This window comes from Chrysemys picta, chromosome 3 (assembly GCF_011386835.1).
Source record: "Chrysemys picta bellii isolate R12L10 chromosome 3, ASM1138683v2, whole genome shotgun sequence".
In the NCBI taxonomy this organism is placed as follows: Eukaryota; Metazoa; Chordata; order Testudines; family Emydidae; genus Chrysemys; species Chrysemys picta.
Window position 1 is genome coordinate 83,230,935 of NC_088793.1, and position 288,358 is coordinate 83,519,292.

Genomic DNA, 288,358 nt, shown 5'->3' on the forward strand with positions numbered 1-288,358 from the left:
GGAGCCTGGTTTAGGAACACGATGATTTGCGAGAGACACTTCCTACAGGGGTCGGGTAACAGGCAGCCCAGCAGCGAGGAGGCGTTTCTCCGGCCGGGAAGATGCTGGGGCTGAGAAGCGTGTGTGCTCGCGTGTGCTGCACGGCCTGGCCTCCCGCGCTGTTCTGCCCACGGATTGCGATCGCCCAGCCGGGGCCCAGGCAGGAGCCGGGAGGGGGGGGACACACAGCATCTGCCTGCCTAGCCAGCCCGACCGCTCCCAGGCCATGTCCAGCCTGACCCCACTGCTGCGCCTCTCTCACCCGGCGGCGGAGGCACGGCTCGGGCTGGCGAGCTGGGGTCTCGGAGGAGCCCTCGCAGCAGCCCCAGCGCGCTGGCCCCGGCGGGGGAGGATGGGCTGGGACAGAGCGCGCCCCCTGCCCCTCCCCTGGCGGGCTGTGTGCGTGTGAGCGCAGGGCGGGCGGGGGTCCGCGTGGGGCGGGGGGATGCTGATGAGCAGGGACGCGAGAGAAGCCCCCAGCGCCTGAGCCGGAGCCGCGGCGGATTCGGTGGCCGTGGAAGCCCCGCCCGCTCCCGGAGCCGGGGGCCGTCCTACCCCCCTCGCCTTCCACCCCCTCGGCTCCAGCCGCTCCGCAGAAGGAGCGGGGCTGGCTGGCGCGCTCGCTCGCTCCCTCTCCCTCTCTCTCTCTCCCAAACACACGCACCAGGCTCTCCCTCGCTCGCCCATGCAGACAGCAGCCGGAGCGGCGGAAGATGGCTGACTCCACAGGGCATCACCCACCCTCCAGCCCGCCTGCATCCCCGACCCTCCCCGCGCCGCTCTCGCCTCCGACACTCCCTCACGCCAGCTTCCACCGCTGAGCCAGCGACCCCCGCCCAGCCCCGCCGCCCTCCCCACTTCTGCTTCCCAGCCCCCCCACGACACCAGCAGCCATTTCATCTCCACCAGCCAGACACAAAAAATGGCAGAAATGGAGAAAGAAGGGAGACCTCCCGAAAATAAAAGAAGCAGGAAGCCGGCTCACCCGGTGAAAAGGGAAATCAACGAGGAGATGAAGGTATGTGCCTGTGAGGGGGAAGGGGGGCGCCTCTGCCCCCCCTCCTCCACCGGGCAGGGCAGTGAAATAAGAAAGGATCTCTTGTCATTTTTTTGGTAGGATGCACTGAATGTGTCTCAACTCCGCCTCCTGGGCTGAAAACAGAGCCGGATTCACAGGCTGCAAAGCCAGCTCATTGACCGCCTTTGATTGCTTGATTTTTTTTTTTAAACTCTCCCTCCTTGGGATTTTAGGCTCCTTGGGTGCATTTTCTATTACAATCCTCGCAGGTTAGCCGGAAAGCTGTGAAGTTAGGGGAGGAGGGAGGGCTTTTTCAACACTGGCTTTCTCTCCTTTTTCAGTAGCCAGCTGCAACCGTGTAATTAAAATGTCAAAGTGAAATGTTATGGTCTGAGCTGCACATCATTTTTGGACTTAGAGACAGGGACTCTCTCTCTCCCCCCCCCCCCTTCTTCCTTGCTCCTATGTTCTACATGCCTCACTTCACAGTTAATCAAAGCAGCATAGGTGCTGTTGAAAGAGAGCTGTCCGAGGGGCTGTTGTTGATAGGAGTCTATTTATTGTTTGGAGTCTATTCCTATCTGATAGGAAACTGTGCCAATCCAGCTGTTTTCCAGAGGTAGCGCTGGAGGCTGTCCCTCCAGCTGTTAGAATGGGAGCGATTGCACAAAAACACATTTCAGGATTTCTTTTAGCATTAAGTCGCAGTTCTAGGTTGGACTTGTCCTATTTTGTGCCTTTATTTTCCATGTCTATTCCCTGACCTGTATTTATTTTATACCTCTGATGTATTTTCCCCATGAGTCATACACAACTAGCACGTATTGCAGGACTTCAGCTGAACTTACTTTTTTAAAATGCAAGTATAAATTAAAACAATTGTTTTAATTGTTATATAATGATAAAACTACCATTATTTAATTTAAATGGGTAATTTATACTAAAATAGAATGTCACTGGAATATTGCTGTGAAAATGTCATTATAGATGTCATTCTATATATATAGAAACATACCTGTTAACAAGACATTTTATAATATAGCATTGATTTTCACCCAGTATTAAAGGGGAATGCTGGATACAATTCCTCCCCCACTCCCTTCAAACTGCATTACTAATTTGACTAGATATTCTTTACTGGTTAAGGTAGGCATTCTCTTTTCCATATTGTCTGTGTCCTGGAAATGTGGACTAAGGTAGTATTAGTGGTATGAACAAAATAAGGGCTAACTGATAATAAAGAGTTGCCACTGATATCCAGGGCAAACCACTCTAGATTCCACCCCCAGAGAGCGTTATTGTTTCTTTGAGAGATTTGTGACACTTCCTATTTTCAGATGGGACTTTCTAAAGGCTGTGGATAGTAACAGTAATTGCTCCTCATGATCACATAGTTTTGGGAGCTGCACAAATCTATCACATTTTAAAACACCACTTAATGCGATATATATGGAGTGCCGTTTTTAAGTTTCATAGGTTCTAGAATTACAAATTAGTTAATTTTAATCACAACATGTGAAATGTTATCCTGGCTGGATATAAAGGCTGACTGTGCTGGATCCTTTGGGTTTGTTTTGTTTACTTTGGCTGCAGGCACACTCAGTGGTTTGGGAGATAGTTGTTCTTCTACAGTATAACAGATGTTTGTCTGAAATGGTGAGGAAGAAACAAAAACAACATTGTGTGAAGGAGAAAAATTACACAATTTTAAACTATTGCTTTGGTATTAAGGATTGGAATTAACTTTGATGTAGAGTTTCGCTTTCGTAATCATTGTTTTCTGTTTAACGTTACAAACCTCAGGATTTTAACTGTATTAATAACTAAATCACAAGTTTTATGCTGATATGATTGGAATTTAGAACAGATTCTTTTTTTTCTGAGCTGGGGTAAGGTAAATGTTGGCAGTAGCTTTCACAAAGCACAGATCACCTACTAGTGCAAATTATGCTATTGAGCTAGGAGACCACATTTTTAGTAAGAGCAGTTGGTTCTTATAATCGTCTAACTATAATCAAAGAAAAAACTTAAGAAGTTTGCATATTTGTGCTGTTTAGAATGTTAAGAACTGTGGGAGGGTTCATTGTCTTTCCTGATATATTTTTGCATTTAATAAAAATCTGTTCTAGGTTCTTTTTTCGTAAACCTGAAGAGTACAGTAACATATATTGGTTACACTGTATAAAATGTGTGCAACAAAATGTCATAGAGAGCACAATGTGCCCTTTTGTAGGTTCATATCTATAATGTTCAAACAGCCTGACTGTTTCCCTTCATCTGAACTGCTTTCATCTGGACCAGTGTAAAATAAGCTCTGGTAAGTAATCACGGCAGAGCAGAAAGAAAGGAATGTATACAGCAATAGACAGCCTAAGCTGTAAAAACTGTAACCTGAGTACCAGCAGCAGATCAGATATCAAGGCTTCAAGGTAGGGGAAATGAAAGAGATGAAGGGGAGGAAAAGACGAGAGAGGGAATGGAAAAGTCAGCTTGGAAAGTGAAGGAGTAGTAGGAGGGCCCCCTCAGGGAAATTTGGCTCAGGGATTAGGGAATTTTATCATGGTGTACAGTGACCTACTCAGGTTTCAGCCCACGTTGGATCAAATTGCTTCCCTTTGCTAGCAGAAAGAAAAAGGACTGGTGTATATGTGATTTTTTTCTTCGGGTAATAAAAAGGCCATTGGTACAAGTGTCTATTTTAAGTTCAGCAAATGCAAGGCACTGTGAATGAGCAATAAAATTACCTCATCACAAAGACTTCCTTCATGATTTGCTGTTTGATATAGTCACATATTTACTCAAGAGTGATCACTAAACCCAAACTGCTCCGTTTTCATAGGTTGCATCAGTAATGTTACTTCCAGCTCAGTTTTAATTTGATTGGAAACTCGTGTTGCTTGCTGTTTCATTATGCCAGTTATTAAGTTACATTTTTGTTATCCCTAGCCCAATGTACATGACGGTTGTAACAAATTTAAATTTGATACAACATTGTGTGCAAAAAATACATGACTCTGCATAGTTTCCCTATATTACGTTTCAATTAAAAAATATTCAGATAGAAGTGTTTTGTTTCCCTGTGACCTTCACAGTTTCTCTCTTTTCCCTGATTTATTTTTCTGTCCTTCTTTCTTATATTCTCTTTTTCCCCCTCAGATTATACTTCCTACTTATCTTCAGAGATGGGTGTTCATATGCCAACAAATTGTTATTCTGAAACTAAGTCAGTGTCATTTATCACTTTGGTACTTTTCAGTGATTATTATGAATAATACAACATGTATTCTATTCAGGAATATAATGTAATCAAGGCAATCTGACACTTTAAAAAACTAGTTTAATTGTTACAGCCTAATCAATACATTAGTCTCTAAAGCCTTGGTACAGCTCTATACCTCATTCTTTCCTCCCCTCCCCATATATTCCCTCTACCCAGACTTACTTTCATGTGCTATACTACTGGGGGTAGCAGGAAAACTTAAGAATGTGAAAAAGGTGATTTGAAATATATTTTATTAAATTTGCAAGAATAAATTAATGTGATTGCATCAAGCATATTGTGCTGGAAGCTCTGATAAACAAACAAGACAATTTATCTACATGTTTAGATTTTTTGTCAATTGCAAAGTTAGCGATTAATTTGTGTTATAATTTCAGAGAGCTGCCTCCATGTGCCCTAGGGGTTTACCATCTATAAATATTCTCAATAAGTAATTTGTACCTAAAACTGGGCTTCCTTCCTGATGCCTAGAGCTTAAGACATCTGTTATAGTTTAACAGTAAACTCATCAAAAGATTCTTCAATTTAATGTTCTAATATTCCCCGTATTTAAAAGGACCACTGTCAAAATGTAACAGACACTGCAGCGCTGACTGCATTTGAAAAGGTTCTAGGGGAAACTCCTCCCTTCTCTCCTGAAAAGCAAAAAATGTGTTTGTAAAAGTAAAATCAGATAGCCTTTATCAATTGTACTATTCCAGGGCACTGTTACTATACCGTTTTTATGGAAATAGATTTATGAGATATCTACAGAGTGAATTGTATTACCTGCATGAGAGACCTGCACCTATCCTCTTTAATGGAGTAACAGGTCTGTGTATTAACTGTTTATACAAATGAGGTTGATAAATTCCACCTTACAACGCTAATAAAAGGGTGGCTGAGTGAGAAAAAAGGAAATTAAAGAAAGGTCAGGAAAATTTACTTATTGACAGTATAATATTCAAAATGGTGGCAATGCAAATGAGCAGAGAAAATGTGGACTGGAAGAAAAGTGATCAAGTTCATGTGGTGAATATACACACATTTTAATTTCCTTTATATACTTGAGGTGAATCCTCAGTGCTGTATATCTGGTGGGTCATTCATGCAAGGAAATGGAATGGAGCCACTCTGCTTCCTCCAAAATCTGAAATAAACATTCAACAGTAAAACCTAGAAGAAAATTAGTCTGACAGACTCATTCTCTTTTGTGTTTCCTGCCTCTGTCTTTGCCAGGCCTCACTCTATGAAGCCAGGACAGTCACTGTGAATAAGGTTCATAGAGAAGGAGAGAAAATAGAGAGAAAATTGAAGGAAAAACACCATTTCGTTTTAAAATATAGCCATTAGTAAAAATTTGGGAAAACTGTACTCTGTGAAGTAAGGTCAAACCTTAGGTATGTGATTACAATGAAATGAATCCTGTAAAGGGAATCAATGTTAATGGAGATAAGATTTCTGTTGCCTCATATTGTTAGTCTCATAAAAGAAATCACAGACATTCAGATCCATAAAATCTTCTTCCCACTTCCTATGAATGAGAAGTAAATTCACTTCAAATTACAATCTAACATAATGATACAGTTTTTCGAAGAGGAAGATAGGAGGGTATTTCTGTGTGGTACAAGAATAAAGAAATGATCCCGTTAGAACATGCAGTCAAATCACTGCAGAATTGCAATTTGTGGCTTTGGACTCACAGGGGGCAAAAAAGAAGATATATATATTAGGAGTTGAAGACTTTAGGGTATTGTTATTACATAACCAAGGGCTTCTGGAATACTACAGCATTTTAAGGCCAATTTCTTTGGCAAAGATGAGTCTGTTGCAAATCTTAGTAAATTCCATGGCAGTTAAGCAGATGTGATAGCACACAGCTGCACACCTACATTGTCAGCTAACATAATCCAGGAGATTTCACTTTAGCCATTCTGTGGGATTTAATTGATTCTTTCAATGCACTAGGAAATACAGCTCAAGAGATTATCAACTACTTGGGATAATAGATATATGGAGTAGGCCATGACAAAAAAATGAGCATTGTCTAGTGGTCCGAGTATGGAGGGACACAGAGTCAGGAGTTCTGAGTTCTTACTCTCAGCTGTGTCACTGATTTATTGCATTACCACGGGTATTAATCAGCCACTTTGTACCTCAATTTACCCATATGTGAAATTAATATTATCATGATTCCCTATCTCAGCGGGGTTTTGTGAAGTGTAAGGCCCCAGTCTTGCAATCAAATCTGCTAGCACAGTGATCTGCACCAGTGCAGAACTCCAGTGGGGTTCAATAGGTCTCCACATAGTCTTTGGGGTCCATGCTAATATTGCATAATAGGGACCCAATTGATTAATGAATGACATCCTGGTGTGGAGGACCTGCATGAGGTCCTCTAGACCACTCCAGCCTCCCAGTGGGGCCAGACAGTTGGGCATGCTGGCAGAGCAGCCAAGCAAAGGGCCTCTGCTCCCCATCCCCCTACACCAGAAGGTAGGTCTCTGTCCTGCTTTGACATAGATCACTGTGGAGATTATCAATTGAATGGGTTAGGAGCGTGGCCCCTGTATCTATTATATATGGATCCAGTGGCCCTATCACCCTGCACAAATGGGATAGAAGCTCTGTTTCCACTGTTTGGCCCATAGACTGAAGTAGACACCATTGGTGCATCGCCAGAGACTCATCCTGAGTGGAGGATGGATTTTATCTCACTCCCTCTTACCCACCATACTGCATCGGGATAAAGTCTGATTACACAGCCTTTATTCTGGCACCATAATATTTAGAATATCTCTTTGAGAACCTCAGATGAATGTGCTACAGGAGTGCAAAGCATTATAATTTAAACACTACAGGTCACAGAAAACCACCACAAGATACAGCTATGCATTATGTACTCCGGCCCATATTTTTGTGATTTTCCAGTGCTCAGTGGTTTGAGCATTGGCCTGCTAAACCCAGGGTTGTGAGTTCAATCCTTGAGGGGGTCACCTAGGGATCTGGGGCAAAATTGGTACTTGGTCCTGCTAGTGAAGGCAGGGGGCTGGACTCGATGACCTTTCAAGGTCCCTTCCAGTTCTAGGAGATAGGATATCTCCATTAATTTAAATTTAATTTATAAGAACAGCCATACTGGGTCAGACCAATGGTCCATGTAGCCCAGTGTCCTGTCTTCTGACAGTAGCCAATGCCAGGTGCTTTAGAGAGAATTAACAGAACAGGCAATCTTTGAGCGATCCATCCCCTGTCATCCACTATCAGCTTCTGGCAATCAAAGGCTAGGGACACGCAGAGCATGGGGTTGCATCCCTAACTATTTTGGCTAATAGCCATTGATGGATCTATCCTCCATGAACTTATCTAGTTCTTTTTTGAACCCTGTTATAGTTTTGGCCTTCCTAACATCTCCTGGCAACGAATTCCACAGGTTGTCTGTGCTTTGTTTGAATACTTCCTTTTGTTTGTTTTAAACCTGCAGCCTAATAGTTTCATTGGGTGATCCCTGGTACTTGTGTTGTGTGAAGAAGTAAATAACACGTCCTTATTCACTTTCTCTACACTAGTCACAATTTTATACACTTCTACCATATCTCCTCTTAGTCATCTCTTTTCCAAGCTGAAAAGTCCCAGTCTTTTAAATCTCTCCTTATTAATGTCTCCCCTTAATCATTTTTGTCGACCTTCCCTGAACCTTTTTCAATTCTAACATATCTTTCATGAGATGGGGTGATTAGAACTGCACTAACACTACACATGATTAAATGGATGTTTTCAGAGAAGTATCCACAATGACTCCAGGATCTTTTTCTTGAGTGGTAACAACTAATTTAGACCCCAGCATTTTGTATGTGTACTTGGGATTATGTTTTCTAAAGTGCATTACATTGCATTGATCAACATTGAATTTCATCTGCCATTTTGTTGCCCAGTCATCCAGAAGTATTCAAAGGTTTGGCACTCACCATAACCCAGATTTTACTATATTGACTTTTCAGTCCTCTGTTGGGCAGGTATTTCTGAGGACACAACTCAGGCTTAATGTGGACAAAACTGAGCTCTTAATTCTTCACCAAAACCTTCCCTCTTACTCCTTTCTTAGTCACTGTCACTCAGACACCACCGCTTCCTCCTCCCTATCACTCAGGCCTATAAACAAGGTGCCATCTTTGACTCAGCCCTCTTTCTAGACCCACACATCCAACTGTGCCTACGTCTTGCTGCTGCAGGAAAAATAATCTTTGTGGCTCATCACTTTGACCATGTTATCCACCTTATTGCATCCCTCCACTGACTCCCCCTTCTCTATTGCATCAAGCACAAACTACCTGTCTTTATTTTTAAGGCCCATTATGGTCTATTCTCACCTTAACTATCATTTCTTTTATGCTATAGAGACATAAGACCCCCACATTTGCTTCACCATTGATTGTCCATTTGTCAGATTTTCAGAAGAGTACCATCAGGCTGTCCCACATGCTAAGCCCTGTAAAATCCACAAGGTCACTACATTATCTTCCTTTACATTTCTCCTTAATACCCACCCATATCATAATGCCTAGAGAACACTTGACAATGATTAGGCAATTGCTGTGCTGTGACTGCTGATTATTCATAACTCTCTTTTTGTTTCCTCGTGCTTTGTTTGTCACATTCACACCATCTTAAACTTTATTATTATGGTTATTACTTATCTGTATTACTGTAGCCCTTAGAACCACGGACCAGGACCCCATTGTGGTAAGTGCTCTACAAACAGAACACAAAGACATAGTTTGTAAGCTCTTTGGGGAGTCTAAGAAACAACAGATGGATACAAGCAGACAAGGGAGTACAAGGAAACAATGAGACAATATTGGTCAGCATGATCGACAGTAGTATCAGCACACCTGCAGTCTAGTCATTGTCAATTTTTTTTGCAGCCATCATGGAAAAATAGAATCTTAAGAAAAGATTTGAAGGAGGATAATGAGGTGCTTTGTGACTAATTACGGGGATCCCCTTCCAAGAGAGGCAGCATGGAAAAAAGCAAGCAGGTGCTTCCAGACTTTGACTGTAAGCTCTTTGAGGCAGGGACCGCATAGCACAATGGAGCCCTGGTCTTTAGGTGCTACAACAATACTAATATTAAAATATAATAATCAAAATAAATACGATGAATTAATTTTGAGTTGTTTTTAATCAAAGGGACTTTTAAAAATAATATTTTAAAAAGATTTTTCACTCATGTTGCCAATAACATAGGACCAAATCCTACTTCCATTGAAATTAATAGCAAAAGAACAGTTGACTTCACTAGAAATAGGATCAGGTCTTTGGCTTTATTAAAATTAATAGAATTTTAAAATCACATTTACTTTTCACCATGTCACTGTTTACTTTTTGCACTTCACTCAGCTTGGATAGTGAAACTAGGCTGGTTCAATTTGTCTAGAGTTACTTAACCTTTGTGACAATGTGGGCCATTACTATCATCTTGGCTGGATCCTAAAGGCTGCAACTAATTTGTATATAGATTTATTTTCATTTTAAAAGTAAAGAATAAATGCCTACAGCCTTTATTTACATATTCCCTGACAAGTGATTAGAAATTACAGTACTCAACGGTTGAGTTCATCAACAAAGCATCCACTGGAGCTACTGAAGTTAATTGAGGTTTAAGTTAGGATCGAGTCTGGCATCTGGATTCTATCCTGTTAGGTTGGTCTTTCAGGGCTGTGTTTCCATAGTTGCAGTGTAGGAAACCAATGGAAGGCTGCATTTGCAAGGCTGTACTTCTGGGCAGGTTCCATGGACCCAATCAGTTCAGAGGCTACATTTTGAGCAAACTTGGTTTATTTAGTTTCACTTTCAGTTTCTAGTCAATTTCATTTTCTGGTTCATGATGCCTTAGCATAATACTGCTGTTTTGGGGATTTCAACATTTCAGGTGAAGTTTAATTTAAAAAAATGTTTATTGTGATTTTATTCAATCTGCTGCTTACCCACCTTCAGGCATTGTACCAGGGTCAGTAATTTATTTCAGTTGAAATGGCTGTAGCATAGTGAGATTGATTGCTGAAAAAAATCTTTGTTTTTTCTGCTGAAATGTTAAATATTTTATGATAGCATGAGACAAACTTTTGTGAATAATATATTCTAAAAACATAAGTGACTTCCAATTCCTGAGCAAAAATCATAAACAATCCTCTTTTTTCCTTATTTTCTTTAAATTACAATAAAATAAAGGTCTGTCATAATTATGTGTATCACTGAGATTTAAATGCATTACATATTATATACTAGATTTGAAAAATGAACATTAGTCTGGAGGAGGTGGAACAAACTTGGCAGTTCATGGTACACTGCAAATAGAATTCAATTTATGCATTCATCTCTTCGTTCCAAATGATTATTGATTACATAAATAAGTAGGCAATTCTTCTCTTTCAGAACTTTGCAGAAAACACTATGAATGAGCTCCTTGGCTGGTATGGTTATGATAAGGTTGAATTGAAAGATGGAGAAGATATTGAATTCAGGAACTACTCTGCAGATGGGGAGAGCCGGCAGCACATTTCTGTTCTCAAAGGTAATGACATTTAATGTTCCTTTGTTCATGCAAAGAAGGATTAACTATCGCAACCTGCCAGAAATGGCTTGCACTGGGATTCATGTTTTGTTGCTTATTCTGTGGCTGATTTAAATATACATCTCTGACAGTGCCTTCCAGTAAGCAGAAAGCAATAGAATACAAGTGTACAACATTTAACAACATAGCAGCTAATATGGCCTTACTAATGTATCTCCAACAGTAACATTTTTTGAGCCAATTGAAACTCATGCACCCAAGATTCCAAGGAGCTGCCAACAAGTTTTTTTTTTTTTTTAAAGGAAATGTGGAAATGTTTTCTTAGCAGTCTGGGTCTAATGAACCTTCCTTCTGACAAAATTGTTGGGCTGAGGCTTTTGATAAGGTCAGATGTTGAACTAGAATGTGCAGAATGTATGAAAGAGCCATGAGTAGTATTTATAAAGGTTAACTTAATAATGTTTTTTATTTTAATATATTATTTCCTGAAAGTGCATTAGAAAGGCTTAAGGGGCGGAGCTTGTTTGGGTTCAGCATATCTGGTCCTTCATGTACTGTATATAAATTTGTTCAAAATCTAAACAATGGGATTCAGTCTTTTTGTTCAGCAGTTCAGTTGCTACCTTTTGACTCTTCAGCCACACCAGATGGATAGGGAATTGCAATCACAGTGAAAAGAAGAGCATTTCTTCAGAGTAAAAGAGTAGAAAATTGCTGGATCTTGACTTATCCAACAAGAATTTCTCAAAGCTGAGGTAAAAGAGAGAAAATTACAGAGGCTTTGCACTGTTGAACTGCAACATTCCGCTGCATATATGGCCACCAGTCTCTGGGGTTTCTTTATGGTGGCATGCAGCAGCATTGTATTCAGTGGGGCTTGATATGAATACTGGCAACAAAGAGCCCAATACTGGAGGAGAGGGTGCTAGATAAAAGGTGGAAAAAGTAGAGGTAAGATAAAAGAATTTAATTGTATAGACATTAAATGTTTGCAGCCATTAGTTGTATATGTTATTGATACAGTAATTAGTATTTGTATTCCATTTAAAATATAATATGTGTAAGCCATCTTTAAAATAACTTGTTCCTATGTCCAATGTATTTTATTTTCTTCTTACATTTTAATAAACAAACCTTACATGGGATTCTCTACAGCCACAATCTATGAGGAATCAAATTTGTGGCACAGTTTAAGAATAAGTCTTTATAGTATTTTGCTCACCATGTAAAATAGATAGGATCATATGTATAATTTTAAACACATGACACAAGTCATATGTTTTGTAGTACAAACAAAGATGCTGAATACCTGTGCCAGGTAGAAATCTTTGGCTTACAGAGTCTTTAGGGGAAAAAGTACTTTGCTTTTGTTGTGAAAAGAGGAAGAGCTATTCTAGGATCTTATTAAATCCTGTTCCTTAGTGAGTTAAAGTACAGTAGAGAAATGCCTGTAAATAAGAGTTCAAATGTGGTTTTGTATTAAAGAATTACAATTATAACAACATTTAGCAAATATTTTTCTAAAATTTCAATTTTTTTGTTATTTTCTTTATCTTCTTTTCCATTATTACTAGTTATTGGAGTGGAATAAAAGGTTCTCTTATTTAATCAGTCTACTCCTTTTGCATAATTCATCCGATGACACCACAATCCAGTGTGTGACATCACAATTCACTGCCATGAAAATAATTGATTTCAAAGACAGTGGAGTGTGATGTCACTGAATAAATTGGGCATACTCAGGCCATGTAAAAGAAAGAGAGCCTGATTTTTTAAAACAGTACAGCAAAGTTTAATGCAGTTTTTAAAATTTTGCTGGAACGTGGTAGAGGCTTTTGAAGGAGAAAATATTTTCATTTTTATTGTTTGCTCTTTTTGTTTTAGAAAAATATTATATCAGATTAGTGAAAATATGTAGGGGCACCTAAGCCACACTTCTGCCATACTGTATGATTTGTTCTTTTTCTTTTACAGAAAATTCTTTGCCAAAACCAAAATTACTTGAGGACAGTGTTATTTCACCATACAATATAAACACAAGCTATCCAGGGCTTGCCACAGGAAATGGACTTTCAGACTCACCAGCAGGGTCAAAGGATCATGGGAATGTACCCATTATTGTACCATTAATTCCACCACCTTTCATAAAGCCACCAGCAGGTAAATCACATAACAAACATTTTAAAGAATTATAACTATCGTAGATAGCTATTCTGACCTTGTTAGATTGCGGCTCATTTGTAAAAGGTTTAATTTAATTTTTTTGAAAGGCTGTCACAGTAGACTTATAAGGATCCTTAGGTAGGAAGTAGCAGAGTGACTTTATTTGCTAGTATTATTGTAAAATTCTTGTCAGTATCATGGCAGGCAAAATTCTGTACCTATTTATATTGCTTGTGAAACTCTGGAAGTTGAATTATACTGTCTCAGCAATTCATAGATTCATAGATTCTAGGACTGGAAAGGACCTCGAGAGATCATCGAGTCCAGTCCCCAGCCCTCATGGCAGGACCAAATACTGTCTAGACCATCCCTGACAGACATTTATCTAACCTACTCTTAAATATCTCCAGAGATGGAGATTCCACAACCTCCCTAGGCAATTTATTCCAGTGTTTAAACACCCTGTCAGTTAGGAACTTTTTCCTAATATCCAACCTAAACCTCCCTTGCTGCAGTTTAAGCCCATTGCTTCTTGTTCTATCCTTAGATATTCAACAATATCTGTTTTAAACAAATGATTTCATCCCAGAAGACTGTCTCAGTTCTCATTGAAATTCTGGACCATTGTCCTTTGGGGATTTTATATGATGCAAATGCTATTCCTAGAGATTGTACTGAAATGTTTTAAAAATTCCATGAAATTCTTATCTGGAGCAATTTTTCCAACATGAATTTTCTCAGAGTTAGTTTGAGAAATTATTTATTCCATACTGCATGCTGTTTACTATTATCTGCTAAAGTAACTGTTATGGCTACACTAGTGTATATAATTGCTGTTATTATTTACTGTCGAACACACTTCAATAATTGATGAATTTATATAGCAGCAGGCTCAATCCTGCTTCCATTGAAGTTACTGGGAGTGTTGTTGAACTGGGTTAACGTCACTGGGGGTAGAACTGGACCTAGAATGTACTAAATATGTATCAAAGAACATCACTATTTCTTTATTAGAGAATTCAGGAACATGGTGATGTATTTAATTATTAAGGTCCCAGTCATGCAATGGATTCCTGCACCCATACAGAGCCCCTCTGACACTGGGCAGAGCAGCTTGCAGGATCAGGGGCCAAGTGTGGAATGGCCTTCTCTACACTTCAACACATTTACAAAAGTTTAATTTAAAATACATATCTATTTTTGTGTTAATATTTTATTTGACAGGAAGCTGACAGTTGGTCTCCTGAATTATTTTATTGCCATTTCATTTTTAGTATTAAAGGGTATTTTAATATTTTGAAAAAATTTCAAACATATTATTAAATCTATTCTTGCCAAAAATTTTCCATATATTTTGTACAATTATTGCTAATTACCAGAGCTATTTGGGCCCGCTCCTTCAGCCTTTGCACAGCAAAAGATCTCAGCCATATGGGCTGAATCTTAAAATGGGGTTAATCTGCCCCTGAACATTTAATCAAGGGCTTGTATTTCCCAGGCTATCTTCTCTTTCAATTTGATTCAAGACTGAAGTCATAATGCTGAATTTTGTGGCAACACTATTATGTTATTATAACACAGGGCTATGACATGAATTGTGCATGCTGTCATAATTGATGAATTTAAATAACAGCAATCAAGCAGGAAAAGATAGACTATGCCGTCGAAAAACAAATAACCTCAACCATAGCAATGGGGACACAGGAAAATACTGGCCAAGCAGATTTATTTCTGCTCTTCCCCCATCCACTTACCAAGTGTGTTCCAGAGTCCACCAATAAAACTGACCTTCAAAGTATTTTTTAAAATTGTTCCTCCCACCATGCTTTTGGTACTTTATGATGTATAACTAAGATCTGAAGGTAGGGTTTTTTTTAAGGTATTTTCTCTATTTTTTTAAACCTTTTTTGCCTTACAAATATTATGATGCCAAGTCTGATCTGTCATGTTCCTGTTTGAGAACTTTTGGGTGTCTTGGAGAAGTGTATCATGAGCTCTTTCACTATCTGAAGGGGCTGGAGTATTGAATATGTAACAAAGTTATCTTTCTCCCAAGTGTTCACTGTGCAATAAATATGATTTTTTTTTTGAAAACCAAATGAAAACCTAAAGAGTTTTAAATAGTCTGCCCAAACTCACCTCACCTCTCAACTGTTCAACTTTTAATATGAACTTAATAAAATACTAGATGCTTTTAAAATTTTACCCCAGATACAAGTGTGAATGTACAAAACTGAAAATTCCCAAGTTGATGGCCCTTCCCTGAGAATACTCTTCCCCGAAACATTTAATTCTAGACACTATTATCAAGAATACCTCAGCTGACCTGATCTGCTGGGGAAGCATGTTAGAAAAGAAACAGACTCAGCCAGCACCCAAATCATACAGGCTTTGTAGATCAACATCAAGAACTTAAATTGCACCTGGAAGCAAACAGTAAGTGAGTGCAGTTTTGAGAGAAGTGGTGCAATATGCTTCTTGTGGCTAATGTCCCCAAACAGGTGGGTAGCTGCATTTTGTGCCAGCTGCAGCTTCTGAATGATGTTTCAAGTTAGTCCCAAGTACAGCATATTGAAACAATATGATACCAATAATAAAATTACTTCTACCTAGCCTTAGAAAAATCTTGTGTTCCACAGACCAATGTAAAAGGAAAAGAGAATTTATTTCTACACAATAACAAATGATGTCAAAATAACAAGGAACAAGGTATAGCAGCCAGCAACATTACAGAAAAAGAATAATATTTGTACTGGAACCATGATGCTAGTATTTAATGTACTAACATACTAACCTGTATTCTGCAGTCTTTAGTCACACACTGAATAGTATTTTCTCACCTTCAGCTAATAGGATTATTCACATGAGTAGGGGTTGCAGAGTCTGGCCCCAAAATGCAGGAGAGAACACATTTCCTTCCCACTGGCTCTTCACTTGTAGAGATTTCACTGTTTCAGGTACTCTAGTCATACCAGATGTTCTCTTTGGCTCTCTCCCTCTCAAAGTCCTCACAGTGGGGAGCATTAACTCTCTGTGCCTCTGTAGGACTGATGGAGTACTAAACCCCCAATGCTTCTTCTGTGGGCCACTCTGAACAGCTTGAAGATCCCAATTGTGTCTCACCCTGAATTGTTCCACTACAGGCAAACACAACCAAGTCCTATTACTATGACATTGCTTTAGTCTAGAATTTAGCTTATATGTGCCAGTGTTGCATCCTCAAGTGTTTTTTGCTGTCACTTTTATGGTCATTTACAGCATTCCTTGTACATCTAAAACTTCCTTTGACTCTCAATCTAAAGGGTAGGGCCCTTCAACAGTTCTCCAACTGCAGCTCCTCATGCTCTCAGATATGGAATTCTGGCCAAGTAAAGAACCATCACTTTAGTTGTGTGTATATGTTGGCAACATCAACATTTCCTGTTAGATTACGTGCTCAGTTTGGATTCAATCCCAAACCCATTGAATTCTGTAGGAACCTTTCCATTGATTTCAGTGAATGTTGGATTGGATCCTTATTGCCTGGCATCATAGCCCAAATGGAGGTGCGGAGATGCCCCACCCCAAAGGGAGCTTTTGGAAGCACAATTGCTCCACAAGAAAAGGGGAACGTTGCCACTGTGCCACCCCTTGTATTGGGTGCAGTATGTGCTGCCAACCAGTCCATGTGGGGCTGGCTATATGAGGGAGGGGGGCAGAGTCTTGGCCCTTTCGGGAAGGGGTGCAACAGCAGGGGAGCAGAAGGACTGCCATTGTGCCTGGGGCATGCACAGGGGTGCAGGGAATAACGTTCCTTCCCCCACCCTCTTCTCTATGCCTCTGTTTTATAGAATAAATCAGTTATTTTAAGTAGCTTTGACTCTGCTCAAACAACAGCTGGCTCCCTGCTACGCTGCACTGAGTGGGGAAGCAGTTGTCAAGGGGAGCAATGAAAGGGAAGGAGGACTGCTTCTGAGCTGACCTAGCATCCAAAGGGCAAAAATACAGGGATAAAATGATCTCCTATTCACCCCCCCACACACGATAGTTTATATTTTTTTGGGAGGGATCTTAAATCCTCCAAGCCCTTGAACGGTGCCAGCTCTGTTCCTCTGCACCACATTTCTTCACTTGGTAATTTCAAAATGATAAGGACTGCTGTTGCACTGAAAGGTTTGCAACCATCAAGGCATTTAAAAAAAAGTGTGATGTATAATGTCTGACCCTACAAAACTGTTATCACTATTATTGTGGCCCAAAGAATACCAGAGTGAAGGAGATAAGGTCTCCTGAGGCCAAACAAAAGCATTTCTAATATCTGGGTCCTGTAAAGTAAGCATGTTTAGATTTTGGAAGTGACATTAAATCGGATTATAAAACTGTATATTTGAAAAAAAATCATGAAAACTTGGAAGAAGGAAATGTTATGTTTGAATGCTAAGATGAATAACTAAGAGAGGTATTTTATAGAAATAAATGAGCTATATCCTTAATCAGAGCTGGATATTTGAATGGAAGTTTACAATTTTGTTACAAGTGCACTTAGGTAACTCAGACTCATTATTATTATAACAGAGTACCTGCAATGCATAAAAGTAGACATTAGTTCTAGCCCTAAGGACTCTCTAGAAATGTGTGCTGTAAAAATTATCAAGATTCAAATGCTATAGGAAGAATTTAGAAGTATGGGATGAATTTTAAAATGCTTTCTATCCAGGGTTTATAAACTTGGTTGTAAAAATTAACTTCAAGATTACCTATTTAAATTCCCCATGGTCCCATAACTGTATTCCCAATCCTTCCGTCCTTACTCAGGCACAGCTCAATGGCAGTTTTGCTTAAATAATGGCTGCAGGACTAGCCCTAATTTTATATACTGAGGTGGTTTCAATGTTAGTATACTCTGGCTCCCAGGTCATTATTTTCCAACTCTTATTCCCTCTTCTGATTTCATTTGACACTGATCTGAGCAATGTTTTACTATTTTTCCTATTGCAGGTTTAACTTTCTAACAATTCCACAACCATGATTCTTCTTGTGCTTACTACTTGACGTCATCTCCTCTTGTTTTCTTTGTTTGAAATTATTGTAGTCCATTAATCTGTTTTCTTTTCTGTATGAATGAAAGGAATTAACCAAAGGCTTCTCTGGGCTCCTGAGGCTGATCGAAAAAGGTTACAAAATGACTCAGTGTCTCTGAAAATTGTGTATGTGTATTTGGAAGGACTGTGTTGATGGAGTTTGTTAGGCTATTTTGTCCATGGGCCAACACTGGACATTTGTACCTGTCTGCTACCATCGCTGGTTTTCACCTCCTTTGTATTTCAGAACTAATATTCCTTTAGGGTGAACAGGCATCCTGTTCCCACTTGAATTTTTTCACCATTTCCATGTGGTACATGTGTACTGTCCAGTAGCGTTAATAGCAACAGAGGGTCCTGTGGCACTTTTAAGACTAACAGAAGTATTGGGAGCATAAGCTTTCGTGGGTAAGAACCTCACTTCTTCAGGTGCATCTGAAGAAGTGAGGTTCTTACCCACGAAAGCTTATGCTCCCAATACTTCTGTTAGTCTTAAAGGTGCCACAGGACCCTCTGTTGCTTTTTACAGATTCAGACTAACACAGCTACCCCTCTGATATGAGTAGCGTTAATGTAGCTTTTATATGTGTCTATTTGTTATTTATCCACATTCATTTTTTCAGATACAATTATCTAGCTTACAGTGATAATAGGTTGTTTTTATGTTGTTTTAAGATGCCACTAGTTGCCAGTCTTCTCGACTTCCAGCACCTTGTCAATGCTTTTTGCTCTCTTTGGTCAGCAGAGTGTTTTTTCTTTGTGCCAGAAAGAAAATCGTGACGTCCACACGTGCACTGTAATAGCATGTGATGAATAAGAAGGAAGTTCCCACACTCCTCTTGTAATCTGTGCCTATGTGCTTGCATGCTTAAATCCTGCCCACATGCCAGTATACATTTGTGTTATACATTTAGCTCTGATTGAGCTATATATGAGAATATGCCTCGTAACTCAGGCATAGAAAATAGAGGGAAGCAGTGGTTTCCCAAAACAACTTTTAAAAGAACTGGGATACTCCATTTTACCAATCTTTTTACCATTTTGCCTACTTCAAGAGATTGACTTTCAAAAGGAAACATTATAGAGTCACTGTAGTGATTCCACAGCTACAGTTTTAACAAGCTTTCCATTACAAGCCATTTTTCTGATTTCCTTCTCATAACTGTTTTATAATGCTGCTTTCAACACCTGAAATTTGTCAAGCATGTCATCTAGTCACAAGATCATTGCTTGGATATGGTGGTGATGGATGTCCTAGAAAAACCTCCAGATTTTTTTTTTTTAAATTGAGGTTAGTCAGACAAGACATTTTAAACATCTGAGTGTGAAAAATTATTTTGGAGGAGTCTGACTAGGGAGTATTTTATCTCAAAAGCTGCTTGGTTTGGAAAATCCAAATTGGTTTTATTTGATTGTCTGCAATGGAAAGCTAGAGGTTTAGGATTTGAGAACTCCAGAATGAACCATTATGCATATTCTGGCAGGTCCCAGTACAGCTAATAAAGTTTGATTTTTAACACTTCAGATGCTAGAGAATCTAAGATTTCATTCTTTAAAAAAATAAGATTTTGTCCCTTTCATTGCAAAAAATAGTCTTGAAAAAGGGTAAAAAGGTTGACTGTGTGCCCCAGTGAATTAAATAAAATTCATGGTTCTCTCCCAGCTAGGGGCTAATAGGATGCAGCAGGAGATTACTTGTGCTCATTAAAGGTAGGTAGGCTCCAAATTCCTTTAAAGGGCAAGTCTCTGGCTTGTAGGTGGAGCATCGAGGAGAGAAAGAATAGGAAAACAGAGAAAAGGAAGGTAGGCACTGCTACTGAAAGGCTTGAGTGGGACGGAGCCTGGAAGGCTAGGAAACAGGCCTGAAGAGAGGATCTCAGGAAGGACAGGGAATGCCGAAGTTCATGGCTCCCCTCCTATTCTTCCCATTGGTTTATCTGAAGGTGTAGCTCTTTCTGTGCCAGATCACAGGTACAGCTTCCCCTAACCATTTCATCCAGGTGTAAATCTTTCAGTGCTGGAGCACAGACACCACTTCTATAGCTTACTCAGTCCCTGCAGCTGTAACCTTTTAAGTTCCAGGTCCCATACATTACTTCTCCAGACATAACCCTTTCAGTGCCTGAACAGCATAGCCCTAGCCAGTTTAGAAACTCTTCTTGCAAAACAGTTAAGGTTAAAAGAATTTACAATCTTAGAAGGCTGTAAATTCCCCAGGCTGAATGGGGTTCAAGGAGTTTATGAAATGAAAACCTTTGGACCCATAGGCACGGGAGCTAGGTGTGCGGGGTGGGGTGGGGTGCTGGAGCACCCCCAGGTTTTATGCAGGGTCCCGGCTGCTGGCTCCACTCCTGGGGCTCCACTCCTGGCCCTATCCCCACCCCCAGCTGTGGCTCCAGCCTCAACCCCCTTACTCCTGGCCAGGTCCCTCCCTCCCAGAGACACAGCCCTGCTCCTGGCCCCAGCTCTGGGTGGGAGGGCGGACGGTGCAAGGGGTCTGGCTTTCAGCACCCCCACTATTAAAAGTGTTCCAGCGCCACTGTTTGGACCACCTGCACAGAGCTCATTGCAGGATCAGGGCCATTAACTGCATTTAGTTTCCTCAAACTCTTGAAACTAGAGTTAGTGTTGTAAGTGCAGATCAGATAACTTAAAATAACATTATTAGAATGTTGTAGTCATAAACAGTGGGTAAAACAAGCAGGATTTAGCATCATAATTTTAGGGAATTCATCCTGCTAATACAATAGGCCCTGCTTGTTTACCTGGATTATGGGTTAGAGCTATAAGGAAAGGATTTACTCTTATTGTTCTTGGTTACTTTCTGTTCCTTCCTCCCCCACCCCAATATTCTGACTACATATAAGAGGGATTCACCAAAACTGCTACTTAGTGGCTTTAAGAAGGACAATTTTTGATAGCTCCTTCACATTGGTTTGAAGGGAAAAACAAAACCAACCATACAAAATCCCCAACACCATTCTGCTTAATTAAGACCTAAAGAAACAGTGCAAACTTTTGATGATTAATTGAAGCATGCTGTAGCCTGATGCATATTTAGTTATTATAATATGATAATTTTATCTTGTTATACAAACTGGTCCCTTTGGGAACATGATTTAACTCTGCAAACATACTGCGCTTATTGCATTGTTCATTATGAAAAATACACAGGCTAAGAACCATAAAGAGATGTATATAAGTACTATCTGTGCAGCAGTTGCAGGGAGCACTCTTTCAACATGTAATGACATAACCCAGGGGCAGAAAAACACAAGATTGGAACTCCCAGAATAACTCTTCCAAAGAGCTGAGATCTCACTAAAATAGAGGCTGGAAATTCAGATCTTGAGCAGTAAATGAAAGAAATGTGTGGTTTTAATACCTGGTGTGTTTATAGAAAACATCAGTGTGGATGTTCTGCTGAAAACTCACTTGTTACTACTTACTTTCTCTGTGCTAAATCTTGCTTGTCTGATGCCTGAGAGTACTGTCATTACCTTTGATAAATGTTGAGTGTAAAATATATTGGGATAGCTCAGCACCTCTAAAGAGGTGATAAACACCTTGCAGGAATGGACCCCAAGGGAATAATACAGAATTGGCAAAACAATTGAAGAGTTTCCAAAATTAACTTTATCTTTGTCTTACCAACTGTAAAATATGATATGAAGGCCAGATCTGCACTACAGACATTACCATCATACCTGTGTCAGTCAGGGATGCTATGAAGTGTGATTCCTGACCAACAGAGCTGTACTCACAAAAGCCACAGGTGTAGACGCAGTCATACTGGCAAAATTGTGGTTTTGCCAGGATAGCATATTTTGCACAAGTGGTCTGAAATAAGCGAGACTGATACAAAATGCAGTTTTGGCAGCATACATTGTGTCCATACTAGGAGCACTTTGTCAGTAGAATATACTGGTATAGTTATACTGGAAAAACACTCATTGTAGACCCGGCCTAATGTAATCACATAAGAGTTTTGGAAAAGATTGAGGATAGACAAGCCAATTGAACATGTTCAGTTTGAGAGTCCCTTCTTTTCTGCGTTCTTGCTGTAAACTCTTGTCACTGAGTGCGCTAGATACTATTTATTGATACATTTTCCTAAGAGAAAGGCAAGTATCTGGTAAAGATAATTCTGAAGGATTTAGTCTTAGTATGAAACCAAGGTCTGTGAAAAAGTTATGGGAATCCTGACTTCTATGGAAGACTTAAACTACAGTTTTTGGAGCATTCCAGTTTCTTTTTAGAATAAGATCTGTTTCTTACTATACAAAATCTTAATTGATATTTTTTGTTTTATTTCCCAGTGCCATTGTTTTGTAATTACAGAAGTGGCTGGACTATTAGCTGTTTTAAAAGTTGTACTCTGCTTGTTCAACCACTAAGGTTAATACCCTGTTATGTAAGGTTCCTATTAAATATTTGCACAAGCTCAATACAGTCTTGTAACTGATGAAGAAGAGGAAAATATGTGCACAAATCAGGAACTTTAATCTGGCCCCCAGCTTTCATCCACATATCCTGCCACATAAACCATAGCACTTGGCTTTACGCTTGTCCTGATTTTATCCAGTGTACCTTTATCTTTCTGCCCTACTCACTCAAAGCTAAAGAAATACATTGTTTTAGAACAAAGGTTCTCAGACTGTGGTCTGTGGCCTACCTGTTGGTGGTCCATGGAGAGCTGATTGATCACATAGCACTGGCTCCTTTACTTACTTATTTCCACCTGGTAAATTGAATTAAGAGAAGTTAAAAATACATTATATACTTTCTTAGGGTAAGATTGTGCCTTAAGGTACAGCACTGAGCAAAGGGTGATGACTTAGCTGCCTTGTCCCAGGAAACATGTGCCTCAGAGATCCCTGAGCCACAGTTCCACCACTGCTGTTTGGGGCGTGGGAGTCTTTTACTACTGTCCTTTATGGATGAAGCATACACTCTCAGCTAGTTTTGATGGCCAGCTTGTAGTGGGATTTATTTAAGACAGAGGAGGACAGTATATATATGGAGTGGGCAGCTTCTATTCTTCCCTCTATGCCAGGAGCTGAATGCAAGGCCTTACATGGCCCCACAAGGAGGTATGGGAGAGCCTTACTCCACCTGCATGGCTGCAAAAAAACTGAGTACAACTGAGCCCCCCAGGATTACTTTTCTCGTGGAAGCAGTTGCTGTTTTGCCACAAGGGGAGGTGATTGTAAGTGGGTGGATAGGTGATCTTCCTGGTGGTGGGTGAGTGGTTCTCTCTATTAAGATGTGGCCCGCACTATGGAATAGTTTCAGAACCCCTGTTTTGGAATTTTGTGCTCATTCTTCAAGACCACATTGTTATAGAACCTATGTACTTTGGAAGTGAGTGCTCCCAGCAATTACTTTCAAAGAGGCTAAGCTCTGCTTTCAGCTGGTGAGTTTCCCCCTTTCAGCTCTTCTCAGCATTAATGAAGGTTGTTGCAAAAGGGAGCATCTGCACCTCTTCCATTTTCGAGCTTTGTAGAACATTCTAAGAATTAACACTCTTAAATTGGTAGGGGAAAATATCAAGTACATTCAGTGATTTTAATGCTGCACATTGCTGTTTTGAGGTGCAAGCGGTTTTTCTTTGTTTTTATTGCTTCCCCGGCTCTTCTCTTGCCAGGTAAATTCAACGGGGCAAAATGATGCCTTCTAAAAGGAGCAGGTTCACCAAAGTGGGAAAGGAGTTGTACTTTCTCAGAAACAATGCCCTTGTGAAGGCATACTGCCTTCAGTGGCTCTGGGGGAGCATGATGGAAAGCACTTCTTGACTCACATTTGAATAGGTGTACTTTGTACTGCTGCCAATACAGCCCTGCTGGTTCTCAGGGCAGGCCCAGGGCCATGACAACACTAGGCAGCTCCTATTGCCAGTCTGTACTCCAAAGCATCCTGCAGCCAAAATTATAACTGCCCCCAGTGTGAGCTTCTTGAACCCATGCATGGCTGGCTATAATTTGGCCCAAAGTATTTTGATTTCCATTGATGTCAAATATGTTAGAACATTTATGAGATTTTGGCAAATCCCACTCTAAAGAGTAAGTGCTAAAATGTCATAATTATAGCACATTAAACACAAATCTAAATTATGGCTTGGCCTTAAATATAGTTTTAAAGGTGTACAGTCTGATTCAAATTAAAAGGTCAAGTTTTTTACATTGTACAATTTTATTTGTAACTACAAATCACGACACAATTTGTGGAAGGAAAAACATTATTAAACTGGCAATATTTATTCTGTTAAGGTGAATAAAATGCAGCACGTAGTTCTGTGTTACGATAGCTGGGGGAAGGAGCCAAATCATTCTACTAAAAATTAGTTTGCCAATAATTTTGCAGAATGATGACATTGCTTCAAAACCAATCCTTTACAGGGAAATGGGATGACTGTATGGCAGGCTCTCTGAATCATGAACTTTCCATCACTCCTGGACAGTAAATTGCTTTAACAATTAGTCTTTTGGGGATTTCCCCTCCCACCCCCCAGAAATCAGACAATAGTTAATATCAGTGACTGAAAGGTCATGTTGTCTAATGGACTGGATATAGGAATAGAATCCTTAGTCCTAAATCATGGGTTTGCCATTGATTTATTGTATTGCTTTGTGCAAGTAACTTAACTGTTCAGTTTCCCCTTCCATAAAATGGGGATAAGAATACAGACCTCACAGTAGCGTTGCCAGGATTTGAAGATGAAAAGTGCTATGTAAGTCTTATTATTATGGGGAATTTTCTTGCACTTGACTATATGAATCCAATTTAAAGCAACAGTCTAGGTACTTCCATACTCTAGATAGACAGGAACAACTGTAGATAACAGCACAAAGAGCTAAGAATGTAATTGGGGAAAGAAGAATGTAATTGGGGAAAGAAGTTGGAGGCTCTAGAGAACAGAAATGATTAAATCAGTATAAGATGGTTGCTAGAAAATATTTACCAAATTAGAATAGAGACATGAGAAATACTGGAAAGAGAATGAGGACTGTGAGGTGAGGAAAATGGCATCAAGTACAAAGCTGCACTCACTTTCTTATGAATGATTGAAATGATCTCCCTAAAATTCAGGGAAATAACACCAAAATTAATGTAAACATTAAAAAGTTAAATCTCCACATACATGTCAGAAGAACTCAAAACAGGGTCAAATAGCACATCTTAGAGAACTCTTGGTGAGTTAAAATGTACTCAACCCTGATAAGAATCACTTTGCAGATTTTAATAACACAATTAGGCATCTCCCCTCTCACTCAAATATGTATTTTTGTGTCAATCTTACTTGGAGTAAACCTCCTCCCATTCTCTTCTAGTCATTATTTGGAATCAACACCCAAATGGGGCATTTCCTTTTCCTTCCTCACATCCCATTTAGAATCCTGTTTGTAAGGGCCCTCATTACATTACTCTGGTACGGTAGCTTCCATGTGTATTTTATCAACTAGCTGCTGAGCAGAATTCCTCTGAGGCTCTTGATAATGGATTTTAAGTAATGGGAATGTAACAGCATTAGTCACATTGGTCTTTAGTGTTGGTTACTGGTTTAATAAATACAGTTAGGCACTTTCTTAAACATGCTAAAAAGCCCCAAGGACCTCCAGAGCTTTTCAGTGATGCACTATTTTTTATTATAATCTTTTCCATCCATTTCAGAAGTTCTGTCAGCCTCCTGGCCTGGTTGGCACAGGATACCAGCTGCCTAGGGAACAAGTAGTTAATCACAAGCCTGCCTCGTTCTGCTCACAAAGAGTGAGGAAGACAAAGTTACTGCAATAGAGTTCTGAGGTTGAGTGCGTAGATGTCTGATTGGGTGTTTGCATCTGATATAAACATTATTTTTATATTTTTGTTGTAGAAGATGATGTGTCAAATGTACAAATAATGTGTGCCTGGTGCCAGAAAGTGGGAATCAAGCGCTATTCCCTGAGTATGGGAAGTGAAGTGAAATGCTTCTGCAGTGAGAAGTGCTTTGCAGCTTGCCGAAGAGCATACTTCAAGAGAAACAAGGTAAGAGAGCCAAAGAAAGATGTAACCCTACACAGGCCTAGCTCGGGTCTCATTTCGTAGCTAGCAAAAAAAAAAATTTTTTTTTTTGGTTCTTTCTGTTTTGTCTGTTCCCTTTACCTTTCCATATGTATTGTTTGTTGGACTATCACCCCTTACTAATGTGTAACCTGTTTTCTCAGTTTCCCTCAGCTTAATGCCTTAGTTCTGTGAGGGTGGATGAATTTAATTAGACGATAGTAATAATGCACTATAAAATAAGAATGATGGTTTTGCTTTGGAATCTTATTATATTTGCTCTATGTGTAAGACTAGGGGAGGGATCTTCATAGCTGTGCATAGGGAGGTAGACATACAAGTCTTATTTTTGGTAGGTGGCTATATCTTGCACAGCTGAAGTCAAGAGAAGTTTTGTCATTGATTTCAGTGGCAGCAGGATCATTGGCGATGGCATATGCAGTTAGGCCCTGATCCAAAGTGCAGTGAAGGCAATGACTTCAGTGAGCTTTGGATCAGGACCTTAGTTTCATGCTTTTAAAGTTTATCTTCAAATGTAAACAATTATGGACCTACTGCTTTAAAAAAGCTCAGACATTTTGGTGTTTTGTGTGGGGTAAGCAGTGACAAAACCATCTATCATAGCACGAGGCTGTTTCCAGTGATCTGAAAGATCATTTTATCTCAAGTTAAAATGGAATTCTAATATTGGCTTGATTTCCCAAAGTGAAATGACCACAAAAATTATTCTAATCTGTAAAGTGCAGTGACTGAAAGTGCCCTGTACTTTATTTTAGCAGCTGGTTTGTGCAGCAGAATATAGGGTGTTTCTGTTATAAAAAACAAACAACAAACCTCCCCATCCCTGCAAAACACACCAACTTCTAATTGTTACAAAAAAATAGCTATGGCAGTTTGATACTTATTAGTGTAATAGAGGAGTCCTTGGGTGAGACTCATTGATCTAGAAAGCTTTATTTATTCATAAAATTCTTCACATTTTTGTTTATTAAACCTGCATATTTTTCCCTCATGCTGCAGAACATTTGAAGTTTGTCATCTTAAAAATAATTCCCCCCCCATCTGATACTTGCAATCTATGGTAAAAAAAAAAAAAAAAAAGGATTTTAGACGCAAGAAACATTGTAGCTGCAAATTACCCTCCTTTATAAATTTGGGTCACATCATTCTGTCCCCCCCACTCCGCCCCCAGAAAAGCCTAAAGAATTAGGTTGCAAAAATCAGCAGAGTGGAATTTTAGTGGCAGTCTTTGAGAATCAAGCTCATAATGTTTACTGGAGCAGATAGGCAAGTTAAACAATCATGTGGAAGCTTCTGTGAAGTGTAGTGTTTATCTCTCTTTATTTGGAGGACGTGGGGTGGGTAGGGAGAAATGCATCTAAGATACTCCACATTTTGACATGAACATAGTAAATTTCTTTCATGTAAGATGGTTTATAGAATTGGATGTTCAGATCATGGACAGTGAAGTACCCCTGTGTGTGTGTGCGCGAATATGCACAAGTGTGCATGCTGTAAGCTCCCTGGTGTAACGAAGGATCCTGTCCTGCACTTCTTATTGAGCTGCAACTCCTCTGGCTTCCAATGGCAGGATTTACTTGAGTAAAGCAACACACAGGAACATAGGAATTGCCAGTTGTCCATCTAGTGCAGTATTGTATGTCTGACAATGGCCAGTACCAGATGTATTAGAGGAAGCAGCAATAAATCCTATAGAGGACAATTATGGAATTACTAATCCACAGTGGGGCCTACAACCCATGTGTTAGTCTTTGGCTTATGCCATGAAGCAGGGGGCTTATATCCCATCTAAAAAACCTTTTAAAAAGATTCTACTTAATGTAATTGTGGATGTTGTCATTATCCATATCAATGTGTCATCCTGTTATGACTAAGAGAATAGGATCCAATTATATTTTGTGGCCATCAGAGAGACAGATTAATCATGTATTGTGTAAATAAATATTCCCTTTACCAGTTTTAAATTTGTTTCCTGTCAGTTTTGTTGGATGTCCCCTTGTTCATGTATTATAGGAAAGGGTAAAGTGAAGTGCCCAATTTACCTTCTTTGTACCATTCATTCTTTGTATTAGACATCTTATCATATCACATCTGTTTGTCTCCTCTCTAAACTAAACAGTCCCAAATATTTTGAATCTCTCCTCAGACAGAAACCTCTGCATACAGTCTAACTCTTTTCTGTAGATCTCAAGAACAAAAGAAGTTCTTATTCTTTTAAATGCACATTTCACCACAATAAGTTGCTCTACACTTCTCTCAAACAAGTCACAACAGTAACTGGGTTTTCTTCTGTAAATATTAAGGATCAACATGTGTCCTACTTTTCCATGTGCCTTGAGGAATTAAGATATGGCAAGGCAACACAATTGACAGCATTTGGATCATTGCCTAAAAGCCTTCTTTAAGTTAAAGGACCAAATTCCACCCTCGGTTACACCTGTGAGAGCCTGTGGCTGCATGAGTGAAACTGAGACCTGAACCTGGTCCACACATTATTTTCAATCTAGAACATTCTATCACCTCTATATTCATAGTGTTCAATATGAACAATCACAGGATGCAATACTCAGGGAATGTTAATGCTGCTATTGAAGTTAGGCAGGTTCAGGAGAGTTCAACAGGGAATTGATTAAATCATAGAATATCAGGTTTGGAAGGGACCTCAGGAAGTCATCTAGTCCAACCCCCTGCTTAAAGCAGGACTAATCCCCAGGCAGATTTTTGCCCCAGAACCCTAAATGGCCTCCTCAAGGATTGAACTCACAACCCTGGGTTTAGCAGGCCAATGCTCAAACCCCTGAGCTATCCCCCTCCCCGAAATGAAATAGCCCCATTTAATCCCAGTAAGAGACTGACTCTATGTGCTGCAGAGGAAGGTGAAAAACCCCAAGGTCACTGCCAATCTAGCCTGGGGGAAAATTCCTTCCTGACCCCTCTGATGGTGATCAGTTAGATGCTGAGCATGTGAGCAAGAGCCAGCCAGCCAAGCACCTGAGAGAGAATGCTTACTGAGAGCACTGTCTCACCCTGTCCAGTGTCCTGTCTGCTGTGATGGTCGTCTCTGATGCTTCAGAAGAAGGAGACCAAAAAAACCCAGAATACTTTGCAGGGAAAAACATCCCTTCCTGACCCTTGCAGGTGACTGGCTGAACCCTGCCATTAAAAACATAAACTGGAAGGGACCCCCAGGGCTCTCAAGTTCTGCCCCCACCCTCACATCAGAAGCAACCCCATCATGCAATCCCACTCATAAATTTGTCAGCCCTCCCTTTAAACTCATTACATAGTTTGCCCCCAGAATTCTTATTGGGAGGCAGTTCCAGAACTTCACTCCTCTGATGGCTAGAAACCTTCATCTAATTTCCAGCCTGAATTTGTTCATGGTCTGTTTATATCCATTTGCTCTAGTGTCAACATTGTCCTTTAGTTTAAACAGCTCTTCACCTTCCCCAGAATTTACAAGTAACAAGGTTGCAAAAGTTTCAGGTATACCCAGTAACCTTTAAACTCTTATTACTAGTCTGGCCATGTACCTGTCTTCTCCACGAGTCTAATGTTTATTTATGTATTTGAAAAGTTACACCACTCTACAGCTTCTCATTTTTCAAACAGGAGTAAAATGGTCACATTTCACCTGCCTTATGCATGTTTTAAACAGCATATCTTTGCAACAATATAGTGTTGTATTACAATAAATATGTACAGCTGCTGTATTTCAGTGAGGTGATAGGACTTTGTGGTCATTTCATTTAAGGCTTGAATTTCCTAATGGATTGTATAAGCAGTCTTCCCCGCTCCCACCCTGGCTAAGAACTGCTGTAATAAGCACTTGCTTAAAACTGTAGGACTGTTCAAACAGTAAAGAATAAATCATCATTCATGTCTCAAAATATTATAAAATAATGATGCAAATTATACACATTTTAATACCAATTGCTGCATATAGAATTAAGATTATCTCAACATTTAAATAAAACAAAAATCCTCTCCAATACATTTGGAAAATGTAGGCTCTGATGTGCTGCTCTCTTTACAAATTCCCATTTGGGTTAAATTCTGGGAGGAAACCAGCTGAAATCACCCTATCGAATGAAATCTATAAGGAAGGCACACAAACTCTACAAAAGCACCATTAATGTGCAGCTGTATGTTGGAGGTGCATAGTTGCATGCACACTACAACACCACCTCCACCCTCACATGTACTATTCCTGCCAAGAGTTACAATAGTCTGGATAACAGGAATCATTGCTAGACTATGGAATGCACTTACATTGCTGTATGGACCCTAATGCCTTAGTCATAGGTATGTATTGATTCTCCATGAATTTTGTCACAGAGGGCTTGTAGAACAGCAGCACCTGGGTAGCAATCCTCAACCTTGTGCTGCAGCAGCAGTGCAGGTATATATGACAGATAAATATAGTGAGACCCAACCACAATATGACTCTTGTCTAAATTACTAATAATAAATGAATAAAAGCAAGTTCAGTATTTTTTCTACCTCTTTAGGCAGAGAGATTAAATGTTTAGATTGTTTCTGCATCTGAACTCTTGTTCCTGTTTTGTCTGCTATACAGAGTCAAATGTAAATAATGAACTAGTGCATAATGATAACCTGTTGTGCATAATAATACCAATTAAAAGCAATGTTGCAAGGAAGAAAGTTTTTTATACTAATGTTTCTAAAAGAACAGATTTAGATTTAAACCTGTTCCAGTGCTCCCTTCCTTATAGATTTCATTCTATAGACCAGCCAATATAAGTCCAAGAATCACAGCAGCACATAGCAGCACACTTGCCGGCAAGTTAAAGAAGTATGGGCTGGATGAATGAACTATAAGTTGGATAGAAAGCTGGCCAGATTGTTGGGCTCAACGGGTAGTGATCAATGGCTCCATGTCTAGTTGGCAGCCGGTTTCAAGCAGAGTGCCCCAACGGTCGGTCCTGGGGCCTGTTTTGTTCAATATCTTCATTAATGATCTGGAGGATGGCGTGGACTGCACCCTCAGCAAGTTTGCAGATGACACTAAACTGGGAGGAGTGGTAGATACACTGGAGGGTAGGGATAGGATACAGAGGGACCTAGACAAATTAGAGGATTGGGCCAAAAGAAACCTGATGAGATTCAACAAGGACAAGTGCAGAGTCCTGCACTTAGGATGGAAGAATCCCATGCACTGCTACAGACTAGGGACCAAATGGCTAGGCAGCAGTTCTGCAGAAAAGGACCTAGGGGTTACCGTGGATGAGAAGCTGGATATGAGTCAACAGTGTGCCCTTGTTGCCGAGAAGGCTAATGGCATTTTGGGCTGTATAAGTAGGGGCATTGCCAGCAGATCGATTCAACATTGGTGAGGCCTCATCTGGAGTACTGTGTCCAGTTTTGGGCCCCACACTACAAGAAGGATGTGGAAAAATTGGGAAGAGTCCAGCGTAGGGCAACAAAAATGATTAGGGGGCTGGAACACATGATTTATGAGGAGAGGCTGAGGGAACTGGGATTGTTTAGTCTGCAGAAGAGAAGAATGAGGTGGGATTTGATAGCTGCTTTCAACTACCTGAAAGGGGTTCCAAAGAGATGGATCTAGACTGTTCTCAGTGGTACCAGATGACAGAACAAGGAGTAATGGTCTCAAGTTGCAGTGGTGGAGGTTTAGTTTGGATATTAGGAAAAACTTTTTCACTAGTAGGGTGGTGAAGGACTGGAATGGGTTACCTAGGGAGGTGGTGGAATCTTAGAGGTTTTTAAGGTCAGGCTTGACAAAGCCCTGGCTGCGATGATTTAGTTGGGAATTGGTCCTGCTTTGAGCAGGGGGTTGGACTAGATGACCTCTTGAGGTCCCTTCCAACCCTGATATTCTATTATTCTATAGCAAACGCACTGGTCCACAAGTTTCAGGATATTACATTTAAAGAAAATATTGGATTCATGATTGGACCACTGAGTCTGAAGCCTGAGAAGATTATTTTTTAAAATTAGTTTATTGAATCAATGGGTCAGAAAACAAATGTATTTTGACCCAACGGCTCTACCTAGAATGAAGACTGAATTCATACAGGTTATGAGCTCCATACATAGATATGTTAGAGACTGATTTTCTTGATTTGACTAGGGTATTGGGGAGAGAGTGAGTGCAAAATTGTCAGGCAGTTTATTACACTTGACCTTGTTGCTGCTTTGCACTGCCTTATGATCAGGGAAAAAAAAGACGATAAATGTTTTTGTTTACAGCGTAATCAAATCTCACTTCTACAAACAAACAAACATAAATCAAAAACTAAAAGTTTGTCACACAAGGAAATGTAAATAATTATAATTTTCTCTCCTTGTGTGGAATACTGATCTACAATACTTGAAATGAACCAGTAGCACAGGTAGCCAGGTAACTTGTCTAGTGAGGCTCATATGGCATTAAAAACATGTCTCCCTTTTCCAGTCCAGAGGGCTGTAATACATTCAGGAGACAGAGAGAATCCAGCTTTACTCCTCCCGCCACTTCAAGGTGGAAAGACTGGCAAGTGGTATTTCCATTGTGGCATTGGAATGAAATGCTGAAAATGATGCATTTTGTACTATGGGAATTTTTGTCTTAGTTGTGTAATGAGAATTAGTGTCAGCAAAACAATTGGGGCCCTCAAAAGTAATACACATTTATCTAGTGCTGAGTAATATTACGTTAGATAATTCTTTTCACTTTCAGATTGTATTGGCTAATTAATGTACACCACTATATGATTAAAATACACACACATAACTCTGAGTAAACATAGATTATTGTTTGCCCCCAAATTAATACTGAAAATCGTCAGAGAAAGTTCTCTTGATTTCAGGCTTAATTATGCAGCCTAACAGTGCATAAGAAATATTTAACTATCTTGCTATTAAGTCAAAGAATAATGACAAAATTGTCTGCTCCCTTTTTTCCCCAGACATCTGCACAATTTAATTTGCGAAGTGACTATCATTCATGAAAATTTTGGAAATTGTTTCAATAGATATAAGGCAGTTAATGTCCCATGACATTAAAAAGCTCAGGTTTTACATTTTAAGGTTCCTTTTCTAACATAAGCTTTGAAACACATGGGAATATGAACAGCAAATCAATATTTTTCCTGCCGATTCACCTTGTTTTAATTAGGTATTGAGAAAGGTCACAGTAGTGCAGGTGGTCTGCCCAGTTAGCATGGAATTGCCGTTGCTTGGCTTTACAGATTTTGTAGAGAAGTGTAATTTAAGAAGCAGTTCACAGGCCTGCTTCTACTGGGGATGCTGCTTTACAGAGAGAGAGCGAGAGAGAGAGAGCAGGGTTTCCAGTTCATTATAGGAAACAAAGGATTCTTCCTAAAGCTCTGGGGAACCAAACTACTCTCCATTGCTATGTTGGGATATAATATAATACTGATGAACAAATGCAGATAGGAAACTGGGTTTGGAGAGGAAATATTTTAAAGTGTGGGGCATGCCTGCAAGCTTTTTGATGAAATCTCTGGAGAGAGGGGAGAAGAAAATTGTCATGAGCAGAATAGATTAAGAGCCTGTGGGAGTGTAGAAGGCTCTACAGGATAGGGACCAAAGGTCTGGAGCAGTGCATCCCAAAATGGAGCAGATTACTGAGGTATGAGGCAATCCCTGTCCCACCAAGAGATGCATGGGGTCATCAAGATGGATGGAGATTATTTCCCTCTAGATCTCATCTGCAGGCTTTTTTATTTATTAAATTAACATAATCAGAAGTCCGATAAAACCCTTTCCAAGGGGCTAAGATTCTACTTGTGATTAGAAGAGAGGAGTGAAATCCCAAATTAACCCTTTGGTACCATCAGTCACTATCTCCCCATGCTCATCAACATGAAAGTATAATGTGTTAGCATCTCTAATGAAGAAATGCACCAGCACCTGACTGAGGCCACCAATGGCTTATTGGAGGTAGTGGACATTTTACTGTCCATCTGCTGCCATTTAATACCATAAATCTGAATCAAGTTCCCATTGTCTGAGTTACTAGCAGGTATGCAATCCAATTAAAAGCTGTGTTTGCTTTTAATTTTAACCACCAAATCACATTATCTCAGGTCATATTGCATTCTGGCTACTTTGGTTATAGAGAGATTAATGTGTTAATTATGAGTTCAGGATATACTGTCTCTTGGACAATGGGCATTTCATTCAAATGAGTTGACTCGTTTATCTGAGGTGTCCTCACATCTCTTCCGAACAGCTAAAGTACTTGTATTGCCAGTAATAGATTTTGTTTATGTACACATGTAACAACAAACTAATTTCATTATGACATGTCTGGATAAGCTTTTATCATTGTCATACACTGGGTCTATGTGATTTTAGCAGCTGGGACAGATTTAAATATGAGGGTGCTATGACATTTTAATAATGAAGTTTAAGACATGGAAGAAGCCATTGTTTATTGGCTACATTTTCACAGTGAAAGAAACCCTGCTTCTCATTCCTGTTATTTTAATTTTACTAAGATGCTTACTTGAAGTATTTTAAACCTCTCAAGAAGAATGTGTATGGAGTAGGAATTTGTGGAGGTGACGGATGTATGTTTTGCTGCATTAAGAAGTTTGGCAAGATAGGCTTCACTGTCTCTGCCAAGAACATTTATTGTATCACCTCATGGGATTTTTTTATTTCAAATCCAGATGACTCAAAAAGCCTTACTTTATCTCTGAACTTCTTTGGCTCAGTTATGTTTCAGTTAGACAGAGACAGTTGTTCAATAACACGTTGCTTTCGTCCCCTGTTCCAGTATCTCAGCTCACATCAGTTCAGATTAGTTCGGGTTACCGTAGCATCATATGAAATAATATAACCGGTCTTCAGCTCTGTTTCCACTCTGTCAGTTCAGGCTCAATATAGAAAATATTGTTTACTATGATGAAAACTTAGGATGGATATAAAGACATTTAAATCTAAGGTGCACAAAGTATATTTGATGCATTTTTCTCTATTCTCAATGTACACATTTATCATTAGTGCTGAGAAGAGCTGGGCAAATAAAGCAGAAAATATTAAATCAGATATTCTATTTTAAAAATATCATGCCATTTGAATAAATTATTGGATTAATTTATGAGTTTACTTGTCACTCAGTTCATTAAGTTGGACAAATATTGAAACAAAGTAGTTTAATTATATTTATTGAAAAAAATTTCAACAAACTCATGTTTTGAAAACGGTTATTGGACTAGCCATAATGCTGTGTACGGGACCCACCCACTATGAATTCTGGAAAATGTTTGAGATACTGCAATTTACTGAGCACACGAGTTAAGTGAAACTCTTGTAGCCTCCTGCTCTGATAGTGCTGTGGTGGACATCAGCATAAAACCCTAAAAAGAAAAGTGGTGTAAAACCCTTGAACTCGGATGAAGGTGGAAGTAATTTCCAGTTTTAAAGTTTTCCAATAGCACATGTCAATACCTCAATACTATCCTCATTAGTTAAAACCTTAGCAATTTCTAGTAGCAATTTCTACTGGAGAGATAGAAGTCAATGGAGCTGAGGATCTGGCCCTTAATTTTAAAAGTTTTTGAAACCTTTTTTAACCTAGAAACTAAAATGTAAGGTTTCTTCTGAAATGGAGAAATATTTTTTCCTAGAGATACTGGGGTCATATTAAGATGGGAATCTAAGTGGATTTAAAGGAACAAGTGATGTAGCTTACACCTTCTGGCCCCTTATGCTGAGGGGTATAACAGGAAAACCAAGTAACAGAAAGGTGTAAGTCAAAGTAGGCCAACCCCTATTGTTACCTGGGGTTCTTTCAACCCGAAGCTCTTGGTAACTTTTACTCTGTGCGAGGTGGTGTCAGGAAATAAATCAGGGGAGACAGGGCCATCCAACCGATAGATGGCTGGCACAAACAGGACAACACAGGAGTGCTTTCACTTAAAGCTAAACTTTACTTAGTCTCCAGCACTTACACATGTCTGCAACAGATTAGTAAAACACCCCCAACCCTCGATAATTACTGAAGCTGAATGTGGCTCTTGAGTGGCACAGTGGCTGCCGGTGGGGAACACAAGATGTATCCAGAGGGAGAGTCCAGTCCTGAAGAGTCCCAGTACCTCAAACTTTCCCCCCTTATTTTATATATTAGTAACACAATGACATGTCCCTTAAACAAGACTTGTTAAGCAAGCAGTTTCAATGGTCCAGCAAGAGGTTTTGTTCTGATTATTGATTAATCAGGTGTGGGTTTTTCCCAGAGTTTGCAACCTTGAGACCCGGTTAGACACATTCCTGAGGGCACATCCTGCTCTTCTAAAATGCATATATCAGCAACTTCAACAAAGTTCTTATCAGGAAGGACGTGGGGTCAAGCTGCTCTTTCTGTGGCACCCAAAACCCCCTTCCCTTCTTCCTTGGATAAACTAATCCTGCTGACTTGGCTGCTTTTAGCAATAAGCAATAGTGGGTTCAGGCACTTTACTGGTTTGCCAAAATCTCCCCGTACACTATAAGATCAATCAGTGCTTGATCTGTAAGTGTCAAACCTGATGGAGAAACAAGGAAAGTTTTATATGGTAAAAGCTTCAAAAATGGCAACTATTTTAGCTCTGGAACGTCAGTCTGTTAGTAGTAGAAGAGTGTTTGCTGGTCAGCTAAGTTCAGCTACAGGATGTTCTCTATTACAAACTCAAGCATTTATAACTCATCCATTTGAATTTAAATTGGACTGAACATAAACATATTCTTTAAGTCGTCAGCCTGGATGCAATTTTGTATCTAAAGTAAAGGCACTCATCTTTTTAATGATTTTTAGACACAGTCATAAAAAATCTGTGTTTTTTGTGTGGTTTCAGATGTTTTCGATTTATTTTACTCCTTAACTAGAAAATGTCAGGGCAAATTCTCCCCCCATATACATCCATGCAATTCAATTTAAATAGATGAAGTTACTCAGGTGAAGGCCAGCTCTGTTGGCTGGTATATGCGACTTGAGAGAGTGACACTATAGCTTCTCCTCCATGTATTTTAGGAGTTAGAGCAGGGATTAGTCTGGACAGGGACTAGAATTCTGTCGGGCCCTTGCATGAGCAATGCAGGAGGAACCCATGTAACAACTAATTCGGATATTGATCCTGAGGTAGGATCTTGAGTGTAGGTAGTGGAGACAGTCTAGATCAGTGGTTCTCAAACTTTTTTACTGGTGACCCCTTTCACATGGCAAGTCTCTGAGTGCGACCCCCTCCCTTATAAATTAAAAACACTTTTTTATATATTTAACACCATTATAAATGCTGGAGGCAAAGCGGGGTTTGGGGTGGAGGTTGACAGCTCGCGACCCTCCATGTAATAACCTCGTGACCCCCTGAGGGGTCCTGACCCCCAGTTTGAGAACTCCTGGTCTAGATGAGCCCTTTCAGTATTAACTTAGCTTCCAGGACTTCATATCTCCGGTGTACATCTATACTAATGACATGGAAGAGAGGTCATGAAAACTAAATTTAGGCTAGAAGGATTAATTTAGATTAAAAAAAAGGAGGCCACCATTTAGATATTATTGAAAGATCACTGCAAAGTAGAGATGACCATGGGGTGAAATCTCATTAGCTACAAATCTCAGGTGATAGAATTGTAACCCTTACAGTTGGAGTGTGCTACATTCCCAGGTTAGGAAAAACACAAGAAGAAAGTCAGTATATTGAAAGAGATTAAATAAATAATAGTGAAATCTTACAATGCAATAATAATTGTTGATTTTAACTACTCAATGTTAAATGGTTGAGTGGCACATTGTGGTTTGGAGGAGCAAATGATCAATACAATAATAGTCTGCTTTTCAACCACAGAGATGAAGAAAAGGGTTAACAGTAAGAAAGTAAAAAACAAAAAAACAAAACCACCAAATCACTCTGGAGGCTATTTAAGAACACCATATTAGAGGCACAGATGGTACATATACCTCTGAGTAAAGAAAAAGTAAAAAGGAAAGAGTAAATCTGGCATGGTTAAGCGGAGAAGTACATAAGCTTAAAGGGACACCGTCAACTTAAAAATCACACCTTTCAGAAAATTTGTTACCTACGACTGTCACAAATAACACCTATGATTAGTGTAACAAGAGATTAGAGAAAAAATTGTTCTCTGCTTTTCAGTTTGCTTATTTGGGCTTCATGAAAAGCCCACTGGAGTCAATGGAAGACTTTCCACTGAGTTTAATGAGCTTCGGATCAGGTCCTTTGTATGTTTGAGAGCACTTTGTGTATAGTTTCCTTGTTTTGCCTGAAGTCAGTCAGTTTACTTGTTGTTCCTGTGGGTCTTTCACATAGCAAGAGGGAAGAGAAACATTTGCTTTTTTAAATAGGGAAAAGTGACTTAAGAGGGCCCTGGGGCATTTGTACTGGAAATACCACATTTTTGCACATTTAAGGCAAAACAGACATCCTTCAAAAAAGTGGAAATTCTACATAAGCAACATAAGTAGATTAAAACACAAATATACCAGATAAAGTATACATTAGAAATAAAGAGGACAAAGAAATGATCTAAAGGACAAATGTACAAGGTTATCTAGAAAATTAAGGACATATCTAATCACATTAGAAGTAAGAAAGGTGTGTGTGTGTGTGTGTGACTAGCTCCTCTCAATCACCAAGTGGTGAGTAAGGCAGTCAGAAATTGTGAAGGAGCAGAAAAATCAAATTAATTTTCTGCATCACCCTTTACTGTAAAAGATTATGAGAAAATTCCTATTCCAAGGGCACTTTTCACAGGAAATCAGAATGTGGCCTTAACAGAAATTGAAGTCTCTAAGGAGGAAGTTATGGAGCAACTTCAGAAACTCAAGTGCAGTAAATCACCAGGACCAGATGGTATTCATCCAAGTGTTCCTAAGGAAATAAAAGTGTGAAATAGCAGAGAAATTGACAAGGATATGCAATATATTATTAAAACAGGCAACTGTTTCTGAAAATTTGAAAGTTGTTTGTGTGGTGCCTATCTCTAAAAAAAGAAGAGAAAGGAATTATAGATTGGTGAGCTTCATCTTGGTTGTAGAAAATCCAGTTGAGAGTCTAATTAATTTTTATTTTATATAATAACAGAATAGTATAGCTTTTGGCTAATTATAACCAGATAGGCTCTAACCAGGATTGCTTCTGTAAGGAGAAATATGGGCTTTAACTAGTTAGAGTTCTTTAAAATGTAATAACATAGTAGACAAGAGTGAATCAGAGGACATAGCTTATTTGGATTTTAGCATTTGTTGAAGTCCTTCATAAAGTTGAGCATACTGATAAACAGCATGCTGTATACCAGTTGATTGATGTCCTCCACACAAGAGGTGGCTGCATTTCTGCACTACTGTGTGTATGAAGACAAAAATTTCACACTAGGGTGACTAAAGTTAGGTATCTAAATACAGATTCAGACATTTAAATAAAAGTTGCTTGATTTCCAGAGGTCCTGAGTCTAGAGCTGTTTGAAAAATAGTTTACCCCTTTCTACACAGAAAATTTTGATGAAAATGGGGGGAGGGGGGGAAATAATTTGTTTGTCTAATTTTCCATAGAAAATTTAGATTTTTTTGGTAAAAATTCAAGTGCCAAAAATAAAAATCAGTCAAAAAACCAAAATATTTTGGTTTTTGGTTGAAATATTTCAGTTTTTTAGTCTTTGGTATTTTGACCAAAAATTGAAAATTTCCATAGACAGCAGACACTTTTTGCAAAAATTCATTTAATAAAAAACCCCTCAGTTTTTCTATTGTAAAACAGTTTTGACAAAAAATGTGATCAGCCCAAGCTGTCTTTACAACTCCACTGACGCATGTAATAAAATATCAGCTAGCTCTTCTATAGCATTTTTCATCAGTGGAGCTCACAGCACTTTACAAAGGAGATCAGTATCATTACCTCTGTTTTATATATGGGGAAACTGAGGCACAAAGAGGCTAATGTGACTTGCCTAAGGTTACACAGCAGCCCAGTGACAGAGCCAGGAATAGAATCCAGGTCTCCTGAGTCCCAGGCCGGTGCTCTATCTGCATACATGTAAACTTAGATCTCTAATTTAGGGACCCTCATGTGAGACTTCTAGATCTACTCTGTAAAGTATTTTGATATTTTTGGGGAATGAACAGTAACATGTAAATGAGAAAGGTTATCATCACCATCATCGTGACAATTAAGGAAAATAACCATGAAGTGAGAGCAAAGTCTTGCCATATTTTCAAAATTAGTAAAAGCAACAGGAAACAAAGAGTTGTAGTCAATGCTGCTTCTCAAAGAAGAGAGAAGATCATAATGGGGTACCCCAGGGAGTACTGAACCTATTCTAATCAATGTTATTGAATATATTTATTAATAATTTGGTGTAGGAAGTGACCAGCTAATTGATAATCAGTGAACCATAGGAAAGCCCTGGCAATACCTCTCCCCCACATCTCCCATGCCAACTGTAGTTGAGGGAGCAGAATGGCCCAGGAACACTATTCTAGATTTACACCATTAGAGCGTCCCATGGACTGTGGTGAGCCTCCTGTAGCCAGTTGCACCAGCTTCAGGGCCAGTATCCTATATTGGAGCAGCATAAAACAGCTGCACTGCACCTTGGATCTGGGCCCATTATAAATCCCACCTGCATCCCATATAAAATAATGGACAAGTCTTAAGCGGGGGGAAGAAGGTTAAACCACACATAAAGGGGATAACAGCTCCACGAGCAAAGCAGCACGTAGGTTTTGCTAGACTACGATGATTTCTGTTTATATATAGAATTATGAAGTTAGCTGATTAAGGGAAATTAGGATGTGTAATATATTGGGAATTTAGTAAAGCGTTTAATATGGCATCCCATGAAACCTGGCCCCGGGATTAATTCAAATCAGGTTGGATATGAATGCTGTCAAGCAGACTGAAAACAGGCTCACGGACTGTAAGCAAAGGGTAAGGATGAACAGCATCACATCATGTTATGGATAGGGATGTGCCCTTAGAACCTGTTAAGTCTGGTTTTATTTAATATTTCATTAATGGTCTCCAAGAGGGAGAAGACAGCATGTTCATAAAATGTGCAGATGATACTAAACTGGGAGGAGCTGCAAACACAAATGAGGATACAGAATTATTCCCTCAAGAAAGTATAAATGTTGGCAGAAAGCAACTAAATTAACTTCAGCTTGGAAAAGTGCAAGCTAATACTATGTAGGGAAAGCTACAGTGAAACTGATATTCAGTGAAAGGGAGAAAACTGGACAGTGATGCTGAACTTGGGGATGATAGTAGCTAATAAATTAGACATTGAGGCAGCCAGAGAGGAAGTGGCTGTAATTAAACGGGAGATAACTAGGGTGTGGTGAAGCATTAAACTATAGGAAGGTGAGGAAGGGATGGTGGTTATTTTAATAGGGATTGTAGAGAAAGAAATAGCAAGACTTGGTGGCAGCCTGAATCTGCAAAGTGAAAGACAGGGAGGAGTCAAAAACGATCTCAGGGTTGGTAGGCTGGTTAATGACAAAGATGGTGGTGGCCGCATCAGTGGAGGAGGAGGAGAGGGTTTAAGAGAAAAGATGAGAAGCTCGTCTTTTGCCATTTTGAGCTATTGGGATTAGATCTATTAGCACGTGATATAGTGTCATGAGGGAAGCCCCACCACTTGGGATGTTTAAAACTGGAATGGACAAAACATGAGTAAAATGTAGATTAGGGAACAAATCTGCATTGGCAGGGAAATTGGCTATATGGTCTTTTCTATCTCAGACTTCAATGCTGCTGTGAAAATTAAAGGGGTAGTATATGGCAAACAAAAAGGAAATAGTACTTCACCAGACTGTAAGGTAAACCTGTGGAATTCACGGCCACACGTCGTCGTGAAAGGCCTGATCCACAAGACACTGAATTAAATGGGAGTATTTGCATTGACTTGAATGAGAGTTGGATTAGGCACTAAATTAGGTAGTCAGATTGATTTTAAAAGAGGTGGACTATATTGATGACCATTAACGTAATTTATAGCTAAGCTAGCTAAGACAATAACAGGAACCAAATCCCATACATCAGAGCTATTGCCTGCCAGGATCATCCCCAGATGCATTTTACAATTGAATAGATTATGGGGTATTTTTCCACCTTCCTCTGAAACATCAGTTATTGGCCACTGTCAGAGGCAATTTGCCAGATAAGATGGACAAATGGTCTGATCAGTATGGTGAATCCTACGTTCCTAATCAGAACGGTTGTACTGATGGCATAGCAAGCATGAAGGACTTTGTGCACATAATCCAAATGTCAACAGAAGTGTCCTATTCAGTGGGTCAAAATCACAGCTGGCGTAAGCAGACATAACTCTTCAAGTCAATGGAGTTGTGCCTGCCTATGCCACCTGTGATTTTGGCCCAGTATATGAATTGTAATTGCTCCATTTACTTTACATTGGATCTGGAGGACCAGTAGACCTGATACAACATCAGTGGAAAGTTTGTTTTTATTTTATTTTTCTTGCTTAAATGACACTATTTCATATAACTTCTAATCATAGATAAATGGCTCACAAGAACTCGGTGCACTGAGTTGAGTAAATGTTGTTATAAGAGGAGGCACCATCTTCAACTCACTTTATCTTATTGTGCCTAGATATTTCAGCATAAACATAACGTCTAAGGCCCCTGGAATGTGCAGGCACTTCCATTATGCCGAACATTTTATAATAAAGAATATGGTACAGTTTATAAGTTATAGCATCAGGAATTTCAGCTATTTGTTTAATATTAAAATATTCAGTGCACATAAATAAACTTCACAAAATGTTATTGCACCAGTGTTTTTAGACTGTGCATAATATGGTTTCTAAATCAACTAATTCTGATTGTATTTGCTTTAGGTATATTTCTTTGAAACATTTACAGTTAATTTTACTGAACTAAATTTAAATTGCAGATCAAAATATACACTCGCGTATCAATAACTAGCTATAGTGTCAAATCAAAGGGTGATATCCCGGCCCTGCTGAATTCCATGGCAAAACTCACATTGGCTTCAATGGGACCAGGATTTCACCGAAAGACTCATGTCATCAGTGAAGTCTAATAGGCAAGGGGAGGAGGTAGGGTATTTTTTGTGTACTGTGTGATCTACATCTAACACAGCTTCAACAGCAAAAGGAAAATAAGACATTTTATTTAAACTTCATTTAAGTTTAAAAAAAAAGCCAGATTCTGCTACTTTTACCAACATCGAGTAGCCTCTTACTTGCAAGTTGCCCCAGGACCTAAATAAATAAGTCACAAAGGGGAGCCATGTGACACATCTTTCCTCCTCTATCATTCCAGCAACTCTCTTCTGTTTTACTTAATGCAACACTTTCATCTTTCACAAAGTAGCTAACAAACTTCCACCTCTTGTATGCCATGCTTTATTACAATCTCTAATTGATTATTTGCAATGCCAAAGTTAGGGTGCAGTATGACAAATATTAATTTGGTAAAATTCTGTGTTTGTAGTAAGTCATTATTTTACCTTATGTACATTTGCCTAGATTTTCTTGCAAGATACCATGAAGGTTTTCAGCAGATTCCTGTCTATGTCCTTAACATGGCTTAACTCACCGCCCCATTAAACAGTCATTTCTTATGTGCAATTGAGATTATGCAAATTTAGGTTGCTATTATGAATCATCTTTCCATTCTTATTGTTACATTAATCATAGGAGTAGATGTGAGTTTAAGTTTGGACTCAGTAGGCTGACAACATCTTATTCATGGTGATACAAAATTCAACACAAGAAGCAAGGAAAGACTTGTACAAGTTATTTTCATGTTTGCCAGCTTTATACAATGTTCTGTATCATTCTGCAGAACTAGTGTGATCTGTGTGGATGAAGTATTATTCATGACAATATTACAACAGACATAGGAGCAGTTAAAAATAGATGTGAAGATGCTTTCTCCATCAGGGTTCACACATGGGTTTACCTGAGAATATAGACACCAATAATAAGACATTCTAGTTTCTGGGGTCTCATATTGTGCACATAAAAGTACTCTCCATTTTAAATACACAGTCCTATATACAGCTATACCTCTGTTTTTAGTGATATATTCTCTCTGCGCATATGTATTTGCATATTATCTATGTTTATATAGTCTGCTTACACACAGAAGAGAAAGAAAGACCCCAGATATTCTGCATTATAAGCATATTATTTTAAAAAGCTGATATAAAAACTTATTTACAAAGAAGTAAGAGGACAGTACAGCTGTAAACATTCTGCTCTTAGATAATCAGGGCCTCAGCAGGAGCACCTTCCAAGCACAGCTGTGCAATTCCCTTTGCTCTCTAGACGGCACTGCACCCTACGTGCAGTTTCCAAGCTACATTTAACACAATTGCCCATCAGCACTTAGGAAGCAGTTACCACAGAAACCCAGCAGAGACCAATTAGTCACATGATTAAATTAATTAAAATAACCCAGGGTATCTGCCATCTTGTTTCTTTCTGCTACAGATAGCGCATGACCTAGACAGAGCTGTAATTGGTTAGCATTATTGTTGTGCCTTCTAATCCTGGAATTGTACAGTATGAAGACAAGAGGTGCTCTTGATTTTCCCTTTCTGTAGATCTGTGTTATTTCACAAAAACTCTCCACTCCCCCCCACACCGCTAGTAAGCCATGTAGTATCAAATTCACAAAACATCAGATTTAACAACAGTGGGATTTGTTATGTTTGGGATAAGAGGATTTGAAAACATTTTCAGTTGCATAGTTAAGACTTTTGGAGGTCTTTAATGACAGCTTTAATAATACTTGCCAGAGAGAGCTCTGTAATATGTATTAGCACTTGACCTGAGAATTCTGAAATTCTGTGAAAAGGCAATATGTTGTGTCTTTATTTCCCAAATAATAGTTATTGCAATTGGGCATGTTTAAGTGGTACAAGCTGCCTGCAGTGTAATACTGTCTCTCAGTAAAGAGTGGCAGTTCAGTCATCTCAGTCATTTTTAAAAAGGTAGAAATGCACAAGCTGATCCTAACTTCGTAAATCAGTTCTTTATCCTTGATTCTTGGATGTCCTTTTAATGGTATTGGCAAAATATCCATGTAGTCAAAGGTTTTTCTATTACACCAATGTCATACTTCTCCTCTATGCACACAAATCAGCTTTACCTGAAATCTCATAAAACACAGAACAGTGCTATTTCAATCACATCAAAGATTTGCTGGTGACTGCTCTAGTTACCTTGATCCATGGCACCAAAGGCATGCATATAATGTTGTTGCCACTTGTTCTGTTAAATACAAATTAATGCACCAGAGTCACATATTTTATATTACATACACTCACACACACACACACACACACACACCTGTTTCTGTCTATGGAGTAAAAGAGTGGTGTGCCTTTCCAATACAATTTCTATTCAGATAGATTCAACAAAATAGCATGTATAAATTACATGGCTCTAGTACATTAATTCGTGCTTAACAGAGCAAGTAGCAGCAACATTATATCTACAATGGATGGTTATGAGTTGGAAGAAATGTAAACTGAGGGTTAATGTATAAATAATCAACTGTTACAGAATTTGGAAATATTTTGGAATACGGCTAGCAGGATTAGTGTTCCCCACACTGCTAAAACACTATGCACAACCATCCTTAGGCTTAACTGATTGGCTAGCCATCAGAAAGGATGCACATATCTGGCAATGCTGATGTACCAATCTGAGACAGAATCTAGTCATGTAACGGAGTCCCTGCCCACCACACTAAAGGCTGTGACAAAGTGAGCCTCCACTAGATCCTCAAACCTGCCTTGAATTGAAGCAAAGCTCTGGCAGACATACTGTAGCTATGAGATTTTACAGAAATTGTTCCCTCCTGGCCAACATCACCTGCTTTTATAGTAGTGGGACACATTAGAATTACCAAGCATATGTGCTAACATTGACATAAAGGAGGCCATGTGTTGTGTGTTTTGATTTCACCTGTATTTTTCAAGTACTGCACCTATTACAGTGTACAATAGACACTCTCTCATATAATATTTGATCCAGTTATTTTTCTTAGCAGAAATAGAAAGGTTGAAGGACCTGAGTTTCCACCAGATTACACCCATGTAAAATGGAAGTAATCCCACAGAAAATCAATGGAGTTACATCAGCATAAAACTAGAGTAACCTTTAGGAGAATCTGGCCCAAATAATTTAAATGCAATAGCACATTAAAAAAAAAAAGTTAAAGTAAAAAGTGGCTAGAAAGTTTAGTCATACAAATGATGATGGGAAAGATTACTCTTATTTCTTATTTATTTAAAGTGCCTAAACTTAAAAGAATTGACTAGCATACTACATTCTCAAAGATGCCCCATCAGTTATGACTAAAAGTAGCAATGGTTTCAGATTAGAGAAATCTAAAGTTCTGACCACTTGCTCATGCCATGCTACCTTTCTCATAAAAAACTAACTCAGCTGAAAACAAAGTTTGGAAACTACAGTAATTGCCAGCAGTTGAGCACTGCCAAAGTGATGCAGAATTCTGAGATGACCTGCGATACCCAGTATAAAAGGGGAGGGAATGATTTCAGCTGTACATAAAGCCTCTTGTTGTATCTCTTGGAACAGTTTTCTGTCTTTTTCCTGAAGAACCGCTGGGGTCCCCAACTCCACTTTGAGTCTGACCCTGATATGCTGTGAAGGAGAAAAGGTAGCAGAGCTATGGAGTTTTATAGGGTCTGTCTACACTGCACACTAAGTCTGGGCTGTGACTCTGGTTTGAGGCCAATCCCCTCTTCAGTCCACACACCAATCAGTCTGAATTGGGTAAGCAAGCACTCAGGACCGAGGGCCTAGGACCCTGCTAAGGGGGTTGGTCAGAGCCTGAGTTCTGCTGTGACTTGGATCCAAGCCCTGTCATTTTGCAGGTTTACAATGCAATGTAGATGCTCAACTACGGGCTTGGAAACACTGGGTATATCTACACTGCAATGTAAACCCAGGTTTAGTGGGATTCGAGTCAGATGACCGAAATTAGGGAACGCTGGGCTTGAGTGTCTACATTGTATTTAAACCCTACGTTAAGGCTTTTCTAACCTGTGCTTAAACCTAGGGCTCCGTTGTCCACCCTGCAATGCACAGACCCGAGTCAAGATAATCATAAGTCCCTAGTGCCCCACCCACAATGTGGTTGCTCTAGCCCTAGGACCATGGTGCACTGTGGGAAAACCTTATCGCCCACCCTGCACGTTACCAGGAAGCAGCTCGGTTTGCAAAAGGCTTGATCGGTTTGCTCTCCATTGCAAACCCAGGAGGCTCTCCCACAGTGTGCTTGCAGATCAGTGATCAGAAGTAAATGGGTTAACACTGACCTGAGCTGCTGCTGTTTGCAAAGGGGGAGGTGGCTTCCATTTCCAGTAGAGTGAATTGCAGTTTATTGGGATAGAGAGGGCTAAGGAAGTTGTCCCATGGAATTGCAAGATACTTCCAGCTGACTCCCAGGACCCTAGTCAAGCGAGGCTGCATCTACACTGCAAAGCAATAGGGCTCGGATCCTGGGTGCTGGCTTAACTCAAGCTTGGACCCTCCAACCCTGCAAGGTTCTGGGACCCTGGCTCAGTGCAATTGCAGTGTCGATGCAAGGGAAGTTAGCCTTGAGGCTGGGCTCAAACATTGCAGTGTAGCATACCCACTGAGTCCACAAGCCTGCATATCACAGACCTGGGTTTAGTGCAGTGCAGACCTACCCATAGTGGCATTCTTTGTAATGGAATAAATTTATGCAAGAGCACCTAAATGCGACTGTGATGGACACTTTAGAAATGCATACAGGAATAATAGCAGAGTAATAAGAATGATGCTGGGATTTGAAGATCTTGGGTGAAGTCCTCACGCCCATTGAATTCCACACCTATTCATGCAAAGGTGGCTAAATTAAGTTTGTATTGCTTAAAAGAAGAAAAAAAGATGAGAAGGGGAACTTGATGTACATGCCGTTCTTAAATGAGTATAGATAATAAATATTACAACATTATGTGAGTTGGTGTCACACATTAGAATAAAGGAGAATAAGCGTAAGCAAGGCCAGATAGTAAAGGAATTTAGGTGAAATATTTTTTGCCAAATGCAGCATTGGAAGTAGCTAACATGGGGCCAAATCCTGAAGTCTTAACTCATGATCTGATTTATGGAGCTGCTGAGCACCCACAGCTTCCATTGACACTAAGGGGAGTTATATTTATTCAACACCATTAAAACATGGGCCTTTAGATTTTATTCATACCTTGAACAGGCAGACTCTGAAGTTAATACAAGGTTTGTCTGATTAAAGTTTGAGTGAAACCAAAGTAAAGACATTAGTATTGGTCCAAAGGTTGCAAAAAAAGTAGAAGTGGATAAAAAAAAATAGGGTGCTTACTAGTGATTTACTTGTGAAATTCTTGTGAGGCAGGAGAGCCACGAACAGTCTACGAGCTGAAGTAAATAGCATGATGTAATGTGTTCATCGAGTGATAGTGCCAACCACAGAGAAGTTACCGGTTGCTTAGAATCAGGGATCTGGTAGTGTATATGAAAGAGGCGAGATATTTTCCTGGCTTCCTCCTTACAAATAAGTCACTGCTCAATGGACCTATAGTAGATACGTATTGAGTCTCCATCTACTCCTAAGCATCTCATCTGGTGGCTCTCATACAATTATTTGGGGTAGAAAGAGCCTCTCGTGGGTTATCTGATCCATTTCCCAACACAGCAACAGAATTCATGTTATTTATTTCTAATCTAGCTGCTCACTGGCTTTACTAGACAAAAGGACATAATATATAGTCTGAAAATGTGAGTACAAGAGACAGTTGGGTACAGCATAAACCAAAAGCTTTCCCCAACTCATTGAAATTCAGCTAGCCACTAACATTTGATAGGAGTGTTAGCAAAAGGCTTCTGTGGCACAGGCAAAGCCGACTTTCCTAGTTTGTCCCACATGCAGCATTAGTATATAGGGACTTGATTCTGCTCACTCTCACTGAGTTTTCTACAATGACTTTAATGGACTTACTTCTGATTTATGTTGGCGCAGCTGAGATCACAGTCAGGCCTGCTGCTTTGGGCATGAGTCTGGAGTATTTGTTGTTTTGAAGGACTGTGCTGTTTGTACTCTGGATTGGAAACTCTATACGGTATGTGATAAATGTCAGGAGGGAATCTATCCAACTCAGAGGTAGAGGGCATTTTCCAGTGAGCTGTGATGGTGGAAAAAGAAGATACGGTTGATTCCAATTAAGACAGACATGGCTTTTTCTGACCTTGAGACAGCTTTGATAAAATCCGTTTCCCAAAACCATATTCTAGATCAGTGGTTCTCAAAGCCGGTCCACCGCTTGTTCAAGGAAAGCCCCTGGTGGGCCGGGCCAGTTTGTTTATCTGCCGCATCTGCAGGTTTGGCCGATTGTGGCTCCCACTGGCCGCGGTTCGCCGCTGCTGGCCAATAGGGGCTGCGGGAAGCGGCGTGGGCTGAGGGATGTGCCCGCAGCCCCCATTGGCCTGGAGCGGCGAACCGCGGCCAGTGGGAGCTGCGATCAGCCGAACCTGCGGATGTGGCAGGTAAACAAACTGGCCCAGCCCGCCAGGGGCTTTCCCTGAACAAGCGGCAGACCGGCTTTGAGAACCACTGTTCTAGATACAAGCCATATATCTGTCCAACTTGGATGACTTGGATGGATTTTTTTTAGGCTTGATTCTGCTTAATTCCTTTGCATGAAGGCTCTTGCACTCTCCACATTCCCTTCTTACTTTTTCAACAGTTTTCCATTAGGCCTTGCTCCTCACTCTACACCTACACCTACACTTCACTTCCATCTCCCTTGCTCCTCACTCTACACCTACAGCTCTCAACATTCTGCATGTTCACACTGCTCCTTCTCACATACGTTTCCTGTTGCTCCTTTTACTGACCCCAATGGCCATGGTCAAAACAAACAAGTGAAAATGCTTTCTACATATTCTGCATGACTAAAATGCAAATGGGAAACAATGTTACATTTTTAGCATAGATATAGTTTGATTTCTATATTTGGGAGGGCAAGGGGCTTAATACTATTAATAATAGGTATAGGTCTAACTTCTGCATTTACAGATTGTTAGTGGTACTTAAATTACAATCTACTTGAAATCACAAATGCAGTTTATGTTCATTATTTAATCACCCTTAATTTTTTGTTTTAACTTAATTATTTGCCATATTTACAAGCTACCACTTAAAATCAACGTTAGCATAAAAACAAATTCTTGAATAAACGGAACTGAGCATTTTCATGTAACTATGAATCATGTCTGCTTGGTTTTAGAACTAAATATGGGGATTACAGAATGATTTCTGTGGAAATTTCAGCCTTCAAATTCTGTCAATGGATCCCAGTACCCTTCTTCCTCCATCTGTAACTTTTTCTATGCCTTTCCTGGTCCATCTGTATATTCCCTCAGAGGCTCTTAAACATACCTTCTGTTCCCTTTAGCTGCTTCCTCTCCTCCCTAGCCACTCCTTCCAAGGAACATCTGGGCTGAAATCCTGGCCCTGCTGAAGTTAATAGGAGTTTTGTTGCTGGCTTCAAAGGACCAGGATTTCACCCCCGGTGTCCACCTTGAACAAATACAGGACAAGACAGACAGACATAGGTGCTGGAGATGGAGGATGGGGTGGGGCAAGACTGTGCCTCCCCCTTTGAGAACACAAACTTGGCAGGGGTACCAGGAGGAGACCCAGGGAGCCCAGGCCTGTCCTCCTGGGCCCTTGACTGGAGCTGGGTGGCCTAACAGCAGATCCCATTCCCTGCTGACATGACGGAGGGGCAGCTGGGCCAAATTTGAGTGCCATTGTGACTGCATGAACTAGGTTGCAATGACCCTCAATTAAATTTGGCCTGACTGACCCTCCGTCATGGGGGAATGGGATTACAACCTGGTGCATGGGTCACAATGTCACTCACATTTGTCTCTTTTGGTTGCTTTAATTATTGATTGATTTTCCTCATTCTGCAGATATTAATCATGTCTTATTGCTTCCCTCTCCCCGCACTCCCACTTTCGCAGTCATTCCAGCACCCATGTAGACAAACTGGGTTTTGGTGCAGTAAAGCTGCACCAGTCCATCTGAAATGTACCAAACAGTCAGAAGCAGCAATCTATTTAGTGCAAGGAACATAGTGAAGATAGTATAGTGAGATATGTCAGTTTTATCTCTGCATTTTCTGAGTAGTTTACATCACAGCATGCTCCTGTCAATTCCACGCAGATTCATAACCACAGTAAAATGTTTCTTGGTGTGTTTCTGGACAGGTAATCAGAGATAACATAGATGCCTAGCATGTATCTGAAAAGATACGTGTGGGTATTTTTTATTCTGTTGGAGACTGTGTCAGAACAAACAAACAAACAACAACAATTGTCATGATCTATCTGTAAGATCCCTTCTCTAGAGAGTTTATTACCCTTCATCTTTCATTAGCCTGGAATATTTACAGGTTGCATATTGATTACCTTGAACACTTACACATGTTTGTAGAAGCACACAGCGTGCAGGTGCTAGGAGACAGGCTGCTCAGTGCTGCTGTTCTAACACAGGATAGTCCCCTTATTAGTCTCTTAATATTTCCATGTCAATACACCAAACTGTGTGTAGCTGCAACATCAACAACTTAGACATATTTACTCAGTGGGCAAGACTAAGTGCAACAAAGGAAAAGAACGAGGAGTACTTGTGGCACCTTAGAGACTAACACATTTATTTGGGCATAAGCTTTCGTGGGCTAAAACCCACTTTATTGGTTGCATCCAATGAAGTGGGTTTTAGCCCATGAAAGCTTATGCCCAAATAAATGTGCTAGTCTCTAAGGTGCCACAAGTACTCCTCGTTCTTTTTGCTGATACAGACTGACACGGCTACCACTCTGAAACCTGAAACAAGGGAGTTTTGATTGGACAAATTACTTGTCAGGTTAAAAAGCCCTTTGTTTCTGTTTAGCTTTCTGAAACAAGACAAATAATGATATTTTCTGTTAATTTCTTTCCTTAATGAGTTTCATTAAGACCAAAGCTTTTGGAAGATTGAGCCCTGACAGCTGTCTAAGACTGTGTCATTTGCTTTGGGCTGTTTGGACTGAATAATTATTACAGTTTTGTGAGGATTATTTCTTTAAATAAGAACACCAATACTCTGTGAATAGAAATGAATGCTTTGAGTGGTGCAGCATAATTTCCTAGTGCTTCTGCTAGTGTACCATGGGCTTAAGAAATACCTGCAAAAAGCATCTCTCTTTCAAATATAAATCATTAGCTAGTCTCACTGGCTTGTTTCTTAATGATTTCACCTAAGTACACTATACCAGCGATTTCAAGATAAATCAGATATTTCAGAAAAATAGAGTTTAGTAAAATAAATCAGTTCTTCAAAAGAGAGAGTGCCTGATTCTTCACTTCTACATTAGTATAAATCGGGAGTAACTGCAATGAAGTCAGACTTATACTGTTGTAAAAGTGAACTAAATGAGAGAAGACGCAGATGTCATATTTTGCAGTTTTGCAGGTTATTTCTATAAGCTACAGCTCTGATGTTTTGGTAGCAGAATAGCAAATACTACATGTTTAAAACAATACTTTTATATTTCTTTACTATATTATATTCTTACAAACATTTATAGATGTTGTGTACTCCTCAGCTATGTTAATTAAAATGGAGGTGTTAATTTTTTCTTAGGTTCCCATTTTCTTTTGACAGTGAAATTCTTAAATGTGGGGGTTGGAAGATGAGAATTTTAAAATGGTCCACTGCTTACAAATTTGAACTGGACACTCACCACCTGTTTTCATCGGCAGTTGTACAGAATTCCATTTTAGAGTTATGGCAGACCAGATTGGTTTGACAGAGCTCAAATTCATACCAGGAGTTTCAGATTTCAAGATTTGAATGGCAGGTTTTTGTTTTGGGAGAGCGAGTATATTCTGAGAGTTAACGTACCTCTGAACTTCCTAAATACTCCCTCCCTTATCCCTAGTTTTAATCCTGTACCCTTCCTGATGCTGATCTTAGCACAGTACTTTTCCACCACGGAGGAAAGAGACAAGTTACTTCTGTTAAAAATGAACTTGTATCCAGAGAAGTGACTGTGTAAAAATGGCACTTTCTTACTTGCAGTGTTATTGTAGCTGTCTTGGTCCCAGGATATTAGAGAACGCTTATGTCTTTCACCAACTGAAGTTGATCCAATAAAAGATATTACCTCACCCACCTTTATTTTCTTATTTAAGGTATCTTCTCTCTGTGTGTCATATTTACTTACTTTACTGACCAAAGCACATTTTATTACTGTGAGTACTGCAGAGTCATCATAGCTATGGAAGAATGAGCTAGATTGTTTCCTGCCTTAGGCATCATCAACAGAATTGTTAGAAAATTTAAACTACAGAAAAGTTATTACTGGTCTGGCAACAGTGAAAAGCAGCAAGTACACAGCTTGAGTTTTAGAGCCCAGACTGAATATGCAGTGCTGGCACAAGAATTAAAACAAACAAACAACCCCCCCCCCCAAATTATAAACAGATTAAGTTTGATACCGCAACCATCAAAAGAGAATTCAAGACCCACAGTGTCAGTTTTACGGAATCTTTTCTCAGACTACAGCCACAGCTTGACAGATACCAGGGACGCTGCACTGATCAAGTGATTTAAGGCGGTGACTCTTGACCTGTGGCCTGTAGATGACTGATGGTACAGGGTGTACTTGCTGGTAGTTTGCAGAGCAGGCATTTCAGGTGAAACAATCTTTCTTCTGCTTTCCAGCTGTTAAATTGCACTAAATGAGGCTAAAAATACATTAAAGGACTTTCCTAATTGTTTTTTTTTTCATGTAACCAGTGGCTGTCATTGCCAGAGGAATGATTGATCACCATTGAGAGGGGAAGGAGTCCACAGACACACTCTCAAAGATGCGATCCACACTGTGAAAAACTTTGAGAAGCTCTGGTTTGGCAGGACATTAATGGCATGATCCTGAAGCTTCTGTAAAATTGTAGTTTTTTGCAGGAAAATGGCCAAAATGTTTTTATTTTCCTGAAAGAATATTCTGTTTCAAGTTGCTTTGACCCAAAAATCAAAATATTTTTGGTTTGTTGAACTGAAATGTTTTGTTTCAAGTAAATTCAATCTAGCCTGCATTTTTCAATGAGGCTGTATTACCTCATAGGAGTTGTAGGTTGGGTGTTTCATGCCCTCATCCTCCCCTATAGGCTGGGCTCCTTGGCCAGATTACATATACCATGATACACTACAGTCTCCCCTCTTGACTGAGGCACATGAAGCATCATGGGAATCGTGACATTTCCAAATCGAAATTTTTCAGAAATTTCATGGGGGGGAGGCGGGGAAATCAGTATTTCAAACTTTTCAACCCTATTCTGGATGAAAAAAAAGTCAGAACATCAGAATTTTCTACAGGATGGGAATTCCAGTTTTCCATTCATCTTTTACTGTTTACCCAGTTAGCTGAGTAGTGCAGTTAGGCCCTCAAAATCAGATAAATACTAGAAAGACAATAATTAAATTAATTTAAACAAATAAATTCATATTCTATGCTAACTTACACCCTGTGTGATCCTCTTCAGTTAAAAGCTTGTGAAATATCCTAGATGTTATTAGGATACAGCTGCAGTAATAGATGAACCAGATCAACAAATCAAACAGCTCTGAAGACTGTAAACACTTTGAAAAAAATAAAGGAGGGAGTGATGGCCTGGGGCAAATGCCCATTGAGACTGAGTTCCACACCTTAAGTGCAGTCACAGCTAAACCTTGGTCACCACTGACCAGGCTATGATGTGATCATGGAACCCCATATGAAATGGATAGTAGTAGAGCATACAATACCTAGCAGTACAGGGATTAATTAAAGACCTCTTATTTATTGATTTTCAAGGCCAGACTGAGCCATTATGAATATCTAGACTAGTGGTTCCCAAACTTGTTCCGCCGCTTGTGCAGGGAAAGCCCCTGCCGGGCTGGGCCGGGCCAGTTTGTTTATCTGCCGCGTCCGCAGGTTCGGCCGATCGCGGCTCCCAGTGGCCGCGGTTCGCTGCTCCAGGCCAATGGGAGCTGCTGGAAGTGGGGGCCAGTACGTCCCTCGGCCTGCACCGCTTCCAGAAGCTCCCATTGGCCTGGAGCAGCGAACCGCGGCCACTGGGAGCCGCGATCGGTCGAACCTGCGGATGCGGCAGATAAACAGCCCGGCCCGGCCCGGCAGGGGCTTTCCCTGCACAAGCAGCGGAACAAGTTTGGGAACCACTGATCTAGTCTGACCTACCTTTATGTAGTCATGTCCTTTTCCATTCAGGGTTTTAAAAAAATCAACAGGTAGAGTAAGAGTAAGTTCTTTCACTTTATAGGCAGTCAGTGGTGAGCCTGAAGGTATATATGAATAGCCCTATGCCAGTATATGTAGGACTATTTTTCAAACATTATATACTTAGAATCTTAGCTATTGTAAGCATCTCAGATACTGACATTATAAAATTTGTCAACATTTAAAATTTCTTCCTGAGAGACTTTCGATGGTTCCAATCAGTTGTCTGCTGCTTTGCTTTTGGAGTGCAGGACACGACCCTTTGTCCTTGCCATCTCATGAAGTTTCACTGCACAGACTTCATTCTAAAATATGAAAGCTGGGTTGTTTTTTAAAAAAGAACCACTGCCTCTGTGTATTGGTTTCTTTGGATTGGAGGCTCTTTTGCTCACTGCTTTGTTTGCATAGCTAACAAACCATTCTGTTCCTTTATTTTTGTGTAACAGCTTTTAAATATCTGCCCCTCTTCTCCCTGTCAGTCAGAGCCACTATAAAGGCAGCAACCCTTTTATCATCTCTAATGGATCTCCTCATAGGAATTCTAAAGGTGTTGCTTCCACCCAGACATATTGGTTGTTTTTCCACATTAATAACCAGATCCGTGCCTTCTGCTCTAGAGGGGAAACCTGGAACCTGATTATTTTGAACATGTGCTGTACTTGGTTTCCAAGCCTTCTCTCAGTCTTGCAAAAACTCTTAATTTCATGGATTGCATGTAAGATTTATCCTCCTGATGGGCTTTCTCACAGGAAGTGACTTTAGACTCAGCAGAGTCCAGCTGTTGCTTATCTTTCTCTTTTCATCCATCAAGCCTGTCAGTTGTATCAGTGAGTATTTTAATTCTGACTTCTGCAGAGGACTAGATCTCAGGCCTCCTTCTTTGTAGTGGGAGTATGAATAGAATAGATCTGTGCTGGGTAGCTGGTGGGTGTGAAGATGAGCAAGGAAGTGAAAAAGATGGCATCTGGTCTGATCAAGGCAGATCCAAGAAGTGTGGTTTAAAGAGTCTCTTTTTAGCTTTGTTCTTAGGCATTCTTATACTTGCCACAGGGATTCTGCTACAGCAGGCAGCACTTAAAACATTTTTCATCCATTTTGGGCTTGAACAGAGCTTTCAAAAAGAGAATTCAAAATATCTAGGCTTTCATGAACTGTTAGAGCATTTGATCAACCCCATCTAAATTAGGACGCTTCACCCTCTCTTGAAGAAACTCTACACCAGTTTTAAACTGTTAAGAGTTGACTCATTTCCCAAACAATTCTCTGTAAGAATGGAACAAAAACTCCACCCCCTACTTCTACATCTTCTTCTGTGTGCCAATTAAAGAGAGAAATTATATATCTTCATGAAGTCTGTAAATTTGTATTTGCTTCCATTATCATATTCCCCTTTCTTTAGATCTAGTATTGTATACATTTTACTCATTCCACTTGTCACAACTTGTGACTGATAGAGGTTTGCAATTATGGACTTCATGCTTTCATAGAAGCCAACAAGATAGAGTTAGGAGTGAACTAAGGTGATTAAAAAAGACGGGTACTGTAGCTAATGAAATTAGTTTTAATTGGAATCAGAATTAGAGAAGGGACAGCTCCCTCTAAAAGGAATTAAAAACAGAGGGAAGAAAACTGAGGGAGCAGAGAAGGAGAGCGTATAGAATGGAGTATATCTGTACCACACTGGTCACCATGGTATCTAAGAGACTTTGTGAGGATAGCCAGTTAGCTGATGCAAAAAAATTTCTGCCATCTAAGGAGTTTTGGAGAAGTTATACTGACAAAAATGGTAGAGTAGACAAGCCCTAAGTTTAAGTGAGCTTTCTCACAATAGAAACAGCTGTGTTGTGAATTGACACCTGGAGGGTAAGAGCCCACATCTCCTCCAAAAACCCTTCAACAACCGAGCCTTCCTAGAACATATGAAGCAATGAGTGAGCCGTGTATTTTAAGATCACTCCCACGCTGTGAAACCAGGACTATTTTACAAAAGTTAATAGATTTGTTAAATATCAATATAATGTGCTAAACAAACTAAAATAAATTGCTCTTGCTGGAAGTTCACAGAAATAACAGATGGAAAAAATCTACTCAGTCCAGCCAGTGCAGGATTGTTTCCCATTATATGCTCCCACTGATTTCAGCCTACAGAGCCGGGGTAGCAGGCGCCATGGGAGCTTCAGAGCTACAGTAACAGGAATGGAATAGATCCATTGCTGCTTTTTGGCTTCGTGGGAAAGATTCCATCCCCCACTTGCTCCTTGAAACCCCTCTCAGTGCACACAGCCTGGCAACTCAGGCTGGACACTTGGGAAATAATTTGCATATTTGTTTGCACATCTCTAACTGGAAGCTAAGTGCAGGGCCTGTGGATTGTTTTCTTGGCACAAAATAATCTAACATTTGTGACCCAAACCACCAAAAGCCCAAAACACAAAGTTAAGGCTGACACCCGCTCTTTAGCTCAAGCCATTGTACTTTTTAATCACAGTGCCAAGAGTTGTCAGCTTTAACTCTGGCTTTTTTTGGATTGTGTTGCAGCCTAATAAGTTATAGGCCAGCTTCTCTAGTCAATGTTTTTGCTGCACAGAAGGCTTCACATTTTGTAAGCCTTTACAGCACAGCTGTGCTCAGAGATAAAACAGAATGTGTATACAGTACAGTATGCATTCAACTGATGCACTAGATTCTTCCCACCATATGTATAGCGTGGTGTGCATTTCACTCTGATACTTCACTGCCAAACTGCCAGGAGCAAATAAACAAATGGCAAAAGAGACACACCATATGAGGTATTGCCAGGCATGTGACCTAGACCTTCAAAAGAAACCCTTGCTGCTTTCAAAGGATTACAGAGTCTGATTTTTAAAGTCTTGCATTCACTGCATAAGATTTCTTGCCATTGCAGATTGTGAGGTATCTCAGTTGGAGAGGCACCTGTATTCCCCTTTTCACAGCCAGTGGTCCCATCAGGTCTTTCACCTTCTCCCTCACATGTAATCCACTTCCACCATCTCCAAAGCCAGTGATTCAGCATCAGCATTTTAAACCAGGAGGAACAATGGAGATCTGTGTAATAATGGTTTAATTCTAGGCAGAGTGTAGTGATGAAAATACACATAATTAGGATAATGGGAATAATATTCCTAACAATTAATATGTGAAATAATGCAAGGGAGACAAATAATTGTTCCTTCTCCCTCCCCACAGGAAAAAAAAAAAAAAAAAAAAGTAAAGTTGCCTTGCACAGACAAGATCACTAGGATGTCAGTAGTAAACTGACAATGTCAATTGCATGGTTTGATGGAATTAATTTAGATTATAATTCTATTGCCAGAGCTCCCATTCTGAGGAGGAAAAGAAGACAAATTCCATAACACCCCTCCTTTCCCACCAGCCCATATTAATATCACTCCAGCAGTCCCGTGAGTGCTAGCACAGGGACATGTGGGCCAATTTCAGTGTCAGCTGGAACCTTCAGATGTCCAGGCGGCACATCTATCTCTAGCCCAGTGATTATCTTGCTAGATCAATCTTTGTCTAACCATAGAATTACTGATGGCTACCCTGAGGGAAAAGAGAGGCTTTATTCACTTTACAGCAGTTTTAGCCACAGTCTTTAAGAAGTACTCCAAAGCAACAAGAAGCAACACCCATTCCCCTCTCTGAAAAAGCCTGTACCCACAATATTAGAAGAAGATTTCTGACTATCAGAGAAGCCTTCCAATAGGAATTGTGGGGGCAAACAATGTAACCAGCTGTAAGATGGAGGTTGATAAGTCCATGGACGGAGTTATATGATAAGGGACTGGGGCTCAGTGACCCAGGAGGCCCATTCCAGTTCTGTATCTCTGGTATGCAGGATGGGAGCCAGTAATGAGAACAGGCCTCTAGCTTTTGGTAGAGTCAGCTGTGGAATAGAAAATACTGCTGGTTACATCAGCTAGAGACAACATTCAAGGGTAGCATTTTGCTTAAAGGATTTACTTAGAATTGATTCTTTGCTTGATGCTGTTCTGTTTTTGTACAGTGACAGCAACAGGAACTCAATTCCCATTAGCCTTGCAACCTGCTACTTTTATACATAACATAACCAAAGACAATGGTCACATGCTTTGTCAGCTAAATAATGGGAAACAGGTTGTACCGAGCACAGAGGATGAAAGGCTACATTTCTGTACAGGTCTCTATGGAGTCTCCTTAGACAGAGATGTCATTTCACATCTACCCTAAAGTAAGACACAAAGTTCCTGTATTTTCTGCACTAACTACAGGAACCGCAGGCTTTAAAGCTATAGCGCAATACGGCCGGATTAGGATTCAGGAACCTATGAAAGGACTTTGCACTCCAGCACATTGGGAAGCCCAACATCCTACATAACAGGTTTTTAGACGGTGAGGCAGGGTTCAGTTGGGGAATAGGATTGAGGTCAGTGGACCAGCTGCTACCTGGATCCCACAGCCATTATCCCCTGCACAGCAGGAGTTGGAGGTGCGTGAGGGCTTCACTAGTGGCCACCAAACAGTTCTCTGCTGCTGCGTGGCCTGTGGTGAAGAAGACAAGGTTGATTCCTTTCCATGGGCCTATAGAGACCCTTGCACCATAAAACTATCTTCCATTGCTCCAGATGTCCCAGACCTGACCTGCCCCACTCAATGAATAAATTAAAGCATTAGGACAGGAGGCGAGAGAGGCAATGACAAGTGTAGGCTAAGGAGAAAGAAAGTATGTTGTAAGATTAAATTTGAAGAGGGAGAAGCTGGAGAGAGCAGAAGCGGCAGAGGACAAAGCTATTACATCACTGGTAATAGTGTGTAGGAAAGGACTGAAAGGTAGCTGATGTTAGACAACTAGAGGGGGCTGGGCGGGCACTAAATACAGATGAGTGATAGGCTGGAACAAACCCCTGGAGGCCTTTAAAAACAGAGAGCGCCATTTCAAAATGGACCTTGAGATGGATGAGGAACTGAGGTGCTGGCTGAGGCAGGAGTGATGTGGACACATTTATTTGTACACAGGTGGAGACAGGCAGCAGAGTTGTGAACATGTTAGAGTCTGGTGCAGCCACAGATAAGGAATGTGCATTAGTCAGGCAGGTAGGGGACATGGAGGAGGAGGAAAGTTCAGGGAACAGATATTGGTGGCAAGTAAAAGTCAAGGAGGGAGACAGAGGAGATAGTAGATGTGTTTGAGGTTGTGCCTTTCGTCCAGTAAAAGCATTTCCATCTGTAAGCACATCTTTGAGAAATTAAAGCGGTAGAGGTTGGTTGGTTTCTTTTGCTGTGATACCAGCGCACAGCATTGAAAACATTAGCTCTTGCCCAATATATTTCAGTACTCAAAGTCAGGCAGGCAAAGTTAATTCACGTGCAATAAAAAGAAAATCCCATGACACAGTCAAAGGATAAACTTCACAGTCACCTCTCACTGTCTAAGAAGATCAGTTTGCTATCCACATTCTCATGAGTCTGGATAGCCACTCTCCTTGGTTTTTTAGGCCTTGTATACGTTGCTGGCACCTAGGGTGACCAGATGTCCCGATATTTCATTGTCTGTCCCGCGTCCTGACCGATCTTTGGTCGGGACGCATTTGTCCTGATATCCGCCGGCAGCACTGTGGGTTGTTTTTTTTTGCTCAGCCGGGGCAGGACTCGGCTTTTTTTTTTTTTTTTTTTTGCTCTGCCAGCTCTGCCCCCCATGTGTCCCGATATTTTCTTCCCCTCCAGGTAATATTGTGTTGCAGCATTGCACGTGGTGGCAGAGGATAGTAGAAAGCATTTGTTGATTCAGAATTGAATTTCTGCATAGTTAAGAACATAAGAACGGCCGTACCGGGTCAGACCAAAGGTCCATCCAGCCCAGTATCCTGTCTACCGACAGTGGCCAATGCCAGGTGCCCCAGAGGGAGTGGACCAACAGGCAATGATCAAGTGATCTCTCTCCTGCCATCCATCTCCATCCTCTGACAAACAGAGGCTAGGGACACCATTCCTTACCCATCTTGGCTAATAGCCATTAATGGACTTAACCACCATGAATTTATCCTGTTCTCTTTTAAATGCTGTTGTAGTTCTAGGAAGACACTGGACATGTTAAGTTACATCCTATTTGCCAGCATGAACGCAGCACATGGTAATAACTAGTACTTTAAGGAAGATAGGGAAAGTTGGAAGGACAAGCTGCCTTATATCTACTATACCAGGGATGGGCAAACTTTTTGGCCCCTAGGGCCACTTCTGGGTATGGAAATTGTATGATGGGCCATGAATGCTCGCAAAATTGGGGGTTAGGGTGCTGGAGGGGGTGAGGGCTCCGGCTGGGGATGCGGGCTCTGGGGTGGGGCCAGAAATGAGAAGTTCAGGGTGCGGGAGGAGGCTCCAGGCTGGGGCAGAGGGTTGGGGTGCAGGGGGGGTGAGGGCTCCAGCTGGGGGTGCAGGCTATGTGGTGGGGCTGGAGATGAGGGGTTTGAGGTGCAGGAGGGTGCTCCAGGCTGAGACCAAGTGGCTCGGAGGGTGGGAGGCCGATCATGGCTGGGGCAGGGGATTGGGACACGGAGGGGGTGGGGGTGCAGGCTCTGGGCAGTGCTTACCTCAAGCAGCTCCCAGAAGCTCCCCCCTCTGGCTCCGACGTGGAGGGGCAGCCAGACGGCTCTGGATGCTGTCCTGTCTGCAGGCGCTTGGGGCGGGGGCAGTGTGCAAAGCCCCCTGGCTGCCCCTATACTTAGGAGCTGGCGGGGGGACATGCTGCTGCTTCCAGGAGCCACGCGGAGTTGGACAAGCCCCTGACCCCGTTCCCTGGCTGGAGTGCTGGAGCGGAGCAAGCCCTGGATCCCGCTCGCCAGCGGGAGCTCGAGGGCCGGATTAAAACGTCTGGAGGGCCGGATGTGCCCCCCCAGGCTGTATTTGCCCACCCCTGTGCTATACCAACCTTCATTGCCTTTAAAGATATAACTCAGAGTGAAGGGATCAAAAACTAATTGTGATCTAAAGGTACATAATCAAAGGAAGTGTTGATAATGATGACCTGTGTCCTTCACCTCCAGTTCAGCTGTCTGGTATTGTAATTAATGTCCTTCACCTCCAATCAGATTTTACTTTTCTGCAGCTTATAACTGCCACTGTCCCATCTTTTATTACAGCTATTCATCATCTTCAGAAAGACTGGGAGATGAAATTTAGATTGTCCTGAAGCTTTCCCCCTCTATCCCTTCAACTAAGCTCCCTGCTTGTTAGGTTCCTCCCCCTCACAGAATGTTCATCCCTTCATGGAGATCTTAACATTATAATTATTATTAAATGTTATAGCCCCTAGATTTGAATGTATTAATGGACCAAGTAGCATGTCACACAAAAGTTGTGTCACAAGTTTAGTTCTTATTTAAACAGAGCTTCACATTGTTATACTTTGAAAGAAAGACTATGGAAGATACGGAAGAGAATAAATGCTTCTCCTTGTCTATCTCCCTCACACACAAACACATAGCATTAATCAGAGCTTAACATTTATTAAGTAGTAGCCTGCAGGAACAACAGAAGGGCTTTACCGCCCAGATTTGGCCTTTTCTTTTCCTCTCCAGGCCTATTTAGAGCATGTAAATGTTTGTACAATACAAAAAACGGGAATTAAAAAAGGCCACTGAGTCTTTAAGGCTCATTGTTATCTTCTCCATTGATCAAATTTGGCATCCCTTAATTTGATATTGACTGTTGTGAGGCTAATAAGATGAGCTGTCAGTGAGGGAGGAGGTGAGGGTTTATAGTAATGGTACCTTGATCACGGCTAGTCTATAAAAGCCAGTGGGGAGAAGAGTTCATTAAACCAGTTAAGGATTGCTAAAAAATAAATAAAAATTATGCTCCAAGTCAAGTTGATTAATCTTGTATGTGACATCACGATCAGAGAAACTGTTTGTTGCTAGTTCAATATTTACAGTCCTGTGAGAAGCTGTTATATTGAAACAAATTCATTAGAGACAGTGATTTGTTTCGTTCATGGGCCTCAGCTAACCATAACCAACATCTGAGGGATTTTTTTTCCTTATTGTTGTTTTTATGTCCCCGCGCCCCCTTTTCTCTGGGAGGCTAATTGGAAATGTTTGCTTTCTCTGTACATGAGCATCTTATCTGTATTCTGGAATCCTTGTACTAATGGGATCAATTGAAAGGAATACTCAAGTTCCCTGACAATGAACCACACAAAATAAATTCAAGAAAGCTTTTATCTCATAAATTAAAATAAATAAGAAACACAAAGAGAGAGAGAGATTGTTAGGAACATTTGGCTACATTGGAGTTAGCTAGTCATTACAAAGATGGAATCTGTTACGAAGTATGTAGTATATTATCATTTGTGTTCTAGCTGTACTTTAGGCCGACAGTGAATATGCTGCAATAACTGTCAGGCACAGTCCATTACCGTCTCTCAATGGGGCCTATCGTTAATCAGAGATCAGATCAGCAGAATAGCCTCTCGTTTATTAAAGTCTCATGCAGCTGTGACTTGACCAAGAAATGGTCACGGGGTAATAAGCAAAGTTTATTTCAAATTATCCCGATGTTATGTATTTGTCATAATATTTATTCTTTGAAGATTCTGCATTGGATATGAAAAAATTATATGTGTCAAGGTTTGTGTGGTTTGAAAAAATTAGCTTTTGTGTCAGCCACCTGAACACTTCTCATATATCAGTATATCGTGAACTGTCAGGACAGGATTAGCACAGCCCTAGAGAAGTCAGTAACAACAGAAACTGCCTATTTAATATCCCGTAGAGAAAGGAAAAAGATGGGATGTGCCTGGATTTTAAAGGGAAAATAAGTTTCTCTAGGTTTACTTTGTTAACAGAGGATTTTCATTTGAAAACGCAAAGGTAGTTTCATGATTAAGCAGAGGACTGGTAGGGTATAGGTATGGGTTCTAGTCCTGGCTCTGCCTTGATTTGCTTGTGAACACAAGTTATTTAACCTCTCAGTGCTTCAGTTTTCCCATCTATAAAAATGAGATGAAGGGGACAAAACTCAAGACAGGTTAAGCATCAGTGCAGTAGGTTCTCAATGCCTTTCAGGACTTGGCTGAATAGTACTTCATGCTTTACAGACATGTTGTGAGACTAAAGATGTTCATTAATGTTCATAAAGTGCTTCTAGATCATCAGATGGAAGGTTCTGTTAGAGTACAGTATTATAAATAATTTATAAAAGAAAATCCTGAGTCAAAAACCTGTGGAGTGTAATTGCTTATGTACACCATATATGAAACAGACATTAAAAAAAAAAAAGGTAATGAATCCAGAGGGTTGAGTCCTTCATTCATTGTCAAGGTCTTGACTGTCTCTTGAAAGTGTAGTGGGATGAAAGGTATGATTTCATTGCACACTAGAGTGATTTGTTATTACTACTTCTTACCTGATTCAGTTATAATGTTGCTTGCATTACAATGGGGCTTAGAGCTTGCATTTTAAATATAGGCTGATGGTATAGTCACACCAGAAAAATGTGACTCAAAAAAATCCAACGCACAATATGATACCGTTATGAGCCACAACCCTTGCAGGGGCATCTGTATTTATTGATCATACAAAATAAATTAACTGTTTATTAGATTTTCAAGCACAGAGAAAACAAATGTGCTCAAGCTGTGTCAGAAAGTGAACATTATGCTCCTTACTAGCTGAGATCACTTTGAAGGGGATTACTTCAGAAACAGTTATTATCCTGTGATTTCACAGGACAGCCCTGTCTCCTTTGTCACACAATATTATATTTTCCTGGAGCATTTTTTTCTCAGCAGAACTGCCTGTTTAACACACAGGGCCTTTATTTATTTTTCAAAATCAGACAGTATTTTGTATGTTGACATAATGGAAAGGAAAGTTCTTAATGATGTGCTTCTCCAGGTTTTAAACTAATAATAACCTCACGCCAGGCCTCTGGCTCCTTAACCTGTATCCTCACCAAAACTATTATGCGCCAGACCTCCCCAACTTAGGGGTTTTAAATCCATTTCTGAACCCAGATTCTTCTAAGTGTTGGGGTGGTCAGATTTGGTATTTGCTTTTGGCTATTATAGAAACAGGATGGCGTCATTTGAGTTCTGTATTTGCGGGAGCAGCTCCAGTCAGGCCAATGGGGCTGCACATGGGGGCCTGGGGAGGGCGGGGGGGCGGAAATTCTGCACCTGCCCAAAACTTGCAGTTTGGGGAGACAGTGCCTTCCCCCCCAAAAACTACACCCATGGTTTTTATTTGGATCCATCTCTGCTAAGAAGTGATGTTTATAAACCACTATTTATCAAATGATCCCAAAACACTAAACAAATTTTACCAAGAGATAGACTGAAGTTGTGCCATAGGGGATTTCAAGATGTTGAACTGTACCGTCTGCTTGGACTCTCAAGCTGCAAAGCTGAACTGAATCTTGAAGGCACCTCTGCATGAGCTCCTACATGATCAGAAAGCCCTCCCCAGCTGTGGAGTCCCTGGCGCTGCCCCTGGCTACCATGCATGCCAGTGAAATCAAAGTAGGCTGTGCCAAATGGACAGCAAACTATTGTGTGTAGGTTCTCTCCAGCTGCACAGGCACAATCACGGGAGGGGGGCGGGTGTGGACATGTCTCCCAAGAGTTTACTATTCCCTTGATGTCATCATCTGAGTTTCTAATATAAAAAATAAGCAGAAAGAGGGTGTGTATGGAAAATCAGCAGCACCCTTTCTGACCTCCCCCCTCTTATTGCATCATAAAGAAGTTAAAAAGGGGCACAGACCCAATTTCTATTTTCCTTTGCCGGTCACCTCTAGTAGAGGGATTGTCTCCTGGACTACTTCTCCTCCCCTTGGCGACCAAATAACATTCCTGTGGCGACTGCAGCAGTTGCTTACATGGAAAAATAACATTAGGAAAGTAATGTATTTTTAGCTGTCTTTTAATTCATTTCAGCAGCTGGAAAAAAAGGGGAGTTAGCATCATGTGACCAGTGAGCTCTCCACAGCCCACCAGCAATTGCTAAGAGGACCACTGGTGGCACACAGACCGCAGTTTGGGAACTATTTAATAGGGCCTTTATTTCTAGCCTAGGGCGGTCATAAGAAAACAAACCTGTGAACTAGTCCAGGACTGACTATTAAAAGTGTGATTTGCAACCTTTGCTTTTCACTAATCTGACTTTTAGGGGAATTTATTAAACAATTTTGTGGCCTTTTTAAAAATACACAGTGGCTGTCTGAAAGGTGCTGAGAGGTTTGGAATACTAGGAATAGTACCAGCTGAGATGGATTTATGGGCAGAGTGCAGGTGAGAAGGCCAAAAGGTTAAAAAAAAATTAAATGTGGTTTATTGCCTCATTCTGTGGTTTGGGCAAAATCCGGCAGCCTTATTGAGGCAAAACTCCCATAAGCATTGGTGGGAGTTTTCCCTAAATAGGGATTGCAGTATTTGTCCATTTATTCCATGATTGCAGAAATAACGGAATATGTTCTACAGATTGTAGTCCCCACTGTGGTCCCTGGTCTGCTTCTGGGACTGTGCCTCACTCAGGACTTGTGGCGAGGCCCCAATTTAGTTAGTTAGTGTACTAATATATTTATGAAGTGAATATCTATAAATGGACGTGGAGAACTATTTTTACCATTACTGGTTGAAGTGAGTAGAGGAACCATAGTAATAACCGATTAGCTGGGACAATAGAAATCCAGAGGACCATAACATTTCAAGGATTAGCATCTAACTGTGGATTTCCTGCAAATTTTGCTGTATTCTTCATAAGATACACTTTGTGGGGATTAAAGAGGGAGCTCCATGTCCTTCTGGTAGAAATGATAACCTTCACAATGAAAATGGCAGCCCTGTTGTCTTTTGCATCTGTAGCCACACTGACTGAAACAACAGGAATTGGACTGGAAGTTTTGACTAGTAGTCAAATATTCTATGAGTCTGGGTTACTGAGATATTTGCTGTTATTGTCCTTAACAACCAGGTATTTGAAGCATATTTAGCTAAATAGCACTGGACTTTTATGGGTTAGCTTGTGCGATTTTTGTGCATTTTTCTTATAAGCTTTATCCTACTTTAGAGAAGGCCGTTACTACAATCATAAATTATATCACCATGTAGCTAAACTGTTGTGAGTATAAGTACATGTAGATTTTGCCCAATAAGCTGTCAGAGACATTCAAAATTGGATAAAACAAAGTTTGGATAAGTAGGGGAGGCAGTGCATTACCATCAGCTTGTGTGGCAATTTTGGTTAGGTGGGCAGGGTGAAATAGGATTTGACTGTATATTCTCTCTCTCTCTCTCTCTCTCTCTCTCTCACACACACACACACACACACACACACACACACACACACACACACACACACACACACACACACTATAAAAACAAATTTCTATTTAGTTTTATAAGGTGTTTGTACTTACAGATTGCAGCAGTACATGTCTACAGACGGTCACTGACAAGCTAGAATGTGTACGCTGTCATGTACAGGCTGTTACAAAGCAATATCTTTAGATACAGTGTAACTTGTATTTAGTGGAAGCCAGATAGTACTTCAGAGCCTTACATGATACCTGCTTTGTACCGACAGATCTCTCTCTCTCGCTCTCTCTCTCTCATTTGAGTATCATAAGGTTTCTTTTTTGACAGAGTGGGTGGAAAGCTAGTGACTTAGTCAGTAGCCCTATACTGCTGCTTTGGGACACAAAGCTGACAAGCTCAAATTCCACTCTGAGAAGGGCATTTGTGTAGATATTTGTCTCCCAGCTGCACTTGAGGTTATTTGGAAGAATGGTCTGAGCATAAGGCTTGCTAGAGGCCCTTAATTAAATCCTACTTCCTCTGGGGAGGGAGAAGGAGAGGGAAGGACAACACATGCGTTCAAAAAGTGAAAAGGCAGGGTACACAACACAGTCTAACCTGGACATGTTTAGTGTTTCACATGGCAGGATGGATAAATTTTTGGTGTGTGTGGGAGAGTTCATTCTTAAAGTGCAGGGATAAAAGAGACATAGTGAACAGAAATCTAGTCAGTTAAAAAAAATGAGTTAAAAGTAATTTCAGGTACTTCACCTGCTTGAATCCCCTGTCAGTTTTTTGTGCTTTTACAATCATATTTTCCTTAAAAAAAAAAAAATCTTTCTCCTTAGCTGGTGTGTGAGAGATCTTCACAGACAAAAGGGGAAACTGATCAATAGATTAGACAAAAGTGCTGTGAAATATACAAAGTAAACAAACCTAGTTATTTTACCCTTCATCTGGTAATATAAATGATAGTTATGCCATAGTTATCTTAGATATTATTTGTAAAACATTTTCAGACAGATGACTGAATTTTAAATTGATAACATCCCTGGGAAGTGAAGTCTGCTAGTGTCCACACCACAGTTACAGTTAGGGGCCTGATTCAGAAACCATTGGAGTCAGTGGGTTTTGGATCAGGTATAGATACTTATAGATACTTTTTAAAAACTTCAATATTGTTAACCCTGTCATTCCCCTTTCACACCCCAAACACCTTCCACCTCCACAAAGAGGGACAGAAGCTTATTTGAAGACAAGCAACAAGTTATAGAATTTACAGACTCTCCCCGACTTACGCAAGGCATTCTGTTTCGGATTTTGTGTTGGGAACGCATACCCAACAATTACGCCAGAAAAAAAAAAAAAGAGCTTATGGAACTTATGGAGCTTTTTCCGTAAGTGTGGCTTTGCATAACTCGGGTCTTGCGTAACCCGGGGAGCGTCTGTACAAGGTGCAAATATCTTTCATAAATGCCAGCACTAAAAAGAAAAATTTATCAGAGCTCTGAATATGACACATTAAAATGGACAGCTCACACTACATTAAGGAAGAACAATATGTAAGTGCTGTCATAGCTTCATAGATGTGTGTTCATTGTTTTTCTCTCTCCTCCTCCCTTCCCCAATCCATACATCACAACAGGTAGTTCTCAGCTGTTCCTTTTGCAGCAGACATACGTTTTATCTAAAGAGACAGAAGACCGAGCTACCTGCTGCTTACTGTATGGCTTTCCTGTGTTCCTCTTTTTTTTTCCCCCTAGTTCACTGGGGGCCTATTTAAATAAGCTGGCATGGAGCCAGAAGCTCATCATTTTAATGCAGTGTAAAATGGAATATGCATAATTATATGCAAGCCATATGTGAAGGAGACAGCTCAGCTGTGAATTTTAGGAGGCTGAGAAAGAGTGAACAGTCAGGGATTAGATGAGATGAAAGCAGAACAGAGTGCAAGTGTCACCCAAATGAACGGTGTAATGAGTGTGTTGCTGACACTCCTCCTTTCACCTACTACTCCCTTTTGCTTTAACTCTAAACCAGAAAATGTTGTAGATTAGAAGGAAAATACTATATGCAAGCAATATTGCTAATGGGCTCTGTTAATGTCTCCATTTAAACTTCAGCTTTCTTAATTGACAGTGTAGATCAAAATAACCAGTAACTTTTAATGCATCTTCTTAATTAAATATTTTACCACATTTGATTGAAGAATCATTGTTCTTGTTAGATGATTGCTCTTTTCAGAGCTTTACTTAAAAATGAAGGGAGAATCCACTTATCTCTAATAGCATTACTTGTAAATTATGAGTATGAAAAGCTATTTGTAATGGCCTTGCTGTTAAAATGAAAATAGAGGTACGTTATCTAGGAATTGCTTAAGCATGTAAAAAAAAAAAAGTTTAAACAAGTACGTATGTAATGTAATCCTGAAAAATGCAATGAAGTAAATTGAAACCCTTAAGTGCTCACAATTTCCAGCTCAAATATTTCATTTTGGGTTTGTCTCTTGTTGTTTTAATTATTACACCACAGTGAATTTGCATGTTCAGCCTAAACTATGTAACAATCAGCATCCCAAGTTCTCATATCTAAAAGGTGTACTGCGTATTTAAACAAATTTCTTAATAATGTTGTATTTTGGGATTCCCGTTTGTTTTAATGATCTGAGCTGTTATGCTTTTAGCTATTTTTTTCTTCCATTATTTGTAAGTCCCTAAATAGGCCATTATATTTCCCTTCAGGCTAGAGATGAAGATGGACATGCTGAAAATTTTCCCCAGCAGCACTATGCTAAGGAAACTCCAAGGCTTGCCTTCAAGAATAACTGCGAACTACTTGTAAGAATAACATACTTACAACAAGTCTAGATTGTTACTTTAGCACAGTGAAAATAATTTTTTGAAAGGCTTTTGTTCATGATTACATACGTTATGAAATATTACAGCTTTTTTTTCCTGTTTAGAGTTCTAATGCTAGTTCTGATATCAATGAACAATTTTATCATCTCAAATTGTTTGCAAATCTTTTATATCTGATTATAGAACTTGAATGGCCTTGTCTTACTATCTTGTCTTGTACAGTAGTTCATAAGGAGCCATGAAGGGAATGGCTAGTAAAGCACAAGGAAAAAAACAAAACAAACAAAAAAAACCCACCGGCCTCACAAGCTGTAAAAGACATCTCCCCGCCCTCCTGCCCCAATCTTAGCTCTACATTGTTCTCAGACACTATTGTAATATTTTGTTCTGCTAGGAAACACAGCAGAGCTGACACGCAGTACTCCCTTTAGAATTCAACTGTTCCTCTATTTTTTAGTGTAATGTAGTCAGGCACTTTCCCCCTCTTCTTTTTTGAGGGGAAGGAGTGAAAGCCAGCGAAGTACTGACAAGGAGCCTGGAATGTTTACAAGGCGTAAGAGAGATGATATCAGCTGTGAAAGGATCTCTGTTCCAAGGCAGGGTTAATTTGCTGTTCATTTTAGCATTTGCAACTAGGCTAGGTTAAAAACAAGCAGGAATGCCTATTATATTTCTATTAAATGAATCTGTAGGGACCTAATATTCTCGATTAGCTTGCGAAAATGAGTGCTCCACAATGAATTTTTCTCTTTACCTAAAGTAAACAGAGAATGAATTGTCATTTATTTAAAAAGAGATTCACACATTGCCATTGAAAATGGAGCTTTTGATGAGTTTATAGAACTTTTCCCTACATTTCCTTTTCTTCCCAGCACCAGTAAGTAAATACCTCATTTGGCTAAGTGGAAATAGTTGGGGAAAATGAGAACACTCAGTTTTATTTTTAAGCAACTTACAGACTTTTTTCTAATTATAAGTATATAAAAGAGGGGGGAGGGGGAACACTGGCTGCAACTCCTCTGCCTCAGCAAATCCCCTCTACAGAAGATATAGGGCTGGAGAATGCTCTCAGTTCCAGATGTGCAACCCCCAAGTACGTTAGTCAGTTACACTCATGTAACTAAGTGCAGAAATTGGTCCTCAGGATCTCACTCTCATATCAGTGGTTTAAAAACAAAAGGCTGGGTTCTGCAGTCCAGCTGAGCTGTGCTTGGCACAGGACTGGGGAAATGGGCAATAAAGGTGGCTTTCTATCACCTTTGTTTTCGCCCCAATCTTGGGATCAGCCTGGGATCCATCCAGTATCTGGCATAAACTAAAGCAGTGAAAGCCCCCCAAAGGGTCATTCCAATAACTGTGAATAGCCAAAACACAGAGACACACTGGCCATGCCCCTATTCCCTGGGAATGCCCCCTACAACAGGGACAGGACAGGGACTGGCATAGTGGTAGCAACGTGTCACCCAAGGATACCCTTTACTAAGGAAATCTCCACTAGCTGGTTAAGATGTTTTCCAGCTGCTTTGTGCCACTTGTGTTACCCAAAAGGGCAAGACTCATCCATAATGGAATGCCACTTGAACAAAAGGTGTTACACCAGGCATGAATCTGGGCCTCAAGAACTGATCTTGCTACCACTGAAATCAATTGCAAAGTTCCTATTGATTGACTGGAGCAAGGTTAAGACCTAAGTGGCCAAAGAGTAGGAAAATTGAGCCAATTTATAATTATTCCCCTAATATTATATATTTACTAAATAAAAAGAGTTTCATTCCTTAATGACCACAGCCAATTACAAGAGCATTAGTCTCCTCAGGCCTGATACTGTGCATTCCCAGCATGTGCAAAACTCCTACTGAAGTCATCAGGAGTTCTGAGTGTACCAGGAATGCTGGATAGAGTCTGACACAATACACTAACACAGTCTGATCCATGAAATAATTCAGTTATTAATCCAAATGTAACTTTGCTTTTCTTTTAAAATAGATGAATGGAGCAACTAATGCCCACTCCAAGCATTGTTTTAATGTACAGTTACATTTCCCCCTATCAATCTATGTTTAAAATATTGTACTATTACATAACTCTTGTTCTACTCAGCAAAAGCTCTGAGTCATCCAACCTAGTATTTTGTCCTCTGTGTGTTTTTTGGACAGGTTTCAGTTCTTTTTTAAGGAAGTAATAAAAGTAATTTGTCATAGTTTTACTTTTCCGATGCTATTGGAAAAAAAGAATTGGCAGAGATGCTGCCTGGAGTCAATCTGCATTGAAAGAAAGAGGACAAAAATTATGAATATGCACTTCTGCTATCATTAAAGATATACTTGGATAGTACCTCTCTTTGAAAATACGTTGGTACTAGCCTTTGGAGATGGTGGATACTATGACTCGGATAGGATGCTAAATGTTTTATAGTCAGGCAGTCATTTTATTTATATATTTCCATTGAGTCTATGTTGTGTTAAAATGCAGTTGAAAACAAATATATTGAAAGTTAAGGGAGGGTAGTGTCTCTGTCTGAAGTGCTTGTCAATATTTCTATATTATTGTGGGCAATTTTCTGCTGGACAAGAGCAAAAAAAATAGAAAGAAAGTAGAAGGAAAAAACAAAAACAAAATGACAGGAACATTGTTTCCCAATGGAAAAAGCATAACCAGTCATTAACAGTGAGAGGCAGATGTTGGTTTCTTGCTTTTTGTAAAACAATGAAGAGTTAAGACTTTAAATGAAAGAGAAATTGAAACTTGTTTATTCTTTTGAGAATCCAGAAATCCTTGGAGTTTTCTTAGTGCAGTTTAGAGTAAGTTTTATAATAGCCTGTCAGATGGAATTGGAAGCTCAGGCTCAAAAGTGCTTTCTTAGCTTTAGGGTTCATCTGCCATTTTCCAATATGGTTTGTTGCAGCACGTACAGTCCCTACTGTTTGGGAAATGCTTCTGCTCCGAGGGTGCTGCCAGGATAGATCTAGGGGATCAAGCACTGATGGGTTCTGTATGCTAGTGCGCTCCCACAAGAACAAGAGTGCATGCTTAGAATGTTAATATCCTGGGTCACAGACACTCATTGAAAGACTTAACCCCTAAATACCTGGATAGATTTCTAAGTATAATAATAACCTATGTTATTGCAAATTGCATGGTTTCATCTTTGCTTATTTCTTCATTACTTAAGAGAGAAATATTCGGGCTAGCTAGGTACAACTCAGCGATTTAAAAAAAAAACCCAAAACAGCTAGATAGGAAGTAGAAGGAAGAATACATTATCATTTAACAAAAATTAAAGCTCTGAGTGCATATGGCAGCTCTGTGTATTAAGAAAGCCGTGACAATTAAAGATTTGGTTGGCATAAAAACCCATCGTGCAGTTATGGGATTACTTTATGGTATTGATTTCCCACTTTAAATCCAAAATATGCTATGTGCCATCACAGTTAATGCAGAACACACACACAAAAAACAGATATTAAACTCAATGAGGATATAGAATTTTCCTTGTGAACTTTTAGTCATTTTGAAAATTAAGTTTTCCCCAGGTTAACAATACCTGATAAAATCTTGGGAACTACATAATGCAAATATTTTTTAAAAGAATAAGGCCAGCATGGTGGCTTGGCTGGCAGCGCAATCCACTGCCAGGGTTCCCTGCATCAGGACTTAAATTTCTCAGCAGCTGGGAGCTTTTATATAGGCACATCTCTTTGTTTCCAGGAGAAAAGGGCAGAGTATAGTCCCCTGGAAGCTGATTGTCAAGTAGCAATGCAATTCAGCTAGTGCTGGATGTTGGGAAAGAGATGGGATTAAAGAGTGAAAAATGATGTGCTAGAATGAAAGGACTGGTGAAAAGCCTACAATTCCTCCTCTAAGCAGCCCAAATTCCTGAGTCATTGCCTAGAGAAAGTACAAGTCCTCCTAGGCCATGGGTGGGCAAACTACAGCCCAGGGACCACATTCGGCACTCCAGACATTTTAATCAGGCCCTCAAGCTCTCACCGAGAAGCAGTGTTGGAGGCTTTCCCCGCTCTGGCGCTCCAGCCATGGAGCTGGGTCAGGGTCTTGCCCCACTGTGCACGGCTCCCGGAAGCAGCGGCATGTCCCCACTCCGGCTCCTACGTGCAGGGGCAGCCAAGGGGCTCTGCATGCTGCCCCATCCCCAAGCGCCACCCCCCGCAACTCCCATTGGCCGGGAACCGCAGCCAATGGGAGCTGCAGGGGTGGCGCCTGCAGACAGGGCAATGTGCAGAGCCGCCTGACTGCACCTCCGCATAGGAGCCAGAGGAGGGACAGCTGCGGTTTCTGGGAGCCGCTTGAGGTAAGCACTGCCCAGAGCCTGGCCCCCAGGTCCCCTCTGGCGCCCCTGCTCCAGCCCTGATCCCCCGCCCATCCTCCGAACCCCTCGGTCCCAGCCCAGAGACCCTCCTGCATCCCCAAACCCTCATCCCCAGCCCCACGCCAGAGCCTGCATCCCCAGCCGGAGCCCTCCCGCAATCCAACCCCCAATTTTATGAGCATGCATGGCCCACCATACAATTTCCATACCCAGATGTGGCCCTTGGGCCAAAAAGTTTGCCCATCACTGTCCTAGGCTTATATCCAGGTTAGTCAGAGCAAGGGAGAGCCCCTACCAGGATGCCCCTCCCACAAAAATAGAAAATAAAAAACAACAGTTTGTTCTTGTTCTCTCTTGCTACCCACAATATTCAGTGCAGTTTTAGGATTAGTCAGTAAAGTATGTTACTTTCTGAGCAAGTGATAATTTTGGTGGACTAAGGAAATGAATTGCTGGACTGCTTTCCCAGATCACTTTTTAGGGAGACAAAGTAAGAACCATGTGCACCTACAGAATTATATAAAAAATACATCGCCAAGGATTGTAACTAGAATAGCACTATATTGCTGTGGTATGATAAATTCTGCCTCATGACTTTACTGCACAATTAGTTAAAAGATAGGCTTGCTGGGCAAAAGTCCTTATTTAAATACAAAATAAACCATACCCTGCCATCAGTTGTTACACAAAACTCTGCACATGCAAATCAGTGATCACACATATATCATTAATCTTTAGCAAAAGGGGAAAGGGAAACTATAAAAAAAAACCCACACACATAAAAATAGATTTAAGTATCAGACATGAAAAATTTCACTCTAGAATGAAAGACAGTTAGGGTTATGACAAACACTAACAAAAGCCAAAGCTATGGCTGATGCTCTGCCTTAATTTGTGGCATTGATATTGCAGCACTGATTTTATACAAGATCAGAAAATGTGGCATTCAGCAGTAGTTAAAGATGAAATCAAATTTAACTTTGGATGTCCTTCCATAGCTAGTTTATATCACACCCTTAATATTACACTCTTAAAACATTTTTTATGTATCAGAGTTTTTGACCAAAACAAAAAACAACATGTTTTCTAAAAATCTCTTGAGGCCTCATTAATATGAAAATTATTGACATTCACGCTTACATTTAACCTGATTGACAATTACAGGTATTTGACTCATTGTCTATCTTATAAGAGATGTTCTTGGTGGCTTTTTGTTTTGCTTTGCTTTTTTAAGTTTATCAGAACAAATTCCCATGCAAACAAACAAACAAACAAACAAACAAACAAACAAACAAAACCTGAAAACAAAAACACACAAAAAACAAAACAAAAAAACCAACCAACCAAACAAAAAACCCAATCTGCCCCAATAGTCACTTCAGCATAAACAAAAGGCAAATTTTGTTAGTGCACTTACATATCTTGTATTCTACATTATATTCAGTGCAACAATTATGGGGGGATATTTAGCTTGGAGAAGAGATATTTTTGTCTCCTGCTTCTCTATCTTTTCTTAGTTTGTGCCCATCTCTTTTTCTTTCTTCGTCTGTTTTGTTCTCTTTTTCCTTCTTTTCCCACTTCTTTTTCCAACACTTTGGTTTTCCTTCTCACTTTTACGTTCAAGCCAGCAGAGGGAGAGGTAGAGTAGCTTCCAGTTCCTGCCCAGGAAGGAATAGTTATACACAGTGCCTGCTACCAGGGAACTTGAATAGGATTGTGTGATCTTAGTTAACTATACTTCTAGCAGCTTTTGTGGTTGAAGTGCTCTATCATGCCACTAAAGCACAGCCTCACGTTGGGGTCTGCACAGATTTCCACTGTCTCAGTGGAAGCCACAGGAGTCTCTGTGCCTCAGGCAGACACAATGCCTCCCAGAGCTCCTGGGAGTGAGAAGAAGCTGGGTTGATGCACCATCCTTGAAAAGACTGCAAAGGCTTCCCCCGCTCTCTCTGCACCGTTCCCTAGTCCCACTGTCTTCCTGTCCCCTGGGGAATTGGGGAAGTACTATTCTAGCCAAGAGCAGCAAGACCGTTTGCTGACAGAGCACAGAGTCTTATTGTTCCAGGCTTCTTCTCAGGTGCACGGGTGTGGGGTGGTATATCTGTGCAGGGATCAGGCCCAATCTTGCCCAAAGCTTTTATAATTGCCAGAATGCAGTGCTTTTCTAACTCTCCAACTTCCAGTTGTTTTCCCGCAGATATCAGTAGATTTCTTTAAGTCCCCTGCTGTCCACTAATGGGTTAACACCCCTTTCGTGAGAACTACTGATTCAATTCATATCTTTCAATAACTGCAAAATAGCATAGTATATGCTGTGATTAGCTAGGGCAAAGAGACCCAAACCCAAAACCCACTGAAGTCAATGGAAAGCATGTCCCATTGACTGTAGTAGGCTTTGGATCAGGCTATGCAGAGTGGTCAGCATTGCATGTTATGGCTCTGTAACAAAAATCTCAGGGAAAAGTAATTACCACAGAGATGTGATGTTGCTGTTCTTAAAACCTCAGTAATCTTGGCCATGTGAATTTTAACCCTTTTTGTGATTAAAATAACAAAAGGGTTTAGGTCATATTATAGACTAACAGCCTGCAACATTTCATTTTCAAACGCTAAATTGTTCTTGAGTCATAGGAGCATGTTTTAAAAAAACACCGCAAAACCCACAAAAACTTGCATTCTGTTTCTTTTCAAGTCTGAAAAAATAGGCAAAATGATTTTAAATCATTTTTTTTAAAAAGGTATTGCTGCCAGGCTGAATTTGTGGGATATATTCTGTTCTCATTGCACACACTTAATGACCCTTCAAGTCTACCAGAGTTAAGCGCAAACATTTAGAAGAAGGGACTACACACTCTTTCTAGGTAAAGTTCCAACACAGAGTGAAATTGTAATGCTGACAGCCATAACCATATTAAATGGGTAGAGGTAGAAACACTGAGTGGCCAATCTGCTGGCCCCCTGACGAACCGTATACTTCCTAGATAGACATGTAGGTAGACACAAAATATGATCATTAACTCAGCAGGTTCAGTACAACAGAAAGCTAACAATGTTAATAGTATGGCCAAATAAAGAACAAGGACAGCAACATCAAGAACCCCAACCTGCCAATCACCATTAGATTTGCTGTCACCAGGAAATGATATACTATATGTTTGTCTTCACACCTCTCTCAACTAGAACAGCCGATAATTTTAGAACAAAAATGTCCACTGACACATGTGGCACTGCCCTTTATTATTATTATTATGTTATTTTCTACTATATAGTGAAGTGGAAGAATGGTCCTTTTGTTGTAGCACTAGTATGGACTTGGGAGGTTTGGAGTCTCTTCCTGGGTCTACAACAGACTTTCTGTGTGACCTTCAGCAAGTCACTAAATCCTTCAATGCCTCAGTTTCCCAATCTGTAAAATGGCAATAATAATATTTACCCTCCTTATGTCTGGTAGCTATTAAAATTTGCTTTGTTTTTTGCCTCATCCACACCAAGTTTAGAACTCTAAGCTTCTGATTCTAATGAAATCAATGAGAGCCTTTCCATTAACTTTAAATGGGCTTTGGACTGGGCTGTGGGGTGTGACAGGAGGAGAGGAACTGTACCATAAGGAGTAGAGAAAGACTGATATATATATCTTTGCTTTGCTTTTTGTGACCAAAAACCTGCTATACATGAGCTTACAAATAATTTAAACACTGTAGCAAAACCAAAAAATGGGTTTTAGAACACTATTTAATTTGTAAAAAGAACAGGAGTACTTGTGGCACCTTAGAGACTAACAAATTTATTAGAGCATAAGCTTTCGTGGACTACAGCCCACTTCTTCGGATGCATACCCGAAGAAGTGGGCTGTAGTCCACGAAAGCTTATGCTCTAATAAATTTGTTAGTCTCTAAGGTGCCACAAGTACTCCTGTTCTTTTTACGGATACAGACTAACACGGGCTGCACTCTGAAACCTATTTAATTTGTAGGACACTGTAATACTTAGAGACCAGCAGTGAAAATTATAGAAAATACAATCTATTCTGAAGATATAGCAAATTTATTTAGAGAGTCAAATATAGTAACTTTAGTGGAAATGAGATCCAAAAGCCCATGTCTTTTTATGCTGTGGGTTAGAGAATAGCTCTGATTTGCAGCATTAAAAGAGTGAGTGATTTTCCCTCTCTATTCTGATGTAAGTGCTCAGAATGTGATTATCTATGTGAGAACAATAATGAGGATAAGTGTCTTTGCCGAGAACTTTTTCCTGTAGCTGTTGATAGGGCTGCTGCTGATTAGCGATTTGACATTGCTTTAGAAGAGATTTCAGCCTCTGTAGAGCTTTTCAGAACAAGAGTATTCTCCCCATGCCCCATTTTTGCTTTTTGAGGAACTGGGCCATCTGTCGGTGAACAACGATAGCAGAGGGGATAGGGTTGGAGGGTTTTTCCAGCTCTTCCCTTTTGGAGGGTAATATTGTTTTGTGAGTTTCCGGTAACATATAATACAAAACAGACCCAAACAAGTAAGAAATAAAGAGATGCCACAGTTAGCGATAGACATTCCAGCAAGAAGCAGGCTGGTACTCTTAGCAGTCTGACATAAGCTATACATTTAGCCCAGTGAACGGTGAGCCAAGTTAAGGAACACAAAGTCAGCAGCGAAAGGAAAAAGGAGAAAGGTTGTAAAAAAACAGAACAGGAGGGACTAGAAGTATGATAAGATGGAAAGAGGTGACTGTGGGAAACTTGAGAGGATGACAACTGCCCGTGTAGGTCTAGGACACATAAAACCCACTCAGCTCTGGGCAATACAGCTCCTCTCTTTTGCAACATCCTTCCCAGTAAATACTATAAGTAGCTCCCAGATCACCCCAGAATTCTTCCAGATTAGCACTTGGTGTAGACATGGATGCTATTTTAGGAGGTGCATGCTCTCTTGCTTTTGTTTGGGAGATGATACTTTCTGAGCATAAGCTGATTTGTGGATAGAAGGAATATTACCAAGTTTTTACCATTGATCATCACTACGTTTTTAAAAATCAAGAGCAAAGTTTATTTAAAAAATTGGAAAAAATTCAAACTCTATTACAAGCCCTAATTCTATCACCTATCTCCCCAGCAGAAGCAGTAAAAATTCTTATTATAAATGAGCATCAACCATCTGTTTCTGAGTAACTTCTAAAATACTCAACTAACTTCAAGATACATACATCAAGTCCTCACCCATATGCTTCATTGTGTTTGTCTAGTCCTATCTTTTCTCTTTACCTTTTGGATCTTTTTACTAGAGTTATAACCAAAGTTGGTTGAAATAAAAAAAAAAAGCATTATAATTGAAAAATGGCTTTCTAAAAATGTAAAATTTCAACAAAAGGATGGCTTTTTTATTTTTTAAAATTAGTTTATTGAAAAGTTATCAGAAATGTTAGTAAAGTAGTTATCAAAATCTTGTGTTTATTGAAAATCCTTTTCTTGGTAAGCAAAAATTCTGACCAGCATTTCAATAATATTTTGATAAAAATAAAATAGGCAAATACATTCATATGAAAAAATGAGTGTTTTGAACCCTTCAATTTTGAAATTGGACATTGTTTCATTAAGCTAATGTTTCATTTTTAAACCAGCCCTAGTCATAACCAAGGTTAGTGAAATTCAGCCTGTTTTCAATGGTAACTACAACATGTTAAAAATGATTATATGCTTTACTGAATGTACAATAAAATGGTGAGATAATATCCATCAATATTTCCATTATGACCAGATTGTGGGTAATATTTTCAATAATATTTTCATGTTGTCTTAAGGCCTGGATTACTTTAGTAGTTACATTAAGCAGGTATATAAGGTCTTGCAGAATCAGGCCCTAGATGATTTAGTATCCTAATTCCATTTTCAAGAGAGACCTAGGCACTTAAGGCCCATGCCTTCAAAGGTATTGAAGTACCCATGGGAGTTTAAGCCCTTAGGAATCTAAATGCATTGAAAGTAATTTGGATTTAGACTCCTAAGCACTTCTAAAAACAGGAATTAAGCTCCTAAGTCACTTAGACACTTTTGAAAATTTTACCCTGGATCTCTCATGTAAAGGATATATACCAGTCAGAAAGCCCTGTAAAGATAGGTTTGAGATAACACACAGTATACAGAAGTCCTATTGAATCCTGTACGCGATTTTGTAAAAATGGAGTTAGGATATGGCCCATAATGATTATGAGGTTGACCCATGGATTTCTACACTTTTTGTTGTTGGACTAGGTAGTAATTAAGAGAAAGCAGAAAAATACGGGTATTTTTAAACACAACCAGAGGGATCTTTGGAAGCCTTCAGGAAGAACAGCTAACCTGCAACCCAGGCACTGTTGGTACTCTCTCAATGGTAGACTGAATTTCCAGGAATGAGATCCCAGTTTAGTAGATTAGTTGTACTAATAAATACCTGTATATTTTAAGGCGTACCAAAAAGTACCTGCAGGGAGTGTATATTTCACTGTTGATCCCTTTCCATATAGGAATTTCTTTCTTTTTTCTTTTCAAATTGTGATATACTGAACTATTTTTTTTCCATTAGAAAGAAAAAAAAACTCCATAAGACCTTCATTTTATTATACAAGTTAATACCAATAATTACTTAAAATTTAATGAATTTCAGTTCTGACTTAATTGCTTTTGAGTAGTTCACTTAACTTATTAAAAAGAAGCAAGGACATATTCATTTAATGATCAGCAGAAGCCTTGGCCTAGCATCTGCCTACATTCTCTTTTCAATTAATCAATTATAGCTCAATGACGTGTAATTACACATTAAGAAAGTTATTGGATATCTCAGCATGCCTGTCCCTGGGGGCTCATGAATATACTAATATAACACACCTGTAATGACCTGTTCTCAGCTCTGCAAATTGCTCCCATTTCTCTCCCTCTCCCCCCTCTCTCTCTTCGCTAAATGAAGATGAGAGCAATTACCATTAACTTTTTGAGTCACATCTAGTCAATGAGAGGAAAAAAGGTCCCTACCAGCATTCATAATAAACCTACCTTTTGATACAGAGCCTTGTAACAGCACTGTGTCTCAAACTGCTCTATTTATGATACTGAAAGGCAGTAAATATAGATCTGAATCACACAAAATGCTGGGGGAATCAGGCCAGTCTAAATTGAGCACACACTCTGCTTTGCCTCTCTTTCTCTCTCTCTCTCTTTTTCCAGATGAGAGAAACAGGCAAGCAGGAAAACCTTGTCAAATCACATCCAGGCATAATTTGCTTGGCTTGGTTCAAATCAAACCAAACTCTGGAACTGATCCTTATGCAGTGGCTCTAAGTCTTTGCATAGCAACTAAGCTGTGTCGCTGTTGTGAGTTTTTTTTTAAATGCTAGAAAGAACAAAATTTACTATGTAATGGCACAATGGTTTTGGTTGTACCAGAGGACACATTCACTAATGCTTTCTTATTAATGCATAACAAATGGCACCAAGAAGAGGCTCTTAAGCCACATAATGAGGTCTGACAGATTCTAAATTGGTGATTCAGCCAACTAAGATGTCCAAAAATGCTCTGTGAAAGTGAGTTTTTGATGGCTACATGAGTCAAACACAGTAAGATATCTGTCAACATTTTTATAAATGTTGTCTTACACTGTCTGACTTTGAGTGTATCTCTTTTAAGGAAAAAGAATCCCTCTTTTCCCATATATAAATGATCAGTTCTACAACTATCCTGAAAAGTATAGCTAGATCATAAATGGATGTACATGCACATTAACGTGGAACAGCATATATGATGCAGCATAAACAAGGCAGTCTTTCTTGGGAAATGGAGTCTCTTTCATTCATAGTAGTAATCTGAGTCCTTTCCATGCTGAATTCTCTACACCCCTTTGAGCCAACCTAGCGCACACACACACACTCTTGAGCGAAGTCTTCAACATACTGGCCATTACCACAGTTTTCTGGGTCCTTTGGACCACATAATTGTCACTCTGTTAGCTGTACCATAATGGTGACATTCCTATGGGACTCAAAGGGTCAAATGCTGCCCTCAGTTACACCATCCATTCCAGTGGACTTCAGCAAGGATGCACATGAGTAAATGAGAGCAGAATTTGGCCCAAGTGGTTTAAAAATGGGAATGGGCCATGTTTACATTTTTTCATTCACACTGGTGTAATCATGATGGGAACATGTGGTTACATCATACACACCTTGATGGTTCTGAGTCATTTAAAGTTTGTTGTTTAATCCTAAGATATAAATAAGCAAATGAATAAAACAGATACCAGCAATTCCTAGTACCTGCCTCCCTCCCATTTATAAAACAGCTTGAAACCTTTTTATTCCAAAAATTAACTTGTTCTTCACTGGCAACTCCTTTGACATGTTTTACTTGGTAAAGCTTTACAGAAGGGACCAGTATTGTCCAGTGGATAGAGAATGATACTGGGAATCGAGTCCTGGGATGAAATCCTGGCCCCATTGAAGTCAGTGGGAGTTTTGCCATTGACTTCAGTAGGGTCAGATTTCACCTGTGGTTTTATTCCCAGCTCAGCCACTCAATCACTGTATGACCTCAAGCAAGTCATTTAAGTCCTGATTATGCAACATATTTCGGCATGTTCCTAACTTTAACCATGCAATGTAAACCCACTGAAGACAATGAGACTATTCAGATGCTTACAGTCAGGGCCGGCTCCAGGCACCAGTGCAGCAAGCAGGTGCCTCGGGCGGCCTATGGAAAGGGGCGGCATGTCCGGCTCTTCAGCAGCAATTCGGCAGCGGGTCCTTCAGTCCCTCTTGGAGTGAAGGACCTGCCGCCAAATTGCCACCGAAGAAAGAAGCGGTGGTGGTAGCAAAACAGAATGAAGTGTCGGTGGTCGCAGCTTTTTTTTTTTTTTTTGCCGCTTAGGGCAGCAAAAACACTGGAGCCGGCCCTGCTTACAGTTATGCATATGCGTACGTACCCTGCAGACTTGGGTTTTAATGCTCTGTTCTTCAATTTCCCCATCTTTAAAATAGGGATAATATCTGATCCCTTTTGTAAAGTGCTTTGAGATCCTTGAGATACAGTAAGCACTAAGGATGACTCATTTAATTTTTCTTGTATTCTAAATTGTTGGTCTGAGGCTATACTGCAGCCTAAGTGTTTGGGGAGAGGTACATGTATTATGAATTATTGTGATGCATTTCAGTAGAAAACATATTCCTTGTTCCACTTCCATGAATTTAAAAATAATGTGACTGTCCAAGCAATGCCTAGTAACAAAAACAAGCAAAGCAGTTAATGTAAATCCCACACATAGACCAAGCGGTGCATGCGTGCTATAATCTCAAATCCTGCTCAATGCACAGCTTTGTTTATGTTTAGGACCTAAATTAAATTCTGTGCTTGTTTTTTAAATCTCTGCCTGACAGATCAATTAAAGTGGAAAAAATGTTGCATTCCCTACTATAATATATAACTTGAAAAACAAGTTAAATATGGGTCCTTAGCAACCTGTCAGTGGGCTTTTAAATTGTATTGTTTTTGAGTATATGATGGGGAGTGGGATTGGGAGGCATTTGATGCTGCTGAAAAAAATAATTTCTAACTGTACTCTCTGCAAGAGGTTATAAGTCTTTTGCATGCCAGATTCCTAATTGATCAATAAACACTTTATTGTACTATTACTTTTTATTATGAGGAATAAACATACTTTTTCTAGACAGCCAGGAAAATAACTGACCACTTTTGCCCAGTACCCATATAACCTCACTGTACATGCCACTGAAATTAATGTTTCTTTAGTCAAGGGGAAAAAATAATCTTCATTTTCTAAGAGATTTTTGTTTCACCATGAGGTTAACACACCTGATACATTTTCATTTTTCTAACGATCTGGGTCCAGGACTGCTAAGTAAACAAGCATTTGGTGCTTGCTCAATTACTGACCCTTGCTTGATCTTTTGGATTGAAATAACAGTTTTCTAATTTGTTAAAGACATTAAACAAAGGGCCTTTCGGTGGTGTAAAGAGGCCTTAATGCAGTGTACCAAAATGGTATAAAAGGACTTAATGTTAACGAGAATGTGCCCCTAATAGTTTTCTATGTAACACAGCAATTTATAGTTAGAACACTGCACTGATGTATCTGATTACAGCTGGTCCAGCACTAAGATATATGGAGTGAGAGATGCTACAAACTAAATTCATAAACTAACAAACAGAATAGATACAGAGAAACATTAAATTTTTCCTACATTGGTTGTTTCATTATGTGCCAATAAATCTATGGAAATATATTTTATATAAATCATGTTATACCAGATATTTCAGGGGCCATATTTATTTTCTAATTTCAATGCACCAAGTGCATGTGGAAAAATCCATATTTACTTGTAGATGGAATTGCTCAGAGTTGCATATGCAAACAGGTGACTTGCACATGCAGTTTTCTGATTTGTGTGAGTGCCATCATGAGGTCCTCTGTGCATGACAGGTGCATGCACATTTCTGGAAGAACACTTTTTTTAAAGGGATTTGAAACTGTGGCCAGTTTGATAGTGCTCATATCTTATTTCTTCCTCTCTCAGAGATTCCAGAAGCTGTGTTGGGCAAATGCTTTCCTCTCACAAGGGTTCTCTCATATCTGGTGCTATCGGGTTGTATGCTGTCACCTCTTTTGTTCAACATGCATGTGAGTCCTTATGCATGTGAGTCCTTATGCAGTTTTGACAGTCCTGAAAGCCCATCTTTTATATTTCCATTTCCGCTTGCTCACAAGGTAGGGCTAAGTGTTTCACTGCAAGGCTGGGGCATGGAAGAGATCAAGCTGTTTGAGACAATCTGGATTAGACTGAAATGACTGTGGTGGGTTAAGAGAAGCAACCGCAGGATCTGGCTAATGTTGAATTCTCCTACTTGTCTGAGGATGTTGAGCCATCATTTGTGACCAGAGGTCTCATCTGGGGGTGGGAGGGAGGAGTTATTATTTTGATTCCCAACTGCTTTTAAACTATCTAATACCGGCAGTGACCAAGTTAGCATCTTTTGGTCTGCACCTGACCAGGAGGCTGAGACAGTGGCAGATTAATGATTTTGCCGCCCCGAGGCCCTGAAATAATTGCCGCCCCGCCCGCCCCTGGCCGCACCCCAACTCCACTCTTTCCCCGCCCCCATTCCACACTCACTCACTCATGCCCGTCACCCCAATCGGGGTATGGGCCGCCAACCACTGATCTCCAGAGTCCTTTATCCTAGGCCATTTGCTCTAGCTGGTTCCAGGTATAGCCCATTTTTATGCTATCAGCCTGAAGGTTGTGTCACCAGGTGTTTCTTGGACAGCCTCTTTTCCGCTTGCCTTGGGGGTTCCACCGCAAAGCCTGTCTAGTGATGTTAGTTGGCTGCTTGCGTAGTGTGTGTCCTATCCAGCCCCACCTTCTTCTAATTTCTTCCTCTGCTGGAAGTTGACGGGTCCTCTCCAAGAGGTAGATGTTGCTGATGGTGTCTGGGCCAACGGATCTGGAGAATCCTTCTAAGGCAACTATTTATAAATGTCTGGATCTTCCTGATGGTTGTTTTAGTTGTCCTCCAGGTTTCAGCTCCGTACAATAAGACTGATTTCATGTTGGAGTTGAACAGTCTAATCTTTGTTACCAAAGACAGCTCTCTGGAGCTCCAGACGTTCTTGAGCTGTAAGAAAGCTGCTCTTGCCTTACTGATCCTTGCTTTGATGTCTGCATCCGTGCCACCCTGTTGGTCGATGATGCTGCCCAGGTAGGTGAAGGACTGCACTTCTTCCAGAGGGCTTCCATTCAGTGTGACTGGGTCATTACTGATGGAGTTAATCTTGAGGATCTTGGTCTTGTCCTTGTGGATGTTGAGGCCAACCTGTGATGACGTGGCTGCCACTACGTTGGTCTTCTCTTGCATCTGCTGTTTGCTATGCGAAAGGAGTGCAAGGTCGTCGGCAAAGTCCAGGTCATCAAGCTGGGTCCACAACGTCCACTGGATTCCGTTCCTACGCTCATAAGTGGATGTCTTCATAATCCAATCAATGACAAGGAGAAAAAGAAATGGTGACAACAAGCATCCTTGTCTGACTCCGGTTCGCACCTGGAAGCTGTTTGTAAGCTGCCCTCCATGGATCACTCTACAGTGTATGCCATCATATAAGTTCTTAATCAGGTTGATCACCTTTACTGGGATGCCATAGTGCTGAAGGAGCTTCCAGAGAGTTTCTCGATCCACGCTATCAAATGCTTTCTCGTAGTCAACAAAGTTGATGTACGATGAGGAGTTCCACTCCATAGACTGCTCGACTATGATGTGGAGCATTGCTATCTGGTCCATGCATGATCTATTTTGCTGGAAACCTGCCTGCTCATCTCGTAGCTGTGGATTGACGGCATCCTTCATTCTCTCTAAGAGGACTCGGTTGAAGACCTTCCCTGGCACCGACAGAAGTGTGATTCCTCTGTAGTTGGCACAATTGCTGAGGTCTCCTTTCATGGGGATTTTAATAAGATATCCCTCTTTCCAGTCTGCCGGAATCACTTCTTCTTCCCATATCTTCTCAAAGAGGGGGTACAGCATTTCCACTGAAGCATCCAGATCTACTTTCAGGGCCTCTGCTGGAATATCATCAGGTCCAGCCGCCTTCCTGTTCATCATAGTGATGGCTTTTCTGATCTCAACTCTGGTTGGTCTGTCACAATTGATTGGAAGGTCTTCGTTGGCTGGGTCAATGTCTGGTGGATTTAGTGGTGCTGGTCTATTCAGGAGTTCCTCAAAGTGTTCCGCCCATCTATTCATCTGTTGTTCTATTTCTGTTATAGACTTTCCCTGCTTGTCTTTGACGGGACGCTCTGGCTTGCTGAACTTTCCAGACAGTCACTTGGTAATGTCATACAGCTGTTTCATATTACCGTTGTATGCTGCCTGCTCCACTTCTGCTGCCAGTCCATCCACATAATCTCTCTTATCCTTCCTAATATTCCTCTTCACTACTCTATGGGCTTCAGCATACTCTTTTTGCGCTTTAGCCTTTGCTGCTCTAGTCCTGCTGTTATTAACTACTGCCTTCTTCTTCTTTCTATCTTCTATCTTAGTCAAGGTCTCTGCTGTGATCCACTCTTTCTGCTGGTATTTCTTAATTCCAAGCACTTCTTGGCATGCTGACCTAAGTATCTCTCTCACTTTCTGCCATCTGGTGGATGCACTGTCTTCCTCTTCCTCAGACCGATCCTGTAGTACTGAAAACTTATTCTTCAGCATCAGTCCAAAATCTTCCTTGATCTTATAATCCTTCAAAAGGCTGACGTTGTATTTCACTCTTCTATCTGACGCGTCTCTCCAGTTCTTCTTCAGCTTCAGCTTCAATCTGGCCACCACTAAGTGATGGTTGGATGCTACGTCTGCTCCTCTTCTAACTCTAACATCCTGCAAAGATCTTCTGAACTTCTTGCTAATACAGACATGAGTGATCTGGTTTTCTATCGTGCCTGCTGGCAATACCCAGGTACTCTTGTGGATCCGCTTGTGAGGAAAGATGCTACCTCCTATGACCAAGTTGTTAAGTGCACACGGATCCACAAATCACTCTCCATTCTCACTCATCTCTCCCAGAGTGTGGGTCCCCATGACTTGTTCATATCCTGTGTTGTCAGGTCCAATTTTGGCATTAAAGTATCCCATAAGGATGGTGATGTCTTTGTCTGGGAAAATCTCTAATATTTTCTGAAGTCTGTTATAAAAATAGTCTTTGTCCCCCATTCCAACCCCTTCCCCAAAGTCCCCACCCCAACTCCGCCCTCTCCCTGTCCTATTGGATCCCTTCCCCAAATCCTTCCCCCAGCCCCACCTCTTCCCCTAGCGCACCGTGTTTCCCCTCCTCCCCACTCCCTCCCTGCCCTGCAAACAGGGCCGGCTCCAGGCACCAGCTGAGCAAGCTGGTGCTTGGGGCGGCAGATTGTTTGAGGCGGCATTCTGCCCAATCCTAGGGCAGCACGGCCACTTTTTTTTTTGTTCCGTTCCGGCCGCCCTGTAGGGGGTGGCGGCGCGGAGAACCAGAGCGCCCTGCAGGGCAGTCCTCTTCCTCCCCTCCCCGCCGACCGGAGCGGAGCCCTCGCGGCAGGCGGCAGGAGACGGCGCAGCGGGAGGGGCCGCGTGGCAGCGCTCCTGCTGTAGCCCTGGCTGCCCCCTTTCCTCTCTCTCCCTCCCGCTCCCTCCGTCCCTCCCCCCCCCAGCCGGTCCCCCTGCACCCGCGCATGTTTTGGGTTTTTTTGCTTTGCCATTCTGGCCGCCCCGTTTTTTTTTTTTTTTGGCTTGGGGCGGCCAAAAAGCCAGAGCCGGCCCTGCCTGTGAAAGAGCTGTTTCGCGGTGCAAGCGCTGGGAGGGAGGGGAGAGAAACAGGACGCGGCGGTGTGCTTGCGGAGGTGAGCTGGAGTAGAGGGGGCGGGGAGGGGAGGGGAGGGAAGCTTCTCCGTGGGTGCTCAAATTTGCCACCCCTGCAAATTTGCCGCCCTAGGCCTAGGCCTTGTCGGCCTAGGCGATAATACGCTGCTGGGCTGAGACCTTTCCTCTCAGGTGCAAACCTTGGTACTGTGATTTGCACAGCCTTTGTCATCTCTCACCTGGGCTAATGCAATGCACTTCAATCCATTCTGAGGCTGAAGCTAGTGAAGACGGCAGCAGCTTGCTTACCTGAAGTGCAATGTCTCACTGTGAGCGCATGGACACAAGGCTGGATCTACACTGCAGAAATTTACAAAAATATTCCCACTGTTGCTTTTCACCCATCATTGGTAGCCCCGGTGGGAGCTGAAGTGTAGAGAAGGCCAAATTCATTCCCTTCCCACCCCCCCCTCCCGTTTTAGTTAAACCTGCTGAAAGCAAATCTAATCAACATAATGGAAAATATGGATCTGGCGGTGAAAGCTTTGTCTGTACTAGGGCTCCCACTGGTGCAGGTACAATGCTAGCACTGGTGGGAATGTTTTTATTAAGTTTCCCCAGTGTAGCTTGATTGGCTAATAATCTAGGATCTGCATTGGCTACTTAATGGCTTCTGGATGGAGTTAAGCTGATGATTGTGACCTACAAAACCTTAATGGTTTTGGAACTTGCTGGACAGACTACTGCTCACTCCATGTCATGCTGCCACAGTTGGGACCAGTGGATGCACTTGAGATGGAGCTCGCTTGGTATACAGGGCCCCATCCCTGCACTGAGATCCACATGTGCTTATGCAGAAGTCAGTGGAGTTCTCAGGGTAGGATGGGATGTAAGAGGGCAGATCCAAAACAGTCTGAACTTGCTGATGTTCGGGGAGTGCTGCACAGCTCAGACTTATGAAAAGGCATTTGGGGAGAGCCTTCCTTTGGGGACCTGAGGGGTTAGGAGTTTGGGACTGGCAGTATGTGTTCCCTGACTGGCTGCTGTTTGCTGAATGGGATTTGCTGCTTGTTATGGTTAGACACAATTTTTGCTGGCAGGTCAACTAGAGCTTGAGGTAGACATGTTTTTTTTCTGAGAACAATCAAATCTGTGTATGCCTGTACTTCTATATATAATAGAAGCAAAAAATGGAAAAGACCCAGGAGCTCCTCCCGCACCTCCCTGCCAAAACCTGAGTTCTAAAGCATGCCAGCAATACATTGTGAAACATTGCTTATTTTCTCCACATGAAGAGTAGCAGCAAGTTGTTTGACCTAGTCTGGGGGAAACTGCTCCACAGTCTCGCTTCTGCCTGCTACCTTATAGCCCACTTCGTTCTTTAATGAAAATAGGGAAGCATTTTGTAGCTGTGCCCAGTCCCACCTCGACTGTAATCACAAAGGAGAGAGAGACACACATAGACCTCTGATACAGACAGCGAAGTAATTTCAGGTTTTTGTGTTATTGTATAAGCCTTGCGTGTTTAGCATCTTCCTGAATGTGATTCACCCAGGGGGGGGAGGGGAGGGAACTGCAAAGGCTGTATAGAGGAATGGGGGGAAAAAACTTCCCGCAGATGTGGAATCTGAAAGAATCCAGAGACAATGTGTCTATTTTTAGCAAGAGTAAAAGTGCAAACAGTGATAGATGCCATGGGGCTGCTGTCACTAAAATTTGGCTATAAGCAACATATTCATATTTAAACACATCAGCTTTTCAAATTGAAACGAACAAACTCTTTCTGTTTGTTTGGTTATTTGCAGTGTGGAAGCTATCAGCTTCATTCCTCATCCCTTCAGATTGTCGGTGACACTGAAGCAGGATGATGGATTTCCCTTCTATTTAGTTTACCTATAATGCCACAAAATGTTTTAATCTTATTCTATGTGGTAGGCTGTTACTGCACAACGGAAATGGGAGAGGTATTCTGCCCAGGTAAAAATAACAGCTAGTACGCAACATTACTTCTCCAGTAGGAAACAAGTGGCACAGCTAAATACATACACACTGAAATATAACACTCAAATACTCATAAATAAAAATATATTAAATGGCAAAGTAAAGAGAGTATCAAGCAAGCTACTGAATTTAGTGTGAACCAGTACATGTAAAAAGATGAAATTCCTGCAATTTGGGCTGCTGATTACAAATCAAAATCATCCCTGGTGTAACTCCACAGACTTCATTGGAGATACACCAAGGATGAATTTGGCCAATTATTGTATCTATGTGTCTCTCATATATATGTCTTGAAAAGGTCAGCAGCAGTGCACTGGCACACAGGGTCTTTTAAAGCTGTAGACTGGAAGCTCTGCTTCTAGCATCATTAGAAAATAATTGCTTGTGAATGTCTAGGGGGTTGAATCTGAATGCTAGGGCTCTGAAAAAGAGGGCAGGAAAGTTTTAGACATTACTGAAATAGCTGCTACTAAAGTTATTCTACCACAAGTGATGAACGGGTCTGAATAAAGATGGGAGACAACCCTGAGGGACATGATTGCTGCGTATCACCTGGATTTGGTTCATTTCCTGTCCTTTGCCTGTTTTTTTCTCTTTGTTCTCTTTTTATTTTCTTGGCTGTACATAAGACAAACAGTCTTCTGAATCCAAAATTCACATAGAAACTGAAATTTATTGATCTGAAATACCAGTGATCCATAGGTGGTGAGGATGTTCCCTGTGACATCTCAATCAATCAGCATTTATAGTTTTGTGAGTTTGATATTCCATTTTTCATTATTTTTGTTCTTTGTCATTTTGGGTTCTTTTCCTCTCCACTACTTTACTCCCTACATCTCTCCTCTGGTTCTGTATTTGTCTTCCCCCAGCCCTCCCACACCCCCGATTATCTCCCCTCCTTTCTTTCAGTTTAACTCCTCCTCTCTCCCAGGTCCATGTGTAGATGCCATTACATATGCTCTGAGCCTTCCAGTCCTTTCTCTCTTTGTTTTTAAGTTTCCTTGACTCTTTTGCTCCTTCACTTGTTAGCTATTTATTAATTATTATTATTTATTATTATTAACTATATTGTTTTAGGTAGGTGTTACAAAAGCTCTGGGTAAAATGTATAACTCCTGCTGAAGATGGTCTTGATCCATCTTACGAAGCAGGCTTCCCTGCCTCCATGTACAGGTCATTCCACGCATGTAGCCAAAATGATAGGTCTTGTGTGGCCTGGGACTCTGAACCTATAACCCAACTTTCTAATGAAGAGGAAGGATGGGCTTGTGGTTGAGTCACTGGATTGGGATTAATGAGTCTGAGTTCAAGTCCAAGTCCTACTGCAGACATCCTGTGTGACCCCAGGCAAGTCACTTAATCTCCCTGTGTCTCAGTTCCCCATCTGTAAAATGGAGATAACAGTACCATCTCTACCTCAAATGAGTATTGTGATCATAAATTCCTCATGCCTTGATTTTCTCTGACCTTGCCCCTTTTGTAGTGATTTACATGGTTGCAAGTATGTATATCAAATGATACCAAACCAGAGTGGCAGTCTCTTGGCACAGGGCTTTTGCACCAATTGGCTGAGCACCTGGTTCTAACTCTTCTTGTCTCCACTTTGCTGTATAACATTAAGATGGTTGTACAAGATGCAGTGCAGCAGAGAATCAGATTTATTAAAGTGTGTGTGGTGCTCTTATACTGTTACAGGAGTGGTCAACATAAATAGTTATGAGATAAGGTGCCAGTAGATGGCACTCAAGAATATATAGCATAGTTCCCGAGTTTTGTAGGATCAATAAAACTTGTGCACTGCAAATGGCTTCTTCTAGCTGCTCATTACATGCAGCCCTTAACAGACAATGGTGATGGTGCCTTGGAAGTACTTAAATAGGTAATGAGGCAGTCCAATTACTCCAGTTAGTAATTTATCTCTATTTTTCTCTCCTTCCCCCTCCCCCTTTTGGAACAGTAACAAAGAAATAAAAGAAAGAGGTAAAATTGACCTTTAAGGCCCTTACTGTTGCTAAGTAATGCTAATAGTTCTTTGCTGTTCTGAGATACATACTTCAGAGTGCTAATGTCATTTAATTATTGTAATGCTTCAAATGAAGGTGCCCACACACAAATTTAATTTAGATTTAATTATTATATTCTAAATGTCAGTTAAGTACAAAAACATATTTACCAAGGTTTACCATCCTATTTACTGAGTTTTACCTAGTGTACTTCAAATGGAGCATTCCCTGAGTCAGGAGTATTGCACAAAACTATCAAGTTTTCTTAAACTGGTTTTCTAATGCCCAACGTAGGTATTCAAATAGACAACACTCTTCTAAACTTAATTGCCAGTAAGTCTTTGACTGCCCTATTTCTATATTTGTATACATTATACATGTATATATCTACAAATGTATAATGTATACAATAAATATCTCTTTGTAAGTGGGGGAAACCTACAAATGAAAATAAAAACTATGTCAAGAAAATTTCAGTGAGGTTAAAAGTGCTGGCAAACTGAACTATGGAGGTCTGAATGTTTGGGTAACAGTAGCTAAAGGGCACACCTCTCTTCCTATCACAGAATTGTTGTTTTGCTTAGGTTTTAGGTAGGAATCCCCTAGTTTTTTTTCCAAATTCTAGTCAGTCAGTTCTGCATTCAAGTCTGAGAAATACAGTATCAGGGGAATATCCTATTGGATCATGCAGCTTGAGAACATCTAGAATGTTCTTCTGCTTTCCCAAACTGTAAACAGTCCATCACAGAATGCCGTACACTACTTTAGCACCATGAAATAAGCTCTTTATCCCAAGGTATTTCAAGATTAATTTCTAGGACATTTGCTTAATTTGCATAAGCCATCCAGCACACAGAAGATGTCTCCACAATAAAGCAATATGCCCAAATCTGGATTTATGTGAAAACGTGAAAGGGGGGGTGAGGTGGGGGGGGGACATACTTAAGAAGCTGTCAGTGGATGTAGCCGCCATAAAGATATCCTGATAGAAAATCACAGAATCCTGTCTCTCTTTCTACTGTGTATATAGCTCCTATATAATTTACCACTTTGAATCATACAACTCTTTTTATTAAGATGGGTTTTCATCCTTAAAACAGCCTTAAAATGTGAATACTTTGCACTGTTAGCTTTGTCCAAAAAGGAAATAAAATCCTAAAACTGAATCTGAGTAGAAGGATGTACTTTTGGCTATCTCTGCAAGGAGCCTAATATATACACCATTCTGATTATTACCTTGACTCCAGAAACAGTAGGGCCTATAATCCTTGAAACAGCTGACATCTAAAGTGTTAGTTCTTCCTGTGCTTTGATTTAGTCAGTCCTTGATCTCTATGCCTGACATAGAATTCCGTATTCCACTGAAATCTGACCTCATGCTCTCTCCTTGTGCAGCAATGTTTGCCTTCTAGTGTTTGGAGATGTTTAGTTTCTATCCTCAGGACTCTGAATTAGAGCTGTACGGCTCAATGGAGCAAATGGGAAAGTTGTCATTGTTAGAGCTGAAGTTTATCCTCTGATTTGTGTGTTGTTTCTTTTAGTAATAATAATAGGAAAATTATAAGACATTTTAAGTGCTGCTCTATCCTGAAATGTGACTCTAAATTGAAATCATGATTCCTTATTGACCATTTTTCCGTGGTTTCCAACACAAACTTACTTCATCTCAGATCAAAGATGTTTTTCTTCCGCTAACTGCAAAGTCAGCCAGTGATCTGAAAGTCAAGCTGGTTTCTACCCCACCCTCCCCTAATATGTCATCACCAGGACTAAGGCTTCCACAGGCCAAATTAAGTCCTCAGTTATACCTATGCAATCCATTAGACTTCAATATACCTGCATAGATGTAACTGAGAGCTTGATTTGAAAACAATGGTGCTGTATGGGTGTAACTGAGACTACAGTTCGGCCAGCAGAATTTCTAGAAGTAGTAATGGGATGTGAGAAGGAAAGAATTCAGGTTGACTTTCATACTGAATTGATGGGGCTGCCAGCCAAAAGAGTGTGCCTGTATGTGTACGTGTATCTTTTTATATGGTAAATAGAGCTAATTTGAGCTGGAAATCACATGTACAATAAATATGTAACCTTAATGCCATTCTCACAGAATCACTTTTCAAAGCACAATAGCACTTTAAGGGGACTGTTTTAGCATTTTATAGTTTAGGAAGTTTTATGAATAAAAAATTGCAGTTGCATGTTTTGCTTTTAAACATGTGGAATTCAACAGGAGTTTAGTTGAAACTCAGTTCCAGATGAAACTGGAAGTACAGGTAAATAAATAATGTACCCATAGCAGAAGAACTACTCTAAATGGAAATACTGTAGAACCTCAGAGGTATGAACACCTGAGTTATGGGAAAAAAAACCCCAACACAGTCCAGTACTGTGTTAAATGTAAAGTACTAAAAAAATAAAGGGAAAGCAGCATTTTTCTTCTGCATCGTAAAGGTTTAAAGCTGTATTAAGTCAATGTTCAGTTGTAAACTTTTGAAAGAACAGCCATAATGTTTTGTTCTGAGTTACCAACATTTCAGAGTTACGAACAACCTCCATTCCCGAGGTGTTTATAACTGTGAGGTTCTACTGTATTTCTGTGCCATTCAGATTGGCTGGCTCACTTTCAAAATGTAATGAACTGAATCAGGAAACAACAAGCTGAGTGGAAGTAGTAACATTAGACTGAAAATAATGCGAAGAACAAGATCTGTCCCTGCGGTTTTTCATTTACTTTAATTTTTATCATTATTTGCAGTTCTAAGATTTTAAAAGCACAATTTTTCTTTTGGGATTTACAGCTTATTTTATTGTTTTGCTTAATGACTCTTGATTAATATGATAGAAAACTACTTACACATGTGTCTGTGATCTACAGCATCTACCTGAACTATAATTTGAATGATTCAATATAGTCAAGCTTCTGTTAGTGTATATGACAGAAAAATTCTAACTGCCATCAGACAGGAAAAGCTCCCTCTCTCAACTTGATTCGAGTTTGTTATGTGTATAGCTCCATGAAGTTCAATAGATGTAAATACAGATTAAATATTTAAAAAGTAATAGGAAGAAATGAGCTTCCAAACATGTAGCGTTTAATTATTTAAAACCTATAATGGAATTTCAACCCTAACTCATCCCTCAGATCTCTCGTGGTGCTTGGACAAATGCCTGAGGTTAACTAGCATGCCCTCCACACTCCCCCCCCAACCATCTCCCATCTAGATGTGAAGTACAGTCAATACCCTCAATCATGTTCCCTGGTAAACATGCTTTCCTTAAATGACTTTTCCTTTTCCACATTAGTTATTATATTGCATCCTCTAATTACTGATTTCATGAGTTATATGTTATGTAACAAGGCGTCTGTATGTGTCTCTGTGTGTACACACGCATTGCGATCCAAATCCTGCAGTCTATACTCAGGTGAAACTCCCACTGACTGTTCAGTCACACAGACGGAATGAGGGACAATAATAATATTTTGTACTATTTATATAGTGGTTTGAGGCAGCAACTGAACTTGAGGCCTGACTGTGCTGGCCTTGTACATACACATAGTAAAAGCCAGTCCCTGCTTCAAAGAGCTTGCAATCTAAATAGTTGAGAAAAGACAAAGGAATTATTATTCACATTTTACAGATGGGAAACTGAGGCAGAGAGTGAGATTGAGTAATTTGCCCAAAGTCACACAAGAATTCTGTTGTAGAGTGGGGAATTTAACCTAGATCTACTGAATCCCACATCCATGGTTTCACTACAGAATCATCCTTTCTTGTCTTTCTGTGAATTACTGAATGATCACTTGACCCTGATTTGACTTCTTCAGTCAGTAAAATATTTTGTCGCTCTTTAGTTGTATGGGACAAATATCTGATTATAAGTCTTTGTATATAATAACTATTGGTCTTTGACTCACTGACCAGATACTCCACTAGTTTAAATCAGCATAGCTCCATTAAAGTTCTACCCTGTGGTTACAAAATAAAACATCAGTCTTGCAGTCAGAACTTTGCAAGGCAGACCGTTGCATCTCTGTGGAGCTTTATTGACTTCAAGGGTGGATCCAGTTGCTTAAATGTGTTATTTTGTTCCTTACTGAAGTGAAGCTTCCACAGTAACTACTTCAGTGCTTAAGTTTTAAGAGGAAGTTATCAACGTGAACTTGTAAAGACAACAGTGTTTTGCCATGATGTATTGACATGGTAAAATCTATGGTGTTATCGTGCAGGTAATCCATACCGACAAGAAATGTGTGCCGTGTATGGTAACATAATGCACAACCAAGGGTTTTTTTGTGGCTGTGTTCTTTGCCAAACTGCATGTCTGACTGCCTTGTAGTATAATATGCCCTGCTTTCAGCCAAATTCTGCTCTTAGTTACATTAGTGTAAATCTGGAGTAAATCCGTTGACCTCAGTAGTCATTCCTGATTTACCCTGGTATAAACCAGAGTAGATCTTGGCCCTTTATGTGATATTATGTAAACAGCAGTATGTCTAGTACAACCCAGTGATTATAACTTTCTTAAAACAGTGGGATAAATAAATAACAAGTTTCTGAAAAAGAAATACTTCTCTGTATTTTAGTCTGAATTGAAAGGCCTAGAGAGATTTTGAATCATAAGTTCCCTGTCCACACCTGCATGGGAAATGGGTGGGTAAATTACCAAAGAGAAATACATATTTCTCCATTACCTGAAATTAATTGAGAACTGAGGACTTAATTACAAAGACAGCAAATGTTTGAGCTCAGAGGAAGGTTTTCTATTGGCACGGGGTGGGGCAGGGCATTAATAGACTAATCTGTCCACTCTGCAACCTGCCAGTTAGGTCACAAATAAATCTAGTCCCTGTTGACATTTGTCACCATGACACACAATACATGGCACAATGTTTATTCTGCTCAGAGGAAGCCCAGACTACTAAGAGGGGTATTGCCAAAAAGAGTAGAGGTTCATTAGCAAAGGTTTGTAAGGAAGCACAAACACTTACCTACAATATGGTTGGCTCTACTGTACTCTTAGTCCTTCACCTTCATAATCTCTCATTTCATACATTCAGTACATTTATTGAAAAGGGGAATTTTTTTAGTGATCGGTTTAGTTAGGAACCATACCAGTCATGCTAGGAAACGTCGGAAATCCTCCCTACCGCAGAGAACTTCACGGAGGTTTGGTTTCTTTTTCTTTTTTCCTTGTTTTCTTCTACTTCCCTTTCTAATTTGAGAGTATGCAGGTTGGGAGAAGATGTATACTCTGCCCTGGTATTTACCTTCTTTCCCTTCCCCATATCTATGGCCAGAGCAGCCGCTGGCCCCCCTGGGGCTCTCCCACTCCTGCCGGCGGGCCCCCCGGGTCTTCCCGGTGGCAACGGGTGCGATGGGCCCCTGGGGCATTCCCCCTCCCTGCAGTAGATTTTGCAGGCCCCCAAGGCTCTTCTCCCTCAGCGGGCCCCCGGGGTTTCCCCCCTAGCAGTCCTCCCTAAGATTCAATCAAGTATTTATGGTATATGTCATGGACAGGTCACGGGGCCTGTGATTTTTTTTTTTCTTCCTGTGACTTGTCCAGGAATTTTACTAAAAATAATCATGATTAAATTTTAGCCTTAATTATGAATTGTTCACTTGGAAAAGAGTCCAAACATGAGGATAGTCCATTTATAGACTAGGTCTGTCTCAAATGCTGATTTTATGCTAAGAGACTGGGAAGGGGCTAGAGGGACTCTATACGATTGCCATATTTGGGGTCGGGAAGTAATTTTCTACTGGGTCAGATTGGTAGAGATGCTGGGTTTTTTCACCTTCCTCTGCAGCATGGACCATGGGTCACTTGCAGGTTTAAATTAGTGTAAATGGTGAATTCTCTGTAACTTGACATCTTTAAACCATGATTTGAGGACTTCAGTAATTCAGCCAGAGGTTATGGATCTATTACAGGGATGGGTGGGTGAGGTTCTTAAAGTCTATGAGTCTATACATACAGCTCTGGTTGTGATGGTAGTCAGTCTGGATTGGGGCCTAGAGGCAAGAGAAACTGGAGAGATCCAGAATGCTTCCTCTGGGCTGGTCAAAGCCATTTTTCTGCTTTACATCCTTTCATACACATATGCAGCCTCAAAATATTGGACACAAGTGTATTATTTCCCACTTTTCACCCCATCATGCAAGGCACTGTGGCAATTCTGAGGCCTGATCCAAAACCCGTTCAAACCAATGGAAGTCTTTCCATTGATTTGAATGGGCTTTGGATTAGGTCCCTGTTGTTCAAAATTAAAGAGGGCCTTGGAGCGCAGGCTTTCTATTTATGCTTTGTAGCTGGTGCTAAGGCAACATGGAGATGGGCACCATTGTAAGAACCTAGTTCAATAGTTCTCAAAATGTATATACTCCTGATGGTCCAATTTTGGAAAGAGCTGAATTACTCTATTAGCAGGTTGAAAAATAGCAAAGCTTGGTCATGAAAAATGTCAACAACTTTCAACCAGCTTTACTAAAAATACATTAAATAACTTCCCAGTATTTATCTTCCACAAATGCATATATATTATATATTCCCCCCAGAGTTGTTATATGCTTGGAATGGGAGGGGACATGGTCTGTGCTGGTGTGAAGGTGAGGTAGACTACGAGACTCTCTTGAGTTGTGGTCCACACTATAAAAATGTTGTCTGTTTGTACCATGCCTAGCCCTGGCCTCCAGGCACTACTGCAGTACAAATATTAAGTAATACTAATAAGGTTTGAAGATCCCCGACTTAAATAGATACACCTCTACCCCGATATAACACGACCCGCTATAACACGAATTCGGATATAACGTGGTAAAGCAGTGCTCCGGGGGGGGCGGGGCTGTGTGCTCCGGCCGATCAAAGCAAGTTCAATATAATGCGGTTTCACCTGTAACGCGGTAAGATTTTTTGGCTCCAGAGGACAGCGCTATATCGGGGTAGAGGTGTAGGTGGAATTACAATTAATAGCACCCAGAGTCTGCTGTCCACAAGCCTCTCACTTGCACTGGGATAAATCAGAAGTAATTACCCTGAAGTCAATGAGAATTACACCAATATAAACCTGGTGCAAGTGATGGGAGAATTAGGCCCAGAATTCTTCATTACTGATAAATCACAAAGATATATCAAGGTCTCGACTTACATTTCCATTTACTATTCTATGGACCTACAATATTTCAAACTTAGATTACAGTGTTATTCACCACACTCAGTAAATAGTACATTTAAGTTTGACTGATTTAATGGGTGTTCATTGGTGATTTTGGCTCAGACAAAGTGGTATTAGCCTGAAGCAAAGCCTAAGGCTAAAAGCATCATGTGAGAGCAAAAAACATTAACCTGCCCCTCAAACCACCTCATTATTACATTTATATTCCTGTCAACCATCTCATGGGATATTGGAAACATACTGGAGAAGGGATTGTTATTTTTATATTCACTTGGAAATAAAAAAGAAAATATTAGAGAAAAATACATAGAAGAAAAAGATATTACAAGATATAAATTCTAGACAGATGAGCCACATGGGGTTTTTTCCATCTCAAAATGTTATACTGCTGTAGGACTAGAGTAAAGTTTTATACTGAAAGGAGGGAGAACATGTTTATTCAGGTGCCGACTAAAGGAGTAAATTAATTACAGAATAAAAATCTTTTATCAGCTTTCTAATATTATCTAAAAATTTGACAGTACAAAACTGTTAGGTTTTAGTGTTTGTCCTGTGGTGAGATCTCAGCCATTCATTAAACAATTTGGAGTTAGTAAGTTGGCTGCTTCCCCTTTTACCTTTCAATTTCCCCATTTTTAGCAATGTTCCCAGTTCTCAAAATGATCTAATACATTTTCAACACTAATTAATCTTAGGGTGAAATTCACTTCCCCTTCGTGATTACTGGGTCTTGGTGTAGAGAATTCTGCAAGGAATAGCAAATATAGAATCCATTCCCTCGACCCGGTGGTCAACTCTGGGGCTGCAATACAGACCTTCTGCAGCTGATATTCAATCCTATTATCTGGAATAGCAGCTGCTAAGTTGTCATGCCTTTTCTATAGGAGTTTGGGGCTGCTGGAGCCATATAAGTTCAGATCAATTGCCTCCCCCGTGGATGGCCCCAACAGCTGCTCCAAACCAGGGCTGATATGGAGCCCCACGTTTTCAGTGCCCAGTGAATGAAGAAGTACCCTTGCACAGCCATCCACCCATGCTGACTCCTACAGAAGAGCAGCAGAGATATATGTGGTTAGAGAGCCTTGCCTGGACATCTCTGTGAACTTCATCCTGTATAAAGAAATGAGTTTCCACTCCTTCTGGGGATTTTTCTTAGCGTGCCTTTCCACTCCTGCACCAGAGCAGTTGAAGGCATTGCACATGGTGGAGGAGTGCTTTATAGACTCCAGAAATGTTTTTCCAGCTGTTACTTTGTGACCTTCTTTCATTTTATTTCATGAGTATTCAAAGTCGACAATTTTTGTCATGTTCTCAAGGTGCTTAAAATGTTCCTCACTTTTGATATTTTGAAAGGCTGCAGTAGCAGCAGTTTGAGGCAAAAGTTCATGCTGTTTTCATGAGGAAACAATGGTCTCCTTGTGGTGCGAATGGCTTACAGATCAGAAAGGAAAATCACCAGTTTTAGGAAGCTGTTACAGTAGTTCAGAAACACAGAGAGCTACACCTATGTAATTTAACTGTTGTTTCTAGTCCCTTAGTTTTTCCCTGCAAAATTTCATGATGGTGAGTATGAATGTTTTGATAAAGGAAACTTTAATAACACACAGAATGAAAGGTCTTGACCCTGGTTTCGTTGGAGTCAATGGCAAAACTGTAGTTGACCCACATGAATTAAGTTGAACGCTGGAGGGTAAAATTTTCAGAAGTGCCTGAATGATGGAGGAGCCTCAGTCTCATTAACTTTCAGTGGGATTTAGGCTCCTAAGTCATTTAGGTGCTTTTGAAAAATCTACCCTTGATCTAGTTCCTTGTGGGCTAGTGTCTGAATCACAAAAACTGCTAATCAGAGTGAACCCCCTTTTTAGCAGCTCTGACTCTCCCTCACCCTCTAGTCTCTTTATGCCATATGTCTTCCTAGCCTCTCATCTTACAAACACATCAGATCCGACAATGGAATGATCATTTCTTTAGGGTGTTTCCAAAATAAGTTTTAAAGTGAGCGTGTAAGTGGCTGGATGGATAGGCTGGAGGTTCTGTTTCTCAGAGGGGGAAATTCTACCCAGTCCCTGCAAGGATGCCAGTACAGGAGCTCTGAACTCCTCTGTGCTGTAGAACTGCGCTCTGCATGATTTGCCTATAACCTGCCCCTCAGGGGATAGGGCAGGGCCATGGATTCACAAGTAAGAAATAAGTCCCATTGGCCAAGTCTCCTTGGGGAAAAAAGTACAACAGACATAGGGGCTACTACTGGAGAAGCTACGGAGTGGCTCCTCTGTTCATCCACAGCCCAGAGGGAGGATTCCTTCCCCTCAAATCCTGGGGAACCAACCAGCATGGAGACCAGTTACTTGGGCTGAATCCTGTGATGTGCATTTTGGTCCACAGTGCAGTTTCAAGGATTAGCATCTAAGGGGCAAAGAAGAGTGATGTAAACTGCATGCACTCTGCCAAGCTAGCCTGAGAGCAGCACTTGTACAACTGTTTAAACTCTTCCAGTCCAGGAGACAGACGTTCAAAATCATTCCAGCACTTGATCACTCTGCCTGCCAAGTTGTCCTGTTGACAGTATTTAACCGCCCCCTTCTTCCCCCAGCCTCCCCCGAGCTACCTTTACATCTTCAGCAAGTTATTATTTTATTCTTTTTAGGATATTTTCTCTTCTAGAAGTATATCAGCCTCACATGAAAGAGTAAGGTTTAATGCCATTACTAATTGCTTTCTATAATATTTTAGATAGGAAGATTTCTGGTGCTTTCTTCTTGGTGAATGCCACTACACACTACATTCATTTTCCCTGAAATCTTGCTTTTTAAATACTGTAAACTTCACCGGCGGTTTCAGATCCAAAGTTCTTACTTCAGTTTCAAAGCCTCAAACTGGAGTTGGAAAAAAACAGAGCTCAGCTGTTTATATACAAAATCAGATATGCAGCCATTGTGATGAAATAAGAACCAATCTAGATTTCCACTGGGTATTCACATAGCTTACATTCATTGCTTTTGACTGAAAACATTAAAAGAGCCCCTTCCCCCCCCCCAAATAAAGAAACACAAGGGCTTTGAATAGAGTATGTTTTAAATACCACAAATGACAAGTGCAGTCATTCAAAAATGAAATCAATTTATCATTAGCCATTAATTACCAAATAGCTCTATTCTCTCCTTATGCTTCATGTAGCATAGACTTTTGCCTAATTAGAATGAAAAATGGAGACAGAGTGGGTCTCACATTTAAATGACCCAGTATTTCCCTCTCAGAAAACTGTGGTAAAGATTTGAAGAGAAGAGAGTGACGAGAGTCACATCACCAACAGGACATGGGAGTCGTATAAAATGAAGAGAAAGAAAAAAAAACAATCCTCATATTTTTCCTCTTTAAAATGTATGTCTTTGTAGTATAGAATGTAGTATCTAGACTGTAAAATTGTCACGGGACAGTTTTAAAATACAGGTCACTGCAATGCTCTATCTTGTAAACTGTTTCATGCAAAGTTATAAATAATGTAATAACATGTTTACATTCACACCTAATGTGATTTCAAACTGTATTATAACCACATTCCTAAAGTGTGCTAGAACCTGTTTTAGAATTCTTTTATAGCAGTATTGCAGCTGAAATGGTTATTTAAAAAATATCCCTAGCCAGATTGGATAGGGAAACCCTGTTACAATCTCTCTTGCAATCACCATGTTGGAAAATGGTGATCAAGTATGGAGAACTGTGCTGAAGCACTGCTTTAGAATATGCCTGTTGCCAGAATTGTTCAACTCATAGTATTGACCGGACTTCAGGCTATATCTCACTTTAATTACAGCTGAGTCAGAGGGCTTGGTTACACTCAAGTTGAAACCAGGTTCTGTGAATTGATAGTAATTGTAATGTACACGGGGCCTTAGTTACACAATGGGAGTTCTTGGGTTACATACCAACATTGAGAAGATATGCCACACATTCAGATTCTTATAATAAAAGTAATTCATGTCACTGAATAGACAGCAGTAGGAAAATAGCTGAAATAACATTACAGCAGGCAAATACTTTTAAAAACATTAGTTATATACCTGTGCACAAATACATGTAACCACTTCATTATATTAAAGAGACATTATGGATTAGATTGTCAGTGGGCATAAATCAGCGTAGCTCCACTGAAGCTATGCCGGTTCACACCAGCTTAGTGGCCTCGGTGTGGTTCCTAGTGAAGGCATACAGACACACACACACCCTACCATAATTGCCACCTTTCTTTGTTAGCCTCAGCCAAGAAGCCAAAAGCTGGCGGGGTACAGAGTCTGAACGGCCCTCTCTCCCCTAGAGTTGCTCCCTTTAGCTGAGGTTTGAGACATATCAGCAGGGTATGGAAAGGAAGCCTTGAGCTGCCACTGGCTAGGCTGTACCTATCCTATCAATGACTAGGAGACCTAAATGTCCAGGGTTGTCAGTCTAGCACCTTTCATAATAACTAAATTCACTGAGAAAGAATAAAACATCATAAAATAAACAGAAATCTATGAATTACAGGTCAGCTGTATGGAAAAATCCTGATTTTTTTTATTATTCCCTCCATTTTATTTGCCGTTGTCTCTGGGCTGAGTATGTTCACCCCCTCTTCCGCTCCTCTGCATCACTCCAACCCAGCTCACCTGTTCAGACACCTTCACAAGCTCCAGTCCCTCAGCAATACGGGGCAAACTATACAAACAACAACTGACAAATATTTCAGTGCCCTAGTTTGTACTGCTCAATATTCATTTTTCATCAGATTCAGAAAACACTGAAAGGAAATTCTAGTGTGCTGGAGTGATCTTTCTGTCAGTCAAACTGCTGCATGTTTGTTTACGAACAGTTCAATGGCATCTTTCCAGTTTGACTCGAGGCTTTCCTTCCACAAATGCAGCTTTAAACTGGAATCCTCTAGTGAGGTGCCTAGGGTCACGGATGAAGTGCCAGCACAAAATTCAGAGTTATTATTATTTGCATTGTGATACTGTCTGATAGAGCGTGATCAGGGCACTGGGCTCCTGTTGTGCTAGCTGCTTATGTGTGTACACACACACATAATGAAGAGATTCTTACTCCTGAGGACATTCTGTGCCAAAAAAATTAAAATTCTGCACCAAAAAATTAAACATTCTGCGCACTGTATTTTAAAATTCTGCAAGTTTTATTTGTCAGCATGACAGTGGGGAGCACAGGCCACTGGCTGCATGAAGGTGGGAGCTCACCCTGCAGCCTCCCTACCTCTCACCTCGGGGACACAGACTCAGTGGTGAGGCTGCACCCGACCCAGACACAGCACAAGGCCAGGACCTGCCCCCAAAACACCGTGGGGTCCTGCTCCTCTGCACCACGCGCACCAGGTATGGGGCAGGCAGGCTCAGGTGTGGAGGGGCTAAGTGTGGGGGGATCCAGGTGTAGGGTGAGAGGATTCTATGTGGGACAGTCTGAGTGCAGTGGGTGTCTAAGTGTGGGGGGATCTGGATGCACAGCAGGGGCAACTGGACTCAGTTGGGGCTTCCAGGTAAAAGTGGTTGGGGCTCAGCGGAGGGGTCTGAGTGTGGGGGTCTCAGCAGGGGGGGTCTGAGTGCTGGGGAAGTGGGGCTTGGTGGGGTGGCAGTCTGGGTGCAGCTAATTGCGGGTCAGCGGTGGGGGGGGTCTGGATGTAGGGGCTCACGGTGGTGCAGGGGGTGGGGCATCAGGGTGGGGGTTTGAGTGCAGGGAGCTCAGTGGGGGGTGGTCTGGGTGCAGGGGTGGGGGTCCGGAAGCAGGGGATCTGAGTGCATGGGGTCTCCAGATGCAGGGGTTGAGGTTCAGTGGGGTGGGGTTCAGATATGGAGGACTAGGGGGGTTCTGGGTGTATGGGGTGAGGCTTGGCAGGGGTGTATGGGTATTGGAGGTCCAGAAGCTCAGGGGTTGGGTGGATGGGTGAGCAGCTTTCCTTTCAGTGACCCCTCCCCCCGCAGCTGAGGAGTGATGGAGGCAGGAAGGAGGGGAGGATGCTGAGCTTCCTGTAGCTGGGGGAGGTTTCTGGGGATGGGTCTGGCACAGCCCCAGCCACTCCTTGCAGGGGAAGAGGAAGTCCCATGCTCTCCTGCCTCCAGCCCAGACAGGACTAGCAGCTGATCCCAGCTCACGGTAGGAACCACTGCCTGGAGTGTCCCCTGCCCTTTGGTAATTTATCTCTCCGCCGGCTGCTTTGGGTGCCTGAAAGATGTACCTGCACAGCTAGGGAGGGGCGCTCTTGCAGTTTGTGACTGCTCTTGCAGCTTCCCTTTGCTTCCCTATCAGAAAGTCATTTTTCTGTGGGGAAGCAAAGAAATCTGCAAGGGTCATGAATTCTGCGCACGCACAGACACAGACACCCCACAGGCCTACATGCTTCTCCTTTTGAGCTGTGCATGGCACTTTCTTTGCAATTGCTCCGTAATTCCTGAGCAAGTAGGGCTGCTTGTTGTCCATCAGAGAGGCTAATTTGTCTCCTCAAGAGCCTGCTGTGAAGGCACCATACAGAGCCCAGAGGGTCACTGGCCTTCTGTACTTTCTGGCATGCTGTACCTAACTTCTGTGGCAAGATTCCCCAATTTCTCAGCACAATTGGTTCTGCAGTATACTTGCTATTCTGTGCATAGGAAAATATTTGAAAAACAAGGAGGTGTATTGAATTATATGCAACAGTCCTGATTGTGACTCATTTGAATATTTACTAGACACTTCTATATGTGAACAGTTCTCTGTGCATTTCAAGCCACCTACTACTTTCTAGTTTGCTGCAGGATCCAGTATTGGCAGAATGCAAAAATTGGGGGTCTGGTTGAAAAACGTACAACCAGACTCCCTTTTGGTTTCTGGGAAGGTGTGCGTGAGAGGGTGGTGGCCTTTCTGGCTACAGTGAAAGGGTGAGGGAGGCCTCTGCTTCCTCTCTCTGTATGTTCTGGGAGAGTTGAGGGTAGCTTTGTGTGGGGAGGTAGAGGGAAGGAGCTGGGGCCCTGATTTGGGTTAAAGGAAAGGCAACCATGTGTGGGAATGGTAGGGCAAGGTATTGGGCCAAGTGGGGTTTAATAAATCTGTAGGGTACATATAACTGGAGCAGTGTTGGCAAGTTAGGCTTCCAGGATGATTATTTAATAACTTAATGAGAGGGGGAAAACTGGCCTGTAAAATTCAGGATTTGTTCTTCCTGTCAGAAGCCCAGCTGCTTGGGTAGTTACTTCTCATAGTTCAAACAATCTTATGCAGAGTGGGGGCATGTTCAAAGGAAACAGCTAGAATCTTCCTGTGAGTGGAAGGAAAAGGCAGACAAGGGGCATAACATGGTGCCTGACCAGAATGAAATTATCAGGCACCAACACAGGATTTGTGTGGCCGGGTGGAGATGCTAGAGCAGAGGTGGGCAAACTACTGTCCGTGGGCCACATCTGGCCCGTGGGACCCTGCTGCCCAGCCCCTGAGCTCCTGGCCTGGGAGGCTAGCCCCCAGGCCCTCCCCTGCTGTTCCCCCGCAGCCTCAGCTCACTGCGCCACCGGCGCAATGCTCTGGGCGACAGCTCAGCTGCACAGCCCGGGCCTGGCCCAATGCTCTGTGCTGCACCGTGGCATGGCTGGCTCCAGCCGGGCGGCACGGCTGCCTGTCCTGGTGCTCTGGGCTGTAGCGCCGCTGGCCGCCGGTGCACCAGGCAGTGCAGTAAGGGGGTAGGGAGCAGGGGGTTTGTATAGACGGCAGGGGAGTTTGGGGTGGTGGTCAGGGGGCGGGGGTGTGGATAGAGGGTCAGGCGGTCAGAGGGCGGGGAACAGGGGGGTTGATTGGGGGCAGGGGTCCCAGGGGGCAGTCAGGAAGGAGAGGGGGGTTGGATGGGGCAGCGGGGGGCAGTCAGGGGCGGGAGTTCCGGGGGCGGTCAGGGGACAGGGAGCAGGGGTAGTTGGATGGGGCAGGGGTCCCGGAGGGGGTGCAGTCAGGAATGAGAGGAGGGGTTAGATGGGGTGGCAGGGGGGTGGATGGGGCAGGAGTCCCTGGGGGGGGCGTCAGGGGGTGAGAAGCAGGAGGGGTCAGATAGGGGGCAGGGGCCGGGCCACGCCTGGCTGTTTGGGGAGGCACAGCCTCCCCTAACCAGCCCTCCATACAATTTTGGAAACCCGATGTGTCCCTCAGGCCAAAAAGTTTGCCTGCCCTTGTGCTAGAGGCACCTTACCCAGCTGGCCTAGTCTGTAGCCAATTCTGTGGCTTCAGAATCATAGAGATCAACAGAGCCTGCTGCAGTGGGCTCTAAATGTTACTATTGTTATTTATTATTTGTAGTGCAATAGTCCCCTAGAAGCCATGGTCATGGATTGGGGGGAGGGATAGCTCAGTGGTTTGAGCATTGGCCTGCTAAATCCAGGGTTGTGAGTTCAATCCTTGAGGGGGCCACTTAAGGATCTGGGGTAAAATCAGTACTTGGTCCTGCTAGTGAAGGCAGGGGGTTAGACTCAATGACCTTTCAAGGTCCCTTCCAGTTCTAAGAGCTAGGATATCTCCCATTAATTTAATTTTGTGCTAGGCACTATACACATATAACATAAATACAATGCCCCAAAGGCTTACAATCTCAGTGAAATCCTGGCTCCACTGAAATCAACAGGAGTTTTGCTGTTGACATCAGTGGAGCCAGGATTTCATCCTAGCTGCATACAACATAGATACAGGGGGAGCACAAGGTAACCTGTAAATGTAGTTAAATGTGTAATTTTATTCCAAAATACTTTGACAGGCTACAGCCTTTTGCTATTGCAATGTTTGATAAGGACCCAATCCTGAGGGCCTTACTTAGACAATCACACACTGAAATCAGTATATGTGTTTCCCTGACCAAGGAAGGAAGTTTTGTTCCTCATTGTCTGGTTTTGGAGAAGCAGAAAAGCAGATCATCTTTGCCCTTATGGTCCCTGTCTTCTGTCTGTCTAAGCTCTACAATGGAGCTGCCATTGATGCAAAATACTGTGGAAGCATGGGATAACGCCTGGATACTCTTTTTAATTGTGGCTGTGTTGTTTGAGTGTTACTAATGTGTGATTTCTCTTAGGCTGATGCAAATATCTCCACAGAGAGGTTTTAGCAAATGTGTTTCTTAATGTAATAGTGTCTGATACTAGGTTATTGCCCAGAGGTTAGTGGTGGGCTGCACTAATGGATGAACTTCACTCCTGCATTTGACAGATGATTAAAAAGTATTAATTATTCTGGGCCCAGGGCTATAAGCATATCCGTTTAAGAGCAGCAGAATGTGTACATTGTGCTTGTGTGGGTAACCTCATGGCAAATTTTGGACTCCACTTTGGATGTTTCTATCAAAATAAAGGCTTGACTGCCAACATGAATAGCTTTCTTTCTGTTCTGAAGAAATACAAGATGGAAAGAGTTATAGGATCCCACAGCTCTGTTTTTTTTTTTTTTTTTTTTTTGGTGTTCCCATACCAAGAGAGAGTAATATTTCTGCTGATGCAGTGTCTTCCGAGTGGTCTAGTGGTGTAGAATGCCACACATTTCACAGGAAAAGGGTGAATGATATCAAGCCATTGGAGCTGATAAGTAGTACATTGGCATCCTGCCACTAAAATATAAATACATTAAATGTACTAAAGGAAATGTTCAGTCTGTTGTTTAGAATTGGACATGCCCCAGTAAGGTAAATTTAATCTTCCTGAGGGTTGCTGTGTTACAGTCGAATGGGATATGCATTTATCTCGTTTCTGATCTTTCTGTCATTCAGGTCTTATATTATGGCATTTGAGATATGAAATGTTCTAGTTGGATCTAGGGATTGATGCTGGAAGGATATTCAAAGGGAGATGAAGGCGCTCAAGAGGCAGTGAGCACCTTGTAAGATCAGACTGTTCATCACCAAAATTTTCATTATCACACATTATTCATTAGGCACTAATTTGATGGCCCCACATCCCTTTTTATTAGAAATTTGCAAATAGAAAATGCACCTGGAAATGGTTGTTTGTAGAGGTTTGTTGGGAAAGGTTACATATATAATCATTTTAGCATTTTGCTTTGCATTCCCTTATGTTAGCATGATGAACTGAATTTTATATCTGTAGAACACTGTGCAGCTACTTAGAAAATATTCTGGCCCTGCTTCTGACCCTACTGAAATCAATGGCAAAACTCCCACTGATTTCATCGCAAGCAGAGGCTAGCACTGACCTAAAGCCCATTGAAGTAAATGGGAGTCTACATTGTCTTCCCTGGGCATTGAATCGGGCCATAAGAACTTGATCCTGCAGCATTAAATCACATGAGCAATCCCACAGAGGACTGTGGGACTACTCGCCTGCATAAGGATTACAGCATTTTACACACAGCTGTTAAAAAACATTCTGTAGCAGTTTAACTCCTCACTTGACTGTACAATAAAGGGAAAAGATAATGCAATAAAAAAAGAAAATGAAAAGAGGGCACACAGATTTCAAGCAGCTTGTAAAAATTATCACAGAGGATCAATCCATAATGCAAGTTCCTTTTTGTTAAAATGACACTTGCTGTATATTTCACAGATAGGAAAATGTTATTTTATTGAACTGAAAGATATATATGTTTCACCTAGCTATCACATCTTAAGTAATCAGCATTGGCTCTTAGAAGAAATCTGTAATTACTTTGAGCATGTCATTAGTTAGATGTAAAATGAATGATATTGCTTTGTTTTATTACCCTGTGATATAGCCATTGGTATCATAAATTCATTGACCTCATCTTAAATGATCAATCCTGTAAAACAGACTTGATACATTAATTCTTAATTGACATTTTTCTCCTCCAGTAATTTCCCCCCCTTTGAAGGATTGTTTTTCTCCATTTTTAGCATGATATTCTAGGATGTAATTTTACCAAGAGGTCACACACACTCCTCCCCCTCCCCACAAAGTATTTCAGATAGGCAGGTATCAGTTACCTTAACCTAAACACTTTGGGATGTTGCATAAAATCAGTTAGATAATTATGAGACATTGGTCCATCTAGAACGTTCACAGGAACAGAAATATTGCATCTAACTTTTGTGCCTTTAATTTTTTATCTGATGATAAAATATACTGAACGGGCTGTGATCAATGTGTGAGTGAGGCAGACTGGTTTGAGCATTTCTTGTACCTCAGTGAATGATTGAAAACAGGAGAAATCAGTAGAGAATTTCTAAGCAGGATTTCTAAATATTTTAGCAGAGAAAAGAAAATATTTGTTTAGCTGCAGGTGCCATAGGAACCCTTTGGAGACAAACAAATCAATACAGCAATAAAACACTGACATATTTCAGTGAACTCTTCAACTGATAACCAATAAAATTAAATGATTAGAAAGATGCCAGGAGTTTTCTGCCGTATTTTTTCTTTTAATCTGTTTAGCTAAAGTCACTGAGCTCTTCAGTAGAAAGATAAAAAAGCTTTTTTTTACCCCTTCCTATTTTTCTCAATTATTTCTTTGCCTACAGTCTTGAAGTCTTTAGGAGTAGATTGTTGCTTTACAATGTACCCTGAATAAGGGACAGCACATAGCTACACCATCCTAGGAGCAGACCAGTGAGGGAGTTGTGACGTGGAGTCCTGTTTTCTCCTTTGCTCCATTGGGTGGAGGAGGAAGTATTCTACTGCTGATCTAGATCAGTAGCAGATTACAACCCCTCTGCATTAGTAGGGTTACCATACGTCCGGTTTTTCCCGGACATGTCCGGCTTTTTGGTAATCAAACCCCTGTCCGGGGGGAATTGCCAAAAAGCCAAACATATCCGGGAAAAATACCGCCGGCCGGGCACTTCCCCTCCCGCAGCTGCTATGCTCCTCCCCTGACTCTTTGGCTCTGTTTAAGAGCCGAGCTGCCCAAGCGCTACCGGCTTCGGGCAGCCCCCATGCCTCCGGACCCTGAGCCGCCGGCCGGGCACTTCCCCTCCCGGGCTCCGGGGGCGCAGGGTCCGGAGGCATGGGGGCTGCCCGAAGCTGGTAGCGCTCGGGCAGCTTGGCGCTTACAGAGACCAGGAGTTCAGGGAGCACAGCAGCCGCCGGAGCCCGGGAGGGGAAGTGCCCGGCCGGGGGCGCAGGGTCCGGAGGCATGGGGGCTGACCGAAGCCGGTAGCGCTTGGGCAGCCCTTTTCGCATGGCTGGGAGGGAGGAGGGGGAGTTAAAGCGGGGACTTTGGGGAAGGGGCGAAGTTGGGGAGGGGCCGGGGTGGGAGAGGGGCGGGGCCAGGGCCCCGTGGAGTGTCCTCTTTTTTTATTTTTTAAATATGGTAACCCTAGCATTAGCTCAACTCTGCTGAGAAGTGTGTTGGGAGGAGAGAGAATCAATGTTCTCCTCACCTATCTCTGCAGGAGAGGGAGTAGTGCCTCCCCGTGCTGTAGCCCATGGGGAGTGTAGCCTGCCCAGGAGATTAAGGAGGCACCTTACTCCCTTACACCTAATTCTATACATGGAATGTGAATACCATTTTGGCTAACTCTACATCAAAAATTAACTTGGGCCAAATCCTGCAGGCGTTACTGAGGAAAAGCTTGAAGTGCAGACTCAGAGCCAAATCCTCTCTCCTTCCTGAAAAACTGTGAAAGGGCCAGAGAAGCCGCAGGTTCAGCGTGTGGGGTTTCACCGGATCATCCTGTTGGGGGACAGGGTTTGGCCCCAATGCTCGGCACTACTTCCCAGTCCCCATTTGCCCATTTGACACTATGGTTCCCTGAGCTTTTATATGCTTTTCCATGGCAGCTATTCCTGTTTGGGGGTGAGGAATGCCCATCCCAGCGAAGGAATCAGTACACTGTAGGAATCCCAGCTGCTCTGAGGAAATGGGGATAATGACCTATGTTGAGTCCATCCCTCAGCTCTCTCTTAGCAGCTATCTACCCCCTTCCCAGTAATCACAGCTCCCCATTCAGTACAAGGGATTTCTGGAGCTAGGGGGAAATTGTGGTTTGTGCCCAACTTTCTTCCCGCTTCAGAAACTTACCCCATTTTGTATCCACTGTGGGAATGTGAATAGGGCAAAATACAGCCAGATCCTCAGGTGGTGTAAATGAGTGTAACACTTTTGACTTCTATAGAGCTACACTGGTTTATACCGGCTGACAATCTGGCCTATTGATTTCCAGATTTCAGAGGTGTTTTAGTAGTCAAAGGATCATTTAGTGTAATACTTTTAACATCTTTGAGTCAGGATAAAAACCTAATGAGTGAATAAAAAGAGAGAGAGAGAGAGAGTGTGCAGGAGAAAAAGAAAGAGAGAAAAATGGTGACCAAAAAGAGATAACCAAATAGCTGCATAGTTAAAAAATAGTATAACAGTATATATATATGTATATATATGTGTGTATGTGTATATATATATGAATACTCTAAAATGTCACCACTGTTTATATTGAAAGAAAGCTGAGAGTTAAATGAGATGAGTAATCAAATGCCCGACATATGTTGTTTTGAATTGTTTATATGGCCAATAGTTATTAAAATTAATTATCTTTTTAAAGCTGCCATTTCACAGTGATATTCTTTTCTTTTATATGTATATACTGTATATGTAAAGACAGTCATCTTAAAAAAGCTGTTTGGAAAAGTAAGAATACACCCAATATAGTACTGTATTCTGACATGGTCAGAGGCTCAACATACTGATTATAGAGAGCGCTAAAATATCTGTGTATGGAATATTTTGAGAACTCAAGTACATGACAAAAAATGGTGGGAGGGCTTGTGTATGTAAAATTCTGTCAAAAAGTAAGGCACTGAAAAATCTGACATCTGTTTATCTGTTTATAGCTATGGCAAGATTACTCATATTAATTCTTGTTTAAAATGCCATATGAAGGAAAAGCATTTGTGCAAACAAGAATCATATTTGAATTGTAGATCATGTCTTCACCATCTGTGAGAGCTGTTGGTGTTGCAAAATTAATGTGTTAATGAAATCACAATAATTTCTCTGAAGTAATGGATTCTGAAGCCTAGAGTGACTATTTTTTGAACTTTGGTGTCTAGTGGTTTACAATTGGGAAAGCCTTTCACAGCTTAATTAGTTCTACAGCCTTACTTAAAAAAAAAAATTGTCGATGCCTTCACCACACCAGTCATAGCGCAGAAAAGAACAAAATGGAAAAAAGAAAAAAAAAAGCCCGTAATACTAACTTTTTGCTATAGTATTTGAAAAGTTGCTAAATAAGACTTCGTCTGCCAAGAAGTTTTACACAGAGTGACTAGTGAACAAGAGTGGGCAAACAGCTCAGAAAATAATTCCAGCTTGTCGAAACATCACAAGTTGGGAATATCTGAACCTTATACAGATTTCATGACTATTTCCAAGTTTCTATTTGGAATGCATAGCAAATGATGTATGGTGCTTTTGCTTTTTGATACCATTTAAAATACGTCTCCCTTTCCAACTTATTATCTAACACAGTTAATAATGTAAAATGTTACAAGGTGCTGTAGCTTAGCAGACGTTGTTTGCAGTCATTTTTGTGGAACTTTCTGGGATCCTTTTCAAATTGTTTCTTGATTGTATTTACTGTGTAGCAACTCAACATGTCAAAGAACACGTAGGTTATGTACCATGTAGGTACATAGTCACATACGCGTGCATGCGTGCGCGCACACACACACACACACAGGCAGATCTTCAGCTGGTTTAAGTTGTCATAGAAGCTATGTCTAAGAAGTCAGTGAAGCTATGCCAGTTTACAGCAGCTGAGGATCTCCTCCACAGTATGTATATATAATATTTAATGTACTGTATAAGACAGATTTAAGAATAGGAGGGCCATAAAAGTTTGGGACATTTAGTTCAGTTATATTCTGATTTTTAAAAAAAATGTAATTTTCACACAATGTTTCTAATTTGTCCCAGTTAGAGAAATAAATCAGATATTTAGAAAGCACTGAAAAATGACTATTAAAATTACATCAAAAAGAGAAGATCACTTTTCTTACCTGTTTTGATTTTGTTACTGTGTTGTAGGTATGTGACTGGTGTAAGCACATAAGACACACAAAAGAGTATCTGGATTTTGGGGACGGGGAACGAAGGCTTCAGTTCTGCAGTGCAAAATGTCTCAATCAGTACAAAATGGACATTTTCTACAAAGAGACACAGGCCAATCTTCCAGCTGGACTGTGCAGCACATTACATCCTCCAATCGAAAATAAAGCAGAAGGCACTGGGGTACAGCTGCTGACTCCAGATTCTTGGAATATACCGCTAGCAGATGCTCGGAGAAAGGCCCCATCCCCAGTGTCTGCAGCTGGCCAAATTCAAGGCCCTGGACCATCAGCGTCTACCACTGCCTCTCCATCTGACACTGCCAACTGCTCTGTCACTAAAATCCCCACGCCAGTTCCCAAACCTATTCCCATCAATGAGAATCCAAATATTCCACCAGTTTCTGTTCAGCCACCTGCTAGCATTGTGCCTCCAATTGGTGTCCCACCTCGAAGTCCTCCCATGGTGATGACAAACCGGGGGCCAGTTCCTCTGCCCATATTCATGGAACAGCAAATTATGCAGCAGATCCGTCCACCATTTATTCGAGGGCCGCCTCATCATGCCTCGAATCCTAACAGCCCTTTGTCCAATCCAATGATTCCTGGAATTGGTCCGCCACCAGGTGGTCCCAGAAATATGGGTCCCACCTCCAGCCCCATGCACAGGCCAATGCTATCACCTCATATTCATCCCCCAACAACACCTACCATGCCTGGCAATCCCCCCGGGTTACTACCGCCTCCCCCTCCAGGAGCTCCTTTACCTAGCCTTCCCTTTCCCCCTGTCAGCATGATGCCAAATGGTCCTATGCCTATGCCACAGATGATGAACTTTGGATTGCCATCTCTTGCCCCACTGGTGCCACCCCCAACCCTCTTAGTGCCATATCCTGTCATTGTTCCTTTGCCTGTACCTATCCCTATTCCCATTCCCATCCCTCACATCAATGATTCCAAGCCCCCCAATGGCTTCTCCAGCAATGGTGAAAACTTCATTCCAAGTACCTCCAGTGATGCAGCCGGGGCAAAGCCAACAAATAATTCTACATCCCCTAGAGATTCAAAGCAAGGGCCTTCTAAATCCTCCGACTCGTCACCTAGCTGTTCGGGCCAGTCCTTAAATCAAGCTCAAGTGGTTCAGGAGCATAGTAGAAATGAAGTTGTTGATTTGACTGTCAGACCTAGTAGTCCAATGAACAGTAAATTTAGTTTTTCCAGTGTACTACAGGGTCCACAGGATGGTGTGATAGACCTAACTGTAGGGCACAGGTCTAGGCTACACAATGTTATCCACAGGGCTTTACATGCTCAAGTTAAAGTTGAACGTGAACCTAACAGTGTTGTAAATTTGGCTTTTAGTAGCTCAGATAAAAGGAACTGCAGCAACTGCAGGGACAATTGCAGCCCAATTGAAACAAAAATGTTACCTTGCAGCGACCCAGCTCACTGCGGTCCTGTCTCACTGGCCTCTGGCACTTCAGGACTAGAAACTAGTGCAGCAGTTTGTAATGTCATTGTGAATGGCACAAAGAGCACAGAGGGTTCTAAGAACTCAGAACAATCCCCAGAGCAGAAAAAGCCTCAACCGCAAGAAGAGCCAGCAGTGAGTGAGTTGGAATCTGTTAAGGAAAACAACTGTGCATCAAACTGCCACCTAGAAGGAGAGGTTGGCAAGAAGATTGGGGAAGAGCCCCTCACTGGGGGAGACAAGCAAGACCCCAACCTTAACAACCCTGCAGATGAGGACCATGCATATGCTTTGCGGATGCTGCCCAAGACAGGTTGTGTGATCCAGCCTGTGCCAAAACCAGCAGAAAAGACTGCTATAGCACCGTGTATAATCTCAACGCCAATACTCAGCACAGGGCCAGAGGATCTGGAGCCACCATTGAAAAGGAGGTGTCTCCGAATTCGAAATCAGAATAAGTAAAGGTTTGTGTAACCACTACTGCCTTCTGTGTGAATAGAATGAATATCAGTGTTTTCAGGTATCAGTCAAACTCATATGGATATGGCTTTTGTAAACAAAGATAGAGATTCCAATTTATTAACAAAAAAAGAGAAAATATTATTTATGTTTTTAATATCGTCTTTGTCTTGTATCATCTTTGTATCTGTCAATCCTCCACCCATCGGCAGTGTCTTCAGCTTTGTGCTCACAGAACATTCCGTTGTGGTGCTGGCTGTGAAGTTCTTGTGTTGTGTATGTCTGAACTAGTGGATCTCTGCCTATCACAACTTCTAGGTCTGAGCAGTCAATCTGGTTTTAAATATTTAACCCAACTGGGTACCAGCAAGCCATGTCCTCATGACCACAGTGTTTAATTATTGTCATTTCCCCTCAGCAGAGCAGACCAACTCCACTGCTTGCTGCTAGTTCAGCACATGATTACTCATTGTTTTGGTTAACCACAATCATATTACTCCAACCTGCATTCAGAGTAACACACTGACTTCAAGCTGGCACTGTTGGAGTTAAAAGCAGTGTAGGCCCTCGCTATGGTCAAGAGTTCTTTCTTGAGATTTGCTCCAGTGGGTATCTGTGCTTAGACACCATCTCCTATTAGGGATCTTGCCATCTTGTCTCAGGTTAATAGGCAGTGATGTTTATGTCCTGGTGGGCTCTAGGATGTGGAACTCTGCTCCCTTACAGCCCAGACGCCTGTCTCAGTCCATCTCTCTCACTTTTAAAAGCATTTTAGCACTTTTTTTTTCAAATTTATATTTTTTATTATGGTCCCTGACTGAGGCCAGAGGGCTTTACTGCAATATAAATAATAAATAATAATTTCATCCCCCTGGGGTGAAACAGCAATCCAGAGGCAAAAAAGTTCTGCAACCCATTCCCTTCAACCCCCCAATTCACTGAGTCCTGGTGACAAAACAGTACCTTTATAAAAGTAATACTTTAATATATGTCTATTCTTGCTTCAACCGTGTGTGCACAAATGTAATTGCATGTCCTTAGATACATGAGATTGGAGAGGTTCTTTAAGAAAAAAAGGAGTGGTGGGTGTTACAAGAACCCATTCAGAAATCAGATACTGATGATTTGCCGGATATGGCTTGGTGACATGCCAAATTTTATTACAATCTGTAGAGTATTCCATAACCTCCAGTAAATCATATTTTGTGCTGTCCATTGTAGTGCAATAGTGACTCACAGAAGTTGCCATTAACAGCTCAGTATCCATTAACAATTAACATGTTGTGGTATCTGGGATACTGCAATATTCCTCTATGCTAATAATAGAGAATAAGTGCTTAATCACAGACACTGTGATGTGATAAATGCTAACTTTTTATATGGGGACCACTGTATTTACTGTTCTTGCTCTTACACCCTTGAATACAGAATGAGCTCTCTCTTTGCTCATACAGAGTACTTATTTACTTATTTTAATGTCCAGACTCGTTCAGTGAAATTGAACCCCTATCCTATGCTCCAGGCACACAGTGACATTTAAAAATACACTTATTAAATAGACTACACCTGTAAGTTTCTTAGACCAATAATTAACATATATAATAACCCAGAAGCTGAAAACATATTTAAGATCTTCCAGTTCCTCACAGCTAGGGAAAACAAATGGACCTTGCAGTATGCCTATTATATTACCTTGTTATTAAAGCATCAAGATCTTTGCTGCAAACACTGCTGTGCTATGCTCAGAGCTCATATCATAGTAAATACTGTTCAAGCCAAACTGTATAATCATACACACAACTATGCTTTATATCAGAACAGTGCTTTGATCTATAGGGAACACAGCTGTTTGACTATCTCCCTATTAATTATTATCAGACTAACCCATGCCTGTTGCATTAATCCCATTTACCCCAATCCGCAGTGTCTACACCATGTTTATACCTGAGCTCAATTCACTTTAGTTTAACATCAGTCAGACTACTGCACCTTCCACAATAGACACTCTAAGCTCAGAAAGCTCTGGCTTCATTCAGATGTTTGTTTGTGGTGCTGACACTATTGTATGTGACATAACTTTGCATATAATATTACACACAGAAACTGGACAATCTGAGCTCAGACAGACAGCACCCAAAAGACAAAAAAAGGATGATTTATGAGTCAGTTGTTGTTTCCCCCACTTCTTAAATTCATCAAGCATCAGCATGTCTAGCATTGAAAACTATCAATTCAATTACAGAATGAGTAATCATTTTTCTGTTCATAAAGATGTGTAGATATAGTTTGGTATTTCTTTGTCTCAGGGTATGGATTGTTTTTGTCACATATTTTACTGGTAGGTTTTCAGTTCCCAGGTGTCTACAGTGCCTCTAAGAGTTGTGTGTAATAGCACAGAAAATGGTTAATGGTCTCCTGTGACTTAAAAGAAAAAAGTTGCACAAAAGAAATGCAAAGGCAGAATCTTTATGTATTTCCAAGGAAAGAGCATAGCCCGAAAATACCCTATAGAAGAAAATGATGTGAATAGTCATCTCCCTCCAAATGACGCCATGGTCTCTGTGAAATGCCAGTGGGTGGTAACCCACACAAACCTGATACTGGTTTGAGATGAACCCTTGAAATGATTTGGTTACTTTGCTTCACATAGAACCCAATAATGGGGCTAACTCTCCTTTGCCACTGCAAATAAAAAGACAGCAATCCCAGGTGGGGTGATGTCAGGTCTATGGCAGATCCCCAGTCTCATTCCCCCCCACCCCCGCCTCCAGCGTCAAGAAGCCCCTCTGTGAACATTCCACAGGGATGATGTTCTGTGGGTACAGAGTGGTTGAGCATGGAGATACAAAACATTGCTGCCCAGCCTCCAACCCCTTGCCCCATGGGCAATCACTGAATATGTTACTGTTGATACCATCACCTTTAGCTTAATTCTTCCTCCTCACTATGAATCCTGACTCCTCAGCAACAGATGACAGTGGGACTGGGGGTGGCCATGGCAATTCAGCTCCTCCAGAAGGCATGCTACCAAAGGCCTGGAGGATACTGCTTTCATGGCTATGTTTAACTTGAATAGCACTGTTGGATTTAAAAGGAGGATAGGCCCCGAAAATATTTGCAACCAACTTCTTGAGCTTTGTTCTGATAGGTGTCTGTGGGTGTGAACAGAAGGCAATTCTGAGGCATATGGTCTCTGTCCTAATGACCCTAGCCACAAGCTCTTTTGCCCAACCCCCCTACCTGTTCCATGGTGAGGGTAGAGATAAAAAACCCCTCCCTTGGCAATGGGATGAGGAAACTCCACACGTACAGACCAACACACTCAGCTTCCCGGTCCCCGTGCAGGAATAAGCTACACGGGGGAGGATTTGGTCCCTCATTTTTGATGACCTGGGCCCTGGCAATTTAATTATTATGCTGGTCCCAGAATCTCATTAACTTGTTAGAAGAAACAGTCCTGAAAGTTCTCTCTCCCTCTGGCTCCCCTAATTGGGAAATCTGAACATATGTGACATAATATGTAACTTTTCCTGAATTTAGTTTCCTATCAAATTGTATTAATTGAGGGAAATGATCCAGATCCATCCATGCTAGAGTTCTGGGCAGGCAGATAGAATCTAAGGAATAGCAACATAGATGGCTGTAAAAAGGAATCAGTGCAAGTGCGACCTTTTGGGGCCAGGAGCCAGACTCTAGATTATATAATGTACTTGATTATTGGAAATGCTAATCAGCAACATAATCCTCCATGTTAAAGTTTAGCCTCTCCATCAGGATGTAGACTGTCAAGCTGATCTAGCTTGATGCAATTCAAGCAACCAGCTAAAAAGCCTCAGTGCCAGCTCCACAGTGCGAGAAAGGCATGCAGCTCGTGAGAGGAATATCTTCCTGGGTGTAATTGTTTCAGTTTGAATGGCGTGAGCTTTCTAAAATTAGCAGTGTTAGTATTGGCCGCATGCACATAGGACATCCAGGCAGGATCATTTTAACCCTACAGTTTCAGTGTAAGTAGTTTTTAAGGTGAACAATGCTACAGACCATTTGCGCGCATAGGTGCAGGAAGCTGAGGTGGGGGATTCTTACTCCCTGCAAGCAGAATAGCTTTGTAGCTCTACAGGAAGAGCAAAGAGCAGGCCTACTAGCCCATGCACCATGTCCCCATGGGCTCACAGTCTGCTGAGTAGGACATATGCTTAGTCCTGCAGCTGGCTAGTGCATATGCTGTGGTCATAAAGACACACATGATGCAGAATGCTTCTTTTCAGGGCCGAAATCATATGTATCCCACTGTGAAATCCCCTCCTCTCCCTCTGGCCCAGCACAAGAAATCCTGCTGTGGGAGTTGGGATTCTTGAGGCAGAGAACATATCATTAACCTTTCTTCTGTCTGACAGTTTTCTATGACGCCCTCACTGTAGCATCTCTGTGTAGCTACCAGCATCCTGTTCTCCCCTCAATGCACTGACCATGATAGGATTGGGCCCTACATGTCTAAACAAAAACATATTTTATATATTTACATGGTTCATGCTAGTTATCTTTGTTGACACAGCACTAAAGGCCAGATTCACAGCTGGGGTAAACTGATGTATCTCTACTGGTTTCAATGGAGCTATGGTGATTTACATCGGTTTAGAAACTGGCTCCATATTTTTAACACAGGCGAAAGCTGTTCCAAAAATAACTCCTATACCTGACATCTTATGAACCTGACTTTTGCCAGTCGTTCTGGGGGAGACTGTTCACATTACAAACACATACATGTTTGCCTGGAATTGAAGTTCAGTCCTCAAGAAATGCCTGATACTTACAGCGATCTTACATTTGTGAATCACCATGGCAGATAGCACTCAGATATATTAAATTAAAGGAGAGTTTCCCAGAGAAATGATTCTCTAAGTGGTGACGTACTTGGTATTAGATTTCAGTTCCCACATCTTAGGGTACGATTCCACATCTATCAGGGATCGATTTATTGCGTCTAGTGTAGACACCATAAATCGATCCCCGATCGCTCTGCTGTCGACTCCTGTACGCCACCGCAGCGAGAGGCAGAAGCGGAGTCGACGGGGCAGCGTATCTTAGGTCAGTCCCCCACCAGGGTAGACCAGACCTAGACTGTCAGGCTTTGAGTGCACTAAATTCAGCCTGCATGGGAGTAAAGTAGCAGACCATGGTCCAGACCCTCAGTTGTTGTAGATCAGCATAGATCTATTGAAGTCAAAGGACTTGTGCTGATTTATACCAGCTGAGGATCTGGTCCTTTTACTCTTCCACAGAATCTACTGCCATAGACCACAATTTTCAAACATAAAACCATGCTTTTGAATGCATATTTTTAGCCACCTACGTAAAAATGACCTGATTTCCAAAGGTGCCAAGCACCTGCACCTCCTTTCATACAAATTACAGCTCCTCAGCTGGTGTAAACTGTCATTGCTCCCACTGAGCTAGAACAATTAACGCAGGCAGAGGTTCTGGGCCATGGAGATTTAAGGCTACTTGTGATCTTCAAATATTTCATGACTGGGACCACTGACTTCAATGGGGTTTCCCCAAAGACTACTTTGGCCGCTACAGATGTAATTGTCCTCTGTGACTTTTGTGAGAAGGAGCTTATTTAAAAAAAACAAAACAAACACCACATCCAAAGCATGCACTAAGCCGATATGACCCCCTATGCACCACATGTGAAATGTGGGCATCCCATGGAAAAAGAAGAAAATCCATACTCTTTTTAGGAAAGAGAAAACCAATGACTTGATCCTGCAAACCCTTGCTCATGTGAGTAGGCCTTATCCAGATGGATTGTAATGGGGTTACTCACGTAAATGATTCTGATATCAGGCCCCAAAGAAATAAACATTTTGAGACATTTAGGACCTGATTATCCTCCCATTTACATCAATTATATCAATTCCATTCCGTGGAGTTGGTGTAAAATGGTTATGAAAGGAGAATCAAACTCCTCATTTTGTCATTTACTCCTGTACTATTTGGATATAAGGTTTCTGTATCACAGGGAAAGTCTGGAAAAAATCACAGCTCATGCTCAAATGCAGAAATCAGAACAGGCAGCTGTTCTGCAATACATTTATGGATCTTTACCACAACAACTGAAGGCTCTTGCAGAAACATCATCAGAAATTACGAAGTTATTATTGCCTTCATATGCAGGGGGAGAGACTAAAACAACTATTGAAAATGTCCATGCAAAAATCCTGACCTATGGGGAGAGCTGGCCCTAAGAGCTCACATTATTGTTAGGAGTGCCTCCCAAAAATCCTGAACTTGGGTTGAAAACCAGAAGAAATAGTTGGGCAAGAGATGAACATAATTAAACAAGGAGCACTAGGATTTAGGAAAATCTATTTTAAAATGCAAATGCACATAAAAAGCAGATAGAAGATTCATGTGAAGTAGCAATAATGTCTTCCCAGATTCCTGACCTGGAAGGTGTTGAACTCACTATGACAGAGTCCCATTGACATCTAAACTGCCAGGTGACTCTCCTTGTCTATCGTTAGGCCCCATCCAGCAAAGCATTAAAGTTAAACGCATTCTTAACTGCTTTACCGGATCCAAGCCTTGCTACTCAGTTGTGCTCCTCATTGTACATCAGGTCATTTGTGTTCTTTTGATAGTGAACTATGTTATACCCATGTGAAAAGAGCTTGGGGTTGGGAGTGTATTTGCTGATCCTATGAAAGGAACAAATCAAGTGAACATGGAATCGGTACAGAGCCAGCAAATATAAAACATTTGCTTCCAAAAAAAAAGCGTATTAAATCTATGGACCCCATCCTGCGAGAGGCTGAGCACCCTCAGCTCCCACTGCCTCCTGTGAGAGTTGAGGGTCTCAGCAGTTTACGAGTAGGCCCCATCTCGGTCTCATTTGCATGGATTTGCTTCCCCAGACATAGTTTTGGTATTTGAAAAGAATGGTATTCCTGTACAACATGTGTCTCAATTTGTAATAATATCCTTCCTGCAGCTGGCTTAGTTTTCCAAGTGTTTCTAAAATGTTACTGTCTTAAATTTGAGCCAACCTACAACAACAAATTATCTAGACGCAAAGTGGCTGAACTGCATTTGTTGGAAGAACACCCCCACCCCCGCTGCATTTCATCTTCCAGTCCTTGTTTTGGACATTCAAACTGTGTAATATAATCATCCTCTATGGAAGCACATTTTTTTTAAAGTTGTGGAAATTGGGTGGTGTAGAAGGAAACAACTATCTGGTTCAGATTTCTTTGCAAAGTTCTGCAGCCCATCAACAACGTATTGATATTTTAAACCTATGTTTAAAGCAATTTTCAGCTATTTATTTGGAGCCCTTGTGGCTAACTGTAAATCTTTATATTATTATGATTTGTTGCATGCTCATGCTTCAAATATTTATACTCTTTTATGATCCACTTGAGCTGCCCTTTTTAAGTACTTTATCCAAAACCCCCTTTCCCACAGGAATTCTGTAATCTAGTGATGTCCGAATACTGATATAGAAGAAGAGATACATGATGAGGTCACTACAGACTTGAATGCTGTCCCCAACTTTCTGAGTTCAATTAAAATGCAAATTTTGCATGATACGGCAGTAGTTTACCAATTACTGCTGAACCAGCAATAAAAATATTGTCTCTATATTTGTAGAAAAGTTTAAACAATGGCAAACTGCAACAATTACTGCTAGTTTAAACTGTTACCAATAATCACAAGGGGCACTCTAAAGCCGCTGACACTGCACCTGTGAAATGTTCCAGCTATAAGTTATTTGCTCCATACATTCTTGATTGTTATCCCCTCCTCTAACATAATCTGCAAGACTTTTTGGTCACTTTTTGAGACTCTATCCTGTACCCATTAAACTCAATACGTCTAATTCTGTTCTCAGGATTTGATCCTGCATGACTGAAATGAATCAGAGCTTTACCGACACTAGTGGGAGATGGACCAGGCCCTTACATTGGTATAAATCAGGAAAAACTCCACTAAAGTCAGCATAAAACCAGAGAGAGATCAGAATCGGGCCCCCTGGTTGCAGCCTCAGGGTTTTGATTACAATGGGGCTGATTCCTCAAACACATGCCTGTGGAAGTAGGCCTTACACAGACAGGTAGTCCCATTGGCTTCAGGGTGGCAAGAGTTTGCAGGATCAAGACCTAAAAGTCTTTGTTGTGGCTGCTGCATTTTGATTTGCGTTTTTAATATTAAGAAATCCAAAACATTAGTTTTTTAAAATGTCTTTTTTAATATAACCCAAGATCATATAATTTGTGTAAATGGAGTCAGAAATGGTAACATTTGTACAGAAGCAGTAAACAAGTCAACAAACCCGGAACACTTCCGCAGGACTTTTCAAGCATTAACTAAGGAACCTTCACAACAGCCCAGCCACATAACTCAGGATTATTGCCCCATTTTACAGACAGGGAATCTGAAGCAGAGGGGCAGATTCTGATCTCATTTACATTGTTGTGACTTGACTGACTTCACACCCAGCTACCAGCTTCTGTGCCACTCCATGTATAATATTTTATGCAAATGGGCTAGAGGCAGCTAACATATTTGCAAATAATTTACATATGACCCTAAACTTCAGTTTAGGGTCAACACACCCATCCCGGAGCACGGGGCAGGGTGCTATGTGCACAAAACTTGCAGATGTAGCTAGCGTGGGTGTATGGGTGTGTGCTAGCGGGTGCCTGGGGAGGGAGCTTAGTGGGGATGTCTGGGAGGCAGCTGGGGGCACTCCCTAGCCCCTTCTCCTCACCTTCTGCCTGCTGCTGCCTCTTCCCACTGCTGCTGCCAGCTGCTCCTCCTTGCTCCTTTTCCACTTGGCTCCAGCAGGGAAAACAGCCTGAGGGGAGGCAGAGAGTCAGCGTGCTCAGCCCTGGCGCCACAGCAGCTCCTGGAGGCCAAAACCGGCAATAGCAGGCCAGTCCTGCTCAACCCATCAGGTTTCAGCAGAGCTGGGGGAATGCTCCACATTGCTGCCAAATGTGGCAGGGTTGCGATAGAAGCGTGACTCTTGGCAGCCTTGCTTTAGTGCTGTGACATCAAACAACCTCAGTGTAAACAAGAACAGAGCCTGGCCCAGACAGGTTAAGTGATTTGCTGTAAGCCCCAGAATGAGTCAGTCTTAGAGCGGAGATTAGAAGTGCAGAGTTCCTCTGCTCATACCCTGGCCTAGCTTTTATGCATACTGGCTTATGTGTTCCTCAATGTCACCAGAGTATAAACCAGAGGGCCCCCTTTTCAGTGATATCAGTGGAAGATGGTGCCATGGGGAGTGGGGAGGCCACAAATGCTGATTTTTTTAAAGTAAAACTGAAAATGTTGTGGAGCTTCATTAATCTTTTGATCATGATCTGCAGAGTGTTAAAATCTGAAAGACTTTAAAATGTCTGTGAAATTACACAAAAAATGTATTAAATGAGAACTGGCTAAGAGGAAAAGATTTTGCTTGTTTGTAGGAGACAGGGTTATTAATGTGAGAGGGTAGGAACACAAATTGTTATGTGGAGTGGATTTGCCTCAGCACAAAAAACTTATTCAAGGCCTTACACACTGTGAAACTCTGTTTTAAGGATTTAAGTGAGACATGGGAATGGGATGAATTTTACCCTAGTAGTGCACCAAGGAATGAACAACAACTGTAAGGGTGGGGGGGTGTGCGGGGGACAGGAAGGGACATCAGACATAAGCAACAATCATTTTTGAACTAGCCATAGTTCATCGGCATTGATAGAAGTAGGTAGTAATGAATGTAAATATAAATCAGAAGTTAGGAATCGTAGAAAATTGAATAAGGGAAGCAAAGGGACACAAGAAGAAATCTAACGCCAGCAGAGTTAAGGACATTAAGGAGTTTTTTAAGTATATTAGGGAAAAGAAGAATCCTAACAATAATATTGGTCCATGGGAAAATGATAGAATTATCAATAATGCAGAAAAGGCAGAAGTGTTCAATAAATATTTCTGTTCTGTATTTGGGGAAAAATAGATGATGTACTCATATCATATGATAACACTTTCCATTCTGCTAGTATCTCAGAAGGATGTTAAACAGAAGCTACTAAAATTAGACATTTTTAAATCAGGAGGTCTAGATGACTTGCATCCAGAATGTGAAAAGAAGCTGGCTGATGGGTTCACTGGACCGTTAATGTTAATTTTCAGTAAGTCTTGGAACTCTGGGGAAGTTCCAGAAGACTGGAAGTTAATGTTGTGCCAATATTTAAAAAGGGTAAACACAATGACCTAGATAATTACAGGCCTGTGAGGCTGACATTGATCCCAGGAAATGTAATGGAGCAGCTGATATGGGACTCGATTAATAAAGAATTAAAGGAGGGTAATATAATGAATGCCAATCAATGTGGGTTTATGGAAAATAGATCCTGTCAAACTAACTTGATATCTTTTTTTGATGAGATTACAAGTTTGGTTGATAGAGATGTATAATAGACATCTGTAGGGCATTTAACTTGGTACTGCATGCCATTTTGTTTTAAAAAACTAGAAAGATATAAACAAACATGGCACACATTAACTGGATTGAAAACTGGCTAAATGATAGGTCTCAACATATAATTGTAAACTGGGAATCATCATTGAACAGGTATGTTTCCAGTGAGGTCCCGTGGGGATCAGTTCTTGGCCCTATGACATTTAACATTTTTATTAATGACCTTGAAGAAAAAATAAAATCATCACTAATAAAGTTTGCAAATGACACAAAAATTGGAGGAATGGTAAATAATTTAGAGAACAGGTCACTGATAAAGAGCGATCTGGATCGTTTGGTAAGTTGGGAGCAAGCAAGCAATATGCATTTTAATATGGCTAAATGTAAATGTATAAATCAAGCAACAAAGAATGTAGGCCATACTTAGGCAATGGGGAACTCCATCCTGGGAAGCAGTGACTGTAAAAAAGATCTGGGGGTCTTGGTGGATACTCAGCTGAAAATGAGCTCCCAATGTGACACTGTGGTCAAAAGGGCAAATGTGGTCCTTGAATGCATAAACAGGGGAATCTTGAGTAGGGTAGAGAAGTCATTCTACCTCTGTATTTGGCACTGGTGCAGCTGCTGCTGGAATACTGTGTTCAGTTCTGGTGACCAGAATTCAAGAAGGATGTTGGTAAATTGGAGAGGGTTCAGAGAAGAGCCACAAAAGTGATTAAAGGATTAGAAAAGTTGCCTTATGGCGATAGACTCAAAGAGCTCCATCTAGTTAGCTTAACGAAGAGAGGGCTAAGAGATAACTTGATTACAGTCTGGAAGTTGGAACTAGACAAATTCAGACAGGAAGTAAGACCGTAATTCTTTAACGTTCAGAGTAATTAACCATTGGAACAATTTATCAAGTATCATGGTGGATTCTCCATCACTGACGATTTTAAAATCAGGATTGGGTGTTTTTCTAAAAGATCTGCTTTAGGTGTTATTTTGGGGAAGTTTGAAGGCCTGTGTTATACAGGAGTTCAGTCTAGATGATCACAATAATTGCATATGCCCTTGCAATCTATGAATCTTGGCTGAAATCTGTGTGTCTGCCCTCCTGATCTTAATAACACAAAACCATGAGGGAGCGCAGAAGTGAAAAGAAATGCACTTCAGCAAGATCAGGCAAGAAGCTGATCGCTGATGTTAAAAATGTTTAACGTTTAAAAAATAATTGCTCCCTGCCAGGGCACAGACTGCCCAATGGACTCAATCACAGTCCTAAATAGGGAGCAGAAATGCCCTGCCCCATGGATGTGGAACAAATTAAAAAATAATAACCTAAAGCTGACCCTTTACTTTATGGGGTGACAGTCACACCATACTCAACCCCCACTCCATGGAACCAAACACAGGGCCAATTTCTGCTCACTAATGCACACACGTGAATCTGTTCTCATTGGCTTTAAAGGAGAGCTACATATGCATTCAGGGCTCAATATTTATGAAGGTCCCATTGTGCTTGGGGCCGCGTGTGTGTAGGATATAAGGGGGAGAAGAGATTCCATTTATTCTCTCCTTATGTTCCCTTACCTCACCTGGAGCTGGGAGCCATGTCTATAACATCCATACAGTGTGGTCCTATCTGTCTTTGTGCTGCAGTAGTCACAGCTGCTCCTTAGAACCAGATCAGAGCAAAAACCAAAGCAATAAAAAAGGGTAACAAGTGCTATTGCTAGGTAGACAAATTTTCAAAAGTTGCTCCAGATTTTGAGTACCTCCATTTTTGGATGTTCAGCTTGCTTTTCAGAGATGCCAAAGGCCCACAAAATTCCCATGACAGCATATTCTTGTTCAGCTTTGAGGTGCTATTCAGCACATGACCTGACTCAGTGTAGAAAAGAGAGGAGCCTCCATCCCCACTCTCCTTTCTTTGGGTGGGGTGAGGGGCTCAGAGCAAGATGCTATTGTTCATCCTGCACCTGCCCCCAGCCTCTTTTCTTTTCACAGAGCAACATGTGTGACTTTTTGGCAAAAGATTCTATTTTTTCTTTCCCTCTCCTTTACCTGTTGTGTTCCTGGTTTTATCTGCTCTTCCTTTCCCTCTTTTGTGTGGTAGGAATTTCTCCTCCTTATACTTGGATTGTCGTTCCTGTATGAAAGGTGTAAAGCCCAGGAGTGCTGTTAAGAGTGGCCAATGGTCTCACCTGCCAGCTCGGCTGCTACCTGTGGCACCTGTGGGTGGGATTTCTCTCCGATTGCTCTTCCATAGGACTTGCTCTCTGGTACATTTGGAAGCCCTGCAACCCTCGCCTCCTGTTAACTCCCAAGTTCCAGTCCAGACCGAGGGACTCTGTGGGTTTCATTTGCTCCATTTTTGCCAATGATTTAGTTGACTTGTGACATACAGGAGTACTAGTAAAAGCCTCAGCTGTATTTGCTGGCTCTAATCACCTGACAAGGATCAGGCTAATAGCCTTGTCAGATGGCAGAAGTCAGGATTTACCAACTCCAGTGGCTAATTTAATAGTATACCCTAGTCTAAATGGATAAACTAAATTAGGTTAGAGAAGAGGATCCAGAGTTAGACCTAGTTTAACCTGGTGCAATTTCACTGAAGGCTTTTCTAAGAATAGGTGCAGTTCTTACACAGAGAAGCAATAGCTAGCAGTTGGCATCCTTTCTCCTATTCTTTCCCAATTTCTCTCAGAAAGTTCTTCCCTAAATATAAAGTTGACAGTAGGGTGACCAGATAGCAAGTGTGAAAAATTGGGATGGGGGTGGGGGTAATAGGTGCCTATATAACAAAAAGCCCCCAAAGTCGGGACTGTCCCTATAAAATCGGGACATCTGGTCACCCTAGTTGACAGAGACCATTGCATTATCTACAGGCAAACTCCATTGTATCTTTATGACAATTCAATAACACAGTTCCCTTACGAGAATACTGTCTCTAGCCCTTGCTCGGCCACACAGAGTAAGTCCCAGGCATGCCTGTTTGGGTTTTTAAGGTCTGTACAGGTTACAGCTCCAACTGCTGAGAGTGGGAGGCCAGGGGCTGCATATCTGACCCAATGTTAACAAAAGACCCAGAGCTTGCAGGACATGAATGAAAAAAAAATCCCTTTGAAGTTAATGGGAGTTTGTCGTGGTAAGAACTGTGTAAGGAACTCTGAATTTGAGCCCAGCTGACTTTCTCCCTGAATTTGGGTCCCCTCTGAAATAAAATGTCAGAGCTCTGTGTGCAGAAATGCTTCCCCCGGCTGCAGTGATGTGGTGCCTTTTCTGTAATTTCATGGAGAGGAAAGATAAATCACTCACTGTTCAAAGGGGAAGGTTTTAATGGTAAAGCTTGAACTACTTGAAGAGTTGCTAAAAAGCACCGAGCTATTACAAATAACAGATGACCCCAGCGTGTTTACAGGGCTGAACATGCTCCCATGCCTGCTTCAGCTGCACTCTTGTGGTTTATGACCTCAGCAGAGCCTCCTTGAGAAAATTATGGGCTTGCCTTCGCTCTGGGGCCATTTATGAACCAGGCGTCTTCTGGCGCATCAACAGCTTTCATGTTCATTGCCTGGTTGAATTAAGTACTGTGTTAAAAGATGGAAAGCTCCGCCAGCCCACATCAATGATCACCCGGGACTAAGCTTAATTCTCAGTCGCCATATTGTTTCTGAACAATTTGATGCTGCGGTTGGAGTTGAAGACTGAAAAAAGTAAGAATGGCAAAAATGGTTTTCCTTTAGTGTTTTATACCCTCTCGCTATATATATAGGTGTGTAGTGTTTTATATCACAGAGCTCGCAGCTCAAGTGTCTAAGATGATCACAAACACTATTGTAACTGACTCTGCTTAGGCTGACAGCAGGGTATGAACCCAGGAGGACCTTCAGTGCTCAAAGCATGAGCCGCTACTGCTTGAGGTAAAGGGCTGTAGCTTCATTACTTAGAGGCAGAAGTTGATCCATAAACCTCTTATGTGGACTGGCCCCTAGAAGGAACAAACTCCTCACTCTGCTAGTGTGGGTTACAGTATTATGCATCCGAAGAAGTGGGCTGTAGTCCATGAAAGCTTATGCTCTAATAAATTTGTTAGTCTCTAAGGTGCCACAAGTACTCCTGTTCTTTTTGAGTATTATGCAAGGAGTTTTATCTTCTACCTCTCCTGCATGCCTATTCCCTACCTGTAACTTCATCTCAAAGACTATAAAAGTAAATAAGCTAATGTGTATTTTCTTAATTCTGTAAAACAGTCCCTGTGCTTTGGGTGCACACTGAGACCATCTTATGGCCTGGACTCCATTATTCTCTAAAACCTTAGAGGGAAATCCTGAAGCATATTATCAGTCTACGTTTGTGCACTGGGCAACATTTTCCTCCTCAGTCTGCATTGTTGTTCCCTTACCTGCAGTGTGAATTTGTCTGATACCCTATGTCTCTGTACTCATGTCCCATGCAGAACTTCTGTTGTCCTCATGGCAAAGCGTGGAAGAACCATAAAGTATATTCAGGGCTGGCACAGAGAATGGTGCCAGCAGAGCTGCCCAGGTCATGGGGGCACTGCAGCGAGGATGAGGTTTAATATGTACGTTTAAATGCCACATGGTTGGGAGAATAAGCAGCAGCTAGAGATTTCTGGATGATAACTGAAGCCCCTTGGGAAATGGGAGGTCTCCCTGTGCAATGCTGGGATACATAACTGCTCCCTGCCCTCCCGTTTGATATGTAATCTTGACCCAGTGTTCCCCTAATTCCCTCCATAAACACTAGTTCTGCACACTATAATGCCTGCTCCCCATTCCATGTCTCCATGCTACTCTCATGGAAATGAACCCACTTCATCTTCAGCTGGCATGGCATTTGCATGGAGTGGGGTTAGGTGGGGGAGAGAAAGTGTCACACTGCATCTTGGGGCTTTCAGCTGGGAGCAATCACATGGCTTTGCAAGGGGCCATGCATTTGCTTGAGTCAGCCCTGTTTATATAATAGTATAACTGAAGAGGTTGGCAGAAGGGCATTCTAGGTGAGGAGCCTGGGCTCTGGCCCTCTCTTCTGCCTGTTCACCAGAGCCTGGAGTTGCTGATCTTTAGGACACATGGCCAGACACTCCTTTGGGAAGACTGACGGAGGGAGGGGGGGTCATCGAGAAGTCTGTCATGCAGGGTATGATGGAGGCAGGGCTGTGATGAGAAGGTTTTCTGGGCATGGTGCAAATTTGTTAAACTTGCTCTAATATTCTTTATTAAGGTGTGTGTTTTAAAAACCTCTAATGTGCTTAGAGTACAAGTGCACAGTAAGCCTAATTACATGAATAAACAACCAAACTCTAACACTGGTGTCCAGGGTGAGTTGTTCACCTATCACAGCTGGGTCCAGTTCTCCAATTTTTTAAAATTGTGATAGCTTAAAAAAGGGGAGGAGGGATAGTTACTGGGAGACAACCAGTAATACAGTATAACCTCATAGTTACAGGAATGGAGGTTGTTCATAACTCTGAACAAAACATTATGGTTGTTCTTTCAAAAGTTTATAGCTGAACATTAACTTAATACAGCTTTGAAACTTTACAATGCAGAAGAAAAATGCTGCTTTTCATCATCTTAATTTAAATGAAACAAGCACAGAAACAGTTTCCTTATCTTGTCAAATCTTTTTTTAAACTTTCCCTTTATTTTTTTTAGTTTTCATTTAACACGGTGCTGGGCTGTATTTGCTTTTTTTTCTGCTACTGCCTGATTGTGTACTTCTGGTTCCAAATGAAGTGTGTGGTTGACTGGTCAGTTCGTAACTCTAGTGTTTGTAACTCTGAGGTTCTACTGACAGTTAAAACAAGCAAGTGAGAGTTAGTAGATATGTGCTGTCTTCCCAATGCTACCACTATTCCTGGCACTGTGGGATCCTGGGCAAATCAAATATCCTCCGTGGCTCAGTCCTCCTGTCTGTTTAATGGAGATAATGATACATATACTTTTGTAAAGTACTTTGAGCTCCATAGGTGAAGAGCACTGGATAACGGCAAGAGATTATTACTCACCTTTGATCTGCTAGACTAAAAGGAGGGAGGCAAAAAGTATTAATTATGATTGTATCTCTCCCTAGCTTATTTTAAGGAGAATTCCTCCATATTCTAATATGCTTCCACCAATCTTGCTGCAAAGGAGGCTTTGCTGACTTCACCATATTCTCTCAGCCCTGGTAGTATCAGGCAGACATACCTGAGGATGAAACAGTGAAACCGGTGTCCTCACATAAGCTGCCCTCACAGCTCTAAGCTGCGTTCCCAAGCTCATGCTTGTGCATACATTCCCTGCAATGAATCACCCCCAACTCTTTCTGACCAGCTCCTCTTGTCTGTTTTACAGGAATGCTCACTGACAGGGTACCTTGCATGGAGAAAGGGAGCAGAGCAAACCATGTCACTTCACCGAACGATGCCAGCTGGGCTGTTCACCACCCCGTCTGGCTAAAAGTCAAACAAATAAAGCAGCTTCCTGTCATTAAGTCTCTCAGAGGAAGCCTCAGTCCCACAGGTGCCTTTGGCCCAGAAGACAGCCTATCATGGACCTGCGCAATGTGCTCCGCATTCCCACTACCACCTCCTCTTCTCCTTGGAGGAACATGTTTTCCTCTTGGTTTCTTGCTGGGGAATTTTTCCTCTGGTTTCAAAAACCACCTGGACCAATGTAGGTTTCCTTCTCTGACTTCAAGGTTCAGATATTTGAGACTGGACAATGATATGGATTTTTTTTTTTCAAAAACTGCTGTGGTTTTGCTGCTACACTAAGAATCGTGATTTGCATTGTATGGTTTTGGACCTAGTCACGTTTTGATGGGGGAAAGGGGTTTTACTGGAGTAGCAACGCTTCAGAGTCATCTCTGTCCTACCCATGATGCACTTTTAAAGGAAGAGTTAGAATATTTTATTGGCTAATATACTTTCCTTGTTATTTTTACAAAGGCCACCTTTATCCTTTTTAATGCCATATTTTCAGTGTTACACTTTTATGGCTTTTAATTTTTGATTTGACAGATGTAAGAAGCAGCATGAATAGTTTATACTGTGGTTTTTCAGAGCCTGAATGCCAAGAGAACTCAGTAAATGTTTATTCTTCTCAGCTTTCTCTTTAAATTCCCCTAAATAGCGCCCCATTTGGGAACAGAGCAAGAGTGTTGAACTAAAGACCAAAATTCCCTCAAGGTGTAAAATAATCTGAGGGGAATATTTGCTGGGCGTCACGAAAGACTTGGATGAAATTTCAACCCTGATGGTTTTCAGTGATCCAGGAAGCCAGTGAGACAATCTCTCCATATGCATAGCCCTTTCATGATAATTAGAATGGTATGGACAAACCAATGAAAACAAGGGGTAAAGTGAGAAAGATCCCCCATGATTCTGTTTCACTGTTTGCTTTCTCCTGTCATGGTTAAGAGAAATGTGCAATTCGATCCTCAATCAGTGGGTGGAGGATAACAGGGTAGAATTTACTTGTGTGCACTTGTACAGTTGTAGCCAAGAGTCCAAAAGTACACTAGAGCATGTATACTGGCACTGAATTGGTAAGACAGTTGTGGAGTATCCCATTCTGACAAATACAAAAAAGAAAAAAAAATTCAAATCACCTTGTGATTCAGTGTAACTGTTTACTAACTTGAATAAAGCAATTGTTCACTCTCAAGTGTTCAGAGTACACCTCTTCTATAAGGCTGCTGTTAGGAACCAAGAAGCAGTTTGCAAAAGAAGTGTCCCTATTAGTCTCAGTGAAGTTGGGAGCAGGGTATCAAAGCCAATCACACCAGAGCCTTGTAGCGATGGTGCACTATGAGCACTATGTATATACTGTATTTCTATATTTTCCTTTGTACAAAGTCACTTAACAAGTCAAGCTACTGTTTTACAGGTGCTCCTTATTTATTAGAGCTGTGAACGCTTGGAAAACACACCAGGCGAGCGAGCTCGCTTTTTAAAAAATATTAAAAAAAAAAAAAAAAAAAGAGCTCCTGAGCCTAGCGGAAGTTACTAAGAGCTACCAGAGAAACATCTCCAAGAAAACAAGAACACGAAGCACTTTCAATGTGCTCACTTTCTTTCTGGGCTCACAACACTTCTCTCTCTCCCTGACTGGTGTCAGATTTATTAAAAGAAAATAAATCTCCAAGAAAAAAAATGCACTTAAATGTGCTGTTGTTTTATTATTATTTTTTTCTGTGCACATAAAGTTGTTCTTTTCTCTCCCTGACTGATCACAGATCAAGCAAAAATTCAAGCTGAAATCTAAAAAACAAAAACACCCTGACAAGTGTTATTTTTATTATTACTTGTATTGTGGTACAAGCCGAGGAGCCCTAGTCATGAGCCAGTAACTCACTGTGCTAGGCACTGTACAAATACAAACCAAAAAGTCAGTCCCTGACCCCAAAGCTTACAATTTAGGTATAAACCAAGAAACAACCATTGGAGACAACAGACAGATGGTTCTCAGAAGCTGAATCTATGTTCACTCTATTTCCTCTCTGATGATTTCTCAGTTTCCATAGTGATCATGGAAGGGAAAAGCACTTCAAAGTGTTGAGTTAGGTCCTGATCTTGCAAAGAGCTCCATATGGTTGGACCATTATGCTGGGCAGAGCCTCATTGACTTAAATGGAGCTCTGTGCAAGTGTTGAAGCCTGATTGCCCTTCACTGCAGGATTGAGGCTTCAACTCATTTCTTCCATCTTCTGTAAGGACACAATTCGAAGTATCTTCACACACTGAACTCTCACCTAAGACTTGTAATATCTACACACATTCCCACGTATTAGGCTCTGAATAATATCATACAGTGGTGTTCACCTTTCAAGTGTTATCCTTTGGATTCACGAATGTCGGTTCCTCACTGTTAGAGGACTTTGAAATGTCTGGCGAGCTCTGTTGCTTTTGAAGGCATGATTTCATTTATGCTTCATGGTAAGCACAAAAAGCAAGGTACTGCAGTCTGCGCATGCCAGCTCTGAAGGAACTATACTCTAAAGCTTGCCTTCCTAGTAAGCAACTTCATGTATCTTTAATTATTTAATCATCTGAACTTGGCGATGACAGGATGGCTGTGTATATTGATTTTGCTTTTGTTAGTTGTCCAGGATTGTTAGCACACATTTTGACCCTTCTGCAAACCCTTTTGTTTTCAAGATTACAATCTCTCTCTTTTTCTCTGTAATTATTTTTTCCAGAAATAAAATAAGTAAAAAACAAACAAACCATAAGGTAAGCAAGAGGTTCAGAAAGCAATACAATTTGAAGGCGGGCTACACAAAAACTTTGGATTTGTGAAAATTTGCCTAGATAATATTTATCAAACCATCCCAATTTCTAAACCAGAGTTTGGGTAGTCTGGTTGGTTCACTGTTTGCCATCTACAGCTGTACTCCAGTGAAGAAGTGTCTGAGTACACATGAAATTTCAACTAACTGTAGACCAAATGGTATGATACATCATGCAAAGGAAAACTTTTTTTTTTTTTTTTTTTAGCCCAAATTCATTCCTGGTACGAACCCAACAAAATGAGTGAAATTACCAAGGGATAAATTTGTTTCTTTGTGATTAATGGGATCTCAGCAAAATAGCACACCATTTTGATCGCTCACTATTATTATTATTTATTACACACAATATAGCCACAATGACCAAGCCAGTTTTTTTCTGAGTTTATTACCTAGAAGGCAAACAAAGAAAGGCAAGATGCTCTAAGAGATGCACAGGTAGGTTCCTACCCGTAACAGAAGTCATTCCAGTTCTTCCAGTTCTGAGATACATAGAATCTCTTCAAAGAAGAAGCTTTAGATAGGTCTCTAACAAACTGTATCTCAGGCCTGCGTTTCTTCATGCTGCCATTGAAGTTAACGAGAGGTTTTTTGTGAGACAGCAGCTCTCATTGGCTCTCATTGAATAAAGGCCTGTTCCTGCTCTCATAGAAGGCAGGACAGAGCCCTGTAAACATCCTGAATTAATTACCTCCTGTACTGACTGTGGGGAGATTCAGAATGAAATAAAAAATTTAAAAATATTTACTCCACTTTTGTGAAGTAAAATGTCCTATCACATGAAAGTATTTCAGTAGTTTTTCCCTTGCTAAATGTTTGAAATGAATTTGCTTTGTTCAAATAGTCACTGTGGGCCAAATTTACCAACATAATTATCTAAATAGGATATCTCATTCCCAAGGCCTTACTTGGACATCCAAATTAACACTCGCCCAAATACACTCGCCCATTTGGAGTGCCCATCTATGGAAGTGGTGGCCCAAACTTTGATGCCTTGCTTTTAAAAATGGGCTCAGAATATGTAGTGAGACAATCACAAGGCTTCGTTTAATAACAGTTATGACACTCTTATTTGTGTTCAAATGAAGGGCCAAATTCTGCTTTAATTTACTCTGATAAATGTTGGTTTCAGTGGAATGATTCTGGATTTACAGAGGTGTAACTGACAGTGGCATTTGCTCCTAAGATGACTTTATTTTAGGCCCCATCGCATCCTGATCAAACCCGACTGTACACTTGGGTTCTGTGTGTCCACGGACACTGCACCGAGCATACAGCCCTATCTATTGAGGGCTTGAGTCTGATCTTAATTGCACTGGGTGCAAGGCAGGAGCAACTCCCTCAAAGTCAATAGATTTGAGTTATACTGATGTAAGCCAGAAGAGATTCTAGCCTTGCAAGTCTGTCTTATCTGTGCAGAAGGAAGATGCCCCTTGGTAGAGTATTTTGAAGTGTGGTAGAACAAGTACACACATATGACATGCCATTGGTGCCTCATTGATAGAACAGTGTCTGCTTGTGCATGGCATGGGTGAGAGAAATGCAAAGTTAGTCTGAGCACTTCTGAAACTTTGACTTGGAAGAAGAGGACACACTAAAATCAAATTTAAATAATAATAAATAATAATATCCGTTATTCTCTAGGCATAGTCTAAAATATTGCCATTCATAAGAGCTGTAGGATACTGTAGTAGCAAAATACTGCAGAACTTTGAGTGATTGCTGTAGTCTTTGTTATAAGGACATACTCCTGAGCCTGAAGGCATTTTGCATCTGGCATGGATAATAAAGTCAATAGACAGTCTCTGGGCTTGATTCATCACTGTGTTTACTCCAGTTTTGCATGGGAGTAACTCAGTGAAGTAATGCAGTGGGGTATCAGGCCTTCTTTGGTAGCCAGGCCTGAAAGTTTGGCAGTACAGCCCACTGGATAGAACACTGGACCGGGAGTCAGGAAAATTGGGGCTTATTACCAGGTCAGTCACTGACTTGCTGTGTGACCTTGGTCAGGTCACATCACTTCCTTGTTCCTCAATTTCCCAATCTTTAATTTCCTGGCCTTCGCCGACAGAACTTCATTGTCTTCAGTCTGAGCACTGAATGAAAAATGACTTCGCAATCAGGAGTGTGACCTTATACAAATTAAGTGCAATAATCATCCAAGACACTGCAAGATTTTAACTGCTTAAAGACGGCAAGTGAGGCTCAGGTAGCATAAATGACTTATACATGTCACCCACCTTTGAGAATCAATAGTACTCCGTAAGTGCAAAATGTGAAGAATTATTAGCTACTAATTGTTATTATTAGTCTGGGCCTTTGAAAAAACACCTCAGTGGTATGTATTAATGGATTATAAATCATTTCATGCTCCTCTCCTCCCCCTCTACAGTGCTCTTTTTAGTGTACAGGTAGCTTTTTAAGGAATGAACAACTGTCTCCGCTATGATGGAATGTTCCACCAGGAGAAAAAACGAACCCACTCAGCAGTCATTCAGGATGCCGGAGCATTTGGGGAGTGGCTGGAGCAGTCACCAGGAGCAAAACAGAAGTGCCTCACAGCCCTAGGGAAATCCTGCCAGTTGACTTGCTGGTGGAGAGGTCCAAAGAGAGATTTACAAGCAGGGTCAGGTAGAGGAGCTTGACACAAAAGGGTCAGAGAGGAAAGGAGACGGGCCACAGGCTGATTGTAGGTTGACATCCAGAGAACGGGAGTGGGGAGTTGCATTTCTTAACAATGAGAATTATAAAATCATTTCCTGTGTTAGGGGTTAGGAAAGAGAGAGGAGGACCCAGAGATCTTCCACACAGAAAACAGCTTTTGTTAAGACTTTTGGCCTAAGGAGGCTGGGGGTGGGGTGAGGAGGGAAAGTGCTGGCATATTTTTGGCTCTATGCCCTGGACAATATTTTTTTTTAATCCCAGTCTTTATATTTCAAAATAAAATGATCATGAGGCAGCAACAATGACGAAAAAGAGAATTGAAATTTGGTTGGCTTTTCTTTTCCTTCTATCCCCCCACTTTCTGCCATGAAACACAAAGTATCTCCTTTATTATATACAGTAGCTGGGTTAAGCCATCAGACCAAAGGCCAGGAATGCAACAAGATACTTTTATACTTATTGATCCTTTTTTAGGGAGATTGTTTTCATGAAAGTTTAATTCACCTTTTTAGTTTATCGGCTACACATTTTATCCTGCTTCTTTGTGAAAAGCTAATCCAGCAGTAGGTTTTAGTTTTCCTGGTGTAACTTTTCAGAAATTGTATATCTGCATAGCAACCTCACTGCAGGCAGCTTATGGCAGGGTATCGCATGTCAGAAAGATGAAAAGAACTCCAAATCTGAGCTGCACCACAAACTTGTGTCCCTGATTCTTGGACATATATATTTTCTGTACTTAATATAAGTGTCAAGGAGGCGATTTCAAGGCCAGAGTGGTGCAAACTTTTATCTTGTTGATGACAAAAAAATGACACAGGACCTCAGTTCAGCCCTGCGTGGACAATCAGATGTGAAACAAAGGTTGCCTTTTTCCTCCCCTGGCCCCTCCACCCCCTTGTCACTGTTGTCTGCTTCCAACTGCAACCTGAGCCTGGATCCCGAGCCCAGTGTCCAGATTAGAGATTGTTGACTAAGATTTAGTAGTGAAACTTGAGCCAGACCCTGTTGATGGCACAGCCTTGAAAGAGCAGGTTTACTTAAAGCCAAAAGAGAGATTACATGTCAGACAAGAACCTGGCTTTTCTTTATCACAAACTTCCTGATCTGCCTCTGTTTTAATAGTTTAAAAAAATGCCCACTTTCAATTCCTTCTATATGGTGTCATAAATCAGGAAATTAACAAGTGTGTAGCTGGCCTTTGCCACAGTCAGAGACAATGAGGTTTCTGTGTTTTTAACCAGTGGGTAGCACTTAACATAATCAATGCAGAGCTACGTGCAGAAAGGATGAAAAATGGAGGCTTGGTCTCACCACTGACAAGGTATTTCTCATCACCAAGCAAGCTGCTTTTATGAGAATATGACATGCCCTGGAAGCTTGCTCTCCATTTTGCAGGAGAGTCATTAAAAGAAATCATTGCATCTTTTTTTTCCCCTTTGGCATGCACGCTGCTTTTCCTTGGCTTCTGATTTCATCCATCTTTCAGGCGCTTCGTGCCTTTGGTAATTTATGTGCAAGATTTTTCCAAACCTCCAAATGTTTTTCCATTTGGCAAACTCTATCCTGAAGCCTCCACAGAATGTAACTGTAGAGTTTTCTTGTACTTGAAAACATGAGCTCTGTTAGCACAAAGATGCATCTAATATTTGTAATCCTGTATACCAATGCTATGTGTTTATACAGAGCAATCAAAGGGGTCGTTCCCTCCAATAAGTTCTAAGAACCTCATTGCTATCATCCCCTATTTTTTATACAATAGAAAGATTTCGGTTACAAGAGTTGTTTTTTTTTTTTAACTGTAAATTTTGGAAGCTTCAGAGTACCATATGGAGAACTATTTTATCCTACTGCTGGTGGCTTTTGCAGTACTGACTATAAATTAGCTAATTGTCCTTATGTCTGATGCCATATATTATCATTCAGACTTGTCATCCCTTACAGCAAAGTCCTACAGAACTGAGTAGAAGGTGATAACCTTGCCATCATATAGAACTTAATCGAAAATTGTCTCCCTGCTGTCGAATTCTATAGGATGGCTAAGAAACAACAGACAGGATTTCATTCTCCATTAAATTCTATAGCTTTCAGAGTAATTTTTGTAGAACTTCCCTGGGTTTTATCCTTATTAAACTCCATGGAATTTTTCCACAAGCGGTGCTGATTAACAGATGCTCAGGCTGGGATCTTCATAGGAGCCTAAGGGAGTTGGCGCTCAAATGCCATTCAGTTTCATGAGACCTGGGCAGTATTAGTGGGAGAAGCGATCACTGAGAACCTGGGTGGATTGGCACCATAATCCAGTTTGACACAACATTTTTCAGAAAGGCAAATCTTGTGGACGATTTCATGAAATGTTTTCTATAATTTAATCCATTGAGTGACATCCAAAAATGCTATTGTTGAAAAGGTTGGGAATATGATCAAGATAAGACAGCTGGTTCTCCTCCAGTCTACACTCATGGGAAATTATAGGAGAGTGAGGAACAACAGCAGTGGCTTTTTGTATATATATATATATATATATATATATATATATATATATATATATATATATATATATATATATATATTTAAATCACTGTGTAAAATACAGGATTTCCCTATAACACATTTTGATTTCTTGAACTAATTTAATTGACCTGAGCAGCTGAGAAAAACATTTAACAGACCAGGCAGCTTTTACTCAGGCAATATTTACATTAACTTAAATAAGAGTTTTGCCTGTAAGGGATAGCCCGATTGGGCCTAAAATACACTACTTTTCCTGGGTCATGCTGAGTCACTTATATCTGTATACCTACTGCTTGGTAGTCCTGGATATAAATGTTAATTGTGTATACAGAATCCTGGAAGGGGTAGTTCTCATCTACAAATGCTTACCCAAAATATTGGACTGAAACAGAACTGACATGGGAAGAACTATATACATTTTACTTATGAATGGCCAGACCCTGCTCTGTCTTGATGTAAATCCATTGACTTCAACAGATTCACATTGGTGTAAGAGAGAGGAAAACCAGGGTCAGTGTTAGTGAATTTTTAAAAGGTGGCAGGAACATGAAAATGTCGGGTGTTGGGGTAAAATTCTGCTTTCACTTACATCAATGTCAATCCAGAGTAACTACAGTGATGTCAGTGGAATTGCTCTGGCTTCGCACTGGGGTAGCAGGGAGCAGAATTTATTGTATACATTTCCTTTTTCACTCTGCTGAATTACAGTGACAGCTCTCTGGAGAGACACATGACATCCACATTAATAGCAAAACACTTCATTGTGATCAGAGCTATTACAGTGAATTAATTAATTTTATATCACTTAAAACAAACTATTCCCTGACTAAATCATTAAGAGTATTATTGGCGTAGGCGTAAGAAATGTTTTCCTCTTGAGTAATTTACTTCCTCTTAAGTGATTTTGGGTGTTTGTTTCTCTTATTTGATTGATAAAATAACCTGCTCAATTATCAACATATATTAGAAAATAATATCCAGCCAGCGAGGAAATGAAATGTTTGGGGAATGCCACACAGTAGGTGCAATGGCATGGACATAGCAGGATTTAGTCTCACCTAGCAGATCATACTGCAGTATCACAGTGCAGCATTTTCCTATTTATATATTTCGTTTTGTTTTGTTTTTCACTGGCTGTATGATTTTCCTGCTCTCTCAAACTCCTCCACACTGCATCCAATTTGCTCCTCCAGAACTAATCGACTAGTACAGCAGGTCACTACCCCTGCTGAAATCAGCCAACAAGCCGACCATAACCCCAGCAGATGTTTGCGTTTTACAGGCCAAGTGAAAGCCTTACAGACCAACCAAATACCAGCACCACAGATGTGGAACCTGGCCACTTGACACCAGGAACACAAAGCACTGTCCTGTCCAGCAGTGCTGGGGCTTCCAGAGGAGCAGAAGGTCTGAGAGACTAATTAGCCTGCAGAGCCAACATGCGGGCCCATGCGCCATCATTCTGGTGTGTGCAAAGTCCTTTAATGAAACACTGCATGAGTGCAATCAGATGAGCCCCCTTTCTAAGTTCACCTTTGAATCTGGCAGTCACCGGAGTTCATTATGTTCCCTAAATGTGCCAGCATGCCATGTGGATGTTCTGCCACTGATTGCCGGCTGGATCAGCGGGACTGAAAGGTTGCTATCATTACTACAACCGGAAGAGTGCCTGCAATTTAAATGGCTGGGAAGAAAGAATGATCCTATAACCCTGACACATTAGAGAAGATACTTCTATTTATTTATGACATATTTCTAGTAAACAATTTACAGCCCGCCGTGGAAAGTCAGAGAAATTGAAGATGGTGGGACCAGTACAGAATGCAGCTTTCTTGTTCATGGCACATATTATGTTTCCACTTGACAGTGTTGTGTTATCTTCTCTGACAGAGATTCTTCAGGGTTAAGATTAACACACCTTTAAATCTCTTCAATCTCCACAATTCCCAGTCATTCCTCTGGTAATAGGCCTAAAGTATCATTAAAGTCTCTTTCAAAGAAGATCTGAGGAGACATTAGTGGTCAGTTTAAACTAAAGTGCACGGTATGGCCCCAAATAGGCCATCAGTGTCACAGCTGATAACATTTGTTTTCAGAATGGATTTTTCTTTATATCATTTATGAATTAAAATAATTTAAGATGTGGAAATGGAGACTTTTCGTTTCACTGTGTCTGGGCTTACTGGGCTTATTTGTGGCTCCCTTAGGGAAGTTCTGCACCCCATGATGCCTTTAGAAACAAAGAATGGCATTAGTAAAGACCACATTTGCAGCTTTGATAAAAACCACAGTCTAAACACAACTGTACTGTTACATGACCTGACAACCCCCAGAGCAATGTATTTATAAAGGGACCTTTTAAGCACAAAAAATCTAGCTAGGGACAGTACGCAGTAGCAAAGGGGGATTTATCAATGACTAGCTCCCTACAAAAATACGCTCAGCTCACCAGTGAATGATCTTCTCCGTTGCACTTGAGCGCAAGTGCCTCATTTCTCACAGAGCTCCTTGCATTTGCATGTCACTTGAAATCACAGCCAAGAAAAGCCTCATCTCTCCCACCCCGCTCTGTATAACACCGGGAACAAATGCTGGCCATTGCTGGGGTAATTAGCCAGGGCTACAACGCCCATACATGGATTTCCTTCTCTTTAAAAACCTTGGTCTAAAAAGCCAAATTCTGTTTTTCAACTGGAAAACAACTGAACCACAGCTTGCGTTTAACAGCTGGTTTCTTCTTAAAAATAAAGCAAACGCCTTTATTTTGTTCAGTTATTATTCCTGGTGAAGTGCCCCACTGTGACTGCAGCTGCAGAAAGCCTTTGGCACTGGGGCGCCACCAAGCGGTGCTCCTTGAGCGCGCTTCCGGGGCTGCGGTGAATCTGCCTTTGGCAGCTGAATCTTTCATCTGGTGGTGAAGGCTCCGTCCATGAAGACAAATTGGGTGCACGAGGAATCAACCAGCGTTCCGCAGTTAGCTCTGAATTAAATGCGTTCTGGCTTTTGTCTTTATAAACCTGAAAGCGTCTGATGCGTCTCATTGCCTGTTCTAATTAGGTAGGAAAAGGGCAGAAATGTTGCCTCTTAGCCACACGGTGTCAGCAGTGGGCTTGCAAGGGGCCAGCTCCGGGAAAGGACTGCATTGCCTTCAGCAACGGGTGCTGCACTGCAAGGGTTAGCCCCTGGAGCCGACTCCTCCTCGCGGACACCTTGCTTAGTATCCACACGGGGGGATATTTGGATTTAAGAGCATTGTGTATATTTGCAGGACTGGTGGTTCTGCCTTGTGGAGGTTAAAAGTTAAAAAGGGACCGTTGCGTATTTTGTAAAAAGAATCATTTATCCTAGTCACATTCACCTCAATTCTGATTAAAGAATTAACACTAGAGAAACGTGGATGGTCATTCTACAACGATTTTGTTTCCTTATAGGTATAGCTGAATGGCCATCTGAACTGGGGTGCATAACACGTATCCTTCCCAGGGGAAAGGCAGCTAATCAGACAAACAGAAAGGCTAACATCCTCAATAAACCCTAGTAAAAAACCCATGTTCCATACTGTTTATGCCCATTATCCCTACATCATCTGTATACTGTTGTATTCACTCTATTTCTCATCTACTTTTTTCACTGGTTATTTTTACAGTGTATCATTGTAGTTTTCTTTTTATAAACCCTTCTTAAATCCTGGACATGAATGAAATGTAGGAGTTAAAAACAATGACAACTGCTTCTTATCACGTGTTGTACATGAAGTGTGGTGTTTTTTCAAAGTGCACAAGTGATTTAGGAGGACAAGTCCTATTGAAAAAAAATTGATGGTGCTTGTGTTCCTAAGGGCTTGTCTATACTTACCGCGCTGGTTCGGCGGCAGGCAATCGAACTTCTGGGTTCGATTTATCGCGTCTTGTCTGGACGCGATAAATCGAACTCAGAAGTGCTCCCCGTCGACTCCGGTAATCCTGCTCGCCGCGAGGAGTACGCGGAGTCGACGGGGGAGCCTGCCTGCCGGGTCTGGACCGCGGTAAGTTCGAACTAAGGTACGTCGACTTCAGCTACGTTATTCACGTAGCTGAAGTTGCGTACCTTAGTTCGATTTGGGGGTTTAGTGTAGACCAAGCCTTAGTAATTAAATTACTTTTGAAAACCACACCCTATGGGCCCAGATTCTCAGCGGGCATAAATCAGTATCATTTCATAGATTTGGATGGTGCTACAAGGATACACACCAAATGAAGATTTAAACTAAAATATATCACATTTTAAATACATTTCTTTTCATTTGTAGGAGTCAGGAAATGACTGAGTGACTCACTGGTTCCTCAGGTATGTGTCTAAGTCAAGGAAGCAATACGTCAATATTAATTTGTAGGCAGGAGCTGCCAGGTGAGTAAGTGTTCATAGGGTTTGGCCATAAGCGATTTAGGCATCAAAACAACCTTGCCTTCCTCTCACAAGTGTAGCAGACAGAAATGGGTAACAAGAATGATTAGAGGCATGAAGAGACTGCCATCTGAAGACAGACAGAGAAGAATGGGACTGTTGGGTTTACAGAGGAGATGAAGAAGAGGGACTTAATAGAAGTCTCAAGTAGAATGGTATAGAGAAGGTAGATTGGACACTCCTATTTACACCCTCATGACACAACAAGAGGGCACTGTGAAATGGAGAGACAACAAATTAAACCCTAATGAAAGTTTGTTTTTAAACATACTATACAGTTAACCTGTGGAACTCATTGCCAGAAGATATTGGGGCCAAGAGCTCAGTGGGATTTTAAAAAGATTTAGGCTTTTATATGGCTAATGAGAAGATTTACAGTTATGTTATAAGGATATAACCCCTCACGCTCTAAGGCACAAGCCACCCACTAACTGACGGGGGTTAAGAAGAGTTATTCTTTAATTGTCTATTAGGGGGATTCTTTGCACCTTCTTTGCATCTGCTAATTGCCTCTGGCACTGGCAGAGACAGAATACAGGACTAGATAGACCCATCAGGTGCAACAATACCTATGTCCCAAAGTAACCCCATTGAAGTCAATGGGACTACTTGTGTGAGTAAGGCCAGTTTGATTTAGTCTTTACAATATACTGTAATAGACCTTTATGTCACTGTTGGCATTCTGTCGACGTTCTGCTGTCCCATGCATTTATATTTGTAACTCATCAGTGAAGTATAGGCAGCACATGACAGTGAATGGTAGCGGTACAATTATTCCCTTATGTGATAGTAAAACCATCATAACTCACCTGTTGGCAGTAAATGTATCAGAGAACACTGTAGAAAAATGATGCCTGATATAGCTCACTGGTTTAATAATAAAAAGGAAACAAATTTGGCCCCTGAGCTTGGAAAAGTTAATAACCTTTATGGTAAACAGCACATGAAATATACTGTCAAAAATGTGCCCCAAATATAGCCTTCTTCCTACAGACCCTTAATCATAGTTGGGACAATCCCATGCAATATCTTTGGGGACCATACTGTTTAAGTTTATGTATCACTGTGGTTCAGGGATAGTATGCAATTCCAGGGGGAGGGTTATTGCAGCTCCACCGGGACACAAAAGTAGTGGGGAGTGATTAAGCTGAATCTCTTAGGTTGTAAACACCTCCAGAGAGGCACCACCCTGGGGGGATGCTTGCTTGGTTCAGTCAGTTTTTCAGAGGGCAACAGACAAAGAATGGGCTTTTGGGCTAAAAAGTCTGGGTTTAAACTGACTCGGGGCCTTCTTTCTGATCCAGCAAACAAACAGGCCCTTCTGTCCAAGGGCCCCTACCCTTGTGGAAGGGTTGGAAAGAATGGGGACCTAGCAGGCCAAAGAAGACTGATGAGTGGCCTCTTGTAAGCGTTTAGCATATGTTTTGTTTATGTTTTTTGGTATGTCTTCTCTGTAATGCTTTTTCCTTAAGAATAGAATAGAATAGAATAGAATAGAATAGAATAGAATAGAATAGAGGCACTTGCTTAGAAAGAATAGACTAGACTAGACTAGACTAGACTAGAGGCACTTGCTTAGAAAGAGCTGTGTGGTAACTCGTAACTGCTACCAATACTCTGTTCATAGCCCTTGAAGAGAAAGCAAGGCATAGGTGCTGGCCTTCAAGCAGACTGTCTTGCTGGGGATATTGGAGTGTGGGACGGGGTGTGTGCAGTCTGAAAAGGGAGTGGGACAAAGGTTCATGTCCAGAGACAGGTGACAGCTGGAGACCTGACTGGGCACTCCTGCAGTGGACCATGGAGGGGGAATACAGGTGCAGTTGCCCTGAAACCCTGACAATGGCCCTCGCTTTGTTAAGTAGTTTCATTGACGTCAGTGGAACTAGTTATGATGATCAGGCCTCCTAAAGTGAGGCAAGGCTTGCTTTCTTGGGCCAGGACCTACTGCAGTACTCTTTTAGTGCAAGACTCCACAGTCCTGAATTCACTGTTCATGTGTGTGGTGTGGGTGTGGGTGTGTACTCTCAGGCCATAAAAAATACACACACACAACCAAATAGAAAGGATTCCTGATGGTCTGGACAGACAGTGATTTTTAATGACTGAGGCCCAGTTTTATACAAGGGTATTTAGGTGCCTATAGATGCAGCTAGATGCTCAGTGGGGTTTTCAAATGTACCTCAGTGTCTAACTGCAATTGAAATCACTGGGAATTGGGCACCTAGGTGCAGTTTGAAAATCCCACTAGCTGCCTAGCTGCAGCTTTAGACACCTAAATACCTTTCAAAAGCTAGCCCTTTACCGCTTTTGAAAATGAGGCTAAATTCAGTTTGGCCTTGTCATACTCAATGGAGCACTGCTTTGATACTTTTAAATATCTGGAACTAAATTATTAATTTTTCAGTATTTAATAGTAATCCAACGGCTAGCTTTTTATTAGAAATATGTATAATATAAATCGTATCTCGGCCAAATTCTGTTCTCAGTTGCACCCATAGAAATCTAGAGTAACTTTTTTGAGTTTCAAGTCACTGGAGTTATGATGGATTTCTAGCAATGCAACGGAGAGCAAAATTTGGCTCTACACTTGTACAAACGCACCACATACCTTGCCTAATGTACTGTGAGCCTCTATCAAAAAGCAAATCCAAAGCCCCTTGTCAAAAGTATTTGATCAGGAAGGCCCTAGCAGAAAGCCCTGAGGTCCAGCGTGAAGCATTCTCCCCTTGCTAGCTATGGTGCGGGTCAAGTTCCAGGGTGACATGATGGGGGAGTGGAATAAGAGAACAGGGAATATGTCCAGAACTGGTTTTTTGGGTGGGAATTAGGGAAGACCAGCTCACGTTTCTTGTGGAACACGAGCACAATAATCTCTCATGTGCCTCTGCTGTGGCCTTGGGCAAATCACTTCTGCTCTCCATGCTTCTATTTCCCCTCCCACCTCTTGTCTATTTAGCCTGTGAAGTCCATGCAGCAGAAACTAACTCTTACTCTGTGTTTGTACAGAGAACAATACAAGGGGTCCCCAAACTCAGCTGGGGCTTCTACCATAATAAAACAACAATTACAGTGAAAATATCTTGTGCACATGAAGCACCTATCACAGTACCCAAGGAGGATATGAGAGTGCTTCAGAGTGCAGTCAAAATGCTGCGGAACAAGAGCCTGAAGCAGGAACATGAGACTGTTCAAGATGCCCCAAACACTGGAAATGAACAGCCCCAAAGGGCCTTCTGAATTGCTGGCTGTTATCTTGAGATTAGAGATGGAAGACCCTCCTTGGGTTAAAGAGCCCAACCCTGCGTCACTTCAGGAAAGTTTTCGTTAGAGCTGGAGTGTTACTGACGGCTATCAAAAAGGCTGCCAAAGTATTTCTATTTAGATTATATCTCTCTGTTTTCAGTTGCTTATAACTATTCAAAAGTCTCACCTAAAGGACTGAAATTTTCCAGGCCTGCTCGTTACCTAATGATGAAGGCTATTTGGAAAGTTTGAGGAAAAAAAAAAAAGGTTCAGCTGTTTGTAAGACCACATAGCCCCAGGAAAGGTGATAATTTAAGAAAACAAAATGTAATAAAAGTAAACTGAGCTTTTACAACTTCAAAAAAAGCCTGACATTTTGTATTTTGGACAAATGTAACCCACACACCTCCTGGGTGTGGTGTTCTGTCCCATCTAGTGGCATCAAGACCACTAAGAGATTAATGAGTTTGCTCTACAGCCTTAGCTAAGGCCAGATGGCTTTTAGCTCATGCAGTAGAGGCTCATGCACTAAGTTCCAGAGGGGTCTGTCGGTGTCTCACAAACATTTTCGCTAGTTATTATTTCAAGAGGTTCAGCAAATCCTCCCTTGGGCTCTCCCCATCCTCTGCTTGGCCTACCCCTCTTGGCTGACTCCCTAAACCCAGCTTAGCCCAGCTCCCCTGCCAACTCCTTCCCATCAGCCAACTCCCTTTGCCTGGACCAGTCCCCCCTTTGCCAGCTCTCTCCACTTCCTCCACTCTTGCCAGCTCTTTCTGCCTCCTTTGCATGGCCTGGAGTCCTCTCACTGGGTCTGGGTCTGGGCCTGGGCCTGGGCCTGGGCCTCCTTACCACTTCCCTGCCCCTTCTCCACTGGGCCTGGGGGCCTTTACTGACTCCGCCACCTCCTTCATTCAACCTGCTACCCTGCGTCAACTCCCTTTGCCTCTGCTCAGCCTGGGCCCCTCTGCTTGGCATGGACCCCTCTTGCTGATTCTCTATTTACTGTTTTCACAATATGAGAATGCATTTGTAAGTAGAGTGTGAATGAGCTCTCCCCAATATCCAGTGGTGAGCTGTGGAAAAGGACTTCAGGAGTTGATCTCATTTGCATGGGCACACCCACCCTGCTGAGGTACTCAGCAAGATGGGATTACTTGCCCAAATTATCACTTGTGGCTGGTGCTGGATCCCCAGTCTCCTTATTATTGGGGCAGGAGTAATAAAGCATTGTTATCCTTGTTGTGTGAATTGAGGGCAGCAGAACTGTATCTGGCATACCCCAATGGAGGGACTCACCCTCAACTAAATGGCAGTCGCTAGGCAGGGGACATGGGTTCCAAAGCTTAATGGGTGAAAAGAGAGGGGGTAGATTGATTGATCTATCTGATGCTGTGGGTTCTGTTTAAGGGTCCTAAACACATTTGACCCCCCCCCCCCCCCCGTGGTATAATAAAAGAGCTGATTTAGACTCAATTGAGAGTCTTGTTACTTGAGGCAGAGCTGAAATCACTGATACATAGGTCTAAGTATTAGACCTACTTTGGGACAATGTCTCTGTTGCAAGAGACTGTCCAGTGTGTATGAGTGATGAGATGACCCCCCCCCCACCACCTACTAATTGCTGAGAGCTGTGATAAGTGGTAGGCCCTGAAAACATCATGGTGCATGGGTGGCTGGTGGAGAGCTGTGGCAAGTGGCTAGTGGAGAGGGCCAAAGCAGAGCCCTGCAGAAGGGCGCAGCAAGCAGTTGGTGGGGTGGCAAGCGAGTGCCCAAGCAGCAGAGTGTGTAAGGTGCCTCCTTACCCCCTCTTCGACCCAGGGTGGGAGGTGAACTCTGCAGATGAACCTCTGGACTCTGGGGCTGCACTGACCAAGGACAGCAACTGTGAGAGGGGTGCAGAGAGGGGATGGGCACGTTAAATGGACTTTTGGGTTGCTGGACTAAGACGCTGAGGGGAAAAGGACACTGCCCAACTTACTTGGGGGTGGGTCTTTTGCTCAGTGTTTATGTTTATGAACCTAGTTGCGGTGTTTTCCCAAATTAATGCTGAGTTACTCCCCTCCTTTTACTAAAAGTTTTTGCTACACTCAGACTCTATGCTTGCAAGAAGGGAAGTATTGCCTCTTAGAGGCACCCAAGGGGTGGTGTGTAATTGTCCCAGGTCACTGGGTGGGGGCTCGAGCCGGTTTTGTACTGTATTGTTGAAAAGGAATCCCTAGATATTGAACCCAGCCATTGTTGCTGCCACCTCTGACTGGCAGAAGGGTTACATAATATATCTGCAGACCATTAAATTCTTTGTAATAAATCTACAATGTAAAAATTAATTAGCATTAATAGAGCTTTTATTAGTGCCAAATGTGTGGTGCCTTCATTGCCCTGATAAGTATGCAAGCAGAGAATTCAGTGGCTAAGTAAGCCGCAGCAATAAATCACTCTATTTCTGTTTAATTTAGTTTATTTCTTGAACTGGAGAATCTATTGCCCCAGACATTAATTTGAAAATGTTCCTGTGCTAAATTTGTGCGGCAGTTCTGGGTATCTACACAGTGATCTGGAATCTACTGTTGGTTCTTCAGTGAATCAGTTCACCTTTAAAACCTGTATTTCACAAGTCTGTGCAAGAGGAACAACCAGTGACCTCACTAACAGGTCCAGCAGATATTAAAGGAAACTCAGAGTAATCCATTTACTGTAATGGAGGCATTGCTTATGTAACACAATGGTTAGATGTCTTATGTTTCCATCTTGTGGTTGGTCCTCAAGGAAGATAAGAGTCTACTATTGCTAACAGGTAGTAGTTACTCCTTTAGCTAGAGTGATAGTGGCCATGTCCTTTTGGTTGTATAGGTTCTTCTTTAATCACAGCTGATAAGCCATGGTAGGGGTCATTACACAAACCCAAGGAACCAATGAACACCCAAATTTAGTTAGTGAAAACACCCAGGCACGCCGCCAGCTTTTCTGCTGCCCTAGGCGGCGGAAGGTCCCGCCCCGAAATGCTGCCCCCCACAGAGGCAGCGGAAGGTCCCGCCGCCGAAATACCGCCGCAGTCACTGCCCCCCAAATTGTAGTGCCCTAGGCGACTGCCTAGGTCACCTAATGGGTTGCGCCGGCCCTGAAAACACCAGAGATGGACAGGCCACCCTCAGGAAACTGAAAATCAAGAATAGAAAAGGATTGGCATAATTGTAGAAAAAGGCTGGAGAAACAAATGGATTTCCAATCCTACCAACACCTCAATGAATGGATCCCTCTTGCACAAGGGCTAACTCCCAACACGCCCACAGGCATTAGCTAACTATACTACTTACTCCGTGGCAAACAGGAACTCGGTTGGAAGGGCACATGTGACAGTTGGCTTGTAGATAATGTGAACTGTTGCTGCAGAGACGGGGCATGAAAAATAGATGGATTAAAGAGAGGAAGCACGAAACAGCATAGGCTGGAGATCCCTTGGGAACCACAATGTCTCTAGGTACAGATGAGGCTATGGAGACTAATCTAATTAAATTGTTATTGGATATTACCAGAAAGCCTCGGGTGCTGAGGCAGGCAGGATCAGGCAGTCCCTCTGCCCTGATAAGGGAACTTATTCACCTCTGGCTTCAGGCTCTAGTTGCTAAACTGGCATCTTTTTTGCAGGCTCACCAGTAGTATATGGGGTTGTGGGTTCCCTGGGTGAGTAGCAGTGACTGGCATTTACAGGCAATGATCTGACACCTCTGTTCCAAATTCCATTTCATCTCTTTCTCCTGGGAAAGGGATCCTTTTGATTTCTTCAGAAGGTCTCTGGTGACTTTTCTCAGCCACCACTGGCTTCTTTCTGAAGAGGCAGGACTCCCATTGGTCTGGCAGTTTGAGCCAAAACCGGAGCTCCAATCAGAAGCTCTTGGACTCTTTTTTTCTTCCTGGTCACTGTTGCAAATGAAACTGTATTAACAGGGCTCCCTGGGACACAAACAAATGGCAAACTCCATGTGGATTACAGGTGTAAATCCACTGGGAAGAGAGGAGCCTTGAGCGCACTGTGAAACTCACAGGATCTGGTCCTTAATGTGCATGTGTTTTGAGGAGCACTCTGTAATGGACCAGAATTTGGCCCTTAGTTTGTAACACTTGAGGATGTGTGGATGAAAGGCCCTATATACATGGCATTGTGAATGGCCTTAGCAATGAGATACCACGGTCACAAGCAATGTAGATACATCATTACTGGTATAAATTAGAATCCAGTTCAAAATTTCTTCTTGGACGTGGGGCTGAATGCGACTAAAAATATCGAATACTATTTTACACTTGTAAAGCACCTTTAATTGGTGGATCTCAACGCTCCATATAAGCAAGAGACAAGCGAGCTGAGAAATTAGATCCAGATCTCAACTGAGAGAGTGCTTGGCTTCTGGATTCTGTTGTGGGCTTTTTAGAGCAAGCGCCTGGCTACGGAGTTCAAATCTGAACTGGGAGTGTTCAGATTCAGGAGTTTTGTTCAGGCCCATCTCTAGCTCGTACAGTAATTGATTTCCACAACCCCACCCGTGAAAGACAAAACTATGGCCTTCTCCCCCACTGCATTTACCCTAATTACAGCCATTAGTGCAAAGCCCTGGTGTAGATAGGCAAAGTCACTGTAAACTTAAGTTTGCACTAGTTCAGCTTATCCTGATCTCAAGTCTATAGCTGCTAGGGTTAGGACTGGTGCAACTAGACCAGTGTCTGGGACCCACTGGCTAAAATCCCTAGTGTAGACAAGAACTAGTATGAACTCCCTTTTATAGCTGGGTAAACTGAGATATAGAGTAAGTGATTGGCAGCACTGGGGAAAGGACCGAAGAACACTGACTCCAGCTCACCTGCTCCCTTTCCTTCCCTTCTTTGGCATAGCTACAGCTGAAGAAGAATTTGTAGCTTTTCAGATCTGCTCTCTGGAACACGGATTTTGTGTCTCTTACAATTTCCCAGTTTGACACAGAAACCTTTCAGCTGATACTCAGTTTCCAGGAGACCGATGCAGACAGAGTTTTTCACAAGACTTCCTTGGATGTAAATTTGCTGGCAGAAAATGTTAAGATGTAAGAGAAGAACATGGCTGTTCTAAGGGGGCTGGGAGGAAAAATAATAATTAAAAAAAGCTCACTGGGCTGAAGGAAACATACAGTGGTGCAACCAAAATGGGGAAAATTCTGCATAAAACATATAAAGAAAAACACAGCCAAAAAATACAAGGTCCCACCCAGCAGGAAACTAAGAAATACCAGGGTGTTAACAGAAAAGAAGGGGAAGAAGAAAACACAAGACATCATCAGCTGGCGATGAGGTCAAAATCTTAACTGAAAATGTCTCTGGTTGGTTAGTCAGTGCCAAGAAAATGCAGCGCCAGGAATTCTAAAGACGCTCCGGCATCACTGACAAGGGCAGCTTCATTGTGACCCTGTTCTGTGCTCTCTCTCAGCCAGTTAGAGACACTGTCCTCTCTAGCAGAGGGGCTTTAACGTATAGACCATATTGTGTATTCTCCTGGGTCACATATGTTTCGCCTTCAAACAACTATTGTCTTGCAGCTTTATCCCATTGGGTGAGTAAGCCTCCCTTGGAGCCAAGCACAGTATTTCCTGTCTGCTGCCTGTACACCATTACACCATCTTTCCTTCCACAAGGGTCAGTCATTCTGTATATATTCCAGAATGGGGCTGGAGTTGATGGATATAGGAAAGCACTTTCTCTGTCTAAGGCAGAAAAGCTCGGGTGCTCTGAATGCAGGCTGAAAAAACAGGCATGTAATCATATAGGGGCCTGATTCTCAGCTCACTCGCAGGACTCCAGTGCTGCCAAATGATTTACTCCAGATTTAAACCAGCCTCACCGAGTTCTGAGGCAGGCCCACAGGTTTTTGTTTGTTTTGTGACTATCTGTATGGAATTTATATTTCAGAGGACAAAACTCTGCTCTCACTCACACCAGTGCTAATGAGTGTAGAGGAGAGCAGAGTTAAACCCCCGGAGGTTGGCAGAAATGAGACACAAAAGGCTGATGACTCTCACTAATAATCATTCAGAACCAAACAAGATGAGCTTTGATTGTAGCAGCTGAATTTGAACAGCTAGAGCCGGAAATATAGTTCAAGAACATTCCACATTGGACAACTCCTTCCTACCCTATAATTATTGGTTCTCACCTTCTTCCGTACCCCAGTAATTGCCCCTGATTCTGATCTCAGTTAAACCATTGTAAATGGAAGTTACTCCAGATTTACTCCCATGCAACAGAGCAGAAATTAACCAATTAATTTTAAAAATTCTTTAAAGGGTCAATCTTTCCCCCTCCCTTTTTGGACATTTGAGGCCTAAGACTGTACTGACCAGTGGAAATTTGGAATTACTGTGTAATTTCAGTATAATTACTCCAGATTTACACTACTTTAACCGAGAGAAGAAGCTGTCCCATAACCAGCATATCATATTAAGTAAGTACAGTCAGTATTAAGTAAGTACAGTAAGCTTTTTAAAAATATTGTGCTAGTGACTGGACCAGATTCTGATTTCAATTACAGCTGATTAAATCTGACTTCAATGGAGTTGCTCTGGATATAAACCATTAGTGAAATCAGAATCCACCCCCCTGTGTTTGCTTTCTCCCTTCATAAATACACATTTTAAGCCAATAATAAATACTTGAACAAAAAGACATGTAATTTCAGTGACAGAAAAGCAAATTGATGCTGAATGTCTATGACACTCTTTCAATTTTCCTCTTGTTTTTCCTGATAGTGTTTTGTACTAAATGTTATAGATGCAGATGCAACATTTAAAGAACATTTTCTCTTCAGCACTGAGAAACATAACATGTAATTTGTAGCTTCAGCCAAGAGTGATGGCCTTATTAGTAATGGGAATTTACTGATTAACTGCTGTTAGCAAAACATCATCTTCAAACCTGTTAGTCTGAAACTGGCAGCCACTCTGCCGGCAGGAGTTTTTTTATTTCATCTCGGGGGAATTGTATAGAAATATTTCTCATTCAAACAGCTTTAGCTTTGGCCTTTCAATAATTTTTATGGCCTCAACTAATAGGTTAACAATTAGTTAAGAGCAACTACCAGACTGACATCAAGTCTTTCATGGGGAAATGTTCAAGGAGAGCAGTAATAGTATTTATAAAGATGTTTTATTTGCTTTTGAGCAAAATGTGCATATTAGTTTTAAAAGTCACTGAGAAAAAAAGGAATGCAAAATAGAAGTCAGTGATCAGAAGGAAAGGCCTGCTACTGGGCACTGTTAGGACCAACAGAAACAAACTCCTGTGGTCTGATTCAGGCAGGTCTGTGAAAGGAGCAGAGCCAGCATCAGGGTATACCCTCCTTGTAAGGGGGCTTTCTGGACAGTGGGCAGCTGGTGGAATGAATCTATACCAGCCATCCTCTCAGCCTCAGGTAAAAGGGAGCATGTCAGACGGAGGGGTGGGGCTATCGCTGGCGCTCTGCTGTGTTCTAGCTGTCCTTTGCTGCATGAGCAGCTCTTTGGGGGGCTGTTGTAGCTGCGCCTGTGTTAGAGTAGCTCTGAAGTTGCTCTCATTTACATTGCTGGCCAGGCGGGGCTGAGAATTAGGTAAGTACAAAAGTGGCTTGAAGTCACTTTTGCCCCTCCCCTCTGTTCCTGCACAGGCAGCCATAATGCTGGCATTGCCTAACTTCTGAGTGTTTGACTTGGCAACCTGAAGAGTGTTTTTAAACATGGGTGTGTGTGTGTGATTTCCAATGGTTTGAAAAAGGCAAACTGACCCCCCCCCTGCCCCAAATTCTGCCATGTGACAGCAGCATTCTGTTCCCTAGGGGTTGGAACCATTAGAGCCACAGCCCAGGCCTCTGCCACTTCAGCTAAAGGAGTAACTGGTAGCAGTGGTAAATTCTCATCCTCTGTGGAGACCAGGTACCAAAGAGGGATGAGACCCTCACTCTTTCCCATTAGGTTTCACAGCATTTGCTCACAGCAGAGGAATGATGAGACTCAGAGATCTTGGCATTCCAGCCCAGGTTCAGGATTGGAAGGTGGTCTAAGGGTCACACACTCTTCTACCAGTGTCCCTCCCAAGCCTGACTTCTTTTTTCCCTTCCATCCAGCCTGTCTCTGTGCCAGACTTGTCTCCCTGCAGTTCCTCATCTCAGTCTTCCCACCCCAGCTCCTTGTCCCTGCCCCACTCTCCACACTTGGACTCCTCATGCCAGTTTCCGTCTTCTTGCCCTGCTAGGCCCAATCTCCCCCTCTTGGTTCCTTGTCTGAGTCCAAGTCTTCTCTCTAACCAAACTCCCAGTTTCCTGGCCCAGCCAGACCCAGTCTCTTCACACACTCCCTGCCCTCCAGGGTTCTCTGTTCCCTTCCCAGCCTGGCACAATCTTCCCAAGCCTGGTTCCAGGTCTGATTTTTTTTTTTTTAATACACTCTGGATTCCAATCCTAGTCCCTCCCCAGCTGTCCCAGTTTCCTCTCCCAGTTCTCAACTTCTGGTCTCCTTGTCCAGCCAGTGCCAGTTTTATTAACCCCCTCCCCCAGGCTCCTTGTTACAATCTCTTCCTGCTACCCACCCCCAGCCTGGCTCATCACCCCTTTGCATTTCAGCCAGGCTGCTTGTTCTCATCCTCCATGCTGCCTGGGTACTGGCAAAGGGATCACTGAGAGCACAGGAGTGTGCCAGTCTCATTCAATTCAAGTGCCTGTTGCCACAGTAGTCCCAGGCCACCAGGAGGGAGGGTCCGGCTCAGTCCTGGGCTGCAGCATGCTTGGTACAGGGGAAATGTTCAGCAAATTTATCTGCCAAACTTTAATAATCAGAGGGGTAGCCGTATTAGTCTGAATCTGTAAAAAGCAACAGAGGGTACTGTGGCACCTTTAAGACTAACAGAAGTATTGGGAGCATAAGCTTTCGTGGGTAAGAACCTCACTTCTTCAGATGCAAGTAATGGAAATCTCCAGAGGCAGGTATAAATCAGTATGGAAATAACGAGGTTAGTTCAATCAGGGAGGGTGAGGTGCTCTGCTAGCAGTTGAGGTGTGAACACCAAGGGAGGAGAAACTGCTTCTGTAGTTGGATAGCCATTGACAGTCTTTGTTTAATCCTGATCTGATGGTGTCAAATTTGCAAATGAACTGGAGCTCAGCAGTTTCTCTTTGGAGTCTGGTCCTGAAGTTTTTTTGTGTAAGATGGCTACCTTTACATCTGCTATTGTGTGGCCAGGGAGGTTGAAGTGTTCTGCTACAGGTTTTTGTATATTGCCATTCCTGATATCTGATATAGGTAGCCATCTTACAGCAAAAAAACTTCAGGACCAGACTCCAAAGAGAAACTGCTGAGCTCCAGTTCATTTGCAAATTTGACACCATCAGCTCAGGATTAAACAAAGACTGTCAATGGCTATCCAACTACAGAAGCAGTTTCTCCTCCCTTGGTGTTCACACCTCAACTGCTAGCAGCGCTCCTCCTCTGAGCATTCGGCGGTGGGGGGGCCTTCTGCTCTGGGTCTTTGGCGGAAATTTGGCTGCGGGTCCTTCACTTGCTCCGGGACCCGCCACCGAAGTGCCCCAAAGATGCGGAGCAGAAGGCCCCCCGCAGCCGAATGCTCAGAGGAGGAGTGCTGCTGCCTAGGGCGGCAAAAATCCTGGCGCCGCTCCTGACAACAGGGAATGGCTCATTCGATGATGACCTGTTCTGTTCATTTCCTCAGAAGCCCCTGGCATTGGTCACTGTCAGAAGATAGGCTCCTGGGCTAGCTGGCCCATTGGTCTGACTCAGTACAGTAACTCCTCACTTAACGGTGTAGTCATGTTTCTGAAAAAAGTGACTTTAAGCGAAACGATGTTAAGCCAATCCAATTTCCCCATAAGAATTAATGTCAATGAGGGGGTTAGGTTCCAGGGAAGTTTTTTTCACCAGACAAAAGACTATATTTATATATATATATATACACACACACACACACACACACACACACACACAGAGTATAAGTTTTAAACAAACAATTTGATACTGGTACACAGTGATGATGATTGTGAAGCTTGGTTGAGGTGGAGGAGTCAGAGGGTGGGATATTTCCCTTACTGCTAAATGATGAACTAACAATTGGCTGAGCCCTCAAGGGTTAACTCTCTCACTGTGCAAGGCAGCAGGAATGGAGGGAGATATGCACATTTCCCTTAAGTACACTGCCTTGTTAATTAGATCAGCTTGCTGAGACCGCAGCTGCTGCAAGCTCCCTCTGTCCTGAGCCCTGGTGTGTCCCCCCTGCTCTATGGAAGATGGGGTAAACAGGGTGCAGGAGCAGGGGGGAGGGGGACACCCTGACATTAGCCCCCCCTTCCTTTCCTCCCCCCCGCACAGCAAGCAGGAGTCTCGGGGAGCAGTTCCAAGGCAGAGGGCAGGAGCAGCACATGGCAGTGTGGGGAGGGACAGCTGCAATTGCTAGCCTGCTGGGCGGCTGCTGCACAGGGAACTTAGGGGAGCGGGGAGCTGATATGGGGGCTGCCAGTCCACCCTGGTTCCAAGCCCCCCACCAGCTAGCTGCAACGGGCTGCTCTTCCTGCAAGAAGTAGACAAAGCAGGTGGCTGCCAAACGACATTAGAAGGGAGCATTGCACAACTTTAAATGAGCATGTTCCCTAATTGATCAGCAACGTAACAACGAAACAACATTAACTGGGACGACTTTAAGTGAGGAGTTACTGTATAGCTGTTTTTATCCTATGTTCTTACATGGAAAATTTCAGCCTAAATAGCTGGAATTTTGCAAACTGTTAAGCAACTGAAAATAGAATCTTAGGCTATGTCTACACCAGAGAGCTTACGGCGGCACAGCTGTACCGATGCAGCTGCACCACTGTAAGATCCCCCGTGTAGCCGCTCTATGCTGATGGGAGAGAGCGCTTCCGCTGGCATAATTAAACCACCCCCAACAAGCAGCAGTAGCTATGGCAGTGGGAGAGCATCTCCTGCCAACATCTTACTGTGCACACTGGCACTTCTGTAGGTGTAACTTATGTTGGTCAGGGTGTGCTTTTCACACCCCTACGCGACATAAGTATTACCAACAAAAGTGCTAATGTAGACATAGCCTTATACTGGGAAGTGTCAGGCAACTAAAACTACAGGTGGTGTACCAGCTTTGCCTACAATAAAACTCTCACTCCCAGTAACTTGTACAGGGGGAAAAAAATCACCCCCAATAATTATAGCAACTAGTAGATAGAATTGCACATCGAAATGCAGATGCCTCTACTGTTACCCAGGACCTGACTGTTTTTTCAGCTGCTGCATGGTGGCTAAATCCTACAGTGTGATCTTTCTGAGGCAGGGACTGTCTTTGTGTTATATGCCTGTAGAAAGGCTAGTAGAATGTGGCCCTGATCCCTGACTGGGGTCCTTATACTCTACTGCAGAAGAAATAGCAATTAATAAGAAGACATAGCCTTTTCCCCAAGCACTGTTCCAATCTCGCGGCTCAACCCTGTGCTCTAGCAGCTAGACTTCGAGTACTCTGAAGAAGGTGGCGTCCTGTGTTTGTACAGCCAAGGTGTTATCCTGAGCCCCCTCAGCTCACAGTGACTGGGCATTTTATAGATACACAGATCAGACACTGTAAGAAGCTGCACACCTCCCTCTGAGAAATCCGGCCCCTCAATGACTTCAGATTGCAACTGCATATATACTGTTAGCGGTGTCCCTGCCCATCAGCTTTAACGACTGATGGTGAAAGTACTGTCTCGGGAGAGGGGCAGGTTCCCCACAGCTGGAAAAATGCTGCATACTGTGGGCTAGGGTCACCCAGAAAGTACAAGACTTAGCCAGAACGGATATTTGACTAGGTCCAAATGTGGTTAGAAACTTCTAGCAGAGCAGCCACCACACGGGATGTTAAGAGTGTTTTTACAGTGTCAGGGCAGGAGTAGGGCTGGGTTAGCTGTAGTGAAATAGGGCAGGGGAGGGACCCCATGTAGTGTCAGGCATTATTCAGACACGGCAGGGGCTGCAGCAGCCAAGTGGAACTCCATTTTCCACCATAGTAGCTGAGTGTGGGACCATCTCTGATGTGGAGCAACTAGCATCCCAGGCAGCTTTTCTTCTTCCACTAAAACATTTAGTGCCTGTGAACTTAGTATGTGTGAAAGTTGCCAGCTCTACAACCCTAGGACAGGAGGCCTTTATTCACAGACCCAGAGCTACCGCCCAGGGTTGGCAGTGGCAGGGAATTGGGGCTCCAATCCAACTTCCACCAGAGTCGATGGAAAGACTCCTCTTGCCATCAGTGGGCTTTGGAGCAGGCCCTTTGTGCTGACCTTGACTAGGGAGCTTATCTGCTCAGCATTTCTATAACCTCCACACGCCCTGCTCAGCCATCCTGACTGAGATATGGGTAGTGTTCTGCACACTGCAGCGTCTCACCACCCTGCAACCATTCACATCCCAGCCAGCTGATCAGTGGCAGCTGGGACAAGAAGAGCATCCAAGCAGCTGCAACTAGGATGACTGGATCTTATAGGGTTTTACTCTTGGCCTGGCCATGGCAAAGAATAGCAGAAAAATAAAAAAATATGTTTTAAAAAAAATCAACTTGAAATTCAGGATCCCCAGAAAGAGGCCAGAAGAAATATGAATTCAAGGTATTTTGATAAACATGAATCTGTCTTGTTGTAACACTTTTTGATGATTCCCATCATATTACATAGTGAAATAGAAGCCGTTCTGAGAATTATTCATGGGGGGGCTTGTGCCTGCTTCCATTGAAGTCAATGGCAAATTGACTGCCATGGAAGTAACAACATGCCTATGGGTTGGTAGCATTATAGAGGTGGAAATATGAGGGAGAAAGAAGAGGCGACGGTTTATTTAATGCATGGATATATGGAGGCAGCCAGGTGCCATAATATGCAACAGTGTAACCATTGCTAATTTTCTAGGGACAGCATTTCTTAAGTCAATTGACTAGGTTTTTGGAGCTTCATCAGGCTCTTTATTAATGCATTGCTAGATTACTCTGGTCCTTAGTCAGTTAGGTGGGCAGGGGCTGAATGGCATGTCTGCCTTGAGACTGGCACGTCTACCTTCACTGGAGTTATGTCTTCAGTGGTGTTATTCCAGATTTACTCTGGCTTAACTGACACCACAATTTAGCCCTATAACTACAGCCTAGCACGTTAGGAATCTGACAGTGTGTGTAGTGGCTTCAACACCCCTGATTCAGTGCAGAACCTGGAGAAACTGCCTTTCCTGCAACTAATCATTGATGCTAATGTGCTGCAGTGGAGATTTATCAATAGGCTGACACCACAGTATCCATCTCTTGCTTGTGTACCAAAGGAGTGAGACTAAAAATATGAGCCTAGCTCTGCACAGGACAGGCTAGGTGGTAATTCTACCATTAACAGCGCTGCAGGCTCATGAAGTGTGTAATACCACAAGGACTTTTTCAAGCTAGCTGTGTTGTGCTAGTAAAAATGCTGTGTGAGTGTATATACATACAGGCATAAAGATATATTATTGAGATCAGACAGTTACTTAAAAAATACAGTTTATTAGATAAAACATACATAGAACCAAGTAAATGCAATTCTTTATTAAAAATACAGAAATAATTTTGCAATAGTAAAAGAAAGTCCTGGCATTTCTCATGAAACATAAATTTGAAAGTTTGGGACCTGTCTGTTTAATCACAGCGGGTCCTCCAATATACTGCATCTTAAACATACTGCATCAAATATTGAAACCCAGACAAATTTAGTTTTTATACAACTGTAAAACATTAAGGCCAGTAATAACCAGCTTAATTAAGATGCAAACAGCAGAATACAGCACACAGAATAGTCAGTATACAACTATACATTAAAACATGCCTCTAATAGTGACTAAAGAGAATCCACTTGAAGGAATAAGTTACAAATAATTAAAAAAATTGATATGAAGAAATAAAACAGCACAGTTTGACACAATGTTTGTTACATGATAATAAATGTATGAAAACACTGTACATAGTAAGAATGAATACATTAGACCCACCCATACAGAACATGCTAAATTGAAAGTCTTTGTTTTGTTTGCATGTGTGTATGTATACATATCCAGGGGTGTGGGTTTGCATCTATAATACATATATGTGCGCAAACAGCATATAAGCTGAAGCCAAATCTCTTTAATTCTGAGGCCAATAATACTAATATGTTTTTTGTCATACTCATGCCATTCCTAGAACTCCCGGCTTCTTATCTCTTAATTATTCTCACCCATTGTATAAGTTCCACATTTGTCTTTACCGCTAGGTCTCTGTTGTATGCATATTCGCTAAATGAATACAAAACTATTTCATATAATACAGTGGTCACTTGTATGAAATGATTATTGTTCAACATGAATGTTTGAGAGATTTTGCCATCTGAGAAAACATTAAAGTGTTAAAGAGGCGGCATCGCATTTCCAAGAAGCAGAAATGTGAAAAAGATGTCTTTTCCCTGATGTTAGTACCATACTATAACACTGGCATAATTAACAATATACCCTATGAGTCATCTTTAATAAGTATGACTGGTCTGAAATAGGAGAGCACTTGCATGATTAATTATTATTATTAATAATAATAATAATAATAATCAAAGTAAAATAAACTTTTTTAAAAATCACAGGCCTCTAAACTGTCTTTGTAACCCACAAATTTATGGGGAATCCCCAGAAAATATTTCAAAAATAAAGTAATGCTAAAATATTGCACTGACTGAACAAAAAGAGCTGCAGAATAAACCCCACATACATGAAAGGATTACCTATTCCATATGATCAGGCTTCACAGAGTCAGAAACTGCATAGCTTCGGCCCAGATTCAGCAAAGCACTTTAAACAGGGATTGAATTCTAAGCACATGCCTTAGTCCCATTAAAGTCAATGGATCTTAAGCCTGTGCTTAAGTATTTTGCTGAATCAGGGCCTTAACGAACTCCCAGACCATGATGATTTTTTTCTCATTGAAGGAAAAAACCTGGTGCCAAGGCCAAACAAGAAAAATGTGAGTCCGATTCCCCTCGCCAGTCAATGGAGTTGCTCCCAATTTATACCAATGTGAGAGAAGAATCGAGTTTTGAAAGTTTTAAATGCCAATGCGTGAATCAGACATGCTGGTAAACTGGCCCGTGATGCAAAAAAGCCAATAAGAGCACGAAAGGGAATAGAATCTACAGCTACTGGTGGATGATGCACGGGGAAAGAGGTTGATCCTGGGGCTTTCTTAGCAAGATGAGGAAATGTTTGAATCAAGCCATTGCCATCGGGCTGCACTGTATGCTGTGATAATAGTTTTATATCGAAACAATCCTGCTGGGGAAATGCACCAAGCTACTTTTCACAGGTAGGCTGCTAGTAGCAAGCCTGGTCAGCCCAATATGGCAGTACGAGGGTGGAATAATGAAGCAGAAACATGAAAGTAATCAGGGCTCTTGAGTCAAAGAGTTTCAAAATGAAAGAGGCTTATGTACACACCTTACATTTAGTCACAAGACCTAATATTTCGGTCACCATCATTCAATCCCATAATTGCACCATAATAACACATTTCTAATAAAAAGGAAATCTCATTTATTTACAAGCTATTTTGCAATATACAAATTGCTATTGAAGAGTCCTGGTAAGTTAATTTATCTGAGCTAATTTATCCATTTAGAGACCAGATACATGGGGCCTGAATGAAAGCCCCTGGAAGTCAATGGAAAGGCTCCATTGATTTTGATGGGTTTTGACCCAGACCAGTAACTCAGGTATTTGCTCTTAATAATCTGTGATTCAGTGGTTTTTTATTTATCGGTAGTAAATTGTTTAGATGATAATAAATTGGGGGAAACTGAATCGAAGACAGCCTGAGTCTGAGAATTTGAATAGGATTTCACTGTCTTCGATTCAGTTTTCCACTGGATACTGTACAAACATGAAAAATATAAGAAAAGTATCTACAAACTCACTTGATATGTAAAGTCCCTTGCAAAATAGCTATTTCTAGGAATCTAGAGTAAGGAGAAGGAGAAGATGCAATTCACGGTTTGATGAGGTCAAGGTTAATATATACTATATTTTTAAAACAGTCTGAGATTGTAAAATATCTGCAGAATGTGATGAAAGCAACCCTTCTTATCCAGTCATTGCAATATCTGAGGCTTAGTTATCAAATTACAGCACATTAAAAATCAAAGCTAATGCACTTTGAGCCCAATTAGCAACTAAACCCCTCCCCTCATACATAAAATAATCCACACTTCATTGGCTGTGGGATCTAATGCTGGGGATTTGGAAGGGAACTATTTGTAGGATGACCAGATGTCTCATTTTTAAAGGGACAGTCCCAGTTTTGGGGACTTTTTCTTATATAGGCGCCTATTATTTCCCTCACCCCACCCCCCCGGTCCCGATTTTTCACAGTTGTTATCTGGTAACCCTAACTAAGTGCAATATTAAAAAGTGTAAGCAGGATTTGTGCTATTTTGAGGCATGGTGTAGGACTGCCACCTTCCACAACTGGATAAAAACTCTCCTGCACATGTCCCTCCCACTGCTTGAAACAAGAGATACAGAGCCAAATTCTGATTTCAGTAACACCAGGATAAAGCTGGGGACATGCCAAGGAGTCACTCTGAATTCACACAGGTGTAACTGAGTTCAAATCTGTCTGCACGTTTCAGGATGACATGAGGACCGTGCAAATATTGTAATGAAAGTAACAAGATTGATATTTACAGGATACTTTAAGTGCTATTGAACACAGTCTCTCCTCTTGACTTCTCGCTCTCCCTTTCACACCACTAGCACCCTGAATCAGTGGTGTGCCGTCCATGTTGGCAACACATGCATTGTATGCTATGAAAACCATGACTATGACTTCCTGACCAGCTATATCCCTGGGACAATTCTGTCCAGCCCCCGAATGTGCATGGAGGATGCCATTTTGTGAACAAAATGACGTCCTCCAAGCAGTGGGAGGCGGGCCGCACTGTAAGTGCATGGTCACGCCTTGCATGCAAGTGTAGAATTACATGCCTTACTAAAGATGTCACGGCATACCACTGGCCTGATTGCTGGGGCTAGTTCTCCCCTTTCTCCTGTCCAATGGCTATGTCTTGCCTCCCTGTCTCCTTATCCCCCACTGCTGGCATTGGGAGCTGCCAACTGTCAGACCCAAGCCGGAGGGAAGTTGGAATCTCTTTAGATTTTGTGGGGGCAAACTGGTTGGCTTTGTGTGTGAGGATGTCTGCGCCTGCCTAATGCTGCATCAGTCAGGGGGCTGACCTTGCTTAGTAATGGACACCTATGTGCTGGCCCTCACATACTATAAAGGAAACAATAAACACTGTGGGACCCAGTGTAGTCATGAAAACAGATCTCGATCCATACCTGATTCATCCCTATGATTTCCAAAGAACAATGTATGATGTGATCTATTTTTCTATATTTTGTAATGGTAGCCTAGAAATAATAAGCATTTAAACAACTTTAACTTAAAAGTCCAGGCAAAAGAGAATGTTAGCAGGCAGGAGAGACAGACAGAAGTTAGAGAAAAAACTTGTGTTCACCATGTGTAAATTTGCTGAGACTTTTAATGAGGTATAGATTGCAAATAATAATTAACTAGACACCTGAAAAGCTCCCTCAGAAAGTCCCTTTGATGCTGGCACATTAAAGCAGAGGAACATTTTGCAGACAAGATAATGAGGAGGTTAGGGGGAAAAAAAGAGATTCCAATCCAAAAATATCAGCAGGTGGTAACCTTAGTCAGAAGAAAACTTGTACTGGAATCTTCTGTGAACAAATGAGTCCACTTTGTGTTCTCTTTCCTGAAAGGAGTGGAAGGAGAAAAGGGTCTGGAAAAGGAGAAGAGAAAAGCAGAGAAAAGGGAAGGGGCGGGATAGACGAAAAGTAGTCAGGAGAGATAGTATGGAGAGGCAGGAAAATGGTAGGGGTGGGAAAAAGAGAGGTTGCTGAGGGAAGAAGGATGGGAAGGGGAAAGCAGAGGAAGGGGAATTGTAGTGAGCTAGAACTGGAGGGAAAGAGGAAGAGAGGTCAAGCGAGAGATGCTGAGGAAGGGAAAAGAGAAGGGAGATGCTGAGAGGAATGAGTAAAGAAAGAGATAGGATGATAGGGAAGGAGGGGGCAGAGGAAGCATAAGAGAAGGACTAAGGAAGATGCAAGAGATGCTTGTGTGAGGAGCAGGTTAGATGTGGACAACATAAGGAGAAAGGGCAGACTAATGAGATGGAGGATTGTTTTGTGGTCTAGCCTAGGCTTCGGGAGACCTACAAATTCCTGGCTCTGCCAAAGTTCAAGCTTCATGAAATTCTAATTGAAAATGGTGATACCCTTTTGGCCAGCTCACAGAATGGCGAATGCTTTTCAAAGATTCAAATTTTTGATTTAAAAAAATGTCACAAAAATATTTTCAAAAACTTTTCATGAAAATTTTTCCATGTTTTTCAGCCAGCTTCAGCCACAGGCTTCCTGTGTGACCTTAGACAGGTCAATTTCTTTCTGTGCCTCCATTCCCCATGTGCAACAAGGGAGGAAGAATAAGCACACTTGCCTTTCTCCTGACCTTTGCCTATCTGGTCTAATTAGGTTGTAAACACTTCAGAGCAGGGACAGTCTCTTAGTATGTTTATGGACAGGGCCTAACATAATGGACTCTCAATCTCTAAATGCTACTGTAGTAGAAATTATTATTGTTGTTAATAATAATAGCTGGCTAACACACCTCTCTAGTAAACAAGAGATCCTGGGTTTGAACCTCATTAGCACCAAGGGGTGGAGGGTCAGGTTCTGCTCTCAGTTACACTGGTGTAAATGTGGAGTAACTCCACTGAATTTACAGCAGTGGAACTGAGAGATTGGAATCCGGTCTGGCTTCTTACGGGGACATGGACTGGATGAGCCAATAGCTCTTTTCTGCCCTTCACTTCTAGGATTGCAAAGTGCATAGATGAATCATAGGCAGTGGGTTTTGTGTGATAGAGGAATAGTGCACTAATGGTTTGGATCTTGATTTTCTGCTCTGTGGTGTAAAAAATGCACACAGGCTCCCCGTCACAGACTCTAGATTCCTAACTTCTGCCAGTCACATTTTACAGTAGAACCACAGAGTTACGACCACCAGAGTTACGAATTGACCAGTCAGCCACACACCTCATTTGGAACCAGAAGTATGCAGTCAGGCAGCAGCAGAGACTAAAAAACAAACCAAAACCAAAAAAAACCAAAAAGAGGCAGATACAGCACAGCACTGTGTTAAATGTAAACGACTAAAAAAATAAAGGGAAAGTTAAAAAAAAAGACAACAAGGAGTCTGGTGGCACCTTAAAGACTAACAGATTTATTTGGGCATAAACTTTCGTGGGTAAAAACCTCACTTCTTCAGATGCAGAAGTGAGGTTTTTACCCACGAAAGCTTATGCCCAAATAAATCTGTTAGTCTTTAAGGTGCCACCAGACTCCTTGTTGTTTTTGTAGATACAGACTAACGCGGCTACCCCCTAATACTTAAAAAAAAAGATTTGACAAGATAAGGAAACTGTTTCTGTGCTTGTTTCGTTTAAATTAAGATGGTTAAAAGCAGCATTTTCCTTCTGCACAGTAAAGCTGTATGAAGTCAGTGTTCAGTTGTAACTTTTGAAAGAACAACCATAATGTTTTGTTCAGAGTTACGGACATTTCAGATGAACAACCTCTATTTCCGAGGTGTTCATAACTCTGAGGTTCTACTGTACAGGTAATGTACAGAGCCAGATCCTCAGCTGGTGTAAATCAGTGTCATTCCAACGAAGTCAATGGAGTGATGCCAATATATACCAGCTGAGAATCCGGCGTACAGCATCCAGTAGCATCTGCTCTTTGAACTCTTTGAATTACTGTACCATAAAAAAAGAAGAGTGCTTCTTCCTTAAGTACAACACAAACTGGGATCAAGTTTGTAAGGACACTCCGAGGTACTACAGCACATTAGAAATGCCATGGAGAATAGAGATTAGATTTGACAGATAGGGTATGTCCAGACTATCCGCCTTATTGGCATGTAGCGATCGATTTATCGGGGATGGATATATCGCGTCCCGTTAACACGCAATATGTTGATCCCCGAACGCGCTCCCCGTCGACTCCGGAACTCCACCAGAGCGAGCGGTGGTAGTGGAGTCGACGGGGTCGATCCCGCGCCGTGAGGACGGGAGGTAAGTCGGAATAAAATATGTCGACTTCAGCTACACTATTCCCGTAGCTGAAGTTGCATATCTTACATCGACCCTCCCCCCAGTGTAGACCAGGCCACAGTCATTTTGCTCCACTGAAACTCAGGTGTGCTGATCAATTCTCAACACTGCCATTACAGCAAATACGCAGGGTCAGAAAACACATTACGCATCAGGCAACCATCAAAGTACGGAATACAATTAAACATCAGTCTTTTGCTGATTTAGATTCACCAAAGTTCAGAAGTTCTCTCTCTCACCCTGCCTTACTTCTGAGTGCAAAGACGGTGACAGTTGCATAGCAATTACATTCTAAAATGTCCTTACTATTATTTCCCTTTGTCTGCAGCCCTTTACGGATTCCTGTTCTTTTATAAAGTACTTATAATGAGGAACTTGCGGCCTGTATTTTTATCTTTAAAAGAGAAGGGCACCATGATCTCTGCCCTTAACAATAACAATGAAAACTCTGAGTTATAAAGAAACTCTGATACGTTCAGGAAAGATTCTATACACGTCTGGAAGTAGGCCACAGACGAAAAGGGGGGCGCAGGAAAACACAGAACTTCCTCCTCTTTGAAACCTGCTCTTCTCAGCTTCTGAGCCCTGCTTTTATTTTACTCACTTCACCGCCTGCCTACATAACCAGGCCAGCCTAGCTAAGCCACACACATGCCCGTCATCTTTCTCCTGACCAGTCTCAAGCACTGTTCTTGGCAGCTCTCCAGAAACCAAGAAGAGAAAGACTCTTCAATAGCAGGTGGACTCTTTCCTATTGTCCCATCTGGCCTTATTATTTTAGTATGACACCATCCAAGAGACTGATGCATTTGAAGCACTATCGAGTGCCATTACTATTAAAATGGCTGAATGTAATGGGCCACTTAGATTGGTTTTAAACAGTTTTGTTTTTAAATTCCACTAAGGATTTGATCCCAGAGTGCTTATGCTGGGAAAACTCCCAGTGGAGTTATGTATAAATCAATGGGAGATTTTGCTTGATTCCATATTTAAAAGCTCTGTATGTAGAATTTAATTTGCCTTTCAAAACTGAGAACTCATCAAACATCCATGTGCACGTAACAGCCTTATGGAACGTTTCCTTCCGGCACGGGGCTGAAAGGCTTCTACACAGATTCTGGTAGGCAGGGGGTTAATACCTCCCCCTCTCACATTGCCACCCAACCTGCACTTTGCTGACAAAATGGGTGGATTAGCAAAGCTCCCTATTGGAATATACTAATAGGCTTCCTTAGCAACCGGAAATGATTCCCTGGGCAGCAGAGTATATAAACCAGCGGGAAAGGAGTTGTATGGGAGAGGGGCTGGAATAGGCTGGTGGGTTTTTGTTATTTCTTAGTAGATCAAGAGAGGATGAAATAGGCCTTGTTAGGTTCTGCTTACTTTAGAACTTGGCTGAAGCTAGCCCTGCTTTCTGGGCCAAGCTCTGGTCTCACTGAAGTCAATAGTGAAACTTACACTGGCCTCAGTAGGATCAAGATTCTTTATTTAGTCATGGATAAGGGAAACATTTGACTTGGGACTGCCGCTGAGAAAAGTCGTCTGTGTTTCAGTCTGAGTCTTAAAGTGCCAACATATTTTACTAGAACATTTCTTTTTAAAATAAACTGTCTTCCTCTACTGCTTAACCTCAGACTGAAAGCCCATTGCTTAAACTGCAAGTAACCTAACCCGCCACTTACACTTATGCTGAATCCAGTCCTGTTGAAAACACTACACACGCAGTGACTTATCTCCAACGCATCATGTGAACTCACCCAGCCGTTCAGAGCCAAGCACCTGGTAGTTCAGAGACTGGGAACAAAGAGACACATCCTCTAAATTAAGTTTTTCGTAGTTCTAATTTTGAGTGGATGGAATTTGCTCAAGTTGCGTAGTGTCACAATAAGAGCTCTATCTTACTAGAGTCTATCACGTTGGGGAAATATATGTGATAATACCACTGCAACCACAAAAGAATTTACAACAGGAAGCATCACAGCTGTTTCTTATTAGCATTAGTACAAATTACACAAAGCAAATGGTTAGCAGACATGTTTCCATAATATTGAACTCATGGCAATGAATAAAAGTGATTCTTTTTCAAGTACAATTTTAGATTTCCAAGAGAAACCATTTCCAATTGTCCATGAAGGGAGTGTGGATTAGGAAGCAGCATGTAACTATTGCATGCACTCAAAGGAAGTGTCCGCTGTGATTTGCTAGCATTTTCTGGCAAAGCTGTACAGATTTAGAACCATATTTTGTGGGTATGGATTTTCCCATTTCTGCAACCCCGTGTGACCTACTGCAATATTATAAAAAGTGTGACACGTTTTGTGTTCGTGTGCTGCATTCTGGAACTCTTGCACTAAGGTTTGCTTTTGGAAAAGGACACAATTCTCCTCCACTTTTCCCTCAAAAGGTTTATTGTGAGTTATTTTCCTAATAGTCCCAAGTCCTTTGATACAGAAGAAGCATGTGCCAACAGAGCGTTCTCATAACCTTAACTCCAAAGGGGAGATTGGAGAAAACAGAGAAAACCCCATGTCTAGAAACAGACTCAGTGTACAGAACTGAACACTTCACTGTGGCTTACAAACAATACACAGTGATCCTCTGGACTGGAACACTAGAGGCATGAGTCTCGTCTCTGTTCCACTAGTTTCACACCAGTATAACTATGGACTTGAATAGACTCCCACCTGATTTAGGGCCAGAGTAAAGCCCATTGGGATTCTTTTCTAATGACATGAGTGGGCTTGTGATCAGAAGTAGTGTGAGCAGAGAACAGGGCTGCCGGGTGTCACCCATTTGGCTTGCACCCACACCTCTGATATCCCTCTCACCCATTTGGCAGCCCGGCTGAATCCTCACACATCCAGCTGGGCTGCAGGGATGACCTGCCGTAGCTCCACCACCTACTGGGGGTTGCTAGGGCACTTGCTCTGCAGTTAATCTCACTGCCTCTCCACTCACTGCTCCCCACTCCCCTCTCCCCCCCCCCCCCCCCCCCCGTTGCATCTGAGCAGGAGCATTCCAAAGGCCAAATCAAATTCCTCTCCAGACATATCTTTGTGAACTAAGGATCAACCTTCCCCCCGACAGGGATTGTGTATCCCAGTCTAGAGAGGTAAATGACATCCCCCCTTCTACTTCAATGCAAATATTGCTACTCGACCACTGGCAGGTACATCTCTGTCTTTCTGTTCAGAACAACTAAAGATACAAGCATGGTTATGGGGCGAGGGTGGGGGAAACAATTCTCATTTACAACCAATTTACATTGTTCTAGCAGCACAAAGGGGGTTTATAGCAGGTTATGCCCGAGAGTACTTTACAAATGAGAATCAGGCCCTGCCACTCAAACCTTTCAATTTAAAGCCAATAATCTCTTTTCTCAAGCTATTTTCAACCTCCCATTTGTTAATGGTGCTAACTGAGCTGGACTATTGCGCTTGTTACTGCAAACAGTCTTTCTAAGTCAAAAGTCCAGTCAGTATTTTCCCGATCTTTTACTACTACTAATGGTCTATTTGTTTTTTTCCCCCCATGTCGTTCCCCCTTTTTAAAAAACATATGACAGCGTCTTTTTAAGACAGCTCACTCCCATGGGAATTCAGTGTATGGTTTGTGGGCAGTATATGGCTCTCAGCAATGCTTTTGCCATTGCCTATTTCAAGAGTATCTTTATGCATTGATCATGCTGAGTGAGACTTGTAGTTCTGCAGAGGTAGCAGCTCCCCTTGCTGCCACATAAGAGGGTCCCAGGTTCAAAAGCAGGCCCAGCTCAAGTGGAGGCTGACAGCACTGGATTGCCATGGGGCAATTTATGGAGCTAACCTAACCCTTGCTCTGGAGAGAGGCATTTGTCAGTGAGGGAGAAGATGCCATGACAGCAGCAGTGGTCAGTGAGAAGGAAAAATGAATGAGCTGTGTCAACAGAATAGGTCGAATTGGTCAGACATTTTAAAAAAGGTCAGTTGCAGGTACATTTGGGGGATAGGCTGTTTTAATTACAGCTAAAAAACTCACTCGCAGCTTTCCCCAAAATTCTTAGACTATGACTACATTTGTTTACAAAAGGGAATACTCATAAAATGTTGAAATTTCTTGTAGCAAATGTCTTTTGATCCAGCTATGAGTCTTTAAAAGTAGAAAACAGACCCACATAATTGCTTTTGAGGATACATACATGCATACACCTCTCAGAATGGTTCAAAAATAGAACTTGATTGGCTACAGTCTGAAGTGAAAGCCATGAACGGAACAAGAAGCAAAGTAATTTGTACCAACAATATCTAAAAAGGCATCTAATTTGGAAATGAATGACATGTATATTCTGACTCTTTAGTGCTTGTTCAGAGGAAGTGGCCTGACCGGTTTTACATAGCAGAGCTATTTAACTACCATCTTTTACAAGACTTGTGAGGGGAAAAATTAGTTATAATTGCAATATTGCTACAATAATGCTTTCCCCCTAATTGCCTTTAATTTCAAAACACACAAAAAGGAGGGGTTTTTTTGCTATATGTTGTACTTCTATGCAATACAATCAATGAAAACAAAACACCAAGGACAAAACATTAAACATCCTGACTTCAACAGTCTGTCATATTTAAAAGTTTAATATAAAAAAAATAGCACCACTGACTGTATATACAAGATTCATACAACGGTGTATGAAAATTCTTCCAGCACATTGGATGTAAAAATATCATTGTTGCTAACTAATTTATATATGTTGTTAGTATTGTCTCAGGCTTCTGATTGCTATTCAATTTTAATGGCTAAAAGAGGGAAAGGGAGAGGAAAGAAAGTATGTTAGGAGTAGAGCTGTGAGGAACCAGAACGTCTGTTCTGTGGGAAACTCCAGTATTTGAAATTTAGAGATTTTATGCAAAATGAAATTAAAAAAAAATTGTTTGGGTCAATCGAAACATTTCATTCAAATTTGACTTTCTATATAATATACAATTAAATACATTTTCGAATGACAAAGTTGTTTTGAGAACAAAACCCCCAAAATGTTCCCTCCCAAGAATGTCAAAAGTGAAGTGTTTCAATAATGGTGAAATGTTTGTTTCAGGGAGGTTTCCAAAACAAAATTTTCTCAAAATCAGCAGGTTCCCATGGAAAGTTTAGATTTTGAGGAAACGGCATTTTGCAATGGAAAAAAACATTCCACTGGAAAATTTTTCACCTGCTCTCGTTTGGAGTTAGCTATATTACAGTGAAGTGAGTTTTTGGATGGAAGGAACTAAAATCTGAGAGTTGTTTTTTTTTTTAAATAAGAAAGATGGGCTACACTGAAGAACATGTAAGAAAACTAGATTGTCCTAGGATTTGCTGAGCATGACATTACAGATATATCAAGGTCTTTACACTCTTTTGGGCTGACTTTAAAAGCGGGTCAAATAAGTAGCATTATTGTAAGTAAAAGACTCAACTTTCAAAAATGCAATGGTGAACAATGAACTGTATAACCGTCATGTTGGTGTGAACACATTTATGTCCCAAGCACACATCTGGCTGAGCAGATTTTCATTCTGTGCAACCTGGACATAAAGCAATGTAGCTCCGTTTAAAGTTCTAATAGTCAGTATGTTTAGATATTAGTATATTTTATACTTAGTATTATAGGAATTTCATTCAACACATTTATTCAGGTGTTCATTTCAAAGGCATTCCAGTGTGCATACAGGACTTGTTGAAAACTGGTCAGTCATTTGCGGATCTGATGCTGCAAACATATAAGCACCTAAGTAACTTTACTCATGTGAATAACCCCAGTGAGTTCTATTAAACTACTCAGGGGATTAAAGTTATTCACATTCATATGTGTTTTCAGGAACAGGCCCTGAATTTGTACCTTTTTGTAGCAGGTTTATTCTAATGTTGCACATAAAAATGAGTTTTATTCTGCAAGACATTTTTGGTAACATTTTATTCTACATGAACAGAATTGGATGGTACCGTCTTATCACTGCCATGTAGAGGTTCAGGAATCCATTCTCTGAGACAGGTTGAGCCTGGCTATCACACAGCCCTATCTCAAAGAGTTGCTAAAAAATCTGGATACTCATTTAAAGGGAATGCTGTTTAAGCTGAACTGGTGGAGGTATCCTTTTGATAAATCTCATTTTTAAAGAAGAAAATAAGAGCATATCCAACCCATAAGTAATCTACTATTTTTTAAAAATATACTCGTCCTGGCATGGCTACATAAGATGTGGACAATCATGGTTTTTTTGGTTCTTTTATGGTGCAGAAGGACATTTTGAATCCACTTAAGTCCTAAAGCTCAACACCTCTGCATATGTGCTGAACGTTAACAAGATTACCCACAATGGCAGCTTCAGTCAGGAAATTAATCTAGAAAATCTACTTTTTAGATCCAACACAGTTGCAAATGTACAGTGTGCGTTGTGTTTTCAACTTCTTTTTGGAGAACATTTCCACTGTATTCTTTTGCTTTTTTAAAGAGTGCCACAAAATATATGGCACACAGGCATGGCTCAAGGAAGGAGGCAGACTGCTGAGAACGCCAGATGCTCTGGGAGCTATCCAACCACTCTTTGACTTAACGAGACGCAGTGTGTTGTGGCATCCTATCAGGAACGCTTTCTGCATTTGGTGTTTCTAAACGGTGAACTAGTTGTCCGTGAGCAGTGATGGGTCGATCATGCTAGGAGCTTAATTTGTGTGTATACCAGACTAAAATCAAGGTGGGTCAATCACACCCTATAGAAAGCCACCATGTCATCAGCAGCTAAAGCCTGGAGTTTAGTAGGATTTTTTCCCTCTAGTGGGAAAACAAGGTACTTCAGTCTTCAGAAAAACTTTTTTTTTTAACTAAAGAATTTCAAGTTTTCCAGATAGTGCAAGACGTGGGGTAGTGCCTATAAGACAACAAAAGCTGACCAAACAATGGGCATTAATCGGACCTTTTCCAGGCCTTTTATCTCATAATGCTCTTGTTCTTGGGTCTGCATTAGAACCACACCCCAGACGTTGGAAAGTTACTAATTATGCCCCAGAGGCTGACAGGTGGCTAATGAGTGACTCTTCTATAGTCTCTCATCAATCCTCAGCATGTATCAAAGCTGTATTTGTTTCCAATTTCCCACTTCTGATTACAAAAATAGGACTTACTATAATCATAATAACAATATTAATGATATAAAATAATTATTGTAATTATATACTTTTTGGCAAATTATTAACACAGAACAGCCAAAAGACCCCATTGGATTAAAAAAAGGTGAAGATGCACAAGTATTAAAAAAGACAAAGTCTTTGTTAAAAAAGAGAGAAAAACAATTCACAAGTTGATGTATTTCTGTAAGGCAACATGTTACCTTTAGTCTGCTATCTGGGATTATGTTGAGATTGGGTCACTGTTCAAGGAAATGTCAGAACTTTGCTTGCTTGAGTTTATCGATGTGGTAACAAAGTTTCAATGCTGGTCCCAATTTCAGCCCCAAGTATTTCATGATCATGTCACTTTTCAGCAACAATAAAGCATTGCCATCAATCTCCTGTTTTAAAAAAAGAGAGAGAAAATCAAGATGTATAATCTGTGACCAGTGCTGAAAAAGTAAGAGAGCAGGCATTCCATTGCAGCTAAGACAACTTCCAGCTGCATCTTCAAATGGCTTCATTCAGAGCAGAGCTGGCGGAAATTTTGTCAATTTTAAAGTTTCATCAAAGTCCATTGAAATTAAAAAGTGCCATATCAGTGCTAAGTATTAGCATGACTTCCATACATTGCATTGTTTCTGTTTGATGGCCAGATTTTGTCTATGTGATCCATGTTATACTAATGAAGCATTACTATGGATCTTAATTTGCATGGACCATTATTGTGCTTACTGCTGATCCACAGTACGATCACTTTCTGATTCACTCAATCAGCAGTTGATGGTCAATTTACACTCCCTACCCCTCCCCCCCCATATTGGAAACCACTTTCTCCTTATCTCTTCTTCCTATCATTTTAGGCAAGATAAAGGAAGAATCAATGTTGCATTCAAATATGGATACAACAAACACGGGCATAGCATAAAGAAAAACAAACTTCTGGAGCTTAGAATAACGTAAAATAAAATATTGTCAAGCGATTAGAGTGAATTCGGCTTTTTCAAAATGTTAATGAGGGTCTTTTTCCCCCTTTAACATTATTATAGTATGTAAGGGTTGGAATTAAATTACATGACAAGAGTGTGCCAGAGGGAGCATTCATACTTAATTAAATATCCTGCAATAGCTATGTCCCTCTGAAGAAAAAGTATGTTTGCTTCATTTCTCTTTATTAATACTGTGTCAGCGCTTATAAAAATATACTGCAGAATTCTATAGTAGTGATCTAAAACTCTGCAATAGCGCTATTAGAAGATGCAGGACCAGATCCTTAGCTGGTGTAAATCACTGAAGCCAAGGGAGTGAGGTTGACTTACACTAGTTGAGGTCTGGCCTACAGTAATTTGGATCATTACTGTAGACTACTGGAGTGTTTTTATAAGGGATTGGGAGCAAGAAACGACACAGGTTTCTCAAGTACATTTGGAGTTAGTGAGCAGCTTCCAGCTGCAATAGGAAAGTATTATTGTATTAAGGCTTGTTTCTGCAAACACTTATTCCTGAGCATATTTCTCAGCAAGGTGAGTAGTCCCTAAAGGGGCACTAACCCCGTGGGGTTGATTCACTAGGACTATCCGGAATATCTGGCGCTATACTCAGTAATGAGGGTTGCAGGATCAAGCCGCTAGTGAATAAAAAGATTAAAACAGCAAAATGAGACCGCACCTCCCACTTCAGAAGCTAGAAATGTAGGCTTCCCCTCCCAGTAAGGTCACCCTCTCCAAGCACTGTTGAGTGGTAAGCTAACGGGAACAAAGCTAAAATAATCAATATGAAGAAGGTCTAGAAAACGATATGTGCTCACAATTACAATATCCGTCACTGGAAGAGGCAGGTTATAATTCTGAATGAACAGGTTTAATTACCTTAAACATAAAGGTTTTAGTCTCCTTCACATATGCATTTGCCAATTACTGACCATAATTAAACTATCAGAGCGTTGCATTGCTTTGCTCCCTCTAGGTTTGATTTTGCTACTTGTTAATTCTCCATGTATTCCTCCCTCATGTACTATCCCCCGCAAACTCACATTCTTTCTCTCTCTGCTGGGTACCACTTTTGCTCCTTTCTTCTTGCTGAGAGGTCATTGCAAAATGGCTCACACTCATTGCCAGAAGTGCTACTGCGAGAGAGGTGTGCAGCTGATGGTCTCACACCAGTTCTGCCCCCTTCAGTGACCCTATCAATTATGGGCTAGATTCCTCTCAGCCTGGACCCTGTTGCAGTGGCTCCGGATGCAGAAACATTCCATGGGAGATGCTGCAGCGCAGAAAACAGCCCGGGAGGTTGGGGGATTCGCGGATTCAGTGCACACCCTCAGTAGTCACTTTTGACAGAGTTACTGCAGAATCTTGGCCACAAGCAAGAGCTGCCTTCCTACGTGGGAAAAACACAAGGGAGGGCTGTGACGGTACCATGCAATGCCCTCCCTGTTGTGGAGACAGGGGAGTAGACTGGCTCAGGGGGATTATCTCTCGCTACAGCTGTTTAGGTGAATTTGGCACAGTAAGTGTAAGTCAATCCCCAATCCCTGATGGTCACTTTAAATATAACAGGGCAAGTACTGTCCTCATTTGCTTTTGCTTTTCCCACTTTCTCCTTATTGTACCTCCCTGCTACAACGGTGGTGTCATGACTAAGATTAGTTGATTGCTAAAGCAATGATTTTAGGTGCTTGTTGGGGCTGTCAATGACATTAAGTGCTTCAAAGTAAATTATGCTTCATAGAAAGATTTAACACACAGGAAGATATGGCTAAGGTTAATGGACTAATCACTTGTCTCTCCCCTCTGGGGTCTCCATGCTAATCCAGCTTAGATTAGAAGGTTGGAAAATTGCAGGGGTATATATTTTTTCAAAGGCCTAATTGGATTGAGTTGTGCAGTAGCCTCACAAAAGCTCTCAGACCTATTGCATATTTTACAGTGCAACTGTCTCTAAGTATATACAACAGGTGCTAGGTGCTTTCCAATGGACGATGTGGAAAATTTTAGTGCCCATTTAGCTGGGTCTCTTTTGTCACAAATACTGTAGGACTATGGCACCACATAGAATCCGACAGCGTAGTCCACCTAGAGACTGTTGTGTCAATGCACCAGGCTCCATGCTGTATAAGACAAGATAATGTCAGAATCTGCTACATATGCAATAACAAAACAAAAAACGCCCTGGCGCTTTTGTACTAGGGAGACTTGTAACTTCCTAAACGCTCTTCTTTCTGGGACAGGGCGAGGGGGTGAGGAATAGCTGGGAAGGTCTACACATGTTTCTGCGATCCTCCGTCACATTCACACCCACTTCCCCTGATTTGCATCCCCCGCCCCAGACTCAAAACCTTCTGTCAAGGCAAGTTTCTTTCAACCCGCAGATGGCTAAACTGTGTTGTCTACATTGCTGGTTTATACCATGGTTTTGTCAAATGGTTTATAGGAGAGCCATGCCCTGTTTGTAATGGTCAAGGAAACTAAAGTTAGCTCCTTACTGGCCTGAACTTCATTTAAACACAGTGCTGGAGCTAATTAAGATATGGCCTTAAACTCCCAGCCCAGGGGATTAGCTATAGAACGACGTAAGGCATTGCTTCCCTCCAGGGGTTGAGAGAGCAATTCCTCCACACATTACTCTCAGTCTCTGCTGGCACGAATCACCCGGTTGGACCTAGAAGTTCTTTTAATTTAGAGTTAAATTCCAACACTTAGATGTTAAGATCAGCCGTGTCTTGTAAGCCGCTGAGCACCAGCAATTCCCTCTGCAGCCAATAGGCGTTGAGGATGCTCATTGCCTGTAGTCAATGACCTGTAGACTTAGCCCAAATAGCCTGGTTACACCATGGACTGCCTCCTACGTACATGTTTTCTGAAAAGCTCCACGTGTGGACCTAATGCATGAGGGTCTGCATCCTTCACAAACCAAACCACGTCATCGACAGTCCAGGTCGAAGGGTTCTTGCTTGATGGCCGAGCTGTATCTTGTCTTTCCGGCGAAGGACTTGAGGCTATCGATATAAAAAGCCCATAACAGCATGTTACAACTTAATACCAGTTAACTTGTTTTGAGAGCACTCAGGAGTAGGGCAGCCTTGCGTGGTTGCTACAGCGTCGCAGTTTGGGCTGGTGTGTGTGTGTTGGGGGGAGGTATTTGCTTACTAGGAGACTCGATCCCAGCTGGTGAATTGTGTTAAAAACGATGAAATACTCAGTCTCCTGCTGGGGAAGGAAAAAACGTACCAGCTGCCACGCTCTTAACAGAGCAGCCACTGCTGTCTGATCTGCAGGCAGCAGGGATATTGGCTCAAGAAGGCACTGCTCACCCAACACCTGGAGATAAAACACCACAGCACTAAACAAAGGAATTAGCCACCCCGTGCAAAGGCTTGAGGATGAAATGGGGATTTAGCAAATTGTTTGCTCTTAGCGTTCAGATATTTTGACTTATCCTGCAGCTTAAAAGAGCATTTCCATTTGATATCCTCCTAATCTCGGGCTCTCACGAAGCTGAAGGTCCCCAGTGATTGCCTATTTGGAGAGCTACTAAAATGTGTGAAGATGAACGTTGCACATGTGACTTCTTAATGGTATAAGCCCAGGATGATTTAAGGTCACTTCAGCCTATTCCAGCTTTAAATCAAGGCAATAAAGGCACATTGGAATGAAAGTGCATTTATGTTTTTATTCCTAGTCTCTGCAGAATTATAAATCTCAGTCACCACGTGTATGCAACCTGCCCCCCACACCCTCTTCATGCTGCTGCACTATTTCCAGAGCTATGTGATGACATTAGCTTACAGGAAAGCTGTTTACATTTGTTTATAGCTACACAATGCAAACTTCACATTAACTGGAGGCAGCATATAGACTCATAACACGTTAGTAGCCAAAACCATCTCGTCTCTCTTTGTTAGAGCAGAATTTTTAATGAGTAGATATGAACAGTAAGAGACCAGGCACAACAGAAAAAGAACAGAGCAGGCAGGGGGAGATCAGAAATACCTGACGAGTTGAAAAAATGGAGGCCAGAGAAGCCCAGAGTAGTCAAGAGGGGAATCAGAGAGGCTCAAAGTGGCTGATTAGAGAAGATCTGAGACGTCCAAAGAAACACTGAGCTTGGAAAAATGTCTAAACTCTGTAAGAATCCCAGGGACCAGTGAGAGCACTATAAATACATGTGAGCAAATGGAATGGGCTGGATCAGCGGCTCATGTAAATTGGTATCCCATGGACTTCAATGGCGCTCTGCTTATTTGCACCATTGGAGGATCTGCCCCTACAAGCCGGATCCCTGCATAAGGTCCAGGCTGTGCATACTGGTACTTTTTTGCCACCCTAAGTATCTCCCAGTGTAACATAATTAGGTATATTTTTGCAATTATGAAAGATGGATTCCAATAAGCAGCAATACTATGGGTGTGCAAATCTGATTGATGGGGCTTGGTACTGGGATATGATGTAAATATTGTGATAATTATACTCTCATTTACTAGGTCACTCTTTTGGATATACAGGACAGAGAGTAGCTGCAGGTCCTCTAATTAGACTGCTAGTGTTCATGTTCATATGGAATCAGGCAACTCTGGGCTCCACTAGCAGAATAAATGCAGTGCACATCTGGGATCTTTGGCATGAAGCTGTGAAGACAAAGCACGCCAAACGAATGGTATAATCTCTGCCAACCATCGGATGATCAATAACATAGAATATGTTGTCAGGGACAAGCGAAAGAAACAGGATGCATCTTGGAGGCAGAATTTCAGCTAGGCAGAAATAGGTTCTCGTTATCTTAGCTGAAAACATCACCAATTTCTATCCTGCTTGATCAAAGTGGAGCCTTGCTTTCAGTCTAATCCAGATATAGGCATGTATGTGGAGATACCTAGAAACTGCCAGTTGGCTGTTCAAATGGACTGTCAGCAGCCAGGGCAGACTTTAGGTTTTTACTCTGAAAAGGGTGGTGAGGCAGTGGCGCAGGGAATTGGATACACCTAGTGAATTTGAGAGGGAAGTTTCTTCCCTGACACTATAAACTGTAGAAGACGATGACCTTGATACTGCTCCTGCTGGGTGATCTAGCCTTCATTGTGCTGAATGAGCATGAAAATGAAAACGGCAGGCAAAGCTCTGCTTTCTATTACACCAGTGTACATGAGGGCAGAGTATGGCCCAGTGACGTGCATTGCTTCCAGAAATGCCATGGAAGGGCAGAGGAGAACAGATGGCCCACTGGGAACAGCAGGAAGTCTTTAACAGTATTAGCCATTTCTCTAATAAAAGGAAGGGGGAGGGTGGAGAAAAGAGGTTGAAATGACAAGAGAATTCAACTCACCCCTGACAGTGAAACAATCAATAAGTTGAAGCTAAGGTTTTTAAGATAAAATATAAATGACCCCTTTAAGGAGACCATACTGGTAGAACTCTTCAAGGAATCTGAAAAGCGCCAGAAGTTTAAAATCACTCTTTCAAATTTCAAATCAATAACAGAGCACTGATTTAAAAACAATTAACTGTTTTTTTTCAGATATTAATATTTGAAATCCATTTCCCCCTGCACTTCTCTGCTACAACCCGAATTCAGGGTTATGTGCTTCTCTGACATTAGTTAATGACATCACAAGCACCTATAACAGATTATTTGCTGACATTGTCCTGTTTCAGAGCCAATTTACCCCTATTTATTTTACGGGGTTTATCACAGCAGTACAACCACCTCATATGAGTAAGCATTAAAGTAACAGGGCCTTGTTGAAACTGGGATACCATTAATTTGCACACAGAATCCAGAACTCAGGTCTTGGTAAGCAAGTACTGGAAGCTCAGTTTCCCATATGTTTTAGAACATTTTTCAAGCTTTCCACTCTGGCCATATAGTCTATTGATCTGGGAACTTAAACCCCCCCCCCCCCCCCATAAACGTCTTCATTTACAAAAAACTTAATTTCAACAGGACTTTATTACACGTTATACAAGGTGATTTGGTAACATCATTTTGCTGGAAGAATCCTACATTATAAACAAAATTGTTTGATGGTTGTATGATAAGTACTGTACTTTTTTGTGTCTGAAGGTACTTGCACTTAACACAGGGTTTAGATAAATGAAGAAGTCTCATCTCTCATGGGTATTTTATGCCATCCTGTCATCAGAATTAATCAAGATGTTAATGAATACTCAGATTACAAAGAGATGTGAATGCTCAGAACGAATAATTATTTTTAGAGATCATAATCTAGGTCAAATCCAATTTCCCATTTTTGACAGGTGGCAAAAAATTACCAAATTAATGGAATGGGATGTGGAAAGCTAGGCAATGAAAGGGAGGGAGAAGAAAGCACTTCTCATTCATCCTAAAACCAGATGATGTGGAAGAAGAGGAATTGATCCTATTTAAACAACCTATTCTTGGAAAGTCCATGGCAAAAATACATCAGAAACAGGGAATAGTTGCTGCAGAAGAGAAGCAGAATGGTATGTGCCAAGGAGGCTTTCAGCAAGAATTCTGAGACTCATGGACAATATCTAACACCTACTGAAGTCAATGGAAAGACTCCTGCTGACTTCAGTGAAATTTGGATCAGGCCCGTATGCACCACCTTGGGGTGACCAAGCCCAAGGGTTCTCTGCCCCATTTGTCCTTTTCTTTAACTCTAGTTTTTTGGCCTTCCTTCTGGGCCTGGAGCCACCCGAAGAGGATGATGAAGTGGTGTAAAGCCCAACAACTAAATTGGTGTCAAAATATAGTAAAGAAACATAATGCAGAAACTGAGATAAAAATAGCAAAAGAAGGGAAGATAAATAATGTGCTCCTTAAATACATATAAGGCAAACATACAGGCCCAGGAGAGATTAAGGCCATTGAAAGATAAGAGTGCAAAGTGAGTGATGGATTATCTTTAATATTGCCATGGGCCTAAATGATTTCTTTGCCTCAGAGGAAAGGGGTGGGAATGAAATCTGAAAAGCTTCCCTCTCATTGCCCTGGAACAGATAATAAGGGAAAGTAGATCTACTGAAAGTAAACAAGACTAGCAGGCAAAGAATTCTCAAAGATATATCAAGGAAACATTTTTTAAAAGCTCACTATAGACTGGGGTAAAAAAAAGTATGGATAACATACTTTAAAAAAGGGACAAGACATAACAGAGGGAGCACAGAACCATCAGAAACGTGGGAATACAATTACAAATTATTTAAGAGGAACAGTCAAATTTAGGAAGATCCATGAAAAGATAGCTCATGTTTGACCTGTCTACTCAAATTATACATCTCGGTGGTTCCCAGCTCAGGGCTACCATATGTCCGGATTTCCCCGGACATGTCCGGCTTTTCGGTCTATAAATAGCCATCCGGGGGGGATTTCTAAAAATCTAAAAATGTCTGGGATTTCCCCCCGGTCGGCTATTTATAGACAGAAAAACGGCGGCCAAGCACCGCTCGGCAGCCAAAGCCCCTTCCCTGCTCCCCCCATCCCCTGCAGCCCCTGCAGCCTTACCAAGCCATCTGGCCCCGCAGCTGTCTTCCTCCTCCTCCCCTCCCCTGAATGCTCCGCCCCCCTGCACCTCCCCCTCCCCTGCTTCCCGTGAATCAGATCTTCGCGGGAAGTCTGAAAAGAAGTGGGGGCAGGCGGGCGGCAGCAGCAGGTAAGCTGGGGCAAGGCGGGGAGGAGAGCTCCGGGGAGGCGTGGCCCTGGCTGAGCGGCTCTGGCCCTGGCCCCAGCGGCTTGGGCCCACTCGGGCCCCAAGGTGGCAGCCCCAGTTCCGGCTGAGCGCGCCAGCCCGGCCCCGGCCAAGCAGTGCCAACCAAGCACCCCTGGCCCCAGCCGCTCTGGCCCGGCCCAGCTCGGGCCCCAGGGTGGCGGCCCCAGTTCCGGCCGAGTGCGCCGGCCCAACCCCGGCCGAGCACCTCCGGCCCGGCCCCAAGTCTGCGACCCCGGCCAGAGCTCTGGCTGGAGCACAGCCCGATTCCTGGGCTCTTTAAAGCCGGCCCTGGTCAGGGGATGGGGGGGGGAGTTGGGGGTTCTTAGGGGGGCAGTTAGGAAGTGTGAAGTGGGAGGGAGTGGATGGGGGCGGGGCAGGGGCAGGGCTAGAGCGGGGCTCCTCCCCCCCAGTGTCCTCTTTTTTGCTTGTGGAAATATGGTAACCCTATCCCAGCTACCACTGTGCATCCCCAGTACTGGTACTTTTAGACCACAGTTGCCAACTTTAACATGGTAAATAAGCACCCCGACTTTCACAATAAGCCAAAAATCAAGCTAATTCCATTTCAAAACAAGGCCCAAACAAGCCAATTCCTAAGAACCCCAACACTCTATGTGACTAGATCCCCTCCAGCATGGAGGCTGGGACTGTGGTGGGCCCGTTGTGCACCCCTGACTTTTTTCCCCTCTTGGCCCTGTTTGCCCCCCCTTGTCCCTGCTTGTCGGGAGCCGATCAAAAAAAAAAAAAAGAAGGAACAAGCAACAAGCTACAAGCCAAACAAGCAACAAGCTACAAGCAAAAAACTAGCCAACAAGCAACTCACAAGCCAATTAACACAAAAACAAGTCCAATTTCTGCATTTTTTTTCACGGATTTGGCATGTCTGGTTTAGACCCTTGTGGCTGGTAATATAGGCTCCTGCTCCCCACCTTAATGATGAAACTGTGTGCTGGGTCCTGGCATTTAGCTCCACACACCTTAATCTGCAATGGAGCAATGGCTGTTCTGTAGCTGAAATCAAAATCACAAGAGGAGCCCAAGCTTGTTAGAGAGCATGTGAGTGTCATGAAGTCAGCATTTGAAGATGTTGATTTAGAGAATCTGGAAGCGTGTCAGTGAGGGAGAACTACTGACATTAGAAAGCCTGGTGAAGAGGGAAACGCAGATTTCTCCAAACTCTTAAAGCTCTAGAGTGCAGGAGGATTTCCAAGGCTATGTGGGTTACAGCAGAATAATTCCACAAGCATCCCTAGCAGATGCTGAAGCATAATGACCTAAGATGAGGCAGAAGCCACGGCAGGTGGCAATGTGGAGGCACCTCCTTAAAACCACAATCTGGAAATGTTTTTAGTGTAATTGTGGGGAATTAGCCACCAGCCTCCCATTCACCTGACTCCATCATGGGAACTTTGAGGTTAAAACCTATGCAGTGCACTTGAAAAATGGGTTCTGCTATGCATCAGTATATCTTTTATAGCCTGAATAATGTGGTTTTTTTTAAAGTGTCATTTACAGTAAATAATGCATGATCTTTTACAAAAATATCAGTGAATAAAGAAGATTTGGCTTGAGGCTTCAAAAAAAAAAGTCCTTTTAAATTTGTTCCCCTTTTAATGCCGCCTCAGTTTAATGAGCCCTTCTTGTCATTGCCTTGTTAGTATGCAAACGGAGATGGATAAGTACAGATTCCAATTGCTCATCTGTGTTTGCTTATGATTGAGCAGCATGTAAACTAGCTCTAGAGAGAAGAAAAACACAAAGAAGCATCCTAGTGAGATTGCAGATTTCTAAAACCTTTCCAGCTGAGTGTGTTGTGAAGGCAATAAATAAACTACACTCCTGCTGCACAGAAAAATCTGTTATTAACAAAGTCCAGCAATACCAGTGAAGGTGAATGCAGCAGGTTAGCTGAAACATACAACAGTGTGAAGAAATACACAAAGTTTAAGGAAACATGCAGAATACTTTGCAAAAACTATGGTAAGAACTTCAGTGTTATTGTGGAGAAGTACTTCAGAACTGATGCGATCACAAATATCTAGAGGAAAAATGAAACCAAATGGTGAATGGGAATGTAACTGTTTCCCTAAATCAGTGTGCTATATTGTAATAAAACCATGACCACCTGTAACTTTGCGGGTATCACTATGCAGCACATAGGCCACTCACAACTTCACAGGGACACTGTGTAGTAGAATTCAGATCTCCACTCCAAGCTTCTATCCTTGACTAAAGGAGAATCTCGGCTAGCAGTACAGAGCCTCTGACACACAGATGAGCAGTTCTGATTAAATAGGTGGCATTGGTACATATGCACACTAGCCAGTTCATTGCAATAGTCCAGCATGTTAGAGTATCTGACATGTGTGTGGAAACGAAGATTGATATTGTTGTAGACTGTAAGCTGTTTGGAGCAAGGTCTTTGTCTTCTTGTTTGGGTAGACGATACCGAGTATATCCATGTTATGTTGTGGATTAATCTGCCAATTTTCCGCTTCACGTACAAATAACAAATATCAGCTACATGGAACCCTCATCCTTTCCTTTTTTGGCTAGAACACCTGTTCAGCTCCCCGGCTGGCCAGGTCTTGCTGGTCTCGTGTGCATGAGTCACATGAAAAAGTATTAAACGGTTTTGGCAGAGACTCATTATCTCCTTGTGTTTTATGTGGCAGCCTGAAGTTCTGCCAACTCACCTCAAAAACAACCAAATGGCTCTAGTGCCTGGGCCCAAGCTACTTTTTAAAACATTTCTCTTCCCCTCTCCCCCGCTTTGTTTCCTAACCTGCTACAGAAGAGCTGACTCTAAGTATTGGGATAATGTCTAGGCAGGTTTCAAAGGCAATCGGTTTTGTGAAAATTGTAATAAACTGCTTCCTGGGCAGTCACTGGTGTTGTCCACATCCTGGACACATGAAGCTAGATAGAACCCGATGGGAACGGATGGGATGCTGGAAAGACACTTTAAGTGCATAAACTCGGGCTGGGTGCAAGAGAACTTTAGGTGTTTGAGAAGAGAGTCGCTGAATGGAGAATATACTACAGAAAAAATCATTTCAACACCAATTGAAGTCAATGGAGAGGATCACTTAAATGGGTACTCGAGTGGGCCCGGATTGACCAGAATGTGACAGTGTTTTTGAAACAATATTGCAGAACATGATAGCGTTTGGGTCTATGTCTACACTGCCACTGAACTGAACGGGAAGGTCTGATTGCAGCTCCGTTAGGCATACCCGTTCTAGCTTTCATTTAGCTAGCACAGCTAAAATAACAGTGAAGACACAGTGGCATGGTTCTTCAGCCCAGGCTGTATAAGCACAGTGAGAATCCTGGGTACATACTCATATTGCTAGCCTGTGCTGAAGTCAGTGCTGCTAACCAGATTAAAGCTAGTGTGGTTATGCCTGGCTAAGCTGCAACCACACCTTCGATTGCAATCCAGTTGCACCGTAGACATAGCCTATGAGAAGACCAGGGTCAAGGATTAAAGAGATGTGGAGGTGAAATACAAGGAAATTTGGAAAAGCACCTGTCACAGTTCAGGGCAAGTGCAGCTGTATTTCCCCTCATTGGTCCAGCAATGGCACCCGGTATCAGGCTTCCAGCTCCCCAGCCATTGCCTTTCTGGGTGGAAACCCACATCTCTCTCCCTTCTGACCAGGGTATTTCCAGGCTGCACAGCTTTCTGCCTTCACTGTGTTGTTCCCAACAGAGACAGGCTGCCCAAGGACACCTGCTTGCTTTCTCTTCAGGGATGGTTAACAGGGGTGATTGCTACAGTTATAAGTACCACACAGTTCTTTCTAAGCAAGCCTATTTTATTCTGAAGAGGAAAGCACTACAAAGAAAACACATGAAAAAGAATAAAAAAGACTGCAAGCGTGTAGTGCATGCATACCTTCTGGGGGATGAGGGGCTTCAAAGGTTTGAAAACGGAGCAAATACAGTAGCATCTCCCCTCCCTACTAGAAAAGGTACATACAAAGCCACAACACCACATACACAACTGCATTTTTAATACAATGTACCCCAAAGGTATTAACCTTCATTCAATAAGAGTTCATGTAGCTCAATAAAATTTATCTTCATTCCATAAGATTTGTTCGGGATATTACAGAAGGTTGTCAGTCTGTCACAGCACCATTTTGAAAGGTGACTGTTAAATCCAAAAAGACACTACAGTTAAGAGGAATGGCCTACAGTTCAATGCAATTCAGCGTGCAGAATGCAGGAAATGCATTAAAGATCAGTGTGGATTCATGAAAGATTACTCAAAGATCTGATGTTAATATAATATTTTACTGACAACTGTAATTGGGGAGGAAACCACGCAGCAATGCGCATAGCCAGTTAAGGCTTGCAAGGGAAATATGCTTTTTTTGCTGTCATAAGTTAATGCTAGACGGGGGTGGGTGAAGAGAAATAAGAAAGGCTTCTGCAAATATATCAAGGGAAAAAGAAATTCTAGAATGACAGTAGGTCCCATTAATAAAGGAGGAAGGGAAAGAAATTAATGACTTAAAATGGCTGAGACACTGAATTCCTTTGTTAAATCTGTCTTTAAGATGAAAAACATATAAATGGAGTTTGAATAATTAGAAAGGAAGGAAGACACTGTTAAAATCACTCTAATGATAAAGAGAAGCTAATGGAATACTTGGAAAAAGTGAACAAAGATATGGATTTTAGAGTAAGAGAATTAGTTAACAATGAAACATTGACAATTATTTTTGCAAAATCGTGGATACTAAAAGGCTGGGAAAAAGTAAATTAATTCTGATTTCCAAAAAAAGGAAAGGAGAACAATTCCAGTAATTACTGCACCATGACTGAGATCCTGTACTGCAATCATCACTGCTCAGAAGGGATGCATTGAAAGGGAGCAGTAAGCCATTTTTTGTGACCCCCTTCCTCCATTCTCCCTTGATTCTGTGGCCATCTGGCTGCTGGATAGGTCTCTACCTGGTCACACAGGGCTCCTCTACTTTACCCCTGGCTGGCTGCCTCTTTAACCCACCCATACCCCGACATTGGCTCTATACTGTCAGAGAATTCTTCACTGAGAGAATACTCCTATTGCCATCGGAACTGTTTTAAAGGCTGTTTTGTATAACCAGAGCAGTACAAAGCAGTGTTAATGGGGCCAAGGATCAGGCTACATAAGCTTAAGCCCAAGTAAAATACTGGAACAAAAAATTTGAAGGGGTAAAATCATTAAATACATAAGGCTCAACCAACACCTATTGAATTCTGTAGAAAAACTCTTATTAACTTTAAAGGGAGCAGAAGCGAGCCCTTAACGGATAATGGAGCAATGAGCAGTAAGCAGCCTGGGTTTATAAAGATTACATGTTTCTCAACAAACTTTTTGTGATGAAATTTGACATAATACGTAGGTGAAGAGTGATAGTGGGCTATGAAGTACAGCTAGGAAATAATCCCTTTTGTTGAGATAATTAATGATAAGAATCATGACTTTATTTTGTCAGCTGGCTGTTGGGATCTGCATTGCACAGCACCATGTACACTTATTGAGCTCTATAAATAATAGGTACCTGCATATGTTTGAACTGTGTCGAATTTGGGGAATGAATAACTTGATATTCAGATGAATATTTATAGCCATAAAACCAATTACTCCAGTTCTGTCATATGCATTACACATAACAGATTTAAATTGAATAGTAAGAGTACCAGAAAACATTCATGTTTTCTTCTGGACAACGTTTTCATCATTTATTTCTCCTTCTCCATAGTTTGCTATTGCTTCCTCTAACTCTCAGTGTTTGTGATTTGACTACTGGGGTTATTATTCTGTAGCTCTTACATGAAACACACTTAACATCAAAGGGAGTTTGGGGTGAGTAAGGACTGTGGGATGGAGCCACAGGAGAACAAAATAACACACATGGTTAATATCAAGATGGAATCATATACTGTATATATTATGTTACCACTTCTGTTTCCTTCAAGATAGGTTCCGTTTCTAGTTGGGCTGGATGTCTGATGCCTCAAACCAGTAGATGATGGTCCCCCGGAGGACATCGGACCGGAACGATGACTGCAAGAGGAAGAGGAGCCTCCAGCAAGACGTCCATCTCCAGAGCTCTGTCTCATGGTATACAGGGAGCCCATGCAATTAAAGGCAGAATCAGAAGGATCAACACTGTAGCGCTTCATGTTCATAGGGTCAATCAGGTAATCTTCAGGTATGATAGTTTCTGCTTGGCGGGAAGCCAGTGAAGAGAAATATAGATCAATGAAATGTAGATCATTTCTATTCAGCCATTGAACATCTTGTTTAAAAAGTTGTTTTGTGCAATTAGTTTAACTCTCTTTGCAATATCACACATAGCCAACTGGAATCCACCGGCCAGAGCCCTCAGCATGGGCAGAGTAACGTGTATGCTGTTGGGAACTTCAGAAGTAATTGCTGCTGCAACTGCTGTACAGACAACTGAATGCAGCTGCTGGGTTTTAGGAAGTGACAATGGGTAATGAGACAAATTCATAGCTGTGGTACTAAATAATAATAACAGGTGTAACTGCACCAAAGTGATTGGAGTTACAGCAGAGTTGAGTGTGGCTCCGTCTGATTCAGCTGTGTTAGTTTTGTTTTGGAGTAATTATTTCTTCAGAATCAGGGGGCATTTACTGTTAAATTTGAAAGGAGGGGGGGGAAAGCATGTTCCTGATGGGATGAGGCACTGGTCTCATTTGCCTAATGGTGCTACATGAATAACAGAGGATGCGGGTTATGCATCCATCATTCTCTTATTCCCTTGCACTTAAAGCATGAAGGTCAGAAGGAAAAGGAGGACAATGGGGCATGCAATTTATTGGGTAAAAACTCCTGTCAGCCAATGAGAAAGAGTAAAGATAATAAACCAAAATGTTCTGGCTGCAATTACAAAAATTAATCAGGAAATATAATCAGCTCCAGACAGACATCAGGCCTGATATTCCCCAAGGGAAAGAAAGACTAGATAATTCATGAGCACTCCCAAGTTTGATTACCAACAGAGAGAGATAATTGAGCTTTCCAAATACATTTCAGGTGCAAACATGAATACAGGCAACACTGCCATTTACAAGTTTTTGCCCTGTTGCACCCCTTCCCTGTTGTGTACAGTTGTTGCTTTCTGAAATAATAACTATCCAATAAATGTCCTTTCCTCTTACCATGTAGCCATCAGTTTATATTATTATCTATATAGTCCTATAGGTGTGCATGGCACTTTGCATATACGATTGGCAAGACTGATACCACCATCTATTATGAAGGTTGCCTGACAATTTCCATTATAAGGGCCTGTTTTCAGTTACTTATAACTTTGCCAAAGTTTAACTGTTTGGGTTGAAATTTTCCATGCCATGTATCTGCCTCAGACTGACATAGCTTGGAAAGTTTCAGTCAAACCAATACAACTACTTCCAAGAACAAGGTTAGAGAAAAATACATTGTATTTCAATATTGAAAACATTCTGGCAAACTTTTATCTGCGTCTCCCATGCTTTGGAGCACGGACTTGAAATTTGTCAAGGGAGTGAACTTCATGTTAGGGATGTGCCTTTTGCTGTTCCTGTGAAAATCTCCCCACATTGGCTAAATTATAAAGTGTTTGAAAAAAATCACACTGCACACAAGCTCAGTAGAGACTTAGAGATTTGTAGCTAAAATCACCAAAGATTCCATGCATACTGAGCATGCTCCAGCTTCTCGCAACTGATATGTATGACCAGACTGGGAGTGCACCATCCCCACTGAGTGATTGAGCATGGTCCATCCACAGGATGGGCCTAAGCATTGGAAATGAGATAAGGGAACCCGTCTCTCTCAGTGACCCCCCTTGCTGGGCCCAGGCACCATAGGGGAGGAAGGCACATGACTCAAGTGCAGAGGGCACAAGAGCCAGATGGGGAAAGAGGAGGAGATTGCAATAAGGATCTTTCTGGGACTGGCACTCGGGAGAGTGAAGCTGTGACTGGGAACTGGAGGGCCAAGGAGGAAATGGGACTGGTTGGACAAGGGAACTGAGACTGGGAGCAAGTGAAGGGAGGGTGGAAATGAGAGGTAGTGAGGGAAATGGGGGAGGTCTGAGAGCCAGTTGGTAGGGGGACACACGGAGGTCAGATGAGGAGCTGCTGGGAACGGGGAAAACTGGGAGACTAGTACTGACTGCATAAGAAGACAGGGAACCAGTATGGGGAGAGAGGCAAGGCAGATCTGATGAGGAACCAGGAAGCAGGAGTAGTACTGGGACCAGCTGGCTGAAGGGACTGTGACAAGGAGGGAGTAGCGGGGAACAGAGACTGAGATTAGATGAGAAGACCAGGGAGGAAAACTGGGACTGGGGGAAACAAGGGTGTGGGAGGATGATTGAAAGCTGTGGAAAGGGGAGAGACAGATCCGAGAAGGAGCCAGGAAGGGGTACTGAGACTGGCTGGCAAGGAGATGGGGAGTCGGGGGAGACTGAGACTTGGACAGGGAACCTGAAGGGGAAGATTAGGACTTGCTGGGCAAGGAAACTGGGATAAGAAGCCTGAGTGGAGAATGGGACTGGGACAAGGAGCCAGATGTGGGGAAGAGAGAAGACTGCAACAGGGAGAGGTTGGAGGGGATGAAGTAGTAGGGGTTTGGTTTGGGAAGGACTGTGGCATGAATACATAGGATGGATGGTATTGTGTGTACAGTGTATATAGGGGGAGCTGGTAGCAACCCCTTATACGTAGGTTGCTTAACACTTTCTATTATATAAGATTCTTAGAACTTTTATTCAGGAAGTGCTACCACCTCCATGCTTTGGAGGAAGAGAGAAAGCCCTTAGATTAGACAAGGGCCTTTTCTTTTCCCCATGAAATTCCATTCAGGTTCAGCTGAGATATAAACTATTAAAAATCGCCAGTTCCCTTTTTTCACTTGCATTCCCCCCGGAACATTTTGGAAGTCTGGCAAAATAATAACTGAACCCAGAACAAGCCATACCACCACCAAAGCAGCAGTAGTGGCACCACCAGTAATATCTATGGGAGCTCCCAGAGGAACTGTAGCAATGGGGAAGAAGGCAAGCCAGGCTTGGTTCCTTCCCTGCAACAGCTTACCCCTGAACCTTGGCAGACCATCCTCACTTTTAGGAGCCCCCCATGGGATAAGAGCTCCCTCAACTCCCAGATTGGGATAGCAGAGTGGTGGAAAGAGAGAGACCTTGGTTGGGCCTCCCCCAGCCACCTCCTGGCCCCAGCACACAGTGATGGCAGCCCATTCCCCCCTCTGGGATAACAGCCTTCCCTCCTGCTGCCAGTTAACATATTTAGTCCTATGGGTCAAGTGGTAAAAGTCTGTGCTATTATGCTGAAGCTACAGGATTCAAACTCTGCTGCTGATGCATGATGAGGGGGTTGTTGCAGTTGTACATAATAGGATGTTTTTATTTTCCTTTTTAAAAAAATGTAGGAAATCACACACACACACACACACACAAAAATAACAAACTCAAACACACCTGTGTTAAAAGAATGTTACTTAGATTGACAAGTCAAGCACTTGAAAGTTCAGAAATACCAGATTTATGTTTGCTGGGACAATCTTAATTCCTCCTTGTGCCTGTATTGTGATACAGTGTTTAATTACATGATCACATACTATTTTTTACACAGGACCCCTGTCTCATTCAGTGCACAGGCTGAACACACAAGGAGGTAGTAATCAAGTTGGATGGTTATATGTATATATAATACCTTATAGACTAGATTCATATGTATTGCTGGTGCTTTTCGCTAAGAATTTCTGGGCCTGATTCTCATATTACACTGATATAAATCAAGTGTAACACCTTTGAATTCAACAGAGTTACACTGGAGTAAAACTAGAGCATAAAAGATCAGACTTTCCCCATCTCCCCCAATGGATACCAAAATTACATAGCAGTTGAACTAAATACTTTACAGTTCAGACTCCTCCCATTAAACCAAAGGGAATCCAATCAAGCCTTCTCATTCAAAGGAATTTAATTACTGAGCAGAACACCAGCAACAAAAGTCTCTTATACATAAAGAGGACAGCAATGTCTGCAATATCCCGCCACAGCTCTTTCTGCAATATCCCGCCTGGACCACATGGAATAATTATGCCTCTTGTGAATCATTACATCTTTATTCTGGGAAAATATGGTCTTTTAATATGATTACTATATGAAGACAATACAGACTATCAAAACAACAAACTGCATATTAAAAGAGCCCTGCTGCACAAACAATATAAATCTTATATTATCGTATGTATAAATGAGCTCCGACATTTGTGAGGGCTTTTCTGGCTGTTGCAAAACTATTATGTCAGCAGCTCAGAAGTGATCTATCCTGTGTCAATATATAGTCCCAAGAAAGTGCTGTCTTTGGGTTAAAGAATACAACTGGGAACCAGGAGATTTGAGTTCCATTCTGAGCTCTGCCACAGACTTTTTGTTTGATCTCCTTGGTCAAATTATTTCACCTATCTGTACCTCTATTATCCCACAGGTAAAGAGGGCAAAATGGTACCTACCTTGCAAGAATGTGGTGAAGCTTAGTTCAGTCGTGTTTAATAAACCCATTGAGAAGGTGTGTAGGAAGTTGACAGTGTGATTTTGATGATATTATTAGGAAGGACAGGCTACAGATAGGAACAATATGAACCTCTTCAAACATCAGGCTTCAAAATGTGCCTTTTAAAGGCTTCTGGGCTTCAAGATGACCTGCTTAACCAGTATCATCTCCAACCATGAATAATCGTATCTACAGTAGTAGCCTGACTCTGGATTGACCAGGAATTTCCTCTGAGCAAGAGGTTCTGGGGAGTAGAATAGGGTGACATTTTTTTGTGCTAATCCTTTTTTGTTTGTTTGTTTTTGCCAAAAAAATGCAGATTCAGGTCAAACAAAACAATTTGCCAATTTGGCTCAATTTCAGTGAATAGGTTCACTTGGAAAAAAGAAAAGAAAAAACATTTTGGAAAGGTCAAAACTGCTTTGACTTTTCACTTAGGAAAGACTCTTGTTTCAGAATTCCCCTCAATATTATTTAAAAAAACAACAACAAAAATTCAAGAAATTTTGTTTGGACTCGACATGAAACAGTTTCCCCCCCAACTTTTTTGTTCAGCCACTGAACCAAAATCTGGTTATTTGCAAAGCCTAGATTAGTAAAATACTACCTAACATGTTTTAACTAACGCAGTTTTAAACAGGGATTTGCAACTTGAAAATGCATCAGCTGGTCATGTCAATCCTAGGCTTTCCGCATCCACGCCAGGTGCAAAGTCTTGTTTAAAACTGTGGTCGCTTCTATGGTTTAAACACAATTTATTTTTCTAGTCAAGACATGGCCACAGTCTTGAGGCCAGGAAGCAGCATGATGCACTGTACCAGGAGCTAGGGAGGAGAACTGAAGTGCCATCACCGAAGAAGAGGTGGAGAGAGCACAGAGAAGAGGATGCAGAGAGGCCAGAGGAAACAGGAATACAGTCTGTTAGGGAAGAGATGTGGGGGGAAGAGAGTAAAACTGTGTCTGCACTACGAGCACGACAGCAGCACAGCCGCAGCTGCACCACTGTAGCACTGTAGTGTAAACGCTTCCTACATTGATGGAAGGGGTTTTTCCATCGATGTAGTTAATCCACCTCTCCGAGAGGTGTTGGCTTGGTCGACTGAAGAGTTCTCCTGTCAACCTGGCTTCGTCTACACTGGGGGTTAGGTCAACCTGACTTATGGCACCCAGGGTGCCAAATTTTTCACAGCCTTGAGCAAAGTAGCTGTCAATCTAATTTTTAAGTGAAGCCCAGGGCTAAGGGAAGCTATGGATGTACAAGAAGATAACACAGGAGAAGAGGAGAGAGATATCCAGGAGCTGGGGGTGGCAGAGACTGACTTATATGGAGAAGAAAGGTTAGGAGCCTCATAGACCCAGGGGCACAGAAAAGGAGAAGGGGAGCAGTGATAGCCACCAGACAACTATGAAGCCCTCCAACCAGCTCCAACCAAAAGGGAGGAGCAGTATCCCCAGCCAGGGGGGGAGGGGTAATAGATGGGTGGGGAACTGAAATCAGAGAAGAGGGCCTTGAAAAGCATAGGAGTAGGCATCAGGTTTGATAAAAGACGATGCCACAGTATTGCTATCTGTGTCCCTAAGTGGTTGGTTGGTTGTATTTTTTAATTGTCTAAGTGCATCCTAGAATTATGAGGGAAGAATTACATGGTCTCTAACACACGGAAGATAATTGTGAGGACAACCTAATTCTATTATAGATGAGATGCAATGTACCTACTATGGTGGATAAGCACCCTGGGGGTTTGCTCTGTCAAAATATTATCCTTCAACATTGCATGGTCTTGTCAAACTCTATTTTGTTTCACAATAAATAAGTGCAGGCTCCAGGAGACACACTTCGGTAAACAGATGAATAGTTAAAGGCAATTCTGAGCAGAGATTTGTCTTGTTTTCTCCTGACTACACAACAGTCTTTGCTGGAGCCACAGAGCAGGCCTTTATGGAAGGAGATCCCTCCATCTCTCTGTAGAGCTAATGTGATCTGCTTGACTCTTTCACAGCCCCTGCAGCACTGGGCTTTGTCTAAAGTCACAGCAGTTGTGCCTCCTCTCGGCTTGCCCACCAGGGCCATGGCGTGGAGGAACGCTCTTTTCCAAGGTTACGAACACACAGAGTGCAGTTTCTGGAGTGCACTCCAATTTGGGGGGTGGGGAGTGAGTGCAGATACTCCCCATTTGGGAGATAGTGGGTGGGGAAGAGCTACCACCTCTTGGGGAAGTGGAGACCTACGACAGGAGAAGCTCTACCATCAGCATAGGTAGCGTCTTCCCTAAGCACCGCTGCAACACTGTCAGTGTAAACAAACCCTGAGTTATTGAAGCTAATGAATGGGTGCATCTTTATTTGCTAGCTAGCATGCACCTAGCTAGCAAATAGGAGTTCCCTGTCTGTATAATGGGGATAATACTAACAGTACTTCCTTCGTCTCTTACCTATTTAATTTGTAAGTTATTTCTCTCTTAGCATGTGTATATGTACAGCACTTGCACAAGGGGGCCCTGATTTCAGGTGAGGTATCTAGGTACTACTCAAATGCAAATAATATATTTTACAGAATAAATTTAGGAATGTAACCCCCTCGTTAAACTACACATTCAACAAGGAAAGCATGAACAGAGAACATACAGGATGGACAGCCCTTCTCCCTCCAGGCAGATCAGTTTCCTACTTCTTTTTTTAGTTTCATCAAAAACTGCACGTTCCTCCCCCTCTCCTTATTACTCAAACGTTATCCTCTGCAGCCTGCCTGCTTCTGCCCATTGCAGACTGTTCAAAACCCCTTTAAGTCATCATCTTCTCCTACTGCTCCACCTACATCACCTCCCTCCTTCAATCCTTCCACTGCTTTTCTCTCTTACCACATCGGTTTGTCCTAAAACTCCAAGTCCTCCATAACCCTATCTATCTATACAAATCCCCAGCCTTATTTTCTCCTCCCCCCTCTCTCTCCCTAAGCTCCCCTTTATCACCTCTTCTTACTGCTTCCTTCATCTCTTTCCCTCATCTCGACTTTGTGCTGTCTTTAATGCTGCCTTCCTATGCCTGGAACAATCTCCCTCTTCTTTCCTGCAAAGTGTCCTTTCTCTCCTCCTGCAAATCCCCCTTAAACCACATTTCCTTCCGGAAGCATTCCTATTTTATTCTTCTCACCCTTAAATCTCTCTACACCCTCCCTTTCCTGAACTCTTGTGCCTTTCTTTGTCTTGGCTATTTAAGGCCCAGATCCTGCAAATGCACATGCTTAACCTCACTCCTAGGAATATTTCCATGCTGGGATGACTCACATGTATGAAGTTCAGTTTGAGTGTTTGCAGGATTGAGGCCTTAGATTATAAATTCCTATAAAGGGGAAGGGATCTATCTACTTCCCTGTGTGTACATTTATATGTCACGCATCACAACAGTGTCTTAATCTAATGTCCTGATCCACGCAGGCAGACAACTGTGTCATGCAGGCAGATCCCCGCTGACAACAGCAGGGCTCTGTGCAGTGTCAGGGGGTCCAGCTGCATGGATCAATTTGCAGGATCAGGGCCTATATTTCTAACATGCTACCTACATTTATTGCTGGGTACCATTTTAAAAATTATTATTAATAATAATGAATCCCCATCCCGGTAGCACAGCTCAGAAAGCAAATCAGGGCAACAAAACACAACTGTCATAGCTCCGGATTATATGCTGCAGACATTACGCAAAAGACACATCCTTCAGCAAAGAGACCATAGCAAGCAAATGTGACAACTACCCTGCACTAGATGTAATGAGTTTGTCTAGACTAGTATATCACGAGCTGCCTCTCTGTCGCCACAACGCCAGTTATTCAGCTACAAATTGCCTCGCCCCATATAGGAACGTCTGCCAAAAATTCCCAAGACAGCATCTCCAAAGGAAGCCCCCCCTGTCAGTGTTATGGGCTACCCAATAAGTTCCTGCCTGTCAAAGACCTCCAGGACCTTCAGTCTGGTACGTTTCATGCCATAATGGATGTGTACATAGGACAGAAGATACTTAGAGAAAATCCCATAGAGGTTAATTGGAGACATAGATACTAATTCCCTAAACAAGAGACTTCCTCTTCAACACACTGGTAGCCTCCCAGGACAACTGTCAGGGTCCGGTGTTTGTTTTTATCTCCGTGTGGAAAATTGTTCTGTAACTTCTGTTCTGACACTGCTTTTCTTTACTGTCTCTTCATAACCTCTTGTTCCACCAGCTATACTGGTTTGTCATTTGATTTGCCCTCATTAAATTCCCCATTAACATTTTTTCCAGCTAATATAGATTTCTTTCTCTCTCTCTCTCTCTTTTTAGCCTGTCTCCCATTGCTCATATCATTTAGTCGTGGGCTCAACCCTATGGCCCTTTCCTGTACCTTTTAAAGTGCTACAATATTTTTTCTTATAATGGGTTGACCAGATGTGAACTCACTATTTTAAGCCGCATGATATCACGTCTTCCTCAGTCCTGTCCTCTCCTTTCCTAGCCACGGCTTTGGTTAATCTGCTGGGTTTACTCATTGCCCAGACATTTTGAGAGGAGCCAACCAGTCTCAAAGTCTCTTTCAAAGGCTCCCTAAGCAGCTTACATTCCTTTGTGTTTTATACTCACTGGGCTTGATTCCACCCCTATATCGGAAAGGGATTCACTCTGTTAAATGGCAAGGGATGTCCGCATCACCACCCTTCCCCGCTTGATTGGCTGGGGGACAGCAGCTTTAACTTGCAGTTGGGATTCTACAAAAGGGCTGGAGGCAACGCAGGGGATTTGTTGAATCAGATTCCTGGCCATACCCCTTCCCCAGCCAGCATCACCCACTTCTGGGGCTAGCCTAGCTGCTTACAGGCCTCCTATCCGAGCAGGGGTTGTGGTTACTGTGCACTGACACAGTTCCATTGCCAAGGTCACATATTACACTGGTGAAAGCCTGGTATTTGATATTTCAATACATTAGGAAAGCACTTTGTATGTAATTCAGCCTAAGTGAGTGTAACATCAATGAAGTCAACTGAGTTGTCCCTGCTTATGCCAAGGCTGAATTTGGTCCTTAGTATTCATGAATAAAGTCCAAAGAAGAAACAACGAAACTTGGAACAAACACTGGTCTGCCATCCTGTTTGCAGAACCAGAGTTTCCTCACTAACTTTCGGAAGGAAACTAAAGAGACTCAAGATCTGACCCAGAAAATTCCTCATTTCTGTGTTTAATGTTGGTAGATTCTCTAGCTAGCTAAATGTTCTGTTCATTGCCGGGAATGCATTCTCTCTCTCTCTCTCTCTCTCTCTCTCTCTCTCTCTCTCTTTTTTATTGAAATCATAAGAGGTGCTGCCCAACCAAAACAGAACCTAATCTGTACAGCTTTCCCATGATAGCCACTGCCTATTTCCTTCTCACATTAGTTATAAGGCTTGGCAAGAGAGAGGAGATCCACTATGTTGGATCTTTACACACGGTTTCCCCAGGGAACTCCCACATTGTGCTCAGGCATTGGGGAGATGGAATGGATATGGAAATAGTGACATCTGTATTAACTAACTGGAAGCCTTCTGTACAACATAGGGTATCACTGTGAAAACATGTTGCATTTTCATCTGATGTGTTCCAATTAACAAGGAATGAAGACGCTGCCTCTCAAACTCTACATGTCAAAAAATAGAATAGGGGAGTACAGGAAGATCAAATAAAGAGGTGCAGTACGGTCCACTTTTATATACCATCCTTTCATTCTAATCTAACCTGTTGAAAAAAAGAGACAGAGGAAGATTTAACTGATATTTACCAACCAGGCATGCATTAGCTGTGAGCTGCCAACCTTCATTTTAACCTGGACTCCAAAAGGATCAGAAAAGAACATTTTCTGTGTCTATCAAACCCAGTCTCACACATTTCTGTCTCGTCAAAATACTTCTTTATACCTTGTCTCCACAGTAGTTTAATATTTGATACATCTAGCTGAGGCTGATAATGAATTGTGGTTTTCCAGCTCCGAATTATCTGATTTACATTATGATGACAACACCACCCATTCCTTTTAGCTCAATCCCCACTCCAGATATACAACTCCATGAAAATATGTCACCCACTCAGAGGCATTTCCATAGTCTCAGCACCATAGTATTATGCACATATGTACACTATTCACAGCTTGTCAAGAAATAATTGTCATGCCCTTATCTCCAGTAGCAATATGTATAGGTGCTCTTTACAATAAAGTGCTGGTCTTGCGGGCAGCAGCACCATCTGTGACTGGTTATAAACAAAGCATCTGCTCACAAGTTACTCCAATATCCCTCAACAATCCAACACAAGCCAGATCAAAAGAAGCAATTTAATTTTACAGTACCTTTTCCACACCATGCCCTGGCTGTCTTAGCTTAGTCAGGCAATAAAACCTTTAAAGGAGCCACATCTGTTTTATGGCAGCGGAGCTAAGCAACTCACTACTAACAGAAGAGAGTGACACAGAGATGCTTCCCTAAGGAGTCAAAGCATCACTGAGGCAACCACAAACAGCCAGTGAGCAGCAAGAATGTGGCACATGATGACAGCATTTCATCGCAGCCACATCTGAATTTTTCTAATGATGGGATGGCAGTTGTTGCGTCATCAACAGGAATATGTGATCAGATTCATTTTAAAACAATCAAACCATAGGCAGGATCAGGGAAATATAATTAAACCCCATCCATTTGTGCCTATATTTATTATGAATATTGAAATCATAGCACTGCTGTAGAGATGAACTGCTAAAGAGTGATTTCTCCTGTGTTTAGTCTAATTGAGGCAGGCTCTGTGTTTTTATGACATCCATATCATCACGTAGCAAACTTTTGGGTGCTATAAAATAATTACTACTAATGAATGTATACTACACAGAGTCAAAGTCTAGCAGAGTGGGTTAAAGCACTCACCGTGCACTACAGCTTTTTAAAAAAAAATGGTCTGTGTTGTTTTATTGCTGTAACTGGTAAATGGAAATGTAGCAGTGTTTTCCTTGTTGGTTTTCCTTCTCCTTCCCCCCTGTCTTTTGTAAGAGGCAAATGGAAACAGAAAAGAATTGAAAAAAGCAGGGGAAGGAGATAAAAAAAGAGGGAGAAACAGTGGGGGGGAGGAAAAACTGTAAACATGTCACTCACGAAGAATTTTGCATAAAACAATATCATTTCTTTTGGGAACCTGGGCAACAAAAATGACCTTTCAACTGTATACATTTTTGGGGCAATTCCTCCACCTTTCACCTGTACAGCTGCAAGTTCAAATTCTGCCTTAATGGAAATCAGCTCTTAAGATCATAGAGATACCAAATGATCAGACCCAAGGGCCATCTAGTCCATCTGTCTTCAATAGTGGCCAGCACCAGATGCTTCTGAGGAAGGTTCAAGAACCCCACAGTAGGAAGATGTGGGATAATCTTATCCCTATGAAGGTCTCATCCTAATAGTCAGACATTGGTTTAAATCCTGAATCATAAGTTTTATTTTCTACCCAAAACTTTTTTTTAAAGCATTCACTATTATAACTCGATAGTCTTCTTCCAGATAAATGCCCAATTCCTTTTTTTTTTTTAATCTTGGCCTCAACAGTGTCCTGTGGCAATGTGTTCTGCAGTCTAATAACATGATGAGTGAAAAAGTATTTCCTCTTTCCAGTATTATATTTCTGTAACCCTTCTGCCCTTCAGAGTTGGCAGCAACAACGGCTGGGTTCAGTATCTAGGGGTTCCTTTTCAATAACACAATGCAAAACCAGCTCGAGGCCCCACCCAGTGACCTGGGACAATTACGTACCACCCTTCTGGGCGCCTCTAAGAAGCAATACTTCCCCTCTCGCAAGCACAGAGTCTGAGTGTAGCAAAAGCCTTTTAATAAAGGAGGGAAACAATGCGGCATTATATTGGGGAACAGGGTCGGCTTTAGCAAGAGCGGGGCCCGATTCCTGGGGGCGGGGTTTGCTGCAAGCCCTGCTCCCAGGAATCGAGCCACGTTCCGGTTGGGGTCGCCGGGCTTGGGTCTGGCCCGGAGCCGCTCAGCGGCCGGAGCTGAGCCGAGCTGCGGGGGCCGGGCCGGGCTGGACCCGAGCCGCGCCGCAGGGGCTGGGCCGGACCCGAGCCAAGCCACGCCGTGGGGGCTGGGCCGGACCAGACCCGAGCCGAGCTGCACCGCGGGGCCGGGCCAGACCCGAGCCAATCCGCGCCGCGGGGGCCGGGCCAGATCTGAGCCACGGGGGTCGGACCCGAGCCGAGGGGGCCGGACTGGACCCAAGCCTTGCCGCGGGGACCGGGTTGGAGCCAAGCCAGGCCTGTGCCGCTGGGGCCGGCGTGCTCGGCCGGAACCAGGGCCGGAGGGAGCTGCTCGGCTGGGGCTGGACTGGGCTGCGCCTCCCCGGAGCCCTTCTCACGCCCCCCGCCATCCCCAGCTTACCTGGTGCTGCCTGCCCGCCCCTGCTTCTTTTCAGACTTCCCGCGAATCAGAGGTTCGCGGGAAGCAGGGAAGGGGGAGGAGGGGGAAGTGAGCTGGGGGCGGGGTGGAGAGCTGAGGCGTGGGGCCCTCTTAGCACGGGGCCCAATTCAGCCGAATCAGCTGAATCGGCCTAAAGCTGGCCCTGTTGGGGAAACACCACAAACAGGATTCATAACACAGAACACTCACCCCCAAGTAAGTTTTGCAGTGTCCTTTTCCCCTCAGAGTCTTAAGTCCAGCAATCTAACAGTCACCCCACCCACAGTTTCTGTCCTTGGTCAGTGCAGCCCCAGGTGGTTCTTGAGTCCAGCAACCCAACAGTCACCCCTCCCACAGTTTCTGTCCTTGGTCAGTGCAGCCCCCAGAGTTCAGAAGTTCATCTGCAGAGTTTACCTCCCAGCCTGGGTGGAAGTGGAGGGAGGTATGGGGTAGGGTGACCAGATGCCAAAGATGAAATATCGGGACGCCAGGGGGCAGAGCAGAAAAAAAAAAGCCGCCAGAGAGCGCCCCCCGCCCCGCTGCAACCCTCTGCAGCTGCTGGCTGGGCCCCGGCTCTGCAAAGGGGGTTCCAAAGAGGATGGCTCTAGACTGTTCTCAGTGGTACCCGATGACAGAACAAGGAGTAATGGTCTCAAGTTGCAGTGGGGGAGGTCTAGGTTGGATATTAGGAAAAACTTTTTCTCTAGGAGGGTGGTGAAGCACTGGAATGGGTTACCTAGGGAGGTGGTGGAATCTCCTTCCTTAGAGGTTTTTAAGGTCAGGCTTGACAAAGCCCTGGCTGGGATGATTTAGTTGGGAATTGGTCCTGCTTTGAGCAGGGGGTTGGACTAGATGACCTCCTGAGGTCCCTTCCAACCCTAATATTCTATGAATCAGAGATGCAGTGCTTGGCTGTTCCTCTGCCCTAAAAGCCAGCCTCCCTCCCGGCACGGGTTGTCCCACCTCCGCACACAAAGGCTGGTGCAGGAGGCAAAGTCCAGGGGGGTGGGGCCGGGAAGGCCGCAGGAGCAGGGGGCAGCGAGAACCCACCTGGGGCCGGGAGAGCCCCACAAAGGAGGCACAGACCCCCCCTTCCCCACCCTGTAGCTGCCATAAGCTCCAGTAAACAAACCGGAGCGCTCCCCCCTTGGTGTGTGTGGGACTGCCGAGCCGAGCCGCTTCCTTCTTCCCCCGCTGCCTCCGCCCCACTCACGGGCGGGAGGTTTCGGGTTACGGCACCCGCACCCTGGACCCCCCACAGCCACCGCGCCAAGAGAAAGGCGCGGACTCGGAGCAACTGCCCAACCCTCCTCCCTCCATCCCTCCTCTGCTGGCCTCCAGGCGCAGCTACTGCACCGCACCACCTTCTTAATTTTCATGGTGGCCGCGCCACACACGCTGGTGTCTGGCCTCCCTCCAGCGCTTGCGCTGCTGCCATACAGCTGATCAGCACGCAAGCGGCGTGTGTGGGGAAGAGGCGGGGCCAGGGCGAGGATTTGGGGAACTATCCAATGGGGGAAGGAACGGGGGGGCCGTGAGCCGGAGCAGAGGACAAAAATTGCTTCTTTGTCCAGTGTCCCGACCAAACATCAGTCGGGATGTGTGACAAACAAGTAAATATCGGGACAGTCCCGATAAAATTGGGATGTCTGGTCACCCTAGTATGGGGGCACCTTACATGCTCCACTGCTCGGGTCGACAGCCAACAATTGCCACACCTCTCTGTAGGGTTTTGCTGCAGTCTTCACTGCCAGCCATCCTGCTGGCCACTCCTCTCCGCTAGCCACCCTGCTAGCCGCTCCTCTCCGCTATCTGCTCACCACCAATATGTCTTCAGCCCCCCTTCCTACTTAACATAGCTCTCACTCATTTCAGCTTTTAGTAACTTCAGCTCTTTAGTGATTTCAATTGCTAGTAGGGGAGCCCAGTGCTGGGGCACTCAGAACCACTAGTCCAAAGTAGGTCTAATGCTTAGACCTAGGTATCAGTGATTTCAGCTCTGCAGCATGTAACGAGACTTCTAATGGAGTCAAAATTAGCTCTGTTATTACACAGTGGAGAGAGAAGGGGTCAAAGTGGTGTTTAGGGCCCTCAGAAGGAGCGAGCCTGCCTGCCTGCCTGCCTCCCTGCCTGCCTGCCTCTCTCTCTCTCTCTCACACACACTCTCTCTCTCAATTCACTGGGCTTTCCCTTGTCTAGCAAGTGCTATTTACTAGAGGGCGAGTCCCTCCGTCATAAAATGCCAAGTACAGCTTTATTGTCTTTGATTCACATAACCAGGATAACAACCCTTTATTACTCCTGCCCTAATAACAAAGAGACTGGGGATCCCACAGCAGCCAAAGTGACCATTTGGGGAAGTAGTCCCATCATGCTAGGCAGGGTGGGTGTGCCCAGGCAAACGAGATCAGCCCCTGGAGTCCTTTTCCACAGCTCACCACCAGATGTCAGAGTAGATCTCATTCTGACTCTGCTTACAACTGCTACCTTTCAATTCCATTGAATGCCCCCATGTTCTTGGTCCTTATCACCAAACCACAACATTCAGTGCACCTGACTAGTCTCTGATCAGAAAAGGTTCAAAACTAGAATAGCAGAAGTGTTTCACCTGAGTGCCGAGTTGCATAGGCATAGCTGTGAGGAGGAGTTTGCACAGTGTGATTATGCTTTGTACTTCACTCTAGTCAGTTCTATTAGTCTTTTCCTTTCATAAGCATCAAATTCACATACTGCACATGTAACGCCCACACCTCCTGGGTGTGATGTTCTGTCCCATCTAGTGGCACCAAGACCATTTACAGAGAGAGAGAGATTAATGAGAGATTAATCTACTCTACAGCCTTAGCTAACAGCCATATAGCTTTTAGCTCATGCAGTAGAGGCTCATACACTAAGCTCCAGAAGCCCCAGGTTTGATCCCTCCTGCAGACAACCGGGGTCCGTGGGTGTTACACATGTGTGTGCATACATGGGCTTCCTGTACATGAACAATGGAAAAATTTAATTTCATAGCCTCTCTCCATAATATCACTAAGTGTATTATCACACTACACAGAACACGTGAATAACCCTATATAGCATGGCACAAACTGGCATGAGGTAAAAGTTTGAGGCCCTTCTTCCCCTGTTGGCCAAGAAGAATTTTGTAAGTTACTGACTAATGTAAATGTCACTTGGGTAAGTGATATTTTTGATAACGGTGAACTGCTGCCTGTGGGATTTTTAAGTACATCTGTTGATCTGACTTCTTGCAATACAGGCATTTTGTATCACATTGTTAACCAACATGAAATATTTTACACATTGTTTTAGGAATGGGAGATTCATATTTAATTTTCATTTAACTCATTTGAAAATAAAGCACTTGCTGATATTTTACATTCAAACTGCTTCAAAAGAATGGAAAAACAAAATTCCAAGAAAATCTTAAAAATCCTAACAAGTTGAAACAAATATAACCATAAGCATGAAATTCTACATCTTACTAGGACTCTAGGTATATTTTACACTCATTCTGCACGTCTGGACATGTAAGACATGAATTAAAATGCTTCTCTCGTGTATTTTTGTTCATAGTGGATGCTATCTCATCCATCACTCTCTGGGCACTTATTCTAATCATTTCATCCAAATTCTTTGTTGACACACTTTGAATTATGTGTTATCAAAAACAGCTTTATCTAGATTCCTTTTGAAAGGCCCATTCCATATTTGGCTCTTTTGCCCTAATCTCAGCATCAGTAACATTTTGATTCTGCTGTAAATCGTCTTGCATTGGAACCAGGTCACTGCAAGCCATTGCTCTGAAAGTACTGTTTGTTCAATAATGCAAGTCACTCATGTTCTCTCTCAGTTGTTTTTAGTGGCACTTGCTAGAAGAAGAGAGATCAACAAGGCTCCAGCCTTCAGCATGTGTCGGGTCTTATTCAAAGGGGATGGTTTGTTTTCAGTGTGAGCATGGATGCAGTAATCCAGAGGAGAATGAGAAATGTTTCTTCTTGGGTTGACTGCTGGAGGGAGGTTTGTTCACATCATTTGACACAGAGTTCCGAGGAAGTGGGAGCAACTCCATTACTGGGCATGCACATGAGTTTCAATTTCAAACATAGCTGAAAGTGTTGGTCATTCCTGAGTTAAGTAAGAGAAGCTATTTATTCATGTCTGAATACTGATAACATCATAGCAGAATTTTCGGAAGCCTTCTCAATCCATCACTGAGTTAGCCAACATACTATCATAGATGTTAGAGATCAAAAATATCTTCTGGGTCAAGTTCCTCCTTGGTGGAACTACATAGTTGTCAGTGGATCTACACTGGGGTGAATTTAACCTACTGGATCACCCTCTCCCTCTCCCTGCCAAAGATGGATTTATTCCCTGTTATACCTTTACTAGTGTTTTGTCCAGTTTAGTTTTAAAGGTCGCAGACAATGGGACTTCTGCCTGTAATGGGCGACTATCAACAACCTAACAGATCACTCTATAGGGAAACTTCTCTTGATTCTGTATTTTAATTTTCTGTTACTTAACTTCACCTATTTCTCCTACTTGTATCCCCAGGTACCACCCTCAAGAATTCCTCTCTCTCCTTGGCATTTTTGAGGGACAAGTTCACAAGTAACAAATTACTCAAAATTCGCAGCTCTCGCTCTCCTTCACCAAGTCACCACCTTAAATGTTATGTCCAGAAAGCAAGACTGTGTATAAAGGTCAATTTCTATTCCATCTAAATGAAGGGTTATAAATGACTTATCATTGTAACATAACACCCCCTCACTGAAATATAGTCAGTCGGTTCTTGAAAGGGGAGTGAGGTTGTGCGGGGGATCGGGGGTCGGTAATGTCATACTCCCTCTTTTCAGAGCTGCTGGTTGTGAAAAGAAAGAAAAGAGCCTGAGAGTACAAATACTTTCCACCTCTATCCCAATTCAAGCATGTGGTCAATCAAACAACACCCCCCCCCCAAAAAAACCCTTTAAGATTAGGCAAATGTTTTATATTAGTTTGGCTGTGGTTGGGTGGCTCGCACAATGCCTTCATTCCCCCTTTAAATGTGACCGTAATATTTTATTAAGCATTTAAGGGATAATGTTCATGGTAGAGGAATATATGAGGCAATAAATGGCCTTTGCAGGTAATTAAACACTGAAGCCACACTGAAACTATTGATAACCATAAAAGCCATTTATTTTGAGCATACGCTAAAACCATGAGCACTGTTCCTAGTGCATGACAGGACAAGATTTAACAAGCCACAACACTGGAAAGAGAAAACACTGTTTTTCATGGCCTTTGAGGGTTTGAAATTTCTGTGCCTCTGTTTATTCATTATCTCCTGTGTCACTTTGAGGACAAGATTTCCATAATAATTTAGATAGTAATAATATTCCTTAGCTCTTATACAGTGTTCTTCATCCACAGTGCTCAAAGCGCTTTTCAAAGGAAGGTGAGAATCATTATCCTCATTTGACAGATGAGGACAGAGGCCCAGGGACATGAAGAAACTTGCCCTCGATCAGCCAGCAGGCCAATGGCAGAGCCAGGGATAGAATCCTGTCTCCTGACTCCCACTCCAGTGCCCTTTCCACTGGACCACACAACTACTTTGATTTCTATACCACGTTCTGTGCAAGGCTCACAGTGTGTTTACAAAGAGAAGAGCAATCCGTCCCCCTCCTTTGCAGCCAGTGAGAGGCCTTTTGCAGGGGAACTGGTATTGTTTTGCTAGTGCCTGAGGTAGGCAGCACAATATAGGGTGCAAACATCCCTTGCATAGTACAGATCTCTGCTCCACAGATATTTTTCCAGACCATTGGCATGGCCAGGACTGGGAAAGGGTAAGGGCAAATTCAATAAGAACAAATGCAAAGTACAGTGGAACCCCGCTATAACACGATCATTGGGGTCCAAAAAATTCAATCGTGATAAATGCGGGGTCGCGTTATAGCGGGGTTCCACTGTACTTGTGTCCAGCTTCCGCACCCTGGCTAGGGGGAGGGAGGGAGCGGTGGAGAGAGAGAAGGTGGGCGGCCAGGACTTCCTTCAGACAGGGCGCTCGCCACTCAGCCCCTCCTGCCGCCAGGGCCGGCGTGTCCCGATTCCTGGGGCGGCACTTGGGATTGCGGGCTGGGGGAGGAGGGTCCGCGGGGCTTGCCGCGCTCTGGCTGGAGCTCCAGCCAGGAGAGCGGGGCCGCGGGGCTGCCGCGCTCCGGCCAGGATTGCGGGGCCGCCGCACTCCGGCTGGCGGAGCTCCTGCCAGGGTTGCGGGTCTGCAGGGCTGCCGCACTCCTGCCGGGAGAGCGGAGCCACGGGGCTGCCACACTCCAGCCGGGGTCGTGGGGCTGCGGGGCTGGCCACGCTCCGGCCGGAGCTCCAGCCGGGAGACCGAGGCTGCTCCGGCTGGGGTCGCGGGGCCACTGGGCTGCCGCGCTCCAGCCGGAGCTCCAGCCGGGAGAGCAGGGCCGCGGGGCTTGCCGCACTCCGGCCGGTGCTCTGGCCAGGGGAGCGGGGTCCCCGAAGACAACCGCCGCCGGCCTGCTGCGCCAACTGTGGGGAGGGCTCCGCACCTCTCTGCAGCCTGCTCCCAGCAGGGTGCTCCCCTCCTCTGCGCTGCCACCCCCTACATCGGTCGTCGGGGAGGAAAGGACGTGGGCTGGAGCCGGCCCTGCCGGGGACAGAGGTGTGCCAGGGCTGCAGGGAGAGCCGCTCTTGCTGCAGCCGCCGCGGCATGGATCCCAAACGCCCCGCACCCGCCAGACTCGCCCCGCACCTGCTGCAGCCTCCGGGGCCAGACTCGCCCTGCGTTATAAATGAATTCGCGTTATCGCGGGGCACATTATAGCGTGGTTCTAGTGTACTCCATTTAGGAAGGAACAGTCAGTTGCACACATACAAAATGGGAAATGACTGCCGAGGAAGGAATACTGCGGAAGGGATCTGTGGGTCACAGTGGACCACAAGCTAGATATATGAGTCAACAGTGTAACACTGTTGCAAAAAAAGCGAACGTCATTCTGGGATGTATTAGCAGGAGTGTTGTAAGCAATACACGAGAAGTAATTCCTCCACTTTACTCTGTGCTGATTAGGCCTCAACTGGAGTATTGTGTCCAGTTCTGGGTGCCACATTTCAGGAAGGATGTGGAGAAATTGGAGAAAGTCCAGAGAAGAGCGACAAAAATGATTAAAGAAAACATGACCTATGAGGGAAGATTGAAAAAATTGGGTTTGTTTAGTCTGGAAGAGAGAAGACTGAGGGAGGACATGATAACAGTTTTCAAATACGTAAAAGGTTGTTACAAGGAGGAAGGAGAAAAAATGTTTTTCTTAACCTCTGAGGATAGGACAAGACGCAATGGGCTTAAACTGCAGCAAGAGAGGTTTAGGTTGGACATTAGGAAAAACTTCCTAACTGTCAGGGTGGCTAAGCACTGGAATAAATTGCCCAGGGAGGTTGTGGAATCTCCATCATTGGGGATTTTTAAGAGCAGATTAGACAAACACCTTTCAGGAATGGTCTAGATAATACTTAGTCCTGCTATGAGGCCGGGGACTGGACTAGATGACCTCTCAAGCTCCCTTCCAGTCCTATGATTCTATGATTCTAAATCTGGAAGATTCACTGTTCACAGATCCTCCTATCCCTTCCTTGGGGAGGAGAAGGATCAGCAGCGACCACTCCAGCCATTGGGTGAAGTGAGGAATTGTTTCTTGCCCCTCATTTAAATGCAGCCACCGCTGGGGTGGAACACAGAAGTAATTTGATAGCACAGTACAACACAAGACAAAAAGAGTAAACAAATTAAATATGCAATTGAAATTGGAGGGGGAATTTCAGGAAGCCAAACACAGCTGGCAGGTTTGAAAGTGGCTACTAGGGTTAACGCTCCAGATTTTATTAAAGGTGCCTTTGGAATATCAATGACCATATGTGGTCAGAACTTTATCCAAAAGATGATACCCCCAGAAAGCCAATGCTGCTTAACATTGCACGGGGCATTGGGTCAGGAATGACTCAGGGGGGAAATTGACACCTTCTGTTTCACCAGCACAACTTCCTCCAGTACACCTGAGAGTTCTTTGAAGATCACCCATTCAAGTACTTACCTAAGCCTATTCTCACTTAACATGTGAAACCTAATGGAATCAGAACACAAAGTGATGTGGCTGTGGGACTTATTAGTAGTAGTAGTAGTAGTATTGCAGTAGCATCTGTGAGGCTTGAGAGGGCTAGAACCTGGGTTTGCTAGTCCTTTGGCAACTGCTGCATCCAAGCCATCCTTTGATAACTTTGGCAGTGCAGTGATCGACAGGCTGTGAGCCTTGTGGGTCCAAGAACTATAGGACGGGCTACCCATAAAGGACCTAACTGGCAGTGCTCCTTGAGTCCTTGATTGGTCCAGGTGTACTACTTAAACCTGGCGGTGACACCAGGAAGTTGTCTGTGCAACTAGGTATATCCCCAACCAGCTGCTGTGACAGACTCTGCTCCTTTGCCTTGTTTCCGGTTCCTGGCCTTTGGTTTCAGCTCCAGCTCTGATGCTTGGCTGTGGTTCCTGGGTTCTGGTTCTGACCCTCAGCTCTGGTTCTGGGCCCCTGACTCCAGTTCCACCAGCTCGGTCTGACTGATCACACTATGGCTATGATAGTGCACCAAGAAGGAGCAGTGCCCCATTGTGCTAGGCCCTGTTCACACAGGAAGACATGATCTCTGCCCCAACATCTCACAGTCTAATTCACGAGGCAACAAATGATTGCAACAAACAGTATGGGTTATGAAGAAGATGAGGGTAGCAATGGTAAGAATAGGCACAGGGGCTAGCTATGAACAGGGCCTCATGGATCTTGGTTCTCAGACATTTAAAACATTGTACATGATATATGCTTAATTAAATATATCAACAATCCCCACCAGGCCTTTATGTAGCCATTAGCATTTGGCAGCTGACTGTGGGCATAAGTGAATAATACCTCAAGGGCAGGGTTGAAAGGTGACTACTGCATGATGTCAGTGGATTAATATGACTAGACACAATAGTAGATTCTCCTCTCTCTTCTGCTGATGTAACTCAAGAATAACTGCCCTGAAGTCACCACATGGGTTACATTCGTTGGCTCACAGAGGCTAAAAGGCACACGCAGTTTTAAAAGAAAGACCATCTAGATTCCAAACCGGAGAACAGAAACCATGAAAAACATTGCTGCTTTGCATGATATCCTATGGCATTTTATTATGGGAATTTCACCTTCAATGTGAAATTCACCCAGATGTACAGGGCCTTGCACAATCCCTCTGCACTAAGGACAAGGTATTATCATGACGAGTGCAAGGGGAGCTACATCAGAAGTAGCTACGGGGTGTTGGGGGAGGGATTGGTTTCTGCATTGCACATAACAGAGGGGGTCTCTGTACTGACTCTGCTGCAAAGATGCAGAAGGAGGGGTTAGTAACTGGCCAGAGGAAGGTTCATAAGACACACACGTATACAAATTCAGCAGGCCAAGCTTTTCTCCTACTTACACCAGTGTAAATTTGGAGTTATTCTATGGATGGCAATGGAGTGATTGAGGATTCACACTGCTATAAGTGGGAGAAGTAGTTGGTCAATTAGCTCTTTGTAGGTGTGGCCTGAAGGGGCTGGGGTCACTTATCCAGTTCATAGACTGGAGTAGCAGCTGCATTTCAGCTCCATTCGCTGGCTAAGGGTTGACAGGGTAGTCTTGACCATCCCCAATGTCCCTCCTACACTTCATAGGCTTTATGTGGGTAAAGTTAATTTCTCATTAAATGCTTTTATGTATTTTATGAGCCTGGACAATAATCTTGTAAATGAGTTTCCAAAACCAATAATAACTGATTGTAGCAAGGATATATACACGGAGGTACTTATACAGTACAGTATGTGCCACCTCATTCAATCAAAATGCCGACTTAACGGAAGCACAAGAACATGCATCAATTCCCCTGTTTCACCAAAATCCCATGTGTGTCAAGGTTTCACTGTATCTCCTGGAGCATATGGCTGAATGGGATTGGGGTGCATTGCCGTTCCATAGGAAAGTAATCTTTTCTCTTATAGCAACGACATAACATGCTGGCACTATATGGATTCCTCATGCAATGAAGTGACAAAATAATCCCTTCAGTGGCTCATCATTGTCCACTTACCCCACACAGAACAGAGCCTGATCTACAACGACAGCATTTGCAAAGGGAGTAGCACGGCTGGAATAGATTCTGCCACTCGCACTCAGGCTGAGTAGTACCAGGAAATGAATGGGACCGGTAGCACAGTAAGCTGCTATTCAAAGTGAGTAAGGATGGCAGTATTTGGATCACAGTTCATCAGTCAGAACAGCCAGTGCTAGGCATAAGCAGACTAAGAAATTGCTTAGGGCCCCGAGCAGCTCAAGGGGGCCCCCTATTATTTATTAGTATGTGTTGCGTGTGAGGGGGGAGGCAAAAATATTCCTGCTTAGGGCCCCCAGTGGGCTAGCACCGGCACTGGCAGAAACCATGGCCACATTAAACAAACAAACCCCGCGCTGGTGCTGACTGGCCAAAAAATTATCCTGAATGCCTAAGAAAAAAATATGAGAGAAACAAAACTACATGTTATAATCAATCATTCTTATAACGCTGGATTCAAAGCTACGTTGCCACTCGTCACATCTGCAGTGCAAATACTGTAGTCATGGGGGGGGCACACAATGTTTCTTATGAGTTGCTCACTCCTAAACGGCTGAAAGTGATTGATGTGAAGCTGATATTAGCCATTCCAAGCTAATAGCGCCAGGTTGATGTATAATAGCGCTATGCTCTGTCAGATTCGCGTGTCGCGTGGCAAGCACCTGACTTAATGTGACTTCATATGAAAAATGAAGGTAGTGGAATAGTCATTGGTTATAGAACCTTTCACCTCTAGTTCACTTGTTCCTATCCAAACCAGGCTGTTAGTGACAGAGACTTGTTACCACCTGGTGTCTTCCTCGTGAAACGAGAGGGCTAACTCAGTACAGTTCCTAGTAGACAGCTCTCCACATTACAAAAACCAGCATCACAATCAGACCTAAGGACTGCATGGACATGAGATTCTCTCCCCTTGAGTTGGTGCCTCCAAGCCAGAAGAAGTGATTTGGATGGGTGACTATGGGGAACCTCACACTGCTGCTGCCCCACCAGTTCGGTAGCTAACAATAAGCGTTTGCTTCCCAGCTCTGTTCACCTGGCATCTTTCATAAGCATTAACTGCACTTTAAAAAGGAAAGGAAAAATCATGTCGGTGACAGAGCAACGACTGCCCCCAATGGTCTAATAGATCGTGACAGGAGATGATATGAGATCACTATGGCATTCTCATCGCAAAATTCACTGATGTCAATAGTCGTATTAGGAAAATACTTGAATAAACTGAAGTTTGGAATTGTGGCTTCCAGGGGATTTTCTATGCTGCCTTTTGACATGTTATGACATTTGCACAAGGTGAGGTTCAGTAGAATCAGCCTGTAATTGACACTCAATTTAATCATAAGTGTAAGTTCTGTCTCATTTTATTTCTGTTAACCTTATGAAAAAAGAAATTCTTTCCCCTCTTGGGGCTATTCACTCAGAACAGCCTCATGATCTACTCCGCAGTCAGAATGTGCAGCCAGATTCTGAAGTGACACTCTTCATTGACTGCCAATTGAGCACTAAGGCCAACACAAGTTCAGGGTGAAAAATGGCACTACAAATAATCCTTCAGTGACAGCAGATTATGGTCAAGGTGTTTTGTCAGTCATTTAGAATGAGAGAGTCTCTACCACTACAGGCCAAACGTCCTAAACTGGATGCCTAAACTTTGGTTCCTGAATCCACATTTAGGCTTGTGATTAAAATCAGCCTCACGTTCAGAGGAGCTGAGCCCTCCAGTTCCCACTGATTTCCCACCTACCTGGCTCTCATCATTGTAGCCTACACTTCTCTGTATGTTGCTTTTCCTGCTACGCCCCTTTGGTGTGTAAATGACACTCATTTGACACACCCACTGCCTCGAAGCATTTACATTCCATTACTACTTGCACTTGTTTCCTGAACACACTATGTCTGATGTTTTAGAGGGGTAGCTGTGTTAGTCTGTATCAGCAAAAACAACGAGGAGTCCTTGTGGCCCCTTAGAGGCTAACGAGTTTGTGTCTGATATGTCATTTACACCACCACTAAATTTGGCTCAGAGCTTTCCGTGGGAGTTGCACTTGTTTACAACTGGTGTGAATTTGGTGCTCATAACTATGCTCAGTTTGGGCACAGATACTGGTTCCCATGGGCCATCCGAGGAGACTTTGCAGTGCTGGCTTTGGGAAGGATGAGAGGAACTTTGCTAGTGCAGATAAAGACAAAGGGAAGCAGGCTCTGTAGGGCCACTATGTTCCCCACCCCATGCAGGTGGGAGAGAGGGGGAATGGCATGGGGAGGGAGTAGCTGTGCTGTTGAATGCACATGGCACTGTGTATAGACCTTGCACAGTTTACTCTCTCCCTCCAGCAGTGAGTGGATCCGGAGGGAGAGCATAGTTCTCTCAGTCACAGGTCCCCTCCCAGGCTGCTCCTGAGGCAACGTAACAGCATGCTGCTCCTTACTCTGGCCTTGTGACAAAGCCGTGACTGAACCCTGTATTTAATGCAGCCAGTGTTTTCCAAAACAGCTGCTATGAAATGACATTGTAAAGGAGATGCAGAGAGTACAAAATAGTCACATCTGATGAACTGTAGCTTTCCACCAGAAACAGACTTTCCACACAAAGCCTCCAGGCAGCAGGCCCTCAACTATTATACAAATGTCCAGGCTTCACAGATACATCAGGGGTGCTGGAAATGCCTTATTCTGAGCAGAACAATACAACTTTTCAATGTTTGGTTTCCTAATTCTCTTCCCCCATAATATGTGGCTTCAGAGTGAGATGACAGCTGGATCAGCTTTCCAGAAAAGTCTGCTCCTGCATGGACTGTGCACCGTAAACTCCCACTAGCATGGTGTGTAAAGAAGGCAGGGTTAGGGTCTTCCTGATGAATGAGTGATTTGGGGATCATAACTGTGGACACTATAGCATTCTCCTCACCCTTGCAGACAAGTAACTCCCATTAAATGTACACCATCAACAGGAGAATGTGCTCCCAAAGCAATAACGTTGTTGTTAATAAAAGGAAAGGAAAATAATCTAAGCCATGAAAAAGGATTCAGATGAACTGTAGATTCAAAGCCTGGTCTTTGCATCTTCCTGAAGGCTGCTGCTTACAAATGTAATGTCCTTTCTCTCCTGCGATACCAATCAGCCACTCCTCCTCTTTCAAATCGTCCTGTGATCTATTGAGGACTGTGCTGGAACCCCAAGCTATCGCTTTAAGACAGAGGGGGTGGGGTGTTCCTTAGTCATGCTTGCAGCCTAGGGGACTCTGTAGCATAGTGGGTGTGACCAGAGTCAGTTTGAAAAGAGACAGCTCAAAGCAGGTTGTGCCTTTTTGTTTTAGGGAGTAGCAGGTTTTATTTCTGTATTTTGGGCTTCTTGTCTGTTTTGAATTGTAAGAAATGAAGTAGTGTTACATTGCAACCTTCCAGCAGGAGTATTCTATGTTTTTATTTAATTTCTCTCTTTGTAGGCTGTGAAGCATAACACCTCCCTTAAAACACACAGCATCTGCAAGACCTAGCAATATTAAATCATCAAGCAGTGTGTGTGTGTGTGTGTGTGTGTGTGTGTGCGCTCACGCGCGCATTGTTTGATGTTTTGGCTTTCAATGCATGGTTTGTTTGGTCTATATCTTCTTTAGATTTTAAGGTGCAGAGACCTTCCCTTTTCTGTTTGTACAGCACTGAGCACATTGCCTGTGCTCAGCAAATAATAAACCAAATCTTTTAAAGAATCACAAATCCAATCTAGATTTATACTCACTGGGTAGTTCTAAAAGTGAGAGAAGTTGGGCCTGATTCTGATCTCAGTTTACCACTATGTAAACCCAGAATAGTTCTGCTAAGGTAATGGCATTACTCTGGAGTTATAGTAGGTAACTAATAGGAACCTGGTCCAATGTGTTGGATTGCTTACAAATTGCCACAAGCTACATACAGAATAGCTTTCTTTCCCAATCTGAGTGGGGGGTAACTAGTGGGGAGTGGAGCAATTTACCAAGGGCTGTGGTGGATTCTCCATCACTGGCAATTTTAAAATCAAGATTGGATGTTTTCATAAAAGATCTGCTGTAGGGATTAGTTTGGGGGAGTTCTACAGCCTGTGTTCTACAGGAGGTCAGACTAGATTATCACAACGGTCCTTTCTGGCCTTGGAATCGATGAGCGCTATCTTCTGGCTGAGCACTGAAAAGCCTCATTTTCATTGGTCCTCATCACATCTTTAACAGTAGTTGAATCAAAACCCACCTGACTCAAGCCTTCCATTCTCGTACTGCGTTGGGTTTCCAGAGGTGCTGCTGTACTGTGGGAAAGGCTGATTACTGAAGAGATTGTCACACAGTAGGTTGCGGCAGAGCTTTTTGAGGAAGCGCAGGACATAGCCAATGCTGTTCACTACTGGCAGGCTCAGGAGGTGCTGCTTCCCATCAAACGAAGCAGAAACTGAAAAGCAAGTGAGGACAATTCAGTACACTCAACGATGCACGGGAGCAAAACAGTCTGAGAGGTCTTTTTAATGGTGTATGAAAATGGTTCCAGGCAATGTTTGTTTTGGTTGCATAGAATATTTTCCATAGAGAGGGATCTGAACCACAACCCTAGATCGAGATCCAAATTTTGCAGCTGGCCCTGACCTCTGTAATGGACTAACCTCAAATGCTAGTCCTGCCAGGACTTTGACGAAGATCAGATCTGAAGACGAACTTTGTGGCTCAAGTAGTGAAAAGTGGGGAGTGTGATTGGGAAGCATTTGAAGAAAATATTTATGTAAAGCAGTTAGGCTGGAAGGAGGTGAAATCTACAGCCTGAAATTGTGTTGGAAGCCTCACTCAACTTCCTGTCAGAAGGAGGCAAGTGGGTGGTGAGCGAATAAGGAGCTACTTCCTGGATAAGGATTCAAGTCTCCTAGATCCAGGAAGTTCATCTGCTAAGATGACTCCAAGCAAAGGGCAAAGGTTCCCACTCTGCTTCCTGTTGGAAGGACTCGTGTTCCTCTGTTTGTCGGATGATTCTTACTGGGAGTGGGAGATTATGGGCCAGATCCTCTGCTGATGTAAATCAGCATAGCTCCATGGACTTCAATGGAGTGGTGTCAATTTATATCAGCTGAGGTTCTGACCCAATATCATTTTTTAAGAGTAGAAACAGCTGTGATGCCATTTGTTCCTGATAGTCACTCCTGTCCCTTGTCTGTTGCTGCTGGGAGGGAAGGAAGAGAAAAAAAAATCTGAATGAGGTTTTTAGCTTTGGTACTTGAGTTTGATTCTAATCAGAAGACCCGAGTACAGTGAATTGTTCAGTCCTGGCCCATATGGCGATTCCCCCAGTAATGTGAATGAGAATCATGCTCACGCAAGGAGAGAAGAATAAATGAACAGTAGAAACCTCACACTACACTGCACTGCTCACCGCTGATTTGCATGTTTTCAGGAACGAATTAGAATAATTTTCTGAGTGTATCTGGGTTCTCTCAAGAAAGCTGTAGCTGGAGTTAGAGTGCCCAAAGGGGAAACAAAAGGAGTAGGGAGGAATCATTAAGTGTTGCACAGCAGGACAGAGCTCTAGGTCACAAAGCAGAGGGAGAGTCTTAGTTGATAGGGCAAAGCTGGGGTGGTCCTTGCAATTCAGGTTGGACTAGATCCTGAGTGATTTCAGCCTTACTTCTTGCTTGCTGCTCTCTATCTTCAGGAGCTCATTTGAAAATTATTATTTTTATTTTATTCCCTTGTTCCAAAGCAACAAAGGGATCTAGGGGTTATAGTGGACCTCAAGCTAAATATGAGTCAACAGTGTGATGCTGTTGCAAAAAAAGCAAACATGATTCTGGGATGTATTAACAGGTGTGTTGTGAGCAAGACACGAGAAGTCATTCTTCCACTCTACTCTGCTCTGGTTAGGCCTCAGCTGGAGTATTGTGTCCAGTTCTGGGCACCACATTTCAAGAAAGATGTAGAGAAATTGGAAAGGGTCCAGAGAAGAGCAACAAGAACAATTAAAGGTCTTGAGAACATGACCTATGGAGGAAGGCTGAAAGAACTGGGTTTATTTAGTTTGGAAAAGAGAAGACTGAGAGGGGACATGATAGCAGTTTTCAGGTATCTAAAAGGGTGTCATAAGGAGGAGGGAGAAAACTTGTTCACCTTAGCCTCTAAGGATAGAATAAGAAGCAATGGGCTTAAACTGCAGCAAGGGAGGTCTAGGTTGGACATTAGGAAAAAGTTCCTAACTGTCAGGGTGGTTAAACACTGGAATAAATTGCCTAGGGAGGTTGTGGAATCTCCATCTCTGGAGATATTTAAGAGTACGTTAGATAAATGTCTATCAGGGATGGTCTAGACAGTATTTGGTCCTGCCATGCGGGCAGGGGACTGGATTCAATGACCTCTTGAGGTCCCTCCCAGTCCTAGAATCTATGAATCTATAAATAACCCAAACCTCCTGCTATATAAAAAGTATTCATGCTAAGCCTTCAGTTCACAGTAATCTCTGCTCTCAGCTGCCCCAGACATGGATCCAAATTCTATTCTCTATTCTTCATTGGGGTTCCATGGGTGTGGCTGAGAGCAGATCTGGCCCATGGATAGTACACAGAGGGCAATCTTGTCAATGGGTCAATGGGTGTTTTACCTAGGAGTAGTATTTGACCCACCCATAATGCATATAACTTAAGCAAATGGATAATGCTGTGTGTCACTGTACAATTAGATTTAATACACAGCCCGTGTTAGTCCAATCCTTTTGTTTCCCCTGTATTGCTTCTTTCCCCACTGTTCGATTAAAAAAACCCATCTTGAACCAGGAAAAAAAGTGAGAAGACAAAGAGAAATTAATTTAAAAATGAGATAGGAAATAGAAGTGCTTTTGATATTTGATTTTTACTGGCTGCTTTGTTGGGCCAAACAAATGACATTTTCAAACACACGATGTGTTCTCTCAGTAACAAGAACTAGGCTGCGTAATCACTTAATAGCATTCCAAAAACAGATACTGTTGTCTCTTGTGCCAGTATACTGTATACCTGGGGCCTAATTCTAATCTCAAGTCTGTACAATTCCATTGACTGCAATAGAGGTACTCCTAACTTCTATGGGTGGAAATGAGGCTGGGCCGATGATTTGAATAACGCTGATATGACCTTGAGATTTAAAAGAAAGGTTATGATTTTATAGCACTTTCAGATTTATTGCAAAGCCTTTTTTCAATGTTTTACCTGACACCATCTCGCCTCCATAGCCCTGCTTGACAAGTGAGAAGACAGTCTTTTGCTGATGTGCGCAGTCAATGCATGCCTGAACTGCCTGCTGTAGGACCATGGAAGGTCTTTCAGGGCCAAAGTGATCTGGAAGCTGTTGCACTTTTTTCCTGTCAAGGTATGGCCCCATGTTTGCCTGTTTGTTGACGTAAATGCAGACTGTAGACACAAAATACCAACACAGTTGTTAAAAGATATTCACATGACAACCAACCCTGTTTTCTGGTTTTGTATATTTCATGATATTTAATTAAGAGCCCTTTCCAGTGTGAAATATCATGATGCGCAGTGACACAAATGACTAAATGCTGCTGGTTTTACTCCCATTGGATGAGTAAAGCAAGCAGAAATTGGCCCTGTATTATATTTGGATAAGTGATGACAAGTCACCTGCAACTAAGGAAGTTACTGAAAAAACTGCTGAGTCATGTGCAATACTAAAAATGTCACGCTGTGCAAAATTCTGTCTCTGTGCCAGCTCACAGGGACTGTCACAGACTCCTGAGCTCAAACGCCACATGCTTCTACCTGATTGTGTCATATGACCAGCGACACTGAAAAGTTTCTCACTTAGAGTGAAATTAAGCCGGGAGTTTAGAAGTCCCACAGGAAGGCCCTCTGCACCATTTAAGATCTGCAGTGGGGCTGTGTATGGGATAGAGGGTGAGGGCCAGCTGGCAATGTGATCTGTATACCTCGGGCGGTCATCCATGCAAGCCTCAGAAAGGTGGTTGCTAGTGGCAATTTCTGAGCAGACTGGGGGCATGACTAGGCCCTGGGGCTGTGTACACAAATTGCTATCCTGCAACAGGCACTGTCTGGGAGATTTACGTGTTGAGCCTTTCCGAAGCAGAAGTGAAGGGAACTGCTGACTGTGCTGCCTCCAAGCTCCTCCGGAGCCATCATACCCTGCAAAGGCAGAACAGTTCACTCCACACACTCAGCTGCTACCATCCCAAGCCCTCAGAGAAGCGAGGGCAAAAGTTTGCCCCTATATTGCAAATGTTTAGAATAGAGAAGTAGAGAATAAGGATAACAGTAATTGGATGGGTAGCTACCCAATAGAGGGCACTGCTGGGACTAAAACGGTGTGTCGGCAGCAACACGTTGAACCATTCTGCAGCACCGTTTTGTAAAATGGTTTATAATGTAGTTAGGGGCCCCAGCTATACCAAGATAATCCTTGTTAACACCTGGCTAGCAGGAGCCTTGTTTAAGCATGCGGGAGGTTATCTCAGTTTCAGGGAGACTATAGACGAGCCCGTGGTAAGACAAGGCCTGGGTAAGTCTAAAGTAAGATATATTATAATAGCTGACTGAGTGTGCTAGAGCTGTCATCTTCCAGGCAATATAACATCATCCTCTGACAGAAATCGGATATGTGACAACAAATATCAAACGTAGCGGAGGACATGGTGACAGCTGTGTAATGTTGTAAGTAATGTACAGTTTGCATCACCATAATGAAAATCTAGTGCTAATGTCACAGTGCACTCTAACGGTTATGATATAGCCACTCGTATTGAACAACAGGAAGGACTCCAGCAATAAATTCTGGGCAAATATGAATATAATAGCAATAATACTTAACACTACATAGTGCTTTATATTTTCCAAGTGCTGTACATAGAAAGATACAATATAGTTAAAAATATAAGCAGCGTGTATGAGCTGTGGAGAGCTCTTAGACTGTAGATTTACTAACCAAATACAACATAAGATATAATACAGTGGTCCCCAAACTTTTCAGGGTTGTGCCCCCCCCTTACCCTGTCCATGCCCCCTCCGGAGCTGGGGCTGGGAGCAGGGCTGTGGCTTCTGGGGAGGGAGGGGGCCAAGAGCGCAGACAGGGATAAGGGGACCATGGCCAGGGCTGAGGCTGGAGGTGGGGCCAGGGCTAGGAATGGAGCCCTGGCCAGGGGCTGAGGCTGGGGGTGGGGCCGGTAGTGGGACCATGGCCAGGTGTGGAGCTGTTGCCAGGCCATGGTTGGGGCTGAGGCTGGGGGCAAGGGCGGGGCCAGAGCCAGGAGCTGGGGCTGCAGCTGGGGGCGGAGCCAGAGCAGAATTGGGAGGAGAGCAGGACTGGGTGACACTCCCTCCCCCCCCCATGGGGACTGGCCTGGGCCTTGCCTTACCCCACCCAAACATTCATCCACTATTGGGGAACCTCTGATAGAATAGAATATCAAGACTCAATTTCTGTCTGTGTTTGTGTTTCTGAATTTGGCTCTGGGATCTGTTTCATTTGCCTAAAACTGGATTTGGTCATTTGCAGCACCCCATAAGAATGAATAAGAAGGATTTGGTGGAAGGAGGCATCTCCTGGATAACATTTTGTCTCCTGACATTTAAGAGACTTAGAGGGAATTTTTCAAAAGGGCATAAATGATTTAGCACAGGGGTTCTCAAACTGGGGGTCAGGACCCCTTAAGGGGTCATGAGGTTATTATCTTGGGGGTCGTGAGCTGTCAGCCTCCACCCCAAACCCCACTTTGCATCCAGCATTTATAATGGTGTTAAATATATTAAAAAGTGTTTTTAATTTTATGGTGAGGGGTGTCGCACTCAGAGGCTTGCTATGCGAAAGGGGTCACCAGTACAAAAGTTTGAGAACCACTGATTTAGGAGCTCAAGTTTCATGAACTCTGTTCCCAGCAATGCCACAGACTTGAAGAAGTCACTTCACCGTTGTGCCTCTCCTTACCCTCCTGTAAATTAGGAATAGCGATATCTATCTCACCAGGGTATTGTGAAGCTCTGTTATTTAATATATGTAAAGCACGTTGTGAGCCAGAATGTAAGGAACTAAATAAGTGGAAAATATTATATTCTTATTAGAATGCTACCAAAGAAGAAGTGAGATTTTTCCTTTGCATGCCTGAGCTAAGGAGGATTTTTGGTTTTGTTTATATCTAGCATTATCAAACCTGTTTCTGTATCGAAGTCTCAGGATAAATCCACCCTCCTCCAAATTATGGCCTGCTTCTCCTATCACTTACAGGACTTAAATGGTTACTTCTGATAACTCCAACGTCAGTGGGAAGAGAATCAGGCCCGTATTTTCCATAAATCATTAAACCTTGTCAGACAGAAAGGGCCAGACCCTCATCTGGTATAAATCAGTGTAAGTGATGTTGATGGACCAATGCTGGTTTACACCAGTTGAGAATATGACCCAGAGTCCTTAGATCACATTCCTCCCTCTCCAAGAAATGTAAGTTTCTTCTTTTCCCAAAATTAAATTAACAGGTGCCTTAGGTTCACACTACACCATTGATTCCGGTTATTGCTTCATCAATGCCAGTGCAACTCTGACATTAGAAATGCAAGTGCCTGTGAGAGGTTGATATATTTATTCATGGGGAATAGATTTGAGATCTGTTCCAAACCTGGATTAAAAACACAGAAGCAGGACTTCTATACACGGGCCTGAGTCTCCACCTCTCTGTACCTTGTATAGGTATTCACATCTATTCAAAGTGTGTATAAAATGCTACAAAATCAGAATGATATTGTTTACCTGAACTTTGCACAGAGGGAAATGACAATACAAGGTGCAGGGCAAAGGAGAATCAGGCCCACTGACTCTCTTAGCCAACCCTCAAACTACTCAGTCAAAATGTACACACAGGTGCCGGAACTAGGGGTGCCACACCCCCTGGCTTGAAGTGGTTTCCATCATACACAGGGTTTACAGTTTGTTTCAATGGCTCTCAGCACCCCCACTGCACAAATTGTTCCAGCACCCCTGAATGTACAGTCTTATAAAAAGTTACAGCTCAGAAGCCAACGTGCTCCATCTCTGCTCTGTGAGTTTAGCAATCAGTTTAGTAGGCAAATGTACTAAATCCTTCAGTCTTCATTTTTCAGGGATTAAGTTTGCTTTAGAAAGCACAAGTATCTGACTATCAAACTACTGTATCTGCCCACTGCTTTGCAATGCGGCATTTGATTCAACATACCAGTGAGAGCTTGTGGGGCAGCCGAATTGGGTATTGTAGCTGCATCCTGAGGGATTGAACTAATATCAGGTTCTGGTGTGCTTCTTGGAGGAGAGATTGCTAAAGGAGTCATCAGAACACGAGACTTCAGCTGCAAGACATAACCAATTTGGGTAATGAAAATACATACAGTGCATTTTATTTTTATCCCACACGTTTCACTTCCACTGAACTCCCACTTATTAGCAATTTGCTCTCGCATCATTTTACTTCCAGCCAAGAGACTCCTTTCACTCTTTGAAAGATAATGGACTGAAAGAAACTGACATTGATTTGCAATGAGCAGTAACACTTTAAGTAGCAGGATACAATATTATACCCCCACTGTGTACTTAGTTACACTTGAGCAAAGTGGGTGTAAAATCAAACAAATCACAATGGTAGCATTTTACACACCCTTTACTCAGGTTTAAATAACTTGGCGAGGCTCAAAGCAGCAGAGAATCGGGCTCTTTATCTACACAGTAATTTAGGGCCAAGTTTTGCTCTCAGTTACACAAGTGTAAATCTAGTGCAAAACTCAATGACTCAAGTGGGGCTAATGAAAATGGGATTTGGCTCTTAACATGGTTTAGGGGTTAGTGTCATGTTACTAAATGTCAATTGCTACGTAGTTACACTTAGGGCTTGTCTATACTTACCGCGCTGGTTTGGCGGCAGGCAATCGAACTTCTGGGTTCGATTTATTGCGTCTAGTCTGGACGCGATAAATCGAACTCAGAAGTGCTCCCTGTCGACTCCGGTAATCCTGCTCGCCGAGAGGAGTACGCGGAGTCGACGGGGGAGCCTGCCTGCCGGGTCTGGACGGCGGTAAGTTCGAACTAAGGTACGTCGACTTCAGCTACGTTATTCACGTAGCTGAAGTTGCGTACCTTAGTTCGATTTGGGGGTTTAGTGTAGACCAAGCCTTAGTAATCCTGCTAACTTGTGGTATGCTTTAGAGACAAAGAGTTCATCTACACAGCAAAACCAGAACTGCCACAGTGAGTCTCCGAGCCCAGGTCAACTGACTCTGGCTCACAGGTCTCACAGTACAGGGCCAAATATAGCAGTGTAGACGGTCAGGCTTGGACTGGAGCCTGGGCTCTGAAGGCTGGCAAGGAGAGAGGGGTTTTTTGCTGTGTAGACATATCCATAAGCACCATGAGTATTTACTGTGTAATAATACAGTGCGATTATCCTTACAATACCTGGCAATGTCTATCCAATTAAATGATGGCTGGTTACCTTGTAATTAAAGAGTACTGGCATGATGATATAGGGGTCCTGAAAGCATCACCTCATTTTTCTTTTGGTATAGCGATAAACTTCAAGAGCGCATGAATGAATATTGGCTATTCTCCAGCACATGAAATGGTGAATTCCACATTCTACATCAGCCAGTTCAAGATGTTCTTCTTACAACTGATTTTTCTTTGTTTTTAATGGACAAACTACAGAATGCTACAGAAGAATGGTTTGAGGAAAATTAAACAACTTTCACGTCCATACTCATTATAAGGGATGTCGCTGCCTATGAACCTTCACCCAAACCAGCGTTCGAAGGAAGTCGGTACCATTAGCTGCAACCCCAAACCGTGACCAAAATCTTGTGGCGAGACAGACATTCATTGATAAAGACTTACCCATCTTACCAATAAATTGTTGGACAAGATATCTGCCAATGGTTGCAAATGCCTAAAACAGCCACCAGTTCGTTTCATCACGGTGGTAAAAACAGCTGGATCAGGAATCTGATCCGAAATCCACTGAAGTCAATAAGAGTCTTTCCATTGTATTTCATGGACTTTGGATCGTGTCCCAAATACAGACTCATTCCAATTATTGCTTCAGCATCTCTTGAGCTCAGTCGTGTAATAATACCACCATCTAGCTCTTATATAGCGCTTTTCATCAGTAGGTCTCAAAGCACTTTACAGAAGAGAGCGGTATCAATCTCATTACTTCCTCACACAACATACAACCAACCTGTGGAACTCGTTGCCAGGGATGTTGTGAAGGCCAAAAGTATAGCTGGGTTCAAAAAAAGAATTAGATAACTTCATGGAGGATAGTTGCATCAATGGCTATTGGCCAAGATGGTCAGGGATGCAACACCATGCTCTGAGTGTCCCTCTGATTGGTAGAAGCTGGGACTGGATGACAAGGGGTGGATCACTTGATAATTGCCCTGTTCTGTTCATTCCCTCTGAAGCATCTGGCATTGGCCACTGTCAGACAACAATTTAGTGGGAGAGATGGACCAGCAGTCAGCCCTAGTATGACTGTTTTTACAGCTGTTTTATAGATGAGAAAACTGAGGCACAGAGAAAGGAAGCAACTGGCCCATAGTAACCCAGCAGCAGAGCTGGGACTAGAACCCATGTCTCCTGAATCCCAGGCCAGGGATTGAGCCACTAGGCCACACCACCTCCCCCCAAAACAAATACTTCTATATTCTCAATAAAAAACAACAACTTTTTGTTGCAGTTGGCGCAGTTTCTGTTGGAATTATCTACCTGACACAGCCTGCCATACAGCCAATCCCCCCTCCTTAAAACACACTTCTTCATGAGGTTTATAAAACCTAGTCCTTCCCTCAAGGGGGACTTACTCCAGAATGCCTGATACAATATATACCTAATAAAATCAAATCTAAACTTCATCAGGCAGTCACTGTGCTCTTTCTTGTACCCCAGCCCCCTCTGTTGTCTGATTAGACTGTGAGCTCTTTAAGGCAGGGACTTCATCTCCTTGCTAGCTGGAAAGAAACAAGCTCATTTGTGGTACTATAGAACAATAATATGATTGCGATTACATTTCATTCAATCCTATTGTGAAGACACAAAGCAAAAGCCCCTGCATTTGGTACTCCTAGTGGCCCTTGGTGCAAAATCAAAACCATGGGACTGACTAGCACATTCAAAGGAGCTGAAATATTTATGAGATGATTGCAGAGTTACTATTCCCTACTCCCCCCCATCCCCCAGGTTCATGGGGCAGAAGGATGCGCAAGTGTGGGCATGAAATATTGTATATTAAGGTTTTGTACAGTGGCTCAACCAGCTCATTGATTACATTGGGTTACTGTGATGTTAGTTGTGTCATTATTCATTACGATAAATAATGATCCATATATAGTGCTAGAGGGGTGCCTGGTGTTTTATAAACAAGTAAGATGATCGATGGCACTTAAGTCAATGGAGGAAGAGGGGGTTTAAACATATGCTAAAAGTTAAGAATTGGTTAAGTGCTTTGCTGAATCAAGGCCTAATTGTTCAATCCATTTCTGAAGCAGGCTAAGCTCTTGGTCCTAATAAGATCTTGTGGCAATGAGCTCCACAGGCTAATTGTTCATTGTTTTAAAAAGCATTTCCTTCACCAGTTTTAAATTTGCTGTGATATCAGGTTATAAAACATGGCAGCTCCTGATGTTAAGTCAATGCACAGGTCAGGCCTGCAGGGAGCTAGGCAGGTCAGGTGATTCATTCTGGTCTATTCTCTAGTAGCATTATGCTCAGTTCAGCACTTAGAGAACCTTTGGGTGTTAAAATTAGAATGGAGAAAGTCTGCTCAGAGCCACTGGTGATTTTTCAACCATTAAAATCAATGGCGGCGGGTTGGGGGGGGGGGGGCGGGAAGATAAGCGTTGGAAAGCCTTAAGCTGGAGCTGGTGTGGGGTTTGCAAAGTGTGGTAAGTCAGAAAGTGAAATTGTTAGTTTATCCGTGGTAGTGAGGGTTGATGCTACGAAACTTACAGTGTCCCTCACGCTGGAGTTCTGTGCTCCTTCTCTCAGTTAGGGTTGCCAGCTGTCTAATTGCACAAATCCAAGCACCCTTGCCCTGCCCCTGCCATGCCCCTGCTCCGAGGCCCCACCCCTTCCCCGAGGCCCCACTCCATCTTGCTCTCCCCCACCCTCACTCACTTTCACCTGGCTGAGGCAGAGAGTTGCGGTGCAGGGGGTGTGGGCCCTGGGCTGGGGGTGGGGCCAAGGGGTTCAGAGTGTGGGAGGGGGCTCCGGGCTGAGCCTGGGGCAGGAGATTGGGGTGCAGGAGAGGGTGCAGGGTGTGGGAGGGGACTTGGGGCTGGGGCAGGAGTGTGAGAGGGGGTTGGGGTGCAGGCTCTGGGAGGCAGATTGGGTGTGGGATGGGGCTCAGGGCTGGGCCAGGAGGTTGAGGTGTGGCTGGGGAGAGGGGTGCAGACTCCGGGTGACGCTTACCTCAGGCAGCTCCCGGAAGCAGCCGGCATGTCCAGCTCCTAGGTTTGGGGCAGCCAGGTGGCTCTGTGTGCTGCCCCTGCCTGCAGGCACTGCCCCACATCTCCCATTGGCTGTGGTTCCTGGCCAATGGGAGCTGCGGAGTCAGTGCTCGGGGTGAGGGAAGGGTGCAGAGACCCCTGGGCTGCCCCTGCGCCTATGAGCCAGTGGGACGTGCTGGTCGTTTCCAGGAGCCTCATGGAGCCAGGACAGGCAGGGAGGCTGCCTTAGCCCCGCTGTGCCGCAGACCGGACTTTTAGTGGCTATTAAAATCTCTCAGAGTGGTTTCAGTAGCCACTGGGAGATCGATTCTGATTCCAGGAGACTCTCAGCCAATCCGGGAGGGTTGACAACCCTACTCAGTCCAATTTGATTTGTTTGTTTTTGTTTCGGAGAAGGGGCACCTAAAAGTGGTACTTTATTTGTGGTTTGGGCTGTTTGTCCTTCTTAGTGACTCACAGCAGGCTGGCCTCAAACTTGACTCACACACACTAGTCCCCCCCAGCCCTCAAGAACTCAAGTCTCCTGAATCATTTTAACAGGAGCCCTTCATGAGGTGAGCACTGCAGATCTGTCAGCTTATGCATCTTTAGTGGCACATTCTTGGCCTTCTTTAAATTTTTCTTCTGCATCTTCATCCTAGTCGGTGCAGGTCAGGCTGGTGCGCAGCTCAAGAGCAAATAAACAGGGTACTAGACCGTTGTGAGCTCACTAGTTTGGAAGCCTCTTCTTTCAGTTTTAATAAACAGTTTTCTGCAAATCTAATTAAAACTGAATTTGCACTAAAGCATCCATGTACAAATAAATGCCACTTCTAGGGGGGAAGAACGAGGGAAATTTTATACTTAGACCATAATAAAGTAATGGCAGGATTACAGGAGATGATATAGTAACAGTGCTGCTGAAGCTTAAATGCCTTTGGAGACTGAATACTCAGTTTGAGTTATTGCTGTCCATGAGTCTCTGAATATTTAATACCAACACTCTTCTTATCTTGAGCTGACTCTGTTCTATTGGAAATCTAACCAAACCCATGACAGACTGTGAGTTTGTGAAGAAAATAGGGCAGATGTGGAAGAAAAATGAAAAACAGAGTGAGCCAGACAGTCAGAGCAAATGTGTTGAAATGGTGTAGAATAGATGGAAAATCCTCCCCGTAAATCATTCAAATATGTTTTATGCACAGAGTCAAAATGAAAAGCTCATGAATGATTTGTGGGAATATATCTCACCATGCCCCAACCACTATGACAACCGGGTAGTGGAAATGTCAGAGCAAATGATTCGGGGGCAGAATGTTCAGTAGTTAAACCAATCCAATGGATGATACAGTATGTAAATTAGATCCATGCCCTCATCATATATTTCTTATTCACGCATAAGTGTCATTGATGTCAGTGAGCATTTTACATAAGTGGTACTGTACATTTAGCCTTAAAAAAAGGCACTGGGTTGAGTCACGGGGTGTTTTATTAATATAGCTAACCCATTACTTATACCACCATACGCTGAGAATTAAGACCGAAAGAGAGGGACGGCATTCTTAGTTTTCTGGGCAGATTCTCTGTTACAATGTATAATGGATCCTGAGCCAATCCAGCCAATACAGATTAGAGCAGTCTTCAGACTTCTCCAGCATGCACTGCTGACAGAAAGCCACCTGCAGTATGCTCCCCTCCTCTGGCCCACTCACGTGCGCAAGCACAACAAAGACATAGCTGAGGCTGTGGCCCAAAATATGTATTGTTACTAATGTTCAGCACAAAGGAACAAATTTTCAAAAGCTTTGCCGGGGTATTGAGCTAATGTTTTGCCATTGGTTTTAAAGAGGCCAGGATTTGACCAGTTGAAACCAATGGACGTTCAGCTTGAATAATCTTTATAGGACTGGGTCCTTTGTACACAATGGATGAAATCCTGTCCCCATAGAAATCAGGGGGAGTTTTATCATTGACTTCACTGGGGCCAAGATTTCACCTAAAAAGTCTACACATACAAAAGCATGCAGTCTATTTTGTCAACAGTCTGTCTATCTATCTTAAGTACTTATATACCCTCCCAGCCATGGTATCTGAGCACCTCACAATCCTTAACATGTTATCCTTGCAACTCCTCTCTGAGGTAGGGAAGTGCTATTATCCCTATTTTACAGGTGGGAAACTGAGGCACAGCGAGACTATGGGTAACATTTTAAAAAATGCCTAAGCAGTACAAAGAGACTACACCCAACAGGGTACTTGTTCCAGTTAAGTGAAAGGGCAATATGTCAAGGCCAAAAAAAGTGAGACCTACCAGAACCTGTTTAACCCTATAAATTACTTGAGATAAGAATTTACGGCAATAGTCATCACAATCAGAAAGAAAAAGAATTTAGAACAGGAGGAAAACATCTGATGAAAACTTAGAACAAGAGCAATGCAGAATGAGCAGTGTCTCAGGGAGAAAATCTCACTTGATAGTGGGGCATGTTGACACGGGGCATGGGACTTTCAAAACACATTGACACTAAAAGCAAATAGCTGTCTATGTAAAAAAAGTCCATGGGTCATTAGGTTCTATATTGTGTATGATAAAATGTCTTTGTTGTTCAAATCTCAGTCAAAAATATATTTAAATCCAGGCTGTAAATTCATAATTTGCTAAAATTCAGAAAGCATTTGTCCATCTGTTCTGTAATGATGCAGCTCGCTGGTGGCTATATAGAAGTTGGTTGTCTGCCATTTGGGCATGCAGTCGCTTTTAAAAATGCATAGAAGTCTCATGGTATCAGAAAGTCAGACAATTTGTGAGCTAATTAAATCAAGCGAGAGCTACGCATCACAAGATGTAATCTCTGACTGGCGCGCAGAGTGTGTTTTTATTGAGAGCTGCGCACTTCAGCAGAGGACACCGTATACACAGCATCTTAGCAGAAACATTGCTTTGGTGTGCAAATCCTATAAAGCAAATAAGTAGCACGAGGCCAGATGTGTTGAATGTTACCAATTGTGAATGTCAACTTCAGAAACTTAAGCCAGCAGCTAGAAAAAGATGTCTTATTTCTGTCCTTCCCGCATCAAGAAATAGCATTGTCCCTAAAGATGCCAGTCACACACACTGGAGGCCAGAAATGATTGCGCTAAAGCAGATCCCATAAATAATGAATGATCTCCAATTCATTGCTTTTCTTTCTTCTCCTAATGCTGCCAGCAAATGTGGAGCCACTGAGACCCAGGAGAGGGAATGTTTTTTGCCAGACCATCCTCCGCTAATTATGTTAAACTCTTACTGATGCTCAGTCAGAATGGAGGAGCAGATCAATGGGCCTATGATAATTTATACAGCTACGGATCTGTCCCTGAAGGTGTCACTGCGTAGAAAGTGCTGAGGACTTGGACAAAGTAATGAGGCTCCTCAACTCCCACTCAAGTGAATGGAAATTAGAAGGAGAAATAAAGGAATGTTAAGGCACTGGAAACCCAGGTGCAATTCCCTGTTCCTCCAGAGGCTGTCTGTGTGATCATGGGCAAGTCACTGAGCCTCTCTGTGCCTCCGCTTCCCATCTGTGAAATGGGCATATTGGCACTTCCCTACTTCACAGCAGTGTTGTGAGGATAAATACATTAAAGATGGTGTGGTGCACATTTACGGCAATGATGCAAGCCAGACAAATACGTATAATAAATAGGGTGCTCAATGCGTTGGAGAATCAGTACATAAAGATGATTTGAAACAAGTCTATTTGATTTCTTTTGGCTGCAGCAACGCTTTACATCTCTTGGGGACCAAACTCTCTCTTCAATAGGGTTGGAGGCATTCAAGATCCAATTTTTTTTAAACATTTGGATTGGCTACATTATATCTTTCGTAATTGCAGTGCCACTGCTACTCACTTAGCAGTTCCATTGTTTCAAATCCTGTTATTGTTTCTTTCTCTTTGCTGAAAGTGTTCTGTATTTGGTAAAACTACAGTCTGAGGAGGGGAAGGACTGGGATGAAGAAATAGATTCTCCAGAACATTTTCAGATTAAAGTTGAAATGCAATGCTACAGTACTAAGAAATGGGAGCCAGCTAGTGTAGTGGTAGCAGCAGGAGACCTGGGTTCTGTTTTCAGCTCTGCACACAAACTTGTTGTGACACTTGGGCAAATAATTTAATCAGCTCGTGACTCAGTTTCCCCATCTGTAAAGCAGAGTTATTATTATCCAAGCACTGGAAAGCATTTGGAGATTTTTGGTATAAACGTACTGCAAGGGTGCAAATGTTGCTACTAATAAATACTTAGCATAAAAAAAAAGTTCCAGTTCCAGTGTACTGACATAATACACTGGTATTTATTATGCACCTTTTGGCACCACATAAATAATAACTCTTAAATAAAATTATAAATAGTGTATTGGAAAATGGCTAGTTATCCCATATTAAAATAAATAAACCACAACATCTTATAGTAATTGTTCAAAACACTACTACTTGTAATAATGTTGCTACAGTATTTTGGATGGTTACTATAGAATCCTTCAGTATTTCCATAGCGGACACCAAAGCCTGTAATTGAGCTGGATGTGTGTTTAATGCTACTTTATCATTCACTTACATTATTCACAATGTGAAATCTTGAAAAGTGAATGGAAACATTTTTTATGGGAACTGGGTAAAGGAGTTGGGAGATGTTCTCTAGCCATTGGTGAATCTGTTGTATGTTAGGTTTCAGAGTAACAGCCGTGTTAGTCTGTATCCGCAAAAAGAAGAACAGGAGTACTTGTGGCACCTTAGAGACTAACAAATTTATTAGAGCATAAGCTTTCGTGGACTACAGCCCACTTCTTCGGATGCATATAGAATGGAACATATATTGAGGAGATATATATACACACATACAGAGAGCATAAACAGGTGGGAGTTGTCTTACCAACTCTGAGAGGCCAATTAATTAAGAGAAATTTTTTTTTCTCTTAATTAATTGGCCTCTCAGAGTTGGTAAGACAACTCCCACCTGTTTATGCTCTCTGTATGTGTGTATATATATCTCCTCAATATATGTTCCATTCTATATGCATCCGAAGAAGTGGGCTGTAGTCCACGAAAGCTTATGCTCTAATAAATTTGTTAGTCTCTAAGGTGCCACAAGTACTCCTGTTCTTCTTTCTGTTGTATGTGTGTGTAGGAGGGGGCACTTAAAAATCTGAATGAATCGCATGAGGGGACAGTGAAAAATCAGGTGTTGGATACGTGGTGAGGCAGGGCCAGCTCCAGGCATCAGCCTGGCAAGCAGGTGCTTGGGGCGGCCGCTCCAGAGAGGGGCGGCAGGTCCAGCTATTCAGCGGCAATTCGGCGGACAGTCCCTCACTCCTGCTCGGAATGAAGGACCTCCCGCTGATTTGCCGCCGCAGATCGCGATCGCAGCTTTTTTTTTTCTTTCTTTTTTTTTTTTTTTTGGCTGCTTGGGGCGGCCAAAACCCTGGAACCAGCCCTGTGGTGAGGACAGGGAGAAGACAGCAAAGGAAGGAGAAAATATCAGTGGGCGGAGAGGCACTGGATATGATGCAAGGTGTTATGGTAAGTTTAGTATGGGAGGAAGGAGAAAATTCTTCACATCTAGTAAGGCAAATCCTGGGAAAGGAGGGCAAGATGGATGGATGGGGAGGACGAGGAAGCTGTCATAGAATCATAACACTGGAAGGAACCTCAAGAGGTCATCTAGTCCAGTCCCTGCACTCATGGCAGGACTAAGTATTATCTAGCCACTCATAGTCATTGGAACAAGGTAGAACATGGCAGAAAGGGAGGAGACTGGATAAGAGGGGCCATCAAAGGGATGGGGGGGCTAAAACCAGGCAGTTTCAGATTAAGCATGATGCTTGGATTTTTGCCAGGCCCTGTGGTTTGAGGGCAGCCTCCTGCAGCATTGGGTCTGAGCAGCAGGCAGCACAGCACACGGCTGATTGCTACTGGCTGGGCACCTGTGGCTAGAAGAGGACCCAATGCACCACGGTGCCCTCAACCCCTCATCAAACATTGGTGAGGTCTGACAGAAGGCAGTAGGCAAGCAGTAGCAGAGGGTACAGATCTTCCAGATCTTTCCCTTCCCTCTTTTAGGTTCTGATTCAGTAAGACCCTTAAGCATGTGTCTAACTTTAAACACATGAGTTGTCCCATTGAATTCAATCTTAGGCACATACTTAAGTCCTTTCTGAACTGGGCTCTGAAGTCAACAGGAATCCTTCCAATGGGGTATGGATCAGGCCCTTGGTGCCTTAGACTGTAAGCATTTCAGAGCAGGGATTGTCATGGGGCACAATGGGGCCCCAGCTTGATTGAGGTGTCTCAGTGTTAAATAACAGAAGAGGCACATGTAATGAGAGGTTGAATAACATTATTCAGGAAGACTTGGGGAGGCTTAGAAGACAAAGGATTTCCTACTGTAGGGGGGATCTTTGGTGCGTAGGTGTAACAGGCTAGCAATGTTACCTGGTCCTGTTAATATTTGTTGGCTGTGCTCGGAAAGGATTGAGTGGGTTTTCCTGATTCACAGAGCCAAGTGGCTGATTACCCCACCTGGATATAAGAGAAGTGGGAGCAGCTTGAGCAGAGAGAATGTAAGGTAAGGTGAGGGCTGAGCAGCCCTGAAGTGGGAGCTCGAGAAGCAGCCAGACCTGGAAAGAAAGCTTGAGGGGAACCTTATGTTATTGTAAATGTATTTGTTAAGACAAAATCCCAGAAGAGAACGGCGCAAGAAGAGACTTAACCAGCATGTGGGCTTAAAGGCACTACCTGTTCACAGGAGTCACTGTATTTTCTGTTTAGGATCTTTAGCAGTTTATTATTTTCTAACTTTTTGGCAATTTGCAATCTTTCAGAAACAGGCTGCATATCTATAATTGTCTGGGTAAAATAAAGTAACACGAATAACAAACATGCATTATACACCTACCTGCCTTCAAAAATTCACTGAGAAAACAACAGAGCAATCTGCTGCCAACAACACCCACCTAACTAACTAGCTCGTTTTACTCTTCAGAATACATTCTCCTTGCCACAACACCTTATTCGTGCAATGTGGGGAGCCTGGGCTCTCAGCTCCCCACATTGCACCTCTTAGGTCAGTGGAAGTGCTCCTGGTGAGGACACACACCACAGACCCAAAGAGATTAGTGTGGACATGCACCACTGCAATAAATATTGTGGTGGCTATAATTACCTAATATAGGCCGACTTACGATTCTAGTGTAGACATACCTTAAGGCATAATGTTCCAGTTTACTACCAGCAACAGGTTTTAAATCTTCTCTCCTCACCTAGATTAAATGAAGTCTGTGGTCTCAATCCAATTGCAACTTGGCAAGCGTCCCCATGACACAAACTACCAGCAGAGCTGGCAGCCTCCACAGAGAAGCTGAAGGCATGGAGAGTGAAAGTGAACTATCCTTCTATTCCTAGAAGAGGTTCCTCCAGGTCAGGTTTGAAGCCTGGGGAAGCTGGCACTGTTCCTGCCTGTGCTGATATCGTCTTGTGGATAGAGACACACTCCGTCTTCAGGAGTCTCAGTTTGGGCACACTCTAAACTCCAAATTCTCTGAGATTTGTCAGTGCATTCCCCTGGAACCCTAGCTGTAATGAAGTACATTGAGAGCTGGTCACCATTTTTCAAACTGAAAAATGGCCTTTTTGCCAAAAATACACATTTCTTTTTTTAAAATGTCAAGTTATTTTAATGAAAACTTTTATTTTTTCACACAATTTCCTGTTTCTTTCCTCTTTTCTCATTCTTTTTCTTTAAAATAAGTGGGTGAGGGAAGAAAAAAATCAGAACACCAAAAAATGTGGATAAAAGTTCACAATTTTTTTTTGAAAAATAAATTAGTTTCAAATACTTCCAAATGAAAACCTTTTAACATTTTTGCAATTTCTCCCCATTTTTTTATCAGTTTGATGAATTCCTTGAAGAGAAGCTTAGTTCTTGTTCTATTATTGCATTGCACCACAAAGGCCTTTGATACATTTATCTTAAATTTCAAATGTCATATCTATTGCATTATATCCTAACGCATCAGGCACAATCATTAATGGCAAAGGAACCTGGGGAGTGGCAGGGTTGAGTATATGTACCTTGTACCCGGGTTTTCTTCCTCTCTTCTTTGGGATCTTCACTACTGGCAAGGAACCAGACGGCGCTGAATAGAGATTGTGAACAGCCATTTTCATCGGAGTAGAATGGAGTGGGGGTCTTCCTCGTTTTCTACCAGGTATTCTTGGAGACTGCATGTCAACAGTATCCAGTCTTGGAGGCAGCGAGGACAAGTGACTCATATGCAGAGGAGCTACAAATCAACAAACAACAACAAAAAACACCAAGCATTTTTTGTTGTTTACATTGAAAATAATTTTTCAAACCCTGCGAAAGCCACAGCAATTTTTTCACTTTATTATTTTGTCTTACTGCAACCCTTACTCAGACAAGTTGTGCCACTGACTTGAAATGGGACTACCTGATGTGCAAGAACTACTTCCAGGAGTAAAGGGTGTAAGATTGGGGCTGAGGGTTGTATGTTAAAGAAAGGCAATTTCCCACTATTATAGTTAAATATTTACTCTCTACAGTTTTTCTAGCATCTGTTACTGAACTACAATAAGCAGGTTTTTGTCACCGTGCTCTGTCACTCCCCACAACTCCATGAAGCTGATGGAGTTGAGTAGGTTTAATGGAGCAGAATCTAGCCCATTTTCTCCCATTCAGCTTTTAATAAACAAAGTAAGTGTACAAACATATGCAAAATATTGAGGGAATAAAAAAGATTCTTCACCGCTTCTGGCAAAAAAACACTAACGAAAGATGTGAAAACCCAACAAAAAAATTGAATTTTCATATATTTGTCTGTCCAGCCATTTGTTTTTCTGGACTACAAATCCAAGTCCCATTCCTCCCATTACTAGTTAGTAATGCAGTGTTGCCAACTCTTGTGATTTTACCATGATTCTCATAATACCTGCTGGTTTTCTTAAAGCCCCACTCCCTGAGGCAAGTGATAAAATGAGAATCCCAGCTTTCATTGTTAAAAATATATTTCTAGCCTTCATGGTAGCAGAGAAAAGCTTGAAAATATGCTCCAAGCGCATGGCTAGGAAAGCAGAAGGCAATTAAAAAGAACCCCTCCCAAATTATTTTTAAAAATCTCGTGATTTTGGGGACCTGGTTCATGATTTGAATGGTTATGTCTGACAATGTAGTACTGTAGACCCACTTACTTCAATTGGATTATTCACAATAGTGAACAGTATGCCTGATAATAAGTGTTTGCAAGAGTAGGACTTGGACTCAATATATCATAGAAGTTAAAAAATATTTTGCCTAATCAAAAGGTTTGACAAACAAGACTCAAATTTCTGCATTTATTTGTACTTTTTTTTGTTGCTGTTTATTACTGGATCAGAAAAACAAAAAGCCCCCAACACCACACAAAAATATATTTATTTTAAATATGTTAATGACAATCTTTTAATAAAATGATGGGGACTTGCTCAGCTTGAACAGACCCACGAGGTATTGTAAGATTTGCAGACCAGTTAACAAGTCATTAGTGCTTAACACCAGCTGCCCAACACTCTCAAGCAAATGGTAGATGCCTCACACCAGAGCAAAGCAAATGCTGTATGATAAATATACAGTGTTTAATACAGAGTGGCCAGGGATGGTGTAGTTAGGCTCCCTAGATGAACAATGCTAACTCAGGAGCTATGTGGAAACCCAATGTGTAAATCTTATCTTCACACAAAGTGAAAGTCTCTGTATATGCAGGTTGTTCTTGCACAGATTTTGGGTTAACAGCAGCAGGTTGAACACAGTGTGAGTCAAATGGAACAGTTCTGTGTAGCTTGAGCACCACAGCTTCTTTCCTTCCTTCTTACACAGTGTATTTTTTTTTACTGTGATACTTTCTGAATGATGCCGTCTGATCCTCTACTGCCAGCCAAAACAAAAATTCTTCTTGAGATTTCAGATCATCTTAGAACAAGGTGGTTTCCAAGGAAAGGAAACAGAAGATGAAGCATATCAACATTCGGGGTGTGACTCATAGACACAGACATAAACATTTGGCACAAAAAAGTTAGTTTTTTCTTTTTAATTTGCTTTTTGTAAGGACTGAAAAAATAATACTTCACAGAGGAGATGCTCAGGCAATTAGAAACCTAAAGTAGCACGGGTTTGTACATTGCATATGTATTTGTTCATTTATGGGAAAGGACAAAATGACAGGGAATAAGGGCCTGATCCAAAACCTATTGAAGTCAATGGAGAGACTCCATGAGCCAATGGAAAGATGCCCATAGGGAGTCTTTCCTTTGAATTCACTGGGCTTTGGATTAGCCCTTACATCCCCGCTCCAACCTTTGCACTCCAACCTTTGTCTTCTATTTGAATACAAAACGCTGTTTGGTGGACGTCTGATACAGCAATAACCTGTTCAATGAAGTTACAGTCTATGTATGTATCACCTGGAGTGAATGCAAATGACGAGCTGACATTTTAAAGGAATAAACCTCTTAAGTGACAAAAAACATGTGAATGGATTCAGGTAACAATAAGCCAGTACAGTCAATATGATTCAAAGAAACCTTTCTTACATGACTATATTGAGTACATTCAGAGAACAAATTGACTTTGTAAGTCAAAGGATCCTCACTATTGAACTTTTTCTGTATTTATCTACCTACCTTAAGCATTTCTAAAGCTCCTAGCACTGTTGTTTCTAGGACCCAAGCAGTAAAGTACAATAGAAGCAATAGGGTGTTCCACACAAGGCATAACCAAATGGCAGGGTATGCAATTATACAAGTGGGTCATCTTGACAACACCACTTTGTATGTTTTTGTACAGTATGTACATGTGCCTGCCCCTGGTGCATTGCCATGAAATCCATCACCAAGAAACTCGCTCTAAAGCCCAGGTGTTGATAGAACTCCCTCTCTCTTCAATGTTCAGATCACAAATGCCTTAACAACAACTGAAAATACAATTGCTCTAAGCCATCCCCTGGAATACTATTACACTATCACATCAAGAGTCTATTTTATTGAAGTTAGTTTTATGAAGCATAAAGTTCCCTGAGTACAGGCCTAGGAACTGGCAAGTGGAGAAAAGATGGTGGGGAAAGGAATGTGCTGCTGGGGCAATGAACATACTAAAAGTGTGCTAGTCTGAGACGGACTTTATTTCCAGTGTTTGATTTTCAGACACCAAAAGCATAATAAACCAAAACCAACCACACAAGCTAAAGCTGCCAATGAAAATAACATACACGTAGGAAGGAGGTTAGGACAGATGAGCTGAAACCGCTGGACAGATGACAGTGACTACTGTCTCTGAACCTCAGTGGCTTTCTTATCACAAAGCCACTTCCTGTTCTCAAAAAAGCGCCTTTTGCAATGGCCTGAGGGGAACGTGCCTCATGGAACCTGTGTCTGCTGCTCTGTGTGTTTTACTTTGTCAGTGTCTGGGTGGGCGCACGTCACTTCCTCATGATCCAAGCATTGTAAATAGAATTCTGAATGTCCTCAAGAAACAGGGAAGCAGTGTCTTCTTTGGTTTTGTTTAGTGATTTCTATTCCTTCTGTGGGAGTGACCCACAGAAGCCGCTATGACATAAGCCCTTGGTGTGGATGATATAACTGTTTCTTAGGAAGCTTGCCAGCTTCTTTCTGTTTGAATTCTAAGATTCTCTTCCGCTTGCAATGGCAATAACTCTGACATTCTTGCTATACTATTTCTTCTGTTCTAGATTCCTTGTGCATAGTTCTTGTGTAATTACTACAGTGTCAATTATCTTATGCCCGAGAAGCACATCAAACATTGGCAATAAAGTTTTTGTCCTCTGCCCATGAGACTATGAACTAATGATCTCTTGACTCTGCCAGGGCTTTTTAAAAATCAAGATTTTTGATGTTTGTACTGGCTTCCCTGCTAACCTATTTGACTGTGCACACCAAGGTCTTTTATTTGAACTGATGCACCAAAACCAAAAGCTCATCTACTGTATAAATACATTATGACTACTACATTTAATTGCAAAGATGATCAACAATCTGATTCCTCTCTCATTTACATTAGTATAAATCAAGAGCATCTCTACTGAAGTCAGTTGTCGTACAGTGATGTAAAACTGGTGTTAAAGAAGAATCAGGTCCTCTCTTCTTTGTATTATTTAATGTATTTAAATTTAAATAGCAATATTTTTAAAAGCCCATATGAAAAGCTCTAGCCACCTTAACAGTTCATTAGATTTACAATCACAACAACCAGCTGCAAAAATAATCAGATACAAATTATTCCAATTAAATGCAGCAAATGCCTTTAATATAATGCTGAAGTTTTGCTTTGAGATTTTAAAGGTACTTTGCTCCTTTGTCATGGCACATTTCCTCATCTTTTAGACAATTCCAGCTCAACAATTTTATGGTGTTTTTTTTTTTTAATTGAAAATCTCAAAATTAAAACAATATGCACCTGGCCCAGTTCTGATCTCACTTTATTCCAGTTTTACACCAGTGTGACTCCACTGAGATCAACTGAACTATTCCTGAGAGTCACTGGTGTATATGAATCAGAATCAGGCCCAATGCTTCTGTTGAGCTTTATTTGTATTCTCTCGGGGGGGGGGGGGGGGGGGGAGGAGAGGCCTTCTTTGTCCTATAGGCGCTGATGAAGGCATTGATAAACCAGGGATCTCCAATTACAGAAAAGAAAATAGCTCTCTCTAATATGGAAAAATACAGGCCCATTGAAGTCAGTGAAAGTTTGGTCATTGATGTCCATCGGGCTGGAGTTTCACCCTGACCATGCAATGCCTACAAGGGCTTATCTTTTATCACTGGTAGTTTTCTTTTTCTTCTCTTTGATTTGATCAAACCCCTGCTTGGCTTCCACAATTTGGAAGCCCACACAAGACAATGCAAGTGTTGGAACTAGCAGTCCATTTTCATGGTCTTCAGTAGATCATTGTCCCTGTGATGGAGGGACCAGCTCCCCTTCCTTTCTAAAGTCCATCCACTAGATCCAAACACAGGCCTCGCACTCTAACATATTGTATGATCAAAGCCTGTAAGGGAGAAGGAAATGCCATTCAAATGCAGCCTCCTGGCATAGCTTTTTCCTGTGTTATTCTTCCAGAGTGAAAAGTTCCTGTGGAGAGTCAGAAACTTGATCTGCTGGAGATCAGATGCTGACTCATGCTTGTTACAGCAGCTGCTTGCTAGCCTGGGAGGCTTTATAGATGCCTTTGACCCTGCAGGAAGAGCTCAGCAGGGATGAACTTCCTGCTGGGAAATGCACTAGCAAGTTCTCCCCTGTCCCAATTTCCCATGTCTGTGATTTCATTTGTAATTTGCAAGAGGTACCAGCAAACATGATTGCTTATTGTTTTTTAAAGAAGGATCTTACTCCCTTCTGGGTCAGTCAGGGGCAAAGCACATGAAAGCCTCCCCTTGTCTAAGATGGAGAGCCTGGGGAGGGATAGGGAGAGTATGTATTCAGCTGTGCTGGGAGGAGGCTCCGAAGCATGTTGTTGCTGTGGTAAAACATACCCTCTCGGTCAGCTGTAAGGACAGAACTAATTAAGAAGAGGATGCCATGGTACCTATAAAGTCCAAGTGCAGCTGCTGGAAGCTGAGGGAAGCAAGAGGAGAAGTCAGTGTCTGTACTGCGGGAAGGGCTGGTGCTTCTCTGCATTCAGAGTAGGTCTGAGGCACTGCGTGTCACCTTTTCCTCAAGCACCTTTTAAATACTGGGCACTGGGCATCTTTCATTCAACCTTTATCTCCCAAATCATTCCTTTGGGGCCTAGTGAGACACTAACTCCTTCACTAGAATTCAGAACTCCCTCTCCACAGCCAAACCGCTACCAGGCTATCACCGCCCACCTCCCCAAACCACTGCACGCAGGGAGAAACCCTGCTTGGCCCCACTTAAGTCAAGAGGAGCTTTGCCATTGGACATGGATTTGGCCAACGGAAGCAGATTTCACTCACAGACCATTGCACTACTGGCAGTCTCAGCTGGAGGACGGCCAAGGATGAGAATAGAAAAATACTGTCAATAGGCACAGGCAAGTTACAGGGGGAGTCTTATTTACCATCTGCACTCTGCTTGGCCAGGGTGATAAGTTAGTATGATCTAACTTACTTGTCCCTCTCTAGCCAGCACCAGGAGTTACTGTAGCTCTGATATGCAAGTAGATCTGTAACCTGTTTCCCCCAGGTTTAGTATTTTCTGATAGACCACAAAGACCCTTTAGTAATAAAAGCAAATTTCTAGAATAAATGCAGCTTTTTAAACCTGGACTCCAATAACAGCAAGAGTTGAAGGTACAAATAACCCCTGGATAAACCAAGATGATGACAGTTTAGCCCTGGTGCACTATACCAGGTCTTGTGCAGATACTAGCCTACCCCGATTGACACATGGAAAGTTCCAATAATTCCAGACTCAATCTCAGGAAAGGATCAACTATTAATTCTCTAGAGCTAAATCACACCACACAGACACAAAATGGGGCAGTTTGTGTCCATTTCCATTTCTTAAGAAGAACGCTTTAGTTTTTCAATACACTCTCAGGCCCCAGTCCAGCAAAAAGATCCACATGCCTGTGCTGAGCTCTGATGACTTCAGTGTTACTTGCCCAGACATGAAGATCTGTGTGGGTGGTTTCCTTTGCAGGATTGGGGCCTCAGTCTATCTGTGTATTGACTCTTCCCATTTTCAAATGTTTCGAGTTGCAGAACCTTGGAGCCCTAGAAATCTCCAGTTGTGGAAGCCTGCTGCAGTTCTTCTCACCCTCAGCTCTGGGTAGTCCTTTACCTCTGTATGCAAATAAGGGATAGTGTGCTCGTGATTCTTGCTTGTTTCTTTCAACCATCAAATTGTAAAGAAAATAATATATGCATATTAAAAATGCAGCTGAGCAAACACTTTGCAGCAAGTAATTTGACAAATTTCCCCTCCTTTTCTGCTCTCAGAATGTGTCTTTTGACTGTGACCATAGTCATAAGATGACCATCTCTCCCAACACAAGGGAGAAGGGTTGATGATAATGTCATGCCATGCAATGTTCTATTGAAATGGTTACCTGCTAAGGCACATTTCATAGCTCATCTCTTTTTTGGATGTTGGGAGTTAAGGTTAGAGGGGATTGTTTGTTCTGGAAAGTCTCCTTTTTCTTTGTCCCTTGATAAGAGATTCTGGGCTGTATGTGCAACATGAGCCAAGTGGAAGGACACATTTAAATAAATAACAAGAACGTAACACATATCATCATCACATATAGATACAATGTCATCTCTCACAGATTTCAGTGCAACTTGAAAATATGATTATTTTATGGCACTCTATAGTGCTAATTGATGGGGGAAGACATTTTAGTAAGAGGTGTGAGGTTCTTACCCACAAGTCAGACACTTCTAGGGCTGTCTTTACATACCTGCATTAGCTGTAGACACGAGGTTGCCATCCACCCCTATATACATTAGCCAATCCTGAGTATCACAAGTCTAGCATTTGGGATAATTAGAGTCTTGTATTCATTCTAGACCTTGCACCATCAGGTCATGGTCGTGTTGTGAGGCTGAGTTAACACAAGACTGTGTTGCATTGCAATATGATGCATTGCCCTCTTAGAATATACATTATGAAATGGAAATGCACACATCATGGATAGGTATGGGCTGAGATTTTTGGATACCTCCTAATAGTTGCATGGGATCCCTCTGATAGGGCCATTCCTCAAGGAAGAAGCATGGCCTAGTCACTAAAGCATAGGACTGAAAGTCTGTGTTTTATTCCCAACAGCTTCTTGAGTGCCCTGGGACAAGTCACATACTAAATCTCTCTGTGTCTCAGTTTCCTTGTGTGTAACCTGGGGATTAATATTACAGTAGTGCTTAGACGTCCCAAAAGAGATCAGAGCTCCTTTGTCTTACATACTCCGGAGACACAGAATAAGAAACAGTCATTGCCCCTAAAACCATGCAATCTAAGTAGGCAAGACAGACACAGGCACAGAAAGGGGAAGTGATTCGCTCAGTCTCACGCAGGCCAGTGGCAGAGTCAGCAATGGAGCTCATGCCTCCTAGTCTAGTCCCCTGTCCACTGGCCCATGCTGACTAGTAACAGTGGCAAAACATTAGGTGGACATTTTTTCATTAAAAATGTTTGCAGTTTTTTGACCATTTTATAGAGGGGTGACATTTTTCATAGATTCAAAACTCCAATTAAAAGCTGTCACAAAAAGTTGGGGGGGGGGGGGAACATCCTGCATCTTTCAACCAGCTCTACTCTCTAGGAGAATAATACTTGTTAAATGGATAAACAGTTTGTAAACTATCTGGATACTACAGTGATGCATGAGGAATAGTGCTAGGAATGAAAGGCCTTTTCTTCCATGGTGTTCATGGACACTGAGAATGTGGCACGCTAATCTCCTGCTGCAGCAGGAGGCCATATATTGTTTTCTTACTGCAGCATACTGGAGATTTAACTCTCCTTGATAGAATTCTAAGTAGTAGTGTCCAAAACAGAGTACACATACATCCTTTACTGCACAGTCACAGTTCGCCCACATTGTCTAATATAAAGAATCCAGGGCAGAAAGATGAGCGGCAGAGATAGCAATGCTGGTAATTGTGGCACAGGAGAGATATTCACCAGTGTGGCAAGTCAGGTTCTGCTACACACTGAGCATAGACGAGTCTTGGGTTTGGGGGTTGTTTGTTTTTTTAAACTGCTTCATGTTTCTGGAGGACACCTGGCTTGCAGGAGCTGGAATGGGTACAGACACCAGCCTGAAACATTGATGAATAGGATGCTTCTGATGCTTGAAAACTATTATTTGACTTCTCACATATCTATGGAAACACAATTGGCTGTACAGCTTCAACCTGTTTCCCTGAGTGCACATAACTTTATACAACTGTGGAATATGCAACAAGAAACACAGCAAGAAGAATCAGGTGTAGCCAAGCCATTTATGAATAATTCACTGAAAAAGCAAAGGCAAATTCCTGGTCTGAGTTCAAGTAGAAAAATCTTTTAACTCTGACATTTACCTTTATTTCGTAAAGGCTCAAAACCATTTACACACAGCCAAGTCACAGCAGATAACAGGCCCTAAGCAACTTTTCATTTATAGGTGCCTTTGTCAACTGCTTCATTTTATGAAGTATTTACTTATTGGAAATCCCAGTGACTATTAATTCACAAATTGGCTCTGCAGAGATCTTACTTTAAGTCTCTGCAAATGGATCATTTGTTCTGTACTTGCTTATCCATGGTCCCAGTGTCATGGATTGTCAATGATCCTGGATACATTTGGGCTGCGGAAGAAACTGGTATTCCGCAATAATGGGGATGGGGGCTCTGACTTTCAGGGATTGTGTCTCAGGTAACTGATAAGAAATCACACAGCGTCAATCGGGACCTGGAAAAAAAAGTCTGCTTCTCTCCTCGCTACTAGGAGCAAAGAGTGGAAGAAAATGGGTCCTGGTGTGATCCCGCAGCATGATTTTTTGAAGTTGAATTCACCAGTAGTGACACTTTTCTGTCCTTCGGGAGCTATTCTTTTGAAGGATAGTACCCCAGTGACACTGGGAAAAGCAGTAGCTGCATGCCCCTCTAACTCAGGTTTGGTTAATGAGCCAGAAGAATCTGAAAACCTTGTGAGAATGGGACCCATAGGAGCAGCAGTGGCCAACTTCTTTGATCTTACCTTTCTTGATTTGGTCTGACGTTTCTGTTGCAGACTAGTAGCCTATGGCAGTGAATTGGCGAGAAGAGGCTTTATGGAGAAAGAGAATACAGGCAGAGCAAAAAAGGAAATATGTGAACAATTGATCTGACAAGGTCACATGAGTGGCAGGGCTGTTCTGCCATGACAGTCAAACTAAATGTGTGCAAAACGTGCTCAGACTGAATGGTGAAAACAAAGGCAATGTTCTTTCTCTCTCCCTCTCTTTTTTTAAAGGGTTTGTGGTTTTTTGGTGAGTGCTACAGAAACACTAGTACTGCCATTTGTGATATTGTTGAGAAAAGAGAAGGAAGCTGGTGTCTAGACTCAGCCTATCAAGGCCACAAAGTATGTGGGGCGGCAGATCTTGTTATGGATCTGTGCCTCGCAGTGTGGTTTATGATTTACAAGACAAGCTCTGCCTTGCATCCTAAGCAGAGTGAGTGGCCCCTCCGCTCCCCCACCAACAAGCTCAGAAGAAGTCTCCATCCTAGAGGCCTGTGAGGAGGAGGGGGCCATCCCAATTTGCTAAAAGGAGCATCTCAAATTCAGCACGCCTAAATCCTGGAGCATGGTAAAAGGAGAATGCTGATTGGCCTGGAGGAGCAGCCCATTTCCCAAGTTCCCTTCCAAGGTTAGCAGGCAGAGAACAAGGTGCTCACGGCTAGCCATAAAGAGTTCAATGTCTGCCCTAATGGCCCTCTTAGATGTGGTGCTTTGGAGGGCCATCTATCACACACCTCCATCTAAAATCAGCTGTGATGTGTTGATTGCGAAATGTGCATTTCAAACAAGAAATCTTGTTCTGCTGCCTTCATTTCATGGTTTTGAGCAGGGGTGATGCGTTTAGGGCTGGATTTGGCCCTCTGGGGGTGCACTTTGCGGGTGTGCCTGTCCCTAGCTGTATTCCATAGTGGCAGAAAAGGGACAGCCCTGCTGCTTTCTGATGCCCACATGCCTGAGCAGAGCTTTTCTCAGCCCTGGCCTGAAGTAAGGAGATCAGGGCCAGGATTTGTTCTGCTGAGTCTGAAAGTAAGAGTGGTTCAATCCTGGCTTCCTTCAGCCAAATCCCAGCTAGCAACCACAACTACAGGATGGGCTTTCTTCACCCAGTCCCTGGAGAAGCAGTCTAACTCAGTGCCTGCCAGTAGCCCGGCAGCCAGCAGAGCCCTGCAGGGGAAGCCAGGGGCTCCAGTTTCCCCTTTCTTTCATGGTCTCTGCAATGTTTCTGTTCTCAGAGCCTCCTGACTTCCTTTGCTTCCTCGGTGGACTGGCAATCAAGAGATGATTTCTCTCTTTGGGAAGGGGGAGAGTCTTACTCTCTCCATCTACCACTGTCTCTTTATCTTCCTGCCCTAATTAGCCCAAGTGGGAATTCCCCCATCCTAATTGACAAACTGAGAAACTTTTCTGGAGCAGGATTGGTCCTTTCCCCTGTTCCCTTGGCAAAGTGTTATGTCCTTCCCTACCTGACTCAGTATGAGGCAAGTACAACCCATCACAGCCCCTCTCTGCACTCCTGGAGGCATTTATACCTGAAGGAGGGTGGGCGGTGCTACTGCCACCAGGGGGTTTGCCATGGTGAGCAGCTTTCCATTCCTACTGAGAGTCTATCAGCAGATCTCCTGAGCATCCTATCCCTATCCACCCCTTGCCTGGCCCTGCCCACTGTTTCAGCTGCACCTGCCAGTTGCATATAGCCCAGCAGGGTGAGGGTTGCAAGCATCTTGCATCATTGTCATCTCCCTGCTACTCCAAGCAGATTTTCCACCACCACATTCCCAGAGCCTGGGTTTCCCCAGCTGGAGTGAATCTGACACTAGATATTTATGTTGCCAACTTCCTCGAGGTATCTGCTGTTAGTCAGACAATACTGAAACAAAAGTCTCATCATAGATATTTGGGTATATGGCTTGATGAGGCTCTAACCTTTAAAACTCAGATTGGATTGATTCTGTTCCAGAAGCAATTACAATTATATTGGGATTTGGTATTTTAACAGGTTCTGTTTCACAAATTCAGCCAAGCGATTGCTAGTTCAAATTACTTTATTACCAATCATACACTATTGCCAGTGTAATTTACAAGTTACCTTCTATGAGTATCATTCTGCCATTAGCTTGTTACTAGAGAACTTTCTATACTTATTATTGAAACTCACATGGTTTAACAAGCTAGTCGTCCTTGAACAAAAGACATCTGAAAGAAGCACTGTTATATTTATCTGCAACTCTCAGCTCAGCAAAGCACCAACTTCTCTTTAAAATGTAGTTACTTTCTTTCTCATCTTCAGTGTACCACATAAAGGTCTGATGCTTTCATTAAACGGATAATGCAAAGGTTTCTTCTGCCTTTAATAGGTGGTCTGAGACTTGGAAGAAGTGAATAAACACACACACACATATAGATTAGTGTGTGTGTGTGTGTGTGTGTATACTTATACAGATACACACATTTATATATTGTATGCAGTGTTGTTGTACCCATGTTGGTCCCAGAATATTAGAGACCAACTTCATGTCTCTCTCACCAACAGAAGTTGGTCCAATAAAATATATTGAGACACAAGGTGAGTGAGGTAATATCTTTTGGTTTAGTCCCAAACTAAATCATTGGCTGATACTCCTAGCTTTTCCATCATTGTCTGGCAGTGATCTGGCCTTTTCTGTTTTATTGTTTTATTTTATTTTATTTTATTTTTCAATAATGTATTCATTATGAAGATGTCTTCAAATGATACACAGCAGTGATGGACAAGCCTCAGATGGTCCATTAGTTCTTTTCAGATAAGAATTCAAAAGTTTGGATAATGATCTGAACGTTTCTCCCCTACGTTCTCCTTTCCCACTTCCACCTGCATTCCCTCTTGGGGGTGCACTTGTCACAAGATCAGAGGAGGAGAGGTTTAGTGCAGTAGCTAGGAGGAGAGGATTTTGCTGGGGAAAGTTGCTTCTCACAGGGAAGGTCTGGTAATGGGAGAGGCTGGGGACTAGATAAAATAGAACTAGACAATTGAGGAATAACATAACCAAACTGATCCAGATTGGAATTCAGGGGACAGGCAATAATTTGGCTTGGTTATATTTGATAAGCTCATCTCTACGCCTATATAAACTGTAGTGACACTTGCGTTAGCATTTCTGTAACACCTTCACTTCAAAGATCATAAAGGACTATATAAACCTTAATGAATGAAGCCTGGAAAAAATAAAATGTGATCATGTAATTAAAGACTGTATCATTATGGATATGCACAAAGGGGGCTGAAGTAAGGTGGCAACCTTAATTCTGGCATTTCCTAACTTTTGTGCACTTCACTTTGCAACCTAGACATTCCGTTAACACAGCTTTTTGTGTGCGTGCGTGCACACCCCTACCCCCATTCTCTGATTCACTAAGGGGCAGATTGGGAACTCCTGGCTCATACTGATAAACAGTTACTCACAGGAGCAGGCTAATTGAAATTAGTGAGAATACTCCTGTAACTGCTCCCCACTGTGAGCAACGGATTCCACTTTGGCCCTCAGATATTTAAAAAGTGGTTCTGGCTATTTAACATCATTTAAGGGACTGTGATATTTCTTTCATGAAGCATGGCAAACTATCAACCAATAAAACACCAACCAATCTATAGTCCAATTGATTTGCAATTAGCAGCGAAAGAGTCATTAAAAGAAAGCAAGAAGGAAAACAAAACACTGGAGCAATGCTGAATAATTTTCTCCAGCCCTGTTTCAGCAGTTTCCCCTCTGGTTTGATAGGGAATAAGAGAGCACAGCATCCGAATGAGTACAGTGGACAACAAATTTTGTGGTGCTCAGCCCACTGCAGCCAGGATGGTCTTGTGTTGTCATTTCAGACAACATTTACTGTCTTTTGTACTGTTCTAAGCATTCCCTGATTGCTTACATAATATAATGTGAAACTACTTTACTGAGTCAATAATTTCTTAACACCAGCCTGCCCTAGTTCGATGTACAACTCCCACTCTCCCCTGCATTACATGAGCCCACCAAATGGAATACAACTCCAGCGACTCTTGCCCTCTGAAATATAGGTCTACTCAAACAAATTGCAATGGTTAATGGGTACAAATATTTGGGGCCCAATCCTGTTAAAGTCTATGCACCTAGCACAGTTTTAGCACTATACATATAATAAATAGTAATAATAGTTGAGTGCAATACTTCCATTGACTGTAGTGGGAAGAGGATTGGGCACATCCCCCACATGCACATATACACTGTTGGCCTGATTCTGACAGTGTGCTGGTTTTACACTAGTGTAACTCCAATGATTTCAGAGGAGTTACTCCCAATTTACAATGTGAGATGTGATCAGCCTCTCTGTTTCTTACCATTAATCTTAGAAACATGGAATGACAGCTGCCTACAACTGGCAACCCCATGCCTGCTATTTCACTATAACGTCTTATAATACAGCTTTAAATTGGGGGCTTATTGGGTTGGATTCAAAGAGAAAATAGTAAAGGATTAATTAATAAATGGCATTCCTGTTAGGAAGCTGCAGTACTTTTACATCTTGGAACAGATTCTGAGCTGGTGTAGATTGTCGTAGCTTCGTATTTCTACATTTACAGAAAACAGGTACTCTGCTTCAGATATACTGAAAATACATGCAGATTTTATCTTCATGTTCAGGCTATATATATATTAGTTATTATAACCATGATTTAAATCATATTTAAAATCATGTTTTATATTTAAAACAGTGATATAACCAATAGGAAGATAATTTATTCATTAAATCCTAAAACAAGAAACATATATATCCTTTATCTATTGCTGCTAAAGTACATTTTGGTATAAAGAATTACATGGTACCATAACAGACTGTAATACCACTGCTATGTTGCAGTAAGAGGATGAAATCCTGGTTCCATTGAAATCAATGGCAACGCTCCCATTGACTTCGTGGAGATCAGAATTTTATTCAGAGTGTTTAGAGCCTTTCATTAGAAGATCTCAAAACTTTTTACAAATATTAACTAAATGTAACTACCCCGCAGGCCTGTTGTGAAGCATTTTCCAGTTGGGTAAACCAGGGCAAAGAGAAACGAAGTGATTTGCTCACACTCACTCAGTAAACCAGCAAGCAAAGAAAGGGATTAGAACCTTGGAATATTGATTTTCACGCCCCTGCTCAAACTACTACTACCTGACCACAGAAATACCACCCATTGCATTAATAGCCTTAATATGTTTCTCAGTTTAACACAAAATAGTGGATACATACTATGAATAGTTAGTAAAACAAATGCCATACAATACACTAAAGGTCACCTGATGCCCATGTTCACTACAGTCAGACACTCTGGTTGTAGTTTGAATTAATTTTCTATGCAGATGTACTACTTTCGCTTTTCAGAACTGTTATGATACTTTCCCTTCCAACCACCACCACCAACCACTATTTCCTGTTTTGTAAGGTATTTTTACTTTACACTTAGCTTGGTGACAACTGTTTTGTTCATCTAGAAACTCTACACTAAAAAAAACAACCACCACCAAACCCACGCCCAGTTGGCTTGTACACTACAGTATATACATCTTGAGCAATATATTTTATAGGATTTTTGCTTATTAAATATCGGCTTTCACAGATAAAAAAACCAACCTTCTTTTAAAAACCATACATCAAAATGCTTGTGGAATGATTTTTCTTCACCTTTCCAATTGGCAGCTAGTAGAAAAAACATTTCTCAATAATCTCATAGATTCATTAGAGTTCACAAGACCCAGCTAGCTGAGAGCTTTCAGACATCCTATGGAGACTAGCTAGTAGTCACAAAGCTCAGCCCAGTATAACTGCAACAGTGCTCCCCTGGGGTGAATTTCACTCCTGCATGGATAGGTTTACCAGATTTCCGGTTCCCAAAAAGAGGGCCCTGTGGGGGTGAGGAGGGGCAGAGCTGGGGGAAGGGAAGCTGGAGGGAGGGTACAGTTGGAGGCGCTGGAGGGGTACCTGTGGTGGGGGTACTCACTGGAAGTTGGGAAGGGGAGTGACAGTGAGTACCTAGGGGCTACTCACTGTCACAGCGGCAGGGTGGCTGACACAATCCCAGGACGCAGCAACAGCCATCAGTTAGCACCTCCCTGTGAGACACCCTCCCCAGGGCTGGGATCCAAGCCTGGGTGGGCGGGATCTGGCAGCTCTGGCTGCAGGGGAAAGGACCAACTGGGGCGTTTTCTAAACTACAGCATCTGCTCTGCAAAAATCCAGGACATTTCCTGTTATTTGAAAAATTCGCCAGGACAGAGGACAGAGGCCTGAGGCCCAAAAAGAGGCAGTGTCTGGAAAAACCAGGATGTATGGTAGCCCTATGTATGGAGAGCTAGCAAATGGCCTAAAGAACAGTTAAATCCAACTTAACCCTTCAAAAAAAGCTTAAGTGGGACTTAAGTGGTGAATAGCATCTTGTGCTGGCCCTCTGAAAGGAGTGATTTTTTTCCATGCTGCACAGAGGTGGTAACCAATTGCTGCCTGAGATTTTTCAGCATTTTCATTTTTCCTGTGTCTAGATCCAAACTGACAATACACATTCCCTCCTACAGCAAACATACTTGGAATGTCTTCCACATAGGGATACATTTGTAAACTGCACCGGTACAGACATTCCATTAGCTAAATCAGCAAAAGAAGGGTAAGACTAAATGTGGCACAAAGAAAATGCATCTGGAGAAGAGAGAACACACCAATGCAAAGTGAGAGACTTCAGCAGCCAGAATCATTAAGCCTCCAGCTACGTTGTTTTACTTAATACAACATCCTATTAGGATTTCACTGATTAACATTATTGTCAGTTTAAACTTCTCATCCATTACATCAAGGAATGCTCACTGACCTATAGTTGGAATCCCCTATTGACTTTTGAGGGTTTACAGGTATGTGAGCTATCAGAGGGACAAATGGAGTGTTAATCTTCTCTGGAAAAGAGCTCTCTTTTAGGCTTCTTTCCCCTGCCAAACACTGCATTCGCTAAGCCTAAAACTTTTAACACCTCTTTTTATGCCCTGCTACACCCAGGTGATGAGTGTGGAGTGTTCTGCTCTAAATGTACTAAACCTTCCAATATTATACTTGAAAGTGTCCAGAGACTTCTTTGGTTTCAAGTTATGTTCCTATCCTCTCCTGAATAATTTCAAAAATTATTTAATGGAATGTAATCAATATTAACACTGTTCCCCCACCAATGAAAAGGAAGGCGATTATTACACAGATAAAATATTTGTACGTATCACCTTGGCTGTGATGCCTACGATTCACTCAATAACAGCTAGGCAGTAGGTGGTAATGATGCTTCTACTTATTCAGCTATTCAGGATCATTTCACTGTTTACATTGTCCTCCCTCCTCTTTTATTTGTCTCTCGCTGTCTCATCACATGGCTATATTATAAGATCTTTGGGGCAGGGACCTGTATATAGTGCCTGGCACAACTGGGTCTTAATCCCTAATAGAGGCCTCAGTGTGCTACCAGAAGAAAAACAACAATGATAATAGATTGAAATATCCATTATGTTTCTATAGGAGATTAAAAAATGCTCTACAAAAGCCTAATCTAAATTGAAATGGGATTGGATAGGACATATTCAGGATGCCCATAATCAGACAAAAGAGGTTCCCTGCTATGTGCACTTCTTGTATCATCTTGAATCCCAAAGGAATATTTACTGTATTTTATATGGGGACCAACGCAATCAATGTCATCTTTATGCCCCAGCTTGCTTGGCTCAAGTTATTTTCCCCCCACACAGTTTATCACTTTTCTCAAGATTTCTTAACTCCTTTTTCATCCCCCAAGAAGAGAAGATTTTAATCAAATTCTCATACCTCATTCGGACACATCCTCCACACTTGCAAAGAGCCTGCAGGGATCTGTGGCTCGGTGCCATCTACAGGACATAATGAATGGAGCCTCGGGAATATCTTGACTGATTTTGTACTTTACTAATTTCATTTTCCAGACTGGATTCCTGTAACTTTCCCTTATTTTGAACTCCCTCATAGATTGCCCTGGCTTAGCGTTCCTTGCTGTCCTCTCAGGTTGCATCACTTTTCCCCCTGATTCTGTAACCTCCACAGAAACCAGGGAGCTCTGCCTTTTCTAAAAATCACCAGCTAGAAGGATAACCATGTCAAGCTTTTTACTGCCTCCAAATTAACACTCTTCAGTTGGGGGAGGAGGGGTTATATCAGAAAAAAAAATCACTCATGCCATCCCAGATTTAATAATAATAAACACAAAACACCCCTGAACTACCGTTCTACTGCACTTCTTCACCTAACAATAAATGAAGCTCTGTTCACAGCTGGAAATGCAGGGGTGAGCACACAACATGATCAGTCACTTCCAATAGACCTCATTCCTTAGGATTTTCATTTCGCTGGTAAAATACAAACATACGTCAGCCTCTGAGCAAATCAGTGATAAACTAAGCGGGTACGTAAATGAAGACAGAGAAATATGGTTAAAGAAAGAAGATAAAAAATGACAAACCCAAACAAATCTTGAAAAGATGAGTGTAAAAAAAAAAAAATCAGGATTTGAAACATGTCCAAGAACAAAAATCACTGCAGTGTCTTTTTTTTTTGTTTAAGGAATATTTGAGAGCCCAAGGGAAGCTTTTCATTGAGAGGAATACTGTCCACCAGGGTAACCCCACCCTGTCTGGGGAAATAGCTAATGCTTTCCTGGGTGCGGGGGCTTTAATCTCATAGACCTGTGCCAGGAAACTTAATCAAACCCTGCTTGACCTTGAAAACAAGATTAAGTGTTTAATCTAATCTGCAAGCACAATACTCTGAAGAAACATGGTTGGAATTGAGGCACTTAAATCAACCTTTGATAATATAGTAACCTAGAGGAGAGCTGCTTCTTTATTCTTTGCCAGACATAACGTTCCACCTTTATGGTAATCAGCTTGGCCACATGCTGGCCCAGTTGATAGAAATAACTCAAGGGGAACACACTTTTATTCTGCCTTTGGACTGAAATATCAAATGTTGCTTTAATCTTTTTTTTTAAAAAAACCTGTTAGTTTGAAACCTCATAAAGCATATAGATTTGTTAGGTCACAGTGCATGTTCTGTACCCTTCAAACTGATCACTCTTTGTTTGGCCTGCTGGCTTTCCTCACCAACAGGGTGGTTGGTTTAACATTCAACCCAAAGGGCCACTTTCCCTGAGGATCTACCTAGGAGATTACTTTATGGGCGTAGACTGCTGTGACATACACACCACATTGTGGACTATGCAGCCTGAAAACACAAATAAAGCTCTCTCTGCTTAGCTTCAATTCATCTCTGGCACAAGATGTGTTTCTGCTTTGTCATTTCAGAGGTTAACCCGGGCTGAAAAGCTGTGCATCTACACAGTGGGACTGCTCACATCAGAAACTGCTCACCCTTGTGAGTGAGGGCTCCGCAATACCAGCACAGTACTCCATGAGCGGCCTCATTGAAGTCTATGAAAGAACTGTCCAGTGTGAGGGAGGGTATCTCAAGCTAGCCCTTACATTTCAGTCTCCTCGTGGAACACGCTGCTATGAAGTCTTTGCTGAAACTCTAAGGGATGATGAGGCTGAGTTGAGACGGATGATGCGGCAGCTGAACTCAGAACTACCTCCCTTTTGTTAAAAGCTGAGTCTTATGGCCAGTGCAGAGAGAGAGAGTAGAAATTGGTGTCTCACCGCCTTCCTTCCCTGTCTCATCACATTGTCTATAGATCTTGCCCAAGAAGTACAAATGGTTCCTGTGTGTCACTGACCCCCTAATGTGTATTGCTAAATATGAAATCTCTGTTCCTGCAGCGATGAATATTAATGAGTTTAAGAACAATTCCAAATTAATTACAATAAATCAGCAACCACAACCCTTAGCCCTTCTCCTCTCATTTTGCAGGTGTTTTCCTTCTTCAGGGGAAGGGGGGGATTATTCTGCTCTTGCCTTCTTGCAGATTGTACATCGGCTATCCTTCTTTTAGTCTGAAACTGAAAGAGGATCTACTTCACTTCTACTTTAGTTCCTAGCCTCCTAAAGAAATACAATGGGCCTGATCCTCCAAATGGGTAAATCAGTGGAGCTCCACTGATGTGAATGAAGCTATGATGATTTACACTAGCTAGGAATCTGGCTCCGTGTGCATGCCGAGGGGGACTGGATGGTTGAGGTGATTGGTGCGCCAATATGGAAGCTTTAGAAGAGCTGCGTTCTGCAAAAAAAAATTCACAAATATCTGAGAATTTTTCTTCCCAGGAAGGTTCTTGTGAACAGAAAAACCAGTAGAGGTGGGCAAAAATTTTCAGTTGAAACCTTTTTTGCCAAAAAATGCAGATTCAAGTCAACTGAAACATTTGCAAATTTGTCAGGTTTTTTTGTAACTAAAAAAAAAAAAAAAAACACAGTAAAAAAACTAAAGAGCCACCATGGCGTAACAACCATGTAAAAGAAACAGTGAGAAATTAAAAGACATCTTTTAAAAAGTGGAAGTCAAATCCTAGTGAGGTAAATAGAAAGGAGCATAAACACTGCCAAATTAAGTGACAAAATGTAATAAGAAAAGTCAAGAAGGAGTCTGAAGAACAGCTAGCCAAAAACTCAAAAAGGTCATAACAAAATGTTTTGTAAGTACATCAGAAGTAGGAAGCCTGCTAAACAACCAGTGGGGCCTCTGGAGGACGGAGATACAAAAGGAGCACTTAAAGACAATAAAGTCATTGCAGAGAAACTAAATGAATTCTTTGCTTCAGTCTTCACAGCTGAGGATGTTAGGGAGATTCCCAAACCTGAGACATCCTTTGTAGATGACAAATCTGAGGAATTGTCACAGATTGAAGTGTCACTAGAGGAGGTTTTGGAATTAACTGATAAACTTAACAGTAACAAGTCACCGGGACCAGATGGCATTCACCCAAGAGTTCTGAAAGAACTCAAATGTGAAATTGTGGAACTATTAACTAGGGTTTGTAACCTGTCCTTTAAATTGGCTTCTGTACCCAGTGACTGGAAGATAGCTAATGTAACGCCAATATTTAAAAAGGGCTCTAGAGGTGATCCCGGCAATTACAGACCAGTAAGTCTAACGTCAGTACCGGACAAATTAGTTGAAACAATAGTAAAGAATAAAATTGTCAGACACAGAAGAACATAAATTGTTGGGCAAAAGTCAACATGGTTTCTGTAAAGGGAAATCATGTCTTATTAATCTATTAGAGTTCTTTGAAGGGGTCAACAAATATGTGGACAAGGGGGATCCAGTGGATATAGTGTACTTAGATTTCCAGAAAGCCTTTGACAAGGTCCCTCACCAAAGGCTCTTACGTAAATTAAGTTGTCATGGAATAAGAGGGAAGATCTTTTCATGGATTGAGAACTGGTTAAAAGACAGGGAACAAAGGGTAGGAATAAATGGTAAATTTTCAGAATGGAGAGGGGTAACTAGTGGTGTTCCCCAAGGGTCAGTCCTAGGACCAATCCTATTCAACTTATTCATAAATGATCTGGAGAAAGGGGTAAACAGTGAGGTGGCAAAGTTTGCAGACAATACTAAACTGTTCAAGATAGTTAAGACCAAAGCAGACTGTGAAGAACTTTAAAAAGATCTCACAAAACTAAGTGATTGGGCAACAAAATGGCAAATGAAATTTAATGTAGATATATGTAAAGTAATGAACATTGGAAAAAATAACCCCAACTATACATACAATGTGATGGGGGCTAATTTAGCTACAACTAATCAGGAAAGAGATCTTGGAGTCACTGTGGATAGTTCTCTGAAGACGTCCACACAGTGTGCAGTGGCAGTCAAAAAAGCAACCAGGATGTTAGGAATCATTCAAAAAGGGATAGAGAATAAGACAGAGAATATCTTATTGCCCTTATATAAATCCATGGTACACCCACATCTTGAATACTGCATACAGATGTGGTCTCCTCATCTCAAAAAAGATATACTGGCATTAAAAAAGGTTCAGAGAAGGGCAACTAAAATGATTAGGGGTTTGGAATAGGTCCCATATGAGGAGAGATTAAAGAGGCTAGGACTTTTCAGCTTGGAAAAGAGGAGACTAAGGGGGGATGTGATAGAGGTATATAAAATCATGAGTGGTGTGGAGAAAGTGAATAAGGAAAAGTTATTTACTTGTTCCCATAATATAAGAATTAGGGGCCACCAAATGAAATTAATGGGCAGCAGGTTTAAAACAAATAAAAGGAAGTTCTTCTTCACATAGCGCCCAGTCAATCTGTGGAACTCCTTGCCTGAGGAGGTTGTGAAGGTTAGGACTATAACAGGGTTTAAAAGAGAACTAGATAAATTCATGGAGGTTAAGTCCATTAATGGCTATTAGACAGGATAGGTAAGGAATGGTGTCTCTAGACTCTGTTTGTCAGAGGGTGGAGATGGATGGCAGGAGAGAGAGATCACTTGATAATTACCTGTTAGGTTCACTCCCTCTGGGGCACCTGATATTGGTCACTGTCGGTAGATAGGATACTGGGCTAGACAGACCTTTGGTCTGACCTAGTACGGCCATTCTTATATTCTTATGTTCTTATGTAAAAACCAAACTTCATTTTAAAATTTTACCTCTATTTTATTTTACTTAAAAAAAGGCTTAAAAAGTCAAATGACACAAAATGTTTCATGCAGCCTACAACTTTTTTCTTTTTTAACTTTTTGGTTTTGCTGAAAAATTTGATTTTTTTTTTTTTTTGGTTCGGCCACTGAACTGAAAAATCAGTTATACACAACTGCTCTCCTCAGCTGGATGTTTGTAGAAAATTAACACAAAAGGATCAAAAATACAGTTTAAGCGTAATATTCACCCTGGACAGAGGCTAAAATGGCACTTAAGTGGTGCACATGCCCCTCTGCACAGGGGTAAAGTATCATCAATACCAGTGCTCTATAGAGATGGATTATTACCTCCCTAAACCACATCATGTGGTGTCTGCCCACAGCCCAAACAAAAGTGCACTGGCTTTTTTAAGGTTGTTAAGTTTTATTTGGCTTCATAAATAAACCCAAGAGACTCAGCAAATTCTCACTTGTGCCTAGGCATTTCAGCATGTACAATTCTATAACAAATGGTTTGAGAATACCGGGCTGTGTTACACACCTCTAGGAAAGCATTTATTTTCTCCAAGGGCACTGAGTAAGGAAACATGCATACGTGGGGCATAATCCACCATTGCTTTACTCCAGTGAAACCAATGGCGTAACACTGACAGAAAACTGAACTACCGGTAGCAAAGTGGCACGTGAGGCCTGTATTTTGTACATCATTTGTATGGCTCAATATAACTCAGCTGTAAAGAATTGCTAATGGTCTTTAGTGTTTCACACCTGCAGTAACTTACTGATGAGCAGATCGTTTTCAAGATAAAACACTTTACTATGAACAGGAGCTATTTACAGAAATAGGGTAACAAAAATTTCCTGCTACTTTGTCTAGCTGAAGCTTGTGACTGCCCTATCCAGGGCTTCTTTGTTTCTGCCCTAGCAGGAAGAGTGTCCCAGGAAACCAATGACTGCATCCTTCCACTTCCTCGAGGACTTATGCTATAGTACTTCTTCCCTTTTGAAAAATTTCCTGCCTTAACTAAAACTTTATTAAACTATCAAATTATTGCCAAGACAATAACTAACAACTCTTTGGGTTACTTAAACACAACTCTACCATGTCTCGATCAGTCTCGTAGGGGGTTTCAGCAATCTTCCTGCTCTGCTGTATTGCAAACCCTCTTTAGTCGAATCCTTGTCTGTCACAGATTGTTTAGTCTCATGCTCAGTAACAGAGTCAGCTTGTGAATTGTTTTCAACTTGTGTGTCTGCTCTTACTTCGCTTATCTCAGCCAAGTTGTTATATCTTGAGCAGATGCTTATGATTTCTTGGTAAGATTTCTGCCTTGCTCACTGAATACAGTGAGGTGACTCCCCTTTGATCACTGTAGACTGGCCAGTGCCCATCTTGCCAAATTCTCACTAGTTCTTTGTTTTTTAATTCTGGAAGAGATCTTGCTTCTACATTGTAATGTTTTGTCTAATTGCACTTTCCCAGTCTTTTTCTCATGATCACGGACTCCTTAGGGGACCAAAACAAAGGATGACTATCTGGTAATCCAGTATTTTTATGTCTGTTGTAGAAGATATCAGCGGGTGACTTTCCACATTACAAAAAGAAGAACAGGAGTACTTGTGGCACCTTAGAGACTAACAAATTTATTAGAGCATAAGCTTTCGTGGACTACAGCCCACTTCTTCGGATGCACGAAAGCTTATGCTCTAATAAATTTGTTAGTCTCTATGGTGCCACAAGTACTCCTGTTCTTCTTTTTGCGGATACAGACTAACACGGCTGCTACTCTGAAACCTTTCCACATTACAGTGTCAAGTATCAGGGGGTAGCGGTGTTAGTCTGTATCCACAAAAACAACAAGGAGTCCGGTGGCACCTTAAAGACTAAGATTTATTTGGGCATAAGCTTTTGTGGGTAAAAACTTCAGAAGTTAGGTTTTGTGGGTAAAAACTTCAGAAGTGGGGTTTTTTACACACAAAAGCTTATGCCCAAATAAATCTGTTAGTCTTTAAGGTGCCACTGGACTCCTTCAGATTGCAGTGGTGTACCTCTATAGTTGATTAGTGCTAAATATGGGTCTTCTCTTGCATCCATTGCTTTTCTGAACAAGTTATTTACTATACATACTTCACATTCAGCTATCCATTGGTATGAGAATATCTGGGACTAGATATCTCATGATGAAAGTCACACATTTTAGCAAAGTCCAGGAATTTCCTTTTCTTGAACTGTGGTCCATGATAAGTTATTACTGTTCTTGGAATTCATAGATTCATAGATTCTAGGACTGGAAGGTACCTCGAGAGGTCATCGAGTCCAGTCCCCTGCCCGCATGGCAGGACCAAATACTGTCTAGACCATCCCTGATAGACATTTATCTAACCTACTCTTAAATATCTCCAGAGATGGAGATTCCACAACCTCCCTAGGCAATTTATTCCAGTGTTTAACCACCCTGACAGTTAGGAACTTTTTCCTAATGTCCAACCTAGACCTCCCTTGCTGCAGTTTAAGCCCATTGCTTCTTGTTCTATCCTTAGAGGCTAAGGTGAACAAGTTTTCTCCCTCCTCCTTATGACACCCTTTTAGATACCTGAAAACTGCTATCATGTCCCCTCTCAGTCTTCTCTTTTCCAAACTAAACAAACCCAATTCTTTCAGCCTTCCTTCATAGGTCATGTTCTCAAGACCTTTAATCATTCTTGTTGCTCTTCTCTGGACCCTTTCCAATTTCTCCACATCTTTCTTGAAATGCGATGCCCAGAACTGGACACAATACTCCAGCTGAGGCCTAACCAGAGCAGAGTAGAGCGGAAGAATGACTTCTCGTGTCTTGCTCACAACACACCTGTTAATACATCCCAGAATCATGTTTGCTTTTTTTGCAACAGCATCACACTGTTGATTCATATTTAGCGTGTGGTCCACTATAACCCCTAGATCCCTTTCTGCCGTACTCCTTCCTAGAGAGTGTCTTCCCATTCTGTATGTGTGAAACTGATTTTTTCTTCCTAAGTGGAGCACTTTGCATTTGTCTTTGTTAAACTTCATCCTGTTTCACTCAGACCATTTCTCCAATTTGTCCAGATCATTTTGAATTATGACCCTGTCCTCCAAAGCAGTTGCAATCCCTCCCAGTTTGGTATCATCCGCAAACTTAGTAAGCGTACTTTCTATGCCAATATCTAAGTCGTTAATGAAGATATTGAACAGAGCCGGTCCCAAAACGGATCCCTGCAGAACCCCACTCATTATGCCTTTCCAGCAGGATTGGGAACCATTAATAACTCTCTGAGTATGGTTATCCAGCCAGTTATGCACCCACCTTATAGTAGCCCCATCTAAATTGTATTTGCCTAGTTTATCGATAAGAATATCATGCAAGGCCATATCAAATGCCTTACTAAAGTCTAGGTATACCACATCCACAGCTTCTCCCTTATCCACAAGACTCGTTATCCTATCAAAGAAAGCTATCAGATTGGTTTGACATGATTTGTTCTTCACAAATCCATGCTGGCTGTTCCCTATCACCTTACCACCTTTCAAGTGTTTGCAGATGATTTCCTTAATTACTTGCTCCATTATCTTCCCTGGCACAGAAGTTAAACTAACTGGTCTGTAGTTTCTGGGTTGTTTTTATTTCCCTTTTTATAGATGGGCACTATATTTGCCCTTTTCCAGTCTTCTGGAATCTCTCCCGTCTCCCATGATTTTCCAAAGATAATAGCTAGAGGCTCAGATACCTCCTCTATTAGCTCCTTGAGTATTCTAGGATGCATTTCATCAGGCCCTGGTGACTTGCAGGCATCTAACTTTTCTAAGTGATTTTTAACTTGTTCTTTTTTTATTTTATCTGCTAAACCTACCCTTGATGTGCAAATATAGATTTAATATGCCTGACAACTGTTGCTGCTGTGGTATGTTCAAGAGTGACTATGTCTGGGAAGTTGTTAATGTAGTCCAGTATAACCAGGTGATCATGTCTTCCCAAGTTAAAAATGTCAGTTCCAACTTTATCCCCTTGAACTGTGAGTTGTTCATATGATATCATTACTTCTTTCTGATGGGAATCTCTGTATTTCTGACATGTTCCACAGCTGCCACAATTTCTTTGTCACTATACATCTATGTCCTTAATACACCTTCTCTAGCTGCCCTTTTTGATTTGGTCATTACCAGGTGCCCTTCAGGTATTCGTCCCAATATTTTCCTTGTCATCATCTCTTGAAAACCACTCCTGAAAGCATTGGAAGTTTATTTTTATAGTGGGAACATGCAGGTAAGGAAGTATTGTTTTTTTCCCTCCTTTACTTATAGCTCGTATCACTAATTGCAGTATTTAATCTTTAGATCTTTTCTGTCTCCAGTTCATCCAATATGCCTGCAGATACCCGTGAACATGATATAAAGCATCACATGCTGTGTGTTTATGGCTTGCTCCAGATCATCAGCCTGTGTATTGGCAGATGGAGACACTCCTGAGAGTGCATCTGCCATTATTAAGCAGTATCCAGGTTGGAACACCAGGTCACATCATACGTCTGTATTGACCAAAGTAGTCACTGTGTCCTTGGTGGTGCTTCTCCAAGCCCCTTTTGGTGTATTACAATCAGAGGTTTGTGATCAGTTTCTGCTTTGAAACTACAGCCGTTGAGAAAAAGCGATAAAATCTTGTACATTCTTATGTCAGACCTAGTGATTCTGGGTGTGTGGGTGTGTGTCATCTCTGCGACTGCATAGCCCTAGATGCATCTGAGACCGGCAACAAATCAGATCCATGACACGATAGCTCTGCTCCCAGCTCTCCTTTTGAGGCATCTGTGGAAAGTTTGATGAGTCAAAAAATTGCAGCACTGGAACTGATGGCAGAATGTGCTTTACATTATTGAACTCTTTTTCATGCTCTGGCATCCATGCCCATTCAGTGACCTTCAGGAGGAGATGTTAGGTGAGTTGTGTGAGCTCTATAGTTAAGTATGAACTTGCTGACACAATTCAACATGCCTGGCAGACGTTGAATTCCCTTTTATTTTCATATTTCAGTATGTTCAGGATTGCTTGAATCTTTCTGATTTGTCAGGCAAGATTCCTTTGGAGGTCATTCTCTCTCCCAAGTATGTTGTTTGAAATTGACGTTTGATTTTATTCAGTTTAAGGTTATGAGCTCTTGCAATTTCCAGTACTCTCCTCAGTCATTTCTGATGTTCAATGGCAGTGCTGCCCCAAAATATTAAATCATCAATGTCCATTTTCATGCCTGCTAGACCCTCTAGCATCTGGCTCATTGTACAGTGAAATGCTTCCGGAGCCAAACGTACTCTGAAAGGCAGGCTAAGGAAGCAGTATCTGCCATATGGTGTATTGAATGTGCAGATCTTGGAGATAGCGCTGTCCATGGGGATCTGCCAAAATCCTGCAGCTACGTTGCTGAAGAATGTGTCTCCTGCCATCTCAGACAACAGTTCACTTCTTGTGAGCAAGTGGAAGTGGTTTTTTTATATTTTTGTTCAGCTCCTTAGGGTCCATACACAACCCAGAATCCTCCTTATTTTTTCTCTACAGTTACGATGATATGAACTCCATTTGTTGGTTCTTCTAGTACCATTTGCGGTCATGTTTTGCAGTTCTTCTTGCCTCTTTCTTTTCATGTAGCATGTACCACAGGTTCTTCATCTTCTCTTAACTGTATCTTACATGTTGCTGGGAGGCATCCGTTTCCTGTGAATATATCTTCATGTGGTGCTATTAATATTTTCATAGCTGATTGTCTTCCTGTCTTCTCTGTGATATACATCCTCTTAAAGAGACTAAGCACTCACATGCATGTAGGCCCAAGACTGGTCGATTGCCTCTGTGTTCAACCACAAACTCTTGTTTTGTCATTTTCCCTTTGTATTTAAGTGTCAGAGTGAACTCTCCCAACACTGGAATTGTTCCTCCATTATAATCTTTCACAGACACTTTTGACTCTTCCACTTTTAATGGCTCCTTACATCTCTCTATTTTAGTTTCCATTATTACATTTACTTGGACCCCATTGTCTATCTTGCATTGTCACATATGTGCCATTTGCGCAACATTTTAATTAGCCAATATTTTGAGTTTTCAGCCTCTTCTATTATTGGCCTTAAAAAGAGCTCTTCTTCTTCATTGAAGGAATTCCTATCTGCCCATAATATACACATTTTCCTGCTTTTGCTGCATATTTTAGCTTAATTGTTGCATTTATTAATATTCCTACATATTTGCCTGGGTGCTGGGCATTTCTTGTACTCATGCTGGTTGCCATGTCACTGGCATGGTTTCCTGGTTGCTACATTATTGGCATTGGTTCCTGTTTTCTATGTTTCTGTAACTGGTTAATTTAATTTCTGTAAACTTTTCACTTTCTGGTTGGGCTGTAGTACTTGAAGTCATGAGCTCTCTTCCTTTCTCTAGGCTTTTCATTTGTGTTTCTGTTTATTCTGCTGCTTGATATACCTATCGCCCTTTCTACTATTAGATCCATCTTCTTTAGGAACTATTCACATATTTTCTCATTGTTGCATCCCAGGACAATCTGATCTTTAATGAGGGAGTCTTTTAATATTCCATATTCACATGACTCACTTCTTAGTTTTATGTCTGTGACAAACTCCTTTATTATTTCCCCTTCAATCTGTGTTCTTATCCTGAACATCTTTCTCAAAAACAAAAACAAAAACAAAAAAACACTTTTCTAAAGGAACATAACGATCCTGAAACATTTTGATTTCTGCAAAACTTTCCTCTCTCCCTCCCCGCAGCCTTCTGTATGGAGTGCATTGTGTACATCCAGGGCTTCTGTGCCCACCACTGTTAACAGCAGAGCAATCTTTTGCTCATCCTCCAGTTTATTTGCTGCTGTAGCTTTTATATCCAGCTCACATTGCTGTTTGAACCTTTTTCCAGCTGTATTCAGCATTTCCGCTGATTCTGGTAAGGGAGTTGGAGTTACTTTCAGTTGCACAGGCTACTCAGTAGCAGCCATTGCAATGTTACTTCTCTCTCTAGATTTTCCAGCACGCTCTACCCCTCCCCACTCCCCCCCTTGCTCCCGGTACCAGGTAGTATCTCATTGGTGTGCAGAGACCAGTGCCAAGATAAACCCTTTATAATGAACAGAACTATGTACAGAAATTAGGTAACAATTCTTCTATTGCTGGATGCAGCTGCAGCCTGTTACTGCCCTGTCCTGGGCTACTTTGTTTCTACCCTTCAGGAAGTGTGTCCCAGCAAACCAAAGGCTGCATCTCATGTGGACAGGCAATATGGCATTTCTATGCCTCCTGGAGGACTTACTCCTCACCAAGACCCTCTTAATCGCCAATCCGCCTTGAAATGCAGAATGTTTTATGCTCCACCAGGCATTCGGATTATGGTGGTAGATGACAATAACTTACTACAACTTGCCATCTTTTAATTCTAAACAAAGTGAAACCAGCTTTCTGAATAAAATGTGGAAGTTAAGTACTGTCATAACCACCGGGGGGAAAGGAGCTAATGAAAACAATGGCTGATAGGTGGGTTACTAGAATGGCTCCTTGCTTATTTTGCAAGGTTACCCAGGAACAGATGTGATGAGGATATATTCAGGAGATGTAATCGACAGAGCCCTTGATGAAACATCTATGCGACACTGCATTTATTACACCACCAACTGGTTCACTGTGGAGAGAAATCGGTTTATTCCCATCATAAGGACACAGTGCCTGACTGTGATCTCAGACAGGTGGGAGCACATTGCTCAGCAGCTTGTCAAATCCACTACTGTGCAAACCGGCACGAATGCAGCACATCATTTTAAAAGATGTAGTGTAGCAATAGGCACTGGTTTGTCTGATGTCAGGCCTGGGCCTACAGAGGATACTGACCAAAGCATATAAAGTGAGTTGGGACTTTTCTACAGCACAGCAGAAAGAGCCAGAGAGGTTTGGCAAAAGTCTTTGGGTGAGGTACGGCCTGGAGTGGATACTGGGAGAAGCCAGAGTAGATCTTGGCACAGTCCCCCATAAATGGAGACCCTGCTCAAGGGGATACTGTGGCTGAGCAGAGTGGATAGTCTTCCTCTAAAAGTGGGCTGAGCTGACTGACAGGAGAGGATGGCCAGGGATGCTGGAGGATACACTGAAGCAGTGCAATCCTTTAGCAGCCTCCACTAGCAGAACTTAAACAGAACTGCTCCCTCCTTCTGGAAGATCCAAGGCAGGGTGGCAATTTCACTGCCTGTGCCCTCCCTCATGATGGGGGCCCTATTGGCACAAGCAGGCGCAGTGTAAGCCTCGAGGATCTGCAAAAGTGAATGTTCTTTTGTCTAAAACATGACCATAGACCTATCAGTAAAGAATGATCCAAAGCCCAAGGAAATCAATGGGAGTTTTTCCACTAACTCCAGTGAGGTGTGGATCAGCCCCTCTATGAAAATGGTACCTTCCCACCCAACATAACATTCTTGCACCGTTTGTTTGAGACATACAAAGTTACAGCCCCACACATCCAACACAGCTTTGAGAGAGTGAGCCAGATTCTCTTCTAGCTCACTCATCAACAAAACTGTTGGCTGAGTTCTGACTACACAACCTTTACGACTGGTGATGAATCCTATACAAGGCAGAAAGGAGATAGTTTGATTTTCAGATTTCTGGCTGAGTTTGCAATGCTGACAGACAGATGAAAATCTTTTTGACTTGCAAAGTGAGCAACTCTTATGCAGGTGGAAAGAGAAAAAATAAAGAACCCTGATGTGACATTTTCACAGTCACTTTTCTGACTAACCACAGTAAAGGTTCTCCAACATACCAATATAACGAAACAAAAGAAAAAAACTGAATTCCTTCTCTGAAGGACCCTGCGATTCTAAAATGTTACAAGGATCAAAGGCCTGCTATCTTAAGATGAATGGAACCACAGCCGAATGGATCTTCTTTTTAACAATCACAAGTAATTTAGTTGCCTTGCTAGCTCTGTACTGATGTCTCATCAGCCGAGACTGTTGCTGCTAATTGTGTGAAAATTATGGTTAAGGCTAAGAGATCAATTGTTCGTTGCAATATTTTCTCCCAATTTAATAACCTCAGTTAATTAGAAATCATGTGCAAATGCGGCAGGTAAATGTAACATAACTACCTGAAACACCTGACATCTCACTAATGTTACTGCCTCTAATACGCCTGTTAATAAAAATGTCTATTAAGACACCTGTTAAAAGCTTGTAACAGTGAGTCAGGGGCCACCACTGTGAGGACAACTCAGCACAAACAGCTCGGGGATCTGTTCAGCAAGAAAGTAACCCATTCAAAGGGCCAAATTCACAGCTCACATAAGCAGACCAGACTTCATAGAAGTCAGTCTAGTTGTGCTTGTGTCTGATTACTCGGTCCTAAGTGTTTATGTAAACATGTAAATAATATACAAATATACACATGCTTGGTCGGTGCCATTTTCTCCTATGTCTATCTTGGGAGTGATAAATGCATGGACACCATAAACAAACGCTACTTGTTTATCTATATCATGGTAGTATCTGAATGCTGACAAACATTAATGTTATCCTCATAGCATCCCTGTGAGGGAGGGAAGGATTATCATATCCGGAACTGAGGCCAGATCTACACTACAAAACTACAATTTTGCTGATTTCACTGTGTCTACACTAGAGTCTTTTGCCAGCCCAGCTGTTGGTCAGGGACTATGCCTCATCACACCCCTGACTGACACCGCTATGCAGGCAAAAGGCTGTTGTGTAACCAGGGTCAAGTGACTTGCCCAAGATCACAGAGGAAGTTTGTGACTGTGCCAGGAATTGAACTACATCCCAGTGCAAAGCATTCACTACAAGACTATTCCTCCCTGAGATTGGGAATTGAGGGAAAGGAGAATATAGTGAAGAGATCCCCTTCCTTGGGTGATTTCCTATCCTGACAGATTACGCCTCAACCCCAAAAGTTATTCCATACAATCCTAGTGCAGCTCTGCCCAAGCCTTATTAAATAACCATTTCTTTTATGCAAACAATTTTTGTTGACAGGCTTAAGACAGGTTATACTGTAAGTGAAATGCATCTATACGGATTAGTAAATTATAAAGGGAGACATTCCTTTCCTTTTTGTATGTAATTCCCATAAATGTCAGGAGCCCATGTGGTCATAATTTGTATTAAAAGCAAATTACAATACAAAAGGTCAGAAATGATCAAAGGAATATTCTAAATGTTTTCCAGAAATGTTTCTATATCTCACCAACAGAAGTCGGTCCAATAAAAGATATGACCTCACCCACCTTGTCTCACTAATATCCTGGGACCGATACGGCGACAACAACACCGCATGTAATAGTAATAACTGGCATTTCGATATAGCTTTCATTAGGGCAGGTTAAAAATGGGATTTTTTTTCTGAAAAAAAGTCAAACGAGATGAAAATGTTTTCGAGGATTTTTGACAAAAATGATTTGAAACAAAACCAAATTTGGATTCAAATGGAATAGATATGAAAATTTGGGGGCTTTAGGTTTTTTCTTCCCTTGTGCTCCTTTCCCTCCCCACCTTTTCTGGTGAAAAAAGTGGGAAGAGAAAAGGAAAAAAGGGAAAGGAAGGGCAAGAACAAGCCCCTGCCTCCCCCCCAAATTGATTTGATTTGAAATGAACATTTCCATTTTGAATCTTTCCACTGACAAATTGTTACGTCATTAAGGAACAGGGTTAAGCTAAAATCGATATAAATGCTCAAACTGAAACAAGAGTGTCCACACACAGTCCAAAGTCTGATTTAACTAGGTCAATTTCAAAAAGGACTTAGTTAAATTGATACAACTTTCTTGTGTAGACAAGGCCTGGGTGTCAGCAGCTCTCATTGTCTTCAGCAGGAGATGTGGGTGATCAGCACTTCTGAAAATCAGGCCTCAAATGTCTTATGTTGAGTGGCCAAAATTTTAGGCATAAGTGACTTTCCCAAAGCCTCAGAGAGAATCTGAATCAATGCTGAATTAGGACTCGGGAGTTCCTGGCTCTCGGGCTACTGCTCAAACCATTTCTTTGCAGTCTTTGTCACTACTTGTTTAAAACCAGGATGGGGGGTGGGGTGGATCGTTGACATTAAGATATATACTCCATCTCAAATTAATTATACACTTGTTTCCTCTCACTTGCCCCGCATTCTCTCTTTAATCCTTCTCTTTTCATGCAGAAACACACCCGGGTCGTGGGCGTCACTTTCAGATCTGCAGAGGTGAGCAGAAAAGCCAGGGCACAGCATGCAAACCACAACCATGCCAGGCACGGTGAGCAAGAGGCCAGCTCTGCAGAGAAGCAATAGGCCAGGCATAACTGTTGTATAGTATCTCCCGTCAAAGAAGACGGGTCAAGGCAGTCACTACAAATAATGGTGTTGCTATTCCACATGGTTTGTGTTAGTATTTCAAGGTTCCCCACATGAACTGACAGACCGCTGTGTCAGCCAGCGCGTGCTCCATTATAATGTCAATGTCATTGTGTTCATTAACATAATTCCGTGTAACAAGCTCATCTTAGAATTAGAAGGTGATTTAAAGTGATCACCATGGCTATTTGGAAAACACAGAGTGAAACAAAGCACAACTCATGTACAAACCTAACAAGGGAAGAGAACTCCCCTTAAAAGCCTCTGTTCCAACTGGGTTTTTACCTGGATATGATTCATAGATGTGTGATTAGGTTAACAAAAGCACTGCAATTATCTTCCATTGCAGTTACTGTAAAATGACTAGATTGCTGCTAATGCTGCTCCTGCTATTGCCAGGAACTGCTCCTTTATCAGGTTGCTGAAATTCAGCAACCTGTGGTCCTTTCACTAATTAATTGCCATCTGAGTTCTTAAGACAACCCGAAACAATAACATTGTGATCAACCGCATTAGCCTAATGACTTGATTTTCAGTTTAGCACTGAGTTAGCTTTAGCTAGTCTATTTGAAAAACTTATTTCTTCTCTTTCCGTAATACCCACAAGAAAACAGTGTTCGGCGCAGGCTCATGCCAGAGTGCTGCTTATAGCCCCAGAAAGTGCCACAAAGAAGGAGCTTTGCATGCTCTTGGGTTTTTTTTTTTAAACTATGCAGTGGACAAATTCGATCCAATGAAAAGACAGGCAACAAATAACATCCTGGAATGTGTAGCAGCTGCTGAGAACACACCGGGTGTAGGGTACACCATGTATGCCACAGCGTATAGCATTCAGTTCCCTGGGAGCTGTATTTCTTATGGTGGGTTTCTCTGTTCATAAGGCCTTTTATTAACAGACCCCTACCGAAACTGATCTTCCTTGATTAGTAATTATGTTGTGTATTATTAGAAGGACATAGTCTTCTTGAAAACATATGAATATATTGTGGCAGGGGTCAATGGACAGAGAAGAAGTGGGGTGTCTGGTGGTTAGATCATGAGCCTGGGACTTGGAGAAACTCAGGTTTCTGTAGAACTGACATATTCTGGGTGAGCTTGGGCAAATCACTCAAGTTTGGTGACTCTGTCTCTGTAAAATGGGGATAACAGTATTTCCCTACCTCCTACTGGTGTTGGGAGGGTAAATACATTAATGACCGTGGGTGCTCGGATGCTAAGGTAATGGGGGGCGTATAGATACCAAAGATAGTAGATCACCCAGTGTAGGTACCAATTTCAAACACCCATGACAACACGCAATGAGCTTGGGCCCAGTTTCCATCGATGTCCGTGGGAGTTTCACCACGGAACTCACTGGGAGCGGGACCAGGCCCCAGGGATACACAGAAAGGGCAATTTTAGATTAAAGCTTAGCAGACTAGATGGTCTGAGCTAGAGGTTCATCAGAATTCCTCCTCAAGCCAGACAGATTGCACACAGCTTCAGCTTTCATTGCATACATTTTGCATAGCTCTAATGAAAAGTGTTCAGGATTTCATTTGAAAAAACAATGCTGACTGTGATGCGGAAGGTGTGTGCTCTGGAGCAGTCTCTCTGGCTGTGGTTTTCAAAGGTGCTTGAGGGGTTTAGGCACTCAGCTCCAACTGAGAGGGAACTGGGTGCCTAACTCTCTTAGTCCCATTTGGAAAATCTTGGCTTCTGTGTCTCCCTCATTCCCCCCGCCGGGGCAGCTCAGCTGAGTTGTTGAAGCGCTTTGCTAAGGCTGGCTTGGAGGAAGGTTGAAAGCTGCTTGCTGCATGAGCACTGCTTGCCAGCTGGTGCCTGAAGTAGCAAGACTACAGATGGATATCCCCATAGAGAAGGCAGTGGGCTCCAAATTAAATGGAATGGGCGGGTATGAGTGTAGGTAAGACAAGGAATAACCTGCACTCTAATGTCTGGGCAAATTATCACCACAAAATTAAATCTAGACTCCCCACAAATACACAAGTAATGCAAATAAATAAATAAGCCACAGCTATAAGCATGGTCTGTGATGTGTATAAGTGCAAATGTTAACTCATCCAAAAGGGCTCTGGGGGGGAAAAAAACAACTTTTTGCCGTAAGAGTAAAAACCTCTGCACAATCCTTAGTCAAACTCCTAAACTAAACCTGCACCTGACTGTGTCAACCATTGCATAATGTGTCCAGCCACTTACTATAATAACTAATCATTATAATAGTTAGCACCTGGGGCCTTAACTGAGATCAGGGCCCATTGTGCTTGACACTGTGCAAACATGGAGTAAGTCAGTCCTTGCCCTGAAGGGCTTATACTCTAAATAGACAAGACAGACAGAGGGTTGGAGGAGAAAATGAGGCACAGTAGTGAAGTGACTAGCTCAAGGTCACCCAGCAGATCAGTGGCAGAGCTGGGAATAGAAGCTGGATCTGTGGCGTCCCAGTCCAGTGCTCTATCCACTAGATGACACTGCATCCCTGGTGATAGAGTGTATCTAACTTACATGAGGATAAAACACATGACCTTGCAGCCCGCAAAAATACCCCAAATAATGAAAACGTTGCCAACACCGCAGGACACAGGATTAATTCAGAAGCGGAACTAACAGCCAGAGGGAAGACACAAACAAGATTGACAAGTAAAAACCACTCTGATCAAAAGCATGACAAATTCTGGCAAGCACGAGAATCCTCTCTCAACAACTCCCCCCCTACAAGAAACACGCTCCCAACTGGCGTGTTCTAACCAAAACCAATACAAGGGCAGCCTTCAGCAGAGAATCTGGTGCAAATCTGTGCACACCTCTGAATGAAATGATTAATGGAGCAACTCCACCATGGAGGAACCATAAAAGATTTCCTGTGGCCTGGCCAAATCTTGCAGGCAATCAATATCATTTGCATATACAATGCATTGTTTCACTACAGCACGAAGTACTAGGCTAACAGGAAACTCGGGAACAGGCCTTCCCTGTGTGCCCTCTCTGAAAGGAAACACACGCCCAGCTTCAATACTGAAAAGTATTTATGTACCTGAGGTGCATTGAGGCTCTGTGAAACCAAACCCGTGGCTTTGATTGTGATTAGAAAAGCAGGAGACGCTCAAGAGGGGACGGCAGGCAGTGAAAACCCAGGTGATCTGCGGGAAAAATGTGCTGAACCACTCAAACGTACTTAGCAAAACCTTCTTGTCTGGGTAGGCTGGGATCCACGTATCTCCTGGTGTAGTGTGTGTTCTCTGACACACATACCACTATTAACCTTAGACCCGCTTCCCAAGCCCCATAACCCTCCCCCAGAATCACCTTTCATGATGATCTTCTATTATGATCTACCTAGTGTAGGTTTTTCTAAAGAGGCCAACACACACCAAGACCATTCAGACTTGCATTGGTTTGTCCTTTGTGGCCCCTGCCCTTAGCTATTCCCAGCTGCAGCTGCTTTTTCTTCTTTACTTCCTTCCAATTCTTTCTCTTGGTATTTAGGGGAGGCTTTTGCAAAAGGGTGGGATTTACACTGTGCTTTACAGTAGTCAGGCCTGGAGTCATTCTAAGCTCTCCAAAGACATGGTGCCTTATACACCACTTAGCCAGCATAGAGAGGCATTAGTATAAATGGGAATGAGGTCCATGGGCTCCCTGCCTTCTTGCCGTTGAGCTATCATGTACTCTATTCACCTGAGTCAGACAAGGGTGTCTTGTGAAGTGGTTTGAACAGGGCTGTATTCATGGAGAGCACTGCACAAACAGAGTACACAGGGTACTAATGGAAAGTGGGGCAACGTAGGGAAGAGTCCAGTGACAGCCAGAGGGAAATGGATTGTCACAAGGCAGCCCTATATTCTCCTATCAGGGATAGCTCATTATAGGGGTGTCCTCTCGTTTTTATAGTAGGCTAGAGCCGTGTTTCTCAACTGTTTTGGTACCAGGGATGGGCTTACTGCCTTCCTAAACTGTGTCAGGGAGATCTCAGGGACTGGTGCCAGTCCACGGACCGATCGTTGAGAAACACTGAGCTAGAATTTGCTCCTGGGTGACACAGCCATGGTACTCCATTGAATGTACTGGATTTACTCCTCACTGACATCAGAGTAAATGACAGGAGAATCAGGCCCTATATAAGCAAAAGAGTCACAGCACGTGACACCGAAATGCAGACGTGCCGGGGGTGGAAAGTGGCAGGTGTTGAGCAGTGCACAGCAAGACTAGACTCTAGTTTAGGACCAGAGGTGAAGAATCCCTTACCCAGGCGAAAAAGGAGGGGGAATTTACAGTAGGTAAAAAGAATTTAAATTTGGCCAGCAGTCAAGCAGGCAGGAATTAATACCCTGCCCCTTGTACCTCCAATATCACAGTGCTGCCCTAAAAACCATATTGACACTTTGGTTCAGTAAGGTCTTGCTCCCGCCAACCTTTTACTCCTGCAAGTAGGCCCCACTGATGTCAATGGGACTGCACATGCATGTAAGTGTTTGCAGGACTGGGCCCTAAAAGGGAAGAGTGCCACATAGTCAATAACCAGGCGCCACTCCAAGGTGGAAGAGAAAAACTAGGCAAATATCAGGAACGTGGCAATATCTTAGTGTGCCAGGGCGCTGTTTTTTTAAAATAAACCATACCAAGGGATACGTATTTACATGCACTAGCCCCTCTTAGAGGCACAGGCAATTTGTGCAGGTAACTCCCATTACCGTTAAGGGAAGCCATTCACATAAATCCCGCACACATTAATGGCCGACGAGCCCCCTTTGTGTAGGATTTCGTGTTGCTGCATTTAGCAAGCGCAGTGTAAATGTGGCTAACTTAATATGCAAATACATTCAAATATTTTCTGAGCCATAAGAGATAGTTACCAGGCACATCTCTCATTCATCGTTTATAGGGAAATAGATGGAGGCTGACAGATGAAATCAGGAGATAAATGTTATGAATATATTTTTTCTGTTGCAATGGGGAAAAGGACATAGAGTCTCTGCCTGTACATAAATAATGATAATAAATAGAGTTTCTCTCAGATGATCTGTCTTCTGTTTAGTTCATTTTGTGTGTCCTGGGTATCCACCTCCAAATCCTTGTTTCTTGCATTGCCGTTCTGTCTTGGTTAAACTGGGCTCCCTCCGACCCACCCCCTGGGCAGCAGAATAATGCTCTGTAATTTCAACGGGTTACTCATTCAGGGTCTCTTTGGTAACTTGGCAGCTTCCCAACTTGCATGAATGAAGTGGGCCTGCCTTGGAAAGATGGGTCACCCCTCTTTAACCCTTTGGTTTCCTGACACCAAAAGCCAAGTATATTCGATAATGGCCTTTGGAGTCGGGGGGGGGGGGAGGGGAAAGACAATAAAAAACTAGCTCACTCTTACATTTTTCTTCTGGGATTGTTTGAGAGGGCACCAATGGGACAGTATCAGAATAAAGTCAATGGTGCTGCATAGCAGAAGAAAACCAATTTTTGCACCAAGGAAACTTTTAAAATGTATTGGACAGCGAATTAACACATCGCCTTAAACCCCTCAAGTCACTCAGGCAATAGGTGTGACTGAAAGATACCTTACACAGAAGTGTATCCTCCAAAGGGCACTGAGCTGTTCATTATTTTCCTTTCACACCAACATGTCCCACTACATTTGTACTTAGTTCATTGGTTTACTCTTTGCTATATTCCTCTCTCTATTTAGGCAAAGTCCTAAATAATAACCATTCCACAGGTTTAGGGTGGGTTTTTTTTTAACCCACCCTAGGAATTTCAAGAGAGAACTACATCCCTGTTACCGAATTCAGTAGGATGGTTCAAATAAATCTATAATAAGGATCTCATTATTTATTACATTCTCTGGAACCCCACTGCTTTCATACCTGTTAAATTCTCAAACTTGTGGGGAGACTCTGAACTCCTTCCAGGGATGTTCACGCCCAGTCTGCCTGTATAGACAGGGGAGAGAGGGACTAGGAGAAGAACTAAATAATCATACTTTCCACCTGCACAAGCCTTTTTTCAGTGGAGGTTCTCCAAGAACTTTACAGACGATACATGCTTTTTTGTTTGGTGCTTAACTAAACCAGAAACCCAGTCCAGCATACTCAGGAATGAAGACTTAATATTCAACAATTCAGTCCTAATTTGCTCAGATACAAATGGAGATCATCAGCAAAGAAGAAAATATTGACCAGATGCTCGGTCTCCAAACTATAATTCCATCATGCTACATTGCCCCTGCAATTTCTCCCTAGTTATCAGTCCCATGCCCCCTTTCCCTCCTTTGACAACTGCTTCCCATTTAAAACAAAAAAAAAACCCTCTTTATTATTAGGCCCAAGTATTATTTCTGGTGAAATTGGAGGAACCCTCCTCCAGGATTTCTCTCTCTCTCTCCTGTTTCTCTCTTTTTTATTTCTATGTATATGTTCCCAGTGCCTCTCCTAAGTGCACCAGCATTTGTAAACTTATGTTTAAATTTCATAAATGAAGCCGTTTTATAAAACATCCAAAAAAACCCAGTTGCTTTATTACATTTCTGTCATCCTTTGGCTCCTTTCTTCCCCTCCTGAAAGATGCTTAGCTACTAAGGCGTTGGGTGCAGTACAAATACATTAGTCAGAGTGGATAAAATGTGCTTATGATGAGCCAAATTACCGTGCCTCTCCCCCCCACCCCCCACCCCACGTGCACACACTTTGGGTGCCTGTAAAACCCTGTGGGTATTTAGACACTAGCAGGTTGGTTGGGAGGTTGCCTTTCTGGGAGTGGAACACAGACTCAATGGTCCCATCAGTGTGTTACAGGTAGGTCAGGAAACGTGGGTATGGATGCTGCCTGTGAACATGTGAATTTCTCAGGTGGTTAGCCCAGCTTTACATTTATACAGGTATATGAATCAAACCAAAACTCTTTCAGAAAAATGCTAGTGTATATAGAAATTTCTACAATGTTCTGCCCTATCCTCTTAGCCTCTCAAAACTCAGGCTGTGACAGACTCTGGTGAGACTGCAATTGAATTACATCCCATATCTAATTACTGAGGTAATTTCAAAGAGGAAAGGGAGATTTCATATCAAGGGGACCCGGGGGGGGGTCGGGGGTCTGTCTTGAGGTTAAGGCACCACTAAGGACAGCTAGGCTCCATTCCCAGCTCTGCTACAGCCATCCTGAGGGAGCTTGGACAAGTCACATTCTCACATTCTCCCCAGCTATAAAATGGGAATAACACCACATGGTTTCTTGTCTCTTTATGCTGTAAGTTATTGGAGAGAGTTCCTCATTCAAACTACAGCCTAGCAAAATGGGTCCCTAATCTTGGTGGGAGCCCCCAGACAACTATTAATAATAAATCCAACTGTGGAACTGCACAGGGTCCTTGGCCTGGAATCTCACACGTCTTAGGGGAGTTGTTTGCCCTGTTTGAAGAATGACATAATGGGGTTATGTGAGGGGGATGGTCTTTCAAGGACTTCATGTCACCAGGGATTTCCCCAGCATTGTTGGAAGTTGTCTCTCTCATTATGTAGAGTGGGGTGAAAGGGAGAGGTTGGGGGGGAGGTGGAGTGGGAGTGCAGCATAAAGCCCCTCTTGAAAACTGTTGTTGCCAAGCCAACCTGATCTTTTAAATGGAAATATCAGGGAGGCATTTCCCTCCAGGGCCCTGTCTTGCTAAAACACCTTCACTTTTCAAAAGCTAGAAGAAATATATGCTTCAGCATGAGGGAGCTCTTCCTCGCCTCTCTCTGCAGGGGCTGTTCAATCAGCATAGTCTTTCCTGGAGGTATTTGGAAACCCTGTAGAATGCTCTCTGGGATGCATTGTTAGAGACTTGCCTCTCCCTGCGGCATCAGGTACCAGCCACTGCTGCAAGTGGGATTCTGATGGAACAGTCACGTGATCTAGCAAAGCCTGTGTTTTTCTCTCTCTTTCATCAAGTGCACCACACCTGAAGTGGCAGGAGAATGTCCTCATTAACAAATTGCATTGCTAGAATGAAACCTTAATATGCAGAATTAAAAGCCCTGGTTGCAGCTTGAGCTTGCCCAAGACCTTCCTTCATCTCTGGTGCAGAGGTTAAGCTCTCAGTTAATTAACAAACCACCCTTGGACATCTTGCCAAGAGCAATTGTGAAAATAAATACGTTAATGACGAGTTAACCTATTAAAAACAGAGGGAGTCCAACAGAAATATCTATTGGGGAAAAAAGGGAAGTTTATTGTACACTGCCTCACCTCACAGGTTACATTCTGCACTGCTCTGCTCAGTCTATTGATGCACAGGCAAAAACACAGAGAATCAGGCAAGTGCTAGGAAAATGTATGTGCACAATGCACAAATAGAGCATCTCTATCACTTTGAGTTACAGACTCTCCCTCAGCTAGGGTGACCAAACAGCAAGTGTGAAAAATCGGGACAGGGGTGGGGAGTAATAGGCACCAATAGAAGACAAAGCCCCCAAAAATCAGGACTGTCCCTATAAAATCGGGACATCTGGTCACCCTACCCTCAGCAGAAAGTACCCCCACAAACACACAATTCACACCTGAGGAGCAATTCAAAGAGGAAAGTAGCTGGTTTTTACAAACAACTTGTCTTGCTTGAGATCACAAATGATGTCAACTAGTGTTATGTCACACTCAGGTGACATGCTAGTTCTTGTGCTGCATCTCAGTGTATCTTAAATTAACCCCTGGTGTTTAATAAAGCTACACTTCTGTCACAGTTGCCTTCACCATCTGTGTAGCTCATGCTCAGACATACTTGTTTTACATAGACACCTGCTCAACCTTAAATATAGCATCAATACCAAGAAGGATATGCTGAGAAAGTGTGCACATGATGCAACAGGTTGAGACGAGCATGTTGACCAGCACACATACAATGTATGTAAAGGTACATATGTGGGTATGTAATTATCCTCTGCAGAGGATAAATTTAACACTAGGATTTAAAATAAAATAGTTTATAGTTCTGAACCTGCAGGTTTAATTTTATTCGTGTGAGTAGTCCCACTGAACTCAATGAAACACCACTGGGAGTATTTGTGTGAGTAGAGGTAAGGATGCATGTATGTGTTTGCAGGATCGGAACCAAAATGTGTGTCTCCCTAAATGGTTCATTAAGCAGACAGTCTAATGTTCCCTGGGTCATTTAAAATGCTGGAGAAACAAGGGCCAGGTTCTTGGTCCCAGCCCTGGCAGTGTTGCTCTGCTCCAGCACCTTGAAGTGGTTGAAAAGTTGCCCCAGCAGGTGTGGGGAGGATTTCCCCTGGGAGAAGGAAATAACCTGCTTCTACACCCTCCACATAGGGGTTGTGTGGGAATAGGACAAAGTGAAGAACACCTCAGCCAGCATCACAGTCCCTCTAGAACCACCACAGCTGATGTCATTTCAAGCAGCACTAATTTCAGCTGCTCTAAGTTACACCAGCCCAGGATCACTGGCATGGAAAAGTGGCTTAGAGGCACTTTCCCCTCCCTACTCCAAACTCCCCTGAGCTGGGCCAAATTTACTGTCAGCCCAGCTGAGGCTCTGGCCTCTGATGTTTAGACAATCTCTAATATAAAGAACACCAGGCTTCTTTCCTTCAGCTCCTGTTGGATTCCAGCCTTGCAAACCAGAAGGCAATTTTTCATAAGGCAACACCTTAAAACAAATATATTCCAGAAATACTTTCTCATTCAAGGTGAGATTGGCATGTCTCCCATTGTACAAATAAACACTACTAATTATTGTTCCTTCACGGTGAAACCCAGGGTAGCAGTCACCTGCTAAATATGGTCACTAGTTCTAATGGCCAGCAAGATGATTTCCATCCCAGATTTCCTTCACATTGGGATCAGTACTAACTCTTCCCTCCACCCACTATACAGCTGGGGCACGGGGGAAGAGGACCCTAGGGGAAAGGCTCTATTTCTTCTTACTAACACCTCCCCCTTTTTACAATGTAACACTCTGAAGATGTGATACTGCTGAAAATACCAGTATAGACAGGCCTGATCTAATGGAAACCAATGGAAAGACCTTCACTGACTTCAGTGGGATTTGGATCAGGCCCACCAAGCCTAAGGATTTTGCTTCTTCAAATTTTTCCTTATAACCCGGTTTTTCCAAACATTCTCGTTCTCACCAAACAATTTCCTGACACACCTCGCCAGCACTCTGCCTGACCTGGCCTGTGTCCATGGGGTTTGTTTTTATTTGCCTCATTTATCTCTGCTGCCAGTAGTTTGGGGCACAGAATGCATCACCCTCTCTGGTTTGTACATGCCATGTACATGTTTTGTATGTATAGGGAATAACAACATAACTCTGTTAGTTAGCTGGAGTGGAGTAAGGGCCTTCCTTAACAGGGAAGAATTCCTACTTAGTCCTTACTGGGAAGACATTGGCCTTCTGTGCAAGGACAAGAACAAATAATAGAAATAATCACTTGAAGTAATAGATCATTTCTCTCTTGAGCCCTCTCCCTTCAGCGGCCCCATGCTACAGTGAGACTTAGGGGATGTCTACACTGCAGTTAGACACCTGCGGCTGGCCCGTGTCAGCTGACTCAGACTCGCAGGGCTCGGGCTAAAGGGCTGTTTAATTGAGGTTCAGACGTTCTGGCTAGAGCTGGAGTCCGGGCTCTAGGACTCTGTGAGGGGGGAGTTGTCCCAAAGCTTGGGCTCCAGCCCAAGCCAGAACATCTACACCACAATGAAACAGCCCTGCGAGCCCACGTCAGCTGGCCCGGACCAGCCGCGGGTGTCTAACCGCAGTGTAGGCGTTAGAGATATGAACAATAGCACTGAGCCCAAAGGCCAGCCTGTGAGTGTGCCTTTCAGGGGAGGTCCCAAGGAACTTTCTCTCCCATTTGTATGGCCTACAAAGGCCAAGGAGAACACAGGCACTGTTCCCTCCATGCTCTCCTAGAGGCACATAGCATCCCAAAGCATGTGGAGGAAGTCAAGGGGGCAGCACCATGGCTATTTCCACCATTTGCAGTGGTCCACAGAGCAAGTGTATATTGCAGTTCTCCCTGCAGGGATGCAAGCGCAAGGTGCACTCCAGCGGCATGCTGTGGGGCTCAGAGAGGCAGCTGGAGGGGTGCAACTCGGCACAGGACTGCACCTTAAAGATACAATTGAGCCCAAAGAGATGGCTGGGGTAAATAAAGGTTTGCAGGTTCAGGTTTGCAAAGAGCCCCAGATGCACGGAGTATCGGAATGATATCGGGACATCCTGCTTTTCTACTCACTGCCTCGAGATTGTGATGTTATTGCCTGTGACAGAATAACATACTTTAACAGCTGGAAGTCTTGTCACCAGTCTACTCTTGCCCTAGCATCCTCCTGCTGTCTCATTGTTGAGATGCATTGAAACGCGCAGTGAAGAGACAGTGGCACAGAGTTAGGGTGGGAACTCAGAGGAGAACAAAGCTGTACTGCAGCAGCAAAGGCTCCACTACGGAACACGAAATTAAAAAAAAAATTCTTGCCCTTGATTAAAGAATAAGTAGCGAGTGGCTACGCTTTGGCGACTTTTCATTTCGTTTTGTTGTGAATATGCTCTTTTGAGAGCTAAGCTGCAGCCTCTTGCGAGGGTAGCCCCTGACTGCTGCCCCGTACATAGCTGTCAGTATGCCTGACGGACAGTGCAGGCTCTCAGTGTCCCAGGGCTGCAATCCAAAGAACAGTCTCTTTATACTGAGTTGCAGGGTGAAATCCAGGGGCGCCTGAGTAAGCAAGGCTTTCAGATGCAGTGTACACAAGTTGTTTGTGGCACACCCACTCAACACCCCACTTTCTAACTTCACCTCAAACAGACTAGCATCAGTCAGGGAGGGGGGTGGTTAATACATTACATTATAGAAAGAAAAAAAATACATGGCAAAATTAAATTGCATATTCTTAAAGTTCTAGGGATGACATCTGAAATGTACTGTAACTCTATAACCTGGTACTGTCCATTTTTAGTAGAAACAAGTACATTTTGTGGCAAACACAGAGCTCTGGGGATGTCTGAGAAAAATATCTCTCTGCAGTGTCTTCTTTATCGGCAATGTGGTCACTCATTCATTCATACGTTATCAGCTGCTGTTGGATTTCAGGATGTGGCCAGGTCTTTCAAACTTAAAAATCAACTATTTATACTAATTCTTTTCTGCATAGTGTCCACCATTGTATTAAGAGTGCTCTGGTTACACCATTTCAAATAGGTCTATGAAAAAAAATAGCAAATCTATCCAGCAGCCCCCTTTGGACAAGACTGCATCACCACAGACTTTAACAATGGGTTTGTCCCAAGAGTTTTTGATCGAGCCCAAGAAGTGAGGGGTTTTGCTATTGTTCCCCAGAAGTGTAAGTTAAACAGCACCCAGCAGTGGAATTCTTTCTGGCGCAAAGTGTGGCTTGCATTGACTTAATAACTGTGTTTCTTTTTTTTATTGTACAGGAAAAATCAATGTGAGATCTTAGTTACAAAAAGTCACCTGTGGCCAGATAGGACTGGAAGCTACTGAGTCTAAACAAGATCTCTAAAACGGGACATTCAGAACTAAACGGCAGATCCTCAGCTGGTGTAAACTGAGATAGGTTCTTTGAAGTCAATGGAGCTATACAAATTTATACAAGCTGTTGACTGGTTCTAAATGTTTAATCTGAACGGAAGAGTGTCAGCACAGCATTTCTGAAGAAGCTGTAAGTATTATCAGAACACAAAGGTAAGTTTTAGGATACAGTCTGGTGGACACAAACAATTATACATCTTCCAGATATTGCTACCTAACCCCTCTTTAAGTCTATTTTTCATTATTCTCTGTGTTAGGCAACCTTAAATACCCATAGTCTATACTTGGTCAAAATGTCTCCAGAACATTCTTAAAATAAAATACAGAATTAAAATCAAAATCCCCCCCCCCCTCCAAACAGACAAGTTAGCATGTGTTCCTTCTGCAGCTTTCTACACTGGCTTTGGATTCCTGGAACTTGCCTCATCCATACTGAAAACCCCAATGCTATTTCGTTGTAACAAATTAGCAGTTTTACATAAACCCCAAGCAAAGCAAATGGCATTCATAGCCTCTTTCATTTGTGAACTCTGGAGAAAGAAACAACTTCCAGCTATGTCAATTGTTAAATTACTCACTGAGCAGGTGGGACTGCACCCTCTGTAAAGGATTCGCTCTTTGTAGACTGGACGGAGTGATGGCGTGTGAAGTTAAGGGACACATTTGTAGGGCTAGCAGGAGTTGCACACACCCGTCACCCAGGTGATGTATGTCTACTTAATCAAGAAATTATTTGCGCCTGTTGTACCAATAATCAAGCCTATCTTTAAAACATCTGAAAAGACAAATCAACTAAGCTAAAGTGTCCTCTTTTGCATCCTTTGTAAGTTAGATGCCTCCTATCCTTAAAGGTAAAACCAGCACATAAAAATACTGCCTCTGGCAATTGTCAGTTAAGGATCCTAAGGATTAAATCCAACTTAATACATGATTTGGAGGTATTAAAAAGATCATTTTTTAGATTGATTGCCTAAGGATCTACATTAAAAAACAAAATCCATGCTGTAAATACTGCTGCCCGCTATTCATGTTTCAAGGTAAGGAGCTTTTAAAAATGGAAGAGACATGCACCTGGCAAGGAAAGGAAAGAAAACCACTTTGATTTACATTTGAAAAAAGCAGGAAGACACGACTCTACATATTCAAAGAAATAGTTTAAATAGAGAAGCAGTTACACTCATGGACTAGCAGACACGCAGACACAGACAAAACCTGCTGAATACACTGATATCCTGCACCTTTCTTTATTAAACTGTTCCTGAAAACACACTATTAGTAGCATGACTAAGTTAAGGTGTGGTTCAGTGTACATAGTAATCGTACAGCAGAGTCACTGTATGCATGTACCACATACATACAGTATGCAATTTAGGATTGCTAAAGTTATCATCTAGCAGTGCATACAACAGAATGACAGCTGCTTAAAACCGGGCTCAACAACAAAAACGAGGCACAGAAGAAGCATGCATTCCCCTTACCTATTGCTTATGTTAAAACACTGATCAGTGTCTTACAGAGACCAGGTATTTCGACCTAACGGGCATATGACTTTCAGCACATGCACCCAGACTATTGCAAAAGCCATCTTCTCCCTGTCTGTTAGCACACTGTAAGTCTCCAGCAGCTCAGCTCTCCAGCTGCAAACATCTCATTAGACTAATGCATTCAGCACAGGCAGAAAACTCGATTTACCATAGCTACAGCAATGAATTTCCATTACGATGACAGCTTCAACCACATCATGTCCGGAAAACCAGCCAACCACTGCCTTTTAAAGAACACACACATTTTACACGCAGAAAATGAGGCCTGTGTGTTGTTTCCTTTCTCTTAGCAGCTAAACTAAGAAAAAAAAATCCATTTATTTATTTATTTATTTAAAATCCATACAAACGGAAAGGTAATGGCACTTTCACTTTTTTAATAATAATGTCTCTGGCAATAACATTAATCATATTATGATGATCAGAATGGGTGTTTGCAACATTTCTGTTTTAACTACCCTCCTCTGTTGCCATAGAAACCAGACTGTATCATCATCTCTTTGTCCCAATCATGCGGCAATGTGGTCCAATATTGAGCTTACACGATACCACAAACCTGAAGGATGAGTTGTTTGACTTTTGGTAATTAAAACAGAGATCAATGATTTGGTGCTGCAGATATTTCAGTTAATGATGCTACGTGCACGGGAATAGCTTTATACACACACACACACACACACACACACACACACACATCTAGAGTGTGGAGAATAGCTGTTCAATACTATAGAGACGCACAGAAAACTATATTCACAGTACATGAAAATATTGGGTTATGATCAGCATAACATTGTACTTTGTCAGGATAAGGGAGTTGCTTTTCAGGGCATTTGGATTGTAAACGCTTTCAAGAAGGAACCGCATCCTTGTTTATTTTGCACGGCATTGAACACAATGGTGCTCAAAAAAACCCCTGTAATAAATACAATAAATAATTATCATAATCCCATCACGCTCCATTGCCTTGTCTGTGCTAGATAACATTATACTAGTAAAGGGGCTGTTTGGTTGTTTAAAAGTGTTGCAAAGCTCCCTACTGTCCACTTCACATACTTGCATACATTGCTACTAAGTATTTATTACAAGCCAAAATGTACTGCTTACCAATATTAGGGCTATTCATGTGAATGCGTCTGTGGGTACATGTGATGAGCTTGATTGTGGTCTCACTTATACTGGTTTCACACTGGGGTAACTTCACTGATTTCAGTGAAGTCACTTCTGATTTACAACTGCGTACACTGAGATCAGAATTGAACCCAATATATTTACGAAGCAACGGATAGAAAGAGAAAAAAAAACAAGAAAAATTCCACTCGTACGAGTAAAAGCAGGAGGCCTAAGTCTTGACGCTTGATGTTCATGCATGACATGTTAGCGAAACAGGACTCTTTTTTTTAAAGAGTTGGCTAGAATTGCATTCATCTGACATACAGCTATTAATCAACGATCTGCAGGTAAGATGAGACATTTCAACCCACACCACTAATTCCCTGCATGAAGAATTGTGTGTGATATTAGTATTAGTGTGATTAGTATGGTATTTTTTCCTTATTTGTTTAAAAATATACTTCCAGAAACCTTGGTATCTCAAAAAAAAAAAAAAAAAAAAAAACGGGGAGGGAAGAGATTGCGTATTGACGAGGCTGTTAAGCCCAACAGATGCAATGCTGCATTTCTTGCCCATATTGCTGAAGTCAACAGGAGTTCTGCGTGTAAGGAGTG

General features: G+C 42.2%; 2 protein-coding genes across 9 annotated transcripts in view; one reads left to right on the forward strand and one right to left on the reverse strand.

Annotated features, from left to right (window-relative positions):
* Positions 1 to 489: 489 nt before the first annotated feature.
* Positions 490 to 152,510, forward strand: SOBP (sine oculis binding protein homolog). Of its 5 annotated transcripts, XM_065588308.1 has the most exons (8): positions 490 to 1,057; positions 10,752 to 10,890; positions 12,865 to 13,050; positions 25,987 to 26,138; positions 70,553 to 70,648; positions 115,499 to 117,453; positions 146,665 to 146,702; positions 149,826 to 152,510. In XM_065588308.1, exons 1-6 carry the CDS (start codon positions 962 to 964, stop codon positions 117,449 to 117,451), a joined length of 2,622 nt encoding a protein of 873 aa, XP_065444380.1. In that variant the 5' UTR covers positions 490 to 961; the 3' UTR covers positions 117,452 to 117,453; positions 146,665 to 146,702; positions 149,826 to 152,510. The 5 variants fall into 5 exon arrangements, with proteins under 5 accessions (XP_065444380.1, XP_005287729.1, XP_065444382.1 ...); XM_005287672.5 differs by lacking the exons at positions 146,665 to 146,702; positions 149,826 to 152,510 and adding an exon at positions 134,264 to 135,577; XM_065588311.1 differs by lacking the exons at positions 490 to 1,057; positions 146,665 to 146,702; positions 149,826 to 152,510 and adding exons at positions 4,149 to 4,280; positions 134,264 to 135,577.
* A 23,007-nt stretch (positions 152,511 to 175,517) lies between these two features.
* SCML4 (Scm polycomb group protein like 4) overlaps positions 175,518 to 288,358 on the reverse strand; it is a 125,298-nt gene continuing 12,457 nt past the window's right edge. The window contains exons 1-8 of one of the 4 annotated variants that reach the window (XM_005287670.5): positions 286,568 to 286,747; positions 238,900 to 239,111; positions 226,537 to 226,666; positions 222,533 to 222,733; positions 219,571 to 219,765; positions 192,091 to 192,357; positions 181,296 to 181,441; positions 176,237 to 177,845 (exon numbers count right to left, since the gene is read on the reverse strand). In XM_005287670.5, coding sequence (XP_005287727.2) covers positions 177,720 to 177,845; positions 181,296 to 181,441; positions 192,091 to 192,357; positions 219,571 to 219,765; positions 222,533 to 222,733; positions 226,537 to 226,666; positions 238,900 to 239,100 — 1,266 coding nt within the window. In that variant the 5' untranslated portion in view covers positions 239,101 to 239,111; positions 286,568 to 286,747 and the 3' untranslated portion in view covers positions 176,237 to 177,719. Of the gene's footprint in view, positions 177,846 to 181,295; positions 181,442 to 192,090; positions 192,358 to 219,570; positions 219,766 to 222,532; positions 222,734 to 226,536; positions 226,667 to 238,899; positions 239,112 to 286,567; positions 286,748 to 288,358 lie in introns of those variants that run through there. The other 3 variants (XM_042857669.2, XM_065588312.1, XM_008164914.4) reach the window with 3 other exon arrangements.

Bases quoted from the DNA above. Each gene is read 5' to 3' on its own strand.
- SOBP (XM_065588308.1), top strand. From the start codon at position 962: ATGGCAGAAATGGAGAAAGAAGGGAGACCTCCCGAAAATAAAAGAAGC. The intron at 26,139-70,552 runs GTAAGAGAGCCA...ATTTCCCTTCAG, and splicing joins CATACTTCAAGAGAAACAAG to GCTAGAGATGAAGATGGACA. The intron at 70,649-115,498 runs GTAAGAATAACA...ACTGTGTTGTAG, and splicing joins AGAATAACTGCGAACTACTT to GTATGTGACTGGTGTAAGCA.